Genomic DNA, 288358 nt, shown 5'->3' with positions numbered 1-288358 from the left:
AAGTTGTCCATAGCAAACAATCTGTGTGGTTGTCCTCAGTGGGGCATAGGCTCTTAAACCTGACTTGTGGAAACCTAAGACTATCCACAAGCTCATCAGAGCCAAAGACATTATGGAGCCTATTCCAGGGCTCCCCTCAGCAACTGCCAAGCAGGTATGGGACAATGTGGCCTCCAAAAGGCTCACAAATAGACACAAGGACATGTCATGGATGGCAATCCAAGGGGGTCTGCCCCTAAGGACATTCATGCACTCCCGTAACCTGAGCAGGTACAGACATTGCCCCTGGTGTATCTCTCACGAGGAAACATCAATGCACCTGTTTTGGGACTGTACTTATGCACAGTTGTTGTTAGATGCCCTGGAAAATGAACTCAAAGACTGTGTGCCAAGGAGCAACCTTTCGTACCACTCGGTACTTTATGGACTGTTTCCTGGCACCCACACCTATGGGGCAATCCAGGAGGCCTGGCGCCTTATGAACTGTGTTAAGGACGCTTTGTGGCTTGCCAGGAATCGCCTCATTCTGCGGAGGGAGAGGATGTCTATCCAGGACTGTCGCAGGCTGATTCACAGCCTGCTAAGAGACTATTCCATCATGGACAGCCCTGAGGAAGAAGAGGACTAAACCCCCCTTCTTCTGCCCCCTCCCCCCATGCTTGATTGTCCAACAAGGACTGGGACAGTGGCCCCTTCCCCCATTTTTCACAGAGACTGATGTTTTGTTGATATGTCTTTCTATTTATTCACCCTTCCCATATATGTGTCTGTCTTTCAATAAAAACTTCAGTTCTGTGATTCCCCCCCCCCTTCCCCTCTACCCTCCACACCCATAGACCTTGTTGATTGTTGTTTTTGTTTAAGTACTGAATGAATAATGCAAAGTATTATGTATAGTATAGGATGTCTTGTGCTATATGTTTTGCAATGCATTATATTGTATGTTTGATTATGTGTGATAGTGTATTGGGTTTAGGCTGTGCTGCGACACAGTACACTTGTATATGTGATTTATGTATGTTTTTTGCCATCTTTATGTTAATAAAGAATGCTTTTTTCAATCAAAAAATAGGCTCTCTTAGTGCTGAGCTGTACATGTCCTAACTATAGTCTAGCTGTGGGACCCAGCGAATATGCACAGCGATCTCTAGGTGGAAAGAGGGATCATCAAAGTTGCCCTCGTGGAAAAACAGTTTACTCTTTTATTTTAGAGATGATCAAAACAATGTCCCCCCTTACAACTCATCTATGATGTTTTGCATTTTAAAACACCCAATCCCCTCCACCCCCCAATTTAGGTTGCACAGCTGAACTTGCATGTAAAGCTGGCCACACACTAGACCAACTTACATCCAACCAGCCAACTAGTTGATTGGTTGGAATGAAAATCTGGTAAGGTATGAAAGCAAATGACAATCAGCAATTTGCTCCCAAATGCCAGAAAATGGACAAAAACTGTTGTGTGAACAAATTGTTTAGATCAAACATTTAACAAACTTGTCTGACGACTATTTTCATCTGTTTTCTGGCATTTAGGAGCAAATTGCTGATCATTATTTACTCCCATTCCTTACCAGATTTTCATTCCAACCAATCAACTAGTTGGATGAAAGTTGGTCTAGTGTGTGGCCAGCTTAAGTCTAGTCTAGTGATTATATAGGTGACAAAAGGATAGATTTTATATATATATATATATATATATATATATATATGCACACACACATATATACTAGCATCCCAGCTTTGCACAGAAGCAATTTCATCTCGCCACAGCACCTGCATCTAACAACCTATGCCATGTCACCACAGTCCCTGCTCCTCCTGCTTTTTGCTCCTACCCCGTGCATCAGCCCCCTGCTTCTCACTCTTGCCATCTGCATTTTCACCAAAGCCCCTTGCTTCTCATTCCTGCTGTTTCTTACCACAGGCCGCTGCATCTCATCACATCTTCCTGCTTCGCACCTCTGCATCTCATAAGTGTCACCACAACCCCCTACCCTCCAACATGACACGTTCCATTAGGTACAAAATGCTTTGCTCCTGGACTTCCCACCTAATGTATGATTGCAGTCACCTGTATTGAACTAGGTAATTGATGAGACAGATGTTACAACACAGGTGACTGCAATCATAAATTAAGAGGGAAATCCAGGAGCAGAGTATTTTGTACCTAATGAAACAGGTCATGTTGGAGGGTCTGCAACTCCCCCTACTGCTGCCGTGCAGCTGGCTGGGCCCCGGCCACTGGAATGTGCTGGGAAGGACAGGAGGATCATGGGTAAGAGATTTGTATTGCAGCTACCATAAGCATTATCAGCAGTATGTCTGAGGCTGGGGCACCTGTGCATATTTCCACAACCTACCACTCCCTGGCTGCCGAACATGGTGATGAGAAATGTCCTCTTTGCACAATGTACCGTGTATATCCTGGTCTTCCTATTGAGCTTCCTCGTCATGGTGCCCCTGTCAGAGAACATCGCTGACTTCCATGGGAGGTGCATCCTGTTCACTGAGGGCGCGTGGTGGAGCAGGAACATCACGCTGGAGAGGAAGCACTTCATTGTGTAGGAATAGTGGCCGGAGTCTGCAAGCACATTCAGCGTAGGATGGACATCAGAATCCGATGGTTAGTAACCATCAATGTTTTTGTTTCGATGGTAAGTTTTGTAACATTTGATGGTGGTAGTCCGATGTTTGCCAGCATCGAATAGAAATCTTTTGATGGTGTTCTGATGGTTGTTTTTTACTTCCCGATAGCTATGCCTCCCCTGGCTCTTTTCTGTCTACTGTGTCTGCATCAGGTCATCTTCATGGGTTCGTTGGAGGTGGTCTCTCACTGTCTGCATCAGACGTGACTCTGCTCAGCCCCTGACTCCCTCCCCTCTCTAGGCTGCTGCTAAGCAACAGGGCACATTGCTCTCACTGATTGGCTCTCACTGTCTCTTGCTGATTCAGTACCGTGGCCAGCAGCTTAAGTGCAATATTTTTCACTTGTGACTTTACTTTACTAAAATAGTCACTGCTCGGCTCCCTCTTGTCACAGATGAATGGTTCATAGACCTAAACCTTCCTCGACCAATGCTGTATAGAACTGTGAAAACCCCATCAAAATCTGTCCAGTGGTTCAAGAAATTAGCCCAAACGAACAGGCAGACCCCTACACCAGGAACACACACATTATAATTTAACTAGAACATGGACGGCGCCACTCAGCACAATAAACACCAGTACACAGCTGGTTGAAAGACTTCAACGTTTCAAGACTTTAATCTGTCTCGTCATCAGGATACAGAATACACATACAGGAACACTGACCTTAAATAACCACCACCAACACCGCGTGTGTCTCAATCAGCGGACATCCCGACAGGCGCTGAAATATGACGTCACCTGCGGGAGTCACGCTGTCAAGGTAACACATACCAAACAAAAAGTGAAAACATACATAACGTCAAATATATACTATAACAATATGCAGGCACCTTTAAAATGCTATGTGCATAATATATCATGCACCTATAAGCAAATATCATTCAAATAAACCTACATCATAATTTATAATAAGTGCATCATACAAAGCAATGCAGTCCCAAACTTTCATTTAAACCCCGGGGGGAAAGAGTACCCAATCTGTGGATCCATCCGGCCTCACAGCACAGAAGTTTGCCTCCCCTGTCTCCCCTCCGTATAGACTCAGGTATATGGTCAATAAGGATGAAACGTAAAGTAGAAAGCCCATGTCCCATTTTCAGAAAGTGCCTGGCAACAGGTTGGTCGCTACACCCACTCTCAAAAGCGGCTTTGATGGCGGAACGATGAATAGCCATCCGTTGTCTAATAGTTCTCTCGGTCTTTCCCACATACAGTCAGGTGCATAAATATTGGGACAGAATTTTCATATTTTGGCCTCTATTCAACACCACAATGGCTTTGAAATTAAACAAACAAGATGTGCTTTAACTGCAGACTTTCAGATTTAATTTGAGGGTAATTATATCCAAATCAGGTGAACGGTGTAGGAATTACAACTGTTTCTATATGTGCCTCCCACTTTTTAAGGGGCCAAAAGTAATGGGACTATCAACTCAAAAGCTATTTCATGGACAGGTGTGGGCTATTCCCTCATTATTTCATTATCAATTAAGCAGGTAAAAGGTCTGGAGTTGATTCTAGGTGTGATATTTGCATTTGGAATCAGTTGCTGTCGACTCTCAATATGAGATTGAAAGAGCTGTCACTATCAGTGAAGCAAGCCATCATTAGGCTGAAAAATCAAAACAAACCCTTCAGAGAGATTGCAAAAGCATTAGGTGTGGCCAAATCAACTCTTTGGAACATTCTTAAAAAGAAAGAACACACCGGAGAGCTCAGCAACACCAAAAGACCCGGAAGACCACGGAAAAACAACTGTGGTGGATGACAGAAGAGTAATTTCACTGGTGAAGAAAAACCCCTTCACAACAGTTGGCCAAATCAAGAACACTCTCCAGGAGGTAGGTGTATATGTGTCAAAGTCAACAATCAAGAGAAGACTTCACAGGAGTGAATATAGAGGGTTCACCACAAGATGTAAACCATTGGTGAGCCACAAAAACAGGAAGACCAGATTAGAGTTTTCCAAACAACATCTAAAAAAGCTATTACAGTTCTGGAACAACATCCTATGGACAGATGAGACAAAGATCAACTTGTACCAGAGTGATGGGAAGAGAAGAGTATGGAGAAGGAAAGGAACTGCTCATGATCCAAAACATACCACCTCATCAGTGAAGCATGGTGGTGGTAGTGTCATGGCGTAGGCATGTATGGCTGCCCATGAAACTGGTTCCCTTGTTTTTATTGATGATGTGACTGCTGACAAAAGCAGCAGAATGAATTCTGAAGTGTTTCGGGCAATATTATATGCTCATACTCAATCAAATGCTGGACGGCGCTTCACAGTGCAGATGGACAATGACCCGAAGCATACTGCAAAAGCAACCAAAGAGTTTTTTAAGGCTAAAAAGTGGAATGTTATGCAATGGCCAAGTCAATCCCCTGACCTGAATCCGATTGAGCATGCATTTCACTTGATGAAGACAAAACTGAAGGGAAAATGCCCCAAGAACAAGCAGAAACTGAAGACATTTGCAGTTGAGGCCTGGCAGAGCATCACCAGGGATGAAACCCAGCGTCTGGTGATGTCTATGCGTTCCAGACTTCAGGCTGTAATTGCCTGCAAAGGATTTGCAACAAAGTATTAAAAAGTAAAAGTTAGATTTAGGATTATTTAGTCTGTCCCATTACTTTTGGCCCCTTAAAAAGTGGGAGGCACATATAGAAACTGTTGTAATTCCTACACCGTTCACATGGTTTGGATGTAATTACCCTCAAATTAAATCTGAAAGTCTGCAGTTAAAGCACATCTTGTTTGTTTAATTTCAAAGCCATTGTGGTGGTGAACAGAGGCCAAAATATGAAAATTCTGTCAATGTCCCAATATTTATGCACCTGAGTGTAACTTAGTCCGCAAGGACAAGCTATGAGGTATATCACAAATTTTGTGAGACACGTGAGTCTATATTTAATAGCCAAATGTTTGCCGCTGAGAGGGTGTCTAAAAGTGCTTCCCGTACTCATGTACCGACAAGTAAGGCAGTTCAAACACTTAAAGCAACCTGGTTTAAGGGACAAGAAAGTAGATGTAATATTTTGCTTAGTACAAATATCGGTGATGTCAGTCCGCATAATCATATCCCTAATATTTCGGCCCCTGGAGTAACAGGGCATAAGACGTTTATCCTGTAAATTAAGAGTGGAATCTGATTGAACTATTGGCCATAAACTGTTGGTAGCTTGACTGATCCTAGTGCTAAGGGGATGGTAATGATTAACCCAGGGTATAAAGGCCTGTTGGTCCTCATTCTTTTTCTTTTGTTTGGAGAACACCTGTTCCCTTGAAAGGGACAAAGCCCTATTCTTAGCCTTGATCAATTCCTCAACACTGTAGCCACGTTCTAAAAAATTCTTTAACATCTTGTCTATATGAACCTCAGCCTGTTCTTTGCTACTAAAAATTTGTATAGCGTGGATAAACTGAGAGTATGGAAGACCGTACTTACATGATTTAGGGTGGCAACTGGTGGCATGTAACAGTGTGTTACGATCAGTGGCCTTTTGGTATAACGAAGTGCTCAATTGCCCATCAGTGAGTGTCACTTCAACATCAAGGAAATTCACCCTATAACTATTCACTTGATAGGTGAATTTAATGGGGCTCATCGTATCATTATGTTTGGTAATGAAATCTACAAAATGTTGTTGGGATCCATCCCAGATCACAAAAATATCGTCGATATATCGACAATATAAAATGATACGACTCCCTATAGCTGGATCCTTGAAAAAAATATCTTTTTCGGCAACAAGCATGTATGCGTTAGCATAAGAGGGGGCCACGTTCGACCCCATCGTGCATCCAGACACTTGAAGATAAAATTTGCCATTATGCAGAAAAAAATTATGAGTAAGAATCATTTCCAATAATTCCAAAAACAAATTAATCGGGGGACAGTGTAATATTCATTATTAGTAAGTAAAATTCTCACTGCAGCAAGACCCCTATCATTAGGAATGATGGTATACAAATTGGAAATATCTATACTACACAATAGGCAATCAGGAGGTACCTGTCTCACCGATAACTCTTTCCAAAAAAGCTGTAGTATCACGTATGTAACCTGCAGAGCCGGTAATGCATGGTTGTAACAAAGCATCGAGATATGTGGATAATGCCTGAAATAAAGAACCCCTGGCCGCTATGATAGGGCGGCCCAGAGGATTAATCATGGACTTATGTATCTTAGGCAAAGTGTACATAACCGGCACTACTTGATAAGTAGGAATTAGTGCACGTTTCAGATTCTCAGAAATAAACCCATTATGCACAGCATTAGTCAATACCATATCCAATGCATTACAGAATTTAACAGTGGGATCCCCTGGTAATAATTGATACACACTATTGTCAGCCAACTGTCTATCAATTTCAGATTTGTAGATCTCAAGGTCCTGTACCACTATCGCACCACCTTTGTCGGCGGGGCGGAAAATAATGTCAGTGTATCCAATGAGATCATGTAGGGCATCACGTTCCACCCTAGTCAAATTATTTCTAGGTTTAATCACGTCATTCACTGACTCCTTAATAATGGATTCCACATTGCTGTCCACCATGCGAGCAAAGGTACGTATCGATGCATTTTTCAAAACAGGTTCAAAAGAGCTCTTTTTTTGTAACTTCTGTAACTGAACAAGAATTTGTGTTGCCATATAGTCACTCTGATTTTGTCAAATTTAGATCCCATGTAATATTCATGTAATTTCAATTTTCGAGTGAGTTGATATTTCTCTACTTCCCAGCAAAGTTTATTAAGATTAGTAGTAGGGACAAAGGATAAGCCCTTGCTTAACACTCCCATCTCCGTCTCTGTTAGATGATGGGAGGATAGATTAAACACTAACTTCTCCGGGCTAACGGAGGCCTGCCGACTCTTCCTCTGCCTTTGCCCCTGACCACCTCGTCTTGTAGGCCACCTGCGGCGCTGGAACCGAAGTTGCGAGTGATGACACCTAAAGGGACACTGGTAATATTGGGATTACGCACAGGGTTACTATCAGAATCACTGGTGGAAACATGTTCCTGAGATGAGTCTGTCGTCCCCATATCCCGTAGTGCCGGTCTGCGTTTATAACGACCACGTTCATATTGACCTGTTTCCCTTATGCCAGCCCCCACCCAATGGTACACTCGGTTTTGTTCATAATCCAAGTTAACCCTGGAAAGTTTCTTCTTCTTAAAGGCAATTAAATCACGTTTATACATAGAGACCTGATTAGTTAGTTTTTCCAGCCACTTGTTGGTAGAATCAGATTCAAATGCAGATTTATGTATGGTCTCAAACGTATTAATTTTTTCTTTAATAAGATTCAACTCTCTAGTTGATTCTTCAATCACAAGCAACATTAGATCAAAACTGCATTTATTGAGGACAGCTATCCATCATTTGCAGAAGGCCACATTAAATCTACCGATGGTTGGTGCATTGCGAACCCTGAATCCCCTAGGGATTCTTTTCTCCTTATAATAGTCACTCAATGTTATACCATGATATAGGAAGTATATTTCCTTTTGAGACGGAGCCACTCCTTGTATAGTAAATCCAAGGGTACAATCTCTGCTTCATCAGTAAGTTGTTGCTCCAATAAAATGGACTCAGATTCTGGGAAACTGAGAATGGATCCTAGAGTCTGCATAGCCATATTGACGTTATCCATCACCTCACCAGAATTGTGAGTTTCTGCCATTGTAGCAAAACTAAAAAAATCCTCCACACTCTGATGCTGAATATAGGTAATTCTGAAAACTGTTGCTTTAGCTCAAGGCAACGCTCACTGACTGTGATAGCTGCGTTACCACAAAACACACTCCATAGATGAGCAGCACTCCATTAAGTCACGTAAAAGAATGGCCGGTGCCCTCCTAGGTATCCCATCAACAGGGATCCAAAATAACTAGAACATGGACGGCGGCACTCAGCACAATAAATACCAGTACACAGCTGGTTGAAAGACTTCAACGTTTCAAGACTTTAATCCGTCTCGTCATCAGGATACAGAATACACATACAGGAACACTGACCTTAAATAACCACCACCAACACCGCGTGTGTGCATAATATATCATGCACATATAAGCAAATATCATTCAAATAAACCTACATCATACTTTATAAGTGCATCATACAAAGCAATGCAGTCCCAAACTTTCATATATATGGTTTGGAAGAAACAGCGGCACTCAGAGTCTTGTCAAAAAAATCAACGAGGTGTATTCACAAATAAATCACATCATGGTTCCAACGTTTCGAGGCTCGGAACCCCTTTGTCAAGGAGTGCCGGTCCGTATTTACTTACCGGTTTTTAGCTTCCTTCTGGTAGGCAAAAGCTGATTAGCAGCCTGTGAGAGGCTGATAAAGGGTGTGTCAGTCTCTGTAGTCTCACTGCCTGGGTAACGGGTCAGAGTTCTGTTAAGAGACACTGGGCCTGATTCAGAGCCAGACGCTCTGAATGAGCGCCCGCTCTTAATCAGGGCGTGTTTTTATTTTTCCGTCCGGCCTTTTGGACGCTTGCATAGCTGAGGGTTACCACCGACAGCTTATGCGAGCGTCCATGATGATGGTCGCGATGGTCAAGACCATCGGGCTTGCGATGAGACCCTGCGGTAGGGTCTCGGTGACCGCAAGCCCTGGAGTGATTTTGGCTCTATCAGAGCCAAAATCACTCCAACTGACATCACTAGTGATGTCAGTGGGGCCGGACCCAGACGGTAAGGCGTTCCCATGGAAACGCCTCCGTATGGCAGCCACGCCCCCGGCATGCCCACCCAAGGGGGCGTGCTGTCACTCACCATCGACAGCACGCCCCCTTTGGTGCGAGACCCGGAGCGACGGCTTCCCCGTCGCTAGCCGGGTCTCGCGCATGCGCATGACGGAGCAGCCTACGTCGTGCACATGCGCACTAGGGCACCATCGACCCGCTTGCGAGTGCTCAGCGCTCGCGAGCGGGTCTGAATCAGGCCCACTGTGATTACTGATTGTAAGTGCCTTCTATTTTGTGAGAGGGACATTCGGTCCTTCCACTTTTAGAGGAAATAATTTTGTTTAATTAAAGATGGAAATGACAGAATTTACTTTTACACTTTGATTCTTTTTGTGCTGCTAATAAAACTAGCTTTGGTTACTTGCATAAAGGCCCTTAACTGTTACTACTACTTGGCTGCTGCATGGCAAGTGCAACTGTTTACCTCAGGAGACAACATCCTTACCCTGATCTTGTCACGCATGGAGAATGTGCACATTGCACCTAAATTGCAGCCATAACAATCTATGTGGAAAATTTAAAGTGAGAGACCATTTTTTTTTGTTTCAAAAAGGCTGTAATATCATGTCATTAGGAGTTGCTTAGGGAAGCAAGATTCTGCTTCTCATGTGCACCAAGAGATAACATCAAGGAGATACACAGGCTACATCATTGCAGCATGAAGCCACCAGGGTGCAGCAATTGCCTATTGAGGAGGCTCGGAGTCAATGGCAACTGGTTGTTGAGGAAATCCAGGAGAACAGCACCAAGAGCATAAGGCCCTAAAAGAGGTGGTCCAGCATGTAGTAGCCCTGTCTGGAAATGCTTCCATGGATGTTACAAATAGCTCCAGCTGCATGTGGGCAAGAGTGATGATGTTGAAACTTATTTAACAACTTTCAAAAGATCAGTTGAGAGGGAAAGTTGGCCTAGAAATCAGTGTGCAGGCCTTTTGGCACCTCTTGTCAGGGGAACTGCAAAAGGCATATTTTGACTTGAGCCTAAAGCTTGCCACACATCTAAAGATTATCTGTCCAACCAGCCAACTAGTAGTTGATTGCTTGGAATGAAAATCTGGTAAGGAATACAATCAGCAATTTGCTCCCAAACGCTGGAAAATGGACAAAAACTGTTGTTTGGACAAATAGTTTAGATCAAACATTTAACAAACTTGTCTGAACGACCATTTTCATCTGTTTTCTGGCATTTGGGAGAAAATTGCTGATCATCATGTACTCCCATATGTTACCAGATTTTCATTCCAACCAATCAACAAGTTGGCTGGTTGGATGTAAGTTGGTCTAGTGTGTGGCCAGCTTTACTGATGCCCTGGACTACAACAAAGTAAAAACTGAAATGTTAACTCGTTTGGGTGTCACAATGTTCGAGCACAGCGAGTTAATTACTGAGAATTCAAGTTGATAAACCTCACTGCTCTCTAATACATGACTTCATGCCAGAGATTCTAATAGGGCTACAGACTGTGGTTTCTACAGTCTCTGAGGAACTGTTGAATATACTAATGGCCCCTAGTCCCATGCATCATCGTGGCACCACCCCCTGCTTCACATTGCCGTTTATATTGGCATTGTGTAGAGGGGCGGGGCCACGATTATGTGATTGCGTGCCCATGCTCCTCCCCTTTTGTTGCAACATGCCCCCCGCCGTGATAGCCCGATAGCTCCCCCCCGAAAGGAGAGAGCTAAAAGTTGGTAAGTATGATGCAATGTGATACTGCTTATGTAAATAACAGAGTATCTTTCTTTGCTCAGCTAGATGCACTGCAGAGCCAGATAACCAAATGTATAATTACTGTAGAAGGAAAATTGGTAGAGGCTGTGTGAAAGTCTGGTAGTCTGGTTACTCTTGTTAAAGCAGAGTTGGTGAGCCCCTTAAAATATCAGGTGAAAACCTTTGGTGTAACCTTTATACAGTACATGAGGATACTCAGCATTATGATACTGCTGAAATGAACATAGAACGAACGCTATGTGGTCCCACGGTAGTCACTATTTGATGTTTGAAACCCAATTGACTATAGAAGTAAATAACCCAGACCCATTTGATAATGTTATGGATATAGTGGCATGGGAACAGTGGAGCTTTTCACCTAGGGGCTGCAGCCACACACCCCCCCCCCCCTCCCCCCAATAAAAATCCACTACTGAGTCAAGAATTTCAGCTCAGGTGCCATTTGTGATTGCGATAATCGCTGCAATTGCGGTTGCTGTGATCACACACATCCCTCCGGTCCTGTGCCCCTTCCTCCCCCTGACCGGTCCTGCACTGCTCTGTGTTTCTCCTATGTTTGGTGCAGGGCAGGCCAAGCAAGGACGGAGCAGGAGACAGTCTCCCTGTTCAGACCTGCCCTGTAAGGAGGAGTTTACCAGGTAGTGGCTTCCTATTGGAAGCTGTTACTATTATTCATATACAGTGACAGGGCTGGAAGGCTTAAGGTGGGTACACACTATACAGATATATCTGCAGATGATGGTTGTTCATACACACTGAACAACCATCATTTGTGCCTGCCCGCAGGTCCCTGCGACCAGGGGACGTGTCCCACCCCCCTCCTCGTGGCTGCCGCTGTGTGTCTGCCGACCGCCTGTACACACCTGCCGATGAACAGATATGTCTGCAGACATATCTGTCCATCGGCTGTGCAGCACAGCCAATGCGATATGTCGGTGAACGCCAACGTTCACTGACATATCGCTGGTATACACTGACCGAGGGGCAGCAGATACATTGGCCGATCAATTGATCGGCCAATATATTTGTCAGTGTGTACCCAGCTTTAGGGAGGAAAACTCCTCCCCTCTGGGACTGCCAGTCCAGAGAGCTGTTAGCAGAATTAGCTTCCAGCAGGAAGCCATTCTGTGCTGAATTGCTGGCCATTACCTGCTTCTAAGAACTGCAGACTACAGCCCTAGAAGCAGTTTTACCACAGGTGCTCATGTGCAAACTTTCAGTGAATCAGTGACTCTGATTCAGCTGAAAGGTATGCAGTGCACCAAAGAAGTGCTTGAAAAATTATATCATCTATTTTCAACTCATATATATTTTATTCTTTGTTGAGTCACTTTTTTTTTCTTTTAACCTATAAAATGTATTTAGTGTTGGGTTTCTGTTATTAAAAGTGCATCTTTGATGCTGAACTTAGCAGCTGCGAGATTTCTAGAAAATTTAGAAAAAAGTGGAAACATGATACCCTATAAATCCAAAACTGGGTACACACTGGAGCGATATTGGCCAGATTTATCATTTTCGGCTGCATCGGAACAACATATCGGCAGTTCGTTCAGTGTGTACAGTGAATCTGCATGCTCCCGCAGTTGTTAACCTTGCACGGTCAGCCATGCTGCACTGTGCAAGGTAATGAAGGTCGGAACGAGGGATCATTTCATTCTTCATTACAACAGTCTGATGTGTACCTTGGATACAATATGTCAGCTGCCATTTTGCCCGGGTACACAGCTTTCCAGTGTGTACCCAGCTTAAGGGTGGGTACACATTAGACGATTTGGAAATGATGCAATGATCGACCTGATTTCCCTTCATCCCCAGAACAAACTATATAGTACATACATGCTATGCAGTCCTCCAAACGACGGAATGATACATTTTGCATTGTTTGGTCATTAGGTCGTTAACAATATATGGGGGCACATACTGGGTATGGGCGTGCACATTACTTAATTTACACAAAATCGCTAAAGATATCTTCTCATCTGCTGTGCATGTACAGCAGATCAGAAGATGCAAGGAATGATGCACGGGAGAGCGCAATAGTGCATACACATTAGACGATGTGAATGATTTGTCTTTCCAATTCAGCTCAAAACAACAAATCGTCCAATTTATCGTGTAGTGTGTACCCAGCCTAACTCTGTACAAACTTTTAAGATTATTCACATATCTTTGTGAGGCATGGAGGACATGTGATGTATTTACAGTATATGCACACAAACACAGGTACAGAGCAAATCAAACAGGTAACCTGCAAAAGGTAAACTATTATGGAGATATAGATACTCATCAACAGATCATCAAATTATTGACAAACATCTAAATCAGGGACGGGCCCCTATATACCACCCAAAGGTGAAAGTTGTATATAACACATGTAACTTTGACTAGGAAGATGGGCCCCCCTAAGCTCTGGGCCCTATAGCACTGCACCCCTTGCACCTATGGTAGTTACACCCATGATCTAAATACAATGCTCCCACTGCACCTTTTATACCACAGTATGCAGCCATGGCCAAAAGTTTTGAGAATGACACAAGTATTGGTTTTCACAAAGTTTGCTGCTTCATTGTTTTTAGACCTTTTTGTCAGATGTTAGTATGGTATACTGAAGTAAAATTACAAGCATTTCATAAGTGTCAAAGGCTTTTATTGACAATTACATCAAGTTTATGCAGAGTGCCAATATTAGACCCACATCCAGATGAGTTGGATTGCAGAGTGTGTTGGCAAAAAACAAAAAAAGCTTTCCAATTCTGTTTAAGACCAAATAGCCAGCAGCGCCATTGTGAGCATAAAGTGTCCTGGTATATTTACCCAGCCTCCTCCCGACAGATTACATAGGGGAATACTGCTCCGGTCTGTATCCTCTGCTCCGGCTGCTTCACAGGTTACGCTGGAACTGGTGCACGACCTTTATACTCACTGTGGCTGCAGTTTAAAATCCTCAGCAGCACTAAAAGTCAGTAAGCCGTCCTTACCAGTAGGTTTAAATGATGCTTGTTCTTTTTAGCACCAGGGTCTATTAGTGCATAACAGAAGACTCAATAATCAGTATCACGGTAGTATATAAAAAAGAAGCGTCCAGCCTTAACATATTTCTCTGTCAAAATATACTGACAGTTTCTTCAGAAGGTGAGCTTATGGCAAGGTGCTCCATCATGCTGGAAAAAAGGAATTGTTTGTCACCAAACTGTTCTTAGATGGTTGGGAGAAGTTGCACTTGGAGGATATTTTGGTACCATTCTTTATTCATGGCTGTGTTCTTAGGCAAAATTGTGAGTGAGCCCACTCCCTTTTCTGAGAAGCAACCCCACACATGAATGGTCTCAGGGTGCTGTACTGTTGGCATGACACAGGACTGATGGTAGCACTCACCTTTCCTTCTCTGGACAAGCGTTTTCCAGATGCCCCAAACACTCTGAAAGGGAATTCAGAGAAAATAACTACTTTACCCCAGTCCCCAGCAGTCTAATCCCTGTACCTTTTGCAGAATATCAGTCTGTCCCTGATGTTTTTCCTGGAGAGAAGTGGCTTCTTTGCTGCCCAAAAACGCAGCAGCAGTGCCAATATTATCCACCTCTGAACCAGCCCTCAGACGTTCTACACGTCAAATCTACACCTGCGATAGGGCTGGTGCAAGTTTTGATTGTGCAACCAATGGTGGCATCCAAAGACGCATCAGGTGGTATGACAGTGTCACGTTAGACATGTACAGACGTACATGTATACTGCCCTCTAGCGACTAAGGTTAAGTCATTAAAGCTACACTAAAGTTATATAAATATGGGGCACAAAATAAATAGTTACATGGGATCACAAAATCAATAAGTCTTTAATTAGGACAGCCTATCGCTATCTGATACACCTGTTCACTGTGCTCTCCCTTACTGTGAGCAGCTCTTATCCACCTAAAAGTGGAGCTAAGTTTATTTAACAATCTCCATTGTTAGTTTTATCTAATTGTATGCCTATACCTGCACCCTCACTAACTAACCTATACTGACTATCATTTTGCAGACTGTGCACAAGATATTGTTTTTCTTGCTTGCCAGTTGTGCGAAGTTTCATGAGGAGTAATACAGTTCAGGGTTTGAAGTCAATTCAGTTTATCAGACTATGGGGTCTATGTATCAAAGCATGATCAGAGATAAAATTGTGAGAGAAAAAGTATTAACCAATCAGCTCCTAACTGTCATTTTTCAAATTCAGCCTATAAAATGTAAGTTAAAAGCCGATTGGTTGGTGACTTATATCTAACAATTTTCTTTCTCATCAAGCTTTGATACATAGGCCCTTAACTCTTGCAGAAAAATGTGAGGTGAAAAAAATGGAAGGCCAACACCTTTACAAGAAAGAATATACAAGAAATTTCAATCCTGATATTTACAAGAATCATGAGTGGATTTGTAGCTGTGAAGTACAGCATGCTGTATTTTGTTTTCCATGTCTTTTATTTGGAGGAGATGGTGCATGAACTGATAAAGGGATATCAAACTTGAAAAAGCTCAATGAAAAAATAAAAAAACACAACATCAAAGAAGCATGTTAATAATTCATTAAACCTAGCCATACAAGGTTCAATCAATGTATTATCAATGCGTACAAAGAAATTATAGAGCGCCACAACGCTCAAGTGCGGAAGAACAGAGAAGCCCTTTCCAAGATAATAAATTGTGTTAAGTTTTCGGAATAAATGAGTTGGCATTAAGGGGGCATGATGTAGGAATCGGAGAATCCTGGAACATTTCTGCCGCTGGTCAAATACACAAGTTAATTGATTAATTGTTAAAAGACCATTTAGAGAGCTCTTCCACATTCCAATGGACATTATAATCTATCCAGAATGACTTGCTAGCAGGCATGCTACATGTATACCGGGAATATGTTTTGGAGAACATTATGGAGATGGAATTTATTGGTGTGATGGCAGATGACACATCACAGATATTTTTCAACTTATGCTTGTTCTTCATTACTGTGACAGAAACTGAAAAAGCGAAAAACATAAGCTAATAGGACAGAGCTACGATGGAGCAGCAGTGATGAGTGGTGCAATGAAAGGAGTGCAGACAAAAGTGAGAGAAAAAAACAAAAATCAATTTTGTAAACTGTTTTGAACATCAACTAAATTTAACAATGGCGAGAGCAGCTCAAAAAACACAAAATCTAGAATATTTTCCGCAAATTTGTCTTCTATTCCGGCTTGCTTTTCTAGATCTTCTCATAGATCATCAGTTCTCTATTCTTGTGTAGCAAAGAGAATACCCAGCCCTGGACCATCAAGATGGAATTCCAAATCACGAACAGTGAATGTAGTGCATGAAAAGAAAGATGCTCTTATGGAATGTTTCGGGACACTCGTGGAATCAGAGACCTCGAGCAATGCTACAATAAATTAAGCCTCTGCACTAATTCGCAATCTCAGTGACCCAGAATTACATTTTTGGCTCAATATTTTTCATTTGGTTATGCCACATGTTGACATTGTATATAATCAAATGCAAAAGCGAGGAACAGATGTAGAGAGTGGCCAAAGACATGTTATAAATGCTGTGAATAGCATTAGAGCTGAAATTGGTGAAAACAAGTGGTGAAGAAGCTGAAACTGACAAACAGGAGAAACAATGGCATTTGCAAGATAACCAAACAAGAACTGCTGCAGCAAAATAAATATGTGATGTCATCATCACCCAAGCTAACACGTTTTTAATTCACAGAGCATCTGCAAACAAGAAAGAAAGAACTAAAAGAGTGTGTGGAAGTCTTCGCCATTGTTGACAAGGAGAAATAACATACAGAGTTGACTGTTCTGTATTTTCGTGAGGAGTTCAGAGATCTGGATGGAACAGTTCAGTTATTGCAGTTTCTGCTAACAAATAATCTGCAGTCTTCATTTAGAGAAGTGGTAAAGCTACTACGAATTGCTGTGACACTCCCTCTTACAACGGCAGAGCCAGAACATTGTTTATTGTGCTTAAAGAGGATAAATACTTATTTACGAAATGCCATGAAGCTCTTGCAATGTTGTCTATAGAAAAGTTTGTGGTAATGAAAACTATACCTGATTTTAATAATAAAGGTAATTGAAAAATGTTCAACCTACAAATATAGACATATGGGCGGATATGCAAAAAAATAAACTATTCTGTCTTGTTAATTTGAAAGAATAAAAGCAGAGTGTTCTGTTAGTTATTATAACTTTACGCCATAGCTGAATGTGATTGATACCATGTGAAACCAGCAGTAGCTAGGCAATTGCAGCCCCTCTTAAGTCTAAAGGTAGGAGCCGCCACTAAGTGGGAATGTTCCCTGAGTCTGAAGTGTTTCTTTTTCCAAGCATGATTGGGGAGTCAGAAAATGATGAGAACAGCAGTGGAGCTCTAAATGATGAAACTAAAGTAGAAAATGTTGTTGAACCAGTTGACTGTGGGCCTGATTCTGATGTGGATGGTATTGCACAACCGCAGGGAAGCAACTGTGCAAGACCGTACAACCAAAATGCAAATACAGCAGGAGAACCTGCATGCATCTGCGACCAGAGTGCTACATCCAAAGACGTATTTACAGATGTGTCCACATCCATGCGCTAAATGGTGTGTTAAACATAACACGTGAGTGCTGTGCGACGCGGTAGTGCCGAGCATCGTTTTGTGCAACTTTTTACCTTCAAATTCGCAAAGCTAAGTGAATAGGACGAATAAGCTTCTGCTAATTGAAATGATATGCCGTATGCCTATATTCTGTGTGACTGCGGGTGTATCTGCATGTGAAATGCTACATTACAGTGTCAGCAGCTGTGACACGTAGCATTTCTCATGCAGATACACCCGCAGTCGCACACAGTATAGGCATGCCGCATATCATTTTAATCAGCAGTAGCTGCTTGTGCATACTATACGCTAAGCTTTGCGACTAATATGTATTTGAAGGTAAAAAGTCTCATGAAAATATGCTCAACGCTAGAGAGTCACACCACGGTGTGGCACAACCAGGGCCAGATTATAGGAGGGGTGAGCGGGGTGGTCGTCCAGGGGCCCTCAGACCTTGGGGGCCCCCATACTGATGAGAATAATGAGTGGAACCTGGCCACTCACCCTGGCCAACTTCTGGTCCCGGCAGCATCACTCACTGCCTCTGAGATTCACCCGACAGTGGCTGTATGGAAGCCCCGCCCCCTTGTTGACAATTCCGCGATTCAAGTAGGGGGCTGGGGCTTAATGTAGTGGAGTGTCTCACTCCCTCCCCCTCTCCTTCCCTTCCTGTTCCTCCCTCTCTCTCTTTCTCTTCCTTTTCTCTCCCCTTGTCCCTTCCTCCCCCCACTCTCTATCTATACTGTATATATACTGTATCTATATCTCTATCGATAAATATATATATATATCTATCTTATCTATTTTTAACATATATATATATATATACACGTGGAAAGGACTGGCACTCCAAATAACGTATAAATAACTGCTGCCGGTGCCCTCACGACAAGGTAATTGTAGAGAAGGAAGGTGCGGCACTCTGGCATATGAAGAAATGGCGTGTTGCCATTTCTTCATATGCCAGAGTGCCGCACCTTCCTTCTATATATATATATATATATATATATATATATATATATATATCTCCCCGCTCTAAATCCTGCATTTTACTCTGGCAGTGGCCATTTTTTTTTATGGGGCCCCCACAACTTAGTTGCCCCGGGACCCCCACAATCCTTAATCCGGCCCTGGACACAACTAAACAGGACACATCACGCAAGAAAGTAAGATGTATGTGGACACATCTGGATATATACAGGGATCTACTTTCCCTAGTTATACTATGCATTGAATTGGGGATGAGAGTCCCTGAGGAATGGCAGAGTGGAGAAACAATAGAATGGTCTCTGCTGTCAGTGCAGGCCTAAGGTTGCACCCTGATGCATTGCACTGCAGGACTTCAGCACAGAGCCACAGCCAATGAGAGAACAGTTGAGAAAAGAAAAATGTACCTGATAAAGTATTGAAGTGGATATTCCCAGTATGGACAGGATCTTTGGTGCAGTGGTCATCTGTGTGCACAGAGGTTCTCCCGTGAGTGGTGACCAGTGGCGTAACTAGGAAGGTTGAGTGGGACACGTGCCCTGGCGCCATGGCAGGCCCAACAGAGGTGTTGGTGTGCTGAGAGAGACTATGCAGGGGGGGCTGATTGTGTGGCTGAGAGACAATGCAGGGGGAGGAGGTGATGGTCAGCTGAGAGATGATGCAGGGGGGAGGCGATGGTGTGGCTGAGAGATGACACAGGGGGAGATGATGGTGTGCTGAAAGATAACGTGTGGGGAAGTGATGGTCTGCTGAAAGACGACTCAGGGGGGAGGTGATGGTGTGGCTGAGAAACGACGTGGTGGGGAGGTGATGGTGTGGCTGAGAGACAATGCAGGGGGAGATTGTGTGGCTGAGACGTAGGGGAGAGGAAGTTACACAGGGGGAACGAGTCTGGTTGAACCGCTGTTGTATTATGATGACCTTGTTAATATTTCTAAACAAACAGGCCACGATGGACGATGAATAGTGATGCCGACTGAAGACGCCATCTCTCTAAGGAGGATACATTTCTTCAGAGGTACCACATTTTGAAAAACCACCGTATAGGTAAAGTGCATATGGGATGGAATGTTCCCAGAGTGACGAGGAATGGGTGGCGTGTCATAATGGCACGCCCTATTTTTAGTGGCCACGCCCATTCATATAGAAAATTCTATATGAATGTGTGTGTATGGTGGGGCGCCGTTTTTCAATTTGCCCTGGGCTCCAAAGACCCTAGTTACTAGTTATGGCTTTGGCGGTGACCAACGAGCGCTTCACCGGGAGCTTTTTCAAGGAAGCTCCATGGTTAACTATGAGAGTTGCAATTATATGGAAAATTAATCTGTGTTGTTCACAATATACCCGTTTACACTTATATCTTCGCCACAATTACCCGTACGGCAACATTATCACCACTTGTATCCTTTTCACATTTAATTTCTATTTGTTTACTTCTTTATTATTTTTAATTTCTTCTTTAGTTATGAGTTATATTATACATTTTTCTCTACATACTTATATACAGTAATTTGAGTATACTATATAGCTCATGTCCATCCTATTTTTATATTGATGCAAGTGCTCTTATTTTAAACTAACAAATAAAGATTCAACCATTTATTTTCATATTTTGGAGGTGTGCCCCAGCAAATAGGAGTGTCCAATCTGCTCTCTGTTCTTTATACAGAATGGTTACTGAGCATGTTTCTGCGATGCAGGAAAGAATAGCTGCAGTGGTGCCGATAGTGAGAGAGCTCTTGGAACAGGCCCAACAAAGGCTTTCCCTATCCTAATGCCCAAGTATGCTTTGTTCCTAGGGACTTATTTTGGTTCCCATATTAAAAAGTAAATTTTTGAGTTATTTGCAAGGACCATTTGATATCAAAGGAAATGTGGGTGAGGTTATTTATAGGGTGTACCAGCCAACAACATACAGTACATAGGATAAAAACAGAAATAAATAAAAAAAGGCTTATCTGAATATGAACGTCTAGTAGTACCCTTAGTAGATGTTCATATTCAGATAAGCCTTTTATTATTCCTTTGATGTACGGGCATTTTATATATATTTATTTGTGCCCTTATGTACAAACCATCTTGCACTATATGTGTTTCTGTTTTCATCTGTCGAAGCTGAATAATTGGCTGAGACAAGTTCAGTTTAAAAGTTAATCACGACGACGCCATCTTGCGACTGGTCACAAGACGCCATCTTGAAAATGAGATCGCAAGACGCCATTTTGCGAATGGCCATCTAAGCGCCATTTTAGATAGACTCACATTTTAGTACATGTGGCAATAATACTATTAGCACCATGCGATTGCATCTTTCACCATTTCTCATACACACATTAATACACACAATTGCGCTGTTAACTAGTCGCATATTAGCGAATGCATAGGACTTTGTATGAAACCACTGTTTTATTAGCTTTATGCGCACGCATCTGCCCCAAGTTAACTAGCGCCCTTATATCAAACCCTGAATACTCACACATTACATATTCACACATAAGGTTTAATAAGCTTTAAAGTATATGATTTAAGTTGGTTCAGTTAGTTTAAATGCTGAGAAATAAAGATATTTGATAACTAAGGTTTTATACATGCTAAACAAGTCCTGTTTGGTTTGGTACTGATGCATACTCTTTTTACTGTATTCTGGTGTTATCGGTGGGGAGATCGCATCATGCATTCTCGAGTTATGGATCGCAGAGCCTACAAGCAACAAAATGTATATTTCATGAACAACTGTTAGGATGTTGCAGGGGGCAGGAAGGGAAAGATCCCCAGCTGTTAGAGGCAGGGAGAGTCTATTGGAACCAGCCTGTTAAATGCTCTGTAACAGATGCTTCTCCCCTGGGAACCAATGACATTACCAACTAACTTCTCTATTGTCCTGTTTATTCTGGTGGGGGGTATAAATATGTGTGCTCAAATGCTGGGTTCTTAGTCTTCGTGCTGAATGACGAGGGGTCTCTTGCTGATGCCTATCTTCAGGTCCAGAAGCGCTGCGTCTGTATACTTTACTTGGGTCTGTATAATTCCTTTTGCGCCTAAATTGTGTCTGGATCAATTGCGTGTAACTGTCTGAACTTTTACTTGAATAACACTTGTGCTTTGGAACCACAGATTCCAGGTCTAAGTCTTTATTTACTGTATGACTGCGTACGCAAATTAGCGTCATCCTTAGAGGTTTATAGGAAGGATTTTAGAAGGTACAGGCAGGGGTATATAGAGGTTCTGATCCAGTATCTTTAGTTGGGGGCTCGTAGTGAAGTCACTTACCTGCTCACACGGTACATACGTCTATCGATATTTCAGGAAAGGGTGGAGTGGCCACATGCAGGGTTTGCCTGCAACCGCTTTGTGCTGAAAGATCGCTATCCATCTCCCTGTGAATCAAGGAAGCTTACTAGAATCCAGGGACAAGAGAGGAAAGAGTTTGTTTTCCTCTGTTGATAGAACCTTACGTTTAAAGGGGTGTTGTAGTACTGAGTACGCGGCTAAGTCACAGGTTTGCGCATAGCAAAGACGCACTTTTGTGTACACAGCTAAAAAGTAATTATACGGGTGTGTGGTAGTCGCATTATTGTGTATGCGGCTGATCGCACAATAGAGTATACGCACTTCCGGTTCTGCTGCCACGTGTTTTAACAAAGCCGTTGAGGTTTACCTTTTTCAATTGTTACCAATATCTGGGTTAACATTTATTTTTCTGTGCAGGAAAAAAGTGTGTAACAGTGAATATTTATTAAACAAAGTTAAGGGTATCGTATGATCCTTAAGGGCTAGGTGCAAAGGTTAGTCTAGCCGCTCGGTAAGTAGCTTTACCGTTCTATACACAGTAGCAGGTGTACATGTTGTCTTTGTTGTAGAGAGGTGCGTGAGAGTAGCCGACATATAAACTCTCATAGGTGTGGAAGTTGCCTTACTAAATCTTATCCGGGTGTGGAAGTTGCCTTTTTCAAATCTTATCCAGGTGTGTGGGCGCCGCCGACTTAAATCATCCACAGGTAAGTGAAAGTATCTTGATTGTCTTTCACCAGTTTAAATCTTTATTGAAAAGCGTAGGAGTTGTCTCAGAATGGGAGCAGCGCAAACAGTAGAGATGTTAGACAATGATGTGCTGCTAATGGAGGCGACGATCGGATCGGCCCATCGTATCATGCATACTAAGTACAGTACTTATGCAATAAGATATTGTGACTTATGGTTTAATATGACGAGGAAGAGTGTTAGACCGTTTCCCAGAATTGGTAGTTTTGATAAAAATGTGTTAGACAATGTCCGGGATCACATCAGTTTGATGCGCTCCCGAGAGAAAAAGGTTAAATATTTTGAATGTTTAAAACTGTGGCAGCATGAAGGGGATGTGTGGCTTAGAAATGTGCAAACGATGCAAACTAGCGTCGTGAGCACATTGCCAGAAAATACATCCGCGGCGCTAAATTGCAATATGGACGAGCCGCAAAATGGCATGCCTGTGCTGCAAGGTAGCGTCATGGAGAGTATTGCCAGCAGTTCACGCTCACCTCCCCCACCTTATGTGGATGGAGGTGCAAGTACAGTTACCAAAAATACCCATAAAAATATAACAAGCAACTTGTACCCTCTCTTAAGCAACTATAAAGAACATGTTCATGATGGGGATGATGAGCCTATTGTAATGTCTGCCATTTCCCATGCTGTACAAATGATAGATGCGGTATCACCACAATCACGAGTGGTGCCGCCATCTCCATTGGTAACAGTAAGGGAAGTGTTAATGCCCTCTGCACCCGTAGAGGAAGTTGTTCATACCATACGTAGCAGCAGCAGACTAAACCCCCAGCCAGGTATTCAGGTCAAAGGTTGCAGCGCTACCGGTCTGCATCCCATTCGGACAATAACTGTTCCAAATGGAAATGCAGATGCAAACGGTATAGTGCCCACGAGGGAAGTAGTAATGCATTGTCCTTGGACAAGAGCAGAACTAAATTCCATCATAAATGTTTTCCCCGATCCCAAAAAGGAATTAGCCAAATGTCAAAGATTTTTGAGAAATTTGGGTAGTTCACATGAACCCACTAATAAAGATTGGCGTGTGGTGTTAAAGGCCTGTCTACCACGCAATACCGACGTGACAAAATTTATCACGGATTGTGTATTGGATGGTGACGTTCCCTTAACAGACCAAATAAAAAAAAGGTAACATTTCCCGCATTGTAACTCAATTGGGTATATATTTTCCAGTAGTAGTTAACTGGAACAAAATTTTCACCATTAAGCAGAAGGAGAGTGAAACTGCAGAAGATTATTGCGATCGGGCTCTGCAGGCTATCACCCAGTACACTGGGATAGAGGATATTAAAGATAGCACTCACCACCGGGGAATGATAGTCACGGTACTTGTGGACGGTCTGAAAGAGATTTTAAAAACTCGGGTTCAGACCTCACAGCCTGGCTGGCAGGGACTCACAATAGATACCCTCATAGAAACCGCCATTGAACATGATAAAAACATCTCCAAGAAGAGAGAAGCCCAGAGCGAAAAACTAATGGCTGTCAGTATACAAGCTCTGGAGGGAATGACGGTAACATCACAGCCAACAGACACACTTGCACTTGCACACACACTCACTTCTGAACAAGTATGTGCTCTCACTAACCCCACGCAACAACAAACACAACTCTATCCCACTAACCCAATGCAACCACAGGTCCCAGGCTACCCACCAACTTCTTATCCCCCAAAATACCCTTACCCTCCCTATCCTTACCCATATCCACCACCTTTACCCTCTGCGCAAACCTCACAACACCACATGTCTTCACCCGATACACGAACATGTTTTAACTGTAAACAAACAGGACAGTTAAGTAGAAACTGTACAGTAAAAAGAGTAGGGACCCCACATCAGGGAAGACCTGGATATCCACATAAGGGATATGCACAAAGGCCAGCAAATGTTCAGCAGGTACCAGCTCCAATTGTAGCCGTAAATGCTTTATTGGAGAATGGTAGCCAACGCTAGGGGTCAGGTCATACCTGTAGTCTACAGATGGTCAGGTTAACGGGAAGTACTAGGAAAGAACCGGTCATGATAGTTGATGTAGCTGGCACTGAATATCCCTTTCTTGTAGACACAGGGGCAACCAGGTCAGTGATAAAATCTCCCGTTAATTTGCAGGTGACCAACGAGACAGTACCAACAATGGGTGTAACAGGTAAAGTGGAACATTATCCTTTAACAAAGTCCACAGAGGTTACTATTGGGCCGTTGCATACCAGGCATTCTCTTCTCCTGGCTGCTGCGGCTCCTACTAACCTACTGGGCAGAGACTTGTTATGTAAGATGTGATGTGTTATGTATTGCACCCCTGATGTTGTATTTTTAGATATCCCAGAGAGAATGGTATACGAGGTGCGGGATATGTTGAAACTCCTCAAAGGATAATGTATCACTCTACAGTTTTAAATGAAACTCCATCACAGGTAGATGAAATGTTGTCCCTAATTCCAGATTCCCTTTGGTAAATTTAAAAAGCGGTAGGCAAGCTCCAAAAATTCCCCAGTACCCACTAAAACAGGAGCTAGAATTAGGGGTTTTTCCAATAATTGAGCGATTATTGCAACAGGGAATTTTAGTTCGTACAGCTAGTGTAGCCAACAGTCCCATTTTCCCGGTGAAGAAGAGTGGTGGGAGGGGTTATAGGCTGGTACAAGACCTTAGAGGTGTTAATAAGGTAGTAGAGAGCCAATTCCCTGTAGTGCCAAATCCAGCTGTCATTTTGATGCAGATCCCACCAAATGCAACCCATTTCACTGTCATTGACCTCTGTTCTGCTTTCTTCTCTGTGCCTCTCCATCCTGACTGTCAGTATCTATTCGCATTTACAGAGGTTTACAATACACATGGACACGGTTACCCCAAGGTTACATAGACAGCCCCAGTATCTTCTCCCAGGCATTGCACGACTGTTTACAATCTTTTCAACCTGCCAATGGATCTGTTCTAATTCAATATGTGGACGATTTATTGCTATGTTCTGACTCGTTTATGTCATGTTTGAATGATACTAAACTTTGTTACTTCATCTCTCACAAACAGGACACAAGGTGGCTAAGGACAAACTACAGCAGTACCAATCCAGAGTAAAATATTTGGGACACTGCCTAACCCAGGGGTTACGACATCTTACAACAGATAGAATCCAGGCCATACAAAACATGACACTGCCGCAGAATCAACAGCAAATTTGTACCTTCTTGGGAATCGGTGGATACTGTAGAATGTGGATACCAGGTTTTTCTATTTTGGCCTTTCCTTTACAGGACTTAATCTCTTCCTCAAAGCCCGATCATGTCATACACACAGAGGAGTCAGAGCAGGCTTTCCTCAATCTTAAGGATAGTCTGACCAAAGCACCTGCATTGGGAATACCTGATTATGAAAAACCTTTTGATTTGTATTGTACGGAAGCCGATGGTTGTGCTGCAGGTTTCCTTACACAAAAACATGGTGATGCCAGTAGGCCCATAGCATACTACAGTGCCCAATTGAACACTGTGGAAAGATCACTCCTCACCTGTTTGAGAAGTGTAGCAGCTACCACTCTATTGGTGAGTAAAAGTGAGGACGTAGTATTGGGCCATGATATGATTGTCTACACTCCCCATGCTGTATCTGCTCTGTTGAACTCAGCTCAAACCAGACACGTCTCCTTGGCTAGGTTCATCAAATGGGAACTAGCTCTAATCGCTCCTGCAAATATTACTGTTAAACGTTACAGTACGCTGAATCCAGCAACAAAACTACCATATGTACAACATGATGTACAAAGGGTGGAAGGAGAGGAGTTGCTGGCGGGAGGTGAGTTCAGCAGACATAATGATACCCACGATTGTATGACATATCTGAATCAGACCTTTACTGCAAGACCTGACATACATGACACACCTTTAGAGAATGTGGATGTAACTTTTTATATGGATGGGAGTTGTCATAGACAAACAGACACAGGTGAATTATGTACAGGTTATGCTGTTGTAAATGACACAGACATCATAGAAGCTAAAACTCTCGGTCCTCCTCACTCAGCCCAGGTGGCAGAGTTAATAGCACTGACTAGAGCATGTGAACTGGCAGCAGGCAAATCTACTAACATTTACACTGACTCGAGGTACGCGTTCGTGGTGGTGCACGATTTTGGGGCTCTATGGCGTCTGAGAAATTTTATGACAGGCAGCAGGCACACCAGTTGAACATTCCCAACACATAAAACATCTTTTAGAAGCAATCCAACTGCCCAAAGCGGTGGCAGTAATTAAATGCAAAGCCCATACATGTGAGGATGACCCGGTGTCACTGGGCAACGACAGAGCCGATGAAGCTGCAAAATGGGCAGCAGGGTTAAAAATGTTTTCTCCAACTGAAACAATTATGTAATTTCAAACAATTGATATGCTGAAATTAATTGAGATGCAAAATTTGTGTTCAACTCAGGAAAAATCCATTTGGAAGTCCAAGGGATGTGGGCAAGAGTCCTCTGGGCTCTGGAGGGACAGACATGGTAAGCCAGTAGCCCCCAAGGCATATTACCCCATCCTGGCTGAGGCAGCACATGGCCTGACTCATCTGGGTAAACAGGGTATGTGCAAGTTGGTGAGGGCATACTGGTACGCATCAGATTTTTCTTCACAAGCAGAAAAGATAGCAATGTCCTGTCTGACCTGCTTGAGAAAGAATATAGGGAAAGTGATCCCTACCGAACTGTCCCACATTCCACCGACTGATGGACCTTTCCAGGTGATACAAACTGATTTCATCCAATTACCACCCTGCAGGAACCTTAAGTATGTATTAGTGTGCACAGACATATTTTCTAACTGGGTTGAGGCCTACCCAGCGGCCACTAATACTGCTGTGTTTACTGCCAAGAAAATAGTTCAGGAATTTGTATGCAGGTACGGTATCCCTAAAATCATCGAGAGTGATAGGGGTACCCATTTCACAGGTGATGTTTTTCAAAATATGTGTAAGCTGATGGGTATTAATAGCCGACTTCATACCCCCTACCGACCGCAAGCCAGTGCCAAGGTAGAGAGGATGAACGGGACTATTAAAAATAAGCTAAGTAAAATCATGGCAGAGACAGGACTAGGATGGCCAGAAGCGTTACCTTTGGTCCACATAGCATAAGGACCACTCCTCTGAATCTGTCCCCATTTGAAATATTGTTCGGTAGACAACCTCATTTGATTATATGTTCACAGGAAGATCTGAAGGGTAACAACGAGGTAACTGTAAAGTATCTTATATCAATGAGTAAGCAGTTAAAACAACAGCAGCAGAAACTGAAATTGTTGTCTAATGATATGCCTGAAACTAACTGTCATGATGTTGAACCAGGAGAATATGTAATGAGCAGATATTTCTTGCGTTCAGGTTGTTTGACTGATCGGAGGGAAGGCCCGTACCAGGTGCTGCTGACGAGTACTAGATCTTTGAAGGTGGCCGAGAGAGATACCTGGGTCCATTCCACACACTGCAAAAAGGTCAATCAACCGGTGGAGAAACAAGTCGGAGACAAAGCTGATAGCGTGGACCTGTCGATCGCGAGCTTGTGACGGGAGGATTGAACAGGTTGTAGTGAGATACCTGAACTGAGAGAAATTTGCAGATCTTGTTGTGACAATGGACAGGCCTGCTGTGTTCATTTTCATATTCTCTTTTAGAGTGTTCACCATCCTGGTCAGTTCGGGGATATCCAGTGTCTGTGATGGGGGACCGATTGAGGAAACGGGAGCTGATGGCAGTGCTGATGGAGTGGAGTCAGGAGAATAAGAAATTATTGGTAAGGTGCCAAATGGTTATTGTGCTAACATAATACAGCCAGAAACTTGCATGTACCAGATGGAAGAACCAGAAATAGGATTGTTTGCAAGGAAAATGTGCTTAATGATAATGATGCATACCATTCCTTATGTTCTCCCTGATAATGTGTATTTCATCTGTGGAAGAAAAGCGTAGAAATGGCTCTCCCCGAGTTCCGGAGGTTTGTGTTACCTGGGAAGAGTAGTCCCAGAAGTTATGACCCTCACACATGTTGAAATGCTGGGTATACATAAAAACACACCGTCATCATATCTTCACACAGAATATGAACACAGAGACAAAAGAAATATGGTACCTGGTGACGTACATAAAGCCACTCAGTTAATCAGTGAGACAACTGGCTTTCAAGTTCTAGTCGCATTGGATCCCACCAGAATCGCTCGGGGTACATTCAATTTTAGATATATCCAGGAACTTGCTAAATTGATAGATAATATCACCGAGATGTACGATGACACATTCAGATATACAGGGAGAGAATTGCAAGCGTACAAAAAAGAATTAGTGCAACACAGGCTAGTGCTGAATTATTTAACTGCTGTTACTGGAGGGTATTGCGTAACATTAGCCACCCAATTTGGAGTAAAATGTTGCACCTATGTCACCAATAATACCAGCGACCCCAAGGAGGTGATAGACCGAAAGATGGATGAAATTCTGCAGCTAAAATGGGAGTTTCGTAAGAACCATAACGCTTCAGTGGCTGAAGTAGGGGAGAAGATAGAAGGATGGGTTTCATGGCTGAACCCAGTGAAATGGTTCTCAGGTCTAGGGGAATGGGTCCAGGAAGTGATCGCCAGCATAGGCAAATTCTTAATCCTTATACTGATTGTCATCATAATAATTGGCATATGCGTCCAGTGTGTTCCTATTGTGTTGAAGTGTGGAAAATGTAAAAACAGAGTAAAACATACGAATGAAACTATGATGGTGGTCAGTAATGACAATATGTATACCGAGGTAAATATAGAACTGCATTACAACCCTGAACTAGGAAATACTATCGTTTGATGTATTATATTTAGACATGCATAGAATGTATTATTGAAATGTTATTTATAGAACACCTCAGATAATGTAAAGTCTCAATTCCCCTTCAAGACTGCTTTTATAAGACTGGTGCATTCCCATACCTTTCACATGATCTTCCAAGATCCGCGGTGTGCGTATAATAATAGTTTTATGTCCCCACCCAGAGACACATTATTGATGGATTAAGAACCACCTTGTGCCATCCCATAATAACACTAAATAATATGTAAATGTAAGCCTAAATTAAATTCTAATAGCAGATTGTGATAGCATGTTGTTTGCTATCAAAGGGTGGACTGTCGAAGCTGAATAATTGGCTGAGACAAGTTCAGTTTAAAATTTAATCGTGACGACGCCATCTTGCGACTGGCCGCAAGACGCCATCTTGAAAATGAGATCCCAAGACGCCATTTTGCGAATGGCCGCCTAAGCGCCATTTTAGATAAACTCACATTTTAGTACATGTGGCGATAATACTATTAGCACCATGCGATTGCATCTTTCACCATTTCTCATACACACAACTGCGCTGTTAACTAGTCGCATATTAGCGAATGCATAGGACTTTGTATGAAACCACTGTTTTATTAGCTTTATGCGCACGCATCTGCCCCAAGTTAACTAGTGTCCTTATATCAAACCCCGAATACTCACACATTACATATTCACACATAAGGTTTAATAAGCTTTAAAGTATATGATTTAAGTTGGTTCAGTTAGTTTAAATGCTGAGAAATAAAGATATTTGATAACTAAGGTTTTATACATGCTAAACAAGTCGTGTTTGGTTTCGTACTGATGCGTACTCTTTTTACAGTATTCCGGTGTTATCGGTGGGGAGATCGCATCATACATTCTCGAGTTATGGATCGCAGAGCCTACAAGCAACAAAATGTATATTTCATGAACAACTGTTAGGATGTTGCAGGGGGCGGGAAGGGAAAGATCCCCAGCTGTTAGAGGCAGGGAGAGTCTATTGGAACCAGCCTGTTAAATGCTCTCTAACAGATGCTTCTCCCCTGGAAACCAATGACATTACCAACTAACTTCTCTATTGTCCTGTTTATTCTGGGGGGGTATAAAAATGTGTGCTCAAACGCTGAGTTCTTAGTCTTCGTGCTGAATGCTGAGTGACGAGGGGTCTCTTGCTGATGCCTATCTTCGGGTCCGGAAGCGCTGCGTATGTATACTGTACTTGGGTCTGTATAATTCCTTTTGCGCCTAAATTGTGTCTGGCTCAATTGCGTGTAACTGTCTGAACTTTTACTTGAATAACACTTGTGCTTTGGAACCACAGATTCCAGATCTAAGTCTTTATTTACTGTATGACTACGTATGCAAATTAGCGTCATCCTTAGAGGTTTATAGGAAGGATTTTAATAGGTACAGGCAGGGGTATATAGAGGTTCTGATCCAGTATCGTTACATCCTATGTATGTTGTTGGAGTTCCATTAAAATTGATGAAAAATCCTATGGTGGATGAATTCGTGTATACCTGTGCGAAAACATTGAGATAATCTTATTCATTTTTTTATTTGGTATGGGTCCACTTATCAGCTTTTTGAGCACATATTGGTGGTATATATATATATATATATATATATATATATATAAATACACACGTTAGGCAGCACTCCCAATATCAGAACACTGAATGCCGGTGCCCTCCTAGGTATCCCAAAGTTGAGAATCCAATATAAAGAACAAACAGGCGGCACTCGGTATAGGAATCTAAAGATCTACAGACACAGAAATAACTACTTACTGTGTCTGTGGATTCCTATACCGAGTGCAGCCTGTTTGTTCTTTTTACACATACATACATATATATATATATATATATATATATGTATGTGTTATATACATATGCATACATACATACATACAAGCAGCTACAAAAGACGCAGAGGCTTCCAAAAAATATGATGTATTCAAATAAGCATGTTAGACACCAACATTTCAGGACCACAATGTCCCTTTGTCAAGATTATATAATATTATATATACACACACCTCAGTATGTAGTCCGGCACTCCAGAACAACAATCAAATATCTGCAGGCGGTGCCCTCACAAAGCCATTCAGTATAGAGAGTAAAGGTGCAGCACTCGTCCCAAAAAAAATAACACTCAAGTCACGATATGTTCATCAACGTTTCAGTGTTTATACAATATCCTCAGGAGGTAAAAGAGTGAGACTCAGGGTCTCATTCAGACCCGCTCGCAAGTGGGTCAATGGTACCCAAATGCGCATGCGCACGACGGAGGGAGCTCCGTCGTGCGCATGCGCAAGACCCGGATAGCGACAGCCAAGCTGTCGCTCCGGGTCTCGCACCAAAGGGGGCGTGCTGTCTATGGTGAGTGACAGCACAGCCCCTTTGATGGGCGTGCCGGAGGCGTGGCTGCCAGATGGAGGCGTTCCCATGGGAACGCCTACCGTCTGGGTCCGCCCCCACTGACATCACTAGTGATGTCAGTGGGAGTGATTTTGGCTCTGATAGAGACAAAATCACTCCAGGGCTTGCGGCAGCGAGACCCTACCGCAGGGTCTCGTCGCAAGCCTGATGGTCACGATGGTCTTGACTATCGCGACCATCATCATGGACGCTCGAATAAGCTGTGGGTGGTAACCCACAGCTATGCAAACGTCCAAAAGGCCGCTCCAAATTTAACTAGGACGGCCCTGATTCAGAGCGAGCGCTCTGGTCACAGCGTCCGGCTCTGAATCAGGGCCATACATCTTACCTTATAAGCACTTCACCCTGTGTGTGTGACCGCGCCGAAGACGGGACAGTGCACCCGCCCAGTGTCCCTGGTTGATGACATCATCGCGACATCCATGTGATCAGAAATTAAAAAACCATCACCAGGGAAATGTAAACAATTACAAGCTGCAGGAAAACATTAATAGAATACATAGCAAATTAATACACAACTTTAAACAACCTAAACAATCTTACATGGACTGCAAAACATAAATAAATCAAGTGGTAAAATATGCCTATATAAATCAGACAATGTTATTATGTATTAATAAAGACATATTAGCTAAATATATAAATAAATAAGTAACAACTTCACGAAAAATGCAAATAGGTACTGGATATATCAACGAAAGAACTACACCTAGATCAATCAGGTTAAAAAACTAAATATTAGTAGAAACATGAGAAAGATAGATTCTCATTCAAACCGTGGGGTGCAATAACACAGAGACGGTGTATCCACCTAGCCTCACATTGAAGGAGCAGGCGTCCCTGATCACCCCCTCTCATAGGTTGTGGGACGTGATCGATCATTCGATAACAGAGACTAGATAGGTTATGTCCCTTTTCTGCAAAATGACGTGCAACAGGATGTTCGCTGGTACCATTTATTAGAGCAGTTCTTATACTAGAGCGGTGCATCGCCATCCGCTCTTTGAATTTACACTGGGTTTTCCCTATGTAAGAGAGCCCACAAGGGCATATAATTTGATACACCACAAAGGTGCTATTACAAGTAAGGGAATGTTGAATCTGGTACTGTTTGCCAGAATGTGGATGAAAGAAATTATCACCAGTTAATAAATAACTGCACGTAACGCATGCGCATCTAAAACACAAGCACCTTCCCCTGTTACCACCCACAAACGATGCTGTCACTCAAAGTAGTGTCCAGTCTGTGTACTACAAGCGCACGATTCCCGACCGCAGTGACTTGTTCGCCCATGCGTACTTTGACGCATACGCATGCGCAAATGTGAGATAATTGCCCATAGCATGCGTTTGCAGCTTAGCGAACGGGTCTGAATCAGGCCCTATGTCCTTAGAGATCTTAGTAATATCTGCTCTTACCAAGAGGTCACGTAGGTTCCTCCCACGTGCATAAATGGGCATTAAATCCTTATCAGAAAATGGGATTGTTTTTTATCTGACTTGATTACATGCCAATTTTTTTTAGCTGCAGCTTTGACCCTGGGCGAACGTAAATTATAGTGCTTAACCCATGGGAGAACTTTCCTCAGTGAGTTTTTAATACTTTTTACGATCTAAATTTAATGCTCGATCTTTAGTTTTCCGAAGTAACTTTAGAGGGTAACCCCTCTGCACAAACTTGTCAATTAGTTCTTCTCTCATACTATTAATACACAAAATTCTTACCATTTGCGAATAGTGCAATCCTATCATAAGGTTCCTAGGGTGGCAACTATGCATGTGGAGTAAAGTGTTGCGGCCAGTAGATTTAATGTGAACAGTAGTGTTCAATACATTGTTCAATTTCTGAACGTTAACATTCAGAAAATCAATTACATTTTTATCCATTCTGACTGTTAACTTTACTGGTGAATCTGTAGCATTATGTAGTTAAATAATCTTATTCAGGCTACTGTCACAGTCATCCCATAGGATAAACAAGTCATCTATAAACCTAGTATAGAAACTGATTCGAGATGCTATATCACGGTCATCAAAAAAGATTTTCTGTTCGATGTTAAACCTAAAAGAATTGGCATATGCCGGGGCCACTGCCAAGCCCATGGTATATCCGATAAATTGCAGGTAATAACACCCATCGAACAAGAAAAAAATTTTTGTTAGCACAAACTCCAATAATACCACACAAAACTCCACAAACTTCTCATCATGTAAGCCAGTGGCAACGACAAGCTTATTACAGCTTTTAATCCTTCATAATGAGGGATCGCAGTGTAAAGGCTTGTGACATCCACACACGCCAGCCAACTTTTCTCTGAAATCTGTTCAAGACTACGCAATTTGTTTAGAAACATTGTTGTGTCCAACAAAAAGTTCTTGTGTTTCTGAACCAAAGGTTGCAAAATCGCATCAAGAAAAATCGAAGATGGTTGCATCAATGAGCCTCTAGCTGTGATAGTCGGGTGGCCTGGAGGAGGAAAACCTTGTGCACCTTAGGTAAGGTGTAAAATAATGGAGTAATCGTAAATTTCGGAACCAGAACATCGACAAATTCTTTAGCGATGATCCCTGAGGCTAAGGCTGTTGTCACAATAGTTGTTAGTTCCTTTTTAAAGATAGCAGTAGGGTCACCTTGGAGTTTTCGGTATGTTGTGGTGTCATTAAGTTGGCGTAATACTTCTTGCCTATAGTCACTGGTGTCTTGTAAGACTATGGCACCATCCTTATCGGCTGGTCGTATAATTAGATTGGTGTTCTCAGATAACGATTTGATAGCACTACGCCCAGCCGGAGACAGACTGGGATGTATTCGTAGTGGCTCTTTGACTGCATTATTAACTTCAACATCTAGTAGACGTATAAAAGTTTTAATGCTTGCATTATTTGACATAGGTTCAAAATTAGAGGGTCTCATGATCTTTTTCAATTGGACTGGAATAGTGGACACGGATTTTTCTTTACCTTGGGGCTTGTTGTTAAAGAATTCTTTCAACTTCAAATGTCTATTAAGTTGGCTTTTTTCAATTTGCCATTGAAGATCTTGAAATTGTACATTAGGAATGAAAGACAGCCCTTTATTTAGAACAGGGGTGGGGAACCTTTTTTGCTACCGAGGGCCATTTTGATATATATATAACATCATTTGCTGGCGTGGTGCAGGCCACGCCCCCTCCATGTGATGTCACACAGGTACGGGGCCACAATCGCCAGTGATTACAGCAATGCCTGGAGCATCCTGAGGATGCTCCGGGGAGCTGTAGGGGCAGCGATGTGACTGTCTGAAGTGTCTTAAGGACGCTCTAGGTGGCACTGCTGCATAGATTCTGGGCATTCGGTATGATTCAAATCCCGGCAGTGGCAGCCCAACAGAGGAGGAAATCCTGATCGTCCTAAAGGTAAGTATAACCTAACCTAATTCTACACCATAACCCTCCTTTAGGGTGCCTAACCCTAACCTCCAGGGGCGGATTTGCCGTTATCTTCAGGTTCATTCAGTGGAGGCAAAAGTGGCTGGGGAGATTTTTTTTTTTTTAAAGACTGGCTGATAGCTAGGTTCAGGAGGATATCACTCTCGGGGGGATGGGGGGGAATTGGCCAGGGGCTATTCTGCACTAGTTTGGGGGGAATGATGTCTGAGGAGGAGCCTTAATTCTGTAAGGGGAGATGATCAGTCTCTGGGGGAGGGGGCTATTTTGTGGTAGGGGAGATGATGATCTGAGGGAGGGAGGATCAGCTGTACTAATGGGAGACAATGGGTTGTCTATGGGGAGGGGCTGATGGGAGATAATAATCTGTGGTGGAGGGGGCTATTCTCTGCTACGGGGAGATGATCTGGCTGCTTGGGAGTGGGCTATTCTGTGCTGTAAGAGAATGATTTGTCTGTGGGGGCGGAGGGAGGGCTACTCTGTGCTATGGCAGGATGATGGCGCTAGGGAGATACAGGATGATGGAATTGGGGAGACAAAGGAGGATGCTGCTAGAGAGAATCAGGGGAGTGGCTCTGGAGAGACACATAGGGGTATGGGCTGGAGACACACCAAGGTGATGGTGCAGGAGACACACATAGAGGACGGTAGGACCAGTGGTACTATTAGAAGAAAAGACTGGGGGACAAAAATCATCAGTAAGATAACAATTCTAATGAAACCATATCACTGATGCAAATGGTACCAAATGAGCAAATATATTTTATTAATATAAAATTTTTGATATGGGAAACTCACATTTTGTCCAGCCCCAAAACTTCTGTTACTATGTATTATCTAGTTCAACCTCTGTTGCATGATGATAACATTGGCTTTATTGCGACACAAACAGGCGGTTTCCAGACCATGTGATCTCCTGCATGAATAGTGAATACTACACTGCCTGTCCTGGGAGGATCAATTTCTTCAGAGGTTGTTACATTGCAGAGAAATCATATAGGTAAGAAACAACTAATTCACATGCTTTGTTTGTTCACTGGAGAGAGGGACTGTAGGCATGAATGCCCGAAAAAAGTAGTGGCTTGTGGGTTTGAAATTTCACATTGGGCCACACCTCTTGATGTGAGGACACACCCACTGTTTAGAAGCGCGCCTACGGCCCCTGCTAACCTCCCCCCCTGTGCCTAACCCTAATCCCCCCTTCCCCACAGCCTAAACCTAAGTACCGCGGGGGATGCCTAACCCTAACCCCCCCTTCCCCTAACCTCCCGGGGGGGTGCCTAACCCTGTCCCCCCCTGGAGCCCTAAACCTAACACCCCCCCCATGGCTGTCCGCGCTCGGCATCCCTTCGATCGGGATGCCGGTCTCCCGGCATCGGTAAAATGACAGGTGCCTAGATTTAGACGCCTATCATTTAACCCTCGCCGGGATTAAGCAGTCGGGAAGCCGGCAGTTGGCATTGCGTCCGCTGGCTTCCTGAAAGTATACCGATTCTGGCTACAGGGTGCCATTCTAGGCACCCTGATATCCAGATGAGGCTAGCAGAAAAAAGCTCTGAGGGCCAGATCAAATGATTCTGGGGGCCTTATACGGTCCCCGGGCCTGAGGCTCCCCATCCCTGATTTAGGAGGCTGAATTCAGCTTGATTTAATTCATACGAGAGTAAGTTAAAAATTATTTGCTCTTGGGGAGGGGAGGTTTTCTGCCATGACCCCTTCCTCTTTGACTGATCACCTCTCCAGGTAAATCTGGCGCGTCTCCAACATTTTTTGACCTGGTGCGGGCCCCTAAAGGGATGCTTCTACTGGAGGATGGATCAGTGTCACTTGCCGTGCTGTAACCTCAGCAGATGACTTAGTGTCAATCTTAGTTTTAGGGTATCTCTGCCTGAAGAATGTTTTTTTTAGGTATATTTGATCTGCCTCCTGTCTACCACTGATATACTCTATGTTGAGCATAATCATCCTCAACCTTAGTGAGTTTTTCCTTCTTTAATTTCAAAAGGTCTCGTTTATATATTGAAATCTGGTTATTAAGTTTAGCAATCCAATCTGTCTCAGTATCGTTAATAAGACTCGGTAGGTGTTTCTCCTCAAAAACTGTAATTTTCTCCTTTACGACTGTAAGTCCTTTTCTAAATTGCTCGATAACGAGGAGCATTAGATCGAAGGAGCATTTATTTAATATTCCAATAAATGTTTTACAGAACTGTGGGTCATATCTGCCAATGGTCGGGCAATTCTTAATTCTGAAGCCGCAACGAATCATTTTAGAACTATAATAATCACTCAAACAAATTCCGTGGTATTGGAAATCAACCTCACGTTTTTTACATTTTAACAAGTCTATATAGATACACTTAGATGATAGTGCCTCAGCCTGTTCAAAAAAGCATTGTTTTTCCAGAATATTATCAGCCTCCGACTAAAAATATCCCTACCGGGGAACAGCAGCGGGTTAAATAATAGCTCACCCTCCTGGGTAGAACCCTCTGCCATATTGACTCAGATACTTAAAGAAAGTGCCACTGTGCCTTAATTATAATAAAATACTTATCAAAACTAGAAAAAAGTCAATAAGAAAGCTCAGTGCAAGAACACCTTTTGACAAACATCATAAAAATGGGTGATCATTAGCAGCTTCCATCAGGTGATTACTTATAAAGAGTCTTATAGTTATGTCATTTTGCAGAAAAGGGAAATAACCAATCTGGTCTCCGTTATTGAATGATCGATCACTTCCCACAACCTATGAGAGGGGGTGATCGGGGACGCCTGCTCCTTCAATGTGAGGCGAGGTGGATACACCGTCTCTGTGTTATTGCACCCCGCGGTTTGAATGAGAATCTATCTTTCTCATGTTTCTACTAATATTTAGTTATTTAACCTGATTGATCTAGGTGTAGTTCTTTCATTGATATATCCCTATTTGCATTTTTCATGAGGTTGTTATTTATTTATGTATTTATCTTATTTGTCTTTATTGATACATAATAACATTGTCTGATTTATATAGGCATATTTTGCCAGTTGATTTATTTATGTTTTGCAGTCCATGTAAGATTGTTTAGGTTGTGTATTAATTTGCTATGTATTCTATTAATGTTTTCCTGCAGCTCATAATTGTTTACATTTCCCTGGTGATGGTTTTTCATTTCTGATCACATGGATGTCATCAACCAGGGATACCGTCCCGTCTCTGGTGCGGTCACACACAAAGGGGTGAAGTGTTTATAAGGTAAAATGTATGTCTTATGCTGCACCTTTACTCTCTCTCTCTTTATAACAAATCAGGCACTTTAGTAATGGTTACAACAAAATTTTAAAAAGTTGATCAAGTGTAAGTTGTAGTACATAGGAGAATTCACTCGTATTGGACGGCCAAGCTCTTCATCCAGATGGAGACCATAAAAGGACAAGGGCGCCTCCTAGTGCAAACAATGTGTAAATTACACAGTGTATTGAAAGAATATAGGTGAAACCATACCAAAATTAAATTAATTAAAAGCTTATCTGATCATTTGAAGTATGATTCCACACTAGGTCCAAGCAGTAATTGGAAAATAATTCTATTGCGACTCCATAGGACATAAAAACATAAAATAGACCTAGTGTAATCCAAAATAAATGAACAGAACACCACTGATATGATTATTCGTACATAATTTCAGAGAAAAATTGCTCATCTGAATGCTGCAACAATCACCAACACGTTTCATCAAGGTGGACCAATGTCCTCTCTCTTGGACTTCCCCAGGGGTAATGTGTGTCCTCCAACACAATAGCAGACTTATATAGGGCCATCTAATTAATAAATGGCCGACACAGGACTTCCTGTATTCTGAAAATGGTATATCCTGCATGTACACACAAAAAAACAACCTAAAACGTGTTTAAAAACTACTATGCGGTACGGGATAGATTCCTCATTCCTACCATAACTTTACCAGTTCCCACAGGCATTCAAAAGTGTATTTACACTTAAAAACATAAAACAGTTGGACCATAAGTGACATATCGCATTACTTTAGGTATCGCCATGCAACAGGAAATAGGGGGTACAGCAATATAAACAGTATCCCAGTGCACCTCTGCAAAGTGAACCTTCACAGGTTCTTAGTTGGCTGCACCTGATTAAAGGGCACCAAAAATGGCCGCTTAACCTGAAGCGTGAGGAAAGGGCAAAAAAACAAAAATTGGCCAAAAGCACTAAAATTCCAATAAAAATATGGAGAATGTTATCCCCCTTTCTGAGTAGACATGTGATGGGACGCCCACACTTATCACCTGCTACTCTGTGGAGATCACGCATACCAAATGTGAATTATTCATCAAGCTGCTGCACTGAGCCTGCCAAACACACATCTCATACATTTCTGGATTTTCCCTCTGACTTTTTTAAGTACACAACCGCCGGGCTGCGGCTCCAATACAGCACGGCTCCCACATTTGTAGCAGATGGATCACACAGCTGATCGATAAGGTTACCATCCAGCTGGTAGGAACAGCGATCCCACTGTGCTCCCGGAGAGCTTATTGCCTATAACATTGGCAGATCCATTTATCCAAGGTGATATCTATTGATATGTGAACTTTATGTGGACATTTTGTTCCAGGCTATATACAGCCACGCTATATTCTGCTGCACTCAATAGCGGAGTTTACTGGACATTCACCTTTATAACTACTGCTTGCTTTATTTCTTTTAAGCATACGGCCATATTCCATTAGCCTTACAAGTGATCACACTATTATATATTACTGTTTTAATTTTATTTACCATAGATGATGTTGTCATTTAGCATAGCACCTAGATCTTTATAAAAGGTTTATTATGCTACATGTATTTCTCTGCCTAAACACCTGTTTCCAGCTTCATTAATTGGACTTTGTTTCCCTGCCAGTCACTTGTAATTCAGCCACACATCACTTGGATTTGTTTATTTTCTGCCAGTTTATATATCATCGTTTCATGAATCCTAAAACTCCTATTAAACCTGCTGCATTTCAATCCTGCAAACCCGTTCCAGTTTTCTCTCCTGCATCCACCCCGGGTTCAAAAAATAATCCAAACCTGACAGACTGACTGTGTAGAGAGAAAGAAAAGGTAGGGGCAAGCATGAAACCTAGATATCAGACTTGGAGTACAGAGGAAAGGGAGACATTGTCAATGTAAGGGAACGGGGGGGGGGGGGATTCCTTGTTAGTGGTGAGGGAAATGATGATTTCAGTTTTAGAGAGGTTGGGCTATAGGAAGTGGTGGGACATCCAAGGGGAGTGAATGGCACAGGAGAGGGCATCAGGGAGGAAGTCAGATACATTTTAGTGTTACCGGCTTATAGACGGTAGTGCAGGACGAAGGAGCTAATGCCCACCAAGGAAAGAGATGTAGAGGGAAAAGATGAGGGGGCCAAGGACAGAGCCTTGAGTTTTGCTGATAGGTTAGAAAAGGAGGGGAGGAGTAGAGAAAAAAGAAAGATTAATTGGAGAAGTAGGAAGAGAGCTGTGTCCCAGAGGCCAATAGTGTGGAGATTTTCATGGAGGGATGATCGTTAGTGTTAAAAGCCCCCATGAGGATGAGAAGGATCAGTAGAGAAAAGTGGATTCAGCAGAGAGGTAGCAATTTCTGACTTTGAATAAGGTGGTTTTGGTAAAATGGAAAGCTCTAAGACAAGACTGTAGAGGGTCAAGCAGGGACTGGGTAGCAACCTATTCAAGTTGAGTTTGTATGTGCAGGGGATAGATGGGTAGGTAGTTATCAGCCAATAATAAAGAACGGTCTTACAGTATTGTGCTATGGGTTGTTCCAGCACCTACAAATGTTGAATTTCTTCCAATGTTTTCTCAATATGCAAAAAATACATAATCAAAAAGAACAATAGTGTAATAAGGTTTATAAATAAAGTTTTGACACCCCTTGTGTCAGTCTACACAGAAAAGTTGTGAGATAGTCCACATCCAAAAGTATCTTTATAATGTCCAACTGCCATCAAAGGCACCCAGTGTGCAGACGGTACATCATACAGTGGGGATGCTTACATGTATGCTTACTTTGCAGTAATATGGTGCATGCACATAGCAGTTTCTTTATATCCTCATCAGAAGTTTGATATACATGACCAGGGAAAGGGAGAGAAGGAATGAAATCAGATGGTGTGGATAGTTCAAATAAAAAATATTTTATTATTTAATAAAAGCACAATGGGGCAAAAGATGCATACCATATGTGAACAACATGGAATTCACCGTAGGTAGATATCACTACAGTGGCAATGCAGGCCCCATATATAAAATGACACTCTATCAACGCGTTTCAGGGCACTGCAGCGTCTTTGTCAAGATGAGTGTCTATAAAACACAAACATAAACACGTTTCATTTGGCCGACATATTGTGGTGGTGGAATAAACTTTATTCCACAACCACAATATGGCGGCCAAATGAAACGTGTTTATGTTTGTGTTTCACCCTAGAGGTCAAAGAATCAAGGGGGCAGGTGGAGGATAGAGAGAGGGGTATGGACTTCAACACCAGAGACAGGGGAAAGGAGGATGAAGTCAGCAGTCTTGGTGGGTGTGTGTGGGGGTAAAGGTCCACTGACAGAGGCCAAATGAGGAAGGAAAGGTAAGAAGTTTGGAGACAGGAGGTTGCTTGGGTCATCAATTGAGATATTAAAGTTACCTAGTAAGAGGAAGGGGAGGACAGAAGAGAGAAAGTGGGTAGCCAGTTGAAGAAGTTGTCAAGAAAATAGGAGACGGAACCAGGGTTATGACAGATGTGGTTACATGGAGTTGGACAGGATTGAAGAGGTGGACAGCTTACATAACCATAGCTGTACTTTCTGCAAATAACTTACTCTCCCAAATCATCCGAGAGACTTCTGAATTTGTTTCCCAAAGGCTGCCTGGCGCCGCCCAGTTCCTGAGTCAGTGATCTGGGCGGTTGATGATGTAATTCACGCTGAATTGCATCATTATTGACCCACCCTTCCTTTACAATGCCGGTAATTGTAGAATTGTATAGCAGGTGGCAGGGCTCTTTTGTGCTCCCACTACTGCCTATCACACCCCCTGCCTCGTTGACCTGACTGTCCCTGCTATTATTTTACCAATACATGGATTGAAACTGGGTTGGTAGCAAGATGTTTCATCTAAAAAAAAGTGCATGCAAAAAATAGTATATTTTTGTCCATATGCAAAGTATGAGCGTCCATGAAGAGCAATACAGAATACAAGTATCAATACAGTGAAGGTTATAGAGATGAGAACAACAGTCTGTAGATCAAGTGGGAACAGTGGTAGGGCGTGAAGCTCATGATAGCACAGGAGACCATATAAGTCAGATTCAGTGAAATGCAGAAGCTAGTGGTGAGGAGTTGGAGGGTAGCAGGTCTAGGTAATGCAGTGCAGAAGTAGTCAGTGGAGGCATGTAAGGGGATGTCAGCGGAGAGAAGGTAAGTGGTGGTGGCCAACAGAGAGCAGAACATCGGCAAGGTCAACGCAGTGGAGGTCCAGAGGGGTTGCTGGAGATATGAAAATCAGCGGCAGGTCAGAGTGGTGATATTATTCTGGCAGGCCAGAGGTAGTTTCCATCTGGCCTTGAATAGAAACTTTGAGTGGATGGTAACAATCAGGGCTGCCATTAAAAATTGTGGGGCCCAATACAAAGAATACATGCTATGATGCCCTCCCACACACACAGTACTGTCATGCGCCAGATGCACACACACACACACACACACACACTTAAAATAGAAAAAAAAAAAAAACCTATGTGGATCAGAAGCATAGCTGGAGACGGGGGCTGATGCATACATGGGGAGGAGGGTTGGGGGGAGGAACTGGTGCGAAACGTCAGAGTTCCTCTATCATACCACTTTCACACAGAAGTTGGGGTTTCAATCCGGCTTTTGGAGCACAGGTTGGTTCCCAGTCCCAGGCCAGTACCCCCTTTCAGTAAGATGAAATTGCCAGTTCAAGCATTAGGACCAGGTCCTTCTTCTGTGTAAAAGGGACAACCAGGGTCTCAATTTTCGGGACTTCGACCCGGGTTTACAGTTAAACACAGAAAAGGACTCTGGTTATCTGATGCCCCTTGAGAGAGGGGCCCCCGGGGCATACAAATCCTGTGCCCTCATATCAATCTGCATCTGCTGGCAATGCTGATCAGTTTTACAGGGCACCCTGTCAACACAGATTATCATGATTGCAGACATAAGCCTGTGAATAAGAAGCAGTACGTGGCTGAGATTATTGGTGCTGGTGGGCCCCCTATCAGTACAGGCACAATATAACGTAATTACGGCTGCACAGTGTACTCTGCATCCTATTCTGGCACCCAGAAGGGATGGCTAAGGTGGTCAGCGCCCCTTTCTAGCACTTTGAACGGCTGGCTACTGGGGTCAGCACCCCTTTCCGGCACCAGGAATAACTGAGTAAGGAGGTCTGAGCTGCATAGCGTAATCAGCACCCCATTATGGCTAAATTAATCAGCACCCCATTATGGCACCGGGAGTGGCTTACTAAGGTGGTCAGAGCATTGGTCCACCACCTGGAAGGGCTGGCTAAGGCAGTCAGCGTCCATTCCAACACGCACAACAGCTGGCTAAGGTACTCAGCACCCCATTCCAGCACCAGCTAAGCTAAGGTGGTTAACACAGCGTTTTTGCATAAAAGGTAAAATAACACAAAGAGCTCACCTATATGATAGTGTACTGAGGTGTAAGGATAGCCGTTTCTAATATGCAAATCAGGAAGATATGGGTGTATATAACAACTGGCAAACAAATGTGTAATTGATAGAATGTTTAATTGCTGCTAATCGGGAGACAGTGCTCCAATGGAATATATTAATACATAAAATGCCAATAGGTGTGACCTTGGGTTGAGTGGTGATACATGGGTGCCGATGTCACCTTATTACAAGAATTAAGTACTTCTACCCCCGGTCAGCCAACCATACATAGAGGAACGGCACTTTAGCACAGTCGGTGTGGTGATGGGCGTTTCTTCCTACTCTATAGGCCAGTCTACTCAGAGACTGGCTGGACAGCTCTACATAGCTGAACACTCCTAAGTTCACACCAACCCTTGATGAAGGCTGCGATTGGCCAAAACGCATCGGACACATGACATACAGGCTCTATACGATTACACCTCCCAGATTCCGAGTATGGCTGACTGGCTCATCTTCTCCTTCGGGACCTACCAGCCGGCTGCAGCCCACCAGCCTGGCATGTGAAGTCTCCTTTGGGGGAACCCGGACCTGACGATTGCTTATTTCAGCGCATAGGAAGACACGGACTTCCCACTGCATAATCAGTCAGTGTTGCAGGATACTAATGGTCAGAGGATCAGGTCAAGGATTACGGATAAGACGCAGCGCGGGACGCCGTGGCTATAGACACACCACATTGTACTTTGTTGTTACACCTCAATAATTTGACAGACTCACACTGTGCAGGGGTAACGTATGACATCTCTCATCATACGCAAAAGGACCCCTTCACTCAGGCCTTGAGCACTCCACATATCACAGCACAGGAAATTGTAGTCGCACAATTAGTGCCAAGAGGGTGACGTAGATAACATATCCTACGTAATAGAAGCCCTCTCAAGGGGCATACTTACTACCCTGACTACCTTATTGCCTCATGCAGGTACCTACATTCTATCCACCTGGATTTACAACGGTGAAGACGGAAGTAGGTTGTTCGCACCAGAGGTGCTCCAAGGGAGACGTAGTGCTACCAGCATTACAGATAGAGGCATTCTGAAGGAGCCTAACTTCCCTGACAACCACTCGACCCAAGATCACCATATACACTTATTGACATTTTATGTATTAATATATTCCATTGGAGCACTGTGTCTCCCGATTAGCAGCAATTAAACATTCTATCAATCACACATTCGTATGTCAGTTGTTATATACACCCAGATCCTCCTGATTTGCATATTAGAAACAGTACACTATCATATAGGTGAGCGCTTTGTGTTATTTTACCTTTCATACATACTGTAGTTTTTAGAGACCGGATATCTGTAACACTCAGCGGCTCCTGGGAGGTTTCAGCTGCCCGCAAATCACACCACTTCTTATATACACCTATTGTCGCACCCTGAACGGCTGGCTAAGGTGGTCAACAACCCATTTGGGTGCACGGAACAGCTGACTATGGTGGTCAGCACCCGAAAGGCTGGCTAAGGTGGTTTGGGGCACGTTCCGGCACACAGAGCGACTGGCTAAGGTGGCTTGCTTCTCATTCTGGCAACCGGAATGGCTGCATAGCATATTGTACTTCGCAAACCATTCTGGCACCCAGCACGGCTGGCTAAGAAGGTCAGCGCCCCATTCTGGCACCTGGAAGGGCTGGCCAAGTTGGTCAGAGCACCATTCTGGTACATGGAACACAATTTAAAAAAATACCGTAAGTGTACTCTGGTGAGCAAATCAATGCTGCCTATATACTCTGAAACATATGAGTTTCACCAATACTTGTAAAATCATAAAACATATGACAATAATTTGGGCAACCCCAAATTATTGTCAATTAAGAGGGTGATCAATATAAAGATACCTATAAAGCTCAGACAGAAGTTTATAGTTGTGAGTTAAATGAGTGGGGGGCATCCCCAATGAACATCCTCATTATAGTTTTGATGGCAATGTGTTTAATGTATTGGATGATATTGCCTGTTTAAAACAGGGTTACACTATTGTATTTTGTTTCCTTCTTTTTTCATGCCATTCTGAGAATCTCCATTGAATCACAAGGTTCCCAACAATAGGGGAGTATTATTTTCTTTCTTTTTTTCTTATTTGAAAGTGCCATTATACCTGTTACTATTTGTTGCATATGGCACATGGAACAGCTGGCTAAGATGGTGGGAGTAATATTCCGGCACCCGGAATGGCTGGGTAAAATTGGCAGTGCATCATTCCGGCAGGCAGATTTCATGATTAAAATAGTCAAAACTTCAATTTTGGAACATTCTGCATAAGGCATGGAGTGTTTGTTTTTTGTTTATCAATAATCTCCAAACTTTACCAGAGGGCAAGGGGAAATTATTAATCATACGTAATACTGTATTTAGAATATTTGCCCACTGCCCGCTCTCCGTATGCAGAAAGTGTAGTCAGCCTATAAACAGATTAGTTCTACCCTTCGCAGCCGTCTCCTTGCTGCTCCCTCTGTCCAGGAGTAGCACGTTAGGAGACTGTAACATCTCTGCACCATTCCCGTGTGACAGCTGACATACGCCTTGATGGAGATATGGACATAGAACTCCATAGTGGCAGAGGTCGCTGCAGGAAGCTGGTTAGGCGTCAAAACCTTTCGGTTTTCGATTTTCATTTGCTCCACCTATGATGTGTACATTTTCACTGTTGCTTTATATTTTATTCCCTGTATGGCGCTGCGTAAACTATGTGATGCCTTAAACATATAAAACAATACGGATACATCTCCAGTCCTCATTTTTTTGGCAAAAAGTTCTGCTACATCAATGCTCCATCCCGAACAGGACTTCACAGACCTGGCGCAAAATGTTCATCTTCCATAGTCACTTATTGGTCACAGACCCCCATCTATACAGACTGCCAGAACAATTGTCTACTGTGAAACTGGTAAAAAAATAAATATCCTTTCCTTTCCCTAAAGCTGGGTACACACCTATACAATCATCAGGCCGTTCATCCAATATTGAGAGAACAGCCGTTGGATTGTATAGGTGTGTACCCTGTCCTGATGCAGGAGCATTAGCCGATAAACGGCTTTTAACGCCCCTGCAATGGTCGGGATCTGGAGGTCTCATCTTATGTACAGTTTAATATTCATCGGTTCGACCTCCCGATCCCATAGAAGCCTGTACACACTGTGCTATGTTTGCACAGTGTGTACGCGGCTGACGGTGTCACACTGGGAACAGACTGCATGGCTGATCGGGAAAGTTATACCCGATCTGCCTGCACTCGTAAAAGTGTGTACCCAACTATAGTCGGACATTCTATGTAGTTACCATCCAATTAATGATTTTAAAATAGTAGCCCAGTGCAGATTATAGTTTTGTACTTCTACAGTACTATATTTTCTTCCCTATATGTTGTACCTAATGATTGTATGATTAGGAATATTGTTCTATTTTATTTTTCTCTCTCTATTGCTTTGCAGCTCAGCCATACAGAATAAAATTAAAATGTATTGACACTCTCACACAGGTTCAACAAGTGTAGCAATTGCAAAGGACGCGAGAATGAGTCCCGGGGAAACTCAAATCGGCGAAAAGTCCTCTCAGAAATGGGGAAATCTCCTGACACCCCCCAAAAGATGCACTGACATGGGGGATCACTATGAATACCCCCCGAATAGCCCTGCTGAAGGTATTTGGGGTGCTTAAATGCTCTCAATTGGTGCTATTTAGCGTCTTTGCACAAGTGGTGAAGAATAGCATTTAGCAGTTTTTTTTTGAGAAAATAACTAGTCCCAGCAAATTTGGGGTACATGAAAATGGGTGCAAGCATGGTTAAAAATCGCTAAAGTGCGTTTTTAAAAAACGTAAAACACAAACCTTCAGCAAACACCTGCAATCCCAAAAAACATGGGGCATACTTGGGGGACCCCCTGGAGTCTATTTCGCTAGTTTTTAAGTTTGTCCCCCAACTTTTTTTTTTTTGCCCCCAAAATGAAAGTACTTTTTTGGGGTGTTCTAAAGTATTTTTTTTACGCAGTTTACTTTTGGAGGACTGTCCCAAGGCTGCAGGTGTGTTCCTGCAACTTTGCCCCCCAATTCTGCACTTTTTTCCACCTCCTTTCAGAGGCAAATTTTTCCTGCTGGTTACAAGGCGCAGACTTTTCGCACCGGCGAAAAGTCTTTGGAATTGAATACGGGGATAAAATCTCAAAATAAATAACAAGTAGAGTGGCGCTTATCAATCAGCAGCTGTTAAGGGGAGGTTGTTAATCTCGCTATAAAAATAAAGTGGATAACAACGCTAGTGTGGGACTAGACCTACTAATCCCACACTAGTGGGGAAAAAATCTCGCCTGGCAAAATGACATCACCAGCGAGAACTTTTTGCCGATCTCGGCTTTTCGCCGGCAATTGAATACGGCCCTATATGGTACATTAATATACATAGTGCGCGTTAATTTGCACTGGCCTGTTTTAGTTACCATAACACTTTTTATTTACCTAATTTTTCTGCCGAGCCTGACAGTTTCACAGCACCGCAGCAGGGAATGGGTATGCAATACCGACAGCGGCATCCCGACCGTGCAAGTAGAACCCCCCTCTTAACAGCCTAACCCTCCCCCCTAGGGGTGCCTAACACTAACCTCCCTCCCCCAGACCTAACCCCGCTACACTTCCTAAACCTAACCCTCCCCCCTGCGGCTAATGCTAAGGGTGCCCTGGACTTACCTCGTTTGGGCTGGTGTCGGGATTATTATTCTCCTTTATTTATATGGTGCCACAAGTGTTCCACAGCTCCTTACAATGTACACAAATAATTTGACAAGTGACTTACAGTACAATACAATACAGGACAAGGAAAATATACATTGCTACATTAGTGACCATAACAACTAGATATGCAACAGAGCATAAGCAACCAAGTGTTGGTTGCCCTAGTGAGGGGGTAAGAAGTAGATGAAAGGAGAAGCACAAGAGGGTAGAGGGCCCTGCTTGTTGGAGCTTACATTAATACAGACGCCTATCTTAAATCCCTTGTCGGGATTCCCCTTTCGGTATGGAGACCGGTGGCTCTTATAACTACATTCCCCGCAGCAGGCCTGCTGTCCCGAGCTGTACACAGTACCGTGTACACAGACAGCATACAGCAGCCAGCCTGTAACCTGGGCTATACACAGTTCCAGGAACACAGCCAGCCTGCTGCCCCGAGCTGTACACAATACCAGGTACACATACAACAGCAGCACCCTGTTCTGATGCTTACAGGCAGCAAGACACCGCGGTCCGCAGCTCGCACTTTGCATCATGTGACTGCATCGGTCACGTGACCTAATGACGTCACAAGGTAGTTTTCTTGAAGGGTAACTAGACACTGGAAATTGAACAGCTATGAACATGACGTCACTACTTGCCCGCCCATTTAGCCTCAAGATCGTACAGTACATGGAGATGCGATGTTTCCACTGTCCGCTAGGTGGCGGCCAATCGTAGATATATAACATTACTCGCAGCCGATGCGCCCAGAGTCTAGATAACCATCAGTGAGTTAGCTATCGACGATCACCATCGATGGTGTGTAACCATTGACAGGAAAGCCATCGATGATTCTACACACGGATGGTCAGCCCTGTTCTAGTAGTTCTTGGGCAATGGGCCAATCAGGTTAAGGGGCGGGGATTCGCGGGGCACACCGGGGGCGGAGCTATGAGCAGTGTCCTGGCTCCAGAGATAAAATATAAATAAATAAAAAAAATACATCGTGGGGGCTCTGAGCCATCGATGGCGGAGAATCATTGGATCACCGCCCATCGATTGAAAAACCATCGACCAGCGGTGGTTAACCATCAATGTTTGAGGATCATCGATGGTCGATGGCCACCCCCCGGATACCTAACGGAGCTCTCGGCGGCTTTGGTGTGACTGCTGGAGACTGGTCAGTGCCTGCAGTATAACCCCGGAAGATCTTGTTCTTGTATATCTGGACTGACAGGTCAGTGATATCTCCATAGTGTATGTATCGTCTATCACCTTGCATAGTCGTTTCGCTACAACGCACGGTATATAGATACTTGGCTAACTAATCACATCACACCTCTGTACGTATGATATTACTATACTGGAGTCTAATAATCACATATCAAACTTCTGTTTGTATCCTATTAGTACACTGGGGTCTTAAAGCTAATAGCAGGTTTTGTAGGGAGGGGATTCCTTATATGCCCTGCAACTATATAATTTTATATATACCTTTTCACAAAATGCAGGCACTCCAATTTACATGTAGGTATCAAATTGCTGCAGTGCTCAGCTCACAGGATACATGTAGACACAAATTGGCGGTACTCTCAGCGGTCTTAAACAGATGCACGGGCACACACTGCATAGCATCAACATTTAACGTTTCGGAAGTTTATTCCGTCATCAGGATACAAAAGAAGTGTACAAAATGTGACAATATATAGGTTACTGAAGTGATCATCTAACAGGAAAGAAGTGTTCAATATTGCAGAAGATATTCCTGTGGTGCCGAGACCCCATCACTTTTAAAATATATATATATATATATATATATATATATATATATACACACATATACATATACATACATACACTCTTAGACAGCAGGCAGCACTCCTCTGGTTCAATAATCAGGCAAAGAGAAACTTAGTTACTGCAACGTTTCAGATGCTTTATTGCATATTTCATCAAGGCATGAGTACAAATAGTGATAAAATATTACCTTATAAAAGAAGCCCCAGTGTCTAATGAACCAACCAGCACACAACGCCGGGAGCTGGTTGGTTCATTAGATACTGGGGCTTCTTTTATAAGGTAAGATTTTGTCACTATTTGTACTCATGCCTTGATGAAAGATGCAATAAAGCATCTGAAATGTTGCAGTAACTAAGTTTCTCTTTGCCTGATTATTGAACCCGAGGAGTGCTGCCTGCTGTCTAAGTATATGTCTATTTGGTCTCTGCATTTGCCGTGGCTCCCTGGATTAGTGCACCCCGGTTGCTGGACTGTTTATATGGAGTGCCGATCTACAAAACGTGTGTGTGTGTAATATACACACCCTCAAACAAGACCAGTTCCGTTAGGTCTAATATACTCTGCTCCTGGACTTCACTCTTAATTTATGATTGCAGACACCTGTGCTGAAGCACCTGTCTCATCAATTACCTAGTTCAACATCGGTGACTGCAATCGTTACTTAGATGGGAAGTCATGAAGCAGAGTGTTTTGTACCTAATGGAAGGGGTCATGTTGAAGGGTAAGGTATATATATTTTAGATCACGCCTCTGTAAGTGTTTATATTACTGGGGGCTTATAGTTTAGGGGTAGGCCACCTCCGGCACTCCAGCTGCTGTGGAACTGCACATCCCAGGAATGCCTTGCCATAGTTTTAGCATGCTCTAATGCTGGCCATACACTAGTGCGATTTCAGGCCGATTGTCAAATTTTCGACGCGTCGTACGATGAATCGTGTGGAAATCGTGTATTTTTAGGTAGGGTACGATCCGATGCATGCTCCCGCTGCTCTTGAAACGTATCCTATGATCAGATGTGCAGCCCATCATATCTATCATTATCGTATGCAGATTGTGCCGTGTATTTGTGCATGCAATGCATCGTGCGTCCAACTGACATCATTTCAGTGACATTTTGAAGAAGTTTGTGTTCTTTCAAAGACCTTCCCTCCTAAACTGCAGATCGATCGTATTGTGAGATCGTATATACATCATGGGCCAAATGTAATAGGGTGAGAGTTTAGAAAAGTGAGAGTTTCTGACACTTTTTAAACTTTGCCAATGTAATAGAGCCCAAAAACAAAGTAACAGAGTGAACTTGCATGTTTTTTCAGACTTAAAAAACTCTCACGATTTAAAATCTCATTCAGATGTTTTCCCATTTTAAAGATAAAACTCAACCAATGTGAGAGTTTACTGCTAAACTCTCACATTTTCTAAACTCTCACCCTATTACATTTGGCTCCATGTGTCAATCAGGTGGCCGGCGCTGCCAGAGAGTTCAAGGGAAATCGTGGTCTTATCTTATGCTGGTCGTACTAGAGTATGGCCAGCAAAACTGTGGGCATGGCATGCTGGTATATGTAGTTCCACAGCCTACCCCTGTTCTAGATAATGGGGTAGATGTACAAAGCCCAGAAGCGGTATCAGCGCACGTTATGTGCGCTGATACCGCTTCTCCCTGATGTATGATTGGGGGTCTGGGCGGTAAATGACAGGGGCGCTGCTGTCCACAAGATAGCAGCGCCAATTGGCAGGGCCATATATGAACGGTCATACCGCATGACCGTTCGGCCAGCTGTAGCTGTCGTTATCGACAGCTACAGCCTGGCGCTAGCCTATCCCCACAGCAGGGACAACGCTGCCCCTGCTGCGGTGGCTGCCGGCTCCAGGCTGCACGCAGGGATCTCGCGATACTTGCGAGATCCCGCGCATGCTCAGTGGAGCCGGCCGGGACAGAGACACAGCGCATCAGCACTGGCCGATGAGATGTTCTTACATCTCATCGGTAGTGCTTCCTGCTTCGCCTCGGTGAAGCGGGAAGCGTTATAGTGGCACGTTAAGTGCCGCTATCATACATCTACCCCATTGTTACATGTCACGCCTCTGTATGTATCATATAATTATACTGGCATAACTAATGTTAAATATCACACCTCTGTATGTATCATATTATACTGGCATCTTATAACTTATATTACATGACACACATCTGTATGTATGTTATTAAGTGTCTCATAACTAATATTGCATATCGCACCACTGTGCATTTTTTTTAATTTTTTTTAATTTTGGGTCTTACAGATGAATAATATGTAACATTAGCTATATCATTACTATTTGTATTATACTGGTATTATAATATTACATGGCACAATTCTATATCATATTCTCATACTGGGGTCTTACAAATCAACATAAGATGTTACATCTCTGTATCACTTTATAATGGGGTCTTATAAGTACAGGTTGAGTCTCCCATATCCAAATATTTTGAGCATGACTGAGATAGTGAAACCTTTGCTTTTTGATGGTTCAATGTACACAAACGTTGTATTGTATAAAATGACCTGCAGGCTTTGTGTATAAGATGTATATGAAACATAAATGCATACTGTGTTTAGATTTGGGTCTCCGTCCCAAGATATCTCATTATGGTATGCTAATATTCCAATATCCAAAATATACCTGGTCCCAAGCATTTTGGATATGGGAGACTCAACCTGTAATATTAAATGATACAAACTCACTGCTCCTCTATACTGCATTATTATACTGGCTATAGTACCCTCCACTTTTCTGTCACATTTTTTTATTAAATAGTTTTACACAGTGCTATTAAATAGTTGTACCAGTCATTTATTCCTGTCACTTTACTTATACATACAGATACTAGAAATGTCTAACCTGTTGTAGTGTTCATTCTAGGTCTGGCGCCGCACCTAGAAAGGGCACTGTATCGCGTGTCCGAATAGGGGGCACCTCTTAAAGACTTCTAATCACTCTTGGGAGGGCTGCCCTCAAGTTCTCCTCTCTATGTGAATAGATGCGGGTGGTGATCGCTGCACAGCTATTTTTCCCACCCATGGGACACTGCGGACAGTTTTTAGCTGAGCACCGCCAAAAGGGCAGGGTGCGGCGCCCTGCTAAAACAGCCTAGCGGAAATGCTACTGTTGCGTTACTCTGATTTATGCTAAAGTCGCACGACTAATATTACAATATAGTGAAACATACAGATTTATGCTATCACATTACTCTGGGTCGCAGACTACTTATATAATAATAGTGCGTAGAAACTCTATTTAAGATCACATTATTACATTACTCCTATTTATATTCTAGTTATTTATATTATACCAATGCATGTAGACATTTGCATGACATTATTATATTACACTTACTGATTGCACACTTACATTATGTAATTTCACAAATAGATAGTCTGTTACATTATTTCTGACATTACATCCGTTCTACTTGCACAATTATAAGGTAATATAATTATAGCAAACTCCCTGTTCTGTTAAACGGGACTCCTGTTTTCCACACTAACATCTCTTATTATATTATATAGCGGTAAACTACAATAATCAGTTTGGTTTCTTCTTCAGGATTTATAACGTTACCACTGGGAATATTTGTTGAAGCTACAGGAAGTGTCATATGACTGATCACACTGCTCCCTGCTCTCTTTCAGATAAGATGCTGTTTAGGTAAGATTTAGCAACATGTGAAATGCTTGATGTGGCTTATTCTTTGTTGTTATCTGTACCTACCTCACATTCCCGAGATCTGTTGCAGACATAACATTTGAAAAGCAATTAAATTACAACCATTAAGGTAGAAGGCTTGTTCCTTTCACAATACAGACACAGTGGGCTTTATTTTCGAAGCAGCAACATTTGTAAACTGCTGCTGCTACCTGGTGGGTTGCAGGTGAAAATCTAAAACTGCACCCGCAGTCAGTGTAAAGCCTGGAGTGCTTTACACTAACTGGTGAAGATGTAACCTGACCTGCAGTGTGCCATTGCATTTAGTGGTTAGCTGCAGTTTCAGCTCTATCATGGAGTAAAATTGCTGTCACTCACAATGGTGGAGCTAATAATTTGACAGATTTATGTGTTTACTGGAATACACACATGCAGTCTATGGAACTAAATGTCTGAGCAACTTTATAGCACAAAGGTTAGTCACCAATATGCATCCTGCTCAGTCCCCACATCCACAGCATATGCTGCAGCTATGACGAAAAAGGAAACTTATTCACTTCCATCTCACCAAAAAGTAATCTGTAAGTGGAGGAATGTCATATTCAGCCTCACTTGTGAATCCACGGTCAGTACTCCCAGGACATGCCTCCATTTCACTTTCACAACAGTATGAAATACTCACTCTTAAAAATGGGTCAGATTTGATCAAATTATACCAAAGAAAAAAGAGTAACGTCTTCAAAGATTATACACTCAAATGATAGCAATGATAATTCCACAAGATAAAATAGAGAAAACCCTAGTCTTAACTCATCCCGTATACTGAGTTATGCTTTCACAAATCTAAGGACCTATGTACAAAGAATTTTGAAAGTGCAGCAATTTTGTTTGCAATATACATTGCAGCAGGGATAATTATTTTTTACATGATTATCCTTGCTATGTACTAAATGTAACTTTCAGGGACAACAGTAGCGTTAACTTCTGTCAATGCGAGTTGCATTTTTTCAGGGTATCAAAGGAGTCTTTCACACTTTTGAAAGACTCCACCTGCTCATGCATATAGTGTCAGATCCCGGAGGCTACAGGAGAGGAATCGTAAGATCCCTCTCCTCCGAATTTACCTCCATAGGCATAAAGCAGTTTACGCCATCTGAGGATGGTTTAAATCAAAAAGTTTGGTACATAGGGGTCAGACTACAGTCCCCATTGATCATAATGGGGACTGAGGTCTGCAGTAGTAGTTAGCCTTTAGCAGAAGATTTCTGTGAAATCTGCATTTGGCTGTTCTTGCATAGCGGTGGTGCATAAAATTATGCAGATACTGCAGTTGCTGCATAATTTTCTGAAATACCTGCTTGATAAATAGGCCTAGTCTAAATAGGCCTAGTCTCTCAACCCCCTTGAAGAATTTAACAATATTATTATTGTTACATTTTATTTATAGGGTGCCACAAGTGGTCTGCAGTGCCCTACATACAGTACAGGGTTCACAGAAACTTACTTTACAATACAGTAACCAAAAGCCAAACAGAACACAAATAACACCACAATTCTCCATACACAATACAGCTGGGAAGGTGAAGGCTGTCATTAAAGTGCTTGAGAAGAGGGCTGTGAGACATTAGGGAGGAGGACCCTGCTCCTAGGAGCTTACAATCTATGGATGGACATGATGGAATGCAGTTATTTTTAATATTTAGTCAGCCTCAATATATATTTAGTCCAGCTTCATATATAAAAAAATACAGTAAACATCACTTTTGTACCTCAGCCTAAAGACCAAATATGTATGTCATATCATGGAACTTGAAAACGATTTCTTTTTTCTTATTTAAGAAAGTAACTATCCACACGTATTCATACACTGAGTACTGGGTCAGGGGTAGATGGCTAAAGATGGAATATTACCAATGTGTTGCAACCTATATTGCAGGTTTTATGGCTGACCCAATGGTGATTTATTGTGATGACAATATGTCCCTGTAACTGCAAGCAATGAGAGACTGTTAACAGGGAACTCACATAGGTTAGCATATCTGTATCCGATCAGATTATAGCTGTGATCCTCTTAGACATAGGGGAGCTTTTTTCCCGTATTAGCCTTTCAGACTACATAAGACTGTAATAATCTATACTTAAGTCAAAAATAGCAATAAAATGTTAGAAATCATATTGTACAGTACTTCCCCAAAGATGACCAATTGAACATAAATGTAAACACAATTTATGTTATAGTAGGGATCGCGCTCTCTTTAGTGAATGTTGTAGATTGGACCCCACTTGCAGAAACACTGTGAGTGAAATAATGCAGACTGGATATATACCAAGGGGGATGTACAAAGTAATTTATTGATGTCACTCGCAGCATAGTGAGGACTAGCTGTTTAAAATACATGCATGTGGCAGTTAGTAATTTGCGTGGTTTATGCAGGTGAACATGTGCAGGTGGTGGGGAGAGATGGGGGGGGGAGGGGAATGGACAGGCACTGGACAGATGGATCGTGCAGGGGACAGTCCAGTGACGTGACTAAGTGTGCAGGGGAGGGCGTCCCGCACCCCACTGCACTGAGCAGCTGATAGTAGTTATGAGCTGTTAGTATCACAAAGTCAGGGTTGAGGTATAACAAGTCTAGATGACAGTCTTGGTGAGGCCTCATCTTATCTTCTTTCTTGGTCCGGGTCCTGGTATCTTCTTTTGGCAGTCTTCATCCACTCCTGCTATAGCCGTTGGTCAGACCGTGTTCCAGCGTGCGCCTTCAGTGCGGCTGCTGGTTGGTCTCCACAGTATCTCTAGCCTTCCTCAGGGAGTTGTGAGTAGCGCCATCTTGGAGATGGGAATATATAGAGTCCTGTGGGCGGGAAGTCTGTAATACGTCACTGGGCTGTTAGGGGTTGTCATGGTAACGATCGGGCCGCACTGCTGTCCAGAGTGAGAATGGCAGGTTATTTGGATTGTCTAAATAAGGTCACCAGGGCAACTGAATAATGTGAATGAACCTGCATGGTGCTTAAGCATAATATAAAGCAGCGAACAGGGGAATAAAGGCGGTTGTCCTTAAGTTAATTGAATGAAAATAAAAAATAAAAACATGGGTAAACTGAAGTTTAAAAAGGAATGTAAATGGGTGCAGTCCATACTTGTTGATGGCTATAGGACTGGCAATATATAGGAAAGACGTTTGTATATATAAATACAGTAAGAGGGGTTGGTGTTGAATAATCAATACCGGTTATTGAGGAGTGGTATACATTATATGAGAATAAATAAATTAAATTAACTTGATTAGAATAAGAATTAAATTAATTCTCTCTCTCTCTCAATAAAGAATGATGAATATAGGTGATGATTGCCAAATGATATTCTTGTTATTATTAATTAATCATGGCCATAGTAATGTGCCAAGTATGGTGTAATGTGCCAAGTATGGTGGTGCAGCACCTGTGTACATCATGCCGTATGAAAATGGCGCTGGTACCGATGTGGGGTAGATGCATAATCGAGGGGATAACACTAATTGTTTTAATGGACATATATGCACTGCATTGGTTCTTAGCCTGTAATGACCATTTTTACCTCATTCTCCAAATTGAGTCCATGTGGGGCAAGTGAATTCAGTTCTATCATCAATTTTAGCTCCTCTTTATTAATATTTTTGTCATAGTTTCCCCCTCTCCAATTCTTGGGTACTAATTTTATTCCTATGTAGTCGAGACCTGTCGGGTCTTGATTGTGTTGATCCTTATAATGTTTGGACAGGCTGTGGGTTTCCAGTCCTCTTCTGATGTTTCTAATGTGTTCAGAAACTCTCACCTTTAATTTCCTTTTTGTTCTTCTCACATATTGTTTTCCACATTGACATGTGAGGAGATAAATCACCCCCATGCTGTTACATGTAAGATGATCTTGAATTTTATATGTTTTTTGTTTCAGGTTGGAGTTGAAGAGGCATCCTTTTTTTGGTGGAAATTGGGTTTAATTTACATGCTTGGCATGATCCACAGTAGTGGAAACCTGGGGTCAGTTGTTGGCCTGTCAGTGTCTTCTGTGTAAATGTCTTACTCTTTATATGATTCCAAGTTTTTGTTGCAAGTTTGGTGCTCTCCTAAAGGTCAATCTAGGTCTGAGTGGTAGCAGGTCATTAAGGACTTCATCCTCTAAGAGGATGTGCCAGTGTTTTTGGATGATTCTGTTCAGATGCTTATAATCCTTACTGAATTGGGTGATGAAGGCAGTGTTTGTTGTTTTTTGTGCAGTGTGGCCGGTTGTGTATGACAGTAAAGGTTCTCTTTCCTCTCTTTCTACTTTTTCAAAAGCAGCCTGAACTATTTCTGGTTTGTAGCCTTTGTTCACGAACTGTTGTTTCATCAGCTGCCCTTGTGCTTGGTAGTCTGATGTTTTACTGCAATTCGTTCTGACTCGTTTGAATTGGCCTAGGGTGATATTGTCTAACCAAATCGGGTGATGTCCGCTTGTTGAGAGTATACAGCTGTTGACGTCTACTTTCTTTTGGTATGTTCTGGTTCCTATCTTCCCGTGTTCAATGTATAGGGTTATGTCTAAAAAGTTAACTTCCGCCTTGCTATAGTTGGTTGTAAAAGAGAGGTGGTTATCATTGTTATTGATGTAATTGAGAAATTGTATGAGTACATTTTCTTCCCCCTTCCATACAAACAGTACGTCGTCTATATAGCGACGCCAGAGGACCAGGTTTGCCCCGAATTTGTGTTCTGACCAGATGTTAAGGTCCTCCCACCTACTGAGAAATAGGTTGGCGTAACTCGGGGCAAACCTGGTCCCCATCGCTGTCCCAGTGTCCTGTCTGTAAAATGAGCCCTCAAACCAAAAATAGTTGTGTTGTAATATAAACAGTATGCATTCAGTTATGAATTGAATCTGTTGCGAGTCCATGTCTACATCCTGTTGCAGGAAATGTTTAACGGCATCTGTTCCCTGTTGGTGGTCTATAACCGTGTAGAGTGATGTTATGTCACTTGTGCATAGCCAGTAATCTGTATGCCATTCTAAGTTCTCCAAATATTTTAGGATATCAGTGGTGTCTCTTATGTGAGATTTCTGATTTCGTACATGGGTCTGTAAAAAGTGGTCTATATACTGGGACAAGTTGCTGGTCAAGGAGTCTATGCCTGATATTATTGGGTGCCCTGGTGGGTTGGTAATACTTTTGTGGATTTTGGGCAAGTAATATATAACGGGAATTACTGGATGAGAATTGTCCAAATAATTATATTCTTTTTCCATCAGGATGCCTCGGTCACGGCCTTTTTGTAGTAAATCCCGAAGTTTAGTTTGGTATTGTTTGGTTGGATCTGTAGGTAATTTCGTGTAAGTTTTTATGTCGCTTACTAATCTGGTGCATTCTGTAATATAGTCTTGTTTGTTAAGTAAGACTCAACCTCCTTCCTTATCTGCTGGCTTAATGACTAGGTCGTTATTGGTGCTTAGGTCTTTTAATGCTTGTCTCTCTTTCCTAGTGATGTTCATGTTTACGGGTTGGGGCTTAGTGACTAGTTTATCAATGTCTTTGGTGACTAGTTTCTCAAATGTCTCTATCAATGAATCCTTTAGATGTAATGGGTAAAAAGTGGAAGATGGTTTGAACTCTGTATGTTTAAATTTATCGCTTTTCTGTTGCGTGTCTGTGCGTGTGCATGGATTTTTGCTGGTATTTTGCTAGTGTTATTTTTCTGGTAAAGTGATGCAAATCTAAATAAGTTTCGAATTTGTTAAGGCCTGTAGTGGGTGCAAATTTCAGACCTTTATCTAACAAAGTAATGTGTTCCTTTTCCAGCTTCATGTTGCTTAGGTTAAATATGCCTGTTCCTATGGCCTTGGTGTTAGATGTTTTTGATGTTCCTGACTTTTGGGATGTTTTGCTTGACTCTCCTCTGCATCCCCTTCTAACTCGTCTAGTTTCCTTTTGGTCTGTGATAGTTGTATCTTTCCGCAGGCTAGTGCGCCTGCTTCCAGCTCTAAAAATTGAGTGCCCCATGTCTGTGTGCTGATACCCTGATTGCATTACAATGGGTCTATGTCTCTAGGTGTTAATTGATCTTGGTCTATATTGGTGACGCGTAAAGTTGCCCCAAAATCAATAGACTGTCTTGCTAAATGATCGTAAGCAGGATCCTCGCAGATGCTGTAGGTAGAGAAACTGGTGTCTGCTGTAGTGTCAGCCTCTGATTCCAATTCCTCAGTTAGTAATGTGTCTTTCTTGATCGTTTTGTCTGTCTGATGTATTTGCGTCATGTATTGTTGGTACGTTAATTTTAACTTTTTTTATGGTGGAGTACTGGTTGTTGAATTAAATGCAGTGGGTAGTGGATGTTTCTTTGTTAGGTTATGAGTTTTCGTTTGACCAATGATCGTTTTTTTGTTTCCTTTTTTGTGGTTTATCCCGTGCCTCTTACCTATTTTGTCACGAATAATTTTTGAGGTTTTTAGGAGTATAATATCTTCTTCATGTTTCTATTTTTGGTTAAGTTCTCCAAGTGTATGAATTCCTTATCTTCCTTGTACTTGTCAAGTTCTTCATAAATAGTATTGATCTCTCTTTCTAATGTTTGTAGTTCATTATTTTGTGTTTCTATAATTAATTCAATGAGTTTTTTAGAGCAGTCTTTTAGTATTGTTTCCCATTTTGGTATAAACGTGGGATCAGCGGTTTTGTGTGCAGGTGTCGTTTTTACTTGTAGCCCTTTGGGTATCAAGTTGTTGTCTATATACTGTGATAGGATCACTGGTAAAGTGGTCTGTGGCACGGACATTTATCCCAGATTCCTGTCCTATGTGTTTAAAATCCCCAGGAGAAAGTCTGCAGTGTAGCAGGCTTGAGTTTCGGCTTTTTTGAAAAGCCGGTTTGGGACCTGGGGGTTGTGGGTGAGAGGAGAGGGAGGGCTCCACCCATGGCCACTCCGGGTTTTGGTTCTCGCAGCCTGGTAACAGGCTTGATTGGGTTCCCACCTGAGGGTTGCCAATATAGGCCTAGTGTGTTGAGGGCTGATTGTCTCACCTGGGAGAGCAGACAGGGAGTTTGCTCAGAGACACTTGGAAAACCTATCTGTGAGTGTTGTGCTGTGCTTTGTTGCTGGCGAGGGTATTAGGCCCTGCCAGGTTCTGGTAGTGAGGGAACTACCTGTGAAGTTAGTGCCCCGACAGGGCTAGGATTTATATTTATGTTTTCTTTATGTTTCTGACATTGTACAATAAAGACTGGCGCCGACCAGCTTGTACTTGCATCCAGACTGGTGTGCTGCTTCCCTGCTGCTGTGTGTGTGTGTAAGGAAGGAGTCCTCTACCCAGGAGAGGGACCCCCTAACCTAACTGTGTCACAATACCAATTAAGGGTTTTATTGGTCCACCATATTTTTGTTTCTTTATTAATTAATTTCTCTAATTTAAGGAAATCATCACAAAATTTTGTGGTGTTAATCTGTGTATCGGTGTCTTTATCTAATTTTATGAATACTATTTCTGCCCTATTGGCTCTATCTGATCTAATGTCTAGAAGCCCCATATACCAAGAGGAGCAGCCAAAGAGGGGGGAAGTAGGCTGTATGTAGAGGGAGATCACGTAGATCCGTTTCTCGGCGCTCGCTGTAGGTACCAGAAGCAATTGATGTGAGTGCTGCAGATCCCTATGTTTAGATACCCCAATCTAAACTAGTGTGATAAATGACCAATTGAACATAAATGTAAACACAATTTATGTTATAGAAGGGATCGCGCTCTCTTTAGTGAATGTTGTAGATTGGATACCACTTGCAGAAACACTGTGAGTGAAATAATACAGACTGGATATACACCAAGGGGGATGTACAAAGTAATTTATTGATGTCACTTCCCCAAAGATGTTACTGTCCAATTGCCATTTTTTTTGTAAACAGAAAGTTGTTAATGTGGCAGCAGTTTTCCAAAAAAAAAACAAAAAAAAAAACCTGTAAAATCCAAGTTTTTTTTACATATTGGAGAGTTTCCTCTCAATCATCTATATAAATTGTAAAAGTTTCATGAGATCATCAGAACTGGAAATATAGTTGTGATGGTGAAAGGAAGATGTCATATACTTTTCATCAATAGTATTGCCTGTGCCTATCTACCAACATCTCCAAAATGAGATGGGACAAGACCGCATGGAGGTGGTACTCGTGGTCACACACCAACCCACCCCCAAAAAATGCAATTTTTGTTTTTATGCTGCATGCTGTAGAGCAGTGTTTTTCAACCACTGTGCCATGGCACACTAGTGTCAAGTGTGCCGTGGCGGTCAGCTCAGCGCACTTGTACTGTAGTGTGTTTTATTCCCGAGGAGGCCAATGTAGTGTGTTTTTATTCCTGTAGAGGCCAGTGTGTGTGTATATTTTTATGTGGGAGCCAATGTTTGTTTTTTCATTGGTCACGCACACCGTATAGCCGGGTAGTGTGCCTTGGCAATTTTAAAATCTTGTGTAGTGTGCCTCCAGTTGAAAAGGTTGAAAATCACTGCTGTAGAGGCACTACTAAAAAGCATTCCTCCCAATTCCCCACAAATCAGGACAAATCTCATGGGACAGGATGGCGGCACATCCCTCCAAAATCGCGATGGTAGGGATGTATGTGTGAAGACACTGCAGGAAGCAACAGAAAAATGTTTTGCACTCATTTACAAAGGAAATATAAATACAACATTAAACATATCGTGTGGATATGACACACACTTTTTGTTATTGGTACTGTGACCGGATGACCTCGACTCGCCATCCGATCAGATTCGTTTTTATCCACACTGGATCTTGGGGTATAAGGGATTCCCTCTTACCATCAGTAACCACCTGTTACGGACTCTTCCCACTCCACTGGGGGTGTGTAACTTCGCTGCTACCACCAAACTCCTACCATCGGCGCTTGGAACAGCTTACGTACACCCCGGCTCCTACACTGGCACCTGGAACCATTTCTCCCAGGCTCCTACACTGGCACCTGGAATCGCATCTCCCAGGCTCCTACCATTGGCACCTGGAACCGCCTCTGCTGCGTATGCGTAGACAAGCTGCAGCCACACCTCCTGATTGGTGTCGGGTGATATCCTTCGCATTGGACCAGGCTCTGCACGGTAGCTGGCAAAAGGCTTGAGCTTGGAGACACTGGGCTCAATCCAGAACAGCCGGAGAACAGAGCGTTTGGCACAATTCTGTTATCGCAGGATTTAGATGTAGTCGTTGTAAAGGCAATTGGTGTATTGCTCAAAAAGTCTTCAGAAAGACTCTTCCCATTGGGCATACGGATGTTACAGCAGTTCATTCCTTCTTGATGTCCAAAAAGATACACACATACCAGGCCCACAGGCCTTCTTTTATGTTACTCCAATACACACTACCACAGGGGGAGGATGAAGGCCAGCAGCCCAAAGAGAGCTCCGGATCCCTTTGGACCTCCAAGGACCAAAGGTAAGTGCATTTTACTTTTAAATTTTACATTTAAAATACATTCAAAACTTTTTACATTGCATATGAAAATATGCACTCTGCCTGTGCCCAGCATCATTATGTTACACACTGCAGCACTGCAGCTCAGGACCTGCTTTCCTGGCTCAGTGCTGCACACACATTTTACAACATTTTATACATTTTAGATTACTTACAACTATCTATATGTGTTTGTGCTTTTAAACTGTGTCTATGCTGGGACTTCAACTCTTCTAGTGCTGGTGGTTTTGGAAGCTGCTCTCCCAGTCCCCCAGCACTCTACAGTACACCCAGTGCCCGGCACTCAGTGCTAGGCTCCCCCAGCCCTGCAGTCTGGGACTGCTGGGGTTCTCCCCTGGTGCATCACACCAGGGGTTAACATCCAAAATAACTGCAGCTGCTGGACTCTGTTCTGGCTGCAGCGTTAAAATGTTCCCCCTCAGCGCTGGGCTGCGGCTCACCTGGCCCCCCTCCTCCACACTAGTGTGTTGTGAGCCGGCGTTCCCAGTCCCCAGCGTGCGGTAACACTGTCTTTAGAGTGCTGGGGTGCCGGAAGCTAATCTCCCAGTCCCCAGCAGTCAGTGCACAGTCCTCCCGGTGCAGCGCACCAGGGGTTAACTAGCGCCACTCAGGGATCCGGCTAGCCTGGTCCCCCTGTGTGCCAGATAACCCAGTCAGCCCTGCTGCCTGTTGTAGTGCTGGGTGCCAGGAGCTAAGCTCCCGGTTCCCAGCGGTTGGCACAGAGCCATGCAGCCCTGGGACAGTCCCACCTGCAGTGGCTCTCCCTGCATTGCCGCACTGTGGAGCTGGGGCTCCATGAGCTAGGCTCCTGGTACCCAGCGTGGAGCACTCAGCGGCTTATTATCTCTAATCACCGGGGGTTAAAACATTCCGGTGGAGCGGGTCTGAGCGGCAGCAGATCAAAACGCATTACAAATATTTTTATTCATTTTTCAAAACACTCGGAGCCTAGTACCAATTAGTCTATTTAAATATGGCGCAGCAGCACGGGGTCAACCCCTCCAGTGCTGCTGCGGCTATTTTCCCCACGTGGTCGGGGTCTCCGGCCCAGGTACCTCTTATAAGGCAACTTAAATTCTAGATTTGCTCCCTTCTATCCTCAACTCTTCTGCATTTTGAATCTGGCACACTTAAAGAAAACACCAAAAAATAAAACATCTTGGGGTTTATTTCCGAAGTGCTGGGTTGTAAAACTTCTGTTCGTGTTTATGCCCGATATTTAAAAGGGCAGTGCTTTTACTAGCCGTCTTTACAACCCGACACTTCGTAAATAAACCCTCTTCATCCTGTTTTTTTAACGGGAAACAATAAAGTTTTTTTAAAGTATAACTCCATCAAGGATGTTGTTACCTTACTCCTGAAGTACTCAGGGCCTGATTCAGAGCCGGACGCTCTGACACAGCGCTCGTTGTGAATCAGGGCCGGGCATTTTTTTATTTTTTTCAGAACAGCCTCCTGGCTGCTCGCATAGCTGTAGGTGACCACCCACAGCTATAGCGAGTGGTCATGATGATGGTCGTGATGGTCAAGACCATCGCGACCATCGGGCTTGCGACAAGACCCTTGTGGTAGGGTCTCGTTGCCGCAAGCCCCAGAGAGCTTTCGGCTCTAACAGAGCCGAAAGCTCTCCCACTGACATCACTTGTGATGTCAGTGGGGCCGACCCCAGACGGTAGGCGTTCCCATGGCCCCGGCCCGCCCACCAAAGGGGGCGTGCTGTCACTCAACATCGATAGCACGCGAGACCCGTCGCTATTCGGGTTTCGCGCATGCACACGACGGAGCTGGCTCCGTCATGCGCACTGGCCTACCATCGACCCGGTTGAGAGCGCACAGCGCTTGCGACCGGGTCTGAATCAGGCCCTAAGGCTGGTATGTAACTCTTGGAGACTTCAGGGGAACTGAGAGAAGACTAGTGCTACTGAAAGTGACCTCATTGGCTGCCCGACAGCCAGACACACGACTCCAAATCCCGGCAGCATGTAAGCTGTGGAACCACTGACTGTGCTGTGAATAAGCAGGAAAACAAGGTAGGGGGAGAGCAGGGTTAACTAGAGTTATATTTGCCTTTACCATTGACATATTAACAAGGGACTACCTGGGAGCAAGAAAGCACATCCAGTTCACCCACAACCTAAAGCTAGAAACATAAATGGAATAGTAACAACCGCTGGATTTACAAGCACCTTGTGCCTGTTTTTATATATACATTTTGTAGCTTTAGATGTGTATGTTTGTCATGTGGTTTTAACATATGTTGACAATATCAGTGCCTTAACACAGCTTGTAACTCCACATTTAGCGCTAGTCATAGGTATATTACAATTTTATATAGTCACCCATTGGATTGAGCAGCTTATATATCATACCCAAGCGTGGACTACATCACCGTACCTATAAAGAAATTCATAGGTACACAGCAGCTAAATACCATGCAATCAACACTAATGACACGCAATCATGGGAATAACAACTTAGAACACATTTTTTTATGAACCAACCACCAATAGATATACCTGCAGAAGATGAAGGTTTCTGCAGCCAATTTTTAAAATTGGAAAAGAATTACAAGAAACAAAACAGTGGTGGGATACAACAACCCTAACAAAATACTTGGAAAATTACCTGATACCAAGATGATTACGAATTCTAAAGAACCCCGCGTTTGAACCCATCCAACTAGGTTTTAAAAAAAAATGGAACAACATCTTAGATACATGTTCAAAAAGTCTTATACAAGTAATAAGAGAGGACAGAAAAAATGTAAAATAAAAATTAAACGGTATATGCCTTTGAAAAAATTTTAAACCGTTGAAGAAAATGGATGATTACACAATCTAATTATCATGACAAGCAATAAAATAGAGAAATTAGAGGACAACATCATTAAACGGAAAAGGACAAATTCCACAGGGATTTGAAAGAACAAAAAGCCTCACAAACTATGAATGAAAGGAGACTACCTTGGAGAACACAAAATAAACACCATAATAAAGAGATTAGACCAAACAACGTAAACAAAACTAGAAACACATTCCAATACAAACAGAAATTATGGCAACAAAAAACAGTACATAATAGATATGACAAAAGAGTTACTAATAAAAGATAAACCAATAACACTAAAGAAGCCAAGAAAGTACCAATCATACAAAAAAGAACATTTTCAATAAATTAAAGAGAACATGTACAAGCTTATAATAACATAATTTCAACTGGGATCGTAAAGGGCAAAAACAAAGGAAGAAAATCTCTTGCGCACATTAATGAAGAAAGTTGGAACTATGACACCGAAGCCTGGAATATTAACAAGCAACAACACAAGAGAAGTCTAATTGAAGAGGAGGAGGATTTTTTAGATCTTCTGCGGAAGGCAGACAAGCCACCAGAACAAATGTACAAAAGAACAAAGAGGAACAGTCCATAAGGAAACAGGGAACAAAAGGAGGACAACAACATCAAAAGAAAAAAAGAGGACATTAGAAAACCTATGCACAGAGGAAATAAAGAGTCTTCAATCTGAGTAAAAAACCATTGATATAAAAACACATTGACCTCTCAAACAAGGGACTAAAATTCGCTCAACATTCTACAGTAAGTTTAATCTATACATTTACACTCACACACATTTTATATAACAACCAAGAATTGTACGGTACGGGATGCTGGCGGTCAGAATACCAGCAGTGGCATCTCGACAGTCCGAATCTCGACCCAATTAGGTAACTGCTCTAACCCTCCCCTCTAACCATCCTTTCCCACAGCTTAACCCTAACCCTCCCCCTAGTGCCTAAACCTAACCCTTCCCCACTCCTAATACTTACTGTCGGAATTCTGGTGCTGGGATTCCGACTTCTGTCGGGATTCTGGCGCCAGTATTCTGAGCTCCACTATCCCGACCGCCGGGATGGTAACTACATCCCGTTATTTTAGCAGCCTTGTGCTAAGATGCCATTTTGGTCAGGGTAGAGTCTCATAGAAATTGTGAGACAGTTTCAGGGGGGTGGAGAGTAGACTGCAACATTGTTACCTGTGCTGTGCTCATTCACTTCTTGTGGTTCTCTGCTTACGGCAGGAGTACATGTAATAGGACCCTGCACAGTGCTCCAAGAAAGGTGCACGGTGCATTTTTACATGTAAAAACGTGCAGGGCGCAACCCTGGTAAATTTGCCTAGCCTGAACTCTGCGAGTGTTCCATATACATTGGTTTAAAGAGACGAGCTAGATAGCTCCCTTATGTGTTGTATATCTGTCCTGAATAAGAAGAGGGTCTGTGGGCGCAGAATTGCATTCCATCTGGATTTCTGTTTTAATTATTTTTTAATGAAAATAAATAACAATTACAAAGCATACAGTTTACACACATACATTTTATTTTAGGAGAACATAAGAGGAACAGGCTCGGCACGAGCAGCCATCAAACAGCAAAACAGTGAACAAGAATAGGATTAGAGAAAACACGGTATAACCGTCTAATAAAACAGCATAATCATACATAATGAAGTTGTGGGAACACCTACAGGATACAAGAGATTACAATTCGTCAGGAGAGTAGTCCATGCTTGGTAGACTGCCAAAGGGACCATATTTTATATAATTTGGAAGGGCATTTTCTTTTGGTGTCCATAAACCTCTCATGTGACACAGAGAAATTAACTAGGCCAATCCAAGAGGCAAGAGAGTGAGCCTGAGGAGCCATCTAATTCCTATCAATACATACCAATCCAAACAGACACGTTCTCAGGGTATACAAATACATTCCAATCCTGGAGTCAGCCACACACACCAAGACCAGGGACCAAAAATTAGTCATCAGCAGACCAGATCAGAGGAGATGACCAAAGTCAGCAGCGGATGCTCCGAAAATAGGATATAGTGGATGCTAAGGGCCTAAGTCAGAGGTGGAGGGTGCTGCGATAATATGCAAGTGCTAGTATCATCCTTCCCCTGGTGTAGTAGCCTGTGTCTGAAAGTACAAGGACTAAGACACCCACTTTCAGCGTCTCTGCACGCTATAATACCGCAGGTGATTCTTTAGATGCCACCATCGGTGCAACATTGGCACTTGTAGCAGCCCTATGGCAGGTCCAGTTTCTCCATCTCACTATGGCTTCTGTGGCTATGCATTTGGGGATGCAGCCGCTTTCACTGACACCCGCTCCTATAACACCCATGAAACAGACTTTTTCTGCGTTCTAGCCACCTCCCAGGACTGTCCATCAATTTACCACACCATTTCTGTCCCATTCACAACAGCATATTTGTGCATACACTCTGTGTAATGCAAGCGCCTTAGGGGTTTTCTTCATTTTATTATGCATATGCAGTTGTAAATAACCACTTAACTATATGAACATTAGCATTGCATGCGATCTGTACCAGCATCCAGTAGACTCTATGCTGGATCTGGAATATATGCCATAGCTGTATGGGGAGAACCAAGAACAAGCTTCCATTCCTCATCCAAAAGAGGAGCTAATTCCACCTCCCATTTGAGTTGTAACTGTAATCTCCCCACTACCTCACCTAACATTAGAGACAGGTCGCTGCAGGAAATATGTTTTCTAGAGGGAAGGGCGTATATCAAAGCTTGCAAAGGAGAACCAGTATCAGAAGTTTAACCGGAACACAGGTAGGAATATAGCAAAGTCCACAGCAAAAAACATGCACAGCAGGGATCTGGCAGGAGTCCAAGAAAGACCTGAAAGTAACGTTGCACAGACACTGAGACACAGTTAGTAACAGGCTTTATACTAGAGGCCTGTGATCCATAGGAAGTTCAGAACATGTGACCCAAATGGAATCAGGTTTGAAATAATAAGCAATCAGAAATACCACAACCTGACAGCACCTTTTGAGACAGATGATCATTTTAACTCTCTATCCCCTGTATGTGGAGAACGCCAGCAACCAGTATAGCTCCTCCAACGACCACAGTGGAACTTTGGCAAATGTAGTTTATCTTTACGTACTGAAATAGTCACAGTCCTGACAAGGGGTGCTTGTATCCCCAGATAAAAGAGGTAGTTTACCTAGCTTTCTTCGCGAATAGAGTAAGCGGAAGATAAATTGGGGAGTGCTGTAGGACGTATAACAACTTAGGTTGGATAATCATCTTCACCAGGTTCACTCATCCCGTAACTGAAAGAGGGAGCTTTTGCCAGACATGGGACTTATTTTGTAAGGTAATCAATTTCAGGCTAAACCTTTAGGGACACATGCGCAGCTACCTCATGGAAAATTTTAATGCCTAGGTCTTTACATTGTGTACACCAGCATAAATGGAGGCCATATGCAGTCAGTAGAGACGGGGTGGGGAGGATAGGGAACACCACACACTTATTCTAAAGAGAGACAAAAGAGCCGAAAGGAAAGTTCTGTATGTAGCAGAGATAGCAACATATAATTTGCAAAGAGTGCAGTCTTCTCCTCAGAGTCCAAGACCAAAAGTCCAGAGATAGCCGGAGAAGCACGTATTTCACAGGCCAGTGGCCAACTTGCAAAGGCAAATAGAGACAGGGACAAATGGCAATCCAGGTGGGGACCATGTCTGCAACAAAGCCATTGACAGGACGGGAATACAAAAGATTTATCCATTCGAGAATTCAGGAGCCACCCTAAATTTAGAAATCACAGCCCAAAGACATGGCCACTTTACCAAATTGCATTTCTCATCAAAGCATCCTCATGGTCCACATGGTGTATCTGAAGATATAAATAAAGATGTCATATCAATCAGAGTTGATTGCCCTGCAAAAAGCCAGTTGGATGAATGATCTCCAAGATCACCTTATGCAACCAAATGGCCAGTGTCTTGGCTAAACTTCTGCCATCTGTAGATAACGGATTAGACGGCATGAATCTGGAAAATCTGGATCCTTACCATGCTTGGGAAGCACATCTATCAATTCTTCTGCCATAGAAGTGTTACGGACTGCTCAGGAGTGCTGCAAGGAGTCCGGGACTTACCTGTCCAGGGGCTCTGGCGGGGGTGCAGACTGCTGGCGGCTAGCAGGGTGTGTGGGCAGGTCCCAGGAAGGCAGCACTGGATCTCTGGCCAGGTGGAGTTGTGGCAGCTGAGGGTCTGTGCTATCACCACCGGGTGCTGGGCGCCGCCATCTTGGATCTGGTCACATATCAAGTCTGAGCCAATCCAATCTGTATAATTCACAGTCAGCTTCGACAGCCAATCCTGCTACAGTCTTCAGTATTTAAGGGCTGTCTGGGAGCTTCTGGGTTGCCAGTGCTACGTCTAGTCTGTGTTCTTAGTTCTCTGTGCTCCGTTTGAGTTCCAGTGCTCCAGTTGCAGTCCGATTTGAAGATTTCTGCTGCTTCATAGTGCCGCTACCAGTTAGACTGACCACCTCAGTTCCGGTGACCGATATCGCTGCCTGTGCTCCGTTACAGAGCCTCCTCCGCCAGCACCGGTACAGTTCCCTGCAGTCCAGCTTCTCCAGCCGTGCTCCGATTACCCCGGAGGAGTTTACCTTTCTATTCTACTTAGCCTCAGTCCTCCGCTACCTCCAGTAAGGCAGAGACATTCATGAACAGATATCCTCTCCGACCAGCTTCATTTAAATTCCAGGAAACTGCTCGCTAGGACTTCCCTGTGCCCAATCCACAATCTGTTTTGCTTGTGACAAGAAGGAGGTAAAGAGCCAACCTTAAACATCTCCAAGAGTATGGGGACAAAATAGCTGAAATGTGTTCTATATAATTTAGTAGGGAGTTCATCCACTCCCAGAGCTTTATTACCAGGAAAGGACTTAGGGCCTGATTCACTACGGTACACATTACAGCCTCACGCACACTTGCACAAGCCCTGACCTTACTCAGAATTGCTAACAACCACGCACGCTATGAGACCTCAGACTGCGTATGGCATTGCAGTGGATAATTTATGCATGTCTCTGCAATGGCGTGCAAATGCACTGGCACGCCTGCATTTCGCAGTCCACCCCTGCGTTACTCACAAACACAGCACTTCCTGTCAATCACTCTGCGATGGGTCTGCATAGTTACTGCAGTGTCTGCGTAGGCCCGATCGCAGTGGCTTGTTTCGCGCATGCGCACTGCGATGCGTACGCATGCACAGTGCAAAACAATCGGCAGTTGCGTATGGTAGTGAATCAGGCCCTTAATGGCATCCACCACCTCCTCATGAGAGATGTTTAATGTCCAAGAAGCTTGGCTGGCAGATGACAAAGAGGGCAGGGAAATCTGATCCTAGTAGCAATCTAGGTCCGTCTGAGAGTAGTAAACTCGGGAAGCATAGACTTCCACAAAGTAATCATACAACACCCCAGCTATAGAAGGAGTAATAGCATGTGCAACAGCACCTGTACTAAGCAACTCTTGCACAGTAGCGCAGCTCCGTCCAGAGCCATAGGGGGCATAAACCTACTAGTTCCATTAACCTGTATGTAGTGATCATGGGCAGAAAAAAGGAGCCTGCCTTTAGATATGTCAGTAAGAAAATCAGGGCCTGATTCAGACCCGCTCGCTATGAGCTTACGCTCGCTCAATGAGTATGCAAATATTCGAAAATGACGCGGTGAGGAGTGATCGCTCGCCAAGGCATGAGCACGTCCATCTTACCTGTACGAGCGTTCGCTTTGTGTATGCAGACTCCCCTTAGCGAATGCAGAGACGCCCACTGCCCCACGTCATCTCCTGGAAGTTTGTGAAAACATTGGTACATCGACCACTTTCGGATGTGAACGCAGTGCTTGTGGTAGCTTTTTTCTACCGCAAGCATTGCGAGGAAATCCGAGTAAAAAAATGGCTGGTGACGCTGCCTGTTAATTATGCACGCCTCTAAAACGGCGTTGAAACACTCAGGCACGCCTACGTTCGCTCCTCCACTCCCCCGTTTGTACTGGACTTCCCCTGTTACCACCCACAAACGGCTTCCCCTGTCACTCACTCTGCTGGGCTGGCTTTGCTGTGCAAGCGAGGAATCTGCGAACGCACTGTGTAGTTTGTGCACTGCGATGCATGCGCAGATTAGCAACCTTCGGCAATAGCGAGCGCACTACGGATAGCGTCCGGGCCTGAATCAGACCCTCAGTCCGCTCTCTATGTACAATAAGACATTCAACTCTATCTGCTAATTGTTTTTGCTCCATGGCTTCGTTCCAGATCCACCTCACACTCCTTTTGAAACACATTTCTGAGCCACTCTAGAAATCAAAGTGCCCCAGAGAAAAGCCTTAAATGCATCCAAGATCAGTAGGGAATTATTGTCAAAAAACCTATCCCAAACTGCTAGGAGGTCTGAGGCCGCCCCCATGTGTGTCAGTCAAACGGGATTAAGGGCCAGAGATTGACGCAAACCCAATATTTTCGCAAATGACCAATGTTTTTTTCACTGTACATGCATCGAAGCTGCACTGCACATATGCCACGGTGGTCTTGCGACGGCGTTGGCAGTGAAGATTTTTTTCGCAAAGTAATTGACAGGGACCGTTTGTGGGTTGTAACGGGGGTGGATCCTTAAACACTGACTTTTCACGGGCATGTCAGCCTGCGACTGCAATCCTGTACATAGTAGTTACGGCTCTGGCGACTTTGTTCTATCGATCATTCTGGCAGGACATTAACCAGGATCCTGTAGAGTGGCGGATCTTGCATTCTTTAAACTTTCCAGCTGCTTAGGATTTTCTGCTCTTGGTAGCAGTAGGCAATGGCAGCAGAAATAACCCAGGAAAAAAGTGATTATTACTTGTATAAAGGAGCAGGAGTGCCGGTCCAAACAAAAAGCAGTTAGCAGTGACCCCACTATAGCCAAACAATTAATATGCACCACACCTCAAAAATTGTCCAGGGTCAGTCAGAACAGTCGAGAACACCTCCAGCAGCAGAGGTGGAGGAGATGAAAGCCGATAAGATACACCAGACATAGAAACGGGAGTGCAGACACACTGGTAGATCCTCCACCCCCCCACCCAGCTGAGGATGTGCAGACAAGATGGCATACAGACACCACTATCCATTGAAGGAATCCCAGGGGCAGCTATAGACCAGCAGTCAGCCCACAGAACACTGCCTGAAGCATAGCGGTGATGGCAGAGTCCAGGGCATGGCAGTGCTGCGGCTCAGAAAAGATACCTATCCCGGAGGAGTCAAAAGGTCACCAGACACACTGCCTGAGAAACACTGCAGCAGGGGAAGGTCTTGACAGGCCAGGGCATGTGAGACCAAGGATGGTCCCAGGATACCGGTCAGGATATATAAGCTGGAGAACACTGTAGCACGCGTCTTACCCCATGCTTGTCCAGGCTATGCCCCCCCCCCCAATCATTTTATATGAACTTCTGACTAAACCTATAACAGTGCAGTAGGAGGAGACCATAATAGGTTGTTATTAATGAAAAGGGAATACCTATACAACACAAGTGGCACAGTAACCTAACTTGGTTCATTCCAGGATAGTGAACCCTTTGTACATGCTGGCGAAGTGAGGCCATCCAGACAGGGTGTCCAGTTTCCATCAAATGATTTTCATTCCATCCTTTAGTGGTTTGGGTTATTCTTCTGAGCAGCGTCATCTTGCTCTTCTGGATGTGGAAGAGCACTGCAGATTTACCTGGATAGGACAACCAGAAGATGGACACTTTGCTTGTTATCTGTGATACGCAGAAAAGCGGTTGCTCAGCATATTAACAGACAGTAGGCGGATAGATCAGGTCTACCATACAGCAGACGTATCCTGGAGCTGGGCGGACAGTTTTGGCTCACATTTTAGCTCATTTGACCCAGATGCATTGAAGTTTCTTGGGTAGTGCAGCATGGGTTCTCTGCCAAGCTGTTGTGTTGTGCAGCCCCTTGGTCCTTTGTTCACACATGTTTTGGCACAGAGTTTTGCGGGGGCAGCTTTAGAACATCCCCATGCCACAATTGTCCCCTATTTTGGAAGAGGAAGAAAACCATGGGATTTTTGGGAATCGCCAATTAGTTTCTCCAAATCTGTGTGAGACCCTACATTCCATCCCTTTATGCTCAATCTGGACGTGTTCCTATTAGAGTGGGTTTTTCTAGTGATGGAGAAGACCTGATGTGGCCTAGCAGCTTCCCATGTATTTGCAAATGCATGCAACTAATATCTCTGAATTTCTATTTCCATATAGTCTTGATATATTGTTGCAAGTATAATTCAGTGTACTGAGGACCAATAGGGGGTTAAACCCCCCTTTTTTCTACGTGATTGTTTTAACCCACACCTTAAGCCAAGAAGGGCTTTATGAAGAAAGGCCAAGCAGGACCCCACTGCTGAATAAAAGACATAAAGTGAACGACTGATCTGTGCCAAAACATACCTAGACAAACCACAATCCTAGGAACAGTCTGTAGACAGATAATACCAAAATAGTACTTTTTTTGGAAATGCAGACCAGCGATTTGTTTATAGGCATCATAAACTTTTAAAGAGAAGAACACCCTATACCTACGATTAAACATGGTGGAGGATCCATAATGTTGTTGGACTGCTTTGTTGCCTCTGGTACTGGAGGCCTTCACCATATTGAAGGAATCATGAAATCGGATGATTGGAGCAAAATATGTTCCCTAGTGTAAGAAACCTAGACTTGGGTTGAAGATCATGGGTCCTATAGCATGATAATGATGACCCAAAGCACACATCCAAGAGCAGGCAAGAATGGTTGAAAAAAAAAAATTAACGGCTTTAAACTGTTCCGCAATGAGTCCTGCTCTCAATTCAATTTAAAAAGAACTCCTACAAATTTTCAAGAGCTTCAACAAATTGCAATGGAAGAGTATGAGAAACTACAGTGCATCTGGAAAGTATTCACAACGCTTCACTTTTTCCACATTTTGTTATGTTAGTCTTATTCCCAGTGGCGTAACTAGGGTATTTGGAGCCCAGGGCAAATTTGAAAAGGGAGCCCCCCCCATGTGCGCAAAAAAATGGGCGTGGTCACTTAAAAATGGGGTGTGTCAACATGACACATAGTGTCATGTGACACGTAGTCCCCCCCCCCATGCAGTGCCCTTCATATAGTGCCCCCAGCAGTAGTCGTCCCCCCCCATGCAGTTTTCCCAGTAGTGGCCCCCTTATGCAGGCACCCAGTAGTGATCCCCCCTATCCAGTGCACCCTGTAGTGGCCCTTCCTATTATTGCCCCCAGTAGTGGTCCCCCGAGTGCAGTGCCTCTAGTAGTAGGCCCCTTTTATAATGCCCCCAGTGATAGTTCCCCCCCCCCCCCAAGTAGTAGTCCCCAGTAGAGGTTCCCCCTCCCGATTAAGTGCCCCCAGTAGTGCCCCCCCCCAGTAGAGGTCCTCCCAATAATGGTGCCCCCAGTAGTAGCCACTCCTCCCCAGTTGTGCCCCCACCCCCAGTAGAGGTCCCCCCAGTAGTAGCCACCCCCCTCCCCTGTTGTGCCCCCACCCCCATTAGAGGTCCCCCCAGTAGTAGCCACCCCCCTCCCCCGTTGTGCCCCCAGTAGTGCAGATAGGTTAAAAAATATATATATAAAAATATACTTGCCTGAATCCACGCAGCTGCTGCTCCGGTCCGTGACGCCGCTCCAGCCGCCGCCCGCCAGTCCTCCCGGGCTGGCGCGCTCAGCATTATGGGACAGACGTCATGACGTCTATCCCATTACCCACTGCAGGAGCCGGACGGAAGTAATGTATATTTTCATCTGACATTACTACATGAAAAATGAAAAAGGAATTTTCTTTTGGGTTCATAACTGTGAACATGCTATTAAAATATTCAGAAATAATTGTACAGGTTGTTGTTAACATTTAAGGGTACCAATAATGTTGACCAGAACTGTATTTATGACACACATTAACATAATCAATGGTCATTTAGTCAGGGTTTAGGGGGAAAGAATGTATATTTAGGAGGTTTATAAGTTGTACTTTGTTTTCTAATGGCTACTTCCTTTTATTTTCTCTTGCAGAGATGTCTGTACCATCATGTGACAATAGGGGTCAGTGCTGGTGGGCACACACACAAGGGAACAAAGAGATTGACCAGTATGAACAATGGAAGTGCAGACTGTGCTTGGGAGCCCATGTCGCGGAGGGAGAGGTTCCCATGTGACCGCTTTAAACATGCCGGAGTTTTATGTAACGGTTTTGTGTACATCCACGGTGGTCGACAGGATTATCTGCTGGGGGATTTTTGGAGATACAACCTAGGTGAGATTTTTACTTCTATTATATTTTACTATTCTTTGTTTAAAAGTTTGTCCACTCTCAGTTTCCTTCATGCTGCATTCAGCGTGCATAGTGCCTTGGAACACGCTTTACGTAACCTCATATAGCTTTGAATGAATGATCTAATTCTTTTTATATTCCTCTGATTATTTAGCACAATTGCTGAGGTAGATGTCCTTTGCTGAGGTGATGCCCACTCAATGTGTGATGTGAGGGAAATTTAAATTAATGTAATTGAACCACTATATACATATTTCATTTTTTCAGGCACTTTTTGTTTTAGAAACCAGTCTTCTTGCAGAGAAAAAGTCATCTGTCTAGTTCTGGGTCCATACTGCACTTAGCTGGTATATGATTGTAGTGTCTGGGGGGTACACGTTGTTACTCTTTTATGGTGGACTTGACCAGATTGAAACGGGCCAAGCATTTCCCACAAAGAGAGCATATTGTGCTTCATAAGCTGCTGCTTCCTGATTGACACTGTAAACTGGAATATCCAGAACTGTAGAAGCTAGCCATAGTTCTTCTGTTAGTAATTGGGGCCTCCGGGCAAATGACAGATACAACCTACTGTAGGTATACTGTGTTATATAATGGTGGCATTCTCTATGTAGCTCATATGAAATAGTTTTACAGATCTTTTACATTCTTTTTATAGAGATGTCTTTGTTGGCTAACCAGAATGTTACAATATAGGTTAGTTTCTCTTCAACAGAATAGTTTGCTCTCCACTCATTGATTCTATTCTTATTTTAGCACTTAGCCAATGGGAGCAGCTTCCAAGCAGCAGACACACTCCGGATAAGCTGGAAGGACACTCCATGGTGGCTCATGAGGTGAATAGTTTGTTATTTATGTGACATGAGTAGTTCTTTAGGAGGAAAGTGTGTTATAGGGTGCCCCCTGCTATCACTGGGAAATATCTAATTAATATCCAGCAGATAACTCATGATCAATATTGTCTATGAATCAGAAATGTTTTAAAGGTACAATTGTATTAAAATTTTATTCAGGCATTACTCGCCCAGAACAGCACAGGGCAGCACAGATGGTGTAATGGTTAGCATTACTGCCTCACAGTACTGAGGTCATGGGTTCGATTCCCACCATGGCCCTACCTGTGCGGAGTTTGTATATTCTCCCTGTGCTTGCGTGGGTTTCCTCCGGGTGCTCCGGTTTCCTCCCACACTCCAAAAATATACTGGTAGGTTAATTGGCTCCGAACACAAATTAACCCTAGTGTGTATGTGTGTGCGCATGTGATAGGGATCATAGAGTGTAAGCTCCACTGGGGCAGGGACTGATGTGAATGGTAAGAAATTCTCTGTAAAGCGCTGCGGAATATGTGTGCGCTATATAAATAACTGGTAATAAATAACAGGAAGACGCAAACTGTGGCCTCAGCATTACTTGATAATGGGGCCGACACGCCCTCATTTTCAAGACCGCTGGCCATCACCGCCCCTTCCCCGCGCCCAAATGGCCACAGCTTCGGCTTGAGGGGAACTGCGACCGCCGTTGTAGTCAATGCTCAGCACATATGCAGTGTAGCGCCGATTGATACACATCAGAGTTGTGCGGAAACCATTGGGTTTATGTACAACTGTGAATCAGGCCCCATGCCCTGTATGTTAATTATTATTATGTTTCAGCTTATTATAGACTTAACTGTATGTTCACATCCTCTTTTCTAAAGTTATAAATATATATATATATTTTTTTTTTTTCTATTGTAAAATTGTTCAGCACACAGTAATGTACGTTGTATTATACGTGGTTGCTTTTTATTTTTTAGTTCTAGCAAAGTTCACAATATTTGGAATGGTCTGGTGGTTGCCAATTATTTGCAATAGTCCGGCATATAAAAGTGTGACTGAATAAATTATTTAATAGTTCTAGATACATTTTACTCTCTTATCAGAACCAACAAACATAGTTTAAAAATAAATGATAATCTGTTGGCATCCCAATTAAAAGCTAAATGGGCTTCTCAGACTATTGCAAGCCTTCGAGATAATAATGCTGCTCTTAACTGTGACCCAGTAGCCATTAATCACTCTTTTTTAACTAACAAGCATTATATAACCTTACTGGACCCCACCAGGCACGGCTTCCTCCTTTCTCGGTTGCTCAAAAGTATCTAGACTTCCCAAGTTGTCCAGAAATGCTATTTCTTCTTCAGGGTCCATAGAGCTCCACAGGGAGACACTGGGGTGTAGGTGGGACCTGGAGGACCGGGCACCAAAAGCAAAGCTTTTCAATCCCAGGATGCTCTGGTGCTTCCCCCTATACCCCGCCCTCAGGCTACCTCACCCACAGCCTGAGGGCACTTCAGTTTCGTTGGTGTCCGGCAGGAGCTGGACCACCATTATAACGGGACTGCATTAAGCAGCCCAAGCTTTTATATTAGGATTTCATCTATTTCAGTTTTTTTTTTTTTACTAGAATGGGTGAGCAGCACCAGACTGTCTGTGCTGCCGACCCATCACCCCTCCGAGGTGCCGTGACACTAAGCCTGTGCTAGGTACTCCCAGCGGGGCTCTGATGGGGACTAGCTAGCATGCTTCCAGGGCCCCAGGCTGCAGCCCGGCATTCAGGGGACAGGTAAGGCGGAAACCCGTTCACGGGGACCCGCATTGTTGCTCAGTCTTGCCTCCGGTTTCAGGAGACAGACTGGAGGCGCTGATGTGGACACTGTTTCGCCCATGACTCCACTAGAACACCGGGGCATATAACATACTGCCGCAGCATATGTAAGGAGGCCAGGGGACCAGGTGGTTAATGTCAGCAATGGGAGAAGGTGCTTTCCCTGCAGCCCCTCCCCCAGTTCAGGGCGACATTCCACTGTAGTCTTGGTGTTCCCTGGGCTGCTCCTCTTCACCTTACGCACTCCCAGAGACTTGCGGCAGTCATTTTTTTCAAGCAGGTCTCTGAGAACACTGGGTCCAATCTACCTGTATACCTCTCCCACAGGCCAGGTCATGCAGCGCTATATCCTACCAACCACTGTGGTCTGTGTACTTGATTTTAGTGTCCATTGTATAAATGTAATGTTTTTCTACTTTTGTATGTGACTTGTGCTAGCGCTAATGTCTACTTTCTATACTGTACAGCTTATAACTGTCCTTTTATTCTACTATACCCTGACATACTAAGGTGAAGGGGATTCATTGTACATCACATTTCACAGATACTTGTGAGTGCTATCACATACTTATTAACACGGTTGCACACTACACTATGTCATATTATCCAGGGTGTTCACTGCACTGTATCAAACTGTGTATTTTGTTATTCTTGTGGCTATGGCTGGCAGAGGAAAGAATAACAAGCAGCCTGATGCTGCTCCTACTCTGGTGTCTTGAAAGTCCTGGTCTCTGTATTAATTGGTACACAGCCCCAGGCCCATCAGCCCCGGTGTCTCTCCCTCAGGACCCACCCTTGGCTGCCTTTTTACAAATGCTGGCAAAACTTGCAAACCAAGTAGCAGTCCCCATATGGGATGGCCACAGCTGGTAATCCCTGCAAATCCTTTGCCTCCCCCGTGGGTAGACTTACTGTCTACCTCAGTACAGAGTTTAGCTAATATTGTACCTCTACAGTTTTTCAGCAAATGCTACAAAAAGAAAAGCCTTTACCTACTAAAACTACTAAGGGGCCTATTCATCATCACTTAATTTTCACAAAAGCAGGTGAAAAAGCACATTTTCACCTGCAAGTGTGAAAATTAAATTATCGGGCTATTCATTAAGAAGGTAAAGCAGGAGATATCACAGATGGAAAGCAGTGGGGAAGCCGGCGGACGCAATGCTGACTGCCGGCTTCCCGACTACTTAATCCCAGCAAGGGCTAAATGACAGGCGTTGAAATCCCGACGCCTGTCATTTTACCGACGCCGGGAGACCGGCGCCCGGCATCCTGATCGAAGGGATGCTGGGCGCCGCCGCGGGGTGGGGGAGGGTTAGGTTTAGGGCTCCCAGGGGGGATTTAGGGTTAGGCAGCCCCCCCAGGAGGTTAGGGTTAGGCTAGGGGAAGGGGGGTTAGGGCTAGACAACCCCCCCCGGGGGGACTTAGGTTTAGGCGACAGGGAAGGTGGGGATAGGTTTAGGCACTGGGGGGGAGGTTAGGGTTAGGCACCCTAAAGAAGGGTTAGGGTTAGAGGGGGGAATTAGATTAGTTATACTTACCTCTCTAGATGATCAGGATTTCCTCCTGTGTCAGGCAGACGCTGTCGGGATATGAACCACCGGCCGTTAATAATACTGATTCCTCACAGATATCTCCTACTTAACTTCCGTTTGCGGAATGGCCCACTGTCCCAATACACTAGTATGGGGACAGAATTCATCGAGCTCCGAAAATTATATTTTCGGAGCTTGACTGCGGGAGCATTCGCCATCGTCAGATGGCGGATGCCCCCTGCTTGTTGATCGCTACCCGTTCTTCCCTATGGGAAGAAAGTCCGGGTTGCGATAAGGGATCCTTCCACCGGACGTCGGGGCTCTTGTGTGCATATGTGACCTGTAGGTCGCGCATGCGCACCGCCGTCACTGCTCCGACAGGAGCATCAGCTGCCACCGCGCCGGAGCAATGATGAATTGCTCCGGTGGCCGCTGCGAGTCAGAGTGTTAATTATCGGGGTCGCTTCGGACCCCGATAATTAACATCATGAATAGGCCCCCTAAACGTGCTGTGTAATCTTCCCAGTCCACCCAGTTATCTGATTCTGATCTATCATCTGGGGAGGCAGAAGACTCAGATCTCTCTAACTCTTGACTCAGTCTCAGGAGAAGAGTAGCCGCCCTCTAAACTAAATATACCTGCTCTTGTGAGAGCTGTTAGAACTGTTTTACAAATAGAAGAGGATGATCCTGCTCCTAAGAAAAAACACGCACTTCTTAAGCGCCAAAAGGTTGTTTTACCAGAGTTTCCTCACTCTGACCAGCTATCTGATCACAGGAGTGAAGCTTGGAATATGCCCGGTAAAAGGTTTTAAATTCCAAAACTGTTCAGTTCCTTTTACCCTCTTCCAGCTACTGATTGTACTAAATGGGAAGTTCCCCCAGCAGTGGATTCTTATGTAACCCGTCTGGTTAAAAATGCCACCTTACCCATTCATACTGCAACCTCCTTGAAGGAGACCACAGAAAGACATATAGAAGCTTGTCATAAATCTATATACTCTCTTACAGGAGCTATTACTCATTGAGAGTTGGGTAGAGGCCCTAGAAGAGACTGTCCCCCTTGATGCTTCAAGGAACAGCTGTCCTACATATCTCACATTAGTGATGCAGCCTCCTACTTAGGTGAAGCAGCTATGGATACGGCTCTCCTGGCCTCCAGGATATCTGTCATTTTGGTAGTGGCCCACCGTATTCTTTTGGCTACATTCCTGGAAAGCAGATTCAGAATCAAAACTGCCTTATGCAGGATACATAACCAAGGCCTCCAAGCCTAGGGCCAAACAGGCCTGGGATGCTAGACATCCACCTGCCAATTCTGATGACAAGCCTACAGCCTGATGGGGTGGCCCTCTCCCTGGAGGTTAACAGGGTGGGAGGCTGACTTCAATTTGCACAGGTTTGGCATCAAACCACGTCAGATGCCTGGGTAAGGGAAGTGGTCTCCCACGGATATACCCTCTCATTCCTGAGGCGACCCCCCCCTCCCCCAGCAGTTCTTTTGCACAGGACCTCCGTCAGACCCAACTGAGGCCCTGCTGCTCCAAAAAGCCATTCAGTCTTTACTGAATTCAGGAGTAATAATTTGGCTCCTCTCCTCACAATGGGGCAAGGGCTATTCATCTACCCTTTTCTTAGTTCAGAAGCCCAATGGGTCTCATCGGCCTACCCTCAACCTCAAATCTCTGAACAAGTTTATCAGGGTACCCAGGTTTCATATGGAAACCCTCCATTCCATTAACCTAGCTATGGATCCTGGGGATTTTATGGTATCTCTAGACATTCAGGACGCTTACCTACATGTACCTATAGCGCCTTCTCATCAGCAATATCTCAGGTTTGCTATACTACAGCAACATTACCAATTTCAGGCTCTGCCGTTTGGCCTTTCAACAGCCCCCTGGGTCTTTACCAAGATCATGGCAGTTATGGCGGCCTCTCTTTGCCATCAAGGGATCAGACTGCTCCCGTACTCGGACGATCTCTTGCTGTTGGCCAGCTTCCCAGAGACTCTTCACTGCCATCTTCAGGTAATCATTGCTTTTCTTCAAATGCACAGTTGACTGATAAACTGGAAAAAAATCTTCTCTAACACCATCTCAAAGGATGGTACATTTGGGAGCCCTCCTGGACTCTTGAGTTCAGAGAATCTTCCTAACAGCGAACAAGATTTCATCAATCCAGCACAGACTACGCAGACTGCTTCACAAGCACCATGTGTCATTTCACTTTGCAATGCGGGCCTTGGGATCATTGGTGTCCACCTTTGACATGGTGGAGTTCACCCAGTTTCATTCCAGGCCCCTACAACACCTGATCCTCTCCAGGTGCTCAAATCCCAGATGATGAGACTTTCCCCAGAGGTTCGCCTGTCCCTAACCTGGTGGCTACAGACTTCCCATTTGAATAAGGGTCGTCCCTTTTGGATCCCAGACTGGGCTCTCCTCACCACGGACGCAAGCCTCCGAGGGTGGGGTGCAGTAATTGGCCAGCACTCCTTTTAGGGCCGTCGAGGCAGTGTTACCAATCAATATCCTGGAACTTCAAGCCATCTACAGAGCCTACCCCATCTACTTTGATCCCAGACGATTGGCCTCCCCCCGGAGGTTCGCCTGTCCTTAGCTTGGTGGCTACAGACATTCCATTTAGACAAGGGTCGTCCCTTTTGGATCCCGGATTGGGCTCTCCTCATCACGGGCGCAAGCCTCTGAGGGTGGGGTGCAGTGACTGGCCAGCACTTCTTCCAGGGCTGCTGGACCGCAGTCGAGGCAAAGTTACCAATCAATGTCTTAGAACTTCGAGCCATATACAGAGCTCTCACTCTGGCTCAGGATATTCTTCAGGGCAGGCCAGTACAAGTACAGGCCTCAAGACACAACAACAAACTTCCAATATATGGACAAGAACACAGGACCCCGACGCAGAAATCATAGACGCATTGTCTATGAAATGGAACTTCCATTTGGCATATCTCTTCCCTCCAATATCCCTGCTTCCTCGAGTGCTTTGAAAGTTCTGACAGGAGTGGGGCACATTACTGTTCATAGCTCCGGCTTGGCCGAGACGTAATTTGCACTCCGATCTTCAAAGGCTCGCCATAGACGTTCCTCTTCAGCTTCCTCTACGAGTAGACCTGATGTCTCCAGGTCCATGTCTACATCCGGACCTAGCCCGTCTGTCTTTTAACGGCTTGGCTCTTAAGACATCCCTCCTAATGGCTAAGGGTTTCTCCAGCTTTGTGGTCCAGACCATGCTCAGAGCACATAATCCAGCCAGAATTTACCACAGAATATGGCATACGTATTTCAAATGGTGTGCTCCAAGAAACTAGTCTTTAAAGTTTCTCAAATTCTTGCCTTTCATCAGGCTGGACTGAATCTAGACCTCCGCCTAGCATCTCTGAAAGTGCAGGTCTCTGCTTTGTCTATCTGGTTTCGGTGCAGAATTCTTACTATACTGGATGTTCACACATTGATGCAAGGTGTTCTACGTATACAACCTCCCTTTGTTCCTCCTGTGGCTCCATGGGATTTGTCAGTGGTGCTCCAAGCACTTCTGGAACCTCCATTCGAACCCCATCAGTGGCTGTCAAGTAACTCACTGCGAAGACTGTTTATTCTGGCTATAGCATCTGCCTGTCGGGTATCTGATTTAGGTGCGCTTTCATGTTGCACCCCCTTTTTATTATTTCTTCAGGGCTGTTTTTCGTACACGCCCAGATTTCCTTCCCAAGGTGGTTTCTCGCTTTCACCTGGATGAGGAAATTGTGATTCCAGCATTTAATTCACCAGACCTCTCAGCAGATGAGGCCTCGTTTGACGTGGTCCGTGCTCTGAAGATCTACGTGGACCGCACTACTTCCATCTTTGTCCTATATGGATTCCACAAGAAAGGATGGCCAGATAACACACTGTGTGTAAGCCTGTAAGATAGTCATGCGTATCCATCTGGCCAGACTGACCTTCCTAGGCCGGTTACAGTATCTGCTCATTCTACTTGCTCTGTGGGTCCCTCGTGGGCAGCCCAGCGTGGTGCCTCCGCTGAACAGCTATGCAAGGCAGCAATCTGGTTTTCTGTCCACACCTTTCTCAGGTTTTATGCCTTTGATACATTTGCCTCTCAAGATGCTTCCTTTGGGCATAGGGTTCTCCTATCTGCTTAGGAGCGTTCCCGCCCTTGAACAACTGCTTTGGGACATCCCAAATGTCTCCCTGTGGAGCCTTATGGACCCTGAAGAAGAAAAGCAGAGTTATGGTAAAACTTACCTTCATTGTCTTTCTTCGAAGTCCACAGGGCACCTGCCCTGACGCTCCTAGCTTTTATGGGTTTCTTCTCCTGATCACTTGTTTCCTTCTCTGTGTGAGACTGTGATTCTTCAGTTTACCAGTCTTCCATCTCTCCTATTCTGCTCCTGCCTTGAGCTTGTTAACAAAACTGAAGTGCCCTCAGGCTATGGGCGGTGTACAGGGGGAAGGACCGGAGCATCTGGGTTTGAAAAGCTTTGCTGTTGGTGTCCGGTCCTCCAGGTCCCACCCAGTGTTCGCAAATACGCGCTATAGCGCGTATTTTACTCGAAATCGGGCACTGGGGACTCACTTTTTTAAAGTAGCCGGGTCCTCGGGGACGCGCTGTGCTGTGGCCAATCCCTGACAGCTGGCTGCAGCACAGCGCGTCCCCCTGCAGAAACTGACATGCTGTCTGTTAGAGCAGCCAATGAGAGTCAGACTCTCATTGGCTGCTGCTGTGGAAAGCCGAGCTGGGATCAAGTGTCTGATCCCAGCATCGGCACAGCATCCGTGCCCGGCGGTGGGACAGTGTTTGTTCCCAGCGCCAGGTAAGCCACTGCGGTGGGTACCTGGTGAAGGGACCGCCTGGTCCCTTCCACCAGTGGCGGCGAGAGAAGCTTGGCTCCGGGCACGAGCTGAACGGAGCTTGCTGCACGGAAGCCAAGTAGCGGCGGCGGTTGTTTGGCTTTTGGCTCACGGTCCAGCAGCCAATAGAAGGTAGACGCGATGAGCCAATCGCGGCTCGCCGCATCATAACCCCGCCCACTCAAAGCGTCTTGAAAAGACGCCGCTGAGCGGGAACGTTCAGTCCGTCGGCGGAGGGGAGGAGTGAAGACCTCCCGAAAAGAAGAGCGGCACGGCAACAGTTCCGTTAGCCATGCAAGAGGCCAGAAGACGGCGTGATCAATAAGGAAGAGGCGGTGCCGCTGGCCAGGACGGGCCAGCGGCAGAAGACTGCAGCTGAGGACCGAAGAGGACTGCGGGGAAGGAAAGCAAAAGAGCTAACGAAGCTCCCGCCCCGCAGTCTCTTCCACCGTACCGGTAGACGGCCTTGGGCCACCGGAATTTTACTCCTTCCTAGACCACCAGGGTTGTCAGGCACTAGGCCCGTGGGATAAATTCAGGGAATAGGCCTGTGGGTCTATAGGCGGGCACAAGGCCCGGGCAACATAGGGGGCATTAGGCCCAATTGAAGGTATATGCCCCCCAAATAGCTGTGTGACTTGGGCATTAGGCCCAGGTCACTAGAGGGCCCACCTATTTGCCCTTTAGTGGACTGGGCCTAATGCCCAGGTCACTCACACCTATTGGGGCAGATACCTTCATTGGACTGCATAGGTGGTTGAAGCCATACGGGGGGCAATGCACAGGGGGACTGCTACTGGGGGCAATGCACAGGGAGGACTGCTACTGGGGGCAATGCACAGGGAGGACTGCTGCTGGGGGCAATGCACAGGGGGGACTGCTGCTGGGGGCAATGCACAGGGGGGACTGCTGCTGGGGGCAATGCACAGGGGGGACTGCTGCTGGGGGCAATGCACAGGGGGGACTGCTGCTGGGGCAATGCACAGGGGGAACTGCTGCTGGGGGCAATGCACAGGGGGGACTGCTGCTGGGGGCAATGCACAGGGGGGACTGCTACTGGGGGCAATGCACAGGGGGAACTGCTGCTGGGGGCAATGCACAGGGGGACTGCTACTAGGGGCAATGCATAGGGGGACTATAGGGCATTAATGTGCGGCATAATGTGTAAAGGGCATTAATGTGCGGCATCATTTTGTAAGGGGTATTACTGCATAGCATAATGTGTAAAGGCTGGGCTTTGCTGTGGCATAATGTGTAAAGGGCATTAATGTGCGAAATAATGTGTGAAGACCGGGCATTTATCCTTTGATAAACATGCCTATTACCTAAAGTGGCTAACCATAATATCACTTTAAAACGGGACACGTGAATTAATTGCAAAGGTTCTATGACTGGATGACTTCATGCCTAGATTTCACCTGGTTTTAATGAGCCACAGAACCTGTGTAATCCATGAGTGTCCCAGTTTAAAGGGATGATATGGTAAGCCTACTTATTCACTATGGGTTTTGTGAACAGACAAGTCATATTACTTGAAAGATCATGGAGGCATTAAAACATGCATTTAAGGGGCTTGTGGGGATATCTGATGCTGTTGGGGGTATCAGATCTGCATTTTAGGGGCATGTAGGGAGGTCTGAGGCATATGGGGAGCTCTAAAGCATAAATTATGATGGAACCCAGAAATGGTCAGGTAGGACCCCATTTTTTTTAAAGTGGTGGGTCCCTGGGACCCACAAATTTTGTCGCTCACCACCTATACCCCAATGTCTCCCTGTGGACACTATGAATTCCGAAGAAAGAGTTAATGAAGGTAAGTTTTACCATAACTCCCCTTTTCTAAATTGTACTCTCCCTTATCACTGATGACAACATGGATTTAGCCTGGAAATCACATTAACCACCAAAGTCCTGGCGGCCTGCCTACTATAAAACATTTTCAGCTTTACTATTTAACAAAATTCTAGAGGAGGAATATTTCCACCCTGATTCGCTAAAATCTGTCATTATTGTGATACCCAAGCCACAAAAAGACCCCTTTAGCCATACCATTTATAGGCTGATTTCTCTAATTAACACTGACATTAAGCTGGTCACAAAAGTTTTGGCTAATAGGCTGAATTTATACATACTACATTTGATCGATGCCGACCAAGTTGGTTTTGTGCCCATGAGACAAACCTTGGACAACACCTGGCGGAAGATTAACCTAATCTCCTATATCAATAAGCGTAAGTTACCGACCATGTTGTCTCTTGACACAGAAAAAGCCTTTAACCGGCTATCTTTGTTGTTTGTTTCAGGCCTTACAGACATATGGCTTCTGCAGCAAGTTTTCAGTCAGCTATAAAGGCCTTATACCATGGTCGGACGGCTTTGGTCTCGACTAATAGAGTTTCCTCTCCGGTTTTTAGCTTTGGTAATGGAACATGGCAGGGTTGTCATCTTTCGCCTTTGCTTTATGTCCTGAGCATGGAATTCTAGGCGGGCACATTCGAGACAATCACAATAAAAAGAGTATTTCGGTACAAGGGTTTCAATATAAATTCTCTCTATCGTGGACAATGAGTTCTTAACCCTGCCATCACCTTTGACATCTCTCCCTAATATACAAGCTGAACTGCATGACTATGGTGAATGCTCAGCGCACAAAGTAAACAACACTATATCAGAGGCTTTGGCTTCAATCTTTCTTCTACTACGAAGAAACTTTTAGAGCTAATCTTTGATTATATTTGGCATTGTAAATATTTTAAATATTTAGGGATAAATATCGCAAAAACACATGATCAGTTATTTGAGGCTAACTATACCACCCTACTTCACACGATTAAAAGGGATTTAATTAGATGGGCCCCCTTTTGCATCTCATGGACTGGCCGTGTTAATTTTGTCAAGATGACTATCCTACCTAGGGTGTTATATCTCTTTCAGACTATACCAATTGCGGTCCCGTCTTCCTATCTACGTGAGATCCAGTAACTGTGCCGCATTTGTATGGTCTAGTAAAAAAAAACAGATACAGCAGGGCTTGCTTGGCAACATCAGCATCTAATGGTGGTCTGGGGCTTCCCATATTTGAAAGATATTTGTATGCAACGCAGTTGAGCCATATAGCGTCTTGGCACTCAGTGGAGGGTAGTAAAATATGTGTTTTACTTGAAAGTGACCTGGTAAGGAATCATTTAGAAAGTTTCCTCCCATTGCTTCCACCGAATATGAGACCAGCTTCGGTTCAGGAAATCTCTTGTGTGAGAGCCCTCCTACAGAGTTTGGAACTGGCACCCTACCTGACCCCATTGTGGCGTCATCCTCATCGGGATGTATACTATTATATACTATTAGCCCCCTCACCCACGGACTTTAAGGAAACTTTTGAGCAGATCTGGGAGCGAGATTGGGGATTTGTCTTGAGCAAGATGATTGGGCGGACATCAGATATTGGGTGGATAAATCTTCCATTCATACAAACCTATAGAAAAATTATTTTGAAGTTATTCACGCTGCTATATGGTTCCTTCAAGTCTGCATCGTATCTTCCAGGAGTCTTTGTACTGTACCTCTGCTGGAGCCATTGTACCCATATTGGATCCTATTTTCGTTCATGGTGGGACTTGCCCCTGATTTCCAAATATTGGGACAAAATGAGAGTTATGTTAAGAACTAACCTTTGTTAACACTCTTTCTTTGAAGTCCATAGGGTCCACAAGGAGACCTTGGGGTGTAGGTGATGGAACTGAATCCGGGCAACAGGTTCGGATTCAGCTCCCAGGATGCATCCCTATACCCCGCCCCCGAGCCAGAGGCACCTCAGTTGGTAATAAGCCAAAGGCTGGAGGAGGATAAGAAAGAAGGAAGACTTGTACACTCAAGAAACACACTCTCACAGAGAAGGAGACTGGAAACCGATGCCCAGCAATATAGCCCATATGAAGCCAGGTGCGTCAGGGCGGATGCCCTTTGGACCCTATGGACTTCGAAGAAAGAGAGTTAAGGTAAGTTCTTACCATAACTCTCATTTTTTTTCTGCAGGGTCCTTAGGCTCCACAGGGAGACCTTGGGGATGTCCCAAAGCAGTCCATTTTAAGGGTGGGGATGCTCCTGCGCTGAGAGGAGAATCTGACGCCCAAAGGAAGCATCCTGAGTGGCGAAGGTATCAAAGGCATAGAACCTTAGAAAGGTCTGAACAGAAGAACACGTGGCCGCCGTACAAAGCTAAACAGCCGAGACGCCACGGTGAGCTGCCCACGAGGAACCCACAGACCGAGTAGAATGAGCATTAACAGAAGTTGTAACAGGCAGGGCCGCCTGCGTGTAAGCTTCTGAGATAGTCATATTAAGCCATCTAGCCATTGTTTGTTTGTTTGGCTGGCCATCCCTTCTTGTGAAAACCATAGAGCACAAGTAAGGAGTCTGATTTCCGAAGGGAACTGGTACGGTCCACATAAATCCTGAGGGAGCGGACCACATTCAAGGAGGTCTCACCTGCCAAGAGGTCTGGTGATTGAAAGGCCGCTGCTATAATCTCCTGATTAATATGGAAACTAGAAACAACTTTAGGAAGGAACTCAGGGCGAGTGCGAAGCACAGCCCTGTCCTGGTGAAATATCAGAAAGGGAGAGTGACAGGAGAACGCTCCCAAATCTGACACCCTCCTTGCAGATGCAATAGCCAGAAGAAAAAAAAGAGTCTTAGCTGTTAACCACCTAAGTTCTACCGAATCTAGTCATTTAAATGGAGGAGCCTGGAGGGCCCGAAGAACTACTGTCAAAAATACCAAGGAGCCACTTGGGGGACAAAGGGAGGTTGAATCCTGAGGACACCCTGGAGGAAGGTGTGGATATCCGGGAGCAGAGCAAATCTACGTTGGAACCACACTGACAGTGCAGAGACATGCACTTTCAAAGAGGCCAGGAGTAGGCTGAGGTCCAATCCAGCTTGAAGGAACGCCAGGACCCTGGAAATCCGAAATGCCTGAGGGTCGTAATCTCTAGTACGGCACCACCGGAAATATGCATGCCACACTCTGTGGTAGATCCTGGCAAAAGCAGGCTTACGAGCTCTAAGCATCGTGTTGATGACAGAACTAGAGAATCCTTTGGACCTTAGGAGGGATGTCTCGAGCTACACCGTCAAAGACAGACAATCCAGGTCCAGACGTTGAGGCAGCAGGAACAGAGCGTCGATGGAGAGACTCCGAAGATCTGAGTACCAATGACGTCTGGGCCAAGCTGGAGCCACCAGCAGGACAATGCCTCCGTCTTGCTTGAATTTCCGAAGAACCCGAGGAAGCAGGGAGACTGGAGGAAATTGGTACGCAAACCAGAAGGTCCATTTCACTGACAGAGCGTCCACCAAGTTTGCTTCGCAATCTCTTGTTCTGGACCCGTACACTGGCAGTTTGTGATTGTGTCAGGAGGCCATGAGGTCCACCTCTGGGAGACCCCACTTGTCCACTAGTAGTTGAAATACCTCTTGATGAAGAGACCATTCCCCTGGATGCACGTTGTGATGACTGAGGAAGTCCGCTTCCCAATTGAGAACTCCCGGAATGAACACCGCCGAAATGGCCAGGAGATGAGATTCTGCCCATGTCAGAATGCGTGACACTTCTGTCATTGCTGCCCAACTTCGAGTGCCTCCTTGGTGGTTGATTTAAGCCACTGTGGTGGCGTTGTCGGACTAAACCTGCACGGGTTTTCCGTGAAGAATGTGCTTTGCCATCATGAGGGTCCTGTACACAGCCCGAAGTTCCAATATGTTAATAGACAGGGATGCCTCGACCGTTGTCCACCGGCCCTTAAAGGAGTGTGGACCAGTCACTGCGCCCCAGCCCCGGAGACTGGCGTCCGTTGTTAGGAGTGTACAGTCCGGGATCCAAAAGGGGCGACCCTTGGTTAGCTGAGACGTCAGTAGCACCAGGACAGAGACAGGCGCACCTCTGGAGAGTGCACCATCATCTGAGCCCTGATCCGGTGGGGTTATCTGCTCCACCGAGAGGATCAGCCCCTGCAGGGGCCTGGAATGAAACTGAGCATATTCCACCATGTCGAAGATGGACACCATGGATCCTAGAACCTGCATCGCCGAGTGGACTGACACCTGGCGTACTCGTTGCTGTAGCATGGAGATCTCATCCATATATGGTAGTAGCCAGATACTCTGACGCCGCAGATGGGCCGCCATGACAGCCATAATTTTGGTAAATACCCTTGGAGCCGTGGATAGGCCAAAGGGCAGCGCCCAAAACTGGAAGTGTTGCTGCAGTATAGCAAACCATAGATAACGCTGATGAGAAGGCATTATGGGAACCTGTAGGGATACGTCCTGAATGTCCAGTGAGACCATATAATCCCCAGGTTCCATAGCCAGTATGATGGAGCGCAAGGTTTCCATCCTGAACCTGGGCACCCTGAGGAATTTGTTCAGAGATTTTTGGTTGAGGATAGGCCTATGAGACACATTCGGTTTCTGAACAAGAAAGAGTAGAATAATAACCAGTCCCTCATTGAGATAGTGGAACTGGTGCAATTGCCCCTGCTTACAGCAAGGACCGTATATTTCTCTGGATCTGGAAGGCCTTGTTCTTGACCGAAGGAGGACCTGTGCAGAAAAACTGGTGGGGAGGTCGTTTGGGTGTACCCCTGAGAGACCACTTCTCTTACCCAAGTGTCCTTTGTGGTTTGACACCAGCACTGGGCGAACTGAAGAAGTCGGCCTCTCACTCTGGGGTCCCCCAGAGGGAGGCCCGCCCCGTCAGGCTGAGGGTTTATCCTCCGGCTTGGAGGCAGGACGTCTTGTGCTCCAGGTCCGTTTCTTAGGCTTGGCGGCCTTCTTGGCAGTGGCCTGTCTAGGAAAGGACTGCCCTTTGAATTTTCCTTGGGGATGAAAGGACCTAAAGGAGGTTGGAGACTTTGAAGGAGCAGATGCTGAAGGCAGACAATCAGAATTTGATTTTCCCAACGTGTCAACAATCTTGTCCAGGTCTGGACCAAACAAAATCTCCCCATTATAGTGTAAGGCCTCCAGGCCTTTCTTACAATTGGCATCCGCGCTCCAAGAGTGCAGCCACAGGGAACGGCAAGCAGACATGGCCGCAGCCAAGACATTGGAGGTCAGTAGACTAGCATCCAGAGCGGCCTCACTGATATATGCAGCCGCATCCTGGACGTGGCCAACCAGTGACAGCTGATTCTCCGGAGCTTCCGAGGGGAAGGTCCTCAAGTGCATTGCCCCAACTCTCTATAGCCATAAGATGGGCGTACACCTATACTATCATCGGGCCGTTCATCCAATATCGAGAGAACAGCCATTGGATTGTATAGGAGTTTACGCTGTCCCGATGCAGGAGCATTAGCAGATAAACGGCTTTTAATGCTCCTGCAACGGTCGGGATCTGGAGGTCGCATCATATGTACTGTTCAATATATATCGGTTCCCATAGAAGCCCTTACACACTGTGCTATGTCTGCACAGTGTGATCCACTAGCTGATCTGACAGAGGGAATACTGCCGAAGTCACCTTTTATCTGTTTAAACAGAGGCTGTTTGGATTTAGGGGCTGGCTCGTCATCCTCTATAACCAATACGGATCTGACCGAACGCACCAAGGCATTAATATTAATCCTTGACTTAGTCTCTGCCTCTTGCAAAGGGGAATCTGGGTTAGAAGCGTCAGCCACTTCTCCATCATCAGTTGACATCTCAGACTCTGATAGCTGTGTGGATTGAGATGACAACACAGGACGCTTAGCTGGCCGTACAGGTTTCTCACTCTGAAACATGGTCTGAATGGCCGTAGAGGAAACTGCCAGACTCTGCACTGAAGTAGAGAAAACATCCACCCATGGTGGAGGTATACCCTGTGGTAATCCCGGTGTCGGAATGACAGCCTGCTGTGACTCAGGAGGGGTCTGCATAATTAGCGGTAGTCCCTGCGAGCGAAATGACAGGCTGCTGTGGTAACCCCATAGGAGGAAAAGCAGCTGGGACCGCTAGAAGGCCCGCAATGGAGGCCAGCATCTGAAAAAAGATCGCCCAAGGGGGCTCCTGTACCAATGTCAGGGGGGTTTGAGGTACCTGGTGGATTATAACACCTCACACATAACCCATTCCGAACCAAATCCTACTTACTGAAACCTGCAGTACATAATCTGCATTGCAGAATTGGTGCAGAAATGTGTTAATTACCCTTGTTGGACATCTCCGCAGAGTAAGATAACACACAATATGGCACTGGGTACAATGCAACCACAAGTATGTACTAATACTAGCAGGGAAGCAATATACTGGTCCTGTCTTATGCTTGGGTAAGCTGCAGGGACCTGCTGCCTAAATATGGCACAGTGCAGCACACAACAGTATGTGACAGACCTCACAAATATTGTGTGTGTGTATATGTATGTATGTGTGTGTATATATATATATATATAAGTCCATAGAAAATCGCACACCTCATGTCATATGATGGGTGCAAGGTAATTAATCATTCAAAAATCATGCTTAAACTGTATCCAAAGAAACAGGCAGCACAAACCAGCACACCAGCTTTGTAGCAAAAAAGACATACCACCGCAATCACCCCATGGTCCACATGGTGAGACGCAGTCCTCCTCCAAACCGGAAGTGACGTGCCTGACACAGCGGAACTCCTTTGGCTTCCCCACCAACAACCATCAACCTTAGGGTTCCGTCTAACAGGAAGCAGCAACCAAATCTCTAACATCCTAAACCAATGCAGTCATAGCGGTTAGCATCCCATCACCATAGCAACCGAAGGCACTCAACACAAATAGCTGCCCTCCAGCGCTGTTTATCGGACGAAGCAGCAATAATACATATTTACAAAAAAAATGGACCAATTATACCCACCAATACAATAAAAGTACCCATACAATAAAATGCATTACAATAAATGCATTCTGTGTCCCATCTATTAAACACCCATGTTGATGGCTAGTATCTCAATGTTATAAAAAACCTATTGGGAAACAGTATAAAGTTGTTAACAAACAAAAGGGGGAACAGTTGTAATCTGTATAAAATGCAAAATCTAAAAACATAACACTTCCAATATAGTTCCATACCACCTTAACTGGTGTATATAAATGACCATCAATTCTAATAAATCAAGTGCACATTTTAACAGAATGGATCAAGTTGAAAAAGGAATACAATGTGCACAAACAAACCAAAGTTTCCTTCTGCACATGTTAATATTTCTAGTCTCACTCAAAGCTTACACAAAATGATAGAAAAGTGAATTCCTCATTATATATTCTATATGTCTCTTTTTACTTATTACACATATTAATTCCTGCAGTCTCACTCAAAGCTTACAAAAATGATGAGAGAGTGAATTCCTCATTAAGACCCAAAGGGGCCATTGAGACCAACTTATAAATCCACTCACATTCGCGTTGCAGCAACAGTCTGTGTCTGTCACCACCTCTTCTTAGTGGTGTTATATAATCAATTGGTTTAAATACAAAATCCTTCATGCTGTGGCCATGTTGAATAAAATGCCTTGCTACAGGTGGTGTGCTGGTGTCCATCATGGTGGCTGCTTTTTTAATCGAGGACCTATGGAGCGCAATGCATTCCTTGACCATGCAATATGGTCTTACCCACATAAAGTTTTTTGCATGGACATACAATTAAGTATATCACATATTTTGATTAACAAGTTAATCGGTGTCGGAGCTGGTAACATATGCCCGTAACAGGATGACGAAGGGATTCTCCCACCAGTAAATGCCGACAGTTAATGCATCCGCCACACTTAAAGGCTCCAATTTTCGGTGACAGCCAGTTACCCCATGTACTGACCCTTGGACTTATATCTGTGATACGTTCTCTCAGATTGGTGCTGCGTTTGTAACAAAATAGCGGATTTTGTTGGCAAAAAGGACCCACTATGGGATCACTCTGTAAAATGTACCAGTATTTAATGATCACTTTCCTCATCAACGTGGATGTGATTGAATATGTGCTTGACATTATCATTCTCTCAGATTCATCCACTTTAATCTTGGGTATTAATAGGTCCTCTCTTTTTAGTTTAATACATTTTTGAATAGCCCCCTGAACCTCTTTGGCATCATAGTCCCTATTGATGAAATTTTGACCCATCTTTTTTAGGGCCTCTGGGATCTTCTCAATATTAGAGGTAGTTCTTATAACTCTCACCATTTGTGAGTAAGGCAATCCCTTTTTCAAGGGTTGAGGATGGAAGCTACTGGCCAGCAAAAGTGTATTTTTATCAGTCAATTTCTTGAAAATAGTTGTGCTGAATTCTCCTGCTTCAATCGCAACAGACACATCTAAAAATGAAATACTGTGCGGACTGCAGGAATACGTGAACCTGATAGAACTAGGCAGAGAATTTAAAGAATCAACAAAACTTGTCAATGCAAGGGCACTGCCAGTCCAAATTAAAATAAGTCGTCTACATAACGCTAATAGAATGCTATATATTGCGAATAATGCTGGTTTGACTTAATATGCTTGACCTCGTAGTTATACATGTATACAGATTTGCGTAGGCCGGAGCCATATTGGATCCCATGGCAGTACCCCCTGCGTTGAATGAAAAACATTATCAAACAAAAAATAATTTTTATGCAAGATAATCTCCATAAGTAAGAAAAGGAATTCACTGGGTGGACCATTATAGTATGGGCTCATACCCACTGCTCTTCTGATGGCTTCCATCTCTTCAACATTATCAATGTTTGTATATAAGCTGTTAACATCTAGTGTTACAAGCAGACACTGTTCTGGTGGTGGTCCAAAAGATTTTAGTTTATTGAGGAAATCAGTTGTATCTTTGACATAATAGGGTGTTTGTTGTACAATAGGCTGCAAATAATAGTCCACATACTGTGAAAGGGTTTGACTTAAAGAACCCCTTGAGGAGACGATGGGTGTACCTGGAGGGTTAATAAGCGACTTGTGGACTTTGGGCAGTATATACAAAAGGGGAATCTTAGGAAAATCCTGTGTCAAGAACCCAGCTGTTTGTTCATCAATCCATCCATTCGAAACACCCATTTCTATTATGTTATCAATTTCACGTTTATACAGTCAGGTCCATAAATATTGGGACATTGACAGAATTTTCATATTTTGTCCTCTATTCACCACCACAATGGCTTTGAAATGACACAAACAAGATGTGCTTTAACTGCAGACTTTCAGATTTAATTTGAGGGTAATTACATCCAAATCAGATGAACGGTGTAGGAATTACAACAGTTTCTATATGTGCCTCCCACTTTTTTAAGGGGCCAAAAGTTATGGGACAAACTAAACAATCCTAAATCTAACTTTCACTTTTTAATACTTTGTTGCAAATCCTTTGCAGGCAATTACAGCCTGAAGTCTGGAACGCATAGACATCACCAGACGCTGGGTTTCATCCCTTGTGATGCTCTGCCAGGCCTCTACTGCAAATGTCTTCCGTTCCTGCTTGTTCTTGGGGCATTTTCCCTTCAGTTTTGTCTTCATCAAGTGAAATGCATGCTCAATCGGATTCAGGTCAGGGGATTGACTTGGCCATTGCATAACATCCACTTTTTAGCCTTAAAAAACTCTTTGGTTGCTTTTGCAGTATGCTTCGGATCATTGTCCATCTGCACTGTGAAGCACCGTCCAATGAGTTCTGAAGCATTTGACTGAATATTAGCATATAATATTGCCCGAAACAATTCATTCTGCTGCTTTTGTCAGCAGTCACATCATCAATAAATACAAGGGAACCAGTTCCATTGGCAGCCATACATGCCCACGCCATGACACTACCACCACCATGCTTCACTGATGAGGTGGTATGTTTTGGATCATGAGCAGTTCCTTTCCTTCTCTTCTCTTCCCATCACTCTGGTACAAGTTGATCTTTGTCTCATCTGTCAATAGCATGTTGTTCCAGAACTGTAATGGCTTTTTTTTAGATGTTGTTTGGCAAACTCTAATCTGGTCTTCCTGTTTTTGTGGCTCACCAATGGTTTGCATCTTGTAGTGAACCCTCTATATTCACTCTTGTGAAGTCTTCTCTTGATTGTTGACTTTGACACATATACATCTACCTCCTGGAGAGTGTTCTTGATTTGGCCAACTGTTGTGAAGGAGTTTTTCTTCACCAGGGAAATAATTATTTTGTCATCCACCACAGTTGTTTTCCGTGGTCTTCCGGGTCTTTTGGTGTTGCTAAGCTCTCCGGTGCGTTCTTTCTTTTTAAGAATATTCCAAACAGTTGATTTGGCCACACCTAATGTTTTTGCTATCTCTCTGATGGGTTTGTTTTGATTTTTCAGGCTAATGATGGCTTGCTTCACTGATAGTGACAGCTCTTTGGATCTCATATTGAGAGTTGACAGCAACTGATTCCAAATGCAAATGTCACACCTAGAATCAACTCCAGACCTTTTACCTGCTTAATTATCCCATTGTATAAGGGTGCAATGGGATATGCAGGGATCAACGCAGACATTAAATCAGAGGAAACTGATTTAATGTCTGCGTTGATCCCTGCATATCCCATTGTACACTTATTATATGTCATCCCTAAAGTACACAAGACTCTTGACAAACCGCCTGGACGTCCTATCATTGCGGCCACCAAATGTTATGTTCTGGGTTGTTTGTGGACCCGGGGTGGTAGCAGCAGCGATCACAGAAGTAGATTTGAAAATAAAACTAGGATCTTTAATAAGTGCTTGAGTAGACATATAATGTGGCAGTAAATAAAAGTCCAGGAATATATAAATGTGCACAAGAGTTCTGTGGTGGGAGCAAAAGGGTTAATGTCCAAGTAGAAACAATTAGAGCTGTCCAGGTGTGCAGGTAGTGAAACTGAAAATAATCAAGCCAGGTTTGCAGATAGTGAACTGAAAATAAACAAGCCAGGTTTGCAGGTAGTGAACTGAAGCGCAGGATGTCAGCAGGCTCAGGCACTCAGGTATGGGCAAGGGTGAAGGAGGTAGCGGGGTAGTCCAGTGGGAGCTAGGAGCTGACAGGCAGACTGGCAGACAGCGAATTCACAGGAACAGGATAAGCACAGAGAACTCCCTCTCAGCTAGGCTGAGATACACGTTGCACTGGCAAAGAAGGAAGGCACTGACCCTTCCTAAATACCCCATGCCGTGCTGTTACTGGCCGGATGGAACATGTGACTCACCAGGATTGGCCAGCCGCATCACATGGCCAGAAGGCAAGATGGCGGCGCCCATGCCAAATGGAACGGAGACGCCACCAGGCCTTACCAGCGCAGAGTGACAACAGGCCCACACAACAACGCGCGCAGCCAAAGCCCCCCACCAGACACCAGCTCCGCCACCAGACAGCCCGCGCCACAATGACCTCACAGGTAACACTCGCCTAGCGCCATGCTGAAATACCCTGGCCGTGACACCAAATCTCTCTATCAACCGCTGGCTACTTATTTGGATACCCTATGCCAACCTTGTATCCAGCAAAACCAGTACTATCTTCTGGACACGATGTCTTTACTCAATTCTCTCAACGAACTACCAGTTTTTACTGAAGATATCTTACTTGGCAGTATTGACGTCACTAGTCTATATACTGTGATACCACATGACCAAGGGCTTTTATCCATGAGGCGTTTATTAACTGATAATCCCACGTATAGTGGGCCCAACATCAATTTGATTATTGATCTGTTGTCATTGGTTTTGCATAATAACTTTTTTTATTTTTGATGGTAATTTTTATTTGCAATGTGTTGGTTGTGCGATGAGGTCCAGTGTGGCCCCATCGTACGCCAACACGTACATGTTTGATGTTGAAAATCAAGTCTTTTTTTCTGACAGCAATATCTCTGATAATATCGCCTTTTATAGACGATATATCGATGATCTGCTGATTTTTTGGCGTGGCAGTGAGTCCGCCTTTAAATTACTTATGGATAAGCATAATGCCTTGAATCATCCAGTAAAATTCACGTATTCTATCAGTGCTACCACGGTCAATTTTCTCGATGTACAGATCACTCTTGATCGGGGCAAGATTGAAACTTCTTTGTATACCAAACCTACTGATCGCAATCATTTGCTTCATATGTCTAGTTTCCATCCTTACCTGCTCAAAAGAGGATTACCATTTTCTCAACTTTTACGTATTAGACGTATTACCTCTGATCCCAACCTTGCCGATGTACAGATGGAATCTATGATCCAGAAATTTTTGGATAGGGGATACGATGAGAAACTTCTCTATGAGACCAAGACCAAAGTCCTTGGTATGAATAGAGAGGACTTATTAAAAAAGCATGGTAAACGTTCTAATACTAACATTTTACCGTGGGTTATTAAATACAATACTGCTAGTTCCTTTATTAACCAGACATCCAGATATCTATGGCCCATAGTTCAATCTGACACAGATCTTAAGTTAGCTGATACTAGACTAATGGATAGTTATAAAAGAGGGCGTAATCTTAGAGATTTTCTAGTTAAACCCGATGTTCACACCTCATTGTCTCAAAAGCCTAATCATTTTTTGACTGGAAAGAAAGGATGTATCAAATGTACGTGTACCACCTGTGGTTTTCTAATCCCTGGGGATACTTTCAATCATCCACATTCTGGTAAAAAATATTCTATAAATTTTAGATTCACTTGTAATTCAAAATTTATCATCTATCAGATAATTTCCCCGTGTGGGCTTTCTTATATCGGTAAAACCGAACGTTCCTTCAAGGAACGTATGGCTGCTCACAGATCTGCCATTCGAGCAGCTCTCTTGAGTGGCAATAGCGAGCAACCGGTGGCACGACATTTTGGCCAAGTTCCACATCCACTTTCTACTCTGCGTTACCAGATGATCGATCACGTCCCTCAATCTTTGCGGGGCGGTGATCGCGGTTTAAAACTTCTTCAATTGGAAAGTCGCTGGATTTTTCGTTTTAGGGACTCTTGCTCCCAAGGGACTTAATGAGCATCTAGGCTTACAACACTTTATTTGAGTATTGGCTGTGATTGGGATATCTATATTGAGTTTGCTAGCCCTATGCTATGTAACTTCTGTATTTACATTTTTTACATTGATGTTTTTTATTTAAGTTATGCTGATCTACTTATTATTTAGCCTCCAATTGGCACTGTATATCTTAACCATCAGACTTATTTGCTTATGTAGTTTGTCTCGCTCTGCAGTATATACTGCTATGTTATTTGTATTTATATTGTATTTCATTCATTCGTTATACATAGTAGAGCAGTAGCGCTCTGTTTTGTTTTGTTTTGTCTTGTTACCTTGGTGATGGGCACATGATGTTGTGAGTGATGACGTCACTCTCAAGCGCCGCCGGCCCGGGTGAATGGTCCCGCTTCTGGCTAGGGCGTTTGCATGTCTCACGGGTGTTATTTAAGGTAAGATTTTGTTCAGTGTTCTTCAGCCTGAGGACAGTGCCGGTTGTGGGCACAGAAACGTTGCTGCTATTTATGATGTCGCATTAAATTTGCCTTTTTTCAAGTACCCTGAGTGCCGCGACTTCATGTCCAATACCTACCTTCTCCTCGCGGGCACCGGGCCAAGTTACCAGATACCAGGGAGAGCCGGACTTATGGTGATTATATATATATATATAAAACACAGTACCAGTCAAAAGTTTGGACACACCTTCTCATTCAATGGTTTTTGTTTATTTAAATTGTTCTCAACATAGTAGATTAATGCTGAAGACATCAAAACTATGACAGAACACATATGGAATTATTTTGTAATGTTGTAAACAAAAAAGTGTTAAATCAAAATATGTTTTAGATTTTAGATTCCTCAAAGTAGCCCCGTTTTGCTTTGATGACAGCTTTGCACACTCTTGGCATTCTCTCAATCAGCTTCATGAGGTAGTCTCCTGGAATGGTTTTCCAACAGTCTTGTAGGAGTTCCCAGAGATGCTGAGCACTTGTTGGCTGCTTTTCCTTCACTCTGCGGCCCAACTCATCCCAAACCAGCTCAATTGGGTTTAGGTCGGGTGATTGTGGAGGCCAGGTCATCTGACGCAGCAATCCATCACTTTCCTTCTTGGTCAAGTAGCCCTTACATAGCCTGGAGGTGTGTTTGTGGTCATTTTCTTGTTGGAAAACAAATGATGGTTCCAGTAAGCGCAAACCAGATGGCATGGCGCTGCCAAAAACTGTGGTTGCCATGCTGGTTAAGTGTGCCTTGAATTTTTAATAAATCACCACCAGTGTCACCAGCAAAGCACCCCCACACCATCACACCTCCTCCTCCATGCTTCACAATGGGAACAACACATGCAGAAACCATCCGCTCACCTTCTCTGCGTCTCACAAAGACACGGCGGTTGGAACCAAACCTCTCAAATTTGGACTCATCACACCAAAGGGTCTAATGTCCATTCCTTGTGCTTCTTGGCCCAAACAATTCTCTTCTTCTTGTTGTTCATCCTCAGTAGTGGCTTCTTCGCAGCAATACGACCATGAAGGACTGATTCACGCAGTCTCCTCTGAACAGTTGATGTTGAGATTTGTCTGCTACTTGAACTCTGTGAAGACTTTATGTGGTCTCTATTCTGAGGTGCTGTTAAGTAGCGGTTACTGAGGCTGGTAACTCTAATGAACCTATCCTCTGCAGCAGAGGTAACTCTTGATCTTCCTTTCCTGGGGCGGTCCTCATGAGAGCCAGTTTCATTATAGCGTTTGATGGTTTTTGCAACTGCACTTGAGGATACATTCAAAGTTCTTGAAATTTTCCGTATCGACTGACCTTCATGTCTTAAAGTAATGATGAACTGTCGTTTCTCTTTACTGAGTTGAGTGGTTAGTGCCATAATATGGATTACAACAGTAGTCAAATAGTGGTGTCCGCTGTGTACTAACCCTACCTCTGCACAACACAAACACATTAAGAAGGCAAGTAATTCCACAGATTGACTCTCGACAAGACACACCTGTTAATTCAAAACCATTCCAGGAGACTACCTCATGAAGCTGATTGAGAGAATGCCAACCTGTCATCAAAGCAAAAGGGGGCTACTTTGAGGAATCTAAAATATAAAACATATTTTAATTTGTTTAGCACTTTTTTGTTTACAACATAATTCCATACGTGTTTTTTCATAGTTTTGATGTCTTCAGTATTAATCTACTATGTTGAAAATGATTTAGACGAACAAAATCCATTGATTGAGAAGGTGTGTCCAAACTTTTGACTGGTACTGTGTGTGTGTGTGTGTGTGTGTGTGTGTGTGTGTGTGTGTGTGTGTGTGTGTGTGTGTGTGTGTGTGTGTGTGTGTGTGTGTGTGTGTGTGTTTATATATATAAATGGATTGTTTGAAGGTGTGCATCATTTCATTCACAGAACGTGCCTACAACTGTGAAGTTGTTTTTTTTTGTATTGTGAATCCAACAACATTTGGGACAACATAACAGGAAACTTCAGCGCGCATAACTATTCACCCCTCTAAAGTCAGTACGCCATCTTTTGCGGCAATTACAGCTGCAAGTCGCTTTGGATAAGTCTCTATGAGCTTACCACATCTTGCCCCTGGGATTTTTGCACATTCCTCAAGGCAAAATTGCTCCAGCTCCTTCATGTTGGATGGTTTCCGCTTGTGAACAGCAATCTTGAAGTCTGACCACAGTTTCTCAATTGGATTGAGATCTGGGCTTTGACTAGGCCTTTCCAACACATTTAAATGTGTCCCCTTAAACCACTCAAGTGTTGCTTTAGCAGTATGCTTCGGGTCATTGTCCTGGTGGAAAGTGAACCTCCGTCCCAGTCTCAAATCACAGGCAGACTGAAACAGGTTTTGCTCAAGAATATCCCTGTATTTAGCACCATCCATCTTTCCCTCGACTCAAATCAGTTTCCCAGTCCATGATGCTGAAAAACATCCCCACAGCATGATGCTGCCACCACCATGTTTCACTTGGGGTGATGGGATGTGTTAGGTTTGCGCCAGACATAGTGTTTTCCTTGGTGGCCGAAAAGTTCAATCTCAGTCTATTCAATTTAGTCTCATCTGACCAGAGCACCTTCCTCCATACATTTGAGTCGCCCACATGCCTTTTGTCAAACTCAAATCGTGTCTTCTTATTTTTATCACTAAGCAATGGCTTTTTTCTGGCCACTCTTCCATAAAGCCCAGCTCTATGGAGTGTACGGCTTATTGTGGTCGCATGTGCAGATACACCAGTCTCTGCTGTGGAACTCTGCAGCTCCTTCAGGGTTACCTTTGGTCTCCGTGCTACCTCTCTGATTAATGCCCTCCTTGCCCGGTCTGTGAGTTTTGGTGAGCGGCCTTCTCTTGGCAGGTTTGTTGTGGTACCATGTTCTTTCCATTTGATGATGATGGATTTGATGGTGCTACGGGGGATCATCAAAGATTTGGATATTTTTTTATAACCCAACCCAGAATTGTACTTCTCAACAACTTTGTCCCTGACTTGTTTGGAGAGCTCCTTGGTCTTCATGGTATGATGCCTCTTTATTAGTGGTGTTGCAGTCTCTGGGGCCTTTCAGAAAAGGTGTGTGTTTACTGACAGATCATGTGACACTTAGATTTCACAGAGGTGGACTTAATTTCACTAATTATGTGACTTCTGAAGGTAATTGGTTGCACCAGAACTTTTGAGGGGCTTCATAGCAAAGGGGGTGATTATATATGCACATGCCAATTTTCAGAATTTTATTTATAAAGATTCTTTTTTATATATATTTTTTTCTCATTTCACTTCACCAAATTAGACTATTTTGTGCAGATCCTTCACATAAAATTCAGATTAAAAAAAATAATAAAAATTACAGGTTGTAATGAAACAAAAAAGGTAAAAAGCCAATGGGGGGGTGAATACTTTTGCAAGGCACTGTGTGTATGTAGGTATGTATGCATGCATGCATGCATGTATGTATGTGTGTGTGTGTGTATATATATATATATATATATATATATATATATATATATAAATTATGAGGTTGTGTATGAACCACCCTAACAACACCTGTATTAGGGCATGAAATACAGAAAGAGTATAGCCATATCCTGACAGATAGGCAGCGCTAGCGCTAGTCACATACAATGCAGGAATTACTGCAAATTGGCACTACACTCAACTAAGACTCAATGTCTGGTAGGAAATAGTGCTACATACGCTTACCCTGGGGATAGGTATGTAGGGGGACCAGACCACGGGAGGTCCTGGGAGAGCTGCGACTGCCGACTGCACCATGAAGAAAATGGCCACCGGAGACCTCAGAGGGGGCGTGGCCGGAGGAGAACAGCTCAGAGAAGCCAGACCTCAGAGGAAAGGCGCCCTGGGGGGAGGAGCCGCTTAAACAGGGAAGCTGTCTTCCCTGGCTGATTATTAACCCCTGGAACGCTGGTTTCCCGCACCAAAATGTCCCTGGTGGTCTAGTGGATTGCGATGCCTGGAGCCTGCGTCCACCCTCAGCCACCTCCGGTCTGTCCCCTGAGACTGGCGGTATCGACTGTCTTAACATGCGGCCTGCCTTACCTGTGACCCTAAAGTCCAGTTGCAGTCTGGGTTCTCTCCGGGGGGCCTGGCTAGCGCTGACCCCCGGAATGCCCGCCGAGATCCCCTGATCTCTACTGGCGTTGCCACACCGGAGGGGTGACGGAGCAGCAGCGCAGACGTCACTCGGACAATCTGCTGCTGCGCGCTCTAGTTGAAGAAAATATAAAACAAATCAAATCATAAAAATAATAGCTTAAGGGCTGCGTAAGCAGCCACCCTGCATAATGGTGACCCAACTCCGGCCGGGCACCAACGAAACTGAAGTGCCTCTGGCTCGGGGGCAGGGTATAGGGAGAGTGGACCAACAATGCATCCTGGGAGCTGAAAGCTTTTAACTGCGTGGTACCCGGATTCAGTTCCATCACCTACACCCCAAGGTCTCCCTGTGGACCCTATGGACCCTGAAGAAGAAAGTCATATCCCTGGTGTATAAGGTGATTGGCATTCCCCCTTTCCCCCAAAGACACATTACACATACTCCTCTGTAAGCCCCTTAGATCCCTCTCTAAACCTCAAAGTAAACTGTGGACATATTTACAACACTGCAAAACTTTTGATTGCTGTAAATTGGAAGCACACCGAAGCTACATCCATGATGAGAGCCCTAATAAATAAAAATTGGTACTTGGCTTCAATGGAGTATATAACTGCCCTTCTCCATTATACTGTGGTAAAATTTCATGCAACCTGAGACCCTTGGTTCTCTACATTTCACAGACGGCTACCTGGAACAGAGAGTGCAGCTGGTCTACTCTGGGTTTATAAAATGAATAGTTGAACAATAATTTTAATGCACTGTTTATCTATTAAGATCAAAGTTTTACCTATATTTCATAAACCATTTATATTTGCTTTTTGGTATGTTGTATGTTATGCCAACTACTATCTATATAATAAGCGAGAAACTGTGTCCGTCTGTCTGTCTCTTTGTCCTTTACGCACAGCCAGTTTTAGATCTAGCTCCACCAAAATTGGCATGGTGGTATAGTTTGACCAGGATTAGGTTTTTGCCTAGGTTTGAGCGTTGTCAGGGCCACACACCATCACTAAAATGGGGATACTGTTAAATTACACAGGTTCCAGGGCTGGCTCCAGTGGAAATTGTCAGTCTGCCAAAAAACTGTGAGAAAGCTACAAAAGTGTACTTTTAACCTCAGCCTGAGCAATCATGACGACTCATGCCCAGAGCCTCTGTGTTTACGTGCAAGGGTGTAACTAGAACTTTGTGTGCCGCATATCGAGATCTTAAATGGACCCCCCTCAGAGGTTAAGAAAAAACATTAATTTGCCCCCACACAGTGCCCGTTCATGATATACCACACAGAGCCCATTCTGGTTATGCCACAAAGTAGTACACCTTATACACATTATGCCACGCAGTAGTAGTGACCCTTCGACAGTATGCCCCCCCCCCCCGCAAATCACCTCCCAGTTTCCCTCCAGCAGCCTCTCACCTCCACGTGTGGCATCAGCAGGTGTGAATTTGGGGTATTTAGTCATGAGAACTGGCATTCTAAGACTTAAGTGCTGGCCGCGAGGCTGTTAGTGCCGTGCTAAGCTGCAAAACAGCCTTGCGGCCGGCACTTTAGTCGGATCTCCTCGCAACCTCAGGATGGTGCGAGAAGAAATCATTAGTCGGACTAAACAGTGTGGTGAATTGAATAGTTTCGGGAGCTCCCTCCTGGCGCTATTCAACTGCTGTTTAATTGAATCGCCCCCAATAAGATTTCCTTTAAACTGTGCTATAACTACATGTTTGGGTTGGGCCGGCAATGTAGCTGCATATTCTCTGTCCATCTCCTCTTGTGTGTCTAGTCTGACTTCTCTATGCACTAGGCATGTTCTTCCTCCAGTTATGAGATGGAAGCCTCCATTATTTCAGGGGTGATGATTATTGAGATTTGTTGTACTAAATAGGCTGTTGTATGGGTGTGTCTCCAAGCTCCGCAAACTTTGGTAATTAAGGTTGTAACATTCTGGAGGTCTGAGAGCTCTTGTAACTGATCGTATGAATAGCTTGAACAGCCTGTGCTTCCAGGGTTACTGTTGATGTAATTGGGGATAGTTGTAACCAGGGATAAGTGAGTACTGACAAGACACCTTCACCTGGTGGCCCAACTCGGCTCATCATAGCAACATTGGGCCACCGGATGAAGGTGTCTTGTCAGTACTGCAGAGTAATTTAGTTAGTGGATGGGGCACCGGTAACAATCCCGACGGCAGAATGCTGGCTAGGGATTCATGATAGGCATTGAGATACCGTCGCCTATCATAATCCCTACGCCGGAATCCAGGACAGCGCAGTCCCGAATGAGGTAAGTCTGGGGAGCCCGTCCTCTTAGCTGGGAAGGGGGGGGGGGAGGGGAGAGTTAGGTTTAGGGCACCCCGGGGGGGACTTAGGGTTTTGGTACCCCCAGGGAGGGTTGGGGTTAGGCTAGGGGTAGGGGGGGGTTAGGGGCCACCCGGGGGAGGTTAGGGGTAGGCACCCCTCCCGGGAGGGTTAGGGTGCGGGGAGGGCGAGGTTTAGGCACCCCTAAGGGAGGGTTAGGGGGGGAGAGGGGAGGGTTAGGTTACGTACGTGTCACTGTCGGGACTTCCTCCCTTCGGTCAGCTGCCGCGGGCATTTCAATTCCATTCCTGTGGCACCAGGTGCTGATGTTAGAAGGTGCAGCCTTTCGATCATATATGATCAGAATGCTGCCTCTGGTAGATTTTATTGTTACATTTTAGTGTAGCAGAGCAGATTGTGTAATACAAGGGAAATTCCACCCCTGAAAGTCCCCTTGTAAAATGCAAGTTATGGGTAGACACACTTTTTTTTTTATTTCATGTATTTGGCTATATAATGTTTAATGAGTGGTGGTGTTTTTTTTTTTTTTTCCTTATTTAATACAGTTAGGATGACATGCACACCTGGGAACCATAATACAAAGAATCAATCAACAATACAGTAGTTTAAGTACATATTGTTTTTAATAGTTGGTTTTTGTTTAAAAAACCTGTTGTAAATATGTGCCTCTTCCTGGTGAAAGAAACAAAATTACTGTAACATACTGTGATTTTTCAATGTGTAGTTGTGTATATGTAACAGTACTTATTAAATAAATAATCATGTATTATAGTTATGATGGTCTATTAATTCACAAACTGATAAACATCTATATTTTATGTTGGTTGCTCATAAACAGAATATTTGAAGTAATGTTATTTTGTGAACTGGAATATTTCTTGTGCATTACAGGATATCCTGTATGTGTTTGGAGGAATGGTGGATTTTGGGGCAAATAGACAGAATACTCCGCTGTGGATGTATGCTATCGGTAAGATATTGAGCTTATTTCTCAATAATAATCTGTAATGTGCGCTATCGGCACTGAGAATACTTGTTCTGTTTAGATATTAGCAGTGGAGGGGTTCCCTATATAATGATCTGCAACTTGGAGACTGATTTGTAAAGCTGTCTAGGAATAGGCTCATCAAATAGAGAGGGGGTCAGTGGTGTTTCAGTCTCTTGTTCTTTACCCAAAGGGAGCCAGGGGGTACTTGTGTTGTGCTCATGGTTATCAGACTTTGTGTCATGAAATTAGCCGCAAAAAGCAGCGTTTTTGCTAAATGTTCGCAGGTGCAAACTTTTCGGACAAAAATGAGTAACATGCAATCCTATTGCCAAAGTTTTCGCACGTGCAAAAACTCCATAGATAAAAACCGGCGGACTGTTTTCATCATCTCAGAGCAGGTGAAAAAATTTACAAAAACCCTGTTTTTGATTAAAAATGTGAGCACTTGTTTCAGAACCCCTTGGACACTAACCCCCACCCCCCTAATGACAAATTAATAATTTTTTAATTACCTTAATTTGGCCACTAATGACGTCATTTTTGGGGTGAAAAAATTCAGTGTTGGAAAATGGATTTAAAATATTGGGTCAGATATTTTGGGGGGCTGTATCGATGATGGGACGTGTTTTAAACATTGTAGGTGCCTGCACCAGGTGTATTTTTACCATTTTTTAAAAGTACACAAAAATATACTTGCAACCATTTTCATGTACCCCTAATTTAATTGCAGTATTTTTTTTGCCCAAAAAACTTGCTTCTTTATCATTTTTCCAATTTTATATAAATATGCATACAACAGCAATTTAACACATTTTAAAAACCCCAAATACTTTTATTAGAGCCACTCAGACACTTCTAAATTGCTTTCCTAGGTCAGTTAGCCTTTTTATGGGGTATAGACAGATTTCCCCAAATCTTGCTGTACTTTTCACTGGTTTCTCCACTAACCGTTTTTGTGCGAATATTGGTCAAACCAATAAAATGTCTTCCTCTGACATGTGTAGGTGGCCTGTCATCTTTAACATTTATTATGTATGTAGGTCTGTTTACTATAGGATTACATGAAACAAGTCCCCACATTTTCTATCAAAAACAGGGATTTGGCTAATTTTTTTTCACCTCTCTGAGATGGTGAAAACAGTTTACCGGTTTTTGTCTCTGGCGTTTTCGCACGTGCGAAAACTTCGGCAATAGGATTGCCCTATATTCATTGAAAAGTTACTATATTAGAAAACTTATCAAAGAATAACATTGTGTGGCAGGTGAATTGGGTAATGTGGATTCCTATATAATAAATCTTGTTTTGTTATTCATCAGAAAAAAGAAAGTGGTATGACTTCAAAGCTCTGGGAGGACAGGTAACTATATATTTGTTAGTAAATTATATGCTGCAGTTCCTCGGGGGCAGGGTTAAAGAGATTGACAGATTTATTTGTTGCTGTCTGTGTTTCAGGAGACCAGGCCCACAAACCGGAAAGGTCACAGTGCTGTCGTGTACCAGTCTGGCATGTTCATCTATGGAGGCTACTTTGATATTGAGGGGGCAGTGGAAGAATTCTGGGTGTTTTATTTTGGTAACATTGCTGAATCCTTAATGTGTGTAAAATGAAGACACCCCCCCCCCCCCCCCCCCCACACACACACACTAATTTTTATCCCAGAGATTATTTACTGTGTAGGGAGCAGCAACTTTTCACATATTTACACTTTGTTACAGGCTGAGCTGCTAGTTCCTGCTCTTGTTATGTATCGTTTAGTTATTTATTTCCAAACTGTAGAGAAATATTTTTATTTCCAGCAGGAATGCATTGTTTAGATTGCTGTTAATGAAATGATGTGAACCATGTGGCTGGGAATACATGTGTAATTGATAAATTCTATTTGGGGTGTAGAAGACATTCTCCTGGGAGGAGGAGATAAGTGTTGTATGCCCACCATCCATGTTTATATAGATACTTTGCCCGAAGTCAGCAGCGATAACTGTACTTCTTCATCATATATGATTCTGGTAAAGTACAACTTGCGCAATAGTTTATTTAGAAACCTCAATATTAGAAACAAAAAGAAATTAAAATGTAATCTTTTACATGTGCACAGACAGTGTGGGGACGATTAATTTGTTTTTTTGCATGTCCGAATGTAATAGGCGCCTGACACATCCACTGGGACAACAATAGGCACAAGTGCCGCGGACGCCCATTACTTATAGTGCTGGTCGTGTCCAAATGCACCTGGTTTAGCCGCGACTTTTCTCACATTTCTACTCACCACCTCAGGAGGGTGCGAGCAGAAATAATGGATGCCCGCGGCACTCGCGTCCGATCGAAGCAACAATTTAATATCTCCAATGGGCGCCCTATAAACAATTTAATCGCCTCCTGCGTGTGCGTTCCTCACTAAAGCAGGCCCTGCACATTATTCTTATGCACTATAGATTATCTTCAACCATTCTGCATTCTATGAAACAACTTTAAGAACTTGTAACTGAATGATGACCACAACAAATGATTTAGGCCCATATTCAATTAGAAGTGTTAAGTCCGGATCCGTGTTAAGTTACCGCCGATGACATCATTAACACCTGTTTTGGTTTTACCCCGTTTTCAATTTGAAAGACTTTCCGCGGAAAGTCAATGCACTGTAATAGGCGTTAAAGTATCGCCTATGAATGGCAGGCGGAAAGAAGTGCAAAATTGGGGTTTTGGGGTGCAACGTTTCGAGAACCCCCGTGCAGCCTTTAGACAGTCCCCCAAAGGTAATTTGTCAGAATTTTTTTTTAAAAACTTAAGGACACCCCAAAAATTTACTTTGAAAAAGGGGGTGAAAAAAATGTTGGGATAAAAACTCAAAAACTAGCGAACTTGACTCTGAGGGGGTCCCCAAGTATGCCCCAGGCGTTTTTTTTATTGCAGGTGTTTGCAGCAGGTGGATTTGTCACGATTTTTTCAAATTCACTTTTTCAACTTTAAATATGCTGACCCCCATTTTCAAGTACCCCAAATTTGCTGGGATAACTTATTTCTGGAAAAAATACTCCTGAATACTATTCTGCATCAGGTATAGAAAAACGCTATTTAGCAGCTATTGAGCCCATTTAAAAACACCAAATACCTTCAGTGACCCAAAGCTGGGGATACCATAGGGAACCCCCATGTCAGAGCATCATTTGGGGGGTGACAGGCTGATTTCCCCAAAAATGACAGTACTTCCTGCTTGTTACAGTATTGCCGGGTGCCGTTTACGCGTACTTTGAAATTGAATACGGGGTAAAGCATGCACGCGCAATACTTTTACGCCTACAAAACAGGCGAAGTCCGCGTTAAGTCCGGGCTGCGTTAACGTAGCTCGGCTCAAATTGAATACGGCTCTTAGTATAGATTTAGCATGTAGGTGACAATTGATCGATATAAAACACTCAGAAATATATATCTGCTCTTCCCAGTTATTAGGTAGGTGGGAACTTTCCTATCTGTAACATACTGTCCATCTGTCCTTCTCTGCTCATGGGTCAGTTCTAGACCCCAGCTAGTCTGGTCGTTTTGGTTGCAGTGTAAGGGGCACTAAACTGCTGATGTGGCTGGAGTTTTTTAATTTCATTTAGAGAAGTCCTTTATCAAGTTGTGCGTTTGGTTTTTTCTTTTTTTTTTTATATATCAGATACACAGAAATGGTCGGTACTTAGTCCTCGGACGCGTGGTCTTGGCCCTGGCCCTCGACACGGCCACTCCAGTGTCACATACAATGCTGCAATGTATCTGTTTGGGGGGCTAAAGAATATGGCAGAACAGAATGACTTCTGGAGATTTGACTTCCGGAGACACAACTGGTCCAACATCAAAACCAGGCAAGTCCAGTCCAGTAGCTGGAACAGTTGGATAATCTGTTAAATACCCCTGAGGAGGAAACTCCATGTGAACACTAATCGGGGGGTGGGGGAGGAGACAACAGGTTTAAGATTACTTGTACAAAACAAATATGAAAGCTCACAAGTTTGTTGCAGATATTGAGCGCCCTCTTGGATTTTGTTAATGTGTATGTGTTACTTTAGATCCTATGCTGATAGGGATCTTGTAAGGGGCGCTGCCAATCTGATTTAAAAATCAACTTGCATGTAACAACGTTTATTTTATGTATTAGCGTAGGATAAAGGTTTTTGTTATGTGTTTACAGTTGTGACACAAAAGGATAATTCTCTTCCTTTTAGTATTGTGTGTTTCTAACATCCTGGAGAATGATAATGTTTGATTTCAGGGGGTCAAGGGAGGGCATTAAACTAGCAGTCTGCATCTATATTTGTTGGTTGGCGCATACTCAAAAATGCAGATTGGAAAATCACAAAAACAAGTCTCCCCTACTTCACAACCCTTTTTCGTTAAAGTGACCTATGCTCTTGTTTGTCTCATTTGTGGTGTAAATAAATCTTGTGAGGGAGGAGACCTAGGGACAGTCTGTATTATCTAAGGTTTTCATTGCAGTGCTGGAATTACGACTAGAAATGTTCTTTCCCACTAGACTGCAATTGAAAGTATAGTGATTATTCCTGATATCTGGGACATTATCTTTTGGTTGCCGCAGCTTGTCCGATTATACAGCTTTTGCAGCAGACTCAGACAACTAGGTTGCAAATCATGTGCTTCCCTAGAGGACTTGGTGCAGTTGTGCAACATAAAACACATTTGCATAGCAGTTTCCCACTTTTGTTGTTTGTAAATCAACAAAATCTGTCTAACAGCTGTGCATACTCCTTGTTTACACAGTCAATGTGAAAGATTATAGTAGTAGCATCATTTGCGTTTTACAGCCTGGACAATTCTTCATATTACATGGAGCATCAGCAAAGATTGAGAATGTGGTACTACTGTTCTAGCGCTCTGTCTAATGTTATGTCTTTTACAGAAACTTACCTAAATTCCATTTATTTTATTTTCAAACAGCTCTGCTCCTCCTAGAATGGTGGGGCATGCGTCAGTCATCCATCAAGGTTGCTTGTGGATTGTTGGGGGAGGTTTACCGGCCCGTTCCCCCACCAATAATTTGTGGAAATATCATTTTACCTCTCACTCATGGAAAAATGTTTCCAAAGGGATGGAGAGTACGGACTGTGCGAAGATGTATCACTGTGTAATTGCGATGGGCTGTCAGTTAAGGCCTCAATCTGCAGGTCATGGGGGGAGTATTGAAACGGATATACATTATTCTCTGCAGACATTGGGCTCCAATAAAGTGGCAACAATTACTAATGAGTTTATAGAAATGAAAACATTTAAAGAATGTCCAGTGAGTCCTGTATTCTGTTCCTGCTCATCAAAAGCTCAAATGGATGAGAGCCATCTCCTGGCCAGCTATGAGAACAAATCTTTCACTTACCTTGAAGATGAGACAGAAGTGAACTATCAGCAGTCAGACTTGGAGAGTAGGACACTGGCTGAGAGTCAGAATGTATTATTGATTATAGGAGGAAAACCTCTCACCAGGCACTGCAAGATCTCAACGTGTCAGATTACAGTGGGGGTAACATCAGATTTTCATTAGTGATGCAATACTTCCAGTATAAGGAAAATTTGTTACTGTGTAACACAGTCACAAAATACTCCATTTCCAGGAGCTACATATTGTAGAGCCAATCTGTTAAAAGTATAAATGCATACAAAGCAGATGGTGATCAATTACAGGGAACCTTTATTGAAAACAAATCTAGAAGAAAATTGAACAAACTGAGGTTCTGAACTGCTTCAACACAGGAAAATATAACTTTTGTAATATAATAGGTGACTGTACATGAGTCACCGGACATATCTAGAGTGGAAGTGACTAACACTTGAAAGATGTATCACCTAGTGTAAAAATGTTTGTGAAAATGGGACTACACTTTTAAACTGTTGATTTACAGTAACAAATATCACTCCACAATAGTAAGTAATTAGTCATATTTTATGCTGCATGATAAGGTTACTTAATATGTTCTACAGTAAATTAATCCAGGGAGTCTTACATAGTTTTGTGAGATGTTACAAGATTTGTGTAAACACAACAGACTAGGAAAGCCAGAATAAAAAGATATTGGGGCAGGAAGAAGTGCTCTATGATCTGATGAGAATTATGGATCCAGTGGAATGTCTGCTGAGATCTCCTTTACTGCTGCACAATCATTCGCCAAATGAAGTTTATTTTAGATAGATTTTTTATTAAATACAGCTTTTTGCATGAACTGGTGACATCACAGGAAATGAAGATTAGAGCTATTTCTGGGAAAAAAGAAAAACAGAAGAGCACACAGGATGGACTGGGATCTGGGACCCAATGAATGTAAGGAAACATTACAGGGCTCCTACTCATAAGACTTACAAAATCTTAACTTATAAGTTTTCAGCGTGATTTTCATTCAAAAGTAGTTTCATTATCCCAGTTTCTAGAGAAAATGTACTGAATATAAAAATGTACAGTACCTTAGCTACCTGTTTATTTCCGACTGACATGAGTTAAAAATGGAAATTACATTTTCAAAAACATCAATCTAGTCTTGCAACCTTATAATCCATTGTTTTCTCCCTTTTACAGAATACAGCTAATGTGTGCAATATTTTGATATTGATAGTATTATTTTAAACTGTCTTGTCAATATTTTTATATAACCAAATGTTAAGAGTCTTCCTTTATGTAACCAGAAACTTATGAATATGCAATGTGTTAAATTATAATACAATATAATGTGCCATACAGAACTGTCTCTGATGTGCTTAATTACATAATATTGCAGATGTGGCTGTTAAGACATTTATTTTGTTATACATACCGTATTATCCTTGCATCAGTTTTGCTATAGATAAGGGGTTCTCATCTCCATTCCTCAAGTATCAACAGGTCATGTTTTGTGGATTTCTGTAATCATTCACAGGAGCGTTTATCTATTTTGCTGGGTCAGTACTTATCCCACTTGCTCCCAGACAGAAATTCTCAAAACATGACCTGTTGGAAAACTGAGAACCATTGAACCACTGGTTCTCAACCCGCAAGTTTATCTAACAGGTAATGTTTTGAGGATTTTTTCCATCTGTGGAAGCCAATGGGATAATTAACTGGCCCAGCTTGCGCATGATTACAGAAATCCACAAAACATGACTCGTTAGTGATACTTGGAGACTGGAGTTGAGAAACCCTTCTACAAATATTTGTGAGCATCACAAAATCTGGATGATATATTTAAGAGTCATAAATTTAGCAGTCACGGACTAGCCATTCTGTAGGCAATATTAATGAAAATGCAGCCTAAAACTGACCATAAACCTTCAGATTATTTTTTCGAACCATACAACTTAGTTGACTAGTTTGAACAAAAATATGGTATTATATACGGGAGCCAGGGGCGTTTCTAGAGAGGAGGGGGCCAGTGTGCAGTCTCAGACACGGGCCCCATCCTCTCTGTCTGGCTGTGCACTGAGCGGTGTGCGGCCAGTGCACGCACTTAGACTCTGGGCACTAGCGTATGCACAGGTCACCGGGAAAAATGGCCACGGCGGCCATTTTTACAGGTGCAGTTGGACTCCGGAGAGGTAAGTTTTATGGGTGCAGGGTGTGCGGTTCCCCGCACCCATTATATATGCACCTCTGATGTGAGCTACATTACCAGATTTTCTAACAAGCCAACTAGTTAAGATATTTCATACGTCAGCTATTTAAAAATATGTCTAATCATCTGTTTAGCCCACAAGATGTTTGCCCTTACCAATCATTGAGAACATCTGCGATAGGTTTAAACTTCTTAACGCAGTCCTCAAGGCACCCAAACACTTCAGGTTTTAGAGATATCCATGGATGAGCACAGGTGGGTAAAAACAAATTGATTGAGGTACTAATTAAGTCACCTGTGCTCAACCATGGACATCCCTATAAAGCCTGAAATGTCGGGGAGCCTTGAGGACTGCATTTGGGAACCTCTGCATTATTGGGTCTATGTACTAAGCCTAAAGGTCACCAGATCATGTACCAGACGCCCAATAAATTGTGCGGTCTGGTGTCGCATCACTGGGTACACATCGGCAAGTGTGTACCCAGCTTGAGAGAGAAAGTGGATGGAGAAAGTACCAATCAGCTCCTAAATGTCACTTTTCAAACACAGCCTGTAAAGTGACAGTTATATCTTCTCCAAAGCTTAGTACATAGACCCCTATATAAGCAACATGGGAATTTGTCTAACATGATGAAACCTCTTAAGCATTTTATATCTTGGTCATGCTATGATACTGGTATGTGGTAATATGAAGTGTATAAATAATGCAGAAAGAAAGGTCACTGAATAGAAGATACACAGTGGCATATGTATCAAGCTTATTTTTCACTAACTGGAATACCTGGCATTGCCTGGGTTGAAGTATGGACTTTGAAAAAAATTAAAGCTGCAGATGTACTGCGCAGTGGAGACCATAGCACATGAAAATGTGCTTGGAGGAAATGAAAAACTGTCAGTGCAGGTGCAGTGGGACAGTTGTACCTAAGACTCTCTGCTCTTCCGTTGGAACTCTGCCTGCCTGCCACTGGTACATCTCAGCCTGTGCCTTCAGATCAGTGCAGTTTGCAAACTTGCTTAAACAAATTTTAAAATCAGAGACTCCACGGCCTACTTGATGAGCACCATGTAGAAGTCCATGGCCCTGACTAACCTCAAACATAGCTTTTTGGAGTTTTGCCCTGGTATTGTACACATTCTTCAGATGGTGAAAACTGCTTTAAGCCTATGGAGTATTAAGAGCAGGAGATCTCTTTTCAACAGCCACCAGCAGAAGTGGACACTGTGCGCAATCACAGTGTCAAGTTCCACAAGAGAAGCCTTTCACAAATGTGAAGGACTTCTACAATATACCGGGGATATAATTCGCAGGGACAGCGGTTACTGCAAATTTCCCTTTGTACATAGTAGGGATATTTTCTTTTAAATTTAAAATAACCACCACAATATGAAACCTTAATAATTATGGCAGTTATGCAATTATTAATAAGGCTCTACAGCAATCAATTATAGTAAAACACACTGTCAGCAAGTGTACTAGATAGGTTTCATAATAAAAACAGACACAAATGAAAATGTAGATATCTTTATATATAAAGGAGCAGAACAATATTTCACAGATGGAGTTGTGTTCATTACACATTTGGGTGTCTACTAGTAAACTGTTGCTAAGGGGGAGATGTACTAAGGCTTGGAGATAGATAAAGTGCCAACCAATCAGCTTCTGACATTTTTTCAAACACAGCCTGTAAAATGGCAGTTAGAAGCAGATTAGTTGGCACTTTGCCTCTCTCCAAGGTTTAGTAAATCTCTCCCTAAATGAGCTTGCAATAGGGGTAGTTAAAAAAATTCAATGGTGATCAAGAACGATCTTGATAAAAAAAAATAACATTTTGATCTACAGCAAAATGTTTTATATAAAGAGTAAAATACCAGTTAGTGTTTAGAAATAGGAACCAGTAAAAATAAATTCATATTGTAGAACATTCTGTGCAGTATCCAATCAGGACAATAGGAGGAGGATAGAAAAGACAAGTAAACCTAAAGCAGAAAAGGATCAATCAGAAATGTGTTATATCCAGTGTCATATGTTACAGTGAGTTAAAGTGCTAGACGTAATGCCCTCATATACGGGACGTTAGTCTCCATAAACTTCTGTTACTGCTTAGTCAAAGTTCAGTGATTATCTGTGATGCTTCATTGTGCAGTGCTCTGCTTATTAGCATGACCACATGGAAAGTGTAGGCAACGTTACATAAAGTGTAAAACTACATCATACAAATTGCACAAAACATCAACTTCCCTTTAATTCTAGAGGAAAATTTATATGATGCTAAATATTGTTTCAAAATTGTATTCTGGGAATGTCTCCATAATAGCATTTTGCAAACTGCAATATCCCCTACTGCAACCAGGGCGATATCTACAGAGGATTAGAACAATATACATTACCACAAAACATGACTGGTTACAATTATGATGCTGCTCTTGCACATTTCTTACACAGTCCCATCCAACACCATGTTATCCCAACAAACACAAGTTGGGCATGGTAGAGTTAATGTCAGACTCATTATGTATCATTTTCATTAATATGATGCGTGAATATATGTATAAATGTCAGTAAATATCTGTATAAAATAAGTCCTAGAAGTAGTCATTGCATCATTCATCAGAAAAATGTGTTACAGGTTATCCTCCCTACTGTAAATTACAGATGACAGTCTCACATTGGATTTCTCCAACTAGCATAAAAGCCGTCAGATTACAGCTTTGTGCTTTTATTGAGTCGTAGAAACCATCAGTGACTTCTAATATTCATATAATTTAGAGTACAGAGTATATAATTCATGAATATTTAAACTGTAAGATCTGTTCTCATCACTTCAGTGTTCATGAGAACATGTGTATTAAACAGAATGCACCCCTAATGGAAATTATTAGTTATATTAAAAACACTCAGCTGTGTTTTCATGTCTTTACATGGTCACTGACCACCACAGTCATTTCTGATATTGTTACAGTTTACCTTTGGGTATACATTTCCTCAAATATCTTATATGATGTTTAATGTTTAAATGGAAAAAAATAGTTTTAATTTTCTTTGTTCCAGTGTAAACAACATTAATTAACTCGTATATGGCAGAGTTACATAACTATCTAAAGAGTTCACCAAACATCAATTCCTGAAATCCTGTTTCCATAACTTGAGTAGTGACACTAGATACTGCTCAGGCTGCTACAGGACTGTCCTATTATGTCTTAAATAACGTAAAAATGTGCATTAGACAGATGCCCTGCAGGAAATGCATTTGAACAACCTCTCACCTACTGAAAACCTGGGATAAATTTAAAAACAATATTCACATTTAAAGCCAACCTACAATGCAACACCAAAGTTTATTGATCAACAGAAAAAACTGCAGACAAATAAAACTGGGTTTCCCTACAAAGACACTGGACTATCCACTCCAGGGAAAGTACTCCAGCATATCACACAAAGGAGTACCGATGTGGGTTCTGAGAGCAGAATACAGCAGAAATCCCTAAATAGTACATTAATGACTACCTTATGACAGTGAGGGTAAGGCTCACACATGGGCTCAGGTGTAAATCTCCTCGTACATTGCTGTGAAATTCCAAGATGAGCAAATTCTTCTACCATGATCAAGATCACTCCATAACCTCAGAGTCTTAGGGCAGCAAATGTTAATTATCAACACAAACACCAGTTTTCACCATAAATTCAGTGTAAAGTTCCATGTTTAAGGCTCGGGAAGTGTAACCGCACATTTTCACAGTACAGGCTACATTGGAATGTTATTGTACACTGTCCAAGTAATCTGGAAATACAATATTTCTGGCAGATCAGGGAGGGGTGGCAGTAGAAAAATTCCAGTGCATCATATAAAAATAAAAATAATAAAATCCAGCTTTAAAAAGGAGCCTGAACTTATCAGTAGAAGGAGCTGCAGATCTGCTGACAAGAGTCCTGATTTAATTCCCCCGTTAGTCCAACTGGTCAGAAAGGTATTTGCTGCCATTCAAAGCTCTGTAGTCAGCAAACATCTGGGTCTGGGAAGTTCTTCTGGGATCACAGTGCTAAAGAGGAAGAAAAAAAAATTATATAATAAATTAGACAGATATCCATCTCTATATATCCCAGAGTAATTTGTACTGCTCGTGTTGTACAGTGAAATATAGCACATATTTCTTGCAGCTAACCGAAAACATGCAAAATACATACTTCAGCGAAGGCCCCTTCTCACACCTTGTGCTGGCTGCATGAGGGGATGATCCAGCCTTGACACTAGTGGCCGTCACATTTATCACATTATTTTGGGCTTTTGCCGGCAGGCTTGTTTCTCCTCCAAGATGACCATTTGATACAATTCCACTCTGGGAAGATAAAGCAAACAGTGGAGGACAATACTGAAATACCAGCTTGTGAAAAAAAAAAGAAAAGGAGGGGAATGGGGGGTGCAGAGCTGTGATAAATATTCGAACAGGAAAAATAAGAGGATGGTGCCATGTATAAAAAGTCTGCCAAGGACTCCATTCATCAGGCCTCACATATTTAGTTTTCTATACAGAGTTTCTCTTGGAGTATATGTCAAGAGATCACAGTGTAGATGTGTATATTGCAGAGAGCAGCACCCCCACATTCACAAGAACTATATATCTTTTCTGTCCCTGGTCAGATCATATTTATACGCAAAAGCTGGGCATCTGATTATAAAGAACCCATGGAGTAAGGTGGTACAAACAATCCTTCACTAAATTCCTACTGGTTTAATTATAAAGTAGACCTGACAAAGTCACATTCTAGTGAATTGATAGGCTGCATTAAGGGAATACTGATGCTGCCCAGACCAATTGTATTGCTCCAAAACAGAATTATAATTAAATCAAAACATAATAAAAATTTGCACTTACTGGTATCAGCCACCGGGGGGTGATAGTTGAGGAGGTGACCTAGAGAGAGCAAACAACAGTCAACTATGTGCATAAGGTTTAATCAGCGTAACTTGTGAGGTTTCCTACATGAAGTTACCATCGGTGGGGTGTCTGTGAGGTCAATAAGGTTCTCGGTCAGTGATTCCAAAAGCTTGTCCAGGTCTTCGGTTGCACTCTGCAATGGTGAAAATTTCCATACATAAACAAAAGAGTACATAACAATCAACATTTATAAGAGCAAACGCAAGACAAAAACCTAGCCCTGCCCTTCATCAGCCAACGCATTCACTTTTTTATGTAAAGCTCTTCCCTATATCAGTGTAAGTTCCAACATTTCCAGGTCTGCTAATCTGGGCAGTTCCACAGAAAACAAGAAACTTGGGAGATAAAGTATAATAATAATACCCTATTTCTATGGCAACACAAGGGTTCCTCAACGCCTAACAAAATACATAAACAATTCAGCAGAATAAATGAACAGTGACTTACAGTACAATACAATGCAGTACAAGTACATGGTATATAAACATTGCTGCACGCGGTCATAACACTAATAAGAAGTAGTACACTGGCAGACGTCAAGGGTTAGGTGTCAAAAGGAATAGTAAGAGAAAGAAAACCACATGGGGGAAGAGGGCCCTGTTTGTGAGAGCTTACATTCTAAAGGGTAGGGGTAGACAGACAGGAGTGACACAGATGGGGTAGATAATGAGCATGGGACAAAGTGTTAGGATGAGAGAAGGAATACACACATTTAGCAGAAGTGCATCAGATAGCAGCTACCCATTGCAGAGAGGGGGTTAAATGGTCTGAATCAAGTGAACTACATGAACAATGTTCCCTCAATAAAGGTAATTCATAAGTGCCCATATGAATGTAGTGGGGGATATTTCTGAAAACTACTGCACAGGTAGCTAAAATGAAATGTGATGTTACCTGTAGCAACAAGGATGATTATTTTCTTTTTCTAAACTTCCAGAAAAATTAAAAAATCTGATTGGTTGCCAACGTCTTACAGCTGCTTTAATCAGCTTTCTAACCTCCACTTTATAAAAGGAGTTATAGTAAAACTTACCATTGTTAACTTCGAAGTCCATAGGATCCACACAATGACAATGGGGTGTAGGTGGGGCCAGGAGAAGAAACTCAGAGGCCAGGTGCGTCAGGGCCCTGTGGACCCTATGGACTTTGAAGAGAGAGTTAACAATGGTAAGCTTTACCATAACCCTTCTTTTTCAGGGTCCATAGGGCTCCACAGGGAGACAATGAGGATGTCCCAAACCAGTTGTTTAAGGGCGGAGACGCTCCTGAGCTGAGCGGTGAACCCTGCACCCGAAGGAAGCATCCTGAGAGGCAGATGTATCAAAAGGCATAGAACCTAAAAAAGGTGAACAGAAGACCACGTAACAGCCTTGCATAGTTGTTCAGCAGGCTTCCCACGAGGGACCCACAGAGCGAGTAGAATGAGCAAATAATGTAGCCGGCATAGGAAGGCCAGTCTGCGTGTAAGCCTGTGAGATAGTCATGCAAATCCATCTGGCGAGAGTCTGTTTGTTAGCTGGCCATCCCTTCTTGTGCTGAAAAGCTGTAGAGGTATCCACCAAACTCTGCACTGAGGTAGAAAGTAAGTCTACCCATTGGGGAGGCAAAGGATATGCAGGGAGCACCAGTTGTGGCCATCCCATAGGGGGAGCTGCCACGGGGACCGCTAGGTGGTCCGCAATTATTGTCAGCACCTGTGAAAAGGTAGCCCAGGGTGGGCTCTGAGGAGGAGACACCGGGGCTGATGAGCCCGGTGTGGTATAACAAGTTGTACAAAGACCATCCTGAATGAGGTCCCCTGGAGCTAAGCCTGCTGAGCAGGACTTGCAGAACACCAGAGTATGAGTAGCAGCATCAACCTATTTTATTATTCTTGTGGCTATGTCTGGCAGTGCAGTGAGCAACCCAGATGTATTTGTTATTCTTTCCTCTGTGTCAGATTGTGTATGTGCAATATGGCACAGTGTAGTGCGCAACTCGCTATATACGGGTTGTTCAAAAAGTAATGCCTAAATGCTCACAACTAAAATTTTAATTATAGAAACAGATTTGAAAATGTGCAGTAAAATACTTTGAAGTCTTAGTAAGAGAATGACTCTACTCAAAATATTCACCTCTCAACCCAAGCTGTGAATCCACTTTAGAAAAATTCCAGTGGTTGGTGTTTGACCTAGGAACGTATGACGATTTTAACAACCTCTATGTCTTCAAAATGTTGACCCCGGAGACAGTATTTGAGAGGGCCAAACAGATGAAAGTCAGAAGGGGTCCAATCAGGACTCTATGGTGGATGTGGCATTATTGCCCACCCCATTTTGGCAATGACCGCAGATGTTGCCCTCGAAGTGTGAGGTCTGGCATTGTCGTGGTGTAAGATGACATTTCACAGTGGAATTGTTGACCTTTTTTTGCAGATGGCTTCTTTCAGCTTCTTAAGTGTAATAATGTATCGATCACTGTTGATTGATTGGTTTGTTTCCAAGTAATCGATGAGAATAACACCTCGGCAATCCCAGAAGAATGTGGACATAACTTTGTTTACGGATCGCTGTGATTTAAACTTTTTTGGCCTAGATGAACTTGGGTGTTTCCATTGTTTGGATTGGGCCTTTGTTTCTGGTTCATAAAGGTATACCCAGGTCTCATCTCCTGTAATGACATTTTCCAAAAACGTCTCAGGGTTGGCTTCAAAGTTGATCAAAAGGTCATTGCACACTTCTACCCTCTGGGCCTTATGATCCCTGGGTAATTGCTTTGGAACCCATTTAGCACACACTTTAGGGTATCCCAAATCATTGATGAGTGTAGCCATGGCACTGTAGAAACACTAAAGTTCATCACTGATTTCTTTGATGGTCGCACGACGGTCTTTCTGAATCATGGCATCGACTTTGGGTTGGTTCTCTGCTGTCACTGCAGTTGATGGTCTGCCACCACGAGGTTTGTCGCACATGGACGATATCCACCTTCTGACATTGCTATAATCAATTGTATGCTCACCATACACTTTAAATCTTCTGTGGATTTCTGTAGCACTGCAGCCTTTTTTTTCCCAGAAATGCAATGATGGCTATTTGTTTCATCTTGGATTCCATGGTACTTCTTGGACTACCTAAACAAAAATACATATATAGCTAGCAGACATATTAAACTACAAACTGACAAAGTTTCAAATAAATGTTGCATATTATTTTAGAGTTATGAGCATTTAGGCATTACTTTTTGGAAAACCCTCATAGTATGTGATATCCCTCACAAATATAAGGAGATGTGAGGTACAATGAACCCCCTATACCTGAGGTATGCCAGGGTATAGTAGTATAAAGGGAAAGGTATAAGCTGACAGTATAGAAAGTAGAGATCAGCACTAGCGCAAGTCACATACAAACACAGGAAAAAAGACAATATAGCTGCAGTGGGCATTAAAATAAACTACACAGACCGCAGTGGCTGGTAGGCTATAGCACTGCATAACCTGGCCCTTGAGAGAGGTAAACAGTGAGACTGAACCTAGCATTCCCAGAGGTCTGCTTGCAGAAAATGGCTGACGCATGTCTCTGAGGGGGCGGAGGGAGCAGCTCAGGGAAGCAGCAAGACTGCAGTAGAATGGCACCCTAAGCTGGGGCAGGGGCTGCAGGGAGAGCGCCTTCTCCCCTTGCTGATGTTAACCACCGGGTCCCCTGGCCTCTAAAATATGCCCTGGTGGTCTAATGGAGTCCTGGTCAACTAGTGTCCACTACAGCGGCTCCTGAGACCGGAGGCAAGACCGCGCAAAAATGCGGGTCCTCCGCCTTACAGGTCCCCTGGATACTGGATAAGCCTGCTAGCTAGCCCCAGTCAGAGCCCTGCCGGTAGTACCTAGCCAAGGGCTGGTGTCACCGAGGGGTGATGGAGCAGCAGTGCTACGTGCAAGGGACTGTCTCGCGCTGCTGCTCATAGGGGGGGGGGGGGGGAAAAAAAGATAGAAATGTAAATAAATAAAAAAAGATAAAAGCCAGCCGCTTCCAGGACAGCAGCATAGATACAAACAGGACAATGCTTCACCACATGTGGTGAAGTATTGTCCTTTTTGCATCTATGCTGCTGTCCTGATGACGGTTCCTGAGAGAACCGAAACGTCGACTACTATGACGATTTTTTAGTGAGTTTTCAATAAAGATGTGATTTTATCTTTCAACTACTTGGTGAGTGCCCTTTTTTCTGTGTTTCATATTTTTGGATTACCCTTTGGGATTCATGTGGAGCACCACCGCAATTTCTATACAATGGTGTAGCTGCTATTTCACAGATTTGTATGCTTACTGGAATACACACATGCAAGTCTATGCAACTGAAGGTCTGAAAGTTATCTGGCACACCCATCTCACTCATGGCCTGATTCAGCCGCGCTCGCAAGCGGGTCGATGTTGGTGCATGCGCGAGCCCCGGATAGCGACGGGCAAGCCGTCGCTCCGGGTCTCGTACCAAAGGGGGCGTGCTGTCGATGTTGAGTGACAGCACGCCCCCTTTGGTGGGCGGCTCGGGGGCGTGGCTGGCCAGACGGAGGCGTTCCCATGGGAACGCCTACCGTCTGGGGCCAGCCCCACTGACATCACAAGTGATGTCAGTGGGAGTGCTTTCGGCTCTGATAGAGTCGAAAGCACTCTAGGGCTTGCGGCAACGAGACCCTACCACAAGGGTCTCGTCGCAAGCCCGATGGTCGCGATGGTCTTGACCATCGCGACCATCTTCCTGGCCGTTCGCTATAGCTGTGGGTGGTCACCCACAGCTATGCGAGCAGCCAAGAGGCCGCTTTAAAAAACCAGAGGGCCGGCTCTGAATCAGGGCCTCAGTGCCCACAATAATCCAACTGTGTCACTTCCACTGAGTTACCAAAACAATCCCAATTGGGGCCAACATCCTTTTGACTACTTACATCCATCACATTTAATATCCACATTCAGGTCCTGGAAATATTTTGCTTAATTGATAAAACCATCTTACTAACTATTATGCTCTATCCACCCAAAGCCATCATCAGTCAAGACATCTGAACAAATAACCATATTGCGACTGTCATTCTGCTTTCTAAATATGTACCCAGTCCCCACTTTACTAACTATCCATCTCACACTCATCAACCTACAACCCACTTACTCCCCACATCCCAATCAGCCCCAATCTCACATTTACTCCTTGTTTACCCATCACCTCAATTCCTAGTGAAATATAATCTTGTATTGTCGGAGTCATTCTCCACTTTAATTGAAACATTACCTAGCCAATGTGATGAATGGAAGACAGATGTGGGGAGCCAGAGCAGTGCAGATGGGCGGAACGGAGTCACACGAATGGAGGGGGAAGTCGGGGGAACAGCAAATCAGATGGGAGGGACAGAGCGACTCAGATGGAGGGGAGACAGTTGTGCGGATAAGGAGTTGACAGAGCGGCACGTATAGGGGGGGGGGGTGGCAGCAGAGCGCATGAGGGGATAGCAATACACATAGGGGGGCGGAGCAGCATGGAAGGGGGAGCATAGTTGTGTGTATAAGGGGTAGACAGATTGGCACAGATAGAGGGTACAGAGTGGAGCGAATGGGGGGGGGGGTTTGTTTATAGCGGTGTAGACCTTCATTTACATAGACTGCATGTGTGTATTCCAGTGAGCACACAAATCATTAAATTAGCAGCTCCACCATTGTGTGGGCGACAGCAATCTCAGTCCATGAGAGTGCTGAATCAGCAGTTAACCATATGGTGTGATGGGCTACCATATGTGTACTGTGCAAGGAACACGTCCATTAAGGCATCAGCATTAATGACCGGAATTTCATTGCTTTTTGTAGTTTGAATTGAAGAGTTAGAACAGGTTTCTGAAATTTCTGATCATGTGTAGCAAGCCTTAAGGGAACATGTGAAACTGTAAGGTTTTTGTCTATGGAATTTAATTGATTTTTAAAAATATGTTCCCACCCCCTGCCTAGCATAACCATCATTGCACTGGTTTCAAAAAAATATGGGAAACAAAAAAATGTAGGGGTCCCCCATATTTACTAAAGCTTCTAAAACTGACAAGTGTGATGGTGTTGCCCATAGCATACATTGTCCCCCTGATTTGTAATTACAAATATTTTTGTTTTCAAGTCCTCAGTCAGCTATTTAGGATGCTGCCAACACTATACTACCATCAGCTCCTCCAAGAGGCTGGAAGGGTCAGATTATATATTCAATTGTGGAACTCTTCTCTTGATTAATGTACAGAGGAAAGTTATAAAAGGTTTATGAAGAAAAAACAAACAAAATGAAACAGTATTAATGAATCAACTAATGGTGTGTACACACGGTACAATAAAAATGCACAATATGAACGATAACTATATCGACCATATTGTTAAGATCGTTAATTTTTTGGTGCCTAACCCTCAAATTACCAGCTATGCACGGGCACGTATGGACGATAATGATATCGACCATCGCCCGTGCACGCAGGCCAACCTGGTCTATATCGACCAGGTTACATAGGGCCCCGTCGTTGGTGGGTTGGTGGTGTGCTGAATGAACGATAACGATCATCCAGTACACTGGGAAGGTGCAGGACGATCTGTCAGCGATATCATTATCGCTGGCTGATCGTACCGTGTGTACGCACCATTACAGGGTTCAATAAACTTTTGCACATGCCCCACTCAATCTGTTACATTCAGCATGTAATAATTGTGCACAAGTGTGTACAGAAATGTGTCATATTTAGGCATGTTTCCCTAAAGGGGTTGTGCAAAGATATTTCTAAAGCTGCTGCTGCAGTGTACATACACTGTCGTAGCAGGTTGGATTTATAAAAGGAAATAAAAAAGCAAATTTACTTTCTCCCAGTACACAAATCTATAAGCCATGCAGAGCACGTGATCAGGATACCTTTATTCCAGGCACCTTCTCTGCAAGGAGGGCAGTGGATGGAGTCACTGTATTGTCCAGTTTAGATTCTTTCAGTTCTTGACTCTCCAAACTCCTATAAACATAAAACAAAAATATCAGACCAAAAAAAAAAAAACCACAACTGACCCTGCATGATTAATTACTAAATTACTGATAATCATGATGGACTTTGTCTTTATATAACTGTAAAGACGAGTAACTGGTAATAGGCAGAATTGTCACAGACAGGTAAGCACAGACACAGACAGACAATGTATGTTTGCAGATACACTGTTTGATCCAGGCTATTTCAGGTCATGGTATGCGCATGACATACTGCTCATTGCACTAGATTTAGTCTAAATTTATTCGTTTGCAGCAGACACAATCAATGTCTCCACCCAACGAACACACAACACAATTCTGACGACTAACAAGTTTTATCAAAATTACAGGTCAATTCCCTTTATGCACTTTTACAAGTTGTATGGATTCCAGAAAAGAAAACATTTACTGCACTAATAATATCTTGTGAATATTAAATATCCATGTGTGTCTTGTTCCCATACTACAAAGAAAACTCCTTTCACTTCTGACAGCATTGGGAATGAAAGCAACTTTACAGCAATGGATCCATAATGCTCCAGCTTTAGAAATAGTGGACTCCTAGGCTCCTATTCCTCTTTCATCCTATCTGGAGGACCTTGGAAACAATGTGTTAAGTGGGAATGCTCAGGAGTAGGTATTTAGGAGCCTATGTATAAAGCATTTTACATAAAATGATGCAGAAACTCAGATTCTGCATAATTTACCTATGTACTAAAATCACAACACAGGAAATTTCACAGAAATCTCCGGCAAAGTGGTAATTAGCGCTGTAGATAACAGTCCCCATTATTATCAATGGGGACTATGATCTGACTCCTAGGTACTAAACAGTAGTTTACACTATCTTTCGATCTCTGTCTTGCAGCCCCCGGCCGACCCCGGAAGCTGACACTGTGCGGATGCAGGGGATCGAACTCGCAGGGACAGCGATTACAGCAGCTGCTGTCCCTGAGAGTTTCCCTTGGTACATAGCAGTGATATTTTCGTTAAAAAAAAAAATGAGAGCTCTGGTAAAACTTACCATTGCTAGCTCTCTTTCTTCGAAGTCCATAGGGTCCACAGGGAGACAATAGGATGTAGGTGGAACCTTGGAGGATAGGACACCAACAGCAAAGCTTTTCAATCCCAGGATGCTCCGGTCCTTCCACCTATACCCTGCCCACAGCCTGAAGGCAACTCAGTTTTGTTAACAAGCCCAAGGCAGGAGCAGGAGAGGAGAGAAGGAAAACTGGAACACTGAAGAATCACACTCTCATACAGAGAAGGAAACAAGTGACCATGAGAAGAAACCCATAGAAGCCAGTAGTGTCAGGGAGGTTGCTCTGTGGACCCTATGGATTTCGAAGAAAGTTAACAAAAAGGTAAGTTTTACCATACCTCTCCTTTTCTTCTTCAAGGTCCATACGGCTCCACAGGGAAACAATGGGGATATCCCAAAGCAGTTGTTCAAGGATGGGAACGCTCCTGAGCTGATAGGAGAACCCTACGCCCAAAGGAAGCATCCTGAGAGGCAAATGTATCAAAGGCATAAAACCTAAGAAAGGTGTGGACAGACGACCAGGTGGCCGCCCTAGCGCCACACCGGGCTGCCCACGAGAGACTCACAGAGCGAGTAGAATGAGCAGATACTGTAGCAGACACAGGAAGGCCAGACTGCGTGTAAGCCTGTGAGATAGTCATGCAAACTCATCTGGCCAGAGTCGGTTTGTTAACTGGCTGTCCCTTCTTGTGGAATCCATATAGGACGAAGAGGGAGTCCGATTTCTTGATGGAAGTAGTACGGTCCATGTAGATTTTTAGAGCACGGACCACATCCAAAAGAGGCCTCACCTGCCGAGAAGTCTGGTGATCGAAAGGCTGAAACCACAATTTCCTCATTTAGGTGGAAACGAGAGGCCACCTTGGGAAAGAAGCCTGGGCGTGTTCTAAAAACCGCCCTGTCCCGATGAAAGATTAGAAAGGGAGAGCGACATGAAAGCACCCCTAAATCCGATACCCTACGGGCAGATGCGATAGCCAGAAGAAACGGTCTTCGCAGTGAGTCACTTGACATCCAAAGGTTCGAATGGAGGTTCCCGAAGTGCTTGGAACACCACTGCCAAATCCCATGAGCCACAGGAGGGACTTAGGGAGGCTGTATATGGCGAACACCTTGCACGAAGGTGTGAACATCTGGTAAAGGAGCCAGTCTGCGCTGGAACCAGATAGATAAAGCAGAGACCTGCACTTTCAGAGATGCTATGCGGAGGTCTAGATCCTGGCTGAGGCCAGTTTATGAGCCCTGAGCATGGTCTGAACCACGGAGCTGGAAAATCCCTTAGCAGTTAGGAGGAATGTCTCAAAAGCCAAGCCGTTAAAGACAGACGGTCCAGGTCCACATGTAGACATGGACCCTGAGACAACAGGTCTACCCGTAGCGGAAGGTGAAGAGGAACGTCTATGGAAGGCTTTGAAGATCAGAGTACCAATGGCGTCTGGGCCAAGCCAGAACTATCTACAGGACTGTGCACCCTTCCTGCTTGAACTTCCGAAGAACTCGAAGCAGCAGGGATATTGGGGGAAAGAGGTATGCCATTTCACTGACAATGCATCCACGAAGGCTGCGTCGGGGTCCATTGCCATACTGGAAGTTTGTTGTTGTGTCTTCAGGCTATGAGATCCACATCCGGCAGACCCCATTTGTTCATCTGCTTCCCAATTGAGAACTCCTGGGATTAATACCGTAGAGATGGCTGGGAGATGGCATTCGGTCTATGTGAGAATGTGGGACACTTCTGCCATTGCTGCCCGACAGAGTTCCTTCTTGGTGTTTGAGGTAGGCCACTGCCGTGGCATTGTCGGACTGTACTTGTACTGGCCTGCCCTGAAGAATATCCTGAGCCAGAGTGAGAGCTCTATAGATGGCTCGAAGTTCTAAGACATTGATTGGTAACTTTGCCTCGACTGCGGTCCAGTAGCCCTGGAAGGAGTGCTGGCCAGTCACTGCACCCCACCCTCAGAGGCTTGCGTCCGTGGTGAGGAGAGCCCAATCCGGGATCCAAAAGGGACGACCCTTGTCTAAATGGAATGTCTGTAGCCACCAAGCTAAGGACAGACGAACCTCCGGGGGGAGGCCAATCGTCTGGGATCAAAGTAGATGGGGTAGGCCGTTCCACCTGGAGAGGATCAGGTGTTGTAGGGGCCTGGAATGAAAGAGAGCAAACTCCACCATGTCGAATGTGGACACCATTGATCCCAATGTCTGCATTGCAGTGTGAATTGACACTCGGCGACTGAGCTGACAGTCTGCGCACTCTGTGTCGTATTAAGGAGATTTCGTTAGTCTCTGAGGGGGCGGAGGGTGAGGGAGGAGCAGCTCAGGGAACGGCTAGACAGCAGTGGAATGGCACCCTGTGCTGGGGGAAGGTCTGCATGGAGAGCACCTTCTCCCTGTGCTGACGTTAATCACTGGGTAATCTGGCCTCTAAATATGCCTCTATGCCAGTATATTAATGGAGTCGTGGGCGCACCAATGTCCACATCACCACCTCCAGTCCGTCTCCTGAGACCGGAGGCTAGACTGCGTCAAGACGCGAGCTCCGTTCGTCTTACCTGTCCCCTGGATTCTGGGCTGCAGTCTGGGGAGCTTGCTAGCTAGTCCCTCCCAAGAGCCCCGCCGGGAGTACCTAGCCGAGGCTTGGTGTCACAGCGCTGCGGAGAGGTGATGGAGCAACAGCACAGATGTCCAAAGGAGTCTCTTGCTGCTGCTCAGTTTAAAACACTAGAAATAAAAATAAAAAAAAATAAATAAAAATGGTGACCCAGCTCCTGCCAGACACCAACAAAACTGAGTTACCCTTAGGCTGTGGGCGGGGTATAGAGGGCAATGACCGGAGCAACCTGGGATTGAAAAGCTTTGCTGTTGGTGTCCGGTCCTCCAAGGTCCCACCTACACCCCACTGTCTCCCTGTGGAGCCATATGGACCCTGAAGAAAAAAAAAATAAAAAAATCATCCCTTGCGAGTTGGACCGATAATCACGGCAGTACCGTAATTATTAGTACATAGACCCATAAATAAATAATAAACCCTCCCATCTCTACCTGCAAATCAGATTTTTAATTTAGTGCCTGCAGTAGAGGCACAAAGATATTGAGAGACTTTCGTTTGTTTCTAGTCTTGTTTTATTTAGTATTTTCTTCCGGGCACCACAGCCTCCTTATGGGACTCAATGTGCCGACGGACCGAGGTTACAGCACCAGTGCCTTGGTGTTGTCCCCATATAACCTCAACCTGCTCCGAACGGCCCTAGGTAGACACGAGTCCCAAATTACTGCACATTTTAAAGACCTCCATCCCGGAAAGTCGCTGACTTCAAGTGATATAGTCACAGCCTACCTGAGGGTAACATATTATTATTATCCTTTATATATATATGGCGCCACAAGTGTTCAGCAGCGCCTTACATAAAACTAACAAGTGAACAAAAAAAACAAAAAAAAAACAAGTAACTTACAGTACAGTGAAGGACATTATACATTGCTGCAATAGTGATTAAAACACTCACAATAAGCAGCAGGGAGTTGGCAGAGACGTGTTAGGTGCCCTTATGAGGAGTAAGGAGTAGAAGAAAGTGTAAGGAGAAGCACATGAGGGAAGAGGTTCCTGCTCGTGAGAGCTAACATAAGGACGTGTTAGGTGGCACAAATGCTGATCGGAGCCTGCCTGCCCCTTTGGGGTTCTAGTCATTCGATAGGTAGTGAAGGGAGCGTCATGCTGTATACAGACAGGATTCTTCCACTCCAGTCAGCCAGTGAGTTTACAACTACCAGCTATCCACCTGCCGCTGTGTAGCGTCACCTGTCAGACCTGCTACAACCACTTCGTTTCAGCCAGCAAGTATACTGCTTTCCATCAGCCACCTATCATCACGACAGCTTCCCTGCTGCATACCACTTTGTTACTCGTCAGTGCAGAGTCAGCGAGTACAGCCGCGTGTTTAATTCCTTTATAATGCTGGGACAGTGCATGCAAGTTACTTATACTGTTTTACTCCATGCTCAGTGGTTGTCCAGGTTACCAGGTTATACTCTTGTGCTGACCTTGTATTGGTTTCCCTGCACTGTGTGTTATTGTCTTGGGCTGGTATAGAGAAGGGTGCTGGTTCCAGGGCTAAAGTTCAGTGTGCAAGTATACGGTCTGTACACTGAGGTGTCCAGTAAGCTGTATTACTTATCCTGACTCTCAGTTTCTGAGTTCCTCACTGGTTCCAGTTCATGCATCAGAGCAGTACCAGAGTTACAGCTTCCACAAGTTGTACCTTGACTACATAAGACTCCGATTCCTGGCTTGAGTTCTGAGTTCCTATCTACTGGTATACTATACTGTTCTGAGTTCCGGAGGTCACCGTTGTGCAGGGCTGCCATCAGAAATTGTGGAACCTGGTACTGACAAAATAGGTAGGGCCCCACCAGGGTATATGGAAGACTTGGGTGAAACTGTGAATAATGTGGGTGGAGCTACTTTGGGGGTGGTGCATCAATTGGTGCGTAAACCAGGGATGGCTAGACATGGTGGAGGGTGGCATAGGGCAGGGAAGGCTAAACAAGTGGTGGCACTGGGCTGGGAAGAGTGGACTGGGGTGGCAAAGGGCAGGAAAGGCTGGTTGGACTAGGAGGGGGGGGACAAAAGGCAGGGTAGGCCGGCTGAAGTAGGGCAGCGGCAGGGCAGAGAAGGCAGGCAGGCTGTCTGGACATATAAGGGGGGGGTGCACAGGGTAGACTGGCTGGAGTGAGGAAGGGGCAAGGCAGGCTGGCTGGCCTGGGAGGGTGCTTAGGGAAGGCTGGCTGGACTGGGGGAGGGGCAGGGAAGGCAGGTAGGTAGTGAATAGATCCCCATTCCATAGATGTACCCCGACATCAGTTACTGTCCAACGTCATTACTTACCATCCACGTGGACATAGAGGGGGGATATAAACCTGTGGTAAGCAGACAAGTTTCTTTTTTGGTGGACTTTACGGGCATGGAACTGCACTTCCGCCCTCACTCGTGAAAATTTCCAGGTACATCTATTAAAGGGGATATACACAAGGTTAGGTTTAGAACGAGGTGCTGCAAAGGACCTCTGACATCACAACCATGTGACCCGCAGCAAAAGGGGGAGGGGCAAAGTTCACAACAGGGGCCAAAACAGTGTTCTTGTTGGCTCGCTTCGGGCATGGTGGCAAGTGTCGCTCGCCACGGGTTTGTATTCCTCCTCTATGCCCACGTGGATAATAACACTGGTAGCGGTCCGGCCCTGCTGCAGCGTTCACATGGTTGTGACATCAGAGGTCCTTTCTCCAACTCTGGCTGGACTGGGGGGGTGGCAGGAAGCCTGACTAGACTGGGGGTGGACTTGGCAGGGAAGGCAGGCTAGTTGGAATGAGGGGAGGGGCACAGGGAACGCTGGCTGAACTGGGGGGCGGGAAGAGACAGTGCAGGGAATGCTGACTGGACTCGAAGGGGGGTGGTTCACAAGGCAGGGTCAACATACCTGCTTTTTTCATAGTACTCCGAGAGAGAGAGAGGGGCCCGGGTGACAGCGGCGACTAATGCACCGGGCAGCAGACAGGGAGAAAAAGCATCAGCGATGCAGCATTTGCACTTCCGCGAGCTGCGATTGGAGCCAGCGCGAGCCATAGTTCAAATGCCGCAGCGCCGATGCTCTTCCTCACTGCTGCCACCCAGGCCCCCTGTCTCTCAGGAAGTATTATGAAAAAAGCAGGTAAGTTGACCCTGCCTTGTGAACCCCCTCGAATCCAGTCAGCCAGGGAGAGGCTTGGCAGTGCCCACTGCCCTTGTCCCTGAAGAATATTCGTGGTCTTACTGACTTTCACAGGTCTCTAGACGAGGGGGGGCCCAATGAACCCAGTCTGTTTACTCCAGTTCCAGTCCAGTATACATGCATATCACAAGTCTGTGGTTCCTACACTGTCACTAGTGTATCTAAGCTCCTGTTCATACTTATGAGCCAAAAGTATCATCAAGTCAGCTTGTTTCCTGAGCAGTCAGACCTAAGGGTCCAGAGTCTGATTTACATAAAACCCAGACAGTGACATTATATATTACATACGAGGGCTGATTGAAAAGTAATAAGACTGCCCCTGTTTTTCTGTCCCAAAGGTAGACTTGGCAACGCTATGCTGGTTATTGTGAAACTCATACATCGATGAGTCTGAACATGCAGTTGGACTGCCGTAGTCTTCTTTGTTTGGAAACAGCAAGTGGAAGATATTCGGACGATTCGTCATGGCGGAAAAGGAAGACCTGTCTGAGATATGCGATTGAATTTTGTTTTAAACGTGGAAAAAGCGGAAATGAAATGTTACAGCAAGCATGCGGTGGAGAACCAATTAGCCGTGCTGCAGTATTTCGGTGTTGGAAACACTTCAAGGAGGATATAACGCAACTGAATGACAAAGCTTGTTCTTGGTGACCATCCACCGCGGTTGCAGATGTCAACATTGCCAATACAGTAACGATACGACACTGCGCACTGGGAAGATTGTTATTGTGCGGGGTAAGCTGCTAAGTACGAAGGATGCCCTTCCTTCCAGGTATAATCAGGATAATAGAAAACTCAGCACTAAAACCTCTGTATATCCGTGCAGTATGGGTAGATATATGACATAGTTCAATATGTCCCCTTTAAGTTAGATCGTAGGTTGCTTATATTGTAGTACTTTATGCAAAAAAAACAAAACAATGTAAACCAAACCTCCTATATATCTATGCTTATGGCAGTTTTAATTACAACAATAATAAAACCCTGTAATAGGAATACAACTGAAGTCCGGGTCACATTGATACTAAACTACTAATCTCATATGCCTGACCAAAGTTAACTATAATATACAAATTTATTTGGCTACTGTCCGCTTATAGACGAAAAAATAAACAAACAGTTCCGTGCTTGTAATCTGTAGCAGTCAGTGAAATCAAAAGCTTGTCTCCCAGGAGAGGTGAGTGGCGTCCAGCTATTTCTTCTGTGGAGTAATTATACCAGTCTATGGATTGGTGTAGTTGCCCGGGATGTCTTCAGGCCAGGTAAGAGGAGAGCCACCTGGGCTAAGAAGCAGGGACTCTAGACCGGGATGTGCATCAACTGATGTCTAAGCAAGTGCCTCGTCAATGTTGCAGACGGTGCCCTGTGGACCACAAGACCTGCTTCCCTGTGCCTGGGGAGCCGCTGGACTTGATCGGGCATGCTCTCACCCGGCTCTCCCCTTCCACTCGTAGAGACTCATCTGCCTCCTGCCGCACAGGGCACAGTCTGCAACATTGATGAGGCACTTGCTTAGGAATCAGTTGATGCACATCCCGGTCTAGAGTCCCTGCTTCTTAGCCCAAGTGGCTCTCCTCTTAACTGGAGAGCCACCAGGTAAGTTTATACATTAAGTTTATGCAAAGAGTCAAGATTTGCAGTGTTGACCCTTCTTTTACAAGACCTCTGCAATTCGCCCTGGCATGCTGTCAATCAACTTCTGGGCCACATACTTACTGATGGCCACCCATTCTTGCCTAATCAATGCTTGGAGTTTGTCAGAATTTGTGAGTTTTTGTTTGTCCACCCGCCTCTTGAGGTTTGACCACAAGTTCTCAATGGGATTAAGGACTGGGGGGTTTCCTGGCCATGGATTCAAAACTTTTATGTTTTGTTCCCCGAGCCACTTTGTTATCGCTTTTGCCTTATTGCAAGGTGCTCCATCATGCTGGAAAAGGCATTGTTCATCACCAAACTGATCTTGGATGGTTGGGAGAAGGTGCTCTTGAAGGATATTTTGGTACCATTCTTTATTCATGGCTGTGTTCTTAGGCAAAATTGTGAGTGATCCCACTCCCTTGGCTGAGAAGCAACCCCACACATGAATGGTCTCAGGATGCTTTACTGTTGGCACTGAGACATATATTGTATTTCATTTGAATCCTCCAAGTGCTGCTACCCAGTGCAGATATAGATATATATTTCTGCATATATATTTCTGCCTCTCTCTTTGGAGTATTAAGCAGAAGTTTATCCCTCATTTAGAATAGGACAAGGACTTTCCAGATAGTGTGGGAGTCCAGGATCCGACTATGGCTATTTGCCAGACTTTACAGATCTCGGGAGATGGCCCTACTTGGGCAGGAACTTCATCCGCGCTCTCTTCAAACTGAACAAGTAGCAGGCAGTTTCATGGTTTCTTTTCCTGTATTTTCAGATTTTGAGGATGTCCTGGTTAAAGTCAGACAAAAAGGTTTTAAAATTTATGTATCCTTCTTGGAGGTGGATACAACAGTGTGGGAGGGTGGATTGATCAGACCTCCTTGTCATGCTGGATAATGTCAAACAAACTTCCATCTACATGGGACATGTTTCAGTTAATACAGCTTCTTTTCTTTCGGGCATATAAGCATTAGCTGTTTCTGCCAGGCAATCTTTGTGGTAAAGGTCATGGCAGGCAACAAGAAATGTAGCTGGGTCAGATCAGACTTTGTTCTGGGACACCAGGTTCAGATCAACCTCAGATCTTTGAGTTTGAGGTGTGGTGTCCTGAGGATACAATTTAGATTTTGCAGGTACTCGACTGCACAGATTATTTTCCACTCCACTGCCAAAAGACCCAGTCAGAAGACTGGCTCTGCAACAGGCATCGGACAAGAAGGGTTGAGGTTCTACTCTAACCTTATTAGCTGGTTCAAAAGTGGGAAGGTTATTTTCACCCAGTGCTCAATCTCATAGGGTTGAACAGTCATTTACATGCAGACAAGTTCAAGATGGAATCTTTGCACTTCGTCATTGCTTCAATGACTGACGGAGAATTCATAGCGTCATTCAATATCAAAGATGCTTACTTGCATGTAGCAATCGGGGCAGCGGATCACAAAATTCTCAGGTTTGCGGTGAGTTCTCAGCATTACAGTTTCAAGCCTTACCCTTTAGGATTGCTATGGCTCCAAGAGTATTTTAAAAAAATTATGGCAGCCGTGGTGGCCAGGTTACGGAGATAGGGCATAACTATACTCCCTTAAATAGAAGGCTTACTGATTAAAACACAGGACCTGATTCACTACAGAACGCAACTGCAAAAGAGATTACGCAAGCAGTTCAACTGCGATAGTATACTAATTCATTGCGATCGCAATGCCGCCGCTGCACTACATAAGGACATCCACTTTACCATACACACATCCGTAATGTTTAGAAAGACTGCAAAAGTATCGGTACCATCGCAGCCTCACGCACTTGCACAAGCCCTGAAATTGCTAACTTCCACGCACGCTATCAGGCTGCGTATGGCATCACAGTGGATAATTTATGCACGACCCTGCAACGGCGTTCAAAAGCCCAAGCAGGCCTGCGTTTGGCCAACTCCCCCCCCATTACCACCCACAAACGGCACTTCCTGTCAAATCACTCTGCGATGGGTCTGCGTAGTCACTGCAATCGCAGTCCCGATCGCAAAGGCTAGTTCGCGCACTGCGATGCATACACAGTACGCAACAATTGTCCGATTGCATGCATACTAGCAACTACGTTCCTTGCTGAATCAGGCCCACAGTCCAGTGCGTAGCTTAACCTTCATTTGCATGTTGTAATAAAAACTTTGGAGGACCACAGCCATCCCAGAGTATTTTTTTTTAGCGATGATGTTGGACACAAGGTCTCTGAGCTGGCAGCTCTCTCTGGTCAATATCCATTTTTAATTTTTTCACCCAGATAGTTGCTTTAGCCAAAAGGTGGTTTGGGGTTTTTAGATGAAGATTGTTTTCCCGGCATTTCGGCAGTCTAATTCTTCACTCCGTCTCTTAGATATGGTCAGGGCATTGCAAATTTAGTTAGTTACGGGCGCAAAGTTTTGCACACTGCATTACCGAAGCCTACCGTTCCCTCTTAAGCAGCATATCCACTACACCACAGGTTCTCAAACTCGGTCCTCAGGACCCCAAACAGTGCATGTTTTCCATGTCTCCACACTGAATCAAGTGAAATAATTAGCTCCACCTGTGGACCTTTTAAAACGTTTCAGTTAGTAATGATTACACCTGTGCACCTGCTGGGTGACCTGCAAAACGTGACCTGTGTGGGGTCCTGAGGACAGAGTTTGAGAAACCCTGCACTACACGATATAATGGACAATTGAACAATAACAACATTGTTATCCTTCAATCGTTCATTATATTGTGAAGTGGACATTGAGCCCACACTGAACAATATATCGTTCAGTGCCGGCACCCTCCCTCATCCCCGAACCGGCACAATCTGACAATATCGTTTTGTTGGGATCGCACATCGCTGGTCGTTGACTGCATATCCACTGCACGATATTGCGGATGATTGAACGATAACGATGTTATCGTTCATTATATCATGTAGTGGATACGTGGCTTTAGGCTTGCTTTGGAAGTCCCATTGTTCCAGTGTCCCCCAGACAGGAGGAAAGAAGAATCAAGAATTTATAAACATAAAAACTTTCCCTCTGAGACCGTTTGGAGGACCCTGGGCTCCCTCCCTTGTTCATGTTGTGGTGTGTGGTGCACTAGTGTGTTCTCCCTCAGGCTTTGGAAAAGTAAAAACGGAGTTGCAGGTGGAGATGGAAGGGCGTTTCAGCCTCAATAGAATTAAACTATTTAATGCCTACTCCTCAGCCTTCCCACTTAACCCATTGATTCCAGTGTCCTCCAACGAGACTCAGAGGATTTGAATTTACAGTGAATATACAATCTTGTTATATATCTTTAAGATGGACTGACTGTAAAAGAAAAAAAAGTTGCCACCATCATTCTAACGCTGGTAAAGATGTATCCACACCTCCACGTGGTACTAAAACTGGTCTTAAAAAAAAATGCTTTGAAAACATCCCCTGTAAAACTACTCTGTGTCCTAGCTCCTAACATTCATGGACTAACTCTATTTTCTTCTTACTGACCAATACAAATCACACATCCCTTTTATGCTTGATGGGCTTCTTCCATGGATGGATTGCTATACCCTCATATCTAATCTTGAGATAAGTAGGTGTAGCAGCTATTGTTTATGTTGGCTTACCTTTGTTTTAGTATTAAATGCTAAAGTAGCTCACTGGATAAAGGCTCTGTATCACCAAAGATCATGTAGCCATAACCGCTGGATGTCTCAGTGTCTACTTTTAAGACCTACTGGTTATTGTTGTGGTTTGTACCTATTTCTGTATATCATATTTTACAGTTCTGAGTCTTTGACTTATTTGAATCGTTCATATAGATATTTATCTTTTCAAAAATATCTTTAAGTAACCGTGATGCCCACATGCTGCAATCACTCATGTACTGATGTAAAGTGTTTTAGGTGACAAAAGTTTTAAAAATGTGCCCTTCAATGAGCTGTGGGGAATGTTTGATGTGATCAGCACAGCTCCAATGTAAAGAATGAATGACAAGGATTTAGAGGTTTAAAAAAGAAAAAAAAAAAATTGAAATTATATCCCCAGTGGTCATCGAGGCACATCCAGCGGTGAACCGTTAGCGCTACAATGCAGGATGGTTCCCCATACTTGGTATTCCAGTAGAGAGGCCGCAACACTTCAGCCCTGTAACCAGTGGGGTAATTATTTAGTTCCTACATAACATACAAGTATTAGAACCTGTGTTGGGCCCAATTGAGGTTTAAAAAGGAGATTCTATTCATGCAGAGAATGGCCATAACCTTTAGGGTTAGACAAGACGTAAATAGAGGCGCCTACTCTATGTAGAGATGCTAAGCATTATGTGTTATGGACAGTGATGCCCATATTCTAGACCAATGGTTCTCAAACTCTGTCCTCAGGACCCCACACAGATCACGTTTTCCAGGTCACCCAGCAGATGCACAGGTGTATTCATTACTCACTGACACATTTTAAAAGGTGGAGATAATTATTTCACTTGTGATTCTGTGAGGAGACCTGGAAAATAGGCACTGTTTGGGGTCCTGAGGACCAAGTTTGAGAACCTGTGTTCTAGACAAAGGGGCTTTGGAAGATACTGTAACTCTAGACATTCTAGGACACGCTATTACTGTGCATGTGCAAGAGAAAAGAATGGTACATCATAGCATGAACCAGTCAGTGACTGGTGCATCTTAATATGGTTTAATATCCGGAAGCCAACACCCAGATGTTGTTATATATGCTGGATCCAGACAAAAGCCTTTGGGCTTCACTGCAATGCGAGATTGCAATAGGATGTCTGCTTATATATAGATTGATTCCAGGCTTCTGCTTAAAGATGGAAGGGTCCTCCTGGACGTAAACTACCCTTTGTTAGGAAGAAAATAATTTGTATGGCGTGATCACCTAGACAAAAGTGGAGTATATACTCAGTTTGTTACTTATAATAACAGAGTAAGAGGTTCAGGCAGAGAAGACATTGCAAACTTAGTACATGGTGAGCATTACTCACGTTAGGAACAAGCACTGTACAGGAGGCTGCAACTCTTGGAGTTCCGGACATTCCTGCATTAACGAGCAGTTATTCATTTTCTCAGATAAACTTCTGTAAAATGAAGATTAGCAATTATCTCTGCAGTTATTATCCTATTTATGAGCAAAGAGATAAGAAGTTCATAGAGATGCTTACATGATAGATGTGTTCTCAGCAACCAAGCTCTGACCAGTAATCGACAGATCTGCTTTTGGAATCTGTAAATTATTTGTATACTGAGGTGACAATGTAACATGTACAAAAATACCTTAGTAGCACATGCTATACCCAGTTGACAGTAGAACAGTAAACCTAACAAATGAACACAAATACACTGTAATCCAGATATAAGGAGTAAAAGAATTAGGTTACATAAATACTTCTTGTAAGCAGGTGACAGTGTAACATAATACTTAAGTTACACTGTTATTGTTGCCCATTACCCAGGTGGCAGACTAGAATAACACTGCAGTGCTGAGGAACAGCGGAATAATAAAAGTTATGGTAGACTTACCATTGATAACTCTTTATCTTCGAGGTCCCTAGGGACCACAGGGATACCATGGGGTAATGTGATTGGAGAGATCCAGCCACCAAACAATTAAAGCTTTCAGCTCCCAGGATGCCTCGAATCCTCCTCCATATATACCCCGCCCCAGCCATAGGCCTTCAGTTTTGTAAACAAGCCTCAAGGCAGGAAAAGGAAAGAGGAGAAGGAAGAACAATCGTACACCAGAAGCACTAACACAAGATGAGTGAATCCGTGACCGAAATAATAAAATATACAATGCAGCCAGGTGCGTCAGGGTGGGTGCCCTGTGGACCTCGAAGAATAGGAGTTATCAAGGTAAGTCTACCATAACTCTAATTTTCTACTTCAGGGTCCATAAGGATCCACAGGGATGCCATGGGGATGTCTTAAAGCAGTTCCCCTAAGGGTGGAGGATGCTCCTGAGTAGGTAGGAGAACTCGTCGCCCAAAGGAAGCATCCTGAGAGGCAAAAGTATCAAAGGCGTAGAACCTATGAAAAGTGTGGATAGAAAAACACTTGGCTTCCTTGCACAATTATTCAGCAGAGGCACCACGACAAAATGCACACGATGGCCCTACAGACTGAGTAGAATGTGCTGTCACCGTATCTGGGACAGGGAGATCAGCCTGTATGTACACCTGAGAGACAGTCATACATAACCATCGAGCCAAAGTCTGCTTGTTAGCTGGCCATCCTCGTTTGTGAAAACCATATAATACAAAAATAGCATCTTATTTTCTAACAGAGTTTATACACTCCACATAGATACGGAGAGCACAAACTACATCCAGGGAGGCTTCACCTACCGAGAGGTCTGGAGCCTGGAAAGCTAGAACTACAATTTCTTAATTTTCATGAAAACAGGACACTACCTTAGGAAGGTATCCTTCCCTTGTACGAAGAGCAGCTCTATCCTGGTGAAAAATAAAAAATGGGGAGCGACAAGAAAGCGCTGCCAAATCAGAGAGGAGAAAAAGTGTCTTCGCTGTCAACAATTTCAAGTCTACAGAGTCCAGAGGTTCAAATGGGAGAGCTTGTAGCCCCTTAAGAACCAAACACAGATCCCACAGTGCTACCAGTGGGACAAAAGATTTTATTTTTTTTCCAGGGAGTTCTGCGAGTTCAAACATCTGGTAATGAGGCAATGTCTCTCTGGAACCAGACTGACAATGCAGAAACCTGCTCTCTTAAAATGGCCAGGTGGAGACCAAGGTCTAACCCAGCCTGGAGAAAAGCCAGTACCCGGGAAACCCTAAACACCTTAGAGTCATACTTTCTGTGGGATCACCATTGACCAAAAGAATGCCAAACCCTGTAATAGATGTGGGGCAGAGGCAGGCTTCTGTGCTCTAAGCATCGTTTGAATCACAGAGCTGGATACACCTTTGGCTCTTAAGATGGAAGATTCAAGAGAAACGCCATCAAAGCCAGACGCGTTAAATCCAGATGCAGGCAGGGACCCTGCGTTAACAGATCCTGCCATAGAGGAAGAGGATACGGACTGTATGGATAGGTTCTGTATGTTGGCGAACCAATGACCAAGCCTGGGCCACGTCCGGAGCCACTTATCTGCCATTATCTTGTTAAATACCCGGGAAGCCGTTGATAGGCCCGAAATTGGTAATGTTGTTGTAGGACAGCAAACCGTAGAAATTGATGGTGGGAGGGCAAAATAGGAACATGTAGATACGCATCCTGAATGTCCAGGGAAACCATAAAATCCCCATGCTCCATTGCCAAAATAATTGACCGAAAAGTTTCCATACGGAACTTGGGTACATGAATAAACCTGTTGAGTGCTTTTAGATTTAGAATAGGGCGATGAAACCCATTTGGTTTCTGAACCAAAAATAGATTGGAATAACCATCTCTTCCTTGTTACAACACAGGAACCGGGATTATTACCCCTGCGTGCAGCAGGAAGTGAATGGCCTCCTGTAGGGCCAAGGCCTTGACCGCACTAGAGGATCTGTGCAAAAACACTTCTGGGGAGGATGCCTCCGGAAAGTGATAGCATACCCCTGAGAGACCACTTCTCGGACCCAGGCATCTGTTGCTGTTTGATGCCAGTAATCTACAAACTGAAGTCGTCGGGCCACCCACCCTGGGATCCCCCAGGAGACCTGCCCAATCAAGCCGAGCCCAGACATTTTCATTTGTCGCCTGGATGTTCAGCGAAAACTAGACGGCTTGGAGGAAGATCGTTCCTTTGCTTGTCCCTGAGGACGAAAGGACCGAAAAGAAAAAAACTGCCTAGATTATTTTGTACCAGTAGATGGCAGACCTGAGAACTTTGAAGTCGCCAGAGTAGCTATTAGCTTATCTAACTAGCTCCAAAAAGTATATTTCCAAAAGAAAGGTAATGATTCCAGAGCCTTCTTTGATCCTGTATTAGCTTTCCAGGATCTTAACCAAAAGGACGCTGCACGTCACTACTGAAGCCGCCGATTGTGCTGAAGCTAAAATTCTAGCATCTACTGCAGCTCCTCCCAAACAGGAGGCCGCTTCCCGTATCTGAGAGATATAAATCATCTGTTCTCTGGTAGCATCTGGTAGAGAGTCATCCAATGGCCCGTTCATTCTTCAACAGCTTTGGTTACCCAGGCTCCAGCCATAGCTGGACGAGCAACAGCTCCCGATTATGAATATTGCCTTAAGACATGTTTCAAATTTCCTGTCTGTAGAATCTTTAAGAGAAGATGCTGACTGAATAGGCAACGTAGCATTTCTAACTAAGTGAGTCACATGAGCATCCACAGTAGGAGGTACCTCCCACTTAGTACATTCAGAAGCTGGGAAAGGATACAATGAATCTTTTATTCACATAACACTGTTTATCCAGGTTACCCCATGCCTCTTCCATAAGCTCAGTGAGCTGCTTAGATTTAGGAAACTCTGTTTTGGCCACCTTCTGGTGTTTAAACACTGAAGCCTTCTTATTAGGGGCTGGTTCATCATCCTGAATATCTAGGATTGATTTAACCGCCCTCACCAAAATAGGAACATCCACTGTGGAAGCATGGTTCTCCTCTCCCGAGCATGGACTCTGGAGAAGATCCATGCGCATCATCTGATTCCCCTGATGATGCTTCTTAATCCATATGCTGAACAGACTGATAAAAAGATATCTTTCGCTTAGGCGTCTTAGTAACTATCGGTCTGCTTGCAATAGCTGACTGAGCCATACTCTGACTTGAAAGAGCATAAGCATCCATCCAGGAAGGATGTATAGGAGGTGCAAACACATCATGCTTTGGATACCCCATACAAGGAGGCAGAATGGGAGTAGCCATACGAGCCACAAACTGCTTCATAACCTGAGACAAGGACGACACCCAAGATGGCTCTTGCACAGGGACTGGTATACTGGACTGGTGAGGTAGTTCTTTATAAACAGCACACATACCGTCCTTTATAAAGTCCTGAGAGGACAAGCCTGCCAAACAAGCTTTACATGAAACCAGCACAGGGGCTTCCCCCTCCTGATTCACTTTCCTTTTTGACAGATCAATTATAAAGGTAACAATGTAATATAATGTGACAACCTTCACAATTAACAAATAAATGTGAAGCATAAAGAAATACCCCACACAGCTACAACAGAGGGATGAGGAGAAAAACAGCGATAGTTATAACTAGCAGTCAGAAATAAAAGGCAGTATTAATACAGCAGCTAGCAAACAGACACATACATATGCAAATTGCACTGGGCTCTGAATCAACTACTCAAAACACAATGCTTGGTAGGATATAGAGCACATACCTGGCACCGACAGTTGACTGGGAGAGTCTCATATATACAAGATGGGTAGGGGGAGCTACCCAGACGCATGAAAACCTTTGAAGGGACTGCGTCTGGGTCGGGGGAGGAGCTGCCAGGGGAGCGTCTACCTACCCTAAGCTGCATCAACCGGCCGGGTACGCTGGCCTCGTGGCAGCAGAAGTGTCTGCTGCCAATACCCGGCGTCAGACGACAAGGCCCCGGTGGTCTAGTGAGGACCCTTACTGTAGTGGCTTCCGGTGCATCTCCTGCACCGGAACAAGGACTGCCACGCGCGATTCCCCATAAGCGAGGAATCGCCTTACCTGACATCTCCATGCGTCCGGTTGCAGTCCGGGTCCCAGCATCGCTGCTAGCAAGCTCAGCCAAGACCCGCCAAAATCATAAGCCCTGTTACTGGTGTTGTGGCCTGGCGGAGGTAGACGGAGTCGCAGTACATGCGTCTTAATTCAGACGCTCAGTACTGTCAGCCCAACTGCCAACCTAAAAACATAGAAAATAAAATAAAACATAAAATAAAAGCTTAGGGCTGCCTGAGCAGTCACATTACAAAAGTGCGTCTGAATCCTGCCGCACCAAACAACTGAAAGCATGCGGCTGGGGGCGGGGTATATATGGAGGAGGACCCAAGGCATCCTGGGAGCTGAAAGCTTTAACTGTTTGGTGCTTGGATCTTTCCAACCACATTACCCCATAGTATCCCTGTGGATCCCTATGGACCCTGAAGAAGAAATACTGCCATCACATGTTCATTCTGCTTAGTCACGGGGACATTTCCTTAAATTTGAGGTTCCATTCTAGTGTTAGCTTCATGATCGGGTGAGGGCCAGTCATGAAACAGGGTACTTCTGAAGGTATCCGGTCAAAATCCTGACATCTGTCAAGATCCCGGTGTCGGCACCCCGACGGCAGGCACCAGGCTGGGCTTATTTTATCTGGGCCGGGGCACATTGTAGCTTTTTAAACTCGGGCAGGGAACGATACATCCCCATGTCCCATAGTCTGTGCCACAATTCCTCACCTTCTGGTTTGTTTCCACCTGAGCTTTCAGTATGTTGCTCTTTATATCAGTTGGTAGCCAGAGTGGAGCAGACACTGGGAGGTCAATCATGTTATTCAGACACTTCTCAATCAGCTTTACAGACTCCTCCTATAAAAAGGCAAGGCTTTGGGTTGGGTCAAACAATTTCATAAAAAGTATTTAGGTGAATGAGCAGATTTTCTCACCCTATGGAATTATAGACATGCGCTGAATACTTGGATGCAGTTTACAGTTGACAGAATGCACAAAGACTTAAACCCCACATACTAAGTCCAGCCTATTGTACATTTATACTTGTAGACAGATTGTGCATTCTGCTCCAGCAATAGGTCACTGAAATTAGGAAATTAACTATCTATGCAAGAATTAGTTAGGCAAGATGGAACCCACAGAGATTCTACTATCTCTACTAGGGTCTTTACAAGGTGGCGATGACGTGAGGAGCCCCCAGTACCCGCTGTCTCACATTCACATTTAATCGTACCAGAGGAACGGTCACGTTACTGGTTTCCTGATTGTTCGGTTTCACAGTCGCATCTTCGAAGGCTAAAAAACAAATTGAGGATTAAAGTATTTACCCTCACTGGCAAATTTTTCACCTCTCCTTACCATCATATTTATCTTATTAAAAGGAACAGAACATGTCAACCTTTAACCATCTAGAGTCAGGGGCAGTTTATGGGCAGAGCAAAGTGGACATTTGTGTAATAAATTACTTTTAATCTATGCACCATGGCAATACATGAAAGCTGCTTTATTTACTCCGTTTTGGGGCATTTTGTTGTTTATATACTGTAAAAAATGACAGACATTTCATATATGCACACATCATTGAGTCCTATCTGACAGGCCACACAGATCAGATAATGTGACTTCATCTAAAGGAAGGTTTACATTTGTAAAAAAAACAAAAACAAATGATGACAATACTCGTATAGGTATAAAACAAAATAATCACTTAATATAAGGATAATCCAGCAAGCAGCATCACCCATAGAATAACTGGTAATTGTTGCAGAACCTTCTCTCTCCCGTGATTCTAGTTTTATCTGTATTACACAAAAAAACTCCCCAAGAAGCTGTTGCTGAGTTAGATGAAAGAACAAGTTCTCCCATATGAATAGATTAATTTCAGACCAGCCAAAGTATATAATAGCTCAGAGTTAGCGAGGGCTAGGCAGAGCCAGAAATTGTACACTTGCCTATTCTGGAGTAAAACTACTGATATGGGAGAACGTGACCCTTCATCTGCCGTTGTGGCGGTTTCTTACTTCATTTTAGTTTATCGAATATAAAAAGGACAAACAAAGTGATAGCACATAAATAACAATGGAAATTTTTACACTGCATCCCCGAGGACACTGGAAGAATTTCTGTCTCAGTAGGATGGAGAGCTCCATATAAACAGTATTGCATGTCCCTTACCTGGTGCAATGTCTGGGTGCTCCAAGGGAATCTCCTCTAAGCAGGGGTTGTAGAAGGCCAGACCTCCAGCATCCAATCCTGGAACAGGACTTGTGAAGACGGGAAGTGCCAAATCATCATTAAATTTGCTCTCCAACAATTCCTGGCTATCAATTAACCCAACAAAGCTGTGGAAGCAGCAAGGTATAAAGTTTAACAAGCGGTCAATCTGCACGCTTACTGTTGTCCTGTGCTGTGCCGCTACCACTGTACTCGCTCAGACTACCCTTTCTGTGTGTGCCATCCTGAGTGCATTGGTGGTATAGTGGGGGGATGGTCTCTATTTGAAATGGTCTACATCCATCTATTCTGCAGATAGACTGGCCATAAATACACATACAATGAATGGATTCATTCTTGTGTACAATAGAATTAGCATTACGAAACCTCAGAATCAACAGTGACCTCAGCAAAGTTTATTCTGTAATTAGTGTTAAGGTTTGTGATATATATACAAATTAAAGGTTGAATTATGAACAAAGTAACAACTTTTTGCGATTTCTCCTAATGTTTCAAATACTAGAAGAAAAAGGGAGACTTATGTTGCTTACCTGTTAAGTCTGTTTCTTCGACTCCACAGGGATGACACTGGGTATAGACTGGAGAAGAGAGTCTGGGCACTAAATAGTTAATGAAAGTTACCCACAAGCCCAGGCTCCTCTCTTTTATAGCCTGCGGCTGGGGGCGGGGTATCAGTTTCATTTGTAAGCCCACGTAGGAGCGAGGCTGAGAAGAAGGTGGTCTGGCATACACACAGAACCATACAAACCATGTAAAGTACAGTCTGACAGGTCACCATGGAAACACACACCGGCAGTCAGGTGCATCAGGGTGGTCGCCCTGTGCCCTCTATGGAGTCGAAAAAGACTTAAAACAGGTAAGCAACATAAGTCTGCTTTTCTTCTTCCTCCACTAAAGGGCAGAGGGATGACACTGGGACGTCCCAAAGCTGTCCCCTATGAGCAGGGACGCTCCTGAGCTGAAGAGAGCATGGAAAGCCCGAAGGCGGCGTCCGAGGACGCAAAAGGTATCAAAGGCATTAAACCAGATGTATGAACAGAAGACTATGCGGCAGCCTTACAGAGCTATTCTGCAGAAGCCCCGCAGTATGCTGCCCAAGAAGTCCCCACTGACTGGGATGTAGGAAGGTTCGCCAAGGAGTAAGCTTGGCGAATTGTGAAGAGGAGCCAGCGGGCCAAGGTCAGTTTAGTAACCGGCCAGCCCCACTTATGCACGTCATATAAGACGAACAGAGAAACAGACTTGCAAATCTCCCTGGTCCTCTTGACGTAAAGCCAGAGAGCCCTTACCACATCCGAAGAAGCCTCTGGCTGAAAAGGATCCGCAGCCTGGAAAGCAGGTACCACAATCTCCTGATTTAGGTGGAAGCAGGACACCACTTTGGGAACGCAGCACAAGCGAGTCCGCAGCATGGCCCTGTCTGAATTGAAAAGAAGGAACGGGGAGCGACACGATAGGGCGCTCAAATCAAAAAAAACCCAGCCGACGCTATGGCTAAGAGAAAAAAGAAAAACAGTTTTCCATCTAAGCCAGAGCAAATCCATCTGTAATGGATTAAAGGAAGAACACCGGAGAGCTTGGAGAAGCAAAGACAGGACCCAGGAAGCCAAGAACAGTAAGCTGAACGTGGAGAAAATCCTGAAAAAAGTTTCGTACATCGAGCTATCTACCTTTGGAAGAAAACAGAAAAGGCCGAAACCTGGACCTGAGCCGGAAGCCCAAATCCAAAAGTCTGCATCCAGGGTGGCTCTGCCATGGGAAGCTGTGGCACAGAAACAGGGACAGGTGGCACTAGAACAGTCATGCGGTCTACAAACTCTCATTACCTGAGTTAACCTGGACGCCCAAGCCGGTTCTGGAATCCATGGGTGAAGTCACCTGCTGCGGGGCACCTAAGCAACTGACACAAAGGCCATCGTGCTCCAGATCCTGAGGAGAAATGACATTAAGACATTTCTTAAAAGTGCGCAATACTGTAGCACTTACCTCCTAGGTAGTGTTATTTCTAGACAACCTGAGAGACAAAGAAATCCCCAGGTATGTAAAGCAAAAAGGGTCTTTAGGTAATAAATATTATATAAAATTTACCGCCGGACGCAGCACCAGTGAAGACCGGCACCAGTGAAGATCCCGGCTGCGCTAAAAGGTAGGTATAAACTAACCTAACCCTAACTCTCCCTTATTGGTTCCTAACCCAACCCCCCCCCCCCCCCCCCAGTGCCTAAACCTTTCCCCCCTTCCCCTAGCCCAACCCTATGTCCCCCCCCCGGGAGCCATCTAACCCTCCCCCCTCCGTGCCAGGCTTACCCTTGGTCGGGATTCCGGGCTCCCGGCGTAGGTAAATTGACAGGCGTCGGGATTTCGCCTGTCATTAGACCCTTGTCGGGGATTAGACTGTCGGGATGCCGACGGTCGGCATTTAGACAGTCGGCACCCAATATATATATTATATATACATACACACACATATAATATATATATTATACACACACACATACTGTACTCACCTCTGCAAGATATGTTCCCCCTGTGGCCAGTAACCACGGCTACAGAGACACAAGTACACTTACATACACACACAAACCACTCAATGCAGAAATGTGGGCTAGTGAAGCCCAACAAACAAGCAGGAAGGAGCAGTTAATCTAGCGCAGCTGCTGGGAGGGGAGACTTGAGCCCAGCTTCTCTCCAACACTGAGACAGGCAATGAGGTAAAATGGCCGCTCAGCATTTAGGAGGGAGAGGAGAGAAGGGAGGATCTGCCTGGGCATTACTGGCTGCAGAGGGAAAGCACATCCCAGGGTTGGGGGAGGGGCTATCAGGCAAGTGCCCACCTCCCCCTTCTGAAATAACCCCAGAGAACATGGCCACCACTGCTATTAAGCAGCCCCCTGCTCCATTTTAAATCCCTCTGGTTGTCTTCTGCTTCGGCAGTAGCAGCTGCGAACTTGCGGCTCCCTGGATGCAGGGAGCGGCCTTATCTTGTCCCCGGTGAGCGCCGCCTGTGTAAAAGTCCGCGGCCAAAGTCACTGACCTAGTGGCCAGTACTGTGGGCGCTGGGGCGTCCTATAGGACACCTTACCTTTTTACAACGAGTGGACAGTGTAATAAAATAAATAAATTAAAAAACTGTGGGGAACCACCGAAAGCAGCCCTACTATAAACTGGTCCCAGCTCCTGCCGGCACTAAACTCAAAACTGTGGCTGGGGGCGGGATAGAGAGGAGCTAGGGCTTGCGGGTAATTTTCATTAACTATTTGGTGTCCAGACTCTCCGGCTATACCAGTGTCATCCCTGTGCCCCCTAGTGGAGAAAAACAAAATAAATATTTGTAAACTAAAGGCAATAACTAGCCCTATCATAACGTCAGCTGTTTGTTGTCTAGAATTCTTACAGAATAAATGTACCCAGCTGCTGTATAAGAAAACGAGCTGCATTAGGACTAAAAGGTGCCCCACTGTACAACTGGCCATAAATAAATTAGGATATTCATTACACAACACAGGCTTCATCTTAACAATTTGATTGAATCAGGACACAACCAAACCAGTCATGCAATTATGCTAAAATATACAGTGGTTTTTCAAAAGTATTCAACACCCTAAAAATGTAACAGATTTGTCAGTATTACAAATGACATTTACACCAATTGTTCAAGACAGCTCAACTCCTGCAGACTAGTAATTGTTAAGAACAGCCAACAGTGCCCACACACTAGGCAATATTTTATACGATCAGCCCGACTCATCGGGATGACAGATCGTGTAAAATATGTCCTAATCATGAGTCTCTACTCACGATTACAACGCCGATGCGCGTACCCGCTGGGCGTATATCGCATCTTCAGATCTTGCCTGCTGCAGGCAAGATCAGAAGATCTCAGTCACGATGCACTGAAATAGTATAGGATACACGATAGACTGTGGGTCAATTTGGATACTTTTTAACACCAAATCATGCCCACGACTGCAGGGGGAGAAATCGGACACTATATCGGATCTTGACCTGAACGCCTAGTGTGTGGGCACCTTAAGTCTTCTGAGGTACGCTTCTACTGTTGGTGGCTTCTGTTTGGTGGCAATTCTTGCATTATATTCCTTGCAGATTTGCACCTGGTTTTGAATGACACTTGTGGACGGCAATTTTCAAACAGCGCCACAGATTCTCAGTTGGATTGAGATCGAGACTTTGACTTGGCCATTGTAAAAAAGGGAGACCTTTCTCCCATACTTACATAATAGTTTGCACGGAGTCTTGCAATATATATCTCCCTGTATTTTACATCATCCATTGGTCCTTCAATTCGCAGTGGAAAAGTGTCCCACACCATGTTGCTGCTATTTCTATACTTCACTGTTGGGATGTTTTAATTCAGTAACGGCTGCCTTTTAGACACTTTTTTTTTATACAGGCCAGTAGTATGCCCTTGATAAGGTTGATATGTGCACATTCACTCTAGTTGAGACACTGAATCCTGTAGCTCCAAAGTGATAGCCGTCATCTCTGTGGCTTCCATCCCAAGTCTACTTCTTGCTGAGATGCTGCATTTTGAGGAATAGCCTTGCCTAGGTAATATGAAGCAGCTTCAATTTCCTCAGAACTGATCCAACAGTACTCGCTGGGATGTCCAAGTGTTTGAATATTATGTAGGCAGCCTTTCCACATCTAGAACACGCTTTAATTGTCTTAGGGCCTGATTCACTACCGGTCACAACTGCGATTACACATGCAATCGGCCGATTGTTGCGTTCTGTGCATGCATATCAGTGCGCGAACCGGCCACTGCGATGGGGACTGCAATCGCAATGACTACGCACCCATTGCAAAGGGATTGACAGGAAGTGCCGTTTGTGGGTGGTGACGAGGGGAGTGGTTGGCGAAATGCAGGCGTGCTAGTGAGTTTGAACGCTGTTGCATGGGAGTGCATAAATCCACTGCGATGCCTTACGCTACTTTCAGTACTCATAGCTTGCGACGAGGTTAGCAATTCCTGAGTAAAGTCAGAGCTTGTGCAAATGTGCGTGAGGCTGCGATGGTACTCTTGTTACCAAGGATTACGGATGTGTGTAGGGTAAAGTGGGTGTACTTATGTTGGGCTGCGACGGCATAGCGATCACAATGGATTAGCATACTATCGCCGTGAGACTGCGTGCGTAATCGCTTTTGCAATCCGTAATGAATCAGGCCCTTAGAATGCTGTTTGGTTTCTCCTTTTCACAGATTTCCTTTTTTTAGTTTCACTGTATGACCAATGTTATTTGACTTAAGAAGTCTTTTATCCATAAAAGTGGACCTCTTTAATAATTCACAAGTATAGGCTGTCAAAGCTGGATTATTGGCTGAGACAATATCAGTTTAAAATTGAATCGCAGTGACACCATCTTGTGACTGGAAATGAGAGCGCAAGACGCCATTTTGCGAATGGCCACCTAAGCGCCATTTTAGATAAACTCACACTTTAGTACATGTGGCGATATTACTATTAGCATCATGCGATTGCATCTGTGACCATCGCCATAAGTTACGGTGATACATCAAAAGCCCATTTCATGACTTTACGTAGTTTGGGTGCTCTGGATAAAAGTGTATATTATTATAATTCCCCTAAAGGATATATTCAGAAATGGCTGTACAGTATGTCAAAATTGGATTGCATTAGCTAAACAGAGCAAATGGCCACGTGACAACTAGCCTGTGTAGACAAGCTTCCTGGATATAACGTCTGCTCTCACTCCAGGTGGCCCTGCTCGAATACAGCAAGAGGGTCGTTTGTAGCACTTTACATTAGCAGGCTTCCTACAATAAAATACCTTCAAAGCCAAGAGTGAGTGTTATCTGAGGTTTGGGTCTTGTATCTGTGCTAATTTGCATTTACACAAGAACCTGTGAGAACAAAGGACTGTACTTTTGAGCCTGGGAAGGGTGGGGACTGCTGAGAGAGGGGGGCGTGTGGAACTATAATGCTCAGCATTCCACACTGCTAGGTGTTCACTTAGTTTAAGTGAGATTTAAGTGCACCATTTCTCATACACACATTAATACGCACAATTGCACTGTTAACTAATCGCATATTAGTGAATGCACAAGATCCTGTATGAAAACGCTGTTTATTAGCTTCATGCGCACGCATCTGCCCCAAGTTAACTAGCGTCTTTACATCAAACCCCACATACTTACACATTACATATTCACATAAAAGGTTTAATAAGCTTTAAAGTATAAGATTTAAGTTTGTTCATTTAGCATAAATGCTGTGAAATAAAGACTATTTGGTAACTAAGGTTTTATACATGATAAGTAAGCCGTGATTGGTATTGTACTGATGCGTACTCTTTCAACAGTATTCCAGTACCATCGGTGTGGAGATCGCATCATGCATTCTCAAATTATGGACCGCAGAGACTTCAAGCAAAAAAATGTACATTATATGAACAACTGTTAGGATGACTGCATGAGGCAGGAAACCAGAGACCCCCAGTTGTTAGAGGCTGGGTTGTGTATTTGAATCAGCCTGTTAAATGCCTTGTAACATATGCTCTCTCCTTTAGGACCAATGGTATTAGCAACAAACTTCTCTATTGTGTTTATTTCTGGGGGGTATAAATGTGTGCTCTGACCCTGGGTTCCTAGTCTTTGTGCTGAATGCTGATTGACGAGGGGTTTCTTGCTGATGCCTAACATCTGGACCAGAGAGTGCTGCGTATGTATACTTGTACTTGGGTCTGTATAATCTCTTTGCGCTAAGATTATATGAGGATCATAGCGTGTAACTGCTGTACTTTTACTTGAATACTTTGTGTTTTGGAACCACATGTTCTAGGTCTGGAGTCTTTATTTACTGGATGACTGCGTACGCAAATTAGCGTCATCCTTAGAGGTTTATAGGAAGGATATTAGAAGGTATAGGCAGGGGTATATAGAGGTTCAAAGGCAGTATCCTTAGTTGGGGGCTCATAGTGAAGTCACTTACCTACTCACATGGCACATACGGTTATCGATATCTCAGCAAAGGGTGGAGTGGCCACATGCAGGGTTTACCTGCAACTGCTTTGTGCTGAAAGATCGCCATCTGTTTTCTTGTGAGCCAAGGAAGCTGACTAGAATCCAGGGACAAGAGGGGAAAAAGTGGTTTTCCTTTGTTGATAGAACCTAACGTTTAAAGGGGTATCGCAGTATTGAGCATGCGGCTGAGTCGCAGTTTTGCGCACAGTAAAGACGCACTTTTGTGTACGCAGCTATAAAGTTGTCATACGGTTGTGTGGTAGTCGCATTATTATGTGACTGGTCACACAATAGCGTATACGTACTTCCGGTTGTGCTGCCAAGTGTTTAAATAAAGCCGTTGAGGTTTACATTTTCAATTGTTATCAATATCTGGGTTAACGTGTATTTTTCTGCGCAGGAAAAAGTGTGTAACAGTGAGTATTTGTTGGTAGGGGTAACTTGTTCCCTACAGTTAGAGGTACCGTATGACCTTTAAGGGCTAAGTGCTAGCCACTCGGTAAGCAGCTTACCGTTCTATACACAGTAGCAGGTGTACATGTTGTCTTTGTTGTAGAGAGGTGCGTGGAAGTAGCCTACTTAAACTTCCATAGGTGTGGAAGTTGCCTTACTAAATCTTATCCGGGTGTGGAAGTTGACTTTTTCAAATCTTATCCAGGTGTGTGGGCGCTGCCGTTTAAATCGTCCACAGGTAAGTGAAAGTACCTTGATTGTCATTCACCAGTTTAAATCTTTATTGAAAAGCATAGGAGTTGTCTCAGAATGGGGGCCATGCAAACAATAGAGATGTTAGACAATGATGTGCTGCTAATGGAAGCGCCGTTTGGATCGGCCTGTCGTATTATGCATACTAAGTACGGTACTTATGCGATAAGATATTGTGATGTATGGTTTAAAAAGACGAAGAGTGTTAGACCGTTTCCCAGAATTGGTAGTTTTGATAAAAATGTACTAGATAATGTCCAGGATCACATCAGTCTGATGCGCTCCCGAGAGAAAAAGGTAATATATTATGAATGTTTAAAGTTGTGGCAGCATGAAGGGGATGCGTGGCTTAAAAATGCGCAAGAAACGCAAACGAGCGTTGCGAGCGCATTGCCAGAGAATACATCCGCGACGCTGAATTGCAATACGGGCGAGCCGCAAAATGGCGCACGTGTGCAGCAAGGTAGCATTGTGGAGAGTATTGCCAGCAGTTCACGCTCACCACCCCCACCCTTATGTGGATGGAGGTGCAAGTACAGTTACCAAAAATACCCATAAAAATGTAACAAGCAATTTGTACCCTCTCTTAAGCAACCATAAAGAAAATGTTTATGATGTGGATGATGAGCCTATTGTAATGTCTGCCATTTCCCATGCTGTACAGATGATAGATGCTGCATCACAACAATAACGAGTGGTGCCATCATCTCCATCAGTAACAGTAAGGGAAGTGCTAACATCCTCTGCACCCATAGAGGAAGTTGTTAATACCATACGTAGCAGCAACAGATTAAGCCCCCAGCCAGGTAACAAGGTCAAAGATAGCAGTGCTGCCGGTCTGCATCCCATTCGGACAATAACCGTTCCGAATGGAAATGCAGATGCGAACGGTGTAGTGCCCACGAGGGAAGTAGTAATGCATTGTCCCTGGACAAGAGCAGAACTAAATTCCATCATAAATGATTTCCCCGATCCCAAAAAGGAAATAGCCAAATGTCAAAGATTTTTGAGAAATTTGGGTAGTTCTCATGAGTCAACTAATAGATTGGCGTGTAGTGTTAAGGGCCTGTCTACCACGCAATACCGACGTGACAAAATTTATCACGGATTGTGTATTGGATGGTGACGTTCCCTTAACAGACCAAGTAAACCGAGGTAACATTTCCCGCATTGTAACTCAATTAGGTATATATTTTCCGGTAGTAGTTAACTGGAACACAATTTTCACCATTAAGCAAAAGGAGAGTGAATCTGCAGAAGATTATTGCGACCAGGCTCTGCAGACTATCACCCAGTACACTGGGTTAGAAGATATTAAAGATAGCACTCACCACAGGGGAATGATAGTCACGGTACTCATGGACGGTCTGAAAGAGAATTTAAAGACTCGGGTTCAGACCTCACAACCTGGCTGGAGGGGAGTCACAATAGATACCCTCATAGAATCTGCCATAGAACATGATAAAAACATCTCAAAGAAGAGAGAGACCCAGAGCGAAAAACGAATGGCTGTCAGTATACAAGCTCTGGAGGGAATGACGGTAACATCACAGCCAACAGACACACTCGCATCTGCACACACACTTACACCTGAACAGTTACATGCCCTCACTAACCCCACGCAACAACAAACACAGCTCTATTCCACAAACCCTATACAACCACAGGTCCCATACTACTCACAAACCTCATATCCCCCACAATACCCTTACCCTCCCTATCCTTACCCATATCCACCACCTTTACCCTCTGCTCAAACCTCACAACAACACGTCTTGACCCGGTCCACGAACGTTTTAACTGTAAACAAACAGGACAGTTAAGTAGAAACAGTACAGTAAAAAGAGGAGGAACCCCAAATCAGGGAAGACCTGGACATCCCCATAAGGGATATGCACAGAGACCAGCAAATGTCCAGCAGGCACCAGCTCCAATTGTGGCCGTAAATGCTTTATTGGAAAATGGTAGCCAACGCTAGGGGTCAGGTCATACCTGTAGTCAGGTTAACGGGAAGTACTAGGGAAGAACCGGTCATGATGGTTGATGTAGCTGGTACTGAATATCCTTTTCTTGTAGACACAGGGGCGACCAGGTCAGTGATAAAATCTCCCGTTAATTTACAGGTGACCAACGAGACAGTACCAACAATGGGTGTAACAGGTAAAGTGGAACATTATCCTTTAACAAAGTCCACAGAGGTTACTATTGGGCCGTTGCATACCAGGCATTCTTTCCTTCTAGCTGCTGCGACTCCTACTAACCTGCTGGGTAGAGACTTGTTATGCAAGATGGGATGTGATATATATTGCACCCCTGATGGTGTATTGTTAGATATCCCAGAGAGAGTTGCACACGAGGTGCGGGATATGTTGGACACTCCCCAAAGGATAATGTATCACTCTACAAGTTTAAATGAAAATCCATCTCAGGTAGATGAAATGTTGTCCCAAATTCCAGATTCCCTTTGGACTAAGGATAGACAGGACACTGGATTAATGGCAAACGTAAGCCCTGTAATGGTAAATTTAAAAAGCGGTAGGCAAGCTCCAAAAATTCACCAGTACCCACTAAAACAAGCTAGTGTAGCCAACAGTACCATCGTCCCGGTGAAGAAGAGTGGTGGGAGGGGTTATAGGCTGGTACAAGACCTTAGAGGTGTTAATAAGGTAGCAAGAGAGCCAATTCTCTGTAGTGCCAAATCCAGCTGTCATCCTGATGCAGATCCCACCAAATGCAACCCATTTCACTGTCATTGACCTCTGTTCTGCTTTCTTCTCTGTGCCTCTCCAACATGTCAGTATCTATTCGCATTTACATACAAAGGTGTACAATAGACATGGACACGGTTACCCCAAGGTTTCATAGACAGCCCCAGTATCTTCTCCCAGGCATTGCACGACTGTTTACAATCCTTTCAACCTGCCAATGGATCTGTTCTAATTCAATATGTGGACGATTTATTGTTGTGTTCTGATTTGTTTATGTCATGTTTGAATGATACTAAACTTTTGTTGCTTCATCTCTCGCATACAGGACACAAGGTGGCTAAGGAGAAACTACAGCCATACCAATCCAGAATAAAATATTTGGGACACTGCCTAACCAAGGGGTTACGACATCTTACAACAGATAGAATCCAGGCCATACAGAACATGACACTGCCGCAGAATCAACAGCAAATTCGTACCTTCTTGGGAATGTGTGGATACTGTAGAATGTGGATCCCAGGTTCCTTGCCTTTACAGGAATTAGTCTCTTCCTCAAAGCCCAATCGTGTTATACACACAGAGGAAACAGAGCAGGCTTTTCTTAATCTTAAGGATAGTTTGACAAAAGCTCCTGCATTGGGAATACCTGATTACGAAAAACCTTTTGATTTGTATTGTACGGAAGCCGATGGTTGTGCTGCAGGTGTCCTTACAAAAAAACATGGTGATGCCAGTAGACCCGTAGCATACTACAGTGCCCAATTGGACACTGTGGCAAGATCATTCCCAACTTGTCTGAGAAGTGTAGCAGCTACTGCTTTATTGGTGAGTAAAAGTGAGGACGTAGTATTGGGCCATGATATGATTGTCTACACTCCCCATGCTGTATCTGCTCTGTTGAACTCAGCTCAAACCAGACACGTCTCTTCGGCTAGGTTTACCAAATGGGAACTAGCTCTAATCGCACCAGCAAACATCACTGTTAAACGTTGCAGCACTCTGAATCCAGAAACGTATTTACCATATGTACAACATGATGTACAAAGGGTGGAAGGAGGATAGTTGCTGGCGGGAGGAGAGTTCAGCAGACATAATGATACGCACGATTGTATGGAATATCTGAATCAGACCTTTACTGCTAGACCTGACATACACGACACACCTTTAGAGAATGTGGATGTGACTTTTTAAACGGATGGGAGTTGTCATAGACAAACAGACACAGGTGAATTATGTACAGGTTATGCTGTTGTAAATGACACAGACATCATAGAAGCTAAACCTCTTAGTCCTACTCACTCAGCCCAGGTGGCAGAGTTAGTAGCACTAACTAGAGCGTGTGAACTGGCAGCAGGCAAATCTGCTAACATTTACACTGACTCGAGGTACGCGTTCGGGACGGTGCACGATTTTGGGGCTCTATGGCGTCTGAGAAATTTTCTGACAGCAGCAGGCACACCAGTTGCACATTCCCGACACATAAAACATCTTTTAGAAGCAATCCAACTGCCCAAAACGGTGGCAGTAATTAAATGTAAAGCCCATACATGAGAGGATGATCCGGTGTCACTGGGCAACAACAGAGCCGATGAAGCTGCAAAATGGGCAGCAGGGTAAAAAATGTTTTCTCCAACTGAAACAATTATGCCTTTCCAAACAATTGATATGCTGAAATTAATTGAGATGCGAAATTTGTGTTCAATTCAGGAAAAGTCCATTTGGAAGTCCAAGGGATGTGGGCAAGAGTCCTCCGGGCTCTGGAGGGACGGACAAGGTAAACTAGTAGCCCCCAAGGCATATTACCCCAGCCTGGCTGAGGCAGCACACGGTCTGACTCATCTGGGAAAGCAAGGTATGTGCAAGTTGGTGAGAGCATACTGGTGCGCACCAGGTTTTTCTTCACAAGCAGAAAAGATAGCAATGTCCTGTCGGACCTGCTTGAGGAAGAACATAGGGAAAGCGATCCCTTCCGAAACGTCCCACATTCCACCGACTGATGGACCTTTCCACGTGATACAAATTGATTTCATCCAATTACCACCCTGCAGGAATCTTAAGTATGTATTAGTGTGCACTGATGTATTTTCTAATTGGGTTGAGGCCTACCCAGCGGCCACTAATACTGCTGCGTTTACTGCCAAGAAAATAGTTCAGGAATTGGTATGCAGATACGGTATCCCTAAAATCACTGAGTGTGACAGGGGTACTCAATTCACAGGTGATGTTTTTCAAAATATGTGTAAGCGGATGGGTATTAATAGCCGACTTCACACCCCCTACCGACCGCAAGCCAGTGCCAAGGTAGAGAGGATGAACGGGACTATTAAAAATAAGTTGAGTAAAATCATGGCAGAGACTGGACTAGGATGGCCAGAAGTGTTACCTTTGCATAGCATAAGGACCACTCCTAGACCCCCTCTAAATCTGTCCCCATTTGAAATACTGTTCGGTAGACAACCTCATTTGATTATAAGTCCACAGGAAGACTTGAAGGGTAACAACGAGGTAACTGTAAAGTATCTTATATCAATGAGTAAGCAGTTAAAGCAACAGCAGCAGAAACTGAAATAGTTGTCCCATGATATGCCTGAAACTAACGGTCATGATGTTGAACCAGGAGAATATTTTATGATCAGAAATTTCTTGCGTTCAGGTTGTTTGACTGATCGGTGGGAAGGCCCGTACCAGGTGCTGCTGACAAGTACTACATCTTTGAAGGTGGCTGAGAGAGATACCTGGGTCCATTCCACTCACTGCAAAAAGGTCAATCAACTGGTGGAGAAACAAGTCGGAGACAGGGCTGAGCTTGTTCCGGGAGGATTGAAAAGGTCGTAGTGAGATACCTGAACTAAGAGAAATTTGCAGGTCTTGTTGTGACAATGGACGGGCCTGCTGTGTTCATTTTCATATTCTCTTTTAGAGTGTTCACCATCCTGGTCGGTTCGGGAATATCCAGTTTCTGTGATGGGAGACCGATTGAGGAAATGGGAGCTGATGGCAGTGCTGATGGAGTGGAGTCAGGAGGAGTGCAATGCCACTCAGGGGAGTGTCTGACCAATCTTAGTACTGTTATAAAGAGAGCTGTCATTCCGGATACTCGGGGACGGTGTGGAGGTTTATCGTCTGAAGATTCCTGTATTTATAAGCTTTGTGGGTCCCTAGTTGATGAGAACTGTATCCAACGGTGCCAACCTAAATATAACCCGTACTGGGGTGGGTATCCTTTAGAGGATTATCATAGCATGGTAGGCAAAGTATTAAATCCAACTGATAGCTGGGTGTGTTCACATGTGCCACAGGGACAGCATAATGTAGGGTTGGTGCCATTTCCGCTGAATATCACAGAAATTTTAGAATTACAGAAAGGGAAAACATTGGATGGAAAATTCCTCTCATCCAAACCACCTCATTTCAAACTATCAATTCCAAGTAGATAGATCACTTCTGTGTTTTTAACATAACCAACCCCAATAAACCTGGGAGTTGGGAAGTGACGGGGAATAATCAGACGATGACCTTCTCACAAAGAGCTGATAATGAGTCCATAAACCATGATCTGTTACGCTCAATTAAATCTAGTGGGAAACATTTTAGGTACCGGTATGCATTGAGTTCCACCAAAGAAATTATTGGTAAGGTGCCAGATGGTTATTGTGCTAAAATAATACAGCCAGAAACTTGCATGTACCAGATGGAAGACCCAGAAATAGGATTGTTTGCAAGGGAAATGTGCTTAATGATAATGATGCATACCATTCCTTATGTTCTCCCTGATAATATATATCTCATCTGTGGAAGAAAAGCGTATAAGTGGCTCTCCCCGAGTTCCGAAGGTTTGTGTTACCTGGGAAGAGTAGTCCCAGAAGTTATGACCCTCACACATGTTGAAATGCTTGGTATACATAAAAACACCGTCACCATATCTTCACACACAATATGAGCACAGAGGCAAAGGAAATGTGATACCTGGTGAAGTGCACAAAGCCACTCAGTTAATCAGTGAGACAACTGGCTTTCAAGTTTTAGTCGCATTGGATCCCACCAGGATCGCTCGGGGTACATTAAACTTTAGATATATTCAGGAACTTGCTAAATTGATAGATAATATCACCGAGATGTACGATGACACATTCAGGTATACAGGGAGAGAATTGCAAGCGTACAAGAAAGAACTGGTGCAACACAGGCTAGTGTTGAATTATTTAACTGCTGTTACTGGAGGGTATTGCGTAACGTTGGCCACCCAATTTGGAGTAAAATGTTGCACCTATGTCACCAATGATACCAGCGACCCCAAGGAGGTGATAGACCGGAAGATGGATGAAATTCTGCAGCTAAAATGGGAGTTTCATAAGAACCATAGCGCTTCAGTGGGTCCAGGAAATGATCGCCAGTATAGGCAAATTCTTAATCCTTATACTGATTGTCATCATAATAATTGGCATGTGTCCGGTGTGTTCCTATTGTGTTGAAGAGTGGAAAATGTAAAAATAGAGTAAAACGAAAGAACGAAATTATGATGGTGGCCAGTATGAATACCGAGGTAAATACAGAACTGCATTACAACCCTGAACTAGGAAATACCATCATTTAATGTATTATATTTAGACATGCATAGAATGTATTATTGAAATGTTATTTTTAAAAACACCTCAGATAATGTAAAGTCTCAATTCCCCTTCAAGACTGCCTTTATAGGACCGGTGTATCCCCACACCTTTCACATGATCTTCCAAGATCCACGGTGTGCGTATAATAGTAGTTTTATGTCCCCACTCAGAGACACATTATTGATGGATTAAGAACCACCTTGTGCCATCCCATATTAACACTAAATAGTATATAAATGTAAACCTAAATTATATTTTAAAATCTGATAGCGAACAACATGCTATCACAATCTAAGGGTGGACTGTCGAAGCTGGATTATTGGCTGAGACAAGATCAGTTTAAAATTAAATCACAGCGACACCATCTTGCGACTGGCCGCAAGACGCCATCTTGGAAATGAGATCGCAAGACGCCATTTTAGATAAACTCACACTTTAGTACACGTGGCGATATTACTATTAGCATCATGCGATTGCATCTGTGACCATCGCCATAAGTTACGGCGATTCATCAAAAGCCCATTTCATAACTTTACGTAGTTTGGGTGCTCTGGATAGGTGTATATTATTATAATTCCCCTAAAGGATATATTTCAGAAATGGCTGTACAGTATGTCAAAATTGGAATGCATTAGCTAAACAGAGCAAATGGCCACGTGACAACTAGCCTGTGTAGACAAGCTTCCTGGACATAACGTCTGCTCTCACTCCAGGTGGCCCTGCTCGAATACAGCAAGAGGGTTGTTTGTAGCACTTTACATTAGCAGGCTTCCTACAATAAAATACCTTCAAATCCAAGAGTGTTATCTGAGGTTTGGGTCTTGTAGCTGTGCAAATTTGCATTTACACAAGAACCTGGGAGAACAAAGGACTGTACTTTTGAGCCTGGGAAGGGTGGGGGCTGCTGAGAGAGGGGGGCGTGTGGAACTATAATGCTCAGCATTCCACACAGCTAGGTGTTCTTAGTTTAAGTGAGATTTAAGTGCACCATTTCTCATACACATTAATACGCACAATTGCGCTGTTAACTAATCGCATATTAGCGAATGCATAAGATCCTGTATAAAAACGCTGTTTATTAGCTTCATGCGCACGCATCTGCCCCAAGTTAACTAGCGTCTTTACATCAAACCCCACATACTTACACATTACATATTCACATAAAAGGTTTAATAAGCTTTAAAGTATAAGATTTAAGTTTGTTCATTTAGCATAAATGCTGTGAAATAAAGACTATTTGGTAACTAAGGTTTTATACATGATAAGTAAGCCGTGATTGGTATTATACTGATGCGTACTCTTTCAACAGTATTCCGGTACCATCGGTGTGGAGATCGCATTATGCATTCTCAACTTATGGACCGCAGAGACTTCAAGCAACAAAATATACATTATATGAACAACTGTTAGGATGACTGCATGAGGCAGGAAACCAGAGACCCCCCAGTTGTTAGAGGCTGGGTTGTGTCTATTTGAATCAACCTGTTAAATGACTTGTAACATATGCCCTCTCCTTTAGGACCAATGGTATTAGCAACAAACTTCTCTATTGTGTTGTTTATTTCTGGGGGGTATAAATATGTGTGCTCTGACCCTGGGTTCCTAGTCTTTGTGCCGAATGCTGATTGACTAGGGGTTTCTTGCTGATGCCTAACATCTGGACCAAAGAGCGCTGCGTATGTATAATTGTACTTGGGTCTGTATAATCTCTTTGCGCTAAGATTATATGAGGATCATAGCGTGTAACTGCTGTACTTTTACTTGAATAATACTGTGTGCTATGGAACCACATGTTCTAGGTCTGGAGTCTTTATTTACTGGATGACTGCGTACGCAAATTAGCGTCATCCTTAGAGGTTAATAGGAAGGATATTAGAAGGTATAGGAAGGGGTATATAGAGGTTCAAAGGCAGTATCCTTAAGGCAAATTGAAAGCAAATTGTTAGAGCAATTATCTGTGTAAACTCGAAGCTTCCACAACACAGGGGTAGAAGACTAATGCATGTAGCATGTTTTAGTTTTTGTTTTGTATTATAAAAAGAAACACACACCTCTGCAGACAAATAATGAATTATGAGTTTGAAAATGTACTTTAAAGAACATACTGGCTCACTATAACAACGTTTCTAAATAAGATATACAACAGCCAGGGTGCACTCCACTATTAGTTATATAAATATATTTACTAACTGTTTACTGGAAGTCCTGTGGTGCTTCATTCCTCTCTCTACTAAAATAATTTACAAATGCTAGTTGTCAATTGCTGGGTTTCTGTATTTTTCTCTAAACACTACCATTATGCTTTAACAAAATTTGCTTAGAACACAAAGTATCTACAAAAGGAAAATGCAACTTTTGCATTAATAAATGTGGACACTACGCTTTATTGTGTATATGACATTTCATTGTAATTATAATATTGTGTACAAATAGGGTAATGTGACTAGCATTTACTACCAACACCGTGCTCTCTATGTGATCATTAAGTGTAATAATGCACTCTAGTACACTTTGTGCAAATAATAGTTTATGTGGATGCATCTTGAGATTTTCTGCATTTCATATCCATATAAATGTAATTTTTTCGTGACACCTACATGATACTGCCATCCCCATACTTCACTCCGATGGTTTCTGGCAAACTCTGGATGTGCTTTGATGCAGTTTTGCACAAACATGTATAACTGAAATTAAGGGCCTGATTCAGAGCCGCTCGCTCTGAATCAGGGCCGGGCTTTTTTTTTTGGGAGCGGTCTTTTGGCCGCTCGCATAGCTGTGGTTGACAACCCACAGCTATTGCGAGCGGCCAGGAAGATGGTCCCGATGGTCAAGACCATCGCCACCATCGGGCTTGCGACGAGACCCTTGCGGTAGGGTCTCATTCATCGCAAGCCCCAGAGAGCTTTAGGCTCTAACAGAGCCGGAAGTTCTCCACTGACAGCACTTGTGATGTCAGAGGGGCCGCCCCCAAACGGCAGGCGTTCTCATGGGAACGCCTCCGTTTGGGCAGCCACCCCCCTGCCCGCCCACCAAAGGGGGCAAGCTGTCACTCAACATCGACAGCTCGCCCCCTTTGGTGCGAGACCCAGAGCGACGGAGTGCCCGTCGCTAGCCGGGTCTCGCGAATGCGCACGACGGAGCCGGCTCAGTCGTGCGCATGCACTGTGGGCCACCATCGACCTGGTTGCGAGCGCTCAGCACTTGCGACCGGGTCTGAATCAGGCCCTAAGGCCCCAATTGTGCATTAAGATATGCATTTTGTTCACTGAAGATGTGTTAAGTTATGTTCTCTTAAATATTTGGTCAAATAATATGACCAGGGGTGGCTAAAACTTATAGAAGTGTACAGATCAGTACCATCCACTTTAGGAAGAATCATCATCCCAGCCAACCAGTTAGGAAAAAGTAAATATTGCAGAAATTATTATAAAATGTTACCACTTTCAAATGTATATATAGATTTGTGCCCATTTTATGACAATGTATATGCTCACACACTATACCATAAAGAGCATTTCTAGATTAAACTGATCTCATTATTAGTCTGACATCTTAATTTGAGGTACTGGATATCTGCAGCAAGAATTTACAGGACAGCTAACAGAACAGGAAGAAGAGGATGTAAAGGAAATTAACAACATTTATTTTTACAGCGCCATCAATCTACACAACACCATAGAGAAAATATTTCATAATTCACATCAGTCCCTACCCCACTGGAGCTTACAGTCTGAATTATATACCACAACATACACACACTAGGGTCCATTTTATTAGAGGCTAATTAACATGCGTTTGGTATGGGTGCCAGCAGTCAGGATGACACTTGTTGGTCGGGATGCTAACCCTCCACCTACCCTAAACTCTCTCCACCCTAAACCTAACCTCCCCCCAGTGCCTAACCCCGCACCCTAAACCCCGATACTTACCTGTTCGTATTCTGGAGCAGAGATCCAGACTGCTGTCGGGATTCCGGCGCCTGTATTTAGGCCGTCAGCATACAGTCAGCCGGAAAGCTGACTACATCCCAGTTAACATACCAGTATGTTTTTGGACTATAGGAGAACGGAGCACTCAGAGGAAACCCACACAAAAATGGGAAGTACAAACAAATTTCACAGATTGTTCCCCGGTAGGAAACAAACTACCCCAGCGCTGTGACACAGTAATGAAACCACTTAAAAGTAAAGTTACTGCTCTCCACATGCACAGACAAAATTGTAATAAGTTTAATGTTTGAATAATTTTAAAAGGTGCCAGATCTTTTCTTTAACAAACACTTATTATTACTGGTACGAATATTTGTGTTTATTTAAAAACCTTAAGTCAATGTTTAAAGCAAGTTCAGATAATTTTCAGTTTGTTTAAAGGCAGTATACAAGGTGCCAGGGACACCCTGAGAGAGTGAACCAGGTGAGCAAGGATATATCCGCAGCCAGTCGCCAGGTCCAAATCGAGAGGTTCAGCAAAATACCAAACACGCCCTCTACCAATGCAATGGGTAACAATATCCATTTCATCACTATACATGGTGATTTATTGATACTCAACATTTACCATAATAACTTTAAAGTATAGTGTATTGTTATACCCCGTGTGACCTCTTCATGAAATGTGTAAATAGTACATCACTATACCATGTATAGTGTCAAAGCCCCAAGACAATCCAAGAGTTCTTCCAGATAAGGACAATGACACTTATGGACAAGTTTATCTAGTAGGACCTATCTGCTTTCACCCATCTATAAATATGGGAGAGGGTCGAAAGGCTTCCAGACAAATTAATCTTGGACCAAGAGTCTCTGCTGGATACATTGCTGATTTCCTTGCAGTTGAATATTGAAATCAGTAGTTTAAAGCAACCTGTGGTCCATCTAAAAGGCATCAGTAAATCCACCCGCTATCTGTATTATAGATCGGTCATGGCTGTCCCTGCAGTGTGAGTACTCCGTAGCTCCACTGGTCTCCCAGCATTCTTTGCATTCTGTTGATAAACAAAACGGGTGTAGCTTCTGTCCACCATCAGAGTTGGAGAAGACGACTGCACCTTGCAGTGGCTTCCGCCTTCGTGTACCGTAACGGCAGGCCTGTGTTTTTAGAGTAAAATTAAGGCTAAGAAAACGGTACAGAAATGAAAAATAAACAAAAAACGGAAAAAGAGGAAAATGCTTCAAAATCAGATCTGCAACCAGTAAGAGGAGCGCAGGCAGGAAGAATAAATCAGCAATCACTGTTGCTTCATCTTAGAATAGGTGATTATGGAGAAAGGATAATTTATTTCATGTCAGTAAAGCACAAAAAAAAAATCTTCCTTGTCCTAGCAAGAAGGATCTGAGCTTCAAAGCGAGATGAGAATTTGTCAAGTAAAGACACATTCAGGCTTCTGTGTATAGTTAGAAAAATACAGAACCAATCAAGATATGACATCTCCCTTGATGGTCAATATTGGATAACAAAGATCAGCAAAATCAGAGCAGAGCCAAGGAACAAGATAAACACTCATCATTTACAGCCCAGAAGCCCCAGATAGGAAGAGCTGAAGCCAGATAATTACAGTATGGCACAAGCTTTATATAGTCTGGATATCCATACCAGCAGGATTCAACACCAAAACCTTTACTACACCCCAAAACCACCAAGCAGGCACCGCCAGCAAAGGAGCCGATTATGGCACAATTTTGCACAGCAGGAAATTTAATTTGCAACTTGATTATAGCCTAGTATAGGGAATGCAGCGCAGCACATAGACAGTAAGTGGCACATAAGCATTACAAATGAACATTTTATCTTTAAATAATAATAATAATAATAATGTTTAACATTTTGTAGCAACTCAAAATAAGGTTTGTAACCACGGTTATATCTGTGCAAAACTTGTAAAGAACAAAATGCGCAGATCACCTGTAACCACAGTTATTTGATGGACAAGGTAATCTTTACGCTGCAGCATTCAACTTGTTATAATGATATGGCTTCTCTTAACACAAATTAACTGAACATTTAATATACCTTGAGATATACTGCCTATAATTCACATACTAATATATAGAGCTCATCTGTTATGCGAGTTCATTCAATACTGGCTACAAACCAGTCCTACTGTAGTGCTGCAAATTTGTTTCTGAACCCTACTAAGTCCCTGCGAGCGCTGTATTTATGATGTAGATACCTCACATGATTTATGCTCAACCTCTCTGCTTTTTATACACTAAACCATCTTTGCTTTTGTGTCTCTTTAAAAAAGGAGAGAGTTTTGGTAAAAACTTACCTTGGTTAACTCTTTCGTCGAAGTCCATAGGGTCCACAGGGAGATATTGGGGTGTAGGTGGGGCCTGGAGGACCGGACACCAACAGCAAAGCTTTTCAATCCCAGGATGCTCCGGTCCTTCCCCCTATATCCTGCCCACAGCCTGAGGGCACTTCAGTTTTGTTAACAAGCCCAAGGCAGGAGCAGGATCGGAGAGAAGGAAGACTGGTACACTCTCACACAAAGAAAACAAGTGACCAGGAGAAGAAAACCCATAGAAGCTAGGAGCATCAGGGTGGGTGCCCTGTGGACCCTATGGACTTCAAAGAGAGTTAACCAAGGTAAGATTTACCATCACTCTCCTTTTCCTCTTCAGGGTCCATAGGGTTCCACAGGGAGACATTGGGTATTGTCAAGGACGGGAACGCTCCTGAACTGACAGGAGAATCCTACGCCCAAAGGAAGCATCCTGAGAGGCAAATGTATCAAAGGCATAAAACCGAAGAAAAGTGTGGACAGAATACCACGTGGCCGCCTTGCATATCTGTTCAGCTGAGGCGCCACGCCAGATGCCCTCTAGGGACCCACAGAGTGAGTAGAATGGAGCAGAGACTGTAGTCGGCACATGAAGGCCCATCTGCGTGTAAGCCTGTGATATAGTCATGTGAATCCATCTGGCCAGAGTGTTTGTTAGATGGCCATCCTTTTTTGTGGAATCCATATAGGACAAAGAGGGAGTCCAGTTTCCGGATGGAAGCAGTATGGTCCACGTAGATCTTTAAAGCACGGACCACACCCAAATTCCAGCAGTTGGAGTGGAGGTTCCTGAAGTGCTTGGAGCACCACTGATAAAACCCATGGTATGGTGCCACAGGAGGGACAAAGGGAGGTTGTATTCGTAGAACACCCTGCATGAAGGTGTGAACATCTGGTATAGGAGCAATTCTACACTAAAACTAGATAGACAAAAGCAGAGAGCGGCACTTTCAGAGATGCTAGGTGGAAGCCTAGATCCAATCCAGCTTGAAGAAAGGCAAGAATTCTAGAAACCTTAAAGACCTGAGGGTCATAGTTTCTTGGAGCACACCATTGGTATGCCATATTCTGTGGTAAATCCTGGCTGAGGCTGGTTTACGTGCTGTTAGCATGGTCTGGGCCACAGAGCTGGAAAAACCATTAGCCATTAGGAGGGATGTCTCAAAAGCCAAGCAGTTAAAGACAGACGGACTAGGTCTGGATTTAGACATGGACCCTGAGACAACAGGTCTACTCGTAGAGGAAGCTGAAGAGGAACATCTATGGAGAGCCTTTGAAGAAGATCGAAGTACCAGTGACGTATGGGCCAGGCCGGAGCTATTAACATGGCTATGCCTCCCTCCTGTCTGAACTTTCGAAGCACTTGAGGAAGCAAAGATATTGGAGGGAAGCGATATGCTAAATGGAAGTTCCATTTCACAGACAATGCATCTATGAAGGCCACGTCGAGGTCCTTTGTTCTGGCTCCATAAATTGGAAGTTTGTTGTTGTGTCTGGAGGCCATGAGATCCACCTCCAGAAGACTCCATTTGTCCACTAAAAGCGGAAAAACTTCTGGATGCAGAGACCATTCTCCTGCATACAAGTCGTGACAGCTGAGGAAATCCGCCTCCCAATTGAGAATCCCCGGGATTAACACTGTGGAGATGGTTGGGAGATTGCGTTCGGACAAGGTGAGAATGCGGGATACTTCTGTCATTGCCGACAAACTTAAAGTGCCCCCTTGGTAATTGAGGTAGGCCACAGCCGTGGCGTTGTCGGACTGTACTTGTACTGGCCTGTTTTTCAGAATATTCTAAGCCAAAGTGAGAGCTCTGTAGATGGCTCGAAGATCCAGGATGTTGACTGGCAACACTGCCTCGACTGGGGACCATTGGCCCTAGAAGGAGTGCTGGCCAGTTACTGCCCGACCCTTGGAGGCTTGCATCCGTGGTGAGGAGAGCCCAGTCCGGGATCCAAAACGGACGACCCTGGTTCAAATGGGAAGTCTGTAGCCACCAGACTAGAGACAGGCGAACCTCTGGGGGCGGGGAAGCTTATCTTTGATTTTAGCAGTTAGGGCAGCCAATTCCACCTGGAGAGGATTAGGTGTTAGAGGTGCCTGGTTTGACAACAGGCGAACTCCACCATGTCGAAGGTGGACACAATTGATCCCAAGGCCTGCATTGCAAATTGAAATCGATACTCTGCAATTGTGAAGCAGTCTGCGTAGTCTGTGCTGTAGTGCTGAAATTTCGTCTGCCGGTAGGAATATTCTCTGAACTACAGAGTCCAGGAGGGCTCCCAAATGTACCATCTTTTGAGATGGTGTCAGGGAAGACTATTTCCAGTTGATCAGCCAACCGTGCATTTGTAGACGAAGAGAGGCCGCCGTAACTGCCATGATCTTAGTAAAGATCCAAGGGGCTGTTTAGAGGTAAAACTGCAGAGCCTGGAATTGGTAATGTTGCTGTAGTATAGCAAACCAGAGATATTGTTGATGAGAAGGCGATATAGGTACATGTAGGTAAGCGTCCTGAATGTCTAGGGAAACCATAAAATCTCCAGGCTCCATAGCTAGGATAATAGAATGGAGGGTTTCCGTACTAAGCCTGGGCACCCTGATAAACTTGTTCAGAGACTTGAGGTTGAGGATAGGCCGATGAGACCCATTGGGCTTCTGAACTAAGAAAAGGGTAGAATAGCAGCCCTTGCCCCCATTGTGAGGAGGGGACCAGAATTATTACTCCTGAATCCAGTAAGGACTGAATGGCTTTTTGGAGCAGCAGGGCCTTGGTTGAGTCCGATGGAGGTCCTGTGCAAAAGAACTGTTGGGGGTGTCGCCTCAGGAAGGAGAGGGCGTATACGTGGGATACCATTTCTCTTGCCCAAGCATCGGATATGGTTTGCGGCTAAACTTGGGCAAATTGAAGAAGTCGCCTCCCAGCATGGGAGCCACCAGGGAGAGGCCCGCCCCGTCAGCCTGCAGGCTTGTCCTCAGACTTGGCAGTGGACGTCTAGTAGCCCAGGCCTGTTTGGCCCTTGGCTTGGAGTTGGCTGATGTCTGTTGCAGTGGAAAGGATAGAGCCTTGGCTTTGCCTTGAGGGCGAAAGGATGACGTCCGCAGCTTTGTATTATATGCAGAGGGCAGGAACGCCGTCTTGTTAGTCACCAAAATAGTCACAAGGAGGTTGCAGTATGAATGGGCAAGGTGGCAATTTTAACCAGACGTGTTACATGAGAATCCACCGTTGGGAGAACTTCAAATTTAGTACAATCAGTAGCTGGAAGCAGGTAAAAGGAATTGAACAGTTTGGAAATTAGAAACCTTTTACCAGGCATATTCCAAGCTTTACTCAGGTTTTCAGATAGCTGGTCAGAGTGAGTAAACTGGTAAAACAACCCTGTCGCTTAAAAAGTGCATGTTTTTTCTTAGAAGCGAGTTCATCCTCTTCTATTTGTAGAATACGGAGTCAGAGTGAGAGAGATCAGAGTCTTCTACCTCCCCAGATGATATCTCAATCAGATAACTGTGTGGATTGGGAAGATATTATAATACGTTTAGTATGTAAAGGTTTATCTTTTTGCAGCATTTGCTGAAAAACTGTAGAGGTAATAGCCAAACTCTGAACTTGATGTAGACAGTACGTTTATCCATAAGGGAGGCAAAGGATTTGCAGGGGGTACCTGCTGTGGCGATCCCATAGGGGGAGCTACCACAGGGACTGCTATTTGGTCCACAAGTTTTGCCAGCATTTGTGAAAAGGCAGCCCAGGGTGGGTCCTGAAGGAGAGACAGGGGCTGATGAACCCGGGGCTGTGTAATAATACAGAGACCATCCTGAATGAGGTCCTCTGTGGCTAAGCCCGCAGAGCAGTACTTACAAGATATCAGAGTAGGAGGAGCAGCATAAGGCTGCTTGTTATTCTTTCCTCTGCCAGCCATAGTCACAAGAATATTATAATACACAGTATGATACAGTGCATGAACACCTTGCAGTATGTGCAATATGGCACAATATAGTGTGCAACCACGCTATATATGGCACAGTGTAGTGCGCTATTTGTATGCGATAGTCCTCACACTTAAATAGCAGATGTGAGGTACCCCAAATACCTTAGTATGTCAGGTTATAGTAGAAAAAACGGACAGGTATAAACTGACAGTATAGAAAATAGAGTTTAGCGCTAGCACAAGTCACATACAAACACAGAAAAAAACATTACATGTCTGCAATGGGCACTAAAATCAACTACACAGACCACAGTGGCTGGTAAGATATAGCACTGTATAACCTGGCCTCCCCAGGGAGACTGGACCCAGCGTTCTCAGAGACCTGCTTGCCTAAAATGTCTGCCGCGCGTCTGAGGGGACCGCAGTGGAAAGGCGCCCTGAGCTGGGGGAGGGGCTGCAGGAAGAGCGCCTTATCCCCTGGCTGATGTTAGCCGCCGGGTCCTCTATCCTTTATAATATGCCTCTGCGTCAGTATCGTTATGCCCTGGTGGTCTTGTAGAGTAGTGGGCGGGCCAGTGTCCACATCAGCGTCTCCGGTCTGTCTCCTGAGACCGGAGGCTAGACTGCACGGGGTTCCACCTTACCTGGCCCCCGGATTCCGGGCTGCAATCTGGGGCCCGGGTAGCATGCTAGCTAGTCCTCCTCAGCGCCCCGCCGGGAGTACCTAAGCACAGGTTTGGTGTCACGGCGCCGTGGAGGGGTAATGGGGCAGCAGCACAGACGTCCGGAGGACAGTCTGGTGCTGCTCGCCCATTTGGTAAAAAATAAAAAGTAAATTCAAATCATAAAATTAAAGCTTGGGATGCTTAATGCAGCCCTCTGTTATAATGGTGGTCCAGCTCCTACCGCACACCAACGAAACTGAAGTGCCCTCAGGCTGTGGGCAGGGTATAGGGGGAAGGACCGAAGCATCCTGGGATTGAAAAAGCTTTGCTGTTTGTGTCCGGTCCTCCAGGTTCCACCTACACCCCAATGTCTCCCTGTGGAGCCCTATGGACCCTGAAGAAGAAACATAAATAATGCCTAACAGAGTTGTAAAAAGATATAAAAAAAACTTCCCATGTAAACTCTGGGAGATATCACATTGTATTTATATTTGCTGTGAATGAGTGGAAGCCATTGTTTTCATTTATCGTGTTCAGGCTCTGGAGAGGTGGACTAGAGAGTCCTTCAATTACAAACAGGACACCTGTACTGTGTAGAAATAGATCTCCTTTCACAGCAAATCTCTTATTCTCTTACATTCCTGAGAACTTCTACATGTATAAATGTTGAAGGTTACTCTAGTAGCAAAGGTTTATTTTCAGTTTTTTGGTCTGTCGAATACTGTAATAAAATGCATTCCTCTAAATGTGGCTGTAATAGCCAAAATTATAACTACATCTACCAGCATGCTTCCATGCTGGGAGAAAAGGCAGAATACTGAGAGATGTTGTTTTAAGTAGATGTGTGTTTTACAATATATGGCAAACCTGCTTGGACAAAGCAGTAAGCAAACAATGATCATTAGGACAACGTGACAACAAACCATTTCTTTTCAGTGTGATTGGCGCCTGGACTTCTTGGAAGATTTTCTATCTCAACCAGCACTGGTTCTGTAGGTAAGGAGGTCACTACGGGGACAGAAGACTTCCCTGACCATACCTAGAAATGTGAAAAAGAGATGGGGACACAGTTTAACGACCGAATCCTCCATGTCAAAACAAATTACAGACACACGTTATAATATCCATAAGGAAAGAAGGTGAACGTGCTGCTCTGCTTACCTAGGTGGGATTTAACTACCCAGTTCTGATCACATAGTACATACAGAATTTTGACTCTTGAATATCTGAGGTGCGAATCTGCCACCTTTTGCTGAGAACCAAGTGTTTCCTAAGAATAGCCATCTTTCCAGTATATCTGAAACCAATTGGAACTTACAATATGTATCCCTTTATGTGAAGGCACAGAGATTAACCCCTGAATATAATTCACTTAGTGTTTTCTTATAGTGACACAAGTTGATTGATATTTCTACATGATTGACTTTTTGTCATTATTTTCTCTTCATGATCACTCTTTCCTTTTTTCTATACTGCTCGAGTGGCCGCTGTTTCAAACAGGGTTGTGTTTATACTTTTTGATTTAATTTAGTATGTGTCCTGATGCCGCTGTTTTTATCATAGTTTGTGTATTTTATGTCGTCTCTGTACTTGTATGTAATGTTTGGTGATGGGAACTCGTGCTTCAATTTGTCCCTTGGTACCGGTCAGCTTATTTTTTTTTGTTAATTTTTCATCTTGGTAGTCACAGCCATTATATGTAACTTTAGATGTTACTTAGGAGTGTATTTAGTGTGCCCTATTTCTCTCATTATGCCTGCTCTTAGGTTGCCAGCGTCTTTGTTAATTGCAGTGTAGTTGTTTTAGGTTGCCATGACAACCACACGATGCTCCTTGATGATCATTTCCGGTCCAGCCTTACCCCGAAGTTTACTTTGAATCAGCTGATTAGGTTGGCATGCAAACCGGAAGTGCAGCGGCAAGTACTGCCGGTTTCAGGTGTTTGAGTACTTACCACTTTAACGGCATCTACAGGATGAGCAAGAGCGGCAGCGACCAGGCATTGTGACTTAGTAGCCTTGTCAGTGTTTAGGTTATCTTGTTTGTATATTTATATTTAGAGTGACGTCACTTCCGGTGGTGTCACACGAGGTTCACTAATTGGGGAGATTGGCTGGTGTATATATAGGGGGCAGAGTCAAAGTGGTGATGATACTGTTCTTGCTGGTTTGCTGTCTGGATCCGAGGAAGGTCTCATAGCAGACTGAAATGTTATGTGCGGATATAGACTTACATTATGTGAATAAACTTTTCCTTTTTTATGGAAAGCTCTGGTGAGTGCACTCTCTTTATTTACTATTGTAACTGTGGAGCCCCCGACCAGGGTGAACACTGAGGAGCACCCCAGCCGTTGCACTTGTTTGGTGTGAGTGCTGACCGCATAGCAAAGTGAGCGAGTATGTATGTACAGTGCCTTGCAAAAGTATTCACCCCCTTTGCATTTTTCATGTTTTGTTGCCTCACAAACTGGAATTAAAAAGGATTGTTTGAAGGTGTGCATCATTTCATTCACAGAACATGCCTACATCTGTGAAGTTGTATTTTTTCTAATATTGTGAATCAAACAACATTTAGGACAACATAACAGAAAACTTCAGCGTGTATAACTATTCACCCCCTTAAAGTTAGTACTTTGTCGAGCCACCTTTTGCAGCAATTACAGCTGCAAGTCGATTTGTAGTCTCTATGAGCTTGCCACATTTTGCCCCTGGGATTTTTGCCCATTCCTCAAGGCAAAACTGCTCCAGTTCCTTCATGTTGGATGGTTTCCGCTTGTGAACAGTAATCTTCAACCACAGATTCTCAATTGGATTGAGATTTGGGCTTTGACTAGGCCATTCCAACACATTTAAATGTTTCCCCTTAAACCACTCGAGTGTTGCTTTAGCAGTATATGCTTCAGGTCATTGTCCTGCTGGAAGGTGAACCTCTGTCCCAGTCTCAAATCACAGGCAGACTGAAATAGGTTTTGCTCAAGAATATCCCTGTATTTAGCACCATCCATCTTTTCCCTCGACTCAAATCAGTTTCCCAGTCCCTGCTGCTGAAAAAAATCCCCACAGCATGATGCTGCCACCACCATATTGCACTGTGGGGATAGAGTTCTTGGGGTCATGGGATGTGTTGGGTTTGCGCCAGACAGAGTTTTCCTTTGTGGCCGAAAAGTTCGATTTTAGTCTCATTTGACCAGAGCACCTTCCTCCATACATTTGGGGAGTAACCCACATGCCTTTTGGCAAACTTAATCATGTCTTATTTTTATCACCAAGGAATGGCTTTCTGGCCACTCTTCCATAAAGCCCAGCTCTATGGAGTGTACGGCTTATTGTGGTCACATGCACAGATACACCAGTCTCTGCTGTGGAACTCTGCAGGTCCTTCAGGGTTACCTTTGGTGTCTGTGCTGCCTCTATGATTAATGCCCTCCTTGCCCGGTCTGTGAGTTTTGGTGGGCGGTCCTCTCTTGGCAGGTTTGTTGTGGTACCATGTTCTTTCCATTTGATGATGATGGATTTGATGGTGCTACGAGGGATCATCAAAGATTTGGATATTTTTTTTTAACCCAACCCAGAATTGTACTTCTCAACAACTTTGTCCCTGACTTGTTTGGAGAGCTCCTTGGTCTTCATGGTGTGATGCCTCTTGCTTAGTGGTGTTGCAGCCTCTGGGGCCTTTCAGAAAAGGTGTGTTTATACTGACAGATCATGTGACCGTTAGATTTCACACAGGTGGACTTCATTTCACTAATTATGTGACTTCTGAAGGTAATTGGTTGCGCCAGAACTTTTGAGGGGCTTCACAGCAAAGGTGATGATTACATATGAACATCAATTTTCAGAATTTATTTATAAAGATTCTTTTTTATATATAATGTTCTCATTTCACTTCACCAAATTAGACTATTTTGTGCAGATCCATCACATAAAATTCAGATAAAAAAATAAAATAAAAAACTATATGTTGTAATGTAACAAAAAAAGGTAAAAAGCCAAGGGGGTGAATACTTTTGCAAGGTCCTGTATGTATGTGTATATATATTTATATTTTAGAACAGAAGACAACAGCGGCACTCAAGGGACTTCAAAAAGTAGACTCAATACATACTTGTAATTTCAACGTGTCAGTCAATGAAGACTTTTATCAGGAACACAGAAAAAGTACAAAGTACTACAAGGAAGTGAATTTTCTTTCTCACAAGCCTGGGTGCTACAAATGCATTGGCTGCACCACCTGTCGCTATATGGAAACTGGCACAGACGTTGTTCATCCGCATTCAGGGAAACGGATCCCCATAAGATACATCTTGAATTGTATGAGCAAAACAAGAGATATGGTAAGAACTTACCTTTGTTATCTCTGTTTCTACGAAGTCCATAGGGTCCACAGGGTTGACCTTGGGGTATAGGTTGGGAACCAAATCCGGGCACCACGCAGTTAAAGCTTTTAGCTCCCAGGATGCACTGGGTCCACTCTCCCTATAACCCCACCCCCAAGCCAGAGGCACCTCAGTTTGTAAGTAGCCAAAGGCCGGAGGAGGAGAGAAAAAGAGAGAGAAAACTGGAACACTCAATAACCATACTCACCGAAATGGGAGACGGAAAACCGGTGACCAGCCACACAGCCCATATGAAGCCAGGTGCGTCAGGGCGGGCGCCCTGTGGACCCTATGGACTTCGTAGAAACAGAGATAACAAAGGTAAGTTCTTACCATATCTCTTGTTTTCTACTTCAGGGTCCATAGGGGGTCCACAGGGTTGACCTTGGGGATGTCCCAAAGCAGTTCAACCAAGGGTGGGGACGCTCCTGTGCTGAGAGGAGAATCCGTCGCCAAAAAGGAAGCATCCTGAGAGGCAAAGGAAACCAATGCCTAGAACCTTAAAAAGGTGTGGACAGAAGACCACGTGGCCACCTAGTAAGGCAAAACAGCCGAGGCGCCACAGCGAGCCGCACACGAGGGTCACATGGCCCGAGAAAAAACAAGCATCAACAACAGGAAGGCCTACCCATGGGTAGGCCCCTGAGGAAGACCTACGAGGCCATCCAAGCCAACATTTGGTTATAGGCCGGCCATCCTTTCCTGTGAAAACCAGAAATCTCAGACCACCAATAAGGAGTCCGATTTCCGTAAGGAACCTGAACGGATCACATAAATCCAAAGAGGCCAGACCACAGTCAATGAGGCCACACCAGCCGAGAGGACTGGGGACAGAATGGCCGTACCATAAGTTCCAGAATAATATGGAACCTGAAAACCACTAAGAAGAAACACAGGGCGAGAGCAACTCCCACCCTGACATGATGCCCTCCAGAAGAGGGAGCCACATGAGAACGCTCCCAATTCAGACACTCTCCTGGTTGATATAAACACCCTGAGAGAAAGAGAGAGCCTAAGCAATAGACCATGTAATGGCTATCACAACCAGCGGTTCCATTGACTGTCCCCGGAGGTAACGAAGAACCACTACTTACTCCCAAGGAGTCCCTAGGGAGGACAAATGGAGGCATAATCAAGAAAACACTCCAAAGGATGAACTGGATACCAGAGTGGAGCAATTCCATATCTTAACCATACTGACAGTGTAGAGATCCGCACTGTCAGGAAGACCAGGCCAAGTGTGAAACCCAAGCCAGCCGGAAGGAATGCCAGAATATCTGGAAATCCTGGACACCGGAGGATTGTATCGACAGGTACAATACCATAAGATTTATGGCTGCCACAGTTTGTGGTAGGTCCCAGCAAAAGCTGATCCATGTGCTCTAATCATTCCAACGATGACAAAGCCAGGGAAGCCGTAAGACCACTGTAAGGACACAGTTAAAGACAAACGACCCAGGTCCAAGGCAAAACCAAGGACCCTGAGACAACAGGTCCGGGCAGTGAAGCATCAGGGATGGAGTATCGATGTAGAGACTCCGAAGATCCAAGTACCCCTGACATCTGGGGCAATCAGGAGCCACCAGCAGGAAAGCATCTCCGTCTCGATTGAAAACTCTTCCAAAGACCTCGAGGAAGAAGGGAGACCGGAGAACACAGGTACACAAAGTGGAAGGACCACTTCACCGACAAAGAGTCGCTGAAGGTTGCTTCAGAATCCCCAGAGCTGAACTGTAACACCATAGTGTGATAAAGTCAGAAGGCCATGAGGGTCACCTCAGGGGGGCCCCCCCTGCTCACCAGGAGATGAAACCTCTCTTGGGGAAGAGACTAGTCCCCGGGATGCACGTCGTGACGGCTGAGGACTCCCGCTTCCCAATGGAGAGCTCCTGAAATGAACGCTGCCGAGATGGTCGGGAGGAGACCCTCGGACTATGTCCGAATATGTGACATACCTGTCATTGCCACCCAACGAACAGTGTTGCTAAAAAGGAAGCCACTGTCCTGACCCTGTCGGACTGAACCTTTTCAGGTTCACCGGGAAACAAGAGTTATGCCAGAGTAAGTTAATTGACAGAGTGGAATCGACAGACGTCCAACTGCACTGAAAAGGATTCGATCCAGACACTGTCCATAGCAAAGAAAACCCTGGACAAGATGGCCATAGCCACCCGGACAGGGACCGACTTGCCTCCGGAGAGAGCATCATCGTTTGAACAGTTATCCGACAGAAAAAACTCATTCCATCTGGAGATGAGCCAATTATGGAAAGGCCTGGAATGGAACTGAGCCCATTCCACCATGCATCCCAGAGTGTAAAGAGATCTGTCGACTGCGCAGACAACCATGTACTCCTAATGGAAGAGAGGAGATTCCGTCTTACGCCAGAAGAATTCTCAGATTCTGAGAATCCAGCAGGGATCCTAGGTGAAGAATACCCAGAGAGGGATGCAGGGAGGACTTTTTCCCCGTTGATTAAACGTCTGCACCCTGAAGAAGCCACAGTCATCCTGACCTGGCCGTAAAGTACCCCGGTGATCCCGCTAGGAGCAGGAGGCCATCCAGATACAGGAGCATTGGGATATACTGAACAGAAGAACTGTCAGAAAATCCAAAACGCTGGTAAACCCCTGTGGGGCTGAGGACAGTCCCAACAGGCAGAGCCCGAAAAATTGTAAGTGTTGCTGTGATACAGCAAACCTCAGCCCATGCTGAGGAAAGGTCTCTGTAAGTACCCGTAGGCACGCGTCCTGTATATCCAGTGATACCCTAAAGTCCCCAGGTTCCAAACATCGTATGATGGAGCATAGGGATTTCCTCCTGAGCCCAGGTAGCTTTAGGAACTGGTTCAGGGAATTGAGACAGAGAATAGGCCAAAGAGGACCATTCAGCCACCGCACCAGAAAGAAAACAGAACAACCAGTCCCTCACTGAGATAGTGGGGATGGCCTAATTAGCTCCGCTTACCGCAACAACTGCATAGCTTTCTGGATCTGTAAGGCCCTTGTAAAGAGGGCGTACCCTCCTACCCACGTAGCCGCGGCAACTTGACACTAATACCGGGCGAACTGAGAAAATCGGTATCTCCCAGTTGTAGGCCTGTCCCGTCAGACTGAAGAGATATCCGTAGGTTCAGAAGCAGGATCGGCTGGCAGTCCAGGCCTGCTCGGTACTGGATATGTCGGCCCTTGTAGATGCCGACAGTCTACGAAGAAACAGACCTTTAGGCTGACCCAGAGGACAAAAAAGACTTAACAGACTTAGTCTGAGGCCTTGTAGTGGGCATAGCTGTAAGCGGTAAACTTGTCGTTAGTAATACTGCCAATGTTACTACAATCTTGTCAAGGTCAGGACCAAACAATATCAACCCTAAAGATGGTATCTGCACCTCTGCATTCCCAGAGCGCAGCCATAGGGTATTACGGAGGATACAGTCGCAGCCGGAACTCTGAAAGTTAGGAGACTGGTATCCAATATAGGCATTTCCACCTATGACAACAGCATATATTACGTGAGCGACCAAATACATTTGAACCCCCGACGTGTTGGAGGGGAAAAAACGTTACAAATGCATCAACCCAATATGCAATAGTATTAACCAACCATGCTATAGCCATGGTAGGATGGGTAACAACTCCTGAAAGCAAGTATACTGATTTCAGGCAGAGCTACCACCTACGGATCCGAAGAATCCGACCACGCAGGAATGGGAGGCGTAGTAACGTCTGTAATCAGACGAGTAACACGCCCATCCCCCCCAGGAGGGGCTCGTGATGACCCTCAGGGAATTTGGGACAGGAGGCCAAACACTGTTGTAACACCTCCTATCTGGCAACAGCCAGAGTCCCGCTATGCGATCCACCCGCTAGTCAGCAACAGGTAACCCGAAGGCACGCAATACTGAGGGTGTATGATACAGGTGCAGGTCAACATTCACTCTAACCAGAATGGACCTGCTACCAGCCCTAAAGCAGGGATAATAATACCTGAAATGGGCTTCCCCCCGTGTAAGAGGGAAAGAGCCCCGAACAGTACCCAGTTCACGGCAGAGCCAACTGGGAAGTAACCACAGGGCGTCAACCACGCCAATTAGCGTTTCATAGAAAACGACATCCACCCAGGGTGGCTGTTGTGGTAATCCCTGCAAGGGGAATGACAGACTATTGTGGCACCAGGGGGAATTCATATACTGCGAAAAACCCCTGCAGGGAGCGGTAGTCTGTGTCACAGGGGAAGAGTGCAAGAAGCTGCGAGATACCCTGAGATGAAAAGGGCAGTATGGTGAAGTAACCCCAAGTGAGGTACAACAATGGGGCCCGCCCGGCGATCCGCAATTGAGAGGATCCCGAGAAAACAAACCGCCCAAGGGGGTCGTGAAAGAGGCCAGCACCAGATGACGCCACATACAGAACCCTTTATGAGTCAAATCCTCCGCACTAACACCTGCAGCACATGACTTGCAGGATAGTAAAAATGGGTGCAGTATAACGCTCTCCTGGTCAGACATATCTGACCAATCTTGGCGGAAATATTAAGCAGCACTATACTGGTCCTGACTGATGCCAAAAATTAGCTGCAGGGACCCATTTTCAGCGTATGCAACACACAGTTCCATCTAAAATATGGCAACGTGCAGCACGCAACAGTATGTGACAAACCACACAAATATTAACAAGTATATAAATGTGAGGTCTCAGAACCACCCTAAGTACAGCTGTATTAGGGCAGATAAAGAAAAGGGATAGATATACACTGACAGGTGAGAGAATAAAGTACAGTCAGCACTAGCATAAGTCACATACAATGCAGATATATACATATATACATAAACATGTCATATAATATACTGCACTATTACACTGCATTCAACTGCCCAGATTCAGTGTCTGGGAAGGCTACAGCGCTGTGTACACTGACCTGAAGGTGAGGTACGCAGGGGGACTGGACCAACTGCCATCCTGAGAGATTTCTGCTGCACCACAGAGAAATGGCCGCTGGAGACCTCAGAGGAAGCGTGGCCCGCGGAGGAAGCAGCTCAGCGACGCCAGACTATGGATACTGAAAGGCGCGCTGAGCTGAGGGGAGGAGCCGCTGTAACAGGGAAGGCTGCCTCCCCTGGCCGGCTATTAACCCCCGGGACGCCGGCTCCCTGCACCGATCGTTAAGTCCCTGGTGGTCTAGTGGACACACGGGGTATGGGGGGGCCCGCCGCCACTGCCGGCGCCTCCGGTCTGTCCCCTGAGACCGGAGGCACAGGACTGCATTTGAAATGCGCGGATCACCGCAAGCGGTGATCCGCGACCATACCTGCTCCCCGTGGATCCGGCAGCAGTCCTGGGCGCCCGCAGAGTCCGGCTAGTACAGACTCTGGGGTCCCGCTGAGATCCCCAGATCTGTACTGGCGTCTCAGCGCCAGCGGGGTGACGGAGCGGCAGCTTAGACGTCCTATGGACAGTCCGACGCTGCCGCTCTGAAGAGTCCAAAGTCCATGGAAAAAACTTTGTCCCTAAAAAAAAAAAAAAATAAGCTTAGGGGCTGCTAATCAGCTCCCCCTGCGCTAACGGTGACCCGACTCCGGCCGGGCACCAACTTAAACTGAGGTGCCTCTGGCTTGGGGGTGGGGTTATAGGGAGAGTGGACCCAGTGCATCCTGGGAGCTAAAAGCTTTAACTGCGTGGTGCCCGGATTTGGTTCCCAACCTATACCCCAAGGTCAACCCTGTGGACCCCCTATGGACCCTGAAGTAGAAATTTGTGGTTTAAGTTATCTGGTGTCCTTGCGGCTTGGCCTACATAGGCAAAACATCATGTACAGTGAGGATTAGGATGGCACAACACTGTACTGCCATACGACAAGCATTGGAAGGCACGGACACTGACCAGCCAGTGGCACGGCACTTTAGGGAGTTTAAACAACCCTTGGCCACCATTAGATACAAAATTGTTGATCATGTCCCCAACATGAAAAGAGGGGGTGACAGAGACAAACGTTTGTTACAGCTTGAAACATGCTGGATACATAACATGAACACTGTTGCCCCTCATGGTTTAAATGAAACATTATCTTTCGCTTGTTTTCTCTAATTGATGTATTATGATTCGTCACTTGGTCCCATATTCAATATGCTTTTTCTTTTTGCCTTTACACTTTTGATGCTTTTATCATTGCCCATTAGACCACAGCATATATTGTCTTTTGTGTTTGTTAGCAGACTATTCCATTTACTGTTCCCCGACTTGATCTGAGCAGGTTCTTGCTAGACACCCTCTGGTCTTTGGAATCAACTTCCATCAATAGGCAGTGATCTGTGACTTTCCCAACAAGTTTTGAGTGTTGGAGGAGATTCTGTTAATTTCTGCTTTAAGAGGTTTACAATCATACTCACACTAGACAAGCCCGATCTTGGAAGCGAATCAGTGTTTGGCCTGGTTAGTACTTGGGTGGGAGACCCCCTAGGAATAACAGGTTTTGTAAATCTAATCTTTTTAGATTTCTAATATATAACTCCAAACCTGACTTTATGGTGCCACTACGATCTGTTCTGCTTTGGATGTGGGTTTGCTCCTCTGCCCGAACATGTGGGATCTTGCTTGCTTTGTGGACTGTTTTGGCCCAACATTAAAAATATTTTGGTAATTATATTTTTGCTGCATTATGACCCCCTTTTGGTTTTGCCCATTTTGTTGCTTTTCTTCCTATATTTAGTTTTTTCCAACTATGTAGTTTGCGTGTTTGCATTCAAACTTACATATTGTTAGTTATACATATTCTTTGATTTCTTAAACAATTGATTCATTGATCATTTAATTTTTTGTTGCCTAGCTAGCAACTCAGACCGTTTGTACAATACTGAAACATGTTCTAGCGTCTCATCATCTATGTTCGTTTTGCTATATGGGAATAGTGCTATGTTTTAGATCTTTGTTTATTATGGCACTCATTTGTTGTCTCCATCGTTTGTTCATTTACATGCATTGTGTACGTCATTGTTTTTGCAACTGTTTATTTCTACACCTTTGTATTCATAGTAACATGTAACACGTGACCACCGTCTCACTGAGGGTTTACACTGTTGCTTAGGTAACTTCACTCATGCCACCGCCCATTAGCCTGCGGCTGACAATGGGATGCGAGCGTCGTCAACACCAGCATCACACGCCGGGAGGCATCACATGCACACTGACACTCCGGCCGCACGCTGATGTAATCATCGATCCGGGACAGGTAGGATGGGCGGACACACTTCACTTCTTTCACGCACAGTTCTAAAGAGTCTCTCCCCCCCCCCCCTCCCTCTCCTCGAACAGATTGTGGACAACTTGGGACCGATGACACAGTGAATTATCATGCTGGAATATTCCACTGTTGTGGGGGGGTACATGAAGTCCATGAAGGGCTGCAAATGGTCATCAAGCAATGCAACATAGCAGTTACCAGTCAATCACGTAATCAGGCAGACCAGGGGACCCAAATAATGCCACATGAACACACCCCACACCCTTTGAAGACAGCTTTGCACACTCTTGGCATTCTCTCAATCAGCTTCAGGAGGTAGTCTCCTGGAATGGTTTTGAATTAACAGGTGTGCCTTGTCTAGAGTCAATCTGTGAAATTACTTACCTTCTTAATGTGTTAAAGACCATCAGTTGTGTTGTGCAGAGGTAGGTTTAGTACACAGCGGACACCACTATTTGACTACTGTTGTAATCTATATGATGGCACCAATCACTCAACTCAGTAAAGAGAAACTACATTCCATCAGTACTTTAAGACATTAAGGTCAGTCGATACGGAAAATTTCAAGAACTTTGAATGTATCCTCAAGTGCAGTTGCAAAAACCATCAAACGCTATGATGAAAATGGCTCTCATGAGGACCATCCCACGAAAGGCAGACCAAGAATTACCTCTGCTGCAGAGGATAAGCTCATTAGAGATACCAGCCTAAGAAACCACTACTTAACAGCACCTCGGACTAGAGACCACAAAGTCTTTACAGAGTTCAAGTAGCAGACAAATCTCAACATTAACTGTTCAGAGGAGACTGCGTGAATCAGGCCTTCATGGTCATATTGCTGCAAAGCCGCCACTACTGAGGATGAACAACAAGAGGAGGAGAATTGTTTGGGCCAAGAAACACAAGGAATGGACATTAGACCAGTGGAAATCTGTACTGTGGTCTGATGAGTCCAAATTTGAGATGTTTGGTTCCAACCGCCATGTCTTTGTGAGATGCAGAGAAGGTGAGCAGATGGTTTCTGCATGTGTGGTTCCCACTGTGAAGCATGGAGGAGGTGGTGTGATGGTGTGGGGGTGCTTTGCTGGTGACACTGTTGGTAATTTATTCAAAATTCAAGGCACACTTAACCAGCATGGCTACCACAGCACCATGCTATCCCATCTGGTTTGTGCTTACTGGTACCATTATTTATTTTTCAACAAGACAATGATCCCAAACACACCTCCAGGCTATGTAAGGTCTACTTGACCAAGAAGGAAAGTGATGGAGTGCTGCGTCAGATGACCTGGCCTCCACAATCACCCAACCTCAACCCAATTGAGCTGGTTTGGGATGAGTTGGACCGCAGAGTGAAGGAAAAGCAGCCAACAAGTGCTCAACATCTCTGGGAACTCCTTCAAGACTGCTGGAAAAGCATTCCAGGAGACTACCTCATGAAGCTGATTGAGAGAATGCCAACAGTGTGCAAAGCTGTCATCCAAGCAAAAGGGGGCTACTTTGAGGAATCTAAAATATAAAACATATTTCGGTTTAACACTTTTTTTTGTTTACAACATAATTCCATAGGTGTTCTTTCATAGTTTTGATGTCTTCAGTATTAATCTACTATGTTGAAAACAATTTAAATAAACAAAAACCATTGATTGAGAAGGTGTGTCCAAACTTATATATATACACATACACACACACTATGGACAAAAGTATTTGAACGCCTGACCATAACACCAACAGGGACTGTAATGACATTGTATTCAAATATATATACTTTAATATGGAGTTGGTCCCCCTTTTGCAGCTATAACAGCTTCCACTTTTCTTGGAAGGCTTTCCACAAGATTTTGGAGTGTTTCTGTGGGTATTTGTGCGCATTCATTCTGTAAAGCACTTATGAGGTCAGCCATGGATGTTGGATGAGATGTCCTGGCTCACAACCTCTGTTCCAGTTCATCTTAAAGGTGCTCAATGGGGTTGAGGTCAGGGCTCTGCACGGGCCAGTCAAGTTCTTCCACACCAAACTCATGAAACCATGTCTTTATAGCCCTTGCCTTCCCCAAACTGTTGTCACAAAGTTGGAAGCAAAGCATTGTCCAAAAGGTCTTGGTATGCTGAAGCATTAAGATTGCCCTTCACTGGAGAAAAGGGGCCTAGCCCAAACCCTGAAAATAGCCCAATACCATTATCCCCCCTCCACCAAACTTCACAGCTTGCACAATGCAAGTTAGGCAAGTAACGTTCTCCCGGCATCAGCCAAATCTAGACTAGCCCATTTGACTGCCAAACAGAGAAGCACGATTTGTCACTCCACAAAACACGTGTCCACTGCTCCACAGTCCAGTGTCGTTGTGCTTTACACAACTCCATCCAATGCTTGGCATTGGACTTGGTAATGTGAAGCTTGCATGCAGCTGTTTGGCCATGGAAAACCATTCCATTAAGCTCCTGCCGCACAGTTTTTGTGCTTACATTAACGCCAGTGGCAGTTTGGAACTCTTCAGCTATGTAATCATCAACTTTTACGCACCATGCGCCTTAGCAGTCGTTGACCCCGCTCTGTGATTTTCCCTGGTCTTCTGCTTCGAGGCTGAGTTGCTGTTGCTCCTAAATGCTTCCACTTTCTAATAATATCACTTACAGTTGACTGTGGAATATCCAGCAGAGATGAAATTTCATGAACCTTCTAATTGCAAAGGTGGCATCCCATCACAGTACCACGCTTAAAGTCACTGAGCTATTATGGTATCACAAATGGTTGCAAATGGAGACTGCATGGCTAGGCGTTTGATTTCATACACCTGTGGCAACGGGTCTGATTGAAACACCTCAATTCAATAATTAACAAGTGTGGCTAAATACTTTTGTCCATATACTGTATATCTCTATCAGGGTGGGGAAATAAAAAAAAAAAAAAAGCATTTTTTTAAACCGTTTTTTTTCTGCATTAATGTTTTAATGAAGAAAATAGAATCCTGATTTTATTAATGCTCTGAAACATTGCTGTTTATTAGGAACCTTCATCAACCATGTTTAATGTTTTCTGACATTAACAATCCAAAAGTTATTAGGAATCATTATCTAATCAAGACAGAGCGTGACTACTTTCTTCCTTCCACTCATCTCAGTAGGACTGAAAATTGAAATAAAAATGAAGGAGTATAAACCATGAGATGTTTCTCTGTGTATTGCCTCTTTAATATGTTGAAGTTGTTTACCCTTCAAGATTGAGAATGTTAGTTGTTTTTTTCTCCTGTCCTATAGGATTGTCAGGGGAGGAGTTTGTGGAGGCTTAAGGCCCCTACACACAGTATCTTTTAAACCAGTGGTTCCCAAAATTTGAATCACGGCACCCTAGTGTATTAGTATTGTTTTCACGGCACCCCTAAGCTAAAAGTTTATTATTGTGAAATTCAGAAAAAATATAGTGAAGTAGAACAGTGAAGTAAATCGTGCTCATCTGTCACCCTTAAGGTGCCCATCCACTAGCAGACATGAAAACGACTGCACGGTCATGACATTGTAATCGTGCAGTCGTTAGTTAGTCTGATGAGCCTGCACTGAAAGAGCAGTCGTTCATTGTAGGCTCATCAATCATCTGCAAACATGCTGGACAACCTGACGATAACGTAAGGTTGAGTATGTTTGCACGATGACAGCTGTCTAAATGACCAGTGAGCACGCAAATAGCTGGTCATTTTAGACATTTTTGCAAACGATTTATTAACGATTGAACGATAACGATCGTTTAACTTAACAGTCTAGTGGATGGGCACCTTTAGGTTTGGTTATATAGTGGTGGACAGGTTTGTGCTTCTGTTTGTGAACATATTTACATTACATTGACCATAGAGAATTTGATTTGGTGCTAGACCACCAACCTGAGGCTCCCCTGCAAGAGTCCCGGACGCACCCCAGGGTGCCGCGGTGCACAGTTTGGGAATCACTGTTTTAAACGATATTGCCGTTTGACAGTTTGGAAAGAGATATCGTTTAAAAAGTTCCGTGTGTAGGGATGATAGCAATGCCGATGCTCCCACTGGTCGTTGGTCGCGGTCGGTTTTGTCTTCAACATGCAGATAGATCATCGATCTGTCTTTCACGATTTGCCACACATCGTTCCGTGTGAATGCACAATTAACAATGTCATGGCTGACACAGGTGCATGCACGGATCAGGGAGTTCCATGATGCATCGATCTGTGTATAAAAATCGGACACAGATGCACTAGAAGGGTGAAACTGTTCCCCTGGCTGCGGCATTAACCCCCCGCTAGAAAAAGTTTGGTGCCGATTATAGCAAATACAGAGGACCCCTACGCTTTTTGTCCTCCGTATTTCCATAACCAGGACCGGATCAGAGCCCAGTGCTTGGTGCGCTAAATACAGGGGGTCCCCTACGTCGTTTGTACCCTGAATTTTGGCAACCAGGGCTGGCTCTTAACAGCCCGAAGCTGGTTGAGCTTAATACAGGGTACCCCTATGTCGTGGGTGCCCCTATGTCGTTTGTGCCCTGTATTTAGCACAACCAGTACTGACTCACCAAAGCCTGGGGCTGGCTGTGCTTTGCGGAGGGGATGGAAGATCCCATTTTTTTTTTTTTTTATTAAATAACATTTTTACGGTTACATTTTTTTTATGACACTGATGCATTAGATCACAGGTTCTCAAACTCGGTCCTCAGGACCCCAAACAGTGCATGTTTTGCAGGTCTCCTCACATTATTACTAGTGAAATAGCTGCACCTGTAGAGCTTTTAAAATGTGTCAGTGAGTAATGAATACACCTGTGCACCTGCTGGGTGAGCTGCAAAAAGTGAACTGTGTGGGGTCCTGAGGAAAGAGTTTGAGAACCACTGCATTAGATGATCAGTAAGATCAGTCTGTGCTTCTGTGTCAGATATTTTTTCTTCCACAAAGATGCATGCACTGATCCGTGCAAGCATCTGTCTGCTATCGTTCACGATCTAATGATATGCAAATCATTAGATCGTGCACGATAGATCTTGTGACACATCGTGCAGCTTTTGCTGCACATCGGGTCCTGGAGCTGCCAGGGAGAATTCAATGGAGATAATTAACGAGATTAGATCGTTACCTGCATCGCTACTTTCCCAATTTGAAATCCTTGAGTAAACAGGTGAGTGTTGAGAAAGTTTTTGAAGGATTCTACATTATAGGTTTCTCAATCTGTGTGATGAAGCAAGTGCCATATAGTAATAGTCGCAAAACTAAAAACCCAAATTAATTAAGGACTATTAGCAGTACCTGCAATCACCCTTAAGTGAGCGGGGCAATAAGGAATCAGAAGCTGCTTCAGGCACCTTGGACACTAGTTATGTAGGGCTTTGAAAGTCAGGAAGCCAATCCTGTAAAATACATATATATACACACACATACACACACACACACATACATATATATATATATATATATATACACACACACACACAAAACAGTATATATATTTAAGAGAAACAGTCATACTTGCTGTGTTCCATTGTTTTGAATTGCAGGATTAGGCCGAGCAGCACTGCCATGATAAAAATGAATAGAACAGATTAAAGGACACACATCTCAGGTAACATACACTCTACAGTATCACCCAGGCCTCTATGATCACTATCACCATCCAGTACAGCAGTCACAGTCAGCTACTGCCCCCGACTGTCAGAAAAAAAATCACTGTCCCCCACCCATCCACAATCACTCAATGATAAATGCTCCCTCACTGGGCAATAGCTCTCCATCCACTACAGAGAGTTTCTGCCCCAACCCCATGTCGGACATTTTCAAGGTGCATTTATTGTGTACCTAAACTGATGTTTTGCTACAGTATAGATAGCTACTTACTTAGGGTTCTCGGGTCTTGCTGCCTGTGCTGTAAATGGAGAAATGAGAACTGTTTAAAAGCTAAGTAATTTATGATGTGTGTAGTATGCGCCTGCATACACAGCTGACAGTCTTCAATGCCCAACCCCTTACAGCTCATGAGAGAACTCCTGCAGCACCATCTCTCCCACCAACCACGTAAGAATGGCAGATGGGGATAGCTGCCAATGGAGAAACTATTTCTATTGGGATGTGGATTGAAAGATCTACAGTAAAAAAGGTAGACAATGTCTAGAAAGACACCAGATGTTAGACAGACAATAGGTCAACAGGGACAAAAGGTCGACATGTAAGAAGTTTGACAGGTACAAATGTTCGACATGGTCAAAAGGTCGACACTGAACTGGTCAACATAAAATGGTTGACATTTTGTTGTTTTCTAACCCAAATCTTCACCCTAACCCTCCCCTTTGTACCTAACCCTAACCGTCCTTCTAGTGCCTAAACCAAAAAAATAAAAATGTATTGATCATTTTGTATGTCGACCTTTTGACCATTTGTACCCGTCAACCTTCTTACATGTCTACCTTTAGTGTGTTGACCTTTTGTCATTGTCGACCTATTGTCTGTCTAACATCTGGTGTCTACCTAGACATAGATCTACAGTAAAAAGGTAGACCAATCAACCGTACTTTCTATTGCAGGGTCGGCACTGAAGCCCTATAGAGCATGTGAAAAGAAGGGAGGGGAGTACGGGGAACAACATTTCAATTTAGGAGAAACGGGCCATAAAATTAATGACATTTCAAAAATATATGACAAGTTACTACTCAATGTGGCACCAAACCCCCCCCTCCCCTCCCCCTCCCCCTCCACCAGCAAACATGTTTGTGCTATGCATCATACTGGGAATTTGCAGTGATATCACACCTCTCATTAACATGGTTCTCCTGGAATAGCGTTTGCTGGGTCTGCGCTCAAAGGATGTTGAACGCCGTGGCTTGCTGGACTTTGTGGTTTGGTATTCAGTCTTCCCACTACCAAAAGACAGGAGGAGAGGAAGAATTGTCAAATCACAGTGTTAGCGGGATAAGATGTATATTGTAGCCTATGCGTCCTCCCAATCCCCAGACCATCAGGAAGAAATACATTTGGTTTCTTATCAAATACCCCTCCTAGAGAAACTGTCATTTTCTATAACCGACACAGTTACAGCTCTGCCCATCAGTCCTATTGTCTGAAACTCCACCAGAAAGGTCTGTGACAGAAGGATTTCCAGATGTCAACATAAGAACAAGAAGCAGTGCTGGCAGGGGGTCTCTGGCTTTAAACACCTCAAATTAAGCCAATCTGCTGAGGAGGGGGTGTTAGCTAACTTCTAGATTATATTTTTTATGTGGATTTACACTCTATAACAATAATTAAAGGAGAAATATAATTTGACATGGTTTCATGGAAGCATGTCATTCTGACATAACTTAGATATGGCCAGAAACACACTTCACACAAAAAACACTCAAGTCCCCTGTATAGAGGTTATTATGTTGTACATCAATCACAAGCAATTGCATTAATTGCTAAATGGGAAGGGACACACTATATATTCACATACTGTATGTGAACCATAATTCCCGGTTACTTTTGGACCATTTTAGACCATAAAAAAGGTGCTTTAGATTCTTCCCACACACCATCGATCATACAGGAAAGGTTTAGGATTTGCATTAAGAAGGGATTGTGGCAAAATAGCAGATTGAATCCTTCCTCACCTGTATCTGAAACGAGAACCAAGGCGTATAAATCCTGAGCGAGCAGAGCTCTTGTGGACAGGGCCACGGAGACGGAAGAAGGTGTGGTGCTCCACAGCACACTTCCACAGGTGTTTACAGGCCTTCGGGTGGTCCATCTTAAACACGAACGTGTGTTCCTGCTCCTTGCCCTTAATGATAAGAAACAAGGATGGACTATTTTAGAATGATGGGCAGCCTGCTAAGTACTATTAGGGTCAGCATTTAGTGGCTCTTGGGTGTAGACAACGCAAAGTTTCCCTTAAGGGGTATAAGGTTGCATCTCAGGAATACCATATAAAGATCTCCCATCATCTACACGTAAAGGAGGCAGCCATAATTAAAGTAGGATGGACCAAATTGAGCCTATAAATTCACAAGGAGATGCTGAGGTAACCAGTATGTAGCACATTGGTGACACTAAGCATTGTGTACTCTGATGGGAAAATGCTATATAAGTGATGGTAGTCACTTCCATAAATGCGTACCATGATATTCTTAGGTATTACTGGTATTTTAATAGGTAAAATATGGTGTACTAATAAACAATGTTTCACAAAACGTATTACGACATATGGGAGAGGTTATTATATATTTTACCCTATCTATATATCTTAACACAAGTAACAGCTGACAATTATTTTTCTGTTTCCTTACTAAAGAAACTCAGCAAGAAAAAGGGGACACACTGAAAGGTCTGAACATACAAAAAAAAGATCATAACATGTAACTTTTAATCAAATATAGGTCATATTAGAGGCTTAGAATAAATTAAATATACATTCTGAACACTGCAAGGCAAGTAATCACAAAGTAGGTGTGGTGTGGTCAGAGGTGTTACTCAGCCTCAGGTATGGTTTCTTTAGCCATGGCAATTTAATGGATTGACCCACAAAGAAGAATGACCCCCCAAAATATAATGAGTAAATTATGAAAACAGAGGAAAGCCTCAAATCTGGCAAAAACACATTCTTTCTGCTGCCCTCGAACTACTGTACAGCAGGAAATGTAATGTACATGACGGATCTGTCACCTGCTCATCATCTTCAACCACAACCAGTGTCAGTTTGGTCTTCTTGAAATCTAGGCGAGTTATTTTTGGCCTGTAAGAGAAGGAATAAATATATCAGTATGGAGGAGGGGAGCCTCCTCTACTGTGGTTACTTGAAACCAGCCTACGGTTGAAGTTACATCTTAATATATTCAAAACTGATTTAGTGAGCCCTCATGTTCTGAGTAACCCGCATAGCCAGTTATTCCAATATTACCCTAAATACCCTTATGTACCAGTGACTGGGGACTCTGTTCCTTCTCATCCAACAGTTGTTACTGTAATGGGGTTCATGTACAGCTGGATGTTCAACAGGATTTTTTTTTCTTTTTGCATAGAATATACAAATATGTGCACTAACGCAGATGCACTTCTCAGGAAGCGTATTTCTTGCAGGTGCAGAAAGACCCAATAATGATCAGCAGCATAAAGGCCCCCATACATCAGCAATCTGAAAACCACAATTTAACAATTTGAAGATTTATTGCCCGATTTTAGGATTTTCCAATCTAGCAATCTGCACCCATACATTACAGATCTTTTTCAGTGCTTTGCAGATCGATTGCAGCAAACACAGATCTGCCAATCTTGTCCATACACTAGCAATTTACAACCCCAATCAATCTGTGAAATCAACATGTTGGACAACCTGATTTAACAATTCCAAATCACTTTTTGGTTGCAATCTGTGAAGCCCATACATTGCAGATTTTTATACACAACTGATTGCAAATTGCCACAATCAATTGCTGATGTATGGGGGGCTTTAGTCACTTGTGTGTGACAGGTTGTGGACTGACCTCTCCATATGACAGTACTTAAATAGTTAGTAATGCGGTTATACTATAGGAAGTTGTGGTCATCTTTTCACATTAACTGACGTATCCATTTGAACTGTGACCGGAAGGAATATCCTCTTTTCATTTTTAAAGGGAGAACTGGATGTTTGTATTTAATTATATGGTAAATGCAACTTTCATATATAAAAAACCCATGTTAAGACAATTTTCTCATATATAGGACACTTAATTACATGACTTTGGCATTTACTACGAATGCTGTCAAGCCACATCTGTCAGCTATAGTGGTATGAAGTATACATACTGATTACTTCTGACTTACACATGGTATACACACTACTGATGTAGCTCTTGAGATGTATCAGTCAGAACATATACAGATTTATGTGATAATTTAGGCAAGTGTAATTGCCTACTTGCACTTGGGGCACACGTGCATACTACTGTACATAAGCCCCAATATATACAAATTGTTCTCCTTGATGGGTCAGTGCACTATATTAATAAAATAGTTTGAGTGCTTGTGGTTTGCAGCAGCAGATTTGGGTATGCTGTGCCCAGGACAGAAGGTGACACCGCCCTAGGAGTGCAAGATGACTAATTAGAAACACACAATGAAAAGAGTATTACATCCAACACAACAGCCAGGGGCTCCACTTCCTCATAGGTAAACAAGTGACTCTCCCTCCCATACAGCGCTGTGTACTAGTTTTTGGTTACATGGAACAGGTAAGGTCATGTCACAGTGACATCTGCTATTGGACATATTTTAAGCAATCTTGCTGGTAAAATGACACATTGCTTTGGAATTACAAGGGTTGTATCTATTATACACTGCAGAGGAACTAGCCGTTCAATACTAGGCAACTACACTGCCACCTGGTGATAAACTTGTGTTTTGCAAGGTCTAAAACTAGCTCAAATGGCTGCCAGGCTATACTTGGACATGTAATTCCATAAGGGCTGCTGCACTACAGAATTGAATATTCCTGAGGGGTTCCGCGTTAAAAATGCACCCACGATAAGAAGGCATAACCCGGAATTTTGCCGCAGATGGGTGGCATCTTAAAAAAGTGCAGCTTCGACCTTATTCTTCTGGTAATAGAAGAAGCTTCCAGGGAACTCAGTGTAATAAAAACAAAGCGGATGTCCTTTGAGAAAGCACATTTAAACACAATAAGGGAAGATACGAATATGAAATGGTTGGAGAAATTATCGGCACAGGTGGACGGGTACAGGAGGGATTTGGTTAATTACAAAATGGAGAAGTTACAAAAGGTACAACAAGACTATCAGGAATGTAGGGTATACTCGTGGATTAATAATCCTGATCAGCAGTTCTCCGGCCGTAGAAGAAACAGATAATACAGACCACCTAAAAGGTATGGAGAACTTTCTAATGGGCATATACCTCTAATAGTGATTCGTAGGAACCTTCAGGAGATTATTCCAAGAAGCCTCCTTTGCAAGTCAGTACTCTTGCACAGAGAGGCGCGAAAGGAGGCACCCTACACATAGAAACAAGCAGTGGGAGAGGAACCTCAAAAAAGACGACAAAGACAACAACATAATCTTCAATTTGTCTAAAATAACTTTCTAAGGACGAAATAAGCATTTTATATAAGGGCTTTTCCTTTGTTCCATCTAATAATTTGAATTAATTCCAATGGAAATTGGATATGTATAAAATCTGTAGACATTTGAGGATTATTTTTTTCAATCACAAGAAGTTGAGGTTGGGAATCGAGAAATACAGAGGTCTAAAAAAAAAAAACACACTCTTTGACCCAGTGTCCACGAATCCAACTATTAAAATGTTTTTCAAGGGAGTTAGAAAACAAGGTGATCATGAACGCCAGGACAATGAAACATCAACGTAGCAATATAACCAAGCCAGAAAGACCGGCACTTAAAAACTTAAGTTCATATCAAGACATAGTTTTCCGTCAAGCCGATAAGGGTGGAGGTGTGGTCGTTCAAGACCTAGACCAATATAAAGAAGAAATATACAAACAATTAGGGGACACTGTTTACAGAGAACTACCTGAGGATCCTACAGAAAAATTTAAAATAGAATTAGGTAAGATTCTCAAACATTCTGAGGAAAATCATATCATTAGTGAATATACTCACAAGGCATTGTGGCCTGTTGCTCCGGTATTTTATACCATCCCCAAATTACACAAGGACCCTGTCTGTCCTCCAGGTCGCTCTATAATTGCGGCAAGAGACTCAATCTATTATGAAATTGCCAAATACTTGGACAAATTCCTGCAACCGGTTATACAGGGTCAAGGGACGTATTTAAAAGATACAACTACGTTTCTCCAGAAGACATAAAACTTTTGTCACCTCTACCAAAGGGATCGTATCTATGTACACTTGACATAGTTAGTATATATACTAATATTCCCCACAACAAGGGACTTGAGGCAGTGAGAAAACTCCTCACTAACAATAATAATTATACAGGGCCAGATTTGTAGTTTTTCCTTCAATTGTTAGAATTAACATCAACAAGGAATTATTTCTTATTTGACGGTAAATAGTATATCCAGCTACAGGGATGTGCCATGGGATCATGTGTTTCGCCGGCATTTGCTAATGCGTTTATGTTTGAAGTGGAGAGACAATTATTCTTTACAAATGTGGATTTCTCACGACATATCTATTTTTTGTGAGGTATATAGACTACTTATTTGTGGTGTGGATGGGATCGAAATCTCAATTTATAGAAATGATGTCCACAGTCAACAGTCTTGATGAAAACATAAAATTTACCTATGAAATAAGTGATGTTTCAGTGCATTACTTGGATGTACAAATTATAATTGCCTCCAGACTACGGTGTATCATAAGCCTACAGATAGGAATAATACATTGCATGCTACTAGCAAACATCCGAGGTCTATGAAGAGAGGACTCCCATATTCCCAATTTCTGTGGGCACATCGGATTACCGGCGATTTGGACAAAACTAAAGAAGAGATTGATCGGATGATCAAGGATTTCAGAATAAGGGGATATGGACAGAAAGCTTTTGAAAATCAAAGAGAAAGTTTTAGCCATTCCTAGGAAGCAACTTCTTAAAAACAAAGAATAAAAATCTGCTGATGGGGATAGAAGGTTTCCTTTTGTTCAGCACTATAATAATTCTAGCTCCTATATTGCTCAATCAGCGAAACAATTATCGCCTATGGTGATGTCTGACACTGACCTGACAATATTCAAGGATACCAAATTTATGCCGAGTTATACTCGCAACGAAAAATTTAAAGATATGCTAGTCAAAAATGATGTAACATCTAGGGGGAAACCACGAGTAGTTAATTTTTTTGTCCCGTAAACCGGGTTGTTATAGATGCACAGGGTGCACAACCTGTGGATATCTAGAAATGGGTAGCACCTTTACACACCCGCATACGGGTAAGCGTTTGCAAATACGGCATGTTGTCACATGCTCCACAGCCCACGTTGTGTATTATATTCGTTGTCCGTGCGGTCTGCTCTATATAGGGAAGACCATTAGACAATTTAAGGAGAGAATGGCCTTTCATAGGTCCACTATACGTCCGGCCTTGTAAGGGAGAGAAGTGGATCAGCCTGTAGCCAGGCACTTTAAGACCCATAAACATAATTTATCCACACTTGGATATAAAATCATTGATTTCATTCCTAAGTCCATTAGAGGGTAAAATAGGATGTATGATCTTTTAAAGTGCGAGGCACGTTGGATCCAGTATCTAAACACAATATCCTCTTATGGTTTAAATGAGAATTTTAGTATGAATTGTTTTGTGTAATTCTATAGTTGCTGAATTTAGCCCTGATTAAGTATTCCAGGTAGAGTGAACACATGTTGTATCGCATGTTAGTCATAATGTACTGTACATTTATTTATAGTGTGGTGGAGAGTAGCACTAGTTGCTTAGCAACCCCCCGACTTTTCTCCAATTCTACGGGGGATGCTGGAGACTCTGGAATTAAGCAAGTGTGTAAGGAGCCTGGACACTTTCAAAGTTGGCTATATTGCCATCAGGTTTTTTTACTAACAAATGAGGAGGCGGAGTACGACAGCTGTCTTGACAAAAACAGCAAGCAACATAACTAACAATAAGTGCCTCCCCATGGAATCGGAAAAAGATATTTTACGCTGATTAAAAAAAAAGGAGAGTTATGGTAACACTTACCTTTGTTAACTCTCTTTCTCCGTTAACTCTCTTTCTTCGAAGTCCATAGGGTTCACAGGGAGACATTGGGGTGTAGGTGGGACTTGGAGGACCGGACACCAACAGCAAAGCTTTTCAATCCCAGGATTGAATCCTTCCCCCTATATCCTGCCCGCAGCCTGAGGGCACTTCGGTTTTGTTAACAAGCCCAAGGCAGGAGCAGGTCAGGAGAGAAGATTGTTACACTGAAGAATCACACTCTCACACAGTGAAGGAAACAAGTGACCAAAAGAAAAAACCCATAAAAGCCAGGCGTGTCAGGGCAGGTGCCCTGTGGACCATATGGACTTCGAAGAAAGAGTTAACAAAAAGGTAAGTTTTACCACAACTCTCCTTTTCTTCAGGGTCCATACAGCTCCACAGGGAGACAGTAGGGATGTCCCAAAACAGTTCTTCAAGGACGGGAACGCTGCTGAGATGATAGGAAAACCCTATGCCCGAAGGAAGCATCCCGAGAGGCAAATGTATCAAAGGCATAAGACCTAAGAAAAAAGTGTGCACAGAAGACTAGGTGGCCGCCCTGCACAGCTGTTCAGCTGAGGCACCACGCCGGGATACCCCCAGAGTGAGTAGAATGAACAGATACTGTAGCCAGCACAGGCAGGCCAGACTGTGTGTAAGCTTGGGAGATAGTCATGCGAATCCATCTGACCAGTGTCTGTTAGATGGCCATCCCTTCTTGTGGAATCCATATAGGACGAAGAGGGAGTCCAATTTCCTGATGGAAGCAGTGCAATCCACGTAGATCATTAGAGCACTGACCACATCCAAAAAGGCCTCAGCTGCCAAGAGGTCTGGTGATTGAAAAGGCCGGAACCACAATTTCCTCATTTAGGTGGAAACGAGAAACCACCTTGGAAAAAGCCCGGGCGTGTTCTAAGAATAGCCCTGCCCCAATGAAAAATTAAAAAGAGAGAGTTACATGAAAGTGCCCCTAATTCTGATACCCTACGGGAAGATGCGATAGCCAGAAGTAACAGTCGTTGCAGGGAGCAACTTGACATCCACTGATCATAGGGGATCGAATGGAGGTTCCTGAAGTGCTTGGAGGACCGCTGCGCTGGAACCAGATAGACAAAGCAGAGACCTGCACTTTCAGAGATGCTAGGCAGAGGCCTAGATCCAATCCAGCCTGAAGGCAGGCAGGAAAGAATTCTAAACCCCTTAAAAACTTGAGAGTCATAGTATCTCGGAGCACACCATTGGAAATATGTATGCCATATTCTGTGATAATTCCTGGCTCAGGCCAGTTTAGAGCTGTAAAATTCCTTAGCCGTTAGGAGGAATGTCTCAAGAGCCAAGCCGTCTATGGAGAGACTTTGAAGATCAGAGTACCAATGGCGTCTGGGCCAAGCCGGAGCTATCAACAGGACTGTGCCCCCTTCCTGCTTGGACTTTCGAAGAACTTGAGGAAGCAGGGATATTGGGGGAGAGAGATATGCCAAATGGGAGGTCCATTTCACTGACAATGCGTCCACGAAGGCTGCGTCGGGGTCCCTTGTCCTGGTTCCATATACTGGAAGATTGTTGCTGTGTCTTGAGGCCATGAGATCGACATCCGGCAGACCCCATTTGTCCTCCAGGAGCTGAAAGACTTCTAGATGTAGAGACCACTCTCCTGCATGCACGTTGTGACGGCTGAGGAAAATTGCTTCCCAAATGAGAACTCCCGGGATGAATACCACAGAGATGGCATTCGGTCCATGTGAAAATGTAAGACACTTCTGCCTGACTTAGAGTTCCTCCTTGGTGATTGAGGTAGGCCACTGCTGTGGTGTTGTCGGACTGTACTTGTACTGGCCTGCCCTGAAGAATATCCTGAGCCAGAGTGAGAGCTCTGTAGATGACTCAAAGTTCCAAGACATTGATTGGTAACTTTCCCTCGATTGGGGTCCAGCGGCCCTGGAAGGAGTGCTGGCTAGTTACTGCGCCAAACCCTTGGAGGCTTGCGTCCGTGGTAAGGAGAGCCCAGTCCAGGATCCAAAAGGGGCGACCCTTGTCTAAATGGAATGTCTGTAGCCACCAGGCTAGGAACAGGCGAACCTCAAGGGGGAGGCCCATCGTCTGGGATAGCCGTTCCACCTGGAGAGGATCAGGTGTTGTAGGGGCCTGGAGTGAAACTGAGCGAATTCCACCATGTCGAAGGTGGACACCATTGATCCCAATGTCTGCATTGCAGCGTGAATTGACACAATTGTTACCTGCAGATGATGGTGAAGAATCTCTGGGGAGCTGGCCAACAGCAAGAGGTCGTCTAAGTACAGGAGTAGTCTGATTCCTTGACGAAGAGAGGCCTCCAGAACTGCCATGATTTTGGTAAAGACCCGAGGGGCCGTTGAAAGGCCAAACGGGACAGCCTGAAATTGGTAATGCTTCTGCAGGATAGCAAAGCTGAGATATTGTTGATGAGAAGGAGCTATAGGTGCATGTAGGTAAGCGTCCTGAATGTCCAGAGACACCATAAAATCCCTAGGCTCCATAGCTAGCATAATAGAGCGGAAGGTTTCCATATGAAACCTGGGCACCCTGATAAACCTGTTCAGAGATTTGAGGTTGAGCATTGGCCAATGAGACCCATTGGGCTTCTGAACCAGGAAAAGTGTAGAATAATAAGCCCTTGCCTCGTTGTGAGGAGGGGACCAGAATTATTACTGCTGAATTCAGTAAGGACTGAATGGCTTTTTGGAGCAGCAGGGTCTTTGCTTGGGTCCGATCGAGGTTCTGTGCAAAAGAACTGCTGGTGGGTGTCGCCTTAGGAAGCATAGGGCATATCCGTGGGAGACCACTTCTCTTACCCAGGTGTCTGATGTGGTCGGACGTCAAAACCGGGCGAATGACTAAGGCGGCCTCCCACCCAGGGAGAGGCCCGTCCAGTCTGGCTGTAGGCTTGTCCTCAGACTTGGCAGGTGGACATCTAGTAGCCCAGGCTTGTATGGCCCTAGGCCTGGAGGCCTTGGCTGCTGCCGTGGAAAGGACTGACTCTTAGCTTTCCCTTGAGGGTGAAAGGAACGAAAGGATAATGTCCGAGGCTTTGTATTATATACAGAGGGCAGGAATGCCGTCTTGGAAGCTGCCAAAGTAGTTACAATTTTATCTAATTCTGGGCCAAATAGGATATCGCCAGAATAAGGAAGAGACTCCAGAGCCCTTTTGGAGTCGGAGTCTGCTTTTCCATATCCATAGCCGCTTCTCCCAAGTAGGAGGCTGCATCTCTAATGTGAGATATGTAGCAGAGTTGTTCCCTTGAAGCATCAGGGGGAAATGTCTCTTCTAGGTCCTTTGCCCAACTCTCAATGGCTTTTGCCACACAGACCGTAGCCCTAGCAGGACGAGTAATAGCTCCTGTAAGCGAGCATAAGGATTTGTGGCAAGATTCTATACGTCTATCTGTAATCTCCTTCAAGAAGGTGACATTCTTAACCAGACGTGTTACATGAGAATCCAGTGCTGGGAGAACCTCCCATTTTAGTGCAATCAGTAGCTGGAAGAGGGTAAAAGGAACTGAAAAGTTTGGAATTTTAACTTTTTACCGGGCATATTCCATGTTTCGCTCATGCGATCAGATAGCTGGTCAGTGACGGAACTCTGGTAAAACTACCTTTTGTCGTTTAAACAGTGGTTGTTTCTTAGGAGCTGGTTTTTCCTCTTCTATTTGTAAATTAGATTTTACAGCTCTCACAAGAGGAGGCATATTTAATTTAAAGGGTGGCTTCTCGTCTCCTGAGAGAGGTCCGAGTCTTCTGCCTGCCCAGATGATATATCAGAATCAGATAACTGGGTGGACCGGGAAGATAACAGCACGTTTAGTAGTTTTAGTAGGTAAAGGCTTTTCCTTTTGCAGCACTTGCTGAAAAACTGTAGAGGTATTAGCCAAAACTCTGTACTGAGGTAGAGAGTACGTCTAACCATGGGGGAGGCAAAGGATTTGCAGGGAGTACCTGCTGTAGACATCCCACAGGGGGGGGGGCTACCACGGGGATATCGATGTGACCTGAAGAACTGTACGCCCAAAGTGGGCGCCGCCAGAGGCAATAAAACCTGAAACGTAAATATGGGCAAACGTGCTGACTGGACCACAGTTTGGACCTTTGGAAGAAGGGTCAAACGCCGCTGGAAGGAAAATAACAACGCTAAAACCTGTAACGTAACTAGACAAAGTTGTCAGTCGGCTTCCCGACCCTTCAGAAGGAAGACCATGAAACCTGAGAGGAGAAACCTTGTAACTATTACACCCCAAGAGGTAGAGTTTCAAAACTTGGAGAGAAGCGTGAGATGGCAACTGAGTCCGGGCTTGCAGCATAGTACGGACCACGAGAGAGAACAACCTACAGCATCATCACTCCCAAGACTAGAAGTTCAGGAGCGAAAAAACAACAGAGGAAGTCCCCCGGAAGAAAAGAATCTAGGTGCAGCAAGTCTGGATACAGTGAAAGACACCACCCTTGGGAGAATAACAGTGTACCATGACTAACGCCGCCAGCCTGGAGCCATCAGGACTAACCTCACTTGGCCAGCCTCAATGCCCTGGAGACCTGAAGGAACAGTGTGGACAGCGAAAACAGATGATCTGGATAAAAATTCCACAGAACAGTTAAAGCGGCCACTTGCGGCAGCCAGCGAATACCAGGATCCCATGCAATGCTGGAACTTTGCAAACGTGTCCAGGCCCTGAGAACCAGGGGAGGAGAGAGGGAGAGAGGGAGAGAGGGAGAGAGGGAGAGAGGGGGAGAGGGGGAGAGGGGGAGAGGGGGAGAGGGGGAGAGGGGGGAGAGGGGGAGAGGGGGAGAGGGGGAGAGGGGGAGAGGGGGAGAGGGGGAGAGGGGGAGAGGGGAGAGAGGGAGACCACTGCCCTGGGAGACACATGGTTCTCAAAGTCCCCCTACGAGCCTGGCCATCACTGACAGCGAAGTAACAAAGGCTTCCGCCCTGGAAAACCACGGCATCAGGAAGGACCAAGGAGTGGACCTGGATGAGGAGAAAGGAAAATTCTCCACCCCTGGATAATGATGGGTGCTGCTGTATAGAATGGCAGAGGAGTTGTGGGGAATGCCCTCAACTTTGGAGAATTACCCACTGGGAACTCCTGAAATTAGAACCTGGTTTACTGAATGTTCAGCCCGGGCCATGGGCGAGGCACTGACCGAACCCTTGAGAGTGAAGTCGACAGGGTCCCCTGCTTTGTCCGCTGCAAGAAAACACCACTGTAGAAAGGTGTCAAAGGCCACCCCCAGAACTGAGGAATGGACATGGAAGACCCTGCAAAAGTCGAAGCACAGCCCTGTATCCTACACAAGCTGAACCTCAGAAGACAGCAAATTGTGCTATCTACTGTGCGCATTAGGCGCGTCAGCACCTACTGCATTGTGGTACAAATCCACGGAGCCAAGGCTCCACCGAATGGTAAGGCCCCGAATACCCAAGAAACCGAGTCAATTACCCATTGAGGAAGTTAGATGATCCTCCTCCAGCGGAATCAGCGTTCTAGACATGTAGAGAGGAGGTGTTGACCTTCATGCTGTGGATCCCAGATTGGAGAGAGTTCCTGCGAACTGAACAACTCACCCCCAGGTGCGCAAGGCACAAAAAGATCAAAGCATCCGGAATGAGCCTGGTCGGCCTGCAAACAAGGAAGGAGGTAAAACCCCAGTTTCCGTACCTGCAGCGGAATTGGAGCAACATGCCTGCTAAAAGCGCGGCCCAATTGTGCCGTGGTGGCGGACCGTCAAGGCACCAGAGGGAACCATGGTCCAAGATGCCAGGGCCCCAGGTGACTGAAGAAGTCACCAAAATGGTTGCTGACCCCCAGCATCCAACCTACCTCGTGCCGGCGAACTGAGTAGAAAGATAGATACTCCGTATGCCCTATGTTTGTATGGGGCCTAGCATGGAGATTCTTAGACATTCTGTTCCTTTGAACGCCTGCTGGGGAAGAAGCGGCTAGTGTTAGACTGACTCAGCCCATTAAAGAAGGAATGAAAACTTGGCAATGCGGACCCCGACTGCGAAGAGCCAAAAAGGCCCATCAAGCCAAACCAGCTTTAGCTGGCAACTCGGAAGCTACCTGTGCCCCATCTTGCTTGGCATCCCACATAGAGCTTACCGTGCCTGACCTACCTCCGTACAAGGAAACCCCAGGGCGAATCGCTGTGAAGCCCTATGGCTAAGATGGAAGCCGTAGTGATCTCTTAAACTCACGCCACCCATGTCAGGGTACGCCAAGGCCGGAAACAACCCCAGCCTATGAATCAAGACCAGAACAATCTTCCAAGGTCTAGCTAGCGGATCTCTACTGGATTCAGAGGTGTGCCCAGGAAGGCACGTGTGGTAGTCTAAATGGCTACCACAGTGACTGATGGAGGTCTTCCCTGTCGCTGGAAGCAACTGCGTAATGGACAGAGGCCCTGATTCAGACCCGCTCGCTGCCGCAGGCAGCTCGCAGGGTGTGTGGGATTTTGTTTGTTTATACTCCAGGCCGCTCACAAAGATGTGCGAGCGGGTTGGAGACAGTCACGATTATCGCGACCATTGGGCTTGCGACGAGACCCTGGGGTAGGGTCTCGGCTGCCGCAAGCCCAAGTGGACTCCCTGCTCTAATAGAGCAGTAAGTCCACTACTGACATCACTAGTGATGTCAGGAACGCCTGGCATTTGTGGGAGGACCTACTAAGGGAACACCTACATTTGTGCAGCCACACCCCCCCTCCACCCGCCTACAAAACGGGGCGAGCTGTCACTCACCATCGACAGCCGCCCTGTCTTGTAGCGAGCCCTGCAGCGTCTGAAGTTCAGTCGCTTGGCGGGGCTCGCGCAGGCCGGACACGGCGCGTGCGCAGTAGGGAACCATTGAGCCGCTTGCACCCCCCTGCTGCAGCTGCATAATGGTGAGCTGTCTAATCTCCCGCAGCAGTCCGCATTCATGTTGTGCGCTACTACAAGTAGCGCACAGCTCCTAACTAGAAAATAAACAAAAATAAATAACAAAACAATCATAAATAACTACACTACAGAAGGTAGAAAAATGGTGCCTCTCTCCTCAGGCACTTGACGAAGACTGGCATTATTGGATTGCAGGGGGGAGGAGCTAGGAGTTAAAGCTACAGTGTCATTAAGTGCCTGCTCCAGCCCAACCGACAATACCATGGTCCAGTGTCCCCCCAGCCTTGATGAAAGAGAAACGGTGCAGTGAACACCCTGCAGTATGTGTAGTGTGCAACCGCACTATATAGTAGGTAATAGCCCTCACAAATATAGAGGCGATGTGAGGAACAATGAACCCCTTATACCTTAGTATGTCAGGGTATATTAGAATAAAAGGGAAAGGTATAATCTGGACAGTATAGAAAGTAGAGATCAGCGCTAGCACAAGTCACATACAAAAAGGAAAAACCCCCCACTAAATCTACAATCAACGATACAGACCGCAGTGGCTGGTAGGATATAGCTCTGTATAACCTGGCCCGTGGGAGATTTATACAGGGAGAGTGGAACCAGAGTTCCCAGATAGTTATGAAGCAGAAAATGGCTGCCGTGTGTCTGAGGGGGCGGAGGGTGAGGGAGGAGCAGCTCACAGAATGGCTAGATCGCAGTGGAATGGCGACATGAGCTGGGGGAGGGGCTGTAGGGAGAAAGTCTTCTCCAAGTGCGGACGTTAACCACCGGATCCCTGGCCTCTAAATATGCCATGCTCCAGTATATTAATGCCCTGGTGATCTAGTGGAGTCGTGGGCGCATCAGTGTCCACATCAGCTCCTCCGGTCTGTCTCCTGAGACCGGAGGCTAGACTGCGTAAAAACACAGGCTCCCGCAAGCAGGGGTCCGCCTTACCTGTCCCCTGGATTCTGGGCTGCAGTCTGGGGAAAAAGATATATGCGATCAGTGCTCGCAAAGTAGGTGAGAAGGTAGAAATGAAAAGATGCCACTAGCAGCTGCCTTAGGGAGTGCCCCTGACTCCCTCAGGAATATCAAACCAAAGTAGATTAAAGTAGTTAATCTTAGAGGAAGCGCTCTACGGTATCTAACTATTTCTAAAATATATGTCAGTCTCACTGAATGTGTACAATATGGGGAAGTGGGGAATATTAATGCTGCCAAATAGGCCTATAGGTTCTTAAGTATTCTATGTATATCCACCATGGGAAAATAGTTCAGGTAAGCAAAAACTTGAGGCTGGATCTTGTAATTAATGTTGTATCAAAAGACCAATGATAAACATTGTTTATATCAGTAAACAGTTCAGGTGGGCAAAAACCTGAGGCTGAGTCTTGATCAGTAGTGTTAAAACCACAATTTCTGCAGTAAAGTTAATGGATAATCGCCAAAAGATATAGTATAATAATCGCAACGGAGTGGGGGGATAGATCCCATGTAACCACGTATCAGCTCAGTCTGGGGAGCCTGCTATCTAGTCCTCCTCAGAGTCCCGCCGGGAGTACCTAAGTGGGGCTCGGTGTCACGGCGCCGCGGAGGGGTAATGGAGCAGCAGCGCAGATGTCCATGGGACAGTCTTTTGCTACTGCTCAGTAGTCAAAACAGTAGAAATAAAAATAAATCATAAAAATAAGCTTGCGCTGCTTGAAGCAGCCCCACTGTTGAAAATGGTGGTCCAGCTCCTTCCGGGCACCAACGAAATGGAGTTGCCCTCAGGCTGTGGGCGGGATGGGGGTAAAGAACCAGAGCATCCTGAAAAGCTTTGCTGTTGGTGTCCAGTCCTCCAGGTATCATCTACACCCCATTGTCTTCCTGTGGAGCCCTATGGTCCTTGAATAACAAAATCACGATTTCTCCTTCATTCACTGGGGGAAATCTCAAAGCAGTCCCTAAACCTGGGTACACACCTTACAGATATATCTGAAGATCAAGTGGTCTACAGATATATCTGTAGATGATGGTTGTTCATACACACCAAACCACCATTATCTGTCTTCTGGCCGCAGGTCCCGCTGGCCAAGGGGCGTGTCGCACCCCTCTCCCTGTGACCTCTGCAGATATATTGGGCATCGGCTGTGCAGCAAAGCGAACTCAATATGTCTGAACGACGTCGTTCACAGACATATCGCTGGTACACACTGGCCGATGCACACAATATATATTGGCCAATCAATTGATCGGCCAATATATCTGGCAGTGTGTAACCAGCATAAGGGTGGGAACACTCCTGGGCAGTGCAGAATATCTTCCTTCCAAAGATAGCATCCTTGGACTTGAAAGCGTTGAATCTATAAACTTGTGAAAGTATGCACAGATGATGACCAGGTGGCTGCTATGCAGAGCTGCTTAACAGCTGCCCCATGCCTAGACACCCATGAAGCTCCCATTGACCTAGTGGAATGAGTCTTCAAGCTTTCTGGAACCGGAAAACCTGCCCTGACTGATAATCTCGCTAATCCACTGACCAATAGTCTGCTTGGAGGCTGGCCAGTTTGAAAAAACATACAAAACAAAAAGGACTATGCGTACAACTAATTTATTTTGTCCTTTCAACATCATTGTTTTAAAGATTTCACAATATCGAAAGGATGACTGGAGTCCCCTTCATGCAGAGACCCTTGAAACAAAGTAGGAACCTCAATTTCTTTTTCTAATTAATGTGGAACTTTCAAACCCCCTTTAGATGAAAAAGAGAGCCCATCCTTTACGTAGCCCTATCTCTATGAAAAATCAAAAACGGTGACTGACATGAAAGGGCGCCCAGAAAACATTTCCAGGTCGTCTGACTGCATTGGTTCAAAGGGTGCATCCTGCAAGACCAAATTCAAATCACATGGAACCACTGCAGAAACATAAGGTGGTTGTATATGTATCTCTTAATATCCCTTGAAAAAACTTCTGAACCTCTGGTATCAGAATTAAACCTTTCTGGGAAAATAAAAACAGAGAAAAAAAACCTGAGACCTGTCTTAAGTTAGGTTTCCTGAAGGTTCAAGATCTTTGTGTAAAAACAGAGATAAATGAGAAGTGAAAAGAACTTGCACCAATGAAAAAGGTCCAACGGAGGAAAGAAGTATGCAGCTTAAACTAAAGCTGGCCACACACTAGAACAACTTACATCCAACCAGCCAACTTGTTGATTGGTTGGAATGAAAATCTGGTAAGGAATGGGAGTAAATGATGATCAGAAATTTACTCCTAAATGCCAGAAAACAGATGAAAATGGTCGTCAGACAAGTTTGTTAAATGTTTGATTTAAACTATTTGTTTATACAACAGTTTTGGTCCATTTTTCAGCGTCTGGGAGCAAGTTGCTGATTGTATTCCTTACCAGATTTTCATTCCAACCAATCTACTAGTTGGCTGGTTGGACAGATAATCTTTAGATGTGTGGCCAGCTTTAGTTCCTGGTAGTTAACGGGATCAAATGGGAAGGGAGTTTCAGAACTTCTCCAACCTTTGTTTCAAGGTGTATGAGAAGGAAAAAGAAAGGAAAACAAATATAGTGTCCAAGAACATACAGAGACAACAACATCTTGAGACAAACCGGCTCGAGAAGAACTGGAACACCCCCCTTTTAATACCGCTAACTTAAAACCAGGAGTAACCTAGATAACTTAAAAAAAAGAAATTGGAAAGTTCTTCCTGTTGCACCAGGCAACATATCATGTCTTCCAGACACAGTGATCAATCATAGCCATCACAGATTTCCTAGCTTTTAACGGGGGCGCAGTGCGCATGTGCTACAATGCCACTGCCTTGGATGCTGCAGTCTGATTGACAAGGGACCTTTCAACAAAACGAAGGTGTGTCACCTCCATTTTGTGGGAGTGGTGAGGCCAGGGTCTGTGTCATCAGATGCAGATTTCCTAGCCACGGCAGAGGAGTTCTGTCACTCAGAAGCGGGATTACTGCGGCCATCCGATGCAGTGATGCTATTAGCGTACACCTCTGAATAAAGTCTATAGAGTGGAAGCTCCACTGGGGAAGATAGTAATTTACATCAGTATCTTTCTGTAAAGCCTTTAGGAACATGTGTGCGATATAAATAAATAGTCCTATAATCACCTACTGCAAAGTATATTTAAATAACCCACAGCAAGTGTAACACTCTAATTAGAGAACTTACCAGAAAAACAATCCAATTTTTGTTTCACCTTCAAATACCAGGACACCCGTAGGAGTCAGTCCAAGCCGATAGTCATTCCCGTCCCGAGCCTGTCCAAGTTACAGCAAAAACAGAATAATCAGTCAATACCACCACAGGAGATAGCTAAAGATTCTGAGGGAGGAATACTATAACTAGTGCTGTCCAGCTGCTCCATCTATTATGTTAGACAATATTCGCTCATTTTATTGTACACCTGTATGGGAGGTGCGTACCCAGTGATTCATTCGCAAACTGCAGCCAGCTTTGGCAATAAGATTAGATATACAGGAATTAAGGGCGCTGTGGAGATACAATAACTAAATACAGCTCACCAAAAGGGGTGGCTACCCCTAACAGAAACAAAAAAATATATAGAGTAGGGAGCGCAAATAGAAATTCAGAATTGAAGTTAATTAAATAATATAATAAAACACTGAATTAATATGTAAACATGAAAATAGATAACAAAATCCAGCAGTTAAGTAAATGATGCTGTAATTAGAACAGACATATGATCCTTATTTGCAGAGGTGCTAAACCAACAAGGTGTATAGCATGGAATTAAAACATGTAAAATACACTGTAAATATTTATATATAGTCTTATAAGAAGAAAAAAAATGTATTGTAGGAGTAATGATCGATCACTATAAAAAAAAAAAAGGAGAAACAAAAATTGCAATTGCATGCAACTTAAAAACAAGCTGAGCTTGGTTAAAAATGATCAGTTTCAGAGAGCGGTTTCAATGGATTATAACAGTTATTTAGTTGCAGTTCAGAGATGACTGATAAGAGCAATAAAGTCAGTACCCAAGTAGTCACCAGAAATAAAAATAGTCACTTATCTGGTTGATGGTGATACATATTAATCGTAGATGTCCTGGGGTAATCTTCCCCAAACGTGTAGCGATGCGAGCAGAGGGCAGTGTCCGGATTGCCACTCTGAAGCTGCGCAGAAGCAGGCTTTAGCTCGTAAGTAGCTGACAGGCGTCTCGATCTCTGGTTTGTCCTGGGCAGACAGGCTGGGGGATAGAGTCCGCTGACCTTTAAATCCCGCTTGCCGTGGTATGTGAAAGCCGGCTAGTGCCCGTGTAGAGCGGACACGTGTCTCAGTCTCCGACATGTCCTGGGAAGAACAGGCCGGGGAATAAAAATCCGCTGACCTTTAAACCATTCACCGTAGTGTGTAAGGCCGGCACCTTATTGAGCTGTTAAACAGTGGGGTTAGTTGACAGCAGGCGGTATTGGTACCAAATAGATGAAGTGGGCTTAACCGAACGCGTTTCTCTGCCTAAACATCTGTCAGTTTCCTCGGAGGTAGTCAAACTTTATTGCTCTTATAATCAGTCATCTCTGAACTGCAGCTAAATAACTGTTATAATCCATTGAAACAGCTGTCTGAAACGGATAATTTTTAACCAAGCTCAGCTTGATTTTAAGTTACATGCAATTGCAATTTTTGTTTCTCCTTTTTTATAGAGATCGATCATTACTCCTACAATACATTTTTTCTTCTTATAAGACTAATGTAAATCTTTACAGTGTATTTTACATGTATTAACCCCATACTATAGACCTCGTTGGTTTAGCACCTCTGCAAATAAGGATCATATGTCTGTTCTAATTACAGCATCATTTACTTAACTGCTGGATTCTGTTATCTATTTTCAGGTTTACATATTCATTCAATGTTTTATTAAATATATTATTTAATTAACTCCAATTCTCAATTTCTATTTGCGCTCCCTAATCTATATTTAGCTTTGGCAGTAAGCTTGTAAACCCCCAGTGCCCTGTCATTCTGGATGGAAAATTAGAGAAGCTACTCGTTTCGAAGTACCTTTTCCCAACCATACTGAAGGCGCTCTGTGCACATTGCTAGTTATTGATTCACCACTCTGTTTGTCAGGAGACCATTTACAGGAAGAGAAGCAGAATAATGTTACAGCTCAATTTTAACATATCTGAATCAGCAATACAAATAATGGCTAAGAAATCTACAGGGAACAGCTAAACATACAGAATCATGAAGAAAACATTTGTGCTAGACATGGATTACAAAAAGTGATGCCCACTGCTATATTAACCTGGTTTCCGGACCCACTTATAAGAGCCTGACACAGTTAGTGGTGTGTTCTACACTTCTAAACCAAAAAAAAAAAAAAATGTTGCAGCACTATATGGTAGTAACATAAAGCAAGTGGGCATCACTCACCTTTACAAGATGCATATCCACACCATACATCTCCAGCCACTTTGCTTTATTGAGATAATTTGTCTCGGCCTCTGAAGGAGTCTGCCCCCTGGAAGATAAAATCATTAATTCCACATCAAACAGTTGATGTTAAAGGTAGATGGTTACCCAAAGATGTATAGTTAGTGAGAGACACAGACCACATCTTCAAAATTCATAAAAATAAAGTATAAAAAAAAAAGTCTTGGTTAAAAACCCACATACATAAATTAAACAGAATAAAAAAATAGTATCAATATAATTAATGACACAGCTATGAATGTATTAAAAACATTAGTAAGCCAATAAGTATAATGGAAATAAAAGGATAACTTAGAAGACTATGGCCAAATATGGAACCATGTGTAGAATTACAAATAGATTATAGAGAGGTAACCATTAACTAATAAAGCCAATCTATGGCACCAATTGTAAAAGGCTACATTCACATTCGAAAGACGTGAGGAGAAACAGAAACAAAATTACACAACCCAGATGCCCTGCAGAAATCACTGCAGCTGTTCTTTGGATCTCCGGGGGTGTTTCAGCTGAGGATGCTGAGGCCATCACAACTGTTAACATGGTAGCAGCTGCGATAGCACTAATATGGTAATGCAGCAGGAGGCGTCATGCCTCCTGCATGCATTACTGATCCAAGCTGCATGCTTGGAAGCGGCATCTGATCATCTGTGCTATCATCTGAGTGACCTCCCAACGGCGACAACATGCCTCCATTTTGAGAAACAAAGGCCTCCTCCCTGGCCAGAAAAAGCAGCAGTCTGTCAATCACTGACAGTCTGCTGCCGGACTATGTGCATATTCGCAGACCCGTTCTGAGATTACGCAAAACTGGTACTGTGCATGCAGAGATTCCCAAATATCGGAAATCTGTGATCAGCAGTGCAATCAAGCCCCCTATACGGGCAGCCTCACACCTTGTAGACATTTTTTCTAAATTCAGTTCAGCGTTTGAAAGCTAGTTCAGACTAGGGAGTCCAGAACACCAAATGGATACCATGTGTAAAATACTTATGCACATAATAAATAGTACATTTAAATTTACTGCCTAGCATTTCTAAAGCTGAGTACATATTAAACTATGTGTGTACCCAGCGATACGACTGACACCCCCCTGCCGACAGGCCAACATATCTGGTGGCCGGTACACAGTAGACGATCCAGTGCCCGACATGTCGGCCCATGCTGCATACCGCTGCACAGGGTAGTCAATCGCATGGTCAGGTTGAGCTGCATGTAGGGCCGACCTGACTATGCAGCCAACGACCCCAAGGGAGGGCGCACTGCCTGACATAGTGGGTACACATTTGTCGTTCCGATCTGTGAGAATCAGGCAAATCATTCAAAATAACGCTAAGTGTGTAGCCAGCTTAAGAGTCGCGCAATCAGAAAAGCAAAGCTGGCAAGAAACAGGTTAATGGCTGAGGAATACATTAAACACATCATCTGTTCTAGAAAAGGAGTGCAGTGAGTCAATTAATAGGATACAAAATATCAAGACAATCTATTTTGAGTCAAGAAACACATTAGATAGTCTGGAAAGCTCTCGTTTAGCAAGAAACAGTGTAGTACAAATAATTCAGATCTGTTCACATCATATTCTACCTGAATTCCTTCCACTTCTCAAACACCGCAAGCTCCAGCTCCTCAGTCTGAGTCTGCACAAAGCGAAATTCTGATACCAGATCTGGTGTATGCTCCAAAGGGTCGAAATCTCCCAGCTCCCCTAAAGAAAAAAAAAACAAAACAAAAAAAAAAACGAGTGATTATTAGATCAACTGGGAGATATTACATTATAAAACTACATGATAGATACACTACTCCATGAGTGGAACTTTGGCAATACTGAAAAAGGTCTAGGACATATGTGCAATATTGTTTGTTTTTTCTTTCCCTTTTCCCCAATTTTGTAATGTTACTTTTTATGAGCATGCTTTTTATCATATGTATAAATTTTGTGAGCGAGTTCAAGCCTTTTCCTGCTTGGAGCAGCTGTGGTGTAGATAAATATTAATATAGTTATTATACTACTAGAATGCCTGTGGCGAACATTTTGACAATTTGAACCCAGAACAGACGTACGGAAAATGCTTTGCTAGATAATATGTTAATATGACGGAATCGGGTAATAAAAGGTGTGTGTGAAACATAAATCGGCTAAGCCATGCCCATCGATGGTTTTTGGGGATTTTTTTTATTGTAATATTCAGCCAATTTGTAAGTGCGATGATATATTTGCCCATGGATTCTGAAGCAAAATGGACCGTTTCCAGAGGGTACTGCAAGCTGAGCCCCTATAGATGCAAATGATAATGCACTGTTACTCCGCCTCACCATCCCCCGCCAATCAGCGGCTGCCGGCAGCTCTTGTAGAAAGCAGAGAAAAGAGGCATTGCTTTTAAGGCGCAAACCCAGTGCTGATTGGCTGGGAGTTGAGAGTTTGGAAACGAAGTGTTGGAGAAAGTAGATGAGGGAAGAGCGCCCCCTACGGCAGCAGCCACACGTGTTGTGCCGCCTGCGCGCCATCCCTCATTATGTAATAGCTGCCAATCAGAAGTCGAACTGAGCAGAATAAACAGTGTCCGCACATGGCTAGGGTGCTGGGTCCACGTGAGAGCACAGACTACAATTAGTGCATGAGAACGGCAGCAGGCTATCCCGCAGTGATTGCGCCGAGCCAAAAAAATTTGGGTACCAATTGGGGTTCTACCTGACATTTTGTGGGTCCCATATAAATCAAGGTTTTCTGTAAATCTAACAATTTAGCAGCTACAGCCCATGAAGCATGTAGCAGATGACACTGGTCCCGGTAGGAAAATAACACAAAACACATTTGTCCCCACATGAAGAAAAACACACACATGATTGGCCCAGATAGGATGAAAAAAAAATTACAAACACTACGACCCCCACAGGAAAAATATAAAACACACTGATTTAAATTCATTGCACTGCATCACTGTAGCGGTCAGCAGCATGCAGCTACATGACGTCACGTCTCTGCATCACCATCTCTGGGTCACGCCAAGATCAACTGCACACATGGAAAAGTCCAGTGCTTACAGAATATGTGGGGCCAGTATAAAAACTGTGTGCTTCCCTACTCGGAGACACAAAGAGAGGGGAAAGCAGGCAGATGCTCACAAAGGCTGGGTGGGCAGAGGGAAGTGGATAGATCCCCTTCAGTTTTTGGCCAGACGTCATCAGCTACGGTCGTCATTCCCTGCCATCCACGTGGGCACAGAGGGGGAATATAATCTAATAGCCAAGCACGAATCATGGCGAGTGAAGCGCGGTGAGCCAAGTTTATTTTTTGGTGGACTGTATAGGCAGGGAACCGCACTACCGCCCTCAGTCCAAAGCACTTCTAGGTACAGTAACTGAAGGTGGAATACCTTTCCATTGGCAGAGGCACACATGTGGATGGTGGGCAGAGGAACAGATGGGGGTAAGCTGAAGCACACATGGGGAGGGTGGGCAGAGGGACATACATACATATCCACACACACACACACCACTGCTGGGCTGCCAAGTATGGACAGCCGCCCAGCACCTCCCCCTCTCCTGGTGCAGACATAAGCAGACACCTCCAGACAATCCTGGCGGCCGCTGCACAGCGCCCACTATACGCAGCCGCTGTGCCTTAAGCCAACCTGGAGCAACAGCCACCATTAAAGCCCCACCCGCTACCACTTACCTGAGGTGGTCTTCACTCTGAGTGAGGGAGCCGCCATTGTCACGCCACGTCAGGAGCCGTATGTCCATGTAATGCCGCAGCATGACAGTAAGGGCGCCAAGGAGTTCCTTCATCTTTTTATTCCCTGCAGCCAGGCCAGGGTCAATCAATCATTCAATGAAAAGCCAGAGATTAGCCGCAGCTGAGCCCCCAGTCACAGACACAGTGCTATAGCACGTATTTGCGATCACTGTCCCGCTTCCCCTGGGTCACTGTGCCAGCTCTGTGCTCTGGTAGTTTTCTTGACATTTTAAGGTTAGCTATACTTTTTCTTTTTTTTTTTCTTCCAAATTCTGTAATTTATTGCTGACTGAAATCTGTCGCAAAAGAATTACATTAATATCTCATTACTCTTTGAGATATTCAAATTCAAAGAGCGATCTGGACAAAGGGATAGATATATATATATATATATATATATACACACACACACACACACATACATACACACACATATATATATCTATCTAATATATATATCTATCTATATATATCTATATATATCTATATCTATATCTATATATATATATATATATATCTATATATACACACACATAATATTTGCCGGTACTAACTTTTTGCCGGTTTTGTTTGATTTATCCTTCATTAAATTGCTGGCTGATAAGTTATTGCAGATCAGGGTATCGCTCTTTCATTAAATGGATTGTTTGCATTTATTTCGTTTATTAAGGCGATTAAGGGTAATGTTCAGCCCTCTGAAGGTTAATGTGTAGCATGTGCAGCCTTTGAAGTATATCAGGTCTGTAATAAATAACTAATGTGGATAATAAATGTATGTTTAGTGTATAAAAACTGTATACATTTTCTGGAGCAATTATGTTGAGACATTACAGTTTATCATATCTTACACATAGCGCCGCCGCACAAGTGAAACTTAAAAGGTCACAAATTACATGCAAAACATTTTCTCATTTGATTTTATACAAAAACGTACATATGAAGTTTATTCAGATTAATAGGCCCCATACACCAGCAATGGATTGTTGCAATTCCCCGATCACCAGGGGCCGGGGTCCAGGCATTGGTGAAATTCAACATGTTGGATTTTCCCGATCCCAACCAAAATATGATCAGGATTGGCAAATCTGGGATTTTTAACATGCACAATTTCTCCGATTACCTTACATATCGGCAAGTCGATGGCCACCAATTGGTGTTTCCAACCTGCAGATTGGAGAAATGGTTGTATGATGTATAGGGCCCGTAACATAACACTCTAAAAACTTTTGTTGAATGACAGCTGCAGCCAAACTGTTACAAGGCCTTGTTCCAGATGCACCAAGATTCTAGATGCGACAGAATGACAGGATCACACACACATAGATATCAACCTGTTCTATAGGATGCCTACTAGATTCTTAGAAGGCCATTAGCGGTCAGAGAATGATCCCAGTCGCCTTATAATACTGTTTTCCAAATTGTTCAGAGAGACTATTAGCCACCACACTCTTTACGGTGATATCGCATAATTTGTGAACATCTTAGGGGAATAAGCATTCATAGGTAATGAATCAGACAGACACACAAGAGCATTACTTATAGGTTTCAGGAAAGTAAACAAACATTTTCTGCTCATCCTGGAAGATTAAAAGGGAGCAGAAAAACAAACAAAGTTTAAAGAAATAAATGTATTTTGCAAGGACATAGTTGTCAAGATGGGGTTAATCACACAAGAAATATGGGAGTAAAAGGTTAGCACAGGATTCTTCTGTAAATATAATGTTTCCAGATAACGAAACATGATGCTGCTAAATCCAGATTAACATCTCATGTCATCTAAAAACAAAATCTTCTTATCCATCCAGCAGACAGACAGGGGGCTTACTGTGCTACCACTGGCTATAGCAGTCATTCCCGGAACTCGGTACCACATACGCCAGCATCTCTCACAGCCAGAGATACAAAGGACTGGTTAGCACAAACCCATGCACCCATCTTATATTTTGGAGCTATGTGATATTTGTTACACGTATCTAACATATTAAAACATGCACGGTAAAGAAAATCAAACTTTTAGGAGCCAGGTAAACATTTCTGCCAGTCAAATAAGGACTTTTGGGCTGTTGGAATCTAGACATTAATCCCAAAAAGGGACAACCTGGAGGAAAGGCAGACAGGGATTTACATCTTGAAAATATCGCTGTAACACGAAAAGCATTATTACGCAGTCCCTAATAAATTTCACTCAACCTCAATATTTCAAGTCTTAAAATCTGTTGTTATTGAAATAAAAATAAATAGTTACTAGACAAAAAAACAAAAACAGACATACAATGACAAACTACCCTTGTACAGTTTATAGAAGAAATTTGTTTATCAGATTCTACCATGATCACATTTTGTGACTAATCAGTATAACCCATGAAATTCGGGGCCATGTGTCCTCTTCTGGTTCTACTACTGCTTTGATGTCAGAGTACTCTTGTACAGCAAGGATGACTGGCTGGAGGAATATTGCTCCCCAGCAGGTAGCATGATCAGAGAGTTGTGTGTAGGGTACCAAGGGTTCTTGTCGGATAGTGGTCTTTGACTGCCCTGGTCTTATCTTCAGTGAGGGAATGTCAAAGACCACAACACAGAGAAGGCAAATCTCCAAAGAACTGGGGGTAGATTTACTAAAGTTTCTTAAACAGACATGTGGTGGTGCCCATAGCACCAACCAGATTCTAGCTAACAGATCTCTATTGCATTCTAGAAAATGATCGAATCGGATTGGTTGCTATAGGCAACACAACCACTTGTCTGTTTTTGAAGCTTTAGCAAACCTAGCCCCTAGACTCTTAAGAGACTTGCACCTATTATGGCTGCAAAGGGTAGGAAATACAGAAAGGGATAATGGGAAAGGCCGCAAAAGATTATTACGGAGATAATCTGCAATAAATTAATTTGGACCCAACCTTAAAAATTAAATTTAAATACAATATTTAATTTCACCTGTTACTTTATTAGGAACAATATTAAAGGAATCATTCATAGTTGGCCTTCAACTTCCAAATCATTATTGACTTTGTTTCTAGACTTACAGAATACTCAATTAAAACCACAATTTTTTACACAAATCCTCAATCACTGTTAAAATGTCTGACATGTTCTATTCTAAATACTTATGGTTATTTAGAAGTTTAGTTTGAAATCAGCACCATTCATCAGTGCTGCATCTCTAACTAAATCAATGCATGGTTCAGTTCTGCGGCAGGTTGAGGTTAAGTTCTAACTGTTATATTTGGAACCAACTGTCTTTAGCATAAAATATTTTGAAACGTATCCAACAGGCCTGGGCTTATGTGGGATTACTGAAGCCTTTTTTGCTTTATGTTTTTAGGAGGATGCAGTCATTATGTCTACATTTACAAGGTTGACAATCATAACTGTCCAACATTGTGGTGTTGACATGCAGACACTCTCAGAATTAAGGCTAGGCTGCAGAAGGGGAGGGGGTTTGGGCCAGGCACTAGGGGGAGGGCTAGTGACACTCAATGCTGGAAACGCCACAGGATCAGCTGGAAGTCTCCGTCAGCTGACCGCTGGACCCGAAAGACACTGAAGTCAACAATGGACTGCCAGGAACATTTTGTCCACACTCTAATCATATTGCCATTTTATTAGTGTCAACATGACAAATGTCGATGTGGTCACTGTCTACATGCCAAGCATGTTGATGTGCTGCAAGTTCACATTACAACCATCATCATCATCATCATTTATTTGTATGGCACCACAAGTGTTCCGCAGCACCTTACGAAGTACATAAACAAATGTGAATAAGAAGCCAGTAACTTACAGTACAATACAATGCAGGACAAGGACATATTTATACACATTGCTGAATTAGTGAGTATAACACTCAAATAAGCAAAAATTAAACAAGTGTTCGATGCCCTAGTGGGGAGTAAGGAGTAGATGGAAGTATAAGTATGGAGAAGAACAAGAGGAAGGAGTGAGAAACAGGCGTGACACAGATGGGGTAGACAGAGAAGAAGGAGCATTTAGCAGTGGGTTAGGATGAGCTGGAAGGCTTTGATGAAGTAGTGAGTCTTGAAAGCCCACATTGTTATGTCCAGGTTAATCAATTTGGCATCATTGTAAAGCCTCTGCTAAAGTTGGAACATGGTGACTGACTACGCTATGGACCAGTAGTGACGGATGTCTTTTGTAGTCCCCAAGACTGGTGCTTCTCTTGCCATTTTTATGCTCAATTACTCGATTAGAGCTGTTTAATTGATGCAAAGTTGTTTCAAAAGTTTTTAGATCGTAGAAATTTATGTGTGATGTGTTTTGAATATATAAATCTATTTTTTTAAGAAATGGGAATATATATCTTTAGACTCGTTTGTTGGAGCTATACAGAGGCAGTTATGAGTCTGCTACATTTGCTTTGAATAAGTGATAAATTCATTGAAGAAGTATTGAAAATAAAGAGTTTGCAAATTGGTCAATGAGGTTTTAAAGGTTTTGGGAGGATGCAGTCATTAGGTCTACATTTACAGGGTTGACATTTATGTTCATGGCAATTTCCAAAATCCTAATTATTTAAATTATAAATGTGACATTACAAGGCTTATTTTTTGTTTTTGTTTCTTCTATCTTAGAAAACCCATTTCCGAAATGAATAACAACCTTCATGAAGTGTTTAGAAAACAAACACAAAAAAACCCCAAGTTTAAATGACACATTCAGGGCTGATTCAGAGCCGGACGCGATTTGCGCTCGCTCGTTCAGAAAATAGGGGTGGCTATTCAAATGAACCATTCGCTCTTTGCGGTCTGTTCACGCCTCAATGTCTGAACGAGTTAACAAAACTTGCGGTCGTTTTTAGAAAAAATGCGCCCCCTGGCCGCTCGCATCCTACGTCATGTCCGCTATTTATTAGATTAATCGAGTACATCGACCAGGGTATGATCTGCTCGCTATTCTTGTGGTTGGTTTTTGCTACCACAATATTGCGAGCAGTTCTGGCTAGAAAATAAAACAGTGACGTGGTCAATGACGCTGCTGTATTAATTATGCACACCCTTAAAACGCCCGTTTTGACCTTTAAGCACGCCTGCGTTCGGATCTCCACTCCCCGTTTTCAAGCACTTTCCCCTGTTACCACCCACCTACGCCTCATTCTGTCACTCAAAATAGCAGGCATTCTCTATTTTGCGAGCACACGATTTTCGGCCGCACTGACTGGTTCGCGCATGCGTATTACGATCCGTACGCATGCGCAGTTGGGCAAACATCGCTCGGAGCGAACGAGCGGCCGCTTACGAGCGGCTCTGAATCAGGCCCTCAGCCCGATCCACTTCCCGGTGGAAACTTTTTGCAGAATATGTAATTTGTCGGAATACAAAATACTTAAAACATTTTTCTACCAATTGGTGAATTTGACTGAATATATTGAACCCATCTTGCTGAATGAAACAATAGAATCAAGTTTAGATCAGCAGAGCTATACTCAGCAGAGTATCTAGCTTCAGAACTAGACCTTATTCATATTTAAATATATATTTTATATACTAAATCCTCCCCCTACCTTGCAGGGTGTATGCTGCCAACTGCACACAGGTATCAAATGGACATTCCAACCTGAAAGACAAAGCATAGGAGACTATTAAAACAGTTACATCTATTTTACTTCATGGAGATGGTGACTGCCAACCAACCAGATCTGAAGTCAGTCTGGCATTGACTAGACTGTGGCCACAATCCAGTCTTACGGGATTGTGTGTGGTCAAACAGTTAACAGCTTTGACAATGCTGCATAGTAAGCCCATATGTGGTGGTTTTCCGGTAACTTGATACATAAAGCAATATAATTATTGCAGAATAAAAATACACTAGATACCAGATTGGATAACACCAGAACCACAATCCCAAACTGGCAAGACAAGATAGCTCAGACACAAAAGACCTGCAATAGCTATAACACTCCCGGGCCTTGGTGGGAGAAGCCACCAGCCTAGAATATTTCCATTTATCTGCAGAAATTTACAGTGTTACTAATAGCATAATCTACAGAATAAAAATTTTGGGCTACAGCCAAAGAGTACTTTTGAACCCTTGACAACTTGAAAACCTTAGGCCCGAATTCAATTAGCTGCGAAAAGCAGAGATTGGCAAAACATTTCACCTGTTTTCAAAGTATCGTCGTATTCAATTCCAGGACATTTTCGCCTAGGCGAAAAAGTATCTCCAGCAAAAGGCAGGAGAACTGTGCAAAATCCATATTTTGGGGGTACGAATGTGGGGACTTTGTTCAGAACCCTTTGGATACCCCCCTAATGACCAATTAGGCAAGAACATTTTAAAATGATCTTAATTCAACCCAAAAAAACACATTTTTGGGGCGAAAATGTAAAAAAATATGAGATATGGTAAGAACTTACCCTTGTTATCTCTATTTCTACGAAGTCCATAGGGTTCCACAGGATACCTTGGGGTATAGGTGATGACGTCAGGCATCGGGCACCATAGAGTTAAGTTTCAGCCTCCCAGGATGCACTAGGGTCCCCCTCCTATACCCCGCCCCCGAGCAAAGGCATCTCAGTTAGGTACCAAGCCATAGGCCGGAGGAGGAGAAGGAAGAGAGAAGAAAGATCTGGACACACACAAGAATCACATTCTCACCAGAGGGAGACGGAAAAACCGGTGACCAGAGTAAAGCCCATCTGCAGCACAGGTGCGACAGGGCGGGAGTCCTGTGGAGCCCTATGGACTTCGTAGAAATAGAGATAACACGGGTAAGTTCTTACCATATCTCATTTTCTACTTCAGGGTCCATAGGGTATCCACAGGATACCTTGGGGATGTCCCAAAGCAGTATCCTTCAAGGGGGGGGAAGCTCCTGTGCTGAAAGGAGAATCCGCCGCCCGAAGGAAGCATCCTGAGAGGCAAAGGTGTCAAACGCATAATACCTCACAAAACGTATGGACAGAGGACCACGTAGCAGCCTTGCAGATCTGGACTGCAGAGGCACCACGTCGAGCTGCCCACGAAGGACCCACAGACCTAGTGGAATGAGCCTTCACAGAAGGAGGAACCGGCAGGCCTTCATGAAGATAAGCTTCAGAAATAGCCATACGGATCCAGGCTGCCAAAGTTTGCTTTGAAGCAGGACAACCCTTTTTACGGTGCCATAGAGAACAAACAAGGCGTCCGACATCCTAAACGAAGAAGTGCAGTCAACATAAGTCCTTAAGGCCCGCACAACATCCAAAGTGGCCTCACCCACTGAAAGGCCGGGTGAGTTAAAAGCTGGAACAACTATTTCCTCGTTAACATGAAACTGGGAAACAACTTTGGGAAGAAAATCAGGACGAGTGCGTAGCACTGCCCTGTTCCCATGAAAAATCAAGAAAGGGGGTCTACAAGAGAGAGCCCCTAAATCAGAAACAAGTCTGGCCGAAGCTATGGCCAGAAGGAAAACAGTCTTAGCTGTAAGCCATTTAAGATCCACTGAGCCCAGTGGTTCAAACGGCGGTCCTTGGAGAGCTCTCAGGACCACAGCCAAGTCCTAAGGCGCAACGGGTGGTACAAAAGGCGGCTGAATTCGCAGAACGCCCTGCATAAAAGGTGCGTACATCAGGGATTGTAGCAATCCTACGGTGAAACCAGACAGAGAGGGCAGAAACCTGCACCTTCAAAGAAGCAAGGCGAAGCCCGTGGTCTAGTCCCGCTTGTAGGAAGGTGGGTACACGAGACAGACGAAACTCCCACGGTGCATAACCTCTCGGTCGACACCACTGGAAGAACGTATGCCACACGCGATGGTATATTCTCGCGGAAGACGGTTTCCGAGCTCTTAGCATGGTTCGCACCACAGTGCTGGAAAACCCCCAGGACCTTAACATTGCAGTCTCAACAGCCACGCCGTCAAAGACAGCCGAGTCAGGTCCGGGTGAAGACAAGGACCCTGTGACAGAAGGTCCAGTCGGAGCGGTAAGCGCAGAGGACTGTCCACGGACAGACCCTGAAGGTCTGAGAACTAGTGCCGTCTGGGCCATGCGGGAGCTATCAACAGGAGCGTCCCTCCTTCCTGTTTGAATTTCCGGATTACCCGTGGAAGAAGGGAAACCGGAGGAAAGAGGTAAGCAAACCGGAACGTCCACCGGACGGACAGAGCATCCACCAGGGACGCCTCTTCGTCTCTTGCGCGAGACCCGTACACCGGCAACTTGTTGATGTGCCGGGATGCCATGAGGTCGATCTCTGGAAGACCCCACCTGTCCACAAGCAGTTGAAAAACGTCTGGGTGCAGGGACCATTCCCCTGGATGAACGTCCTGGCGACTGAGAATGTCCGCCTCCCAGTTTAGCACTCCTGGGATGAAGACAGCTGATACGGCCGGAAGATTGCGCTCCGCCCATACCAGGATCCGAGACACCTCTACGAGAGCCGCCCGACTTCGGGTTCCTCTTTGCCGGTTTATGTAGGCCACGGTGGTAGCATTGTCCGACTGGACCTGCACTGGGTGACCTTGGAGAACCCGATGTGCCTGCTGGAGAGCATTGAAAACCGCTCGGAGTTCCAAGATGTTTATTGGAAGCTCTGCTTCTGCCGGAGTCCACCTGTCCTGGAACAAGTGTGGACCCGAGACCGCTCCCCAGCCCCGAAGACTGGCGTCCGTTGTTAACAGGACCAAATTCGCCACCCAGAACGGACGACCCCTGTTGAGATGGGTCGTCTGCAACCACCAGGCTAGAGACAGGCGAACCTCCGGAGTGAGCACCAACGTCTGGGACTTCAGACTCTGAGGCAGTCCATTCCATTTGGACAGGATCAGGTGCTGCAGAGGTCTGGAGTGAAACTGGGCATATTCCACCATGTCGAATACCGACACCATGGAGCCCAGTAACCTCATTGCCGAGTGCAGAGACACCCGGCGGCTCTGCAGACAACTGCGCACCCTGGACTGTAAGGCAAAGATCTTTTCCCCCGTCACAAAGATCCTTTGCCGTCCCGAATCCAATAAGGCTCCGAGATGCAGAATCCGCTGAGACGGGATCAGGGTGGACTTCTGCCAATTTATCAACCAGCCGTGTCGTTGCAGTAGCGCAATGGTCAGGTCCAAGTGGCGCAGAAGGAGCTCCGGAGATCCTGCCACTAAGAGAAGGTCGTCCAAGTACGGCAACATGCGGACTCCCTGCAGTCGCAGGGAAGCCGCCATGACCGCCATCACCTTGGTGAAAACACAGGGTGCTGTCGCCAGGCCAAAAGGTAACGCCCGGAACTGAAAGTGGTCGCTGCGGATTGCAAACATGAGGAACTGCTGATGGCGCAACAGAATAGGGACATGCAGGTAAGCGTCCTGTATGTCCAATGACACCATGTAGTCCCCAGGTTCCAGCGCCAGAATGATGGACCGAAGGGTCTCCATCCGAAACTTCGGCACCCGCAAAGACTTGAGAGCTTTGAGGTTGAGAATCGGATGAAACGACCCATTGGGTTACTGCACCAAAAAGAGATTGGAATAGAAACCCTGGCCCCTCTGGGAGAATGGAACAGGCACTATAACTCCAGCCTGGAGCGTAGTGTGAAAGACCTTCCGCAGCTCTGTGGCTTTGTTCCGGTCTGATGGTAGACCCGTGGTGAAGAATCGAGCCGGGGGTCTGTGCCGGAAGGAGAGGGCATACCCGTGTGAGACCACCTCGAGAACCCAAGTGTCCATCGTGGTGACCGACCAACACCGGGCGAACTGCAGCAGGCGGCCTCCCACTTTGGGATCCCCCAAAGGGAGGCCCGGACCGTCAGGCCGCAGGCTTGTCATCCGGCTTAGGGGCCGGACGTCTGGTACTCCAGGCCTGCTTCCGGGGCTTGGCCGATTTCTTAGGGCCAGCCTGTAGGGGAAAGGACTGTGCTTTAGGCCTACCCTGGGCCCTATAAGGCCGAAAGGACGACTTACCCGAACCGGAAGGAACTGCAGCAGACGGGAGACATGCCGATTTGGCTGCCGCCAGCATGGCTACAATTTTGTCCAGGTCCGGACCAAAGAAAACTTCTCAGTTAAAAGGCAACGCTTCCAAACCCTTTTTGGAATCCGCGTCCGCCTTCCAAGATCGCAACCACAATGTGCGACGAGCAGCTACAGCCGCCAAAGAAATTCGAGACGCCAGGGTACTAATATCCAAGGCCGCTTCGTTGATATAAGTGGCCGAATCCCGGAGATTGCCGATCAATTCCGTCTGCTCAGCCGAACAGTCGGAATCGAAGGACGCCTCCAACGTATCAGCCCAGCGCTCCATAGCTCTGGCAACCCAGCAAATGGCCATAGCTGGCCACGCTGCCCCCCCGCAAGGGAATAGATGGACTTCAGGCAGATCTCCACCTTGCGGTCCGTAGCATCCTTAAGGGAGGACATGGATGGCATGGGTAATGTGGCACTACGGACAAGGCGTGTCACATGGGAATCCACCTGTGGAGGGGACTCCCACTTAGCAAAATAATTGTCCGCAAACGGATACGCCACTGCTAAACGCCTTTGAGGCTGATATAGTTTGCCTGGCTGTTTCCACGCTTCCTCTAGATGGTCAACTAATTGCCCCGAAAGAGGAAACACTGTGGTATCTCCTTTAACATCCTTGAAAAAGGCGTATTTGGACTTTGATACTGGAGGCTCCTCATCCTCAATAACTAAAGCAGTACGGACTGCACGAATAAGGCCAGGTATATACACCTTAGACTTAGCGTCTGACTCTTTAGGACGGGGAAGTTCCTGGTCAGAAAGATCCAGAATCTCCCCGTCGTCGGACGTCCCATCGTCATCCTCATAAGGAGCAAACAGACGCCACCGGCCGCTTGTGAGGCAGCATCACAGACTCCCCTTGCAACACTTCTGACAACTATTGTACAGAGCTTGTTAACTAATTAACCCACGCAGGCTCATGAGAGACCTGAGGAGGGGAAATAGGGAGACTGTGGGGTACCATCAATTGTCTTGGGAAACCCTGCATGGGTGACGACACCACTGACTGCTGGGACAAACCCATCTGAGTGAAGGCAGGCTGCGGAGATAACTGGCCCACGAGGGTTGTAAGCACTTTGGCAAAACAAGCCCAGGGGGCGGCTCCTGTACCGGAGCAGTGACCGTAATCGGTCGAGTCAACGAATAACACCGTCGACATAGTCCCTCCGCACTACCGTTCCCCTCCGCTATAGGTACCTTGCATGTAATACATGAAAGCTGGAGAGGAAAATCACTTTCAGACATAATGGTAAGTATGTGACCCCTCTCACTGATACTCGTTAGTATAGTGTGAGACCACCCTGCAAACACCGCAAGGGCTTTAGCAGAAAGAACAGGGACAGTTAAATGCTGACAGATAGAAAATGAAAGTACAGGCAGCAGACGCTAGCATAGGTCACAAAGAAATCAATTCCTGCACTATCAGCGCTGATCCTCAACTACGCAGACTCAGAGCCTGGTAAGACACAGCGCTGCATACACAGACCTTAATCCAACGGAGGAGAAGTATGCAGGGGGACCCAGCGCTACCGCTCTGCCGCGGTCCTGCTGTCCCAGGGGGGTAGTGGAAGCGCAGGTTAGAACCTGGCTCCACGCTGCAGCCAGTCCCTAGGGAGCCCCCTGCCTGGGGACTCGGGACCATGTATCAGCGGGGACCCACCGCGGGACCCCTCTGCTTACCTGTTGTCCCCCTTGATTCCGGCCATGGTCCTAAACATCTGGGGTCACCGCTAGCTGTGACCCCAGATGCCTACCAGCATCCCCGGATCAGTACCGGCGTTCTGGTACCGGCGGGGGTGTAGGGAAGACAGCATGGACGTCAGGACTGACTGTCCATGCTGTACTTCCAGATGTGCAGCCACAGCTGCATTGAAGAAACTTCAGGGGCTCTTCATGGCCCCCCTCTAACAGGTGCATCCGACTCCGGCCGGGCACCAAACTAAACTGAGATGCCTTGGCTTGGGGGCGGGGTATAGGAGGGGGACCCTAGTCCATCCTGGGAGGCTGAAACTTAACTCTATGGTGCCCGATGCCTGACGTCATCACCTATACCCCAAGGTATCCTGTGGATACCCTATGGACCCTGAAGTAGAAAAGTGTTGGAAAATAGGTAAAAAAAAAAAGTAGTGTGCCTGGTTTTTTGGGGGGGCTAAAAAGGTAGAAAAAAAAAAAAGGTGTTTTTAGGATTGCAGGAGGCGACACTTTAGAGACACCAAAATACACTAGTACCCATTTACATGTACCTCAAATTTAAACTGCGGTACTTAGTTTTCTAAAAAAACATTGCTTTATATCATTTTTCCACACTTATGCAAATATGCATAAAAACAGCCCTTTGACTCTATAAATAGCCCTAATAAAGTATTTAGTGATTTTCTATATTGACTCCCAGGGTCAGTTAGACTTTTTAAGTGGATCAGGATAATTTCCCCAAAATATGCTGTCCTTTTCACTAGTTGCGCTATTAGCTATATTCGCCTATCCGCGATTTCGCCTGTTTTGGAATTGAAAATGGCGAAAAGCAGGGACACGCATGGAGAAAACATCTCGTCCAAACAGACAAAAACATTGCACTTTTCGACGACCTCGGCTTTTCGCGGCAAATTTAATTTGCCCCTTAAATAGAGAGGTTTCCTGTAACTAAATACTTACAGGGACTCTGCTCCAAGCCTCTTCCTACTACCTACTGTATATAGCTAAAGTGATGTGCAGTAATGCTGGGTACACACTGGAGTGATCAGTGATCGCTCCAACTTTACTGACTTGAACCCAGAACAAGTAATATTGAGCAAACACACTGCAATCTTGTGAACGACCTAATGTTATATTTTATCGCTTGGTCATTAGTGATTTATCGTTCTTCCTGTACACACTAGAACAACAGTCGTTAGAATCCCCTGGAAATTTGAATAATGGGCTGTACAGTGGGCTATTATGTAAAAGAGGAAAAGACCATAAGAGCTAATAATAATAAGCAAGGTTTACATCACCCTGGCAACAGTCCCCCCAAAATTTGCAATAGCCAGTTCTCATATAATAAACAGAGCAAGATTTAAGTCACCCTGGCAACAGACCCCCAAAAACTGCAAGAGCCAGCCCACACATTACACATCCCAAAGTAGTAGAGAATACGTGAAAATGTTGTGTTGTTGTTACTGCTCCTGCTGACGCTGAAATGCACTCTGCACGGAGTCCGGCATACAAATGGTGGAGGGAAGAGGGAGGAGCAGGGCATGACATGAGGATTACATCAAAATTGGTACGACATAGTTTGTCGCCCGATTTTCCGTACACATCGCATGATATGCACAAAATTGCTAGAGATATTGCCAGGTTTGATGTGCAGCACATTAAACCTACCGCCCATCGCTTGCAAACGCGGGAGCGCGCAATCATGCGTACAAACTGAGCGATGTAGGAGATATGTCGTTACAAAATGGTAAATCGTCCAGACATCCCTCCAGTGTGTACCTAGCTTAAGTATCAGCATTATCAATAGCTTTGGTATGTTACTATAAAAAAAAAAAAAGTAAGTAGAACAGAGTGCTAGCAGACTGGGTCAGGGAGCATAATGACCATCACAGACAGAAACACTTACTTTCCACTGAGGATATCTTGTTTCAGCTGCAGCACAAACAAGTACCTGAAACAGAAACAGCGGCAAATACTGGAAAATCAGCAGGTAATCAAAGCACAACAACAATTCCAGGGAAAGCAAACTTATAGGGGACCCATCACCTATCCACATTGGAGGAAGACAGCTTTGTGAGGTCACTGGCAATAGGGGTGTACTGGCGATAGGTTAAACCTTTTCCCACTCACACAACTTTCCATATATTTAGTCATTAACTTAGCCCCTTGGCCACTTAATGGTATAGGAAGGCTCCTGCCTCTTTAAGTAAAAATAAAGTTAATGCAATAGTGTTTGTGTAGAAATGTTCACAGAGCATGAAGCTGTCTGTATGGGAGCCGAGCAGGTAAATGCTTCATACAATGGCTAAAGCTCTCATCACACCTCAGCTATTAAAGGTGTCTGTTTCAGTGGTATAACAAGCAAATTTTAAAGGCTAAAAAAAACATTAGAATGCAGTCTTATCAATGAACTGGTGACATCGCTGAGGCATGGGGCACATTGGGTCTCATTCATCATCAATGTCACTAATACACCAGTGGTGGGCTGCTATTGGCCATCACAGATGTAAACAGTCTGTTCAACAGGTGAGGGTAAAGCAATTTAGTCAGTTGCGAGTTCAACAGGACACAGACTGATCTACTAAACATTCTGATGCTCTTCTGACAGCCCCATGACAGGATAGGGGGCAGCGGTCACTGACTTAACTCAACTTAGTCATTTTAGGCTGTGGCGTTCCCAGAGTCTGTAAAGTTTGGTTGTAAACAGAATTTATGATTCACTTTCAATCCTATAAACATTAGTGGCATAAGTAAATGGATCTTTCATGGCCTGGCATGGCAGGAACTGTATTCAAGGGGTGAGAAAGATGTGCTGTATAAGAGCAGTATATAACCAGCAGCTCTATGGGTAACAAAAAGCGTCAGACAGTGGTATCTTTATTGCACAATAAACCTAATGAAACATTAGCACTTATTGGAGTTCAGGTTATGTAATTTCCATGTGGGAAGAGGGTAGTGTCTAATCCTGGGTGGTCTTCTTCCACTTACAACCCTCTGTTGCCAAGTTCCCTGCCCCCCACCCCATTACAGTGACAATGACAGCAGATTTTCACCAAAGAAATCAATTTATATTTGCAAAACTAGGGAACCAAAAATTAGAGCATGGAAGCAATATCCCTGAAGATTGGAGGTGCTATACAGATTTCAGCACTTGCTCTGCATTATGCAACAATGTAAGTCCAATTTTTGGTTCAATGGAGAAATTAATTTTTTCAATATCTTCCTTAGGGAATAGTGGGTTAATGCCACCTGCTGCTGCAGGCAAACTCTGAAAAGCTAAGCTTTTTGGAACTTGTTAAATTAGCCCATTAACAAATATATGGAAAACATACATTTCTGCAGATTTTAAAGGACAGAAATAGTTTAATAGGCACCTATTTGGAATAAATGTCTTATCACATTAGCCACTAAAATGTAATTTTTCAAGCACAGTTTAGAACATAAAAGTTAACATTTGACATGGCAGAATTATTTGTGGACATTTCCCAATACTAAATAACCCACATTGGTATTTGTTTTGTTCAGCATGTAAGAGGAGTACAGATGGGGGGATATAAACTTCAAAATTGATACATCCAGTCCTATATGCTGTATTTAGAACATTTTGTAATGTTATACATAATGAAAACTTGAAATAATCAGTGGTATTACTGGGGTCGCAGTCACCCATTGTGCCACCTAAACCCCCAGAATGACCAAAAAGGGGGTGTGCTCCATGTTGTCATCACTCTGGGGGTGTGCCCAGCACTCTGTAGATGAATGGCTGCACTGTTGGCTCCTCCTCAGCCACTTTACGCGTAACCCAGTTCATTTGGGCGCAACAATCATAATAAGTAATGAATGTTCCTGTAGAAACCAAATGTAGATATTCAGCTGCAGGCAGATAGTTTCACTTTTTTGTGCGACCGCACTGAAGCTACCTACACACTATACAATTATTGGGCCAATTTGCGAATAATCAGCCAGATTTATTGTATAGTGTGTATGAACGATTGTTTCAGCGTTTCACCGATAAAACGGTAAGAAAACATCCACAAACGCATTCTTGATCGGTCGGTCAAGAATGAAAATCTTGGCATCAAATTCCCGATATTGAGCAGTATGTGCATTCTCAATAATCTATCCATGTTTCTTATGTTCTCCTGTCACTATGTCACCCTGCTTGTGAGAGGACATATGCAAAATCAGTGTGGTGAAAAATCTCTAGCTTCTTTGGAAAAATTGCATAATATGTAGCACAGATATTGGGGCAGGCAATTTGCTGAAAATCAGCCAGTTTCTCAGCCTGATCAAAAAAAATCTGACAGTGTGTAGCTAGCTTAAGCCTATACATCGGCTTTTGGAAGTACTGATGTGTCCTCACACATCTTTGCTGCAGTTACGCCAAAAAGCCCCTCTCGACGTTCCAGGTCCCATGAGAGACACTGCTAGCGCCGGGCACCTTTATTTCACAAAAACGCGTCTACGTTGCAGATGTGGTGCGACTGGGATGCACCAGGACACTGTTGATTAATTTGATATGTAACACTTTATCTGTATGCAACAGTTCAGTATACAAAGTGCAACGATGTAGCGGCCACAGCTGTTTTCCACGCCAGGGTCAGTCTACAGACTCAGACGCGCACAGCAATACAAGTGTCACATTTCAAATGAATCAGCAGTCCCATAGTGCAGCCTAGTTGCATCGCATTGCATTGTAGACGCATTTTCTGCAAAAACAAAAAAAAAACCTTTTAACAAGTACTTTGTTTAGGTGTATTGAATTAGAGCTCTGTTTAAGATTAACAGCTTCCACTATTCAAATCAGTCCGCCCTCTCTTCAAATATCTCTGTATTTATATTTTATTACTAGAGATACTCTCCATACTAAACATAGTCCACACTAACATACAAACCCCCCCCCCCCACCCCCCCTATTAAAACACCTTCATATAAAGCTGTCTGCATGTTTTACTACAAAGTTAATTTCAGTGGCGAGATTAAGAACGATGATTATGCGCTCTGGCATGCAGCACAACTCCGGAGCCCCCCTCCCAGACTGACCGAGTGAGCTCTTCACGCAGGTTGTTGGGTTCAGAGGAGTAGAATTTCACACGGAGATGGAGACAGTACGGTGGACCAACTGCAATAGAAACATCAAGTGTCACAATAATCTAATTTAATAAGAAGTAATCACTGACCCAAACATGAACAAGTCAACATCATCTGTAAAATTAAAATCAGACTAAAAAGGATTTTAACTTAATTTAAAGAAACCCAGAACAGGCTGCAGTTCACTGGTTTAAAAGGGGAAAATGGGATTTTGGTACCTACCGGTAAATCCTTTTCTCTGATTCCACAGGGGACACTGGAGGTGCTTACGCTGGGGTATAGAGGCGTGGATAACTGGAGCCGGCACTTTAAATAATTTAGAAGTGTGAAGCTCCTCCCCCTCTATGCCCCATCAGCCCTCAGTTTAGAAAATGAAGACAGAGAGGAGATGGAGAACAAGCGCAGTAAAAAGGGAGAGAACACACAACAATCAAAACATACAACATACGGAACAAGCCGAACAGGCAGGCTAAGAGCGCAGAGGTGGGCGTCCAGTGTCCCCTGTGGAATCAGAGAAAAGGATTTACCGGTAGGTACCAAAATCCCATTTTCTCTTTCATCCACTAGGGGACACTGGAGGTGCTTACGCTGGGGACGTCCCAAAGTTTTCCCCATGGGCGGGAGCGCTCTGCGGGGCCTGCAGAACAAGACGTCCAAAACGGGATGCCGAAACCGTGAACGTATCAAATTTGTAAAACTTGTCAAACGGGTGCACAGAAGACCAAGTGGCCGCACGGCACAACTGACGTGGAGGCTCCCCTACCAGCCGCCCAGGACGCACCCACAGAACGTGTGGAATGAGCCGTAATGGACGAAGGAGGCCGGCGTCCGGCACCAACATAAGCCTGATGAATATTCAGTCGAATCCAACGTGCCAAAGTCTGCTTAGACGCTGGCCAACCCCTCCGAACCGCATCATAGGAGGACAAAAAGTGACTCAGACTTACGGAAGGAAGCAGTCCTGTCAACATAGATGCGGAGAGCTCTAACCACATCCAAGGTAGAAGAACGACCGGAGTCCTCCACCAAAGACGGTGCCACAATAGGCTGATTAATATGAAAAGCCGACACTACCTTGGGAAGGAAGGTGGCTACCGTCCGGAGTTCGGCCCTATCAGCATGAAACACAAGGTAAGGTGGCTTATGGGACAGAGCACCCAATTCCGAAACTCTACGAGCCGAAGCTAGAGCCAAGAGAAGGGCAGTCTTCCAAGATAAGTACTTAATATCAACCTCTTCCAAAGGTTCAAACCTGGACGACTGAAGAAACAAAAGCACTAAGTTCAAGTCCCAGGGAGCAATCGGAGGTACAAAAGGAGGCTGCACCCGCAAGACCCCCTGAAGAAACGTCTGCACCTCAGGAATGAGGGCCAATTTCCACTGAAAGAAAATGGAAAGGGCAGAAACCTGCACCTTTAAAGTTCCAAGCCGAAGGCCAGAATCCAGACCTGTCTGAGGAAAAAGCAGAAACCGGGACAACCGAAAAGTCCTAGATGGAAGATCCCGACTGGAACACCACGAGATATAAGAACGCCAGATGCGATGATAATGCGCAGCCCAAAATGGTTTCCTGGCGCGTAGCATGGTGGGAATAACAGAGTCTGGGATTCCGCTGCGTCTTAGGATATCGGCTTCAAGAGCCACCCCGTTAAACGCAGTTGCGCTAGGTTGGGGTGTACTAAAGGACCTTGCTGTAGCAGATCCGGGCGCAGAGGAAGGGGCCACGGATCGTCTGACAATAGGGACCGAAGGTCCGCGAACCAACTCCTCCGAGGCTAGTTCGGAGCCACAAGAATGACAGAGGCCGACTCGTGTTTTATCCCTTTTAGCAGTCGAGGAAGAAGTGTAATCGGAGGAAAGAGATAAACCAAGTCGTAGTTCCATGGAACTGTCAGAGCGTCTACTGCCACTGCCTGCGGATCTCGAGTTCTTGACACGTATACCGGGAGCTGACGATTCAATCGTGACGCCATGAGGTCCACCTGAGGACATCCCCATCGACGTATCAGCGCGTTGAACACGTCTGGATGAAGCATCCATTCCCCGGGGTGGATATCCTGTCGGTTTAGGTAATCTGCTTCCCAGTTGTCCACACCCGGGATGAATACCGCTGACAGGATTACTGACTGGCTCTCGGCCCACCTGAGAATCTGAGTTACTTCTCGCATGGCCATGCGACTCAGAGTCCCTCCTTGGCGGTTGATGTATGCGACGGCCGTCGCGTTGTCGGACTGAACTCTTACCGGACGAGTTCTTAGAAACTCTGTTGCTTCTATCAGAGCATTGTAGATCGCTCTGAGTTGCAACACATTTATGGGCCACTTTTGTTCTAGAGGGGACCATCGACCCTGTAAATGATAATCGAGGACTACAGCACCCCATCCTCGAAGGCTGGCATCCGTTGTTACGATGATCCAGTCGCACACTCCGAATCTCCGGCCTGCAAGAAGATTGTTGGAATGTGTCCACCAGAGAAGGGCCACTCTGGTAGCTGGGCTCAGACGGATCTAGCGATGTAGGAGCAGATGAGACCCTGACCCCTGTGTTAGTAGGTCAAGCTGAAACACCCTGGAGTGGAAAAGCCCAAACTGTATTGCCTCGAAGCCCGCTACCATCTTCCCCAGGAGACGCAGACAAAGAAGGAGGGACACCCTCTTTGGTCTGAGGACCAGCTGAACTAACAACCGGATATCCCGGGCCTTGTCTACTGGAAGGAAGATCCTCTCTGATACCGTATCTAAGATCATGCCCAGAAACATGAGCTTCTGGGACGGATTGGGATTTGATGTCTTGAAGTTTATTATCCAACCGTGTTGGATTAGAGTCTGATATGTCAGTAAGGCATGACTTGTAAGAAGAGATACTGACTGCGCCTTGAGTAACAGGTCGTCCAAATAAGGGATTATGTTCACTCCCTATGACCGAAGGAGAGCAATCATGACTGACATGAGTTTGGTGAAGATGCGGGGAGCCGAGGTGAACCCGAACAGCAATGCCCGAAACTGATAATGATCCTTCAATATGGCAAAACGCAGAAAGGCTTGGTGTGGTTCCCAAATGGGAACGTGGAGATAAGCATCCTTGATATCCATGGATAATAGGAACTCTCCTGGTTCCAAGCTCGCAATAACAGACTGCAGAGACTCCATTTTGAACCTATACATCTTCAGATACAGGCTCAATGACTTGAGGTTCAAGATGGGCCTGACCGATCCATCCGGTTTGGGTACTACAAACAGGTTTGAGTAAAACCCCATACCTCGTTGATATGTTCTGGAACTGGGACTAGCACAGATACTACTAGAGACTGGATAGCCTCCTGTAGAACCCTGGCCTTGTCTGCAGGTATGGGCAGACTTGTAGTGAAGAACCGAGGTGGAGGGGGGACCTCAAAATCTATTCGGTACCCCAGGGAAATTAGTCTGCGGATCCACGGCTCTGGAGATGTCTGGTTCCAAACTTGTTGAAATCTTTGCAGGCGGCCTCCCACTGTAGGTGGTCCCAGGTGGGACGGAAGACCGTCATGCCACCTGTTTTTCAGCTGGCTTAGGCTCCTGTCTACGTGCAACCGAGTGTGGGCGACATCTACCTCTGCCGCCTCTTGCTTGGGAGGGAGCACCTCTGGCTCTACCACGAAAGGAATGTGGCGCACGAAAGGAAGGCCCAGTATAAGATCGTCTGGGTGCCGATGCATTAGACGGGAGGGAGGAAGACATTCCCCCCCGTGGCCTGGGATATCCATTTGTCTAATTCCGGGCCAAACAGCATGTCGCCATTGAATGGTAAACCCTCCACCGCATGCTTGGATTCTGCGTCCGCATGCCAGGTGCGCAACCAGAGGGCTCTGCGGCCGGAAATAGCAGAAGCAGATATGCGAGCACTAATCTGACTGATATCTTTTGACGCTTCTCCCAGGAAAACTGCAGACTCGCGGATGTGTTCAGCTAGTAAGCGTAACTCTGCTGTAGAAGTACCAGAGTCCAAACCTGTAATCAACTGGTCAGCCCAGCAAACCACCGCTTTGTTAACCCAAGCAGTAACAAGGGTGGGCCTTGAGCACCCGCTGCGGTATAAATAGATCTTAGCGTTGTCTCCAATTTACGATCCGAAGGATCTTTTAGTATTGTAGCTCCCGATACTGGGAGTGCTGTTTTTTTTTAGAAAGACGGGAGACGGACGCATCTACTGGAGGGGGTGTTTCCCACTTCTCCATCATGGATGATGGAAAAGGGTAGCTAGAAGGAAACCGGCGTGGAATTTGGAACCGTATATCCGGTTGCTTCCAGGCCACTGAGAGCTGCTGTTGAAGATGCAGTGAGAACGGAAAAACCGCCAAACTCTTTGGTTGTTCACACTCCTGGGATGCAGGAATAATATCCTCAGGTAAGTTAAGAATTTTTCTGACCGCCAAAATTAAAGATTCCACCCCGGGAGAGGTGGACTCTAACTCTAGAGGGGTATCGTCCTGTAATGATTCCTCCAATTCCCCTTCCTCAGTATCCTCCGTAGCGAGGAATTCCTCGTCAGACTCTTCTGACTGGAGAATAGCCGATAAAGGACGCTTTTGTGTCGGTCCTTGTAAGGAAGTGGAGGGAGCGGACACAGCTGTAACCATTACCTGTACCAGGGTGTCTAGAGACTTGGTTAGCCCAGCAACCCAGGGAGGCTGAGACTTGCGTGCCTCAGCTAACTCAGACGTTAAGTCCGTCATGACTCCTACCATGTCAACGGCCCATGTAGGCGCAGGTGAGGCAGTATTAGCCACAGGTGGATCAATTGCTATACAAGCATCACATAACGTGGACCCAGCCGCATGCAGCTTGGATAGTTTGTTGTTACACCTAGAACAAACAAACATCTTTTGAGACGCTTTTGTTCTGTTTGACATGGATACACACAGTCACCACACACAGAGGGACAGAATATATACAGAGGTAAAGAAAAAAAACAGAAGGCTGGCTTAGGACACAGAGGAGGAGCACACCCCACTCCCTTCCCACAGATCAGATTCCCTGCACCCCCAGTGTATTATGCACAGCCTCTGCTTAACTTGTAGCTGCTGTAGCCAGTAATGGGGAGCCAAAGAATCCAGCCTTCAGTTCTGCTGCACTTCTCCTGTATAAAGGAGAGATGTAGGCAGTTAAGAGTTAATAAACATCAGCCACGCTGTTATCTACAGCCACTTGCCGAATATAGAGAGAGAGCCCGTGTTAATTAGGCCCCGCCCCCTTCTTCATGCCCTAAGGGTCCAATATGGCTGCTATGTCCATCCCCCCCCCCTCCCCGCTACCCGCGTGTATCAGCGGGGAGAGGGAAGAAGCAGGGAGCAGAGTGTAGCGCTGTGTATTTCTAACACAGCGCAGGGCAGCGCTGACATCGGGACCTTGTAGCGCTGTCTAGCAGCGCTATGCACACAGCCGCACAGCCTGCTGTGTCAGCGCGGGGCAGGAGCCGGGGGATGCGCAGCTTGTTACTCACTGCGTGTCCCCGGAGAGGCTTCTCTCGGCAGTCAGCAGAGTCTTCTCTTCTTGTTGTGAAGACCTGCTGTGGAGGTAAGGAGCTGTCAGGAGCTCTTGTAATGAGCCCTGTGCACTCCTTCCTGGTGTTTGCTAAAACACCAGGGTGCCAGGTACCCGGACCCCACCTTTTAGATAGGTGGCGAAGGGTACCTATAGGTGCGTAAAAGATGTCTTAAAATAAAATAAAATTAAATAAATGTATTTGCTGGAGCACAGCATGTAGTGACCAGCTCCTTGAGGCACATTTTCTAAACTGAGGGCTGATGGGGCATAGAGGGGGAGGAGCTTCACACTTCTAAATTATTTAAAGTGCCGTCTCCAGTTATCCACGCCTCTATACTCCAGCGTAACCACCTCCAGTGTCCCCTAGTGGATGAAAGAAATACAGTATACGTAACACATACCTAATTTATTTTGTTATCCCAGTTTCAACTACATCTGATCTCTATTCTGCTTCCCCACAAGACTATTTAACCTAACTTTTGCTACCTCGCAATCATTTTGGGAGGTCAGATGCTGGAATTTAAAAAGACTACTAGGCGATAGGCTTTATCATCATCCCTTTCTTGGGGACATCTCTGTATAATCCTGACATTAGCAGCACTCTGCAATTACAGACCTTGTGGGATGAGGAATCCGAAGGGACTCTCCCACGTTCCCAATTAAATCATTATTGGCCACACTTTGTAGCATGATTTATTAAACACCCCTGGTCCTCAGTGGAACTGCAGAGCATGTAATGTAAGGTTAGTGGACGCACCAGAAGGGGCATAAATCATTTTCTTTAACCAGTGACATATGGAACCAGCAGGATTATGTCAAGTTCAATGTCTTCGCTTCAGTGTACTTACAAAGTGCACAATATATTATCATCACAGGAGGTTTTAGTACTTACTCTTCACTTGTTTTTTGATACTCTTGGTATGATCAAGCCAGTGCTAAAAAGATAGTTTAAGAGTAAGACAATAATCTGTACGTACATATTATAAAACAACAGTAGTGCATCCTGGTGGTCATTCTTAGAATTAAATGCTGATTGCCTTCACTTAGATTGCTTATCTCTATCATTTAATATCTCAGACCAGAGGACAAAAACATAGCATCTCCTAATCCAGTTTCCCAATTCCAGTCCTCAAGGACCCCTAGCAGTGCATGTTTACAGATTTCCTAGTTGGTGCAGTCGTCATTACTGGCTGGCACATTTTAAAAAATGCACGGGTGGAGCTAAATATTTCAGTTGTGATACTGAGATCTGTAAAACATGCACAGTTAGGGGTCCCTGAGGTAATCAAATAAAAAAATGTTGGTTTGCACACTTGTAAAACTAGAATAACATTATCTAAACAAGCAACTGAATGAGGACTCAGCCTCCTACTACTTCCTACATACAGTCCAATTAAACATTGCAGTGCAGCAAATGCCAGCACCAAGTCCTCAGTTATATAGAAAATGAACAGAATGGTATAAATAAGTGACCTGTAAAAAAACAGGGCTGGATAAGATTTTGCTGATCGTTTCTTGAGCATGAAATTAATGCAATGCTCAGTCTTAACATGGAAACACAACTTTACATATAATTAGCTAAAACTAAAGTAAAACAATCATAGCCTACTAATTGTAAAAAATCCTTTTTAGCTAAGAATGAGACAGCCATTTAGCCTGGCTTCTCTAATGGACAACTTGTCAGTGTGACCACAACACAGGCAGAGAATGCCCCCTATTAGAGGCTCTGGTGGGAGGTGTGTCCGCAACCTATCTGTGCCTGTCTCAGAGCTGCTCCATTTCCAGCCCAGGAATGTGGAGGAGATGAAAGAAAACAGGCTCCCAGATGAAGCAAAACACAGCTTTCCCCCTGACCCATTACCTCCCCCACCCGCATTCATTGCTCCCTACAGCTGGGACACAAGAAGGCAGAGATTAACCCCATGAGCTCTGAGGAGCAATGAGTCAATCATAGACCGCAAAATTGAGTCAGCCACTGCGATAATATATTAATGAGTTATTAATGAGTTTTAAACACAATGATAACCATAAACTAAATATTTAAAAACTTTATTCAAGTTATACAAATCTGACAAACTGAACTTTAAAAAAGGACACCTACTAATTAATCCACAATTGCAAATATTTGGCCCCTGAGCAGGAATAACAGGATCTTATTAATGTGCTACACAACAGGTGCCAATTTAACATTGATCACTCAAAAAGGTGCAGCATGGAAAGTAAAAGAATTTGGTGAATAGGAATGGTATAGAATAACGGCAACATAGAACTTACAGGCACTTGAGCAGAATCCATAAATTGTAACCCAAAATAGTCCTTTTCAATCAGGTCTAGATGATACATGATCTGATCAAATAGTTCCTGGCCTTTGGCTTTTTTCTAAAATAGAACAGAAAACAGTGTTAGAATGCTAGGATAGTGAAGAGTTATTTAACCCAAATTACATAATATTCATCACAAATAAGCTCATACCTGGAGCCATATATGTATGCTTGCTACATCATCCCTTTAATTTGGGACACAAATGAATTAAATATGGTTGACATCGGCGCAAGAGATAGTGTGGCACCAATGCACGCGGCCGGAGAAGTGCTTTAGGTCCGCGTTAATTTGATCAGGATAGGCTACATAGCAGTCTGTGCACAGGGCACACAGTGATATTGGTGTGAGTGGTGGGTGAAGGCACTGCTGCCACCAGTCTGTATAGCGCTACTGGTCACATGGGCCACAAAAAAAATGGTAGAAGTGATTTAATCGTGGGCGTAGCCGCTGGCTACAGCTAGTTAAAAATGAAATTAACCACCATGAAACGGATACAATAATTGCAGGAGTTCCCGCAATTATTAATACATAGACTCCGTAGTGTTGATCAGTTCCCTTAATATATACAAAAGATGCTTGATCCTTATCTTGTGTTTAATATCAACCCAGGAATTTTCTTGACACAAGTAAAAATAATCCTCATCAAACTGAAGGACCCTACATAAAAGTGGTTTATTACAGCTGACAAACCCATGAATTGTTTAATGTACACAGTATATTACACTTGTCACAGCTCTAAATGAGGAGGGCAGAGGACACAGATGCTCAGACCACCAGTAACAAGAGACGCTCCTCTCTGAGGGTCAGGGAAAGTCTGGGCAATGCCTGAAAAGCCCCTTTGTGTTCTAATGAGCTGATTCGGGACACTATGTCTCACACATTCCTCTCCCCAACTGCAAATGACCAAGGTAAATATTTACACACAGTTCTAATAGTCTGATGAGGGGAAGCAAAACCTTTCAACCAGTTCATGTGCAGAAAAAAAAAAAAATCTGCCAACCTCCTGACCAGAGTCCAACTAGTAATTTCAGAACCAAGAGTTAATAATATTCATGATTATTGTTCTTGGCTGAAAAAAAAAAAAAAAATATTCAGGAGACAGTCTATGAAATCAGGGAGTCGGCAGCAACTTTTAAAAAGGAGCCAGGGAAGTAAAACATCTAGTGATCAACAGGATGGATTCCTAAAAAGTATGCAGCAAAAGTAATTTTAGGCTCATAGGCTACACTACTGGATTTTATTCAGCCCAGGTATTACATTGTGGTATGTTCTTCCTAATAGGGGGTTACATGTTATGTATAAACCACTAGGGTCACATAGAAGAGCATTACACACAATGTTCTTATGTCACAGCTGGGCTCCAATTATTTCATTGTACTGTTTTGACACACTTAGCAATCGGACGCCATTTGTTCTAGTCAATCACACACTTGGGGACAGGCGGACTGGCCACAACCACCCTCCAATCCATTTTGGAGCAACATTGGGGAACATTTATAAAAATTAAATTACTGTGCAAAGTAACCAAATTCTGTAACTTTTTTTATTCAGGAAATAAAAGCCAAACTCTGTATGGTTTGGAAACAAAGTCAGTAGAAAGTCCCATGTGTAATGATAGAAGCGGTACAAAGATTATGGGCCGGATTCAAATAGCCGTGAAAAAACTAAGACTTATCGCTGGAGAGGTTTTCGTCCTAGTCGGCAGTTTTGGTGCGATTTTTCCATGTCTTTTCGCAATGTGCTCTCCCGTTTGTCGTCCTATCCAATTACAAAACAGGCATATGTGCGATTATTGCGCATAGTGAAACCAGTGAAAAGTACTGCACAGTTTGGGGAAATCAGTCTGTACCCCATAAAAAGCCTGACATAGGAAATCAATATAGAAGTGTATTAAAAGTGTGGGAAAAAGAAATTTGGTTCTGAACCAAGTCCCCACAGTTTTAACCAAAAATAGGAATTTTGCTAATTTTTTAATCTGCTCTGAGATGGTCAAAACTTTTCACCGGTTTCTGCCTACGAGTTTTCGCACATGCGAACACTTCTGGAATTGGATAGCGCGATAAGCAGTTATGTGCGAAAACTTTGCACGGTCTTATTTCCTTTATCCTATCTGCCCAGAATATTCTGTTCTTAACATTTCCAGGCAAAAAGTGGCCATAGGTATAGTAGTGTTTGATCCTGCTAATGCCAACTTTGGACCCTGCCAGCCGCATTATACTGGTGCACAGAGCTACGCCAGAACCTGTAAAGCAATCCCTGAATGAAAGAGGTTAACTTGTTCCTTACCGATTCGGAACGTATCTAGAAAAAAGGTTTCCCAGCTGGAAACTCCAAGTTATTTAATTCAAGATCAGTAATGTTCAACTTGAAAACCGGTAAAGGTTTACCCAACACTAATGGACATGCCCATACACCCCTGGGTCTTGTTTTCAAACATCTTATACCCTAAGCACTTCAGTAGCTCTTTTCAAGTACTAAGAAATAATAATAAAGGGAGGTTAGTGAATTTTGGATTGAGGATACAGGAGCCATTTTAGAGATTAACAATAGAAAAGCAGAATGTCTACAGAGGGATGACAAGAGGCTCCATTCTCAGGTTAAGGTCAGCAGATATGAGGAAAGGACACAATACTGGACACAGGTCCTGTCAGACACATTCCAGCCATTCAGGAGTGAAGACAGTCATCTTAAAGACAATACCCATTGTTCTGCAGGGGATAAACTGGTTGTACAATGCATGCACAGCATAGAATATATTCTGGAATTGCTGGCAATAAATATGTTAATTACAAGTCTTCTCAAGGACAACAGAAAGAGCAATTTGCAACTGGTCACAGGGCTGAAGATTTTTTTGCATTTCATTCAGTTACATTTGAGTTTCCCAGTCAGAAAATACCATTCCCAGACTTTTTTTTTTTTTACACTGGGTTTTGTGTCAGTTTAGTGCCCACAAGTGGTCTCCCTGTATGTAAAACTCAGATTACATCAGGTAGTGCAGGTAAAACTCTTGCCTCTTTTTGGCATGGTTCTTGCCAGTTACATATCACAAACACACCCATAGTATAAACTATTTGTTCCTCTTCCAAAATATGCATTCACCAAGGCCGAAAACAGGATTTTGGTACTTACCGATACATCCCTTTCTCCGATTCCACAGGGGTCACTGGAGTCTCACAGTACAGTGGGGTACAGATGTGGAATAACCGGAAGCTGGCACTTTAATAAATCTGAATACTAGCTAGCTCCTCCCCCTCTATACCCCCCCTACAGGTCAGTCTTAAGAAAATGTGCCCGAAGAGAGCAGGAAATAGAATAATAGAGAAGAGACGCTAGAACATACATAAACAAACAAGCAAATATGCAAACAAATCAAGCAGACCTTGAAGAAAAACGACTGTCCAAACCAGGAACAACAATAACCAATGCAGGTGGAACAGAGCCGGGTGGGCGTCCAGTGTCCCCTGTGGAATCGGAGAAAGGGATTTATCGGAAAGTACCAAAATCCTGTTTTCTCCTTTATACACTAGGGGACACTGGAGTCTCAGTACAGTGGGGACGTCCCAGAGCTCACATCCCGGGCAGGAGAGCACTGAGAACACTGCAAAACAGCACGGCCATACTGTGAAGCAGATGCCGCAAACGTGTCAAAACTGTAAAACTTTGCAAAAGTATGCCAGCCTGACCAAGTGGCCGCCCGACAGAGCTGGGTCAGGGAAACACCGCTGCCAGGAAGAAGTGGGAGTGGTGGAAACAGGTAAACAAACAGCTAAGGAGCTGTTCGAGCATCCACTGCCACCACCTGTGGATCTCTTGTCCGTGAGCAGAAAAGTGGCAGTTGATGGTTCAACCTCGACGCCATGAGATCTACCCAAGGAAGACCCTAACGCTGAATCAGTTGTTGAAAGACCTGTGGATTGAGCATCCATTCTCCCGGATGAATGTCCTGTCGACTGAGGTAGTCGGCCTCCCAATTTTCTACCCCTGGGATGAAAATTGCTGATATCGCTACAGCAAATTCCTCTGCCCAGAGAAGAATGTGGCTTTACCTCCCTCATGGCAGACCGACTCTTGGTGCCAACTTATCTGTTGATGTACGCCACAGTCGTGGCGTTGTCGGACTGCACTCTGATAGCACGGCCCTTCAACAGAGGATGTGCTACCTGAAGAGCATAGAACACAGCCCTTAGCTCCAGAAAGTTTATGGGCAGTCTAGCGGCCCTGAAAGTGTCTTCAGAGTCACTGCCCCCAGCCTCTCAGACTGGCGTCTGTGGTGAGGAGAATCCATTCTTACACTGTAAACCGCTTGCCTGCCAATAGGTGAGAGGAGTTCAGCCACCAAAGGAGAGATGTTCGAGTCCTAGTGGACAGTTGAACTTGCTGGAGAAGAAAAAGGTGGGACCCTGGCCACAGAGAGGAGGTCCAGTTGGAATGGACAGGCATGGAACCTCACATATTGAATGGACTCAAAAGTCGCAACCATCTTCCCAAGAAGGCGAATACACAGATGTACTGACACCCTGCAATGACGCAGTATCAATCACACCATGTGTTGGATGGAAGTGACCTTTTCCTGCGGAAGTAATACTTTCTGCTCAACAGTGTCCAAAATCATCCCTAGGAACGGCAGATGCTGAGTAGGCTATAGATGAGATTTTTGGTAATTCAGGATCCAACCGGATGTCCTGCAGTAATTGAGTGACTGACGGAGCCTTGAGAAGCAGGTCGTCCAAGTACGGGACGATAGTAACCCCTTGAATCCGAAGAAGGGCCATCATTACTGCCATAACCTTCGTGAATACTCTTGGTGTTGAAGAAACACCGAAAGGTAAAAGGCCTGAAATTGAAAATGAGAGGCCGCACTGCGAACCGAAGGAATGCCTGATGAGGAGGCCAAATGGGAATGTGGAGATGGGCATCCTTTATGTCCAAGGATACAAGACACTCGTCCCTCTCGAGCCCTGCAATGACAGACTGATGGATAGGGACATGCATTATTACTCAAGAAGACTGTAGCTTTTCTACTGCTTCCTGTATTACAACCAGTTTGTCCGCTGATGCCGGCAAACTGGTTGTGAAAAAACGAGGAGCTTGGATCTGAAAATCCAACTTCAACCCCTGAATAATGATGTCCCGGACCCAAGTGTCCTGGCAAGACTTGATCCAAACTTCTTTGAAATTGCGAAGGCGAGCTCCCACCCTGGGGTCCCCAGGACCGTCATGCCGGAGGCTTAACTGAAGACTTATCCTGCTGGGAGGAGGATGCAGTGGCTCTACCCCTACCTCTGGAACCACGGGAGATTGCGGGAGTTCCTCTGCCACGACCCCGGAATCTCCCTGGGATACGAAAGGATGGTCCAGCAAAGGGTTTCGTAGGACGAACAGCAGCAGATGGGAGATAAGTGGATTTACCACCTGTGGCTTGAGATATCCACTTATCCAGTTACGTTCCAAACAGAGCTTCCCCTGTGAATGGAAGCGCTTCCACGGCTCTTATAGATTCCGCATCCGCCTGCCATTCTCTCAGCCAAAAAGCTCTGCGGGCTGAGACAGCCAAAGCAGAGGATCTAGAGGAAAGACTACAAATATCTTTTGAAGCCTCTCCAAGAAAATAAGCAATCTGTTCTGCTAGAGGAACCAGATCCTCCGCCGGAACACCAGTCTTAAGGCCCTCAGCAAGATGCGTAGCCCATGCATCCACCGCCTTGTTGACCCAACAGCTGACTAATGCGGGTTGAAGGGACACCCCCGCCAGAGTGTACATAGACTTTAAGGTCGTTTCTAACTTCCTTTCAGAAGACTCCTTTAAAGAAACTGCTCCTGGAACAGGGAACACAGTCTTTTCAGACAGACGTGAAACTGAAGGGTCGACTGAAGGAGGTGTTTCGCATAATTTCCTGCTCTCTGCAGGAAAGGGATAGTAGGATAAAAGTTTACGTGAGATCTGAAACTTTATCTGGGTGTTTCCACACTGAGGTAAGGATCTCATCCAATTACTCAGACACTGGAAAGGATGCTGCTAGTCTTCGTTTCTTATTAAAGATAGACGGCTTAACTTCCACAGGTTCCACGTCCTCAACATGTAACACCTGGTGTATAGGTGCAATCAGCGCCTCTACACCCTGAGATACAGGCTCTGCTTCCTCTGGTGCCTGTTCCTCTATATGGTCCTGTATCAGGCATGTCGTCTTCTTCCGCATCATCCCACATAAGGGGATTCGGTATTAGTCTCCTAGAAGGGACACTAGAGGACGATGCCACGGGAGGAACCTGGGCTGACATAACCCTTGTGAGCCCTTCTACAGACCTGGCTAAAGACCACGCCCAAAGGAAAAAACTGTAGAAAATAGCGCTTCCTAAATGATCTGAAGTGTAAAGAAAGGCTGCTGCCAAAAAGAAGAAATTGTGCAATTACTTCAAAACCTGATAGAAACAAAATTGGCTGCGCTCAATTAATCACACTTGATATGTATATTATAAATCATACTTGAGTATATAATGTAAAAATATTTTAATCAAACAATCTCATACAAATATATAATACCTGTATGGAACATATATTTGTTCCTACTGTAAAAATACAGACTATATATATATATATATATATATATATATATATATATATAACTATATATATATATATATATATATATATCATATAGTTAATATCGGAAAAAAAAGGAAAAAGATTTAATGGGTGTAGTCAATTTTCCTGATTAGGTTAGTATCAGGTGAAAAACAAGTGTTCCTCTTATATTTGGATATGCTGTATCTGTAGCAATTTGTTTAAAAATGTGCAACAGTTTGGTATATTGTTGCTAAGTTTCTGCAACATGCAGTAAGCTCACCCGATTCCTGGCTGGTAGGTCAGTCTGTGATCTGCAGATCAAAAAAGTCAAAATTCCACGTATATTGCTGTGTATATATCCCAGTGGCTGCAGCATATACCTTCATGTGCCCGTTAGTAAATAGAGGACTTTCTCCTTTTCAACACGGGATCTCTCAGTGGTGTTGCTCTGTTCAGTGTCAGGTATTGTGTAGCTGCTGACGGAGCCACCGGCCAGCTTGGCTATACACTCACTTGGGAGCAGGTGCTTTGCAGTCACAGTGGATAGACGTGGTTCCCGATAAGGGCTTCATGCCGGTTTGTGTGGTGACCGGAATCCCTCTATTGGAGAGGGTGGTGAACCGTATAAGGTCTGGATGTTTGGTCTGCTCAGGGTGAAAAGATTATGGCTTGGAAAGTCAGATGCCACAAGTCCAGCTGTATTTGCTCAACGCGTTTCCGTGTGTCTACACACCTTCACCAGGAGATTCCCCTGGGGCCAAAAGGACGAGGTCCAGGATCCTGAAGAAGTAGATGCTGAAAGCAGACACGCAGATTTAGCCGCAATCTTGTCCAGGTCAGGACCAAACAAGATTTCACCATTACAAAGCAAATACTCTAATCCTTTCTTAGAGACAGCATTCGCCCGCCCAGAGCGCAGCCATAAGAAACGGCGAGCTGACACAGCAGCAGCCAAATCCTGGAAGTTAAGACGCTGACATCCAAAACAGCCCAATCAATATATGCGGCCGAGTGGTGAGACTGTAGACTATATTTAAGCCAGAATTTTTCTGAGTTAGGTTACGGATAAATATTGCCAGAGATCATCATCTCACAAATCGCATACTTCTGCTAATACCTCTAAAATGGGTAAAGCTAAGCAAAATGTGGGCAGATCAAATCCCCCTTCCTCACCGATGCCTAACCTATCTGCGGACAACTCATAAAGCGCACCTTCTTCTCCTGATATTTCCACTAAACCACCATCAGCCTCAGAGACGGCTCAGGAAATATCAAATCATAATGCCTATGTTTGATAAAAAATTAGAGGCCCTGCAGTCCACATTTGAGGCCACAGTGGCAAAAATTGAAACCAACACAACCCGCATCACTGTTTTAGAACAGACCTAGTGACTCAGGAGGATCGTATGATTAGTCTCCAAAATTTGGCAGATGCACAGGAATCTTCTTTACAGTCTCTCCAAATGAAGGTTGACGATTTGGAGAATCAACATAGGAGGAACCATTTGCGTTTTATAGGCATTCCCGAACCCGTTAGGAGGCCTCAGCTTAGTGATTTTCTTACTAATGCACTATATAGTAAATTACAGGTTTCAACTGACTTCTCATTGCCGAACATAGAAAGAGCCCATCATATTGATCCTGAGAAACATAATTCTGCTACAAGACCTAGGCCAGTATTTTTGGACTACTGTATGAAGGATGAAGTCCTGAGCGTACCGTAGGGCGCAGAACTTGGAAATTGATGGGTCAAAAATCCTTATTTTTCAGGACTTACCTTATTAAATACAGACATCAAAATAATGGCTAAAATAATGTCTGGTAAGACTGCAGTTGTTGATGCCACAAATATTGACAGACCATCAATTGGGATTTATCAGGGGCAAACAAATAGTGAAGGGAATTAGGACAGCAGTGGCGGCTGTTGTGGCTTCTCACGGTGCAGATAAACCTGACAATTTCCTAGTCAGCTTAGATACCAAGAAAGTGTTTGATACTGTATTATGGCCGCATTTGTTTAAAGTGTTACAAAGGCGGCAGTTTCCACCCTTATTTATAAACTGTGTCAAATTTCTTTATACTGACCCTCACACCTCTTTACTGATTAATGGCAGCTGTAGTTCCACCATCACCATGTTTAGGGGTACCAGACCAGATTCAATATCACTCTGGATAAGTTGCTCAGAATATTACAATCTAGCAACTCCTTTCAGGGTATTCGAATAGGTGGAAAACTACGGCTTTTCCCGATGATGTTTTGTTATTTGTGTCGAATCCCTCACAATCCATAAACCATATTTTTGATGTTTTATCTGATTTTGGTGAAAGATCAGGATTTAAAGTAAATATTAGTAAATCAGTGGCGTTACGACTGGGTCGCCCATCGGCCCGTACTTCGTTTATATTCGATATCCCAATTATTTGGGCGAACAGTCAGATCACTTATCTGGGGGTGCAGGTTTCAACAACCCACATCTAATTTACGATTTAAACTTTACTGCTGTCATTAGGTCCATCTCTTTGGAATTGGAGAGGTGGAAGAAGTTAATACTCTCATATACAGGTAGAGCAAATCTAATTAAGATGGTTTCTTTTCCAAAAATTATGTATCCCATACAAGTTCTGCCATTCTTAATTTCCAACAAAGATGCTCAACAACTTAAATTATGTTTTCAGAAAATTTGTGTGGAATGGGAAAAGGCCTCTTATTGGCCTACATAAACTGCAGCAGCTTAGAATTCAAGGAGGTATCAACTTCCCCAATGTGCAAGTGTATTCTTATGCGCAGCATCTTATGTATGTTAATGACGGTGTCTCAACGTGACTTGTATGCCAGCACCTCGCTTGAAGAGGAATTTTTGGATACAGATTGTCTTATTAGTTTCTTACACATCCAATATCAGGAAATCCCGCAGGAGATCAAAAGAGAACCCCTTGCTTTGGTTTACTAGAAAAACCTGGCACATTGTTTGACACAAATTCACTTTAAACGCTCATAATACACTATATATCTTCCCTGCCATGCAAATCCAGATTTCCAGCGGGGAGATGATGCTTCATACCCATTCACATTATGGTGAACACTAAAAATTGAGAATATTGAAGTTGTGTCGAAGCTGGATTATTGGCTGAGACAAGATTAGTTTAAAATTGAATCGCAGCGACACCATCTTGCGACTGGCCGCAAGACGCCATTTTGCAAAATGGCCGCCTAAGCGCCATTTTAGATAAACTCACATTTTAGTACATGTGGCGATAATACCATTAGCATCATGCGAATGCATCTGTGACCATTATCATATGTTATGGCGATTCACTAAAAGCCTATTTCATTACTTTACGTATTATAAGGGATATATTCCAGAAATGGCTTTGCAGTAAGCAAGTGGCCAGGTGACAACTGGCTTGTGTAGATAAGCTTCCTGCATAGTGTTTGTTCACTACGGGTGGTCTGGCTAGAATAAATAAGCAAGCTTCCTGCAATGACACAGGAAAGGTGGGAGGGCCTGCTGACAGGACATGTAGAACTATCTGGCCCAGCATGCTAAAATGTTAGAGACAAATGCACTCATCTGCATACACACATTAAATATTCTTTATATCAAAGCGCGAATATTCACACATTTCATATTCACACAAGGTTCCATAAGCATCAAAATGTATGATCCAAATTGGTTAAGTTAGTTTAAATGCTGAAAAATAAAGGTTTTTGATAACTAAGGTATTGTACATGATAAGCAAATTGTGTTTGGTCTTGTTCTGATGCGTACGCTTTTTACAGCATCCCGGTGTTATCGGTGGAGAGATTGCATCATGCAAACTCAAGTTATGGATCACAGAACTTACAAGCAACAAAATGTTTAGCTGTTGGAATGTTACAGGAAGCGTTATTAGAAAGATTCCCCTGCTGTTAGAGGCAGGGGGAGTCTATTTGAACCAGCCTGCTAAATATGCTGTAACATATGCTTCTCCTCTGGGAACCAATGACATCAGCAGGAAATTTCCCCTTTGTCCTGTTTTAGTCTGGGGGGGATAAATACATGTGCCCGAATACTGGTTTTTAAGTCCATGCTGAAGGTTGTATGAACTGAGGGTCTCTAGTCTGAGGTCTATCTCTGGGTCGGGAGGCGCAGCGTATGTATACTGTACTTGGGTCTGTAATATTTCCTTTTACGCCTAAATTGTGTATGTATCAATTGTGTGTAAACTGACTGTACTTTTACCTGAATAATACCTGTGCGTTGGAACCACAGATTCCACTCCTGTCTTTATTTGCGGTCAGACTGCGTATGCAAATTAGCGTTATTCTTAGAGGTTTATAGGAAGGATATTTAGAAGGTATAGGCAGGGGTATATAAAGGTTCTGATCCAGTTTCGTTAGTTGACACAAAGAGAAGAGGGGAGACCGCTCACATTTCAGGAAGCCAGGGACAAATTTCCAGTACTGACAAGACATCCACTTGTATTTTGGCAAGCAAAACATTATGTTGAGGTAACAGTAGTTTTTCTGCTCTAGATTGGGATAATTCCTTAGACAATTTCTTACGCTCACACACGCTAGATACAAAAGCTGTCTCTCAAATTTATGATCTCTTGCGCTCAGTCTTCATATCTGACAATTCTATGGCGAACTGTGGTAAGTGGGTGTCCCAGATTCCAGTCCTACAGGTCGAAGACCTAAATTAATCCTACGATAAAGTCTGTATGCTAATGCCCTACTCATCCTACACTACCATGTTCCTGAATATTCTACATAGATCCTATATCTCACCTCACAAAAGCTTTTTGATGGGAATATCACAGACGTGAAACGGTTATAAATGTGGGTCTCCTGTAGCTGATATCTTTCACTATTTGGTCTTGCCCTATAATATGAGGGTTCTGGATACAGGTACGAACATATGCTACTAATAATTTGATTCATTTTGTTCCACAGACGCCTGAATGGGCTATATTTGGGGTTCTTCCTGATCATATTCGTACCTCGGCGGGAGGAAAACGTCTATCATTAGCTATAACTGCAGCAGCGTGTAAAAAAATCCTACACACATTGATAGACTCACAGCCACCACCAATAGCTCTATTCAAGGCAAAATTGGTAGCATCTGAAGGAAAAAAAAAAAGGGAGAGACTCCTCTAGGGAGTCTGCCCAAAACTCTATAGCCTTGGCCACTCAGGAGATGGCCCTGGCTGACCTGGAGACTGCCCCTGAAAGAGACTACATTGACTTTAAACCAACCTCCACCTTCCTATCCGCAGCATCTTGTAAGGAAGATATGGACGGCATAGGTAGAGGAGCACTTTTCATTAAGCGCATCACGTAAGAATCCATCTCAAGGAGGATGATTCCCATTTGGTACAATGTTCCTCAGGAAAGGGATGGGCATAAGCCAGGCGTCTTTCAGGCTGGGAACGTGTCTTAGACGTTTCCAAGCCACTTACATGTGCTCTACTAGCTGATCAGAAAGGAAATTCATCAGAAGGTAATCAGTATACAATACCGCCTGCCCGGAGCATCCAGACAGCGGAAGCCCGGCAGGGGTGAAGATTACGACAGCTAATTTTGGCAAGTACCCCTAACCCTACCCTAACCCTCCCTTAAGGGTGTCTAATCCTAACCTCCCCCTGGTGCCTAAACCTACCCCCCCTTCCCCACAGCCTAAACTCAAGTCTTCCGGGGGGGGGGGTGTATCTAACCGCCCCTTCCCCTAGCCTAACTCTAAGTCCCCCCAGGAGCCCTAAAACCTAACACACACACACACACCCCCCTCGCAGCTGTCCGCTTGGAGCACCACTGCCAAATCCCGTGGAGCCACAGGAGGGACGAAGGGAGGCAGTATACGTAGAACACCTTGCAGGAGGGTGTGAACATACAGTATAGGAGCAAGTCTGCGCTGGAACCAGATGGACAAAACAGATACCTGCACTTTCAGAGATGTTAGGCGGAGGCCTAGATCCAATCCAGCCTGAACAAAGGCAAGAATTCTAGACACCTTAAAAACTTGAGGGTCATAGTTTCTCGGCGCACACCATTGGAAATATGTATGCCATATTCGGTGATAAATCCTAGCTGAGGCCAGTTTAAGGGCTCTGAGCAAGGTCTGGACCACAGAGCTGGAAAATCCCCTAGCTGTTAGGAGGAATGTCGCAAGAGCCAGGCCGTTCAAGACAGATGGGCTAGGTCCAGATATAGACATGGACCCTGAGACAACAGGTCTACTCGTAGAGGAAATTGAAAAGGAACGTCTATGGAGAGACTTTGAAGATCGGAGTAATAATGGCGTCTGGACCAAGCCGAAGCTATCAACAGGACTGTGCCCCCCCTGCTTTGCCACACAGCCATGAATAAAGAATGGTACCAAAACTCTCCCACTCATCCAAGAACAGTTTGGTGACGAACAATGCCTTTTCCAGCATGATAGTTATCACTTTTGCTTTATGGCAAGGTGCTCCAAGTGGCTCGGGGAACAGCACATCAAAATTTTGGGTCCATGACCAGGGAACTCCCCAGACCTTAATCCTATTGAGAACTTGCCGTCAATCCTCAAGAGGTGGGTGGACAAACAAAAACCCACAAATTCTGACAAACTCCAAGCATTGAAGGGGATAACAGTTGTAGGAGATTTAAATTGGCCTCTTGATCCTCTTCGTGACACTTCTAATAAGACATCTCATAGGCCAGGTAAGGAATTTAGACGAGTGAGACGCACCCTTCACGACCATCAACTTGCTGACACCTGGCGTATCGCTCATCTAGCTGAACCTGACTTCACATTCTTCTCTCGCCCCCACCCCACTTACTCGAGAATCGATGATCTTTTTTTGAGTCACCGACATTTACATCTCGTATCAAACACCTCGATAGGGTCCATCACGTGGTCTGACCACGCTCCAGTTTTCCTTACGCTTTCTCTGCCACAACACCCGCTCAACCCTTGGTCATGGCGTTTTAACGACCTCTTTTTACTAGATGCCTATTGCAAATCCCAAATCGAGGGTTCTTTAGAATCCTACATTGAACAAAACGATCAAGATGACATTTCCAAGGTAACAGTGTGGGAGGCACATAAATGTGTTTTACGAGGCACTTGCATAAAATTGGGTTCCTAATTAAAAAAACAGAAAAAACGCAGAAAAGAGATGCCCTTTTAGCTGAGATTAAATCCCTGGAAACTTCCCATAAAGCTTCCTTGTCCCCACTTTTTTACTCTAAGAGGGGTATTCAATATGGGAGCGAAAAGTCCGTGCTGGACTTTTCGCTCCACATCAGAGATTTTCCTGGGATAAAGTACCAGGCGCGTGCCCGCTTTATCCCCGTATTCAATATGAAACCTACGAAAACGGGAAGGTGCGAAGTGGGATCTGCGTAAAAAAACAAATTTTTCCTGGAATAAATTGTAGGACCCCCCTAAAGTTGTAAAAACATGGGGGATCACTATGGGTACCCCTGTTTTAGCCTGCAAATGAAAGTTGGGGATTGAAATAGCCGCAGCAGGTGTTTTATCCTCGACATTGAAGAAGTGTTGCAGAAGAGCACTTACGTTATTTTTTTCGTTTTTTTAAGTGGTCCCATCAAATTTGGGGTACATGAAAATGGATTCTCGCCTATTTTTATGTCCCTAAAGTAAGTTTTAAAAAATTCTGCAGCTATGCACCTGCCGCAGAATAGCCCTGAACCTATTTCCCTATTTTTAAACACTTTTTTCCCTTTTTTTTGTTTTCACCCCAATTTTTAAATAAATTTTTTGGGGTGTCCCTATTTTTTTTTTTTAAACTTTTTTTGACAGTTATTTTTAAAATGTCATTCCCAGGGGTGCAGGCTAGCTTTTTTTTTTTTAAGCCTGCACCCCTAAACCCCAATTCTGCACTTTTTTTCGCCACCTATTCAGTGGTGAAAAGTTATCTCCGTTTTTTCCAAAGACTTTTTGAACCTGCGAAGTCTTTGAAATTGAATACAGTGTAAAACCAAAACCAGCGAAAATGACGTAATTTTTTGGGAAATTATCGCAAAAAAAGACTTTTCGCTCCATATTGAATACCCCTGTAAATTGGAGGAAGCTAGAACTGCCCTCCATAAACTCTCCATGGATAAAATAAAGCTATCCTACCGTAAGTGCCGTAGCCGCTTCTACCAATGGGGAAATACACCGGGTAAGATGTTGGCTAGGGCATTGCGGGAACAACATGCCATCACATTTATCCAAGCAATAAAAGACGAGCATGGTCAGACCCATAATGAAACTAAACGAATCGCCGAGTCCTTTCGAACTTATTATGCCAAACTTTATAATCTAAAGAATTGAGATCAGGGCTCGGATATTATTGCTCATCAAGAGGCAATTTCGTCCCATTTGCGATCGCTTAATTACCCTCAGCTTTCTTCAGGAGGAGGATGATACTCTTGAGACGCCCTTTTCTGTTGAAGAGGTGGATCAGGCAATCTCCTCCTCTCCAGCTGGTAAAAGCCCTGGTCCAGATGGATATTCTACAGCCTACTACAAGGCTTTTAAGGATAGGTTGGCTCCCCTTATGACTCGTGCTTTTAATTCGATCACCAATAGAACCAGTTTCTCCAAACAATCACTAGAAGCACACATTACCATCATTCCAAAAGAGGGTAAAGACCCTGCCTTATGCCCTAGTTATAGGCCAATCTCACTTCTAAACATTGATTTGAAGATTTTTTTCTAAACTCCTAGCCAACCGGTTGAAGATATTCTTACCCAAATTGATCCATGATGACCAGGTTGGTTTTGTCTTAGGTCGCGAGGCTAGAGACAACACAACTAAAGTTATCAATTTAATACACCAAGCCTCTCGCTCATCCGCTGTCCACTATCTTATCAACTAACGCAGAGAAGGCTTTCGACAGGGTTGACTGGGAGTTTATGTCAGGTCTTTTACGGCACATGGGATTAGGGCCTACATGTCTGCAGAGAATTTTGGCCTTATATGATGCTCCCGCAGCAAGAATTAGGATAAACGGGTCTCTCTCTGATTCATTTGCTATTTCAAATAGTACGAGACAGGGGTGCCCACTTTCCCCACTTATTTGTTCTTTGTATGGATGCTCTAGCTAGGGCCATACAGAGTAATGTAAATATTTCTGGTATCCGCATAGGTGGTCAGGAATATAAACTGGCACTCGTTGCGGATGACCTTCTTGCATTACTTAGTAACCCAGCTATTTCTCTCCCGAACCTTATTTCAGAATTCCAAAAATTTGGTATGTTTTCAAATTTTAAAATTAATTGTTCTAAATCTGTGGCAATGAGCCTGACTGCACCCCCATCCTTGGTAAATTCCTTGAAACAATCCTTCTCCCTTGTTTGGAACCCCACTAGACTTAAATATCTTGGAGTCTATCTGAATTAAGATCTGTCCCAACTGTTTTCAAACAATTTTATCCCATTAATGCAAGCTATCTGCACTGATCTGACTAGATGGCGCACCACTTGTTTATCCTGGATCGGCAGGATTAATGTGATAAAAATGAATTCACTCCCCAAAATTTTATACTTAATGCAATCCCTTCCAATCCATATCCCTCCAACATGGTTTAAGGAAATGGAACGCCTTATTCATAGGTTTGTCTGGAACAATTCCACACCACGTTTTAAACATGCTATCCTATACCGCCGTAAACAAGATGGAGGTTTGCAACTTCCTCACATCACTAGCCATTATCAGGCCATAATGCTTAATTGTGTTCTCGAATGGACCCGAGCAAGGGGTTTCAAGCAGTGGATCATGTTGGAGGAAAGCAGTCTGGCTCAGCCTATAGAAATTGTCCCATGGCTTCCTAAACTACCAACTATTAGACATCCCACTATAACCCCCACATTACGCTCTTGGCAGAAATTGTGACGTCTCTCCCATATCTCATCTATTGTTTCCCCTCTCACTTTCTTTCTTGGGAATCTGGATTTTCCCCCTGGGCTCTCCTCACTGTCCTTTAAAAATTGGTCGAGTGAAGGCCATTTTAGACTGGGTCAGATGGTTTGGTCATCAGGGGTGCGTCAGTTTACAGAACTCCAGGAATTATGGCATTTCCCCCAATCCGAATTCTGGAAATGCCTCAAAGTACGGCATTTTATTACCTCCTCATGTATGCTGACTGATCTCACTAGAACACTCACTTTCTTTGAATCCTTATGTTCCTCCTCTCAAACTCCATCTCACACTATATCCACATTATACTCACTAATTATTAGAAATTTGTTTAAACTACCCCCTCAACTTACTACAGTGTGGGAAAAAGAACTCCAGGATGAGATCCAGGACATAGACTGGGAGATTGTCTTTAATAACACCTTTGCTAGTTCTTCTTGTATTGCTACTCTTGAAACTCATTACAAAGTTGTATCATGTTGGTATAGATATCCAGTACTTTTAAATAAAATGTTCCCTCAGGTCCCCAAAACCTGTTGGAGATGTAATTCTGCACCAGGTAGCCTTCTCCACATATGGTGGAACTGCCCCTCCCTGCCCCCTTTGTGGTTGAATGTATTTGAGTGTTCTAAGATAATCTTGGGAGGAGAGGTCCCTAGAGATCCTGGTTTTTGGCTTTTAAACATAACCTCATCTTCTACAGCTTCCTATAAGAATTCCTTATTGAGACACTTAAATAATGCTGCTAAAGCGGTCATCCCTGTCTTGTGGAAATCCTCCTCCCCTCCCTCCATTAGAGACTGGTTTAGGAGGATAGATTATATGGATATGGAGGACATAGTATATTTTTCTTAGGATAGACCTACCGACTTTACTGCTATGTGGTCCCCTTGGCTGTTGATCAAAGGCTCTACGCAATATTCAATGTTTAATAACTCAAACTCTGCACCTGTATCTTCTTGATCTCAATATAACCCATTTGAGGCTATGATTGATTAGCCCCCTCGTCCACCTGCTCATACCCCGCTCAATTTCCTTTTTCCCCTCTGACTTTCCTTTCCCCACACTCCCCTCTATATTGTTCTATATATTTTCTTTTATATATTTTGTTCATTTATTTTATATTTTTTATATGATTTTTCCATATTATATTTTGATTCTGATTGTACTATTTGAAATGGAAACACCATCTGTAAATATTTATATTTACATGTCTCTTCCGCTGTATTCCATCTAAAATGATCTTTTTCAATAACAATCAATTTGCATAAAAAAAAAAAAAAAAAATCAGAAAAATAAGCTTGGGCTGCTTGAAGCAGCCATGCTTAAAAATGGTGATCCAGCTCCTGACGAACACCAACAAAACAGAGTTGCCCTCATGCTGTGGGCGGGGTATAGGGGGAATGACTGGAGCCTCCTGGGATTGAAAAGCTTTGCGGTTGGTGTCCGGTCCTCCAGGTCCCTCCTACACCCCTTTGTCTCCCTATGGAGCCCTATGGAACCTGAAGAAGAAAGTTTAGATTGCATCAATGACATTGGAGAAGATGAGTGAAAGGTGTTAAAGCAGTGTGTAAGGGGTGACAGCAGCACTGCAGACAGGAACATCTGATCCAGGGCTGCAGTGCAGGGACAGCTGAAGCCTAGTGTCATGAACAATGAGCAAATAAATGTTTAATACAACTGTATATATTTTTAAAAATAAGTGTGCTTTGGTGATCCAGCGGGATCTGGGGCACCCCTCTTGGTGGCTGTGGTGCTCTGCCCTCTATACATGAGGAATAGAACTCTTTGGTGTAGAGGGGGGGGGGATGGGGGTTCTTTTTCATGGTGGTCTAGAAGTAGCACCCCCAAGTCCAGCAGTGGGATGTAGCTGCTGCCCAAAAAATCCCCACCAACAGCTACAGTGAGTAGCTGGGGGAACTTAACATGCTGGCATCAGAGTTTTATTTAACTCAGGAGGTGCAGAGCAGCCCAGGAGTCCCAGCCTGCCAGTTTCCATAACAGCGGCAGCCAGTGAACTGATGTTCAAGCATCTGGCCAATCTACCCTTGGAGACCAGATTCGGCCAGAGTGGGTGTCCAGGTCCTGCTGCAGAAACTTGAAGGAAGCTTTAGATGGGAAATCTAGAGAGACGATCACCTCGCTTACACATCCAGGGGGAATTAAATTGTCTTTTGCACAAGGTGCCACTGGCGCCCAGATTTCTGCTCACACACTCCTGAGGTGGTGAGCAGAAATCTGCAAAAAGTCCAGCTTTTGGGTGCCCAAACCAGGACTTTAGATAGGTTTAGCTGCTTTACGTGGCTAAACCTGGTAGATTTGGCCACAACAAGGGCAATAAGTAATGGGAACCCACTCTCTCAGGCACTAATTACTTACAGGCATGCAATAGACAATTGAACCCCCTCCTCTCCCCCCCCCCCCCCCAGAGTTTAAATGAGTGAAACCCTTCCAGCTGGAAGTATGTGCACACTTCATGTAGCCACCTGGACTGATTTAAGGAGACTGGGGCAGGCAAACCTACTGATTTATTCTGGGCGGGGCTCTGTGAGCTAAAGCTGGGTACACACCTAAAGATTTTCTGTCCAACCATCCAACTAGTTGATTGGTTGGAATGAAAATCTGGTAACGTATGGGAGTAACTGAAGATCAGCAATTTGCTCCTACATGCCAGAAAACAGATGCAAATGGTCATCAGACAAGTTTGTTAAATGTTTGATGTAAACAATTTGTTCAAAACTCTTTTTGTCCATTTTCCGGCGTTTGGGAGCAAATTGCCGATTGTCATTTGCTTTTATACCTTACCAGATTTTAATTCCAACCAATCAACTAGTTGGATTGTCGGACAGAAAACCTTAGGCTGGGTACACACCTAAAGATTATCTTAAGGAGTTTAACATCTGACTTCCCGGGACATGCAGTCAGGGTAGGCAGAGCCTTCCCTATCATACTCCTGAGATTGGATATAAAATGATAAGAATACTACAAAAGAAGATCTTTATAACTTATAAACATCTTTGTTTATTGTAATAATTTTTATAGTCACTCACCAGCTTGTGTAGCTCCCTGGGATTGCAGGGAGACAAGAGATGAGGCAGCAACAGCTCAGCCTCACTTCTGTTTAGTCAGACACTGCTTGCAGAGCTGGAGGAGGAGCCACACTACGGGCAGTAAGCTGACCAGAAAGAGCTAATAGAGGCATGCCTCCCAGTATGGGGGCGTGGATGTGTCATGTGACCAGGAAGTGCACTGCAGTGTTTAGAGATCGCAGCTCAGTGATGCAGGTAGGAGAATCAAATGAACACTGAAGCTTAGTGCAGTGAGGAGAGAGTTACAGTGAGTAGGGGGTGAGACAGGCTCCCAGCACTCAGACCCATCTCCATGTGGGTCTCCCCAGCCCTTGACCTCAACGCATGTCACTGCCGACTTCTGAGCATCTTGTATGTGGTGGCTTCCAAATTCCTTCACCAAGAGTAGATCGACATTTTATTGACATTTTATTGGGGTTTATAAACATCTACCTGCCACCAAGATGCCTGCATCTGCTTGTATAATGTGACTACCAGGTAAACACCAAACACTTATCCATTCTCTGGCTGTCCTGTGTTAGAGCCCAGTCTCCCTGAACTCCCCCTCTGAGCTACTACAGCAAACTGGTCCACAGCAAGTGGCCAGTGGGGAATTAGCCATAACCTTTCAGGTGGTGCTGTAGCAGCGTGCCCACACATACCACACTTCAGCAGTCCCAAGTGCCGGTGAAAGCAAATGATGATGATAAGATCTTATAATGCAGCTAGAGGAGTCAGTAACAGGCAGTGGTGAATAAAAATGTCTGTTAGTTGATTTTAGTAATTTGAAGCCACAAAAAACAAAACCTGTAAAAACACCTGTCCCATCCTTACAACACCCTAATATACTTGTCCCACATCTTTTAACCCATTATTCTGCACTTTGCAGAATACCCCAATAATGACATGTAATTATTGGCCCAATTAGGCCAACTGAAAACTTCCAACTGCCTTCAGGGGGTTTCCCAGGGGTACTGAATGAAGTCTTGACATTTTTACCTTTAATTGATTTTTCCCAACTTTGAAACTGCTCTGAAGCTGCGAGAAAAAAGCTGCATTAATTCCTATTGAAGAAACCTTGCGCAGGGGAAAAGGGAGAAAAATAAATAAATTGCAGCTAATTGGGTATGCCCAAAAGGGTCTCCTTTCGATTCACACTATGGGGTCAATAAAATTAGCCGTGAGGGGTGCGAGTTGCAACAGTGTTAAAACAGCAGCAACGGACCGGCACCTCGCGGCCTGCAGAGCCCGAATTCGCAGAATTTTGCTCGCAGCCCTATGGGACTGCGAGCAAAATTCAGGGAATCCAGGCTGCCGTAAAGTGCGGCCATTGCCGTGAAGACTCGTGACGGCGAGATCACCGCGGCTAATACGATCGACCCCTATGTGGTTATTTTTCTTACAAAATGGCTTGTCTTTTATAATAGTTTCTTTTTGTACTTCATGTAATAAAAAATTAATTATATTACATTATTATTATTAAATCCTTAAATGAGCATTTTTTTTTTACTACATTGTCCATCAGTACAGAACAGGTTTATTTTCCATGGAGATTCCAACTTAAAAAACTATCCAAAAATAAACCATAGTAAATAACCATAAAGAAAACTTCAGTAATAGCTCCCTCCCAGCGCTATTCAATTCATGATGAATTGAGTTGCCCCCAATGAATTCTGCAAGTGTGATTGAGCCACCAATAAAGAACGCGGTAGTCCAGCCGCAAGTATGTTTTAATATATCTGCTTTTCAGTGCCTTGAAATGCAGCCCTAGATAAGGAAATAAAAAAATAAAATAAAACGACCACTTGTGTCTGCATTTGCTGGCAGAACAAAGACAAAGCAGAGTGCAGAAATGTAATGTGTTTACAGATGTGAATGAGGAGGAGGGATAATGTTTCCCAGCGACTGCTATTTTTCATGCTGGGTAAAGGCTCCACACTTGCCATCTGACATAGGAGTCAATGAACTGCAATAAATCTCAGCAAATTTTGAAACAATTTTAAACAAAAAAAAAAAAAAAAAAATATCTTACAACAATAAAGTTTAGTTACTTAATTCAAGGGGGGAATTCATATGGAATAATATCAGACTTTCAGTTCCACTGTCTCCGTAGTAATTGTATTGTAAGCTCCTAGTGCCAATAGTTCAATAGTTACAGCACTGGGATTTAAAGTGCAATATACAGCAAAGGTATGACTTTCACAATGTAAAAACAAAATTAAGAATTGTCACTCACCGGTAGATCCACACTGACGTCACTTCCGTCCAGAAGGGACACTCTGCAAGTGATAACAGATTTGGCATCTCCAGCCGCTGGGATGTGGGTAACTGCCTTTTGGGCCTCCCGGAGACGTTCCTTCTCCACATGCCGGCGCATGGACCGGCGCCCAAGCGTGCGCCGGAAAAAACTGAACATCTTTTAGCTGCAGAGAACAAGGAGATCATTAAAAAAAAAAAAATCATCATCTATATTTTGTAACGGCAAAAGGATAGTGGCAGACAAATACCAGTTCTTCGTGTGACCCAATCTAATCTACACAACATCCATGAAACAATACAGAAGTCTCAGGAATATCTACATTAAGTAGGTAAGTTGTACAACTGTTGACGTTATAGAGGTCTGCCTGCTGCCGCACAATCTGGTTATAAATAGCTGGCTGTGTCTGCTCCTATGGGCAGAGATCTACAGAAACCAGTGACTCACTGACAGACAAACCGGTTTCACCAACACTCCAGTTTTCTGTCTGGACATGAAAAGTGTCATAATTCCTGACTGGAGATTTTCCCCAGAATCAAATAACAGAATTATAGGCCTATGGGTACATAACTCACGGGGTGTTTTGAAAGGCATATAGAAAACTAACATGAGGACTAGAAATGTCATCCAGAAAACATCTATTATATCACTCCACTGCCATTACACAACTATTTACAATTAAACACTTTTCAATCTAATGAAACTTTGATTGTAAAGCAATGTCTATGCGAGTAGACGGACTGGTGAAAGCAGCACAAACATTGGTACTACGCCATGGGCCTTAAGTAATTTACGCATATACTACTCAAAAGAAACGGACACAGGAAATAATATGTAAATATGTCCATATGCATCTCAAGACTATAGTGAGCCTTAAAAAGTAAATTTTGAAATGACATCCATAGGCTTTTACAGGGCTGACCCAGAAATAACCCAGGTCGAAGGTGCAGTGTGAAAGGCGTCTGACCAGGGTCGCAGCCGGGTCTGCGATGTGAAAGGGTAGAATCTGCATCTGTGTATGCATCATATGCAGCTGGTATGTTACAAGTAATCATCAGTGTACATTGCATCTGTTCTATACTAGGTACAAATAATATGCCTCCATTGAACGATGGCTACATGAGAAATACCTATCACACTGCAGTTCTTCCTCCCCAGTTGCAATTACAGATGCAATCAAAATGCGCATGAGCATTGAAAATTCACACAGGCTGCACTCTGCAAATTGGTATACACTAAACTCTATATCTGCCCCCATGTGTATAACACACAATTCCATGAAAATTATATTATAACTTAACAGGAACACAAACAATACAGAATAGGTTTGGATCCAGTGAGTAAATCGTGAGTCCCCACTCACGATCGCGATGCGCGTCCCCGCTGGTTGCTCATCGCATCGTCTGATCTGCTGTGCAGTAGGGCAGATCTGACAATCTAGGACACGATGCACTGTGAGAGTCTAACTGCAGGAGAGATCGTATGAAGATTGGACACCAAATCGTGTGCAGAGCTGCCGGGGAGAGTTTCAAGGGAAATCGTACCCATCGGCTGATCGTGTGCACATCGCCATGTGTGTGGCCAGCTTTAGACAGTATCAACTAAATAGTAAACATTTCTATTATTTTGCAGAGCACCGACAAGGATGAAATAAGGAGGAGAAAGAAAGATGGCCCATACACTAAGATTTTTTACACAATATGCACGATTTCGATCGATCGCAACGATTAATCATGCATATCGTGTGTGGTTTGGCATGCTGTACGATGGCAATGCGCGTCCCCGCCGTCGTACATTGGCATCGTAGATCTTATGGAAAAACCATAAGATCTGCAATCCGTCATGCTGTTAAATAGGTAAACGAAGCATCTAGGTAACCATTCACAGCAGCATGCGATGCATCGGGCTGAATTTGAAAACGTACCGAGGTGTTGTACGTTTTCAAAATCGCCCCGTGTATGCACTACAGTGATAACAAATGCAGCTACAACATGTATACAAACTTATGCCACAATGTACAAATTGTTATTTAAAAAGCTAATGCTGGGTACACACTGGGCCATATATTGGCCGATCAGTTGATCGGCCAATATGTCGTGCCCCCGTCGCCTAGTGTGTACAGGCGATATGTCTGTGAACAACGTCGTTCACAGACATATCGCATTGGCTGTGCTACACAGCCAATGAATAGATACGTCTGCAGACATATCTGTCAATCGGTAAAAGTGTACGGCCACAGGATACCTTGGGGATGTCCCAAAGCAGTATCCTTTAAGGGTGGGGACGCTCCAGTGCTGGAAGGAGAATCCGCCGCCCGAAGGAAGCATCCTGAGAGGCGAAGGTATCAAACGCATAATACCTCACAAAAGGTATGGACAGAAGACCACGTGGCTTCCTTGCACAGCTGAACTGCAGAGGCAGCATGGTGAGCTGCCCATGAAGGACCCACAGACCGAGTAGAGTGAGCTTTAAGAGAGGATGGTACAGACAGGCCCTCATGAATGTAAGCCTCAGAAATTGGCATGCGAATCCATCCTGCCAAGGTTTGCTTCGTTGCAGGCCAACCCTTCTTATGGAAACCATAGAGGACAAACAGCCCAATTTCCTAAATGAACTTGTACGGTCAACATAAATCGTAAGAGCCCGTACCACATCCAAGGAGGCCTCACCAGCAGATAGGTCTGGGGAATTAAAGGCCGATACTATGATTTCCTCATTGATGTGGAAACTAGATACCACCTTGGGTAGGAACCCCGGGCGAGTGTGCAGCACTGCCCCGTCCCTATTAAAAATTAGGAATGGGGGGGGCGACATTAAAGAGCCCCCAAATCTGACACTCTTCTGGCCGAGGCAATGGCCAGAAGAAACAGTCTTAGCTGTGAGCCATTTTAAATCCACTGAGCCCAGTGGTTCAAATGGCAGTCCTTGGAGAGCCCTAAGGACCACAGCCAAGTCCCAAGGAGCCACAGGTCGAAAAAAGGGAGGCTGTATGCAAAGTACACCTTGCATAGAACTATGGACATCAGGAAGTGTAGCAATCCTACGCTGAAACCACACTGAGAGGGCGGAAACCTGCACCTTCAGTGAAGCAAGTCAAAGACAGTGATCTAAGCCCGCTTGTAGGAAAGCCAAAATCCTGAATATCCTAAAAACCTGGAGGATCATAGCCTCTAGGTCGACACCATTCAAAGAAAGTATGCCACACTCAATGGTAAATTCTTGCAGAGGCCGGCTTCCGAGCATGGTGTTAACAACAGAGCTGGAAAAACCCCTGGACCTCAAGAGGGCAGTCTCAACAGCCACGCCATCAAAGACAGACAGCCCAGGTCCGAGTGATGGCAAGGACCTTGAAACAACAGGTCCGAACGTAGAGGCAACCGCATCGGAGCATCTATGGATAGGGTCCTGAGATCTGAATACCAGTGCCGTCTGGGCCACGCTGGAGATATTAGCAGGAGCATGCCACCTTCTTGCTTGAATCTGCGAATCACTCGAGGAAGAAGGGAGAACAGTGGGAAGAGGTGCGCAAACTGGAAGGTCCACCGGACCGACAGAGCGTTTACCAGAAGTGCCCGTGTCTCTTGTTCTTGACCTGTACACAGGAAGCTTGTTGTTGTGTCGGGAGGCCACGAGGTCCATCTCTGGAAGGCCCCACTTGTTCACCAGTAGCTGAAACACCTCCTGGTGAAGAGACCACTCTCCTGGATGCACGGCTGAGAAAGTCTGCTTCCCAGTTGTAGACTCCTGGTATGAACACTGCCGAGATGGTAAGGAGATTGCCTTCCGCCCACACTAGAATGCAGGAACACCTCTGTCAGGGCCGCCTGACTGCGGGTTTCCTCCTTGGCGGTTTATGTAAGCCACCGTGGTGGCATTGTCCGACTGCACCTGCTTTCCGTGGAGGACGTCTTGCTTGTTGGAGAGCTTTGAATACTGCCCTTAGGGCCGGATTCAGACCCGGACGCTATTTGCGGATGGTCGTTCTAAAAAAGCGGCCGGATATTTAAATTGAGCGCTCGCTCTTTACGGTTTATTGAGGCCTCTATGTCTGAGCGAGCGTCCGAAAAATGCGCTCACTATTTTGTGAAGATGCCCCTTTGCCGTTCGCATCACACGTCATTTCCGGTATTTATTAGATTAATCGGGAACATTGAAAGGCATCTGAACTGCTCGCAGTGCTTGTGGTAGGATTTTCTTACCACTATCACTGCGAGCAGTTCAGGCTAAAAGACAACCAAGTCACGTGGTCGAAGACGCTCCTTTACTAATTATGCACTCCCATTAAACACCCTTTTGAACGTTAGGCATGCCTGCGTTCAGATCTCCACTCCCCCGTTTTCAAGCACCTTCCCCTGTTACTACCCACAAACGGTACATTCTGTCAATCAAATTAGCAGCCCCTCGCTTTTTTACGAGCACACGATTTCTGATCGCAATGACTTTTGCGCATGCGCATTACAACCCACACGCATGCGCAGTTGTGCGAACATCGCTCAGAGCGAACGGGCGGCCACTTACGAGTGGCTCTGAATCAGGCCTTTAGTTCCAAGATATTGATTCGAAACGTAGATTCCGCTAGCGTCCACCTTCCCTGCAAGAAGTGTGGACCCGACACTGCTCCCCAACTTTGAAGACTGACGTCCGTCGTCGCAAGGACCCAGTCTGCAATCCAAAAGGGGCGCCCCCTGTTCAGGTGAGTAGTCTGCAGCCACAAGGCTAACGACAGACGTACCTCTGGTGACAGCACCATTGTCGGTGTCTTTATCCAGTAGGGCAACCCACTCCATCTGGAGAGGATAAACTTCTACAGAGGTCTGGAGTGAAACTGGGCAAACTCCACCATGTCGAACATCGACACCATGGAACCCAGTAACCTCATCGCCGAGTGAATAGACACCCGGCGACTCTGTAGGCAACTGCATACTTTTGCCTGTAAAGCAGAGATCTTTTCCTCCATCACAAAGATCCTCTGATGTTGGGAGTCCAACAGGGCTCAGAGATGGAGCATCCTCTGTGATGACACCAGGGATGACTTCTTCCAGTTTCAGCCAGTCGTGAGCCTGCAACACAGAGACTGTCAATTGCAGATGGCGCTGAAGGATCTCTGGAGACCATGCCAACAGCAGAAGGTCGTCCATATAGGACAACAAGAGGACCCCCTGCACCCGCAGACGGGCTGCCATGACTTTGGTAAACACTCGAGATGCTGTGGCCAGACCAAAGGGCAGTGCCTGAAATTGGAAGTGTTGGTCTCCTACTGCAAACCTGAGGAAACGCTGGTGTGCTGAGACAATGGGAATATGCAGGTAAGCATCCTGAATATCTAGCGACACCATAAAAGCCGCCGGCTACATCGCCAAAATGATGGAACGCAGGGTCTCCATCCTAAACCAAGGAACCCTCAAGAATGTTGAGTGATTTGAGGTTGAGGATGGGCCTGTAAGACCCATTGAGTTTCTGTACCAGAAAAAGATTGGAGTAATACCCCGATCCTCTCTGGGACAACGGGACCGGCACTATAACTCCAGCCTGGAGCATAGAGTGGATCACCTTCCGGAATTCCAGGGCCTTGTCTTGGTCTGACTGAAGGCCCGCGGTGAAACACCAGCTGGGAGGCCTCCTCCGGAAGGAGAGGGTGTACCCCTGAGAGACCACTTCTCTTACCAAAAAGTGTCTACAGTTGAGAGACACCAGCACTGGGCGAACTGAAGAAGCCGGCCTCCCACTTTGGGGTCCCCCGAGGGGAGGCCCGTCCAGTCAGGCTGAGGGCTTATCGTCCGACTTGGTAGTTGGAAGTCTTTTACTCCAAGCCTGCTTCTTTGGCTTGGCAGATTTCTTGGCCCCTGCCTGTTTAGGAAAGGACTGCACTTTCAACTTACCCTGGGCCCTATAGGGCCGAAAGGACGAAGTACCAGAGCCTGATGGGACTGTCGCCGATGGCAGACACGCAGACTTAGCTGCTGCCAGAGTGGCCACAATTTTGTCCAGATCAGGGCCAAACAGGACCTGTCCATTAAAGGGCAAGCATTCCAATTTTAGAAAACTTCAGGCCCCATTATAGCCCCACTCTGCTTCAAGTGATCAGACTCCTGGCCGGACACCAACGAAACTGAGATGCCTTGGCTGAAGGCGGGGTATAGGAGAGGGACCCCAGTGCATCCTGGGAGGATGAAAATGTAACTCTGTGGTGTCCGATGTCTGACGTCATCACCAATACCCCAAGGTATGCTGTGGATACCCTATGGACCCTGATGTAGAAACAGAACCCAAATGCAGAGGCATTGTGACTTTTAGGCTTCTGCTATTTCAGTAATCCTTACGGAGCTGTACATACATATTGGCATTATGATGAATCATAAACAAATGCAGTACCACTGAGATAGGGAGCAGATAGAACAACAATTCTCAAAGGCTGGCAGGCAGGGATCTTACAGTTCCACTGCATCTGGAAGGGCCACTGCAAAAATCCTTCTTTTCTTGGTTGTTCCATCCATAAAAGGATTATATTAAGATTTAGGACTCTAGTCTAGGCAAACAATTTAGGAAAGTGCCCTGATGGGGGCTCATACAGGTCAAAAAGCAAAATCTGCAGGTATCTGAGTTACAGTAACATAACTTCCTCATGCATGAAATCGGACAATCCACATGGCAACTTTATATACCCACCAGTGAGACATGCATGATCTAAGGGGTTAATATTCTGACAGCAGTCAAGTGACACTTGTCCATTTAAAACAGACACTTCCCTGAGGCTCAGAAAACAGCTCAGGTTACAGATAACATCCCTGCCCTGGGTATGCTCATTTAGGAAACAATCAAGATAAATTGCACATAAAGATAATACATAAGCAGATACACTGCAGGTTTTCTCCCACCTACACTACCTGTAATACAAAATATTTAGATCTACAAGTAACAGCATGCCCCCCAGTCCTGACTAAAGGTGGCCATACACTGTGCGATTTGCATACAATGCAATCTCGTATGCAATCGCCCTTGATTTCTCTTCGGCAGCTGAGGGGAACGATGTGCAGCAAAAGCTGCACGATGTTCACCCAATCTATCGTGCACGATCTAATGATTTGCACAATCATTAGATCGAGTGCGATATGACACAGATGCATGAAGCACGGACCAGGGAAATCCATGCTACATGCATTGGTGTCATTGACACAGAAGCACGGATGGGTCAGTGAGACCCGTCTGTGCTGCTGAGTATTTCAATGACAGATGTGTCTGAACGACCGTTTTCATCTGTTTTTCAGCATTTGAGAGCAAACAGCCAATTGTTGGCTCCCATACATTACCAGATTGTCGTTCCAACCACCAACAGGTTGGCTCGTTGGAAAGAATATTTAGGTGTGTGGTCAGCTTAAATGGGCCTATCCATTAGCAGATAAATTGAACGACTGAACGATATATCGGAAAACGCCGTTTTTTGACCCAAAAAAAGGCGAAAACCGCAACAGGCGAAAAAAAACTTGAGAAAAAAAAAAAAAGTTCTCCAACCAAGACCAGGAGAAAAGAAAACGCAAAATTCCTATTTTTGGCTAAAAATGTGGGGATTTCCTTCAGAACCCTTTGGATAGACCCGCCCCCCCTTATGATAAATTACCGGAAAAAAAATATAATAAAGTTTCGTACTTTGGTGGAAAACGACAGCGCAAATTTTGGGCATACAAAAAAAAAAAGATAGAAAGCTATTTTTTTTCCAGGAAATTACTGTTCCACGTAAATGGGGGGGGGGGGGGTACGTTAAAATGGGTGCAAGTATATTTTCATGTCGTAAAAACGTAATTTTACTAACAGTTCAAACCCAGTCTTCTGCGACCGCGAGCAATGTTTAAAACACTTGGCGCAACCATTCCTCCCCCGAAAAATCAGACCCAATACGTTAAAACCATTTTCAACGGGTTTTTTTCACCCAAAATTTTCGCAGCAGTTTTTTTAGACAAAAATTGGGGAGTTTGCTTTTTTTTTTTTTCTCCTGGTCTTGGATGGAGAAAACTTTTCTCCAGTTTTTTTTTCGCCTGTTGCCGTTTTCACCTGTTTTTTGGCTAAAATTTTGCCCCTAATCTTTACTACCCTGTGCTCTTGGGGAGCCTCTGCTTCTAATGCTGTATACACACTGGCCGATATATTGGCCGATCAATTGATCGGCCACTATATCGTGCTCCCGTCTGCCAGTGTGTACAGACGATATGTCTGAACAACATAGTTCAAAGACATATCGCATTGGCTGTGCTGCACAGTCGATGAACAGATATGTCTGCAGACATATCTGTCCATCGGCAAGTGTGTACGGGTGATCAGCCGATCGCCCGTACACAGGGGCGCCGAGAGGGGGGTTTGGAGCCGCGAGCAGGTACTAGTTACCCGGGTCTGGCATGCTCCCCATCCCTCACAGCAGTCCAGCACACAATGCTGTGTGCTGGGCTGCACTGGGAGACTGTCCAAAGGCTGCTAAATCAGCAGCTGGAGAGTCTCCTATGCCAAAGGGGGGAGCGGAGCGATGCTAATGGTTTTTACTATTCCCGAAGGTGGCGTGGCTACAAGTTACGTGATTAGGCCACACCCCCTACCAGCCCCGCTGCAGATGATGGTCGTTCAGTGTGTATGAATGACTATCATCTGCAGATATGTCGCTATAGTGTGTGTAGCTTTGATCCATATCCTTCCTCCCACCAAAAATCTCCTGTGGGACTTGGGGCTCTGGGCTTGATTTAACATAGATCGGGGGGTGGAAGAGGGAGAGGAATCTCCATGACACATTCAGACACACATTAACAACTGAAATACATACAGCACATGTTTGCATGATACACGACGCCTGCACCCAGAGCTTGCGCTGCATTCAGATGCACAACACACACTGCTGAATTCCTGTAAATATCTCACTATTACTTATGCAAGCACATATAGAAGAGGTTCCCTAGCATTAAGAAAAGCTTTTGTTAGACAATTATGGTATAAAGTGTGCATATATGATATTTAAGGTATACAACATGGTAGACATGGCGTGTTTGGTACTATACTAACACCCTGTTTATTTCCAGATATTCGAGTCTATCAGCGAGGGAGTCGCATCTTGCGTTCGATGGTTATGGATCATAGGAAATTATTGGTTAGAATGTATACTCTGTATGTAGTGTCTTCAACCAGTTAAAGAAAGACAATGTAATCTCAAGACATTGTTGGAGAATTTGGATATACCCCTAGTGACAACATATGAACTGTCCTATGAACTACAGTATACTACAAAGACCAAGAACCAATGGAATTATGTTTGTCTGTCTACATTGTTATCTGTGATCTGTAAAGTATATAGCCTGCTTGCTGATTCCAACATACAGCCATTCTCCTTGGCTGACCACAGGCTTCTGGACTGATGACTGTATACTGGGACCAGTGCACATACGTATGTATTTGGGCTGTATCTTATTTTCTGTATTAAATAGTCTTTACGCTAATTGTGCTAGATCAAAGCGTGTACCTTTCTTTTTGAATGCAATAAGAATTTTTGTGCTTTGGAACCACAATTATTGTCTGGGCAGCGATTATTTCTCTCTAGCAATTTAGGGGTATTCATACAGCACTATACCAAAGACGCCCCCAGCCTATAAAGCCGTCCACAAGTCAGCGAAAACATCGGACATATATGCAGAGTAGTGGTTGAGCTTGACATGCCTCACTACCTGCGAAGCTTCTGGTCATCATGCAGAGCTCAGGCCGCGTATATGCAGTCGCTGAGGCTCAATTATGCACGCCCCTGTAATGGTGGTCAAATGCACAGGCACGCCTTCGTTCCTTAGACCAACCCCCCACTCCACCCCCTAACGCACTTGCTGTCAATCATTTCTGTGTTGCGCTGCACTCGCATACCCGATCGCTGTGGCCGGTTTGTGCATGCGCACTGTGATGCATACGCAGAACAGAAACATCGACTGGCTGTGGGGATCCGCAGCCTTGCGATCCAACCTGAACCAGGCCCTCTGTTGCTTCAACTATAACTATGTGGCTTCCTGATACCACCTTTCACCTCCTCACATCATGACACATGCAGCTCTGCCATCAGAAATACATCACTCGTCTCCTGATATACTCTGTGCTGCTGGCACATGATCTACTGGACACTTCTCCCAGATATACCAATATCCAGTGGGCTACAAGATTACAATTGTAAAATATGTAACAGAATGAGTCTTACCACATGGGGTTCAAAGAATGTTTGCCCTTGTGTCTTACCCAATGTCACATCACATCATGGGTATTCAACATACGACCCTCCAGCTGCTGTGGAAATACACATTCAAAAATACTCTGTCACAGTTTTGCTATTAGGGCATGCCAAACCTGGGGCTAGGCTTACTGGGATGTGTAGTTCCACTGCAGCTTAAGGGTCGCATGTTGGATACCCCTGGTCTATAACATATAGTGCACAGTACATGTACACCATCAATTCAATTTTTTATGGGATTTCCACTTTGCACAACCCCTACTCACACCTGCCATATAAAATATTCCCCTGACCTGAGACAATAATTATCAAACTCATCATAATCACTGAAACATATTATGGACATTGTAGGAAAAACTAGCAGGATGTAACAGAATTCCATACCTGGAATTACCCAATAGGCCGGTACTTTTTTGCTATAGTAGAGCATGTTTTATTGAGCAGAGATTGTCCAAAAAGTAAAGAACGTTTAAACTTTCTCATTTTAATAACTATAGTCCCACTGTAAACACACCAGTGCAGCAGGTGGATGGATGAGAAGGATCTCAACATGGGACACCACCCACAACACTACAAGGCAGTCACATGACCCATCACATTTGCAGATCCTGTGTAACATGGAATTAAAATCATAACTGTGAAATCATGGTCTATTAGATACAGAATAGACTAGGAGCTGGGTATGGGATCCCGGAAGTCAGAATACAGACAGCGGAATCCCGACAGTCAGAATTCCCACCCAATTACATAAGTATCCTAACCCAGCCATCTTTCCCGCAGCCTAACCCTCCCCCTAATACTTACCGTCAGGATGCCAGCGGTTGGGATGCTAGCGCCAGCATTCTGCTGGCATCCCGACCGCCAGGATGGTAACTACATCCCCCATAGGGTTATAAACGTGAACTCCTGGATTATACAGAAAGACGACGGTCACAGAAAAGAATAAAGGAACCAGAATTGCAGTGCACAATAATCCAAAGTTACCACCTGCCTGTAACAGGAGCATGGAATTCTGACATTCAGACACAATGCAATGATCCCACTGTGCTCCCTACTCTCACCGCCCAGACTCTGCAATTTCCTCCTATCGTTTCCTGAGTCAGCACCTGCACGTAATACCATTCCCAGCAGTTCACTTTCCGCACCTGTAACATGTTCCTCATCAGTCAGTGACTGGGGACACTACTCTTCACAAGCACAATACTTATTATGCCCGTGACAAACATACGACAATGTACTGACTGTCGTGCATACATTATATTAACACAATGTACAGTCCCACTCTGTCTGTGAGAACGTGTGCAAGACAAAAAGCAATACCTGCATCCCAAATACTCTACTGGCAAAACATAGCAGGTGTTTAATACAAAAATACATTTACAAGGAACAAACGCAGCTTAGCAGCCCCAGTCACGCAAAGCCCTGACACACAATATACAGGATGTGTACAGTGTACACTTGTGGCTCAGTAGCAGAGTTTTATCCATAGAAATCTTCAGAAATCTCTCAGGCTGGGGAGGGAGTCTGGGGGCTCTGGATACACAGATGACACGGACATACAAGACACAGCTTCCATGCATGTTCTAGGATACATACATACATACATGAACCACTATGTGCACTGATAACACAGCCGCGTGTAACAACTTTGCCTGGTGTAGCCAGTTACACACATCATACATGACGGACACCCACCTCTGCGTGTCTCCAGGCTCCACTCACTCTCTATCTCACTATTCACATCTCTCCCAGGAAATGGCGTCTGAGACTGGCAGATTGGAAGCTGCTCATTTAAAAGGGCGACACCAGCGGGGTCCGCAGCGCGAGTGGAGGGGGCGTCTCGGCCGGCCAGGCAGTTTCCTCCTGTCCTGTAACATGAAGGAGAGGGACCATTCATGCCTACATATAACTTATATATGTGTGCAACACGCTTACTACACAGAGAATTATACCCGGATGTATCATCTCTCGAGCTTGGCCTTGGTCTCATATTGTGACTTTGAACACTGTTCCTATAAATTCTATTTCCAAAAACATTGTCCAGCTTTCCGCTTAGCAATGCCATCCCGTGAGACTTCTATCTCACATGATAACATTATACAGTGACATGCAGCTGGATATGTGGATGGGTGAGTGAAGTATCTCTCACATATATCTGTACCTAAGTGGAGACGTCACCCATAGCAACCAGTCACCTTCTATATATTTTATAGAATGTACATCGGAGACTGATGGCTAGCAACCATCAATGTTCCCGAATTGAAGTATTTTTTCAATTGAATAGAGTGGGTTTGTAAAGATTGGCAACCATCAGATGCTGCTATAAATGTCCATCCGATGACTGACTGTTTAAATTCAGCAGCTCAGCTTATGTGCGCATGCGCGAAGCTGCGGCTGCTTCTGTGCACAGTATAACCATCAATGGTTATACCATTGTATGGTTTTGATGCCATGGCTAGTAGCCATCGCATCATGTTTTGATGTGGGAAGCTCAGCAACTATTCCACTAGAACACAGGTTCTCAAACAGTGCATGTTTTCCAGGTCTCCTCACAGAATCGCAAGTGAAATAATTAGCTCCACCTGTGGATCTTTTAAAATGTGTCAGTGAGTAATAAAAACACCTGTGTAGCTGCTGGGTGACCTGGAAAATGTGAAATGTGTGGGGTCCTGAGGACCGAGTCTGAGAACCCTTGCAATAGAAGTATGAAAAATACTTGCAATAAGGATTAAACATCCAAACAGCAAAATATATTTTATTTAAAAACAGACACAATTTTTATTAGAGTCCTCACGAAACCAGATAAGGATCCCACAGTGCCCACTTCTTATCGTCCCATATCCTTATTGAATGTGGACTACAACATTTTTACTAAAATTGTTGCGGATCGGCTCAAGGGGGTGATCCCTACCTTAGTACACCAGGATCAAACGGGATTTGTATGGGGACGCGGTGTTGTATCCAACATACGTAAAGTGTTGGCAGTATTACAACATCTTGAAGAATCCCAAGAAAACGAGTCACAAATTTTAATTTCATTAGACGCTGAGAAAGCGTTCGATTTGGTGGTGTGGCATCACCTGTATGAGACACTCCGCAATTTTGGTTTCCGCCCCCCACCCAATTTATAACGCTTATTCAAGTACTGAATAATTGCTCATCTTCGCGAATAGTAGTTAATAATTACATCTCACTCCCTATTCTTATACAACGTGAAACTAGACAGGGCTGCCCTTTATCCCCTCTCCTGTTTTCACTGGTTCTAGAACCCTTGGCAGTAGCTCTGAGATTGAATAGAGATTTTAAAGGTATCAAAGTGGGTGCACTGGAGCTTAAGTTATCGCTGTATGCGGATGACATGCTACATTTCGTTTCAAGTACGCATCTTTCCATCCCTGTTATTTTACAACAAATTAACCTTTATAGCTCTTTTGCTGGCTATAAAATAAATATAACTAAATCAGAAATCCTACCATTGACTGGACCTGATCAAGTAGCAGAATACACGGCCTTAGATTAAGCTTTTTCGGTTGCGTCTAAATTAAAATACCTAGGCATCATCATAAAATCATCAATTCGCCAAATCTATAATGCTAATTTTCATCCAATTATAACCAAACTCCTACAGAAATTACAGCACTGGGTGTCACTACCACACTCCTTATTGGGGAGAGCGGTGGTTATAAAAAATATTTTGTTCCCTAAACTGATGTATCCGCTTCAAATGATACCCTTGTTCCTATCCAAAAATGACACTTCTAGATGTACAAAGGCATTTCAACGATTCCTATGGAACCGTAAGAAACCTACAATTGCTAGAAAACGGTTACTTCAACCTAAAAGTAAAAGGAGACTAGGTCTTCCGGATATCTTCACTCACTCTTGCACGGCTGCCTTTAGATATGCCTCGGACTGGTGTCTAGGTCAAGCTAATGTTACATATCAACTACTAGAAGAGGAACTGTTTAAACTTTATGCACCTGCAGCATTGCTCCATTTACCTCGTTCTAAATTGCCAAAAGGGATTCTTCAAAATATATTATTTATAAGGACATGGTCTTCTATACATAAAAGTCTCGGTTCAAGTTTCAGCAAAACCAAATTCATACCATTATGGGGTATCCCCGATTTTGCCCCCTCACTCTCAAATTCTTTCTACCTGATGTGGAAACGAAAGGGATTGGCAGCCATTCGGAACGTGTTTGATCCTGGGGGCAATCTTTATTCTTTTCAGCAGCTTAGGGACCTGTACAATATTCCCAATTCACATTTTTATATGTATCTGCAGGTCAGGTATTACATCCAAAGTAAAGTGGATTTTGGCTCGTATGACTTGCTCTTACATCATGACTCACTAACCCCTATTTATTCAATATTCACGCTAGCCTCTACTCAAAAATTTAAACTGTGCTATTTGTATAATGTAGAAAACGGAGAGAAAGAAGACTCTTTTTTGGAGGCACTCAAAAAATATGTATATAACTGAAATTAAAGATTATAAAATCTAACTTTTATTGATAATATTTCTAAAATGTAGGATAGACATACATTGTATAATATATATATAAAAAATGTCATATGACATATATGTTATTATCTGTACCTATTGACAGATATATATCTAAAGGGAAACTTTTGTGAGATTAATTCTCATGAAGTAAAATATACTTTCATAATATTATCGGATGTAGTAAAGGCAGGGCATCCTCCCGACTGACGCGCACTTGGGATTTCCCCAGCACTTCACCACCGCCTGGACACAGGACGGAAGCCACGACCACATGTCCTGTATGGACACATCTCATTAGAAGTTGCCCTGATCTGCACGCTGTGCAGCAGCACGAGGTATTTCAATCCCCGCACTTTGAGACATCTAACGGAGCTGTACGGTGATTACAGCATACCTGTCCGGGACTCAGTCATTACCTATGGACTGTAATTATATGGACACACTATATCAGAAGCTGCTCTGATCGAGTATCAGCAAGGGGTTATTTAATCCTTATACCCACAAGCAGTATATGGAGCTATGTGGCACATGCCCTTTATATCTAACACATGTGAAAGCAGCTATTCACTCTACTTTCACTAATTCACCATTTGCTGAAATTATCTGACTAAAATATCAGCTAAAAAAATATATATATGCAAATTTCCTTATATTATGTGGAATTAAATTGCAATCTTATGCTACATTTTCATTGTTATTTTTCGCACTCTCTCATCAGCTGACCGGCCCTGCCTGTCCTGCAATGTCCCTGATATCAGGATAGCCGGGGTTTGTGCACACTGACAGCAGAAGTGCTCATTTCCTTCCTTCCCACCAGCTGCCAACCCCACTCTCTCATCCCTTGTCCTCTGTCCTATACAAGACTAGGTGACAGCAGAAGTGGGGTAGTCAGGATCTGGGCACCTCTCCTTTATTCTGAGATAACTCTGATAAGGTATACCTACTGAATCCTCAGAGAATTAATCTGATATATTAGACCTAATCCAATCTTTGCTCCATAGGTGACAATTTTTGCTGCTTAATATCCTATTCTTACAACTGGGATTGATATATTGTTATATTGTTATACTCTTATAATTTGATTATTTCCAAATTATTTAAAATATCTATACATGCTATGTTATTTTCAACCCTTTTCCCACAGGTATTAGAATATGACATATTTACCTTCTTATGTTACACTACAAGTTAGTACATGCGGGACTCTCCACAACATGCAATGCTGACATATGGGATTGATATACTGTAAATTCCTTACACTGTGGTTATTTACAAATAATTTGGAATATTTATGCATGCTATTTTATTTCCAACTATCTCCCACAGGTATTAGGATATGACGCATTTACTTGCATATATTATATTGCAAGTTGGTGCATGAGGGATTTTCCACAATATTCTATACTAACAAGTGGGACTGTTATACTACAAAATTCTTATATTGTGCTTATTCACAACATATTTGGAATACCTATGCATGCTACCTTAGTATTTTTACTCCACAGGTATTAGGACATAACATATTTATTTGTGCATGTTATATTGTGAGTTGGTGCATGAGGGATCCTCTGTGCAGGTGGGCACTCTATATGTGTACTTATTCACATTATAAACGTCAATTATTGTTCTGGCAATTTTTCGATCTAATAGGATCTATAATTATATATGGTTACATTTAATTATTATATAGATCTGAGATATCCTCCATGAACAAATTGACCTTTATTATTCAATATTCGCCATTATTGAGTATATTTTACTTCATGAGAATTAATCTCACAAAAGTTTCCCTTTAGATATATATCTGTCAATAGGTACAGATAATAACATATATGTCATATGACATTTTTTATATATATATTATACAATGTATGTCTATCCTACATTTTAGAAATATTATCAACAAAAGTTAAATTTTATAATCTTTAATTTCAGTTATATACATATTTTTTGAGTGCCTCCAAAAAAGAGTCTTCTTTCTCTCCGTTTTCTACATATTCTGTTATTCTGACTCTGGGGAGCACCGCCAAAGATAAATATCTATTTTCCGAATTACGGTACTTAAATCTACTAAGTTGGTTCATATTAAATCCTCTGAACAAGTTATTTAAAATACGTTAAGGGCAGTGGCAATTTGATATTTCCACAAGAAAATTGCCCTCCCATCTTGAATTGAGTCCTGTGCAAAAACTCAACTCCAAACACACATACTATTTGTATAATGACAAGATACCAATAAGTTATGGTGTAAAGTATGGTCCGCTTGGTTGCAGGATTTTCCTAATTTAATATTTTCCAACAGAACTATGAAACTCCCATCGATCCTAAAATGGCTAAAATCAGCTAAATTCCAAGAAATTCAAATCAAATTTCTTAATAGAGCCTATCTTTCCCAAGCACAATGGAGCAGAATTACCAACTCAGACCCTAAGTTTGCTTGTTGTCCAAAATGCCCCTCATCTTCTAGTACCTTTATTCATAATATATGGCAATGCTCTAAGGTCAAGAAATTTTGGTATAAAGTTCATAATTTTGTCCAACAGATTACGAAGAGCAATCTTCCTGTTTCTTGGGAAGCATTTCTATTAGCAGATTTTTCCTCCTGGGCTCCAATTCTAATTCAAAATACATTGTTGCCATTATTAACGACCATTATAACCCTAGCAAAAAAACTGATTTTACAGTATTGGCTATCAAAAGGAGTCCCGTCTTTAGAAATGTTGAAATTTGAATTGTTGAATGTAATATATTTCAATAGACGCGCTGCTCATTTTGATATTGAAAGGGAAGTTAAGACCTTTATCTTGAAATGGGAAATATACTTAGACTTTTTACCCATTACTACATCCGATAATATTATGAAAGTTTTTGACAATACCGCTTGGTCTCTGATGAGACGAATAACTTGATAGCTGAGATCGGTACATAATGATATCACTTTGTAGAACTTATTCTCACTGAGGAATAGCTAACAGAATATATAATTATTATATGTTATGATGATTGTAAGACGATTCATCTTAATTTTATTTTATTTTCATTATTTTTTATCTCTATACCTTTTTTTTACTTATTTTATTGTATTTTTATTATTATTTACATTTTTTCCTTTTATTGTATATCTAGTTTGTTGACCCTGAGTCTAATAGTATTTAATATTATAAATATGGTCTATATATCTGGTTTTGAGGGGTATGTTTTAGACTCTTTCTTTTTCCCCATAAAAAGTAAAAAAGACGAAATTCAGATACTCAATATTTCACAAAATGTATGTACTTTATTGCATATGTATGTTCTTTATAATGCAAGGTATACATTTGTTGTAACATTTTTTGTATGTATGTAATTTGTACTGAATTTTGAATATAATAAAAAGATATTTAAAAAAAAAAAAAAGACACAATGCTAAATAGCACAATTCATTTAAAATAGACTGCAAGTAAACACATCAAATAATTCAGATAAAAAACTGTAGCTGTTCAGAAATGGTTGTATGCTGATAAAAAAGTGATGGATGCAAGCCCCTATGGAGGGTATACAATTTTTCCTCTAAAATGAAGGTGATCAGTACCAGTGACGTGCGGTGAGGTCAATGGCTGGGTAGGCACACAAGTATAAAAACACAGTTTTTATATCAAAACTCTGGTGCATGACAGGAAGTATGATAGGGAGGGGAGTACAACAGGGGAGGCTCTGCTTCCGCTGACTGCATGTCCCTGATCAGTACTCCTGATGGACTGTACTTCTAGAGACTGCTTATGGTATTCAAATTACTATTTCAGAATGATCGATAAAAAGATCACATGAAATGCAAAACTTTTCATTTGCTAACTTGAGTGGTGAATCAGTCTAAAACAGCCTAGGTGAAAAAATCACTGAAATGTTAATTTGCAGGCAGCAGTCACAAATAAAATGTTACCATCCTGAGTTGATGCTCCTCCGCATTATCAATTTGATCAGGCAGCTTATATATATATATATATATATATATATATATATATATATAAATCATACTTGCCTACCCTCCCGATTTGGTCGGGAGTCTCCCGAAAATCGGGTGCCGCTCCCGACCTCCCGGGAAGGCAGGCAATTCTCCCTCCTGCTGCCCAACCCTCCTATCCCCCCCGCAATGACCCCTGCAACCCCCTCAGCGGGGGGGCCGGTGACTCGATTCGCGTCATTTTGGCCCCGCCCCCTGCTACACAATGCCTATTTTATCGGCATTGCATGGCGGGGGCGGGGCCAAACTGACGCGATCTCTTGACCCCGCCCCCACCACGCCTTCAAGTGATGTCACCCGCCCGGCAACTCCCCCTTGTACCGGCCACCCCCCCCTGACCTGCCGATCTGGCTGCTCCCTTCCGGAAGGAGCAGCCAGAAAGTCGGCAGGTATGATATAAATATATATATATATAGCTCAGCCCAGTTGCCACCGGGCTACAGTGCTGAAGGGGGCACCTACTCCATTTCCCCCTCCGTTCCGTCACTGTCCTTCCGGGATGCTGTCAGGAAGCAGACGGTCGAAATGCCAACCGGCGGCTTCCCGACTGTCTAATCCCGGCAGGGGTCTAATGAAAGGCGTCGAAATCCCGACGCCTGTCATTTTACCTACGCCAGGAGCCCGACGCCCGGCATGCCAATCAAAGATAAGCCGGCCGGCGGTGGAGGGTTAGGGGCTCCCTGGGGGACTAGGCACCCCTGCAGGAGGGTTAGGCCAGGGGAAGGGGGGGGTTAGGGTTAGGCACCCCCATGGGGGAGGTTAGGGTTAGGAATCCCCCCCCCGGGAGACTTAGGTTTAGACTGTGGGGAAGGCACTTGGGGGGGGTTAGGGTTAGGCACCCCTAAGGGAGGGTTAGGTTAGTGAATACATAAAGTACTTTCATGTTGGGATCTTCACTGCCGGTCTTCCATGCATCGCCGGTATTTCTTACCGATCCCGGCCTTCCTCATGCTGCCTGTAATACAGGAGCTGCCGAGCGGAGCACCGACCAGCATAAGCTGCGCTCCTCCTCCGTGACCTGGACTCTCTGCTCTGGTCGCAGATGTAATGCGACATCCGACTGCGACCCTGACTGAGCCTGACAGAGGAGCCAGGATGGGAGACAGTGCGGCCGGGCGTGCATGCAGAGGAGGACCGGCGGTGGCTGTCACTGTGTGGAGAGGGACACTGGAGTGGATGGGAGTCGGAAGAGCAGCTTATAAGCGGGGGCAGTGGCTGAAAGAAACAGTCACACAAAAACAGAATGATATTCTAGTAAGTGCCAATGGAGGGAGGGAAGGGGGTAGGTGATGGGGGGTGTGGTATTACATATTCCATATACCTGGTATATTTAAAGTGCATGGTAGTGTAATAGTGTCTTTATGATAGTTTAGATACACCTGCAGTACTACCAAAATAAATCTTGAAAAAACTACAATCTGTTGACACCTAAGGAGACCACTTCCCAAAGGCAAATATTTACGTTTTATAATTAATTGTAGGTTTTAATTAACAGAAACTATTCATTGCCTGATGTATGGTTTTTATTGTTTTTGTTAATTTAAGTTTATTCATAAAAAAAACATAGCAGTACGGATGGTGTAATGGTTAGCATTATGCCTCACAGCACTGAGCAGTGGCGGAACTCCCAGAGGCAGTGGAGCCACAGCCAGCTGTCAGGGGCACCAGGCATCCATAACTGCTGCCAGCAGTTACAGGTGGATCTATTTGTGGGGTCCGTGGAGCCGCTGTTTGTTTTACAGGCACCACTTATGCAGTGCTCCCAGTAGTGGTAGTATCCCTTATGCAGTGCCTACAGTGGTAGTGCCCCCAATAGTGTGCCCCTTATGCAGTGCCCCAAGTAGTAATGCCCCCAGTAGTGGTGCCCATTATGCAGTGTCCCTAGTAGTGGTGCCCTTTATGCAGAGCCCACAGTAGTGGTAGTGCTCCTTATTCAGTTCCCCCAGTAGTTGTGCCCCTTATTCAGCGCCCCCAGTAGTGGTGCCCTTTGTGCAGAGCCCACAGTAGTGGTAGTGCCCCTTATGCAGTGCTCCCAGGAGTGGTGCCCCTTGTAGTAATGACCCCAATAGTAATGTCCCTTGTAGTAATACCCCCAGTAGTAGTGCCACTTGTAGTAATGCCCCCAGAAGTTATGCCACCTATAGTGCCGCTTACACCAAAAAAATAAAAAAAAACAATACTCTTGAGTGCCTCCAGTCTGCTTGGCTGATCTGAGTCCTCTAAACTATGGGAGAGACGTCATGACATAGTGCCCATGGGAGGAGTGGAGCCGGAAGCCGGAGCTCATGAGTGAGCTCCAGCCTCCGGCTGCCACTGGCGCTGCGGGAAGGGAACTGGGCGCCCGCTGGTAATAAAATCTCAACGGGCACCCGGAAAATGGAGCCTCCCTGCGGTGCCGGGCTAAGGTGGGTCAGGGGAGGAGGAACTGGTTCCATCTCCAAATAGAAGTCACGGAACACAGTTCCGCCCCGTTTCAGCCCACTTTAACCTCTGCTCAGGACCCCAAACAGTGCATGTTTTCCAGGTCTCCTCACAGAATCACAAGTGAAATAATTAGCTCCACTTGTGGATCTTTTAAAATGTGTCAGTGATTAAGGAATACATCTGTGCTGCTGCTGGGTGACCTGGAAAATGTGAACTGTGTGGGGTCCTGAGGACAGAGTTTGAGAACCCCTGTGTAAAGGCCCCCATACATCAGCAATCTGAAAACCACAATTGAACAATTTGAAAATTTATTGCCCGATTTTAGGATTTCCCAATCTAGCAATATGTGCCCATACATTACAGACTTTTTTCAGTGATTTGCAGGTTGATTGCAGCAAACACAGATCTGCCAAGACCCATCCTTTTACTAGTGACGGTCTGCAAATCTGCTGATAATGGAGCTCATTCAGAGCCACTCGCAAGCGACTCGATGATTGTGCACTGCACATGCGCTGGGTCTGGCTTGCGTGAGCCTCGCTGAGCGACTGAAGGTCAGTCTCTATGGGGATCGCAACTCAACGGGGCGGCTGTCGATGGTGAATGACAGCTCGCCCCGTTTTGTGGGCGGTTAGGGGGGTGGCTGCACAAACGGGCGTTTGTTGGGCGGTCCAACTGACATCACTATTGATGGCAGTAGTGGACTTCCTACACTATTAGAGCAGGAAGTCCACTCGGCCTTGCAGCAGCTAGACCTTACCCCAGGGTCTCATCGCAAGGCCGATCGTTGCGATTATCGCAATGGTCTCCTGGCCGCTTGCACAAGCTGTGGGTGGTCACCCACAGCTTTGCGAGCGGCCGAAGACCAAAGAAAAAAACACAACAAAAAAAACAAGCCCTGCGAGCGGCCACCAGCAGCGAGCGGCTCTGAGGAGGGCCCATGTCCATACACTAGCAATCTACAGCCCCAATCCATCTGTGAAATCCAACATGTTGGACAATCGGATTTAACAATTCCAATCACTTTTTGGTTGCAATCTGCGATCTGTGAAGCCCATACATTGCAGATTTTTTTATACAATCATATGCAAATTGCAGAATTGCCACAATCGATTGCTGATTTATGGGGGCCTTTAGACATACTGAATATATGTAAAATTCATTCTATTGTATTTCTATTTTTTCCCCTTTTTTTTTAAATATCATTTACACCCTTCTTACCTTTTTGTCTGTTTGTTATTACCCAGTCTCAGCTTATTAATCTTTTGTTCCCAATTGTAAAGTGCAACGGCATATGCTGGTGCTATGCAAATAACTGTTGACGAATGAATAAATATAGCACAGTTATTGCTTTTATGTATAGTGGTGCCTAAACATTTTATATTTCTATATACAATTATTTGTGTTGCTGGAATGGCACCCTACGGCCAGTATTGCTGCTTTAGTGCTGCCAAAGGACACATCTGGCACGCACCCTACAAGGTATAGAGTTACTTGGAGCATACGGGCAGTAGGGATGGACATCTGAAGCCAATGGTTAGCAACCATCAATGTTTCTGGTTAGATTGAAGTACTTTTTTCATCAAATACCGGGAATTCGATGGTTGGCAGCACAGTGACGTGAACTGGGGTGTCGCGAGGCTTCGTCCCCTTTTCATCCGCAAGTATAACCATCGCAATGGTTATACTATTTAATGGTTGATATTAGGGGTGAGCGGGTTCGGATTTCTGAAATCCGAACCCCCCCGATCCGAGTCCGATCCGAGTCAGGCTCGACTTTTCCCGCCTGACTCGGATCTGAAATCGAGGCAAAACGTCATCATCCCGCCTTCCGAGTCTCGCGGGTTTTGGATCCTATATAAGGTACCCGCGTCGGCGCCATTTTCTCACTCGGCTGTGGACAGTGAAGAGGGAGGGTGGGAGTTAGGGCTGTGTAGTGTAGTGTAGTGTAGTGTAGTGCTGCTGTTGTCCACTACTTCAAAGTCCATAGGGGCTGGCTGTGTTGTGCTGTGCTGCTGTTGTTAATAGGGGCTGTGTCCACTACTTCAAAGTCCATAGGGGCTGGCTGGACTGTGTTGTGCAGTCAGTTCTCCATAGGGGCTGTGTCCACTCCAAAGTCCTGTGCAGTGTCCCAGTCCTAAAGGAGTGCTGTAGTGTTGTCCAGGGGGTGTTCTGTCCATCAGGGGTGCTCCCCCCAAGTGCTAAAAAAATAATATATTTTCTGTGTTTGTGAATTGTGTGCGCAGTAGCCGCACGTGCATCAACAAAGTAGTGCCAAGCGTGCGCCTGTGTCATAAGTAAAGGGCCGGCTGGCTTGACCGTTAAAGGGTGCTGTAACCCCCGAAAGTACACTCCAGTCCAAACCAAAAAAAAATTATTTTCTGTGTTTGTGAATTGTGTGCGCAGTAGCCGCACGTGCATCAACAAAGTAGTGCCAAGCGTGCGCCTGTGTCATAAGTAAAGGGCCGGCTGGCTTGACCGTTAAGGGTGCTGTAACCCCCGAAAGTACACTCCAGTCCAAACCAAAAAAAAAATTATTTTCTGTGTTTGTGAATTGTGTGCGCAGTAGCCGCACGTGCATCAACAAAGTAGTGCCAAGCGTGCGCCTGTGCCATAAGTAAAGGGCCGACTGGCTTGACCGTTAAGGGTGCTGTAACCCCCGAAAGTACACTCCAGTCCAAACCAAAAAAAAAATTATTTTCTGTGTTTGTGAATTGTGTGCGCAGTAGCCGCACGTGCATCAACAAAGTAGTGCCAAGCGTGCACCTGTGTCATAAGTAAAGGGCCGGCTGGCTTGACCGTTAAGGGTGCTGTAACCCCCGAAAGTACACTCCAGTCCAAACCAAAAAAAAAATTATTTTCTGTGTTTGTGAATTGTGTGCGCAGTAGCCGCACGTGCATCAACAAAGTAGTGCCAAGCGTGCGCCTGTGTCATAAGTAAAGGGCCGGCTGGCTTGACCGTTAAGGGTGCTGTAACCCCCGAAAGTACACTCCAGTCCAAACCAAAAAAAAATTATTTTCTGTGTTTGTGAATTGTGTGCGCAGTAGCCGCACGTGCATCAACAAAGTAGTGCCAAGCGTGCGCCTGTGTCATAAGTAAAGGGCCGGCTGGCTTGACCGTTAAGGGTGCTGTAACCCCCGAAAGTACACTCCAGTCCAAACCAAAATAAAAATTATTTTCTGTGTTTGTGAATTGTGTGCGCAGTAGCCGCACGTGCATCAACAAAGTAGTGCCAAGCGTGCACCTGTGTCATAAGTAAAGGGCCGGCTGGCTTGACCGTTAAGGGTGCTGTAACCCCCGAAAGTACACTCCAGTCCAAACCAAAAAAAAAATTATTTTCTGTGTTTGTGAATTGTGTGCGCAGTAGCCGCACGTGCATCAACAAAGTAGTGCCAAGCGTGCGCCTGTGTCATAAGTAAAGGGCCGGCTGGCTTGACCGTTAAAGGGTGCTGTAACCCCCAAAGTACACTCCAGTCCAAACCAAAAAAAAAATTATTTTCTGTGTTTGTGAATTGTGTGCGCAGTAGCCGCACGTGCATCAACAAAGTAGTGCCAAGCGTGCGCCTGTGTCATAAGTAAAGGGCCGGCTGGCTTGACCGTTAAAGGGTGCTGTAACCCCCGAAAGTACACTCCAGTCCAAACCAAAAAAAAATTATTTTCTGTGTTTGTGAATTGTGTGCGCAGTAGCCGCACGTGCATCAACAAAGTAGTGCCAAGCGTGCGCCTGTGTCATAAGTAAAGGGCCGGCTGGCTTGACCGTTAAGGGTGCTG

The 288358-nt window shown here is 44.2% G+C and overlaps 3 protein-coding genes across 7 annotated transcripts in view; 1 reads left to right on the top strand and 2 right to left on the bottom strand.

Moving 5' to 3' along the window:
- The window catches only part of NIFK (nucleolar protein interacting with the FHA domain of MKI67), a 16523-nt gene extending 14517 nt beyond the window's left edge, over nt 1–2006 (bottom strand). Inside the window, exon 1 of the mRNA XM_088473649.1 lies at nt 1923–2006. The gene's annotated coding sequence lies outside the window, so the exon portion shown is untranslated. The remainder of the gene's footprint in view (nt 1–1922) is intronic.
- Nucleotides 2007–50017: 48011 nt separating this feature from the next.
- On the top strand, nt 50018–115725 carry LOC148522834 (kelch domain-containing protein 10-like). Its single transcript, XM_088473648.1, has 9 exons — nt 50018–50146; nt 54301–54402; nt 76818–77058; nt 77833–77912; nt 108893–108971; nt 110307–110347; nt 110443–110563; nt 112647–112833; nt 113924–115725. Exons 3-9 carry the CDS (start codon nt 76896–76898, stop codon nt 114519–114521), a joined length of 1269 nt encoding a protein of 422 aa, XP_088329774.1. The 5' UTR covers nt 50018–50146; nt 54301–54402; nt 76818–76895; the 3' UTR covers nt 114522–115725.
- A 2339-nt stretch (nt 115726–118064) lies between these two features.
- EPB41L5 (erythrocyte membrane protein band 4.1 like 5) lies at nt 118065–275485 on the bottom strand. 5 transcript variants are annotated; one of them, XM_088473643.1, is made up of 26 exons: nt 275351–275484; nt 263398–263584; nt 241590–241694; nt 240208–240250; nt 233746–233824; nt 230609–230653; nt 222583–222635; nt 214913–215033; nt 213272–213359; nt 211037–211125; nt 194934–195003; nt 193883–194052; nt 193044–193150; nt 192135–192162; nt 191769–191814; nt 175602–175717; nt 148713–148879; nt 147772–147833; nt 147267–147395; nt 142089–142150; nt 141912–142004; nt 128386–128479; nt 121547–121624; nt 121429–121467; nt 120740–120891; nt 118065–120594 (listed from the first exon to the last, which is right to left on the bottom strand). In XM_088473643.1, exons 2-26 carry the CDS (start codon nt 263575–263577, stop codon nt 120537–120539), a joined length of 2274 nt encoding a protein of 757 aa, XP_088329769.1. In that variant the 5' UTR covers nt 263578–263584; nt 275351–275484; the 3' UTR covers nt 118065–120536. The 5 variants fall into 5 exon arrangements, with proteins under 5 accessions (XP_088329769.1, XP_088329772.1, XP_088329771.1 ...); XM_088473646.1 differs by having other exon boundaries at nt 120764–120891; XM_088473645.1 differs by lacking the exon at nt 275351–275484 and adding an exon at nt 275260–275325.
- Nucleotides 275486–288358: the final 12873 nt, after the last annotated feature.

The sequence above is a fragment of the Taudactylus pleione genome, unplaced genomic scaffold (genome assembly GCF_031769625.1).
Source record: "Taudactylus pleione unplaced genomic scaffold, aTauple2 ptg000138l, whole genome shotgun sequence".
Classification (NCBI taxonomy): domain Eukaryota; kingdom Metazoa; phylum Chordata; class Amphibia; order Anura; family Myobatrachidae; genus Taudactylus; species Taudactylus pleione.
The sequence above is the reverse complement of the archived record's forward strand: the minus strand, read 5'-3'. Positions and strand labels throughout refer to the sequence as shown.

Excerpts from the sequence above, each read along its gene's own strand:
- EPB41L5 (XM_088473643.1), bottom strand. The coding sequence starts at position 263,577 with ATGTTCAGTTTTTTCCGGCGCACGCTTGGGCGCCGGTCCATGCGCCGG. Across the intron at positions 195,004-211,036 it reads AAAATTGGATTGTTTTTCTG|GCCAAAAATAACTCGCCTAG; the intron begins GTAAGTTCTCTA and ends CTTCTCTTACAG. Across the intron at positions 142,005-142,088 it reads GCTGAGAACACATCTATCAT|AAGTTTATCTGAGAAAATGA; the intron begins GTAAGCATCTCT and ends TTCATTTTACAG.
- LOC148522834 (XM_088473648.1), top strand. The coding sequence starts at position 76,896 with ATGAACAATGGAAGTGCAGACTGTGCTTGGGAGCCCATGTCGCGGAGG. Across the intron at positions 110,348-110,442 it reads TCAAAGCTCTGGGAGGACAG|GAGACCAGGCCCACAAACCG; the intron begins GTAACTATATAT and ends TCTGTGTTTCAG. Across the intron at positions 112,834-113,923 it reads TGGTCCAACATCAAAACCAG|CTCTGCTCCTCCTAGAATGG; the intron begins GCAAGTCCAGTC and ends ATTTTCAAACAG.